This window comes from Neolamprologus multifasciatus, chromosome 1, assembly GCF_963576455.1.
Source record: "Neolamprologus multifasciatus chromosome 1, fNeoMul1.2, whole genome shotgun sequence".
In the NCBI taxonomy this organism is placed as follows: domain Eukaryota; kingdom Metazoa; phylum Chordata; class Actinopteri; order Cichliformes; family Cichlidae; genus Neolamprologus; species Neolamprologus multifasciatus.
Window position 1 is genome coordinate 9,934,393 of NC_140439.1, and position 233,107 is coordinate 10,167,499.

The window sequence follows — 233,107 nt, forward strand, 5'->3', positions numbered from 1 at the left end:
TTTTAAAATGGGAAAATGCAATTTCTTTAATTTCATTGTTTTGTTAAAAAGCGATAAGGAATAATCAGTTGAGATAAAATAATATCTTCAACTGAGTTTTTAAATAAATGTATTTAAAGAGCAGATTCAAGATGAATCACAAAGTGCTTCACATCAAACAACACTAAAACAAAACACGAGACCGGGACTAAAATACCAGGATATCAGAGATTAATAGATAGTGCTGCTTAATTGTGCACATTGCTAGTACTTTTTACCTGAAATGGAGGGTTTTACAGTGCAGTATAAATACTTATAATTATGTAAAGAATCTAAAAATGTCACTGCTCGGCTGGCACGGCTCTTAACGTACAACTTTATAGCCTCTTTATTCAGGCGGAACTGTTTTTATTTAGGTTGCAGAGTTTAGTCTTTTCCCGTTTTTATATGTACAACTATTTAATATTCTTCCAGAAGGTGCCCTCTACGATCTCTGCAGTCAGCCTCGTTCATCAAATTAATACAGCTCCTTGGGTTTTATTTGCAGTTAATGCTGACTCGCTACTGTCAGCGCCACAGCCGTAGTGAACTTGTCGTCCCCCCCCCCCCCAAAAAAAAGAAAGAAAGAAAAATTGGTTTAAAAAGTGTTTCTGGGACAGTAAATCTGTGTACTGAGCACGCAGGGTCTCATCTGTGTTTCTTTATCAGGACTGCTGAAATTCAGAATGCTGCTGTGCATTGTATTCTCAAGCATCTCATTAATTTATGTTGTGTGCACATTCATCTTCAGTAAACAATGTCAGATTGGAATAAAGCAGCGTCTCCTGTTGAAGGTATCAAAGGTCTTACAGATGGAAATACTGCTGGGACAACTGAGCGCACCAGCCTTTTAGAAATGATTCTCTCCACTGAGATTTTGAAGGAAACTGGTCACCAACTGGCAGCGAAAGTCCACTGCCAATTCTCCTGAGCTATTTTTGTCCCACTGTCACCATCCAGAGGCATTTTTGCTCTGCTTCTGCCTCCATCTTCACACCCACTGTACTCTGAGTTCACTGGAGACCTCTGTACATGTCACAAAGAAATCAAATTAGAGTGCAGACATTAAAAATAATACATCAACTCAATATTTGTACCTGTTTTCACTGATGGGGGGATTCAATTTTCTGTGATGGAAACTCATATCACTCTGAGTACTGCTGCTTTTTATTTTGTGTAAATCACACGTAACTTGTGTGTATACACACTACACTGATGCCTTACCAAGGACATACCAGAAAGCAGGACACAGTGACAGCCCCCTATATAACCATGTATATCACAGCATTCATTCTTAATGTTAATGCAAGGTTTATAAAAAAGCACTCCAGGCAACATTGCTGTAAGATATTAAGCTTTAAAATGGTTAATGTGGCTCTTTGACCCAATGTTTTGGGGTGTGTCCATCCTCAACCCGAATGTTAACAAAGCGGTCAGCCCTCACTAAAAGTTTAAAACACACAAATATATTCTGAACTATTATGTCTGCTCTTAAATATTTTAAGCCTTTGCAAACTTGCTTTCACGTGTTATGTTAAAATACATTTATAACATGAAATATTCAGGACTAAAAGAAATAATCAGCCCTGAGGTTCAAGCGAAAAAAACAAAAAAAACATCCCCATGCATTTTTCATTGAAAACTCAGCTAATCCCTTCAGACAACAGGGCAAAAACCCCTGAAACAACCAAGACTCTAACGCTTTAAGGTGGCTGTGTAGAGCCCCGTGGCTCATTGTATTTAGTAACTGTTAATGATTTGTTTATGTCTGATATCTGTCTCACTTCATCTCAGTTTGTATTAAATAATGGAGGCTTTAACCCCCAGCTGTTTCCACAAAGCCTGCATAATTACTTGCTTAAAACACATTTAAGAGTTTTGGAAATCTGTCACCATTAAACCGTAAAACTGAAAGCATGACTACGTACGATGGCTTTGCATGTTTTGACAGAAAGTTCACCCCGTTTCCACAGGAAGAAAGCACACACTCCTCCACTTCTAAGGTTTAATGTATCAGGGCACATTCAAACATAAATTATGTAAAAACAACCTCAGATGAACAACAGCACATGACATACCACACCATGCCATGACTTATTTAACAAAAATTCATCCAAAATTCAGAAGTGCTGTGTGAGAAACCAAGTAAAGGAGGTCAGTAGGAGCCAGGTGCTGCTAATTAAATTTCTCTTATTAACTGATCATCAGCGAATGTGAGCGCCTTTAAGAAAGGAGATGTTTTAGCAGTTTCCTGGATTGGAGTGTTTGGGTGTATCTTAACATAATGTCAAGAAGGAAAGATGGCAGCAGGGATCTTAGAGAAGCATGTGCTGCTTCCCATCAATCTGGGAAGGGTTATGAGGGGGCTTCTTCTAAACAATTTGAAGTCCATCATTCTGCAGTGAGAAAGATTTTATTCACAAGTGGAAACAATTTAAGGCCGCTGCCAGTCTTCCCAGAAGTGCAAATTCACTGCAAGGTCAAACTGTGCAATGTTCAGAGAAACTGAAAAAAAAAAAAAAAACCCTAAGAGCTCTCAGACTCAGACCTCAGTTAGCCTGTTAAATGTTAAAATTCATGAGAATACAATTAGCGAAAGACTGAACAAGTAGCGGCTTTGTAGGGTTGCCAGAACAAAGCCTTTTCTCTGAAAAAAATAATTGCATCTGAACAAACCATAAGACGTTTAGAACAGTGTCCTTTTGGACAAACAAGGCCAAATTGGAGACATTTGACCATGATGGACAGTGGCTAGTGTGGAGAAAACCAAACGCAGCATATCAGCACAAACACTTCATATCAACTGTCAAGCACGGTGATGATTTGGGCTTGTTTGGAGCCACAGGACCTGTCATTGAGCCAGCTATGAACTCAAAGTCCAACCCGATTAAAACACTTTGATGGAACTTTAAGAGAGCTGTGATTAAATGAATTCCTGCAAATCTTAACCAACTGAAGTAGCTTTGTAAAGATAAGAGTGAGCCAAAATTCCCCAACAATGATGCGAAAAACTAAAGGCATAAAGAAAATGATTATGGCTGCTAAAGCTGGATCTAAGTGTTTGTTAAATAATTAATGACATGGTGCAATGTGTCATGTGTTGTTCTTCACCTGGGGTTGTATTTAAATATGATTACAACTTTGTACAGTCAGGATTGACCTGCGCTGCTATCACTCAAACCTCTAGTGGAATTATTTTGTTAAAAAAAGAGATTTTTCTGTCATAAATTTGATTTGCATACATTTTTATGCAAATCTGAGACAGTCCAGCGGAAGCCTTGTGCTGGATTGAGGCTGATATGACCCTAATGCTATTAAGTGGGTCGGTGCTTTTTCTTCTATGGCACGTCTACTGTATCATACGCTGCACAAAAAACTGCTTCCTTTGCCACCCAGCAGCACTGCATCATGGTTAAAGCAGAGGAGAATCAGTAGGCTAACATCACTGTGTTGACCTCAGACTTGTAAATCAAATACATTTGGATTTAGAGATGTCTTCTTAAAACCCAAAGGAAGAAATTTTTATCCTTTCCTAACATGCACGCTAAAATCAGCTCTACAAAAGACAACCTTAAAGCAGCACTGATAAATATGTCAACAGCAGAAAAGATTAGCATACTGGTGTGTAACATAAAAAGAGCTGCTTGTGATGATTAACCCATATGTTTATCATGTTTACCTTAAAGCTCTGAGCAGCTTCTGGCATCTTTCAGCAAATGATTTTAGTTTGAGAACAACAGCACCTGTTTTTCTTTTTCTGAGAAAAGTTCCGCTTCTTCTATTTTGAAGGGTCGTCTATGAACTCTGAACTCAAATTACTATAAATAACACCAAACAATACGCAGCAGAAAAAATAACCAAAAGAAACGTGTATGTGGAGGGACCCATGTGGCTTGTTAGCCATTTCTACCTTCATGTACTCTTTCTAACCCCATGATGGGCTTCAAGCTGCATACAATGCCTCCTGCAAGGCACTGCCCATCACAGATGGGTGATATTCTTTCACGTATCACACTCTCCTTTAAATGGGTGAAGGTCAATCATGTGGAACCACCTCTGGCAACTGTCCATTACATCTGCACTCTCATATCATAAACTTGCAGCTTTGCTGAAGCAGCTGGGAGGCTCAAAGAGATAATTTCATTTCAGATTTTTTGACATGTGGTTATCTGCTGATTCTAAACAGGTGTATTCAGAGAGGAGCCCTGCAGCTCTGTTTCGGAGGGGCTGACTCTTTTCACTGAGAAGTTTTTCGCACCTCCGCTTGGTCTGGCCCCCAGCTACATATGGCCTCTCTTAATCCCACTGAGCCAGAGCTAGAGAGGCCCCCCCCGGCCATTCCCGGTGCCAAAAGTGACAGAGTCTTTGATGTCGGTGCCCCGGGTTTCAAAACATCCCTCCCAGAGAGCTTCAGCAGACTCGTCGAGTGTCAGAGTTTGATTAAATTACTAAAGTACATTTTTAGTTTTAGTTTTTAGTCCTTACTCTTAGGTTACCCTTGCTGGTCTCTGTGGTTGTGAGTCAGGAACACATACTACATTTCTTGGATTAATACACATTTAGTTCATTAGGGAATCTTGAAAGTGTGATATATATGTGATTTTCCCAAACTGTGACTCTGTAGTAAAACAAAACAAAACAAAATCCCATCATCCAGCACCAACAGTGTGGCTTAGTGATCCATTTTTAACGTTTTCTTGTGCAACAATGTTTCCATAAATGAAAAGTTCTATAATTCAACCTCTGAATGATATAAGAACCCTCTCCATGAAAATCCCTCCAGAGTATAGGCAGGAATAAAGCTGGTGAATTTGTTGCACGCAAGTGAAGATTTCTAACTCAGGGTGGGGGGAAAAAAAATAATAGTTGCCACTAATAGCTGGATGGAGAATTATGTCTGGATTGTCTCTTGAAAGAACACGTGAGGTTTCTGTAGAAATGACAGCAAATGTTCTACACAGACGTCCCGGTCAGATACTTCAGACCATTCATAAATCACTTTATGATGCAGCAGTTCAATGATCTACAAAGTTTGGGTTCTCACAAGAGAAAAGATCTTTGAAAAATAGTAAGAAGTGATAATGGAGGTGTCCCTTCTTGTTAGTCAAACTTAAACATGTGAACCTTTTCATTCCCGCTGCCAACACCTCTCCGCCTACACTTTTCCAGCCTCAGGTTGGGAAACTCTGCACTGCACCTGAGTTTGAAACCCAGTTTGAAACCACCAAAACATTTTCATGTGATTTTCCTTTAACAGCTCTGCACGTTTTTGCACCAGCTGCCTTTCATTTTGTGGTTACTCGTGTCTCCAAAAAAAGTCTGATGTCTTTGTCACAGATTCAAGCAAGTGGGACTCACACTGTCCCCAGATAAACGTGTTTCCCCAACTGGACTATTTTATGGACTCTAAACAGCATGGTTAATGCTTTTGACCCTGGCAGGGAGCCCCTACTTTCTGGCACATAATTTATTATTGCCATTCCTGTCCTGCTGCAGCTGAGGGGCTGTCGTGCCCTGTTTGTTGTCTCCTTTCTGCAAGCTTGTGATCAGAGCTGTTTTGTCCTTTCAGCATTTCCATCTTACCTCCCAGTCCAGGCCCAAGGTATCTTGTTTGCCGGACGTGTTCATACGAAATGAATTCCTTCCAGGTGTAATTCTGAGAAATTTCAAATGTCAAAATACTGAAATAATTTCTCATTGTGTTGCTGGGAAGAAGAAAAAAAAAAAGTGCACTAATACTTTTAGATTTTTTACACCCTGCAGAACTGTTGTGGAATTGGATTACTAGAACATTGCAGTGTTGCTTTCCTCTCTTGCCTTTCCAATACCACAATTATCCGTAATTGCGTAGGAAGATGGAGACGTGTGCGAACGCTGACAGGGTGATGTGAAGATTTCAGGCAAATGCACGGAACACATGATAGCCCAACTCAAAAGGAATGATGAGCGCTCCGCTGTGTACTTGTGATAAGAGCAGCCATCTCTTTCTTAAATTAGAGGCAGAAATGAGCACAGCTTACGCCGTGAAATTACACTGAAGATAAAATTTGATGGAAAACTGTTCTTGAGACCACTAATGCACGCCCTGCACAATCATTTCCGCCCGATTGTGTTAATAATGCAGTGCCTCTAATCGCGTTAACTTCAGATGGGACTGGTTTTGATGCTCGGGTGTACTGCATGAAATATTCAAATTGAGGTGCCCTACATTAGGCAGCAAATCTTTTTTTTTTTTCCAGTTTATTTATTTATTTTTAGTTGACTGGAGGCAAGTGTCTGATAACACCGATTTTCTCTGATAACCATGCGGAGATTGTAATCTGGTAGTAGTCGCGCACTCGCTCAACAGCAGGGAGACAAACAAGAATCACACAGCTTCCTGTGGCGTTGGCTTTGTGTTCATGGCTGTGTCCAAATTGTACAACAACAATAAAAAACAGAAAAACTGGCTGAGTTTCCAGCGCTCCACTGATTGACTGACTTTCTGATTTCTGCTTTATTATTCGACCCGAAAAGGACGCGACTGCTCATTCACATTTCAACATTTTTGTCAAGACATGTCAACAAACTAGGGCATTAGGAGAAACGCTGTGGAAGCATCAAAGCTGGCATGACTTCTCCACCGGGAATCTTAAATGTCTGCACACATTTTCATTTTCGTCCATGCACTCATCGAGGTGCTGCAGCCCGGTGGAGACGGACCCTGCCTGCTCTGCAAATAAGACAATTCTATGAATTCATGTCTATGAATTATTTTTTGTGACAAAAGCTGTGACCCCTTCTCACTTAAGGGTATATAAAAGTTTAACATCTGCCTTAAATTGTGCATGTGAGCCTGCTTGCACTCGGCTCAAGGGTCTCCTTAAAGTTTATATCAGATGGAAGGTAGTACTCAAAAACCTGAAGGTGCTCTGCTCATCAGCTAAGTATGCCAGACCTTTATGTAAATGATCTCTGAACCACATCATCTTAATATGTGAACAACAGGAAGTGAAGCTGAGACACATTTTAAGCCACAGAGCGACATGGAGAAAGTTTTAACCGCTTGCAACAGAGGAAAAGTTTGTTTTTGGTTCATCTTATATTGATTCTGTCGTCTGATCTCACTGCAGGATTTCTTTGGTGGGCCACTGGCAGTCTGTGCTGTCTCCAATTTATCTTCTGACACAGGTTAAAAATAAATAACTAAAATAAAGAAGTGCTTCAAAGATGTGTGGTTCTGAAATGGAAATCTCGGCAAATTCTTTAAATTGGAAGCTAAATTATATTTGATCTTTCTGTTCAAAGACAATCATTTAGACATTTCAAGGTCCCTGCTGTCTGTAACATCCACTGTGTTCAAGGAACAAGAGAAAACTAGAAAATCCACTTACGTTAGTCAATCTATGCTCCTGTTACTGTATTTGTCACAAATTCAATTCTGTTCTATTTATATAGCACCAAATCACAACAGCAGTCAAGTCAAGGCACTTTATGTCATAAGATAAAGAGAGAAAAGCCCCAACAGTGGGCTTGCACTTTGCAATAGTAGGAAAGAAAAACTCCCTTTTAAGAGGAAGGACCAGGCTCAGGGTGGGGGATGGGTAAGAGGCAGAACAAAAAACACACTAGGGAAGTGAGCAAACAACTAATGTTTAAGTGCAGAGTGCTGTGTGAGCATATAAGAGTAGTAACAAGAGTAAAGAAGAAACACCCCCAGCAGCCATTGCAGAGTAACTGAGGGATAATTCAGAGTCCAGTCGTAACTATAAGTTTTATCTAAAAGAAATGTTTCAACATTAATCCTAAAAGAGAGGGTGTCTGTCCCCAATCCAAACTGGGAGCTATTTCCAAAGAAGAGGGGCCTGAAAGATGAAGGCTCTGCCTCCCATTTTACTTTGAAACACTCTACCTCTGAGAGTGAAGTGCTCTGTTTGGATAATAAAATACTATGAGGCCATTAAGATATGATAAGGCCTAATTATTCAAGACCTTGTATGTTAAGAGGTTTTTAAATTCAATTTTGGACTTAACAGGGAGCCAAATGAATAGAAATACTGTGCATTTCTTTGTAATCTGATATCATTTACCAAACACAAGTGTCTGCTAATGAAATACGGAAATTATTAAAACTGCTTTTTAAAAAATGACATTTTACAATGCGAGGGAAATATATTCTTCCGTGCAGAAACCCCCCAGCTCTTCATTTCAGCTGTCAAGTCAGTCAAGTCAAGTTTATTTATAAAGCACATTTAAAAACAACCAAGGCTGACCAAAGTGCTGTACAATAAAATACAAATATAAAATACAATAAAACACAAGTACATAAAACACCTCACTGATAAAAACAATAAGTTAAAACAGTAAGTTAAACCTTGCTAAAAGCCAATGAGAAGAGGTGAGTTTTAAGAGCAGTTTTAAAAGTTCCTAGGCTTGTGGAGAATCTGATGTGAGGAGGTAAACTGTTCCACAGTCTGGGTGCAGCCACAGCAAAAGCCCTCTCTCCCCTAGTCTTTAATCTGTACCTGGGAACATCTAAAAGCATCAGGTCTGCTGACCTCAAAGATCTCCTGGGGCGGTAAATGCTAAGAAGCTCTGCCAGGTAAGGAGGTGCAGTACCGTTAAGAGCCTTAAAAACCAGCAGTAAAATTTTAAAATCAATCCTAAAAGCAACTGGGAGCCAGTGGAGAGAGCAGAGGACTGGAGTGATGTGGTCTCTCTTTTTGGAGCCGGTCAGCATGCGAGCAGCAGCGTTCTGCGCCAGTTGGAGGCGATGCAGACAGGAACGATCTAAACCAGCATAAAGGGAGTTACAGTAGTCCAGCCGTGATGTAATAAAAGCATGGACCACCCTCCAGACTTCTGCCGTGTCCTTTTAATGCACCGGGACAGTATTATCAGTGCTGGCATCACAATTCAGCATAAAGAGAGGAAGAGTGGTTCTGGATTGTAAACCGGAGTTTACACAAAGCCCACATTGTGGAAAAGCAATTGGAGCAGTATTAAAATAGTCAGTGCTGTGTGGTTTGTATTTTCTCACGCTCAGCTTGAGAAATGTAAAGAAAAATTTACTGAAGTTATTTTCTGCTGCTTACAAACTGTGTATGTCAGTTGATCAGTGGCAATTTAAAGGACCCCAGCCAGAGTTTGATTGATGACCACATGCAGGGGGGGTTTGCCAGGTCAAACCTTTTACCTCACATGGCTGGTTTAAAGTCTGACCACACAGATTTTGTTCACTGAAGCACAAGATGGGAATAAATACTTGGAATTATTTAGAATTTGAAGCCTTTTTAAAGTCGTCTCAATGAGTCAGAAACCCTGTGTTACACAATAGGATAATGCATACTGTATGATCACAAATCACAATACACAGAGACACTACTACACGTGGAATGATGCAGATGTTAACATGCTCACATAGTCAAGTGTATTCGCTCATCAGCCACTTCATTAGGTACACCTTGCTTATACTAGGTTGATTTTGGCTCATGTTGACATGATAGCATCACTGAGTTGCTGCAGATTTGATCTCTCACCACATCTGAAAAGTGCTCTGTTGGATTGAGATCTGATGAGTGTGGAGCCCATTTACAGGGATACAGGGAACTCACTGCCATGTTCAAGAAACCAGTTTGAGCTTAGTGATAACATCCTGCTGGAATCAGAAGATGGATACACTTTAGTCATGAAGGGTTGGACTTGATGAGCCGTGACACTCAGTTAGGGTGAAATATTTAAACATTTAAGGGGCAATAACTTTGCCAAGAAAATGCCCTCACCATTACATCCCCCACCAGCCTGAACCATTGATACAAGCCAGGATGGATCCACGCTTTTATGATGTTTGCACTGGGTCAACTGACTCTTTTTCCAACCTTCTGTTGCCCAGCTTTGGAGAGCCATAGCAAACTGGAGCATCAGTCACCTGTTCTTCGCTGACTCAGACCAGCCCAAAACCAGCAAACATGCCATGTTCACAGTCTCTTGCTTGATTTGAACATCAGCACATTGGCCATGTCTGCATGGCTAAATGCATTGAGTTGCTGCCATGTAATTGGCTTACTACATATCTGTTTCCCAATGAGCCATGACAGTGAGCCATGATGCACAATATCCAGATACAGTTATGAGCTTTCAGCGGATGCAGTTAAGTTGTTTTTATTAAATATAAGCCATCTCTTTCATGATAAGGGAAAATATCAGATGCACGTAGTAGATTAAATCAGTAATTTTCAATGAAATACTATTATAAGTGCCGTCTTTCCAGAGAATCGGTTAAATTTGTTATATTCGCCTTTTTCTTTTCCGTGACAGCTATTTTCAATTGGGCCAGCTGGGAAAGCACAGGTGAACAAATTTCATTCATGGTGGATCAGTTCCATCGAGTGTCTCAGAGAGCTGTGACACAGAGCCAGCATACACAATACTAAGATGCTGGAACAGGCTCAATGAAATGAAATGCAGTCATTTTTAATATTATCAGTTACACCTGTGCTTTTGCTGTGATGAGATGCTGCTGTGGGGGGAAAAAAAGGTCTAGGCACCCTGGCCAACTGGGACTGCTGTCATAGTGAAGTGGAAATGTCTGGCAGGTATGAGGCTCAAATGTGAGGCAGGCAACATCACAGACAGCGAGAAGCACTTGAAAATGATAACACACACACACACACACACAGATACACTAGACGAGTTAGCATCAATAATAAATGTTAGTAAGCAGTCACTGAATTTCTAGCGAAGATGTGTAAATAAAAATCAGCGATCAGAGAGCAGTATTAACAAATGAGGAGGTTCTGATTTATTCATAAATATCTGTGACTCATCAAACTCACCACTTTCTTCATGAATCACGAACTGGCACAGAAATTATATAATAATGATTTTTTTTTTCCATTAGTCAGTGCCTCAACATCACTTTTGTACCCCAGAGTCAAGTAATACATCACAGTGAGTTGACGCTAAGTGTTACCTAATTACTGCTCGATTATCTTACTATTATCATCCCCTGTAGGAATGTGGATGAACTGGAACATCAGCTGTGAGCCAGCGAGTGAAAGTGGGCCATGATTGGGCCAGAAGTAGCATATCCCCCTGCAGCCAGATTCTAAAATAGAAAAGCAAATGGAGAGCCTCCCAGAGGAGTGGAGGATGATGCAGCAGCAGGTTATTTCTTATGGTTTTGGGGCAAGATCATATGTAGGTGTAATGTTTGGGTGAATGAATGCCGATGTGGGATACAGCGGATCCTAATCAAATCAAGTAATTGTGGAGTTTTGTTTTTTTTTAACACTTTGATGCAACACATTTTAACATCTGGCACGCAGAACATTTAATTCAATTCAGTTTTATTTATATAGCACCAGAGCAGAACAAGAGTCGCCTCAACGTGCATTATATTCTTAAAAACAAACAAACAAACCCTAAAACAAAAAAAAACAAACGCCTGTTTTATTTAATTATTAATTTTTAAAGCTTTAGTTTTTCACTCTGTCAGTTTTCTTTTTCTTTGCAGTTTGAGGATAATGATCATTACCAGGGTTAGAAAACTTTCTAGTTTCTGTATGATTGCAGGTTCTGAGCCATTTTAGGCAAAAACATTCAATAGTACAGAGAAAACACCAACAGTCTTGCACTTGGTCACAGTGGGAAGGAAAAACTCCCTTTTAACAGGAAGAAACCTCCATCTGCAGCCGTCTGCTGCCACCAGTTGGGAGTGAGGTGACAAAAAACACCCTGTGCTGCATCATATTAGTCTGTTTTGGATTTGCATTTTTAAGAATTTACCAGCCTGAAGTTAAACTTTATTTATCTTACTTTGTTCTCTGGTGATATAATATTTTGGATTGTGCCTCCTCTTTTTTGGAGGAAACTTAGATAAAGGTGTCAGAGTCTGGCGGAGGCAGACTGTATGTATTGTGAAGAGTGGACCCAAAATGCAGACCCCAAGGAACAGGGAACAAAACTTGAATGTAAACAAAAAGCGAGCTGTTTAATATGGCTGGTAAAAAGGTACAAACAAAGGGCAAGGCAAACTGAAGTAAAACTAACATTAACCTAAACTGGGAGAACTAAACAAACAACAAGAAAAAGCTAGACATGAAACTTGGAAGCATAGCGTGGACAACAGACGACCTGACAATGACACACTGAAAACAGAGGACTTAAATACACAGGAGGTGATTAGGGGAAGTGGGAACACATGGAGGAACAGCTGACTGACATGAGCCTAATGACAGGACAAGGGAAGTGAAACTACATACAATGAACAAAGAACACACGACTCCTTCAAAATAAAACAGGAAACATGAGACAGACATGATAATACAAACTTGATAACATGTTGCATGAAACACAAAGGGTGAGGGAAACTTAAATACAGGGGAAGAAAACACAAGGAGTCTAATAACCAAATGAACTTCGCTAATCTAATGAACTTAAACATAAACTAAAACTTAAAACGCTGGCTCAACAGACCCAGGAACATGACAAAAGGTAGGTTTCTCTAAGTGTGTGACAAATACAAGGACTTCCTTTCGCTAACCAAATTAGAGACGCAACTCACGCTGGTGAGAGATGGCCTGGATTGTAGTCATTTTCTCCCACTTTGAAAAGGCCATCCATCTATGCTGTTTTATCACCTCAGCGGGGACTCAAGGATTTCGCTCTGGGAGCGAGACAAGAGGATTGAGGGTTGTAGGGAGCAAGCACACAGGTATGTTTTATTGATCAAGCACAAGATGGGAGAAAGTCCACGAACATGAGCGTGAATAATGCATGTGAAGGTTTGGGGAGGGGGGGGGCAGAAGTGCTAAAATACTGAGGGGAATTTGCGAGGAAACAGAGGGACGAGGAAGAGGCATTGGGGTTTGGTGAAGGCTTGCTGTGTTGAAAGCAAACACATTTCTCTGCTAATGGAACTGGCACGTTGCGCCACGCTTGTTTTAGCATTTCTACACACACCTGTGGGCTTTTTGCAGCTGCTGATTTGTCACTTTCTTTGTATCCCGACTATTGAAGTCTGACCGTGGACAGAATGTGACACAATGGGCTTAACAAAAACCCTTGACTCTACTACACAGGTGCAAGAAAGTGAAAGAGACACACACACACACACACACACACTAAAAAAAACAAGTGTTTTCTGTCTTTTTGATCACATGTCCCTCGTCTGATCCTCTGACATGAATTTGTAGCAAGGTTATTATCGTTAACGAAAACTAACGAAATAACGAAAACTAGTAGTGAAAAAACATTTTCGTTAACGGAAATAAAAATAAAAACATGTGTCATACAATAGTCAAGGGTGAAAATGAAGTTTAGTTTCCAGATTTTTTTCTTGCTGTCTAATTATGCCAGCAGGTGGCAAGTACGTTAGTCGAGTCGTCTGTGTTGCTGCTCCGTCCACGCGCAGAATCATGTCAGGAAAAGTCGGGAGCCAGAGTCCAATTTGGGATTACTTTGAATATGACCGTGTTTTGGATAAAGCAAGTGTCTTGTAGTGGAAACAGAGAAATTATGAGGGACATTTCTAAAGGGAAAAAAATCCCACAAACCTTAAAGTGCACTTGAAAAGCTCACACAAGAAGGCTAACCTAGCTTACCTTGAGAAGGTAAGGGAGCACACTCAACCCTCATCCCCAGAAAACAGAAGCTAACCCCAGGCAAGGCAGCGTGATGCATCCCGAGACAACAGGACGGGGATATCTACACAACTGTGTGAGTCAATTACCTTCAAAAAGTTTATCAATTCACTTGACCCAAAATTACCAACACCCGGTGCTGCGAGAGTTAATAGTCTCATTGGGGCCAAGATATACATTTTATAGTTGCCTGGTATCAATGGTTGTTCATCTGCCTTTATTTATTTATTTAAAGAACCCATAGGTGGGAATGTGAGTTGTCTGTCTCTGCATGTTAGCCCTGCGACAGACAGGCGACCTGTGCAGGGTATGGTAGCTGGAATAGCAACATACCCAAGGATAAGCAGAAGAGAATGACTGATATGATGAAACTGGGATTTTGTTACACTTAATTATTGCAAACACAACTAAAACTATAACTGAAACTAATCAAAACTAAACTGAAACTAAGGATTTTCAAAAAAATAAAAACTAAACTAAACTAGCAAACAGTTGGTAAAAACTAATTAAAACTGATATAAAATTGAAAATCTGAAGTCAAAACGAAATAAAAATAAAAACTAATGAAAATTGCAAAACTATTAAAACCCTGATTTGTAGTCATTTTTCATTTATTTTTGTGTGTTTTTTTTTCCAACTGAAACCTGAAAAAGGCTGTCTATCCACTGATTTATTTTGTTTAAAGTTTTAAAGATTTCGTTTTTGGAATTTAAACCTAGCTCTGCATGAACCTTGCTTTTACACTTTACCAACACACTCTGTCTTTTCTTTTTCTTTGCAGTTTGAGGATAATGATCGCCACCAGGGTTAGAATATTTTCTATTTTCTGTATGATTGCAGGTTTTGAGCCATTAGAGGCAGGGAGCAGGAATTTTAATATCTACATTGTTTTTTGAAATAAGGTTTCAGCCGTGGCTGCTTTCTTTCACCAAAGGACCGAGGACTATAATTTTCATGTACTGTTTGCATTTATTGTTGGTCCAATAAAACCTACAAAAACAAGGTAATAAAGGTCCAATGTTTATAACTGACAAAGCTGAAATCAATGTGTAAAAAATCTAGGGATATTTGTTTTGATATTAGTGAGCTGAGGAAATTCCCACACGTCTTACCAATTTAACAACATCTTCGCTCTTGTAAGAGCAAGTCAGGCAAAATGTTAAGGAACGGCTGTGTGCAGACTCCGGAGACAGACGTAAACTCAAAACAGCTTTAATACTGAACTCAAAAAAGGTAACAAAACTGAGACTCCAAAAAACAAACTCAGGCAAACAGACAGAACACACAACATCGTAAATGGTAGATCACGACACAGACAAACTGAAACACAGGGCTTGAATACACAGAGGGAGCAATCAGGGAATGGGCAACAGGAGGGAAACACAGCTGGGGCAAATCAGGCCTAACGAGACAAAGGAAGCACAACCAGACGCATTTACATGAGACAAGGGCTTTCAAAGTAAAACAGGAAACATAACACATACTGAACTTACAGACACAGACTCACAGGCAGGCACTACAACAGAGGGAACAGAGACGTGGGACCAGGGCAGACACAGAGACATAAACCATAAGATAGAACTCTAACAAAGAAACCACAGACTAGAAATGATAAATAATATAATAAACTGTCTGTGAAGGTTCTCAGTCATCCAGGTCATCGTAGTCAAAGGAGCTTGCAAAGAAAAGCGTCTGGACTTCTTTAAGTTACTTGAAGACATTTCACCTCTCATCCGAGAGGCTTCTTCAGTTCTAAGGTCAAATGGTGGAGAGTCCCAGATATAAACCTGGTGGGAGTGTCCCCCACTCCACATGTGTGGAGTGTCCACACATGTAAAGGAAGCACTCAAAACGTGCGGCTATCCTAAATGGGCATTCTTAAAGTCAGCAAAGAGGCACAGAAAAGAAGATCAGACACCAGCGAGGGAGGATAAGAAGGACAGACGCAACAACATTGTCATCCCCTATGTAGCCGGTGTATCAGAGAAACTCAGGAGGGTTTTCTCCAAGCATGACATCCCGGTGTACTTCAGACCCAGCAACACACTCAGACAAAAACTGGTTCACCCGAAAGACAAAACGCCAAAACACAGACTTAACAATGTGGTGTATGCCGTACAGTGCAGCGAGGAATGCCCAGACCTCTACATTGGAGAGACCAAACAGCCACTTCACAAGCGCATGGCACAACACAGAAGAGCCACCTCCACAGGACAAGACTCAGCTGTCCATCTGCATCTTAAGGATAAAGGTCACTCTTTCGAGGATGCCAATGTTCACATTTTGGACAGAGAGGACAGATGGTTTGAAAGAGGAGTGAAAGAAGCCATCTATGTCCACTGTGAGCAACCATCTTTGAACAGAGGCGGTGGTTTACGACACCAACTCTCTGCCATCTATAATCCAGTTTTGAGATCCCTTCCCAGACGCCTTACGCCCACTCACATCCTGGGCCATCTGACCTCAGGAATTCGCATGATAAGGTGGGGCCAGGTTTCACAATGAACTCACCCGAAACTCTGGCTGATTGGGACCCACACCCAGTTCCACACCTTGGCTCAGGCGATTAGAGGATCATCAGGGGGTCCTTTTGTCTCTCTGTGGGGGGATACTCCCACCAGGTTTATATCTGGGACTCTCCACCATTTGACCTTAGAACTGAAGAAGCCTCTCGGATGAGAGGTGAAACGTCTTCAAGTAACTTAAAGAAGTCCAGACGCTTTTCTTTGCAATATAATAAACTCAAAACACTGGGTCAACAACCCAGGCATCCTAATACACAAAAAAAATCCCAACCGCTGTGTGCTGACACCATTCTGAGTCTCCTTGTATTCTCATATGTATTAAATTTTTTATTGAAATGTCACATTTGCGTGCCTTTGACGTCCTATCAGTATTATCGGTGTCCTTGCTGGATGGTTAAGTTCAATTACATCTTCTAGAAAAATGGAAGTGCTTGTTGAAAGTGTGCTTTGTATGAGATTTACTTGAAAATGCTTCAGTTTAACAGGGATATACCACATGAATAATAAATGTGTGAATGTGTGAGTGAAAGCTGCTTCTGTCTCTATGTGGACCATGGGATTGACTTGTGATTGTTCCATCGTGTTTCCTGTCTTTCACACATTGCATGCTGGGATCCAGCACCGCTACTGGAGCGCGTACTTTTGACATAGTTCTCAATCACTATTTATGTGTGAAAAGCAAGCAGCAACCTCCAGGGCTGGAAAAACAAAACCTGCAGTTCCTCTAATGGCCACTTGAGGCGGACTCCAAAAGCAAGTGAGTCAGTCATCCTAGACTTGCATGCTGTTACAGCATGCTACAGAGATAATTTTGGTCTCTGTGGCTAATTTTCTTCTTCATAATGACTAGCAATGGGGATTTTGTTAGAACAGAAAGTCAGGATTATGTCTTAGGGCTCATCTCCCCTAATTAGAGACATTGAACTGAACCTCTAATATGGTGCTTATCACTCTTGCCCAGATATTGGGTCCAAAAGTCAAATGTGGTGATGGCAAAAATGCTAATCTTGAGGCTTCAAAGTGAGGAGGGATCACTCAGTGATATCCTAGCTAATAATGTGTAAAACCCCATCTTTGCTTTCAGAACTGTCTATATGCTTTGTGGCATCTATTCCACAAGATGCCAGAAACAATCCTCACCAGTCTGAAGTGATGTGAGCTTTGTATCATGATACGTTATCTTGCTGGAAGCAGCCACCAGAAGATGGTACACTGTGGTCCTAAAGGTATGGCCATGTGCAGCAATGAGATTTAGTCTTTGGTGTTTAAACACTGCTCAGTTACTAACCTGGGCCCAAAGTGTGCTAAAGGAAATATCCCCACCACCAATACACCAACAGCAGCCTGGATTGTGGATACAAAGCAGCATGTATTCCTGCTTTCATGTTGTTTAGACTAAAATTCATACCAGGCAACATTTTTCTGTCCAACCTCCTATTGTCCAATAGATTGGACAGTTTCCTCAGAGTCCTGTTCTTAGCTGGGAGGAGTGGGACTCGGGGTGGTCCTTTGCTGCTGTAGCCAAGCTGCTTCAATGCTCTGTTTTCTGCATTCAGAGATGCTATTCTCCATACCTTGGTTATAATTTGAGTTAGTTTAGCTTCTTTATGAGCTGGAAGCAGTCTGGCTATTCTCCTCTGACCTCTGACAACAAGGCATTTTTGCCCAGACGACTGCCTTTCTCTGGATATTTTCTCTTTTTCAGACCATCTCTCTAAACTCCAGAATGCTGTGCCGCAGCATCTAGCACCAAGGACCATGTCACGTTCAAAGTCACTTAAATCACCCTTTCCCCATTCTGATGATCACTTTGAATTTCAGCAGGTCACCTTGACCCTGTCTGCATGCTTAAATTTATTGCTGCCATGTGATCGGCCGGTATATATATATATATCAGTAATCAGTGAATATTGCTGTACATTCATATCAATGGGTACTCTTACATTTCCTAATTGGTAAAATAGCAAGAATTGTAGTATTCACATGCCATTTACGTGAACTTGGGGCAAGTAATGCACGCTCAGGTCCTTTACATGGATGCAAATGGAAGAATGAAAAGCGAGCCATGACAGGACACCCAGTTCTGACATGCATTAAAAGGTCCACAATATACATTTTTGTTGCTGTATTACTTAAAGATTTTATTTCTTCTCAGAGCCTTAATGCTATCTTTAAATTCAGCTTCTTCCTCTCTGTAAAATAGTGCCGTTTATGCCTCTCAGGTCCAACCATTATCTGCAACTCTCTGGTGGGAAAGTGGTTTAACACTAAAAGCTGTTTTGAAGATATCTCCAGAATCCTTAAAGGCTCTGTCAGTTTATTGCATTTCCTATTTTCAACATTCCCATAATCCTATGCATATATGGTAAAAGAAACACTTGTGTATGTCTGAAAATGGTCCATTTGGATTCATATGAAAACAGTAATGAGGCCTGTAGCTCTACCTAGCTGCTGACTGTAATTTCTTGGGTTGATTTCAGGAGGGCTATTTCCACATATTTGATAATGTTAGAACTTTTGCCCTTTGAGGTCATGACTTTGTAATTAAAGAAAGTAAAACGAAGCAATGGACCAGAAATCACAATGAAAGCAAAAAAGACTTCCAGCACCTGCAGCACTTTAAATTACAGATGAAAACAAGTCTTAAAGCTTTTTCCCCCCTTTAGGGTTATTTAATCAAAGGTTGTCTCTGGTGTACTCACTCTGTGTATTTCTTGTATTATAGTCGACGGTCCAAGGTGAGGTGAAAAAAGGAACTTAGGGAGTCATAAAAGGGCGAGAGGAGACTTTAAAGATGAGTCTTTGTCATTGGTGTGCTGATTGGCGCTGGAAGGGAAATTGCCCCAGGGCAGTCTCAAGGCTCCTTCTACTGTACTGTTCATTTAAATTCCTCCCTTTATTCCCGTGTCTCATGAAAAAATCCAGCCAATAAAAAATAAAAAAGTCACATGCTTCAGACTTGGTCACATGTTTCATTAAAGTATCTAATTAATGTCTGATTAGTTAGGCGCTACAAAATGTTTTAATGACTGCAGTGTGCCGTGGCAGAGAGGCCAAATTAACAATTTTACGTGGCATTTTTTCCCCTTTTTTCCATCATTGCTCCTGTTTAGTATCCAAGATGCCAGGCAGAAAAAAAGCATGACTACACATTAAACCAGAATGGTGTTTTCTGTTAAGGAACGACAAGATAAGGTTGAGCCAAAACATTTAATACACATCATTGCAGGAGACATGCACTTAAAGCACTTTACACAGTGCACACTGCTCAACTGTAGCTCTCGTTTTGAAAACACATACAAACCATAAAATAATTTAAAACTGAAACACAGATTTAAAAAAGGGGTTACACTGGATTTTGTTTTATTTTCTTTTTTATACATGTTTGTAATACTGTTTCATAAAATGTATCACAGAAATTAGCTTTCGACACAGAGCAAACCATAGGAACTCAGGTATTACACTGACACTGTGCTTGTTGATAGTTAGCAAGAAAACGGACCGGTGACATCCTAGAGCGAATGTCACAGAGAGGACAACCGCTGGAAAGAAGAGGGGGAAGGGGGAGCAGGTGGAGAGGCAGGGAAAGAGGAACGAGGAGAACAGGGTGGGTCTATGTCCGTTCCTCTCCGATGAATAACAATCCAAGTGCGCCAAAGGGTGGAAGGGAAGGGTCGATCGCTAGGCGTAGAAGGTCTCCACTTTCACTGCCTGACAGAACATTGTCATGGAGAAGACCAGACCCAGGATCTGCACAAACACAACAAAAACAGGCCGGCCATTAAAGGGTTCAGAGGTCTGGGAGTGAAATATAAAAGGAACTTTTCATCTCACTTTTTGGATCGCTGTGTACCTGCTCAACCATACATGACAAAAAGATATTCTCTCACTGTTACAGCGAACTCTTAGTGTAGCTAACTTAACTTATTGGACAAAGGATGGTGAAGACAGAGCTGCTAGGGAAGAGAGAACGATCACAGATCACGTACAGGGTTCCTGTGACAGAGAAGGATGCTAGTAATAGACTGAGGAGGCAGATGTGATGATTTGCTGTGGCGAGCAGCTGAAAGAAGAGGAAGTGTATCTCTGATAATGATAAGGAGACAGTCCCAACACTCAAATAAGTGTAAGATATGTTGGCTAAATATTCTGCTTTATCTTTTTTAAGTAAGACAAAAACAGACGTTGAAAGTCAATATCACATATCAGTTATAATATGCTTATTCAGGGACCTTTTCCACTCACTGTGTGCTTTCACACCTCTCTACATTTAATCATTACTTATTATTAATCTCTGGCTCCCTTCCACAGCATGTCTTTTGTCCTGTCTTCCTCCCCTCACCCCAACCGGTCGCGTCCAGTGGCCGCCCCTCCCTGAGCCTGGATCTGCTGGAGGTTTCTTCCTGTTAAAGGCGAGTTTTTCCTTCCCACTGTCGCCAAAGTGCTTGCTCATAGGGGGTCACATGATTGTTGGGGTTTTCTCTGTCATATTATTGTATAAAGTGCCTTGAGGAGACTGTTGTTATGATTTGGTGCTGTATAAATAAAACTGAATTGAATTAAATAAAAAATGATCACTTCTATTCTTCAACACAGTCTGAGCTCTCTTAGTCAAGTTTTGTCATTTCTTTAAGTAGTCTTCAGGATGTTGGTTGACTTTTTGTTCAGTTCTTTTTCAACACAATCCCACACTCCTTCAATAATCTCGAGTGTCGAGCTCTGGGAGGCCAATCCATGACATATAGTGTTCCACTGTGTTTTTCTATCCAGCTATACTTTTACTGTAATGGCAGTGTGTTTGGGATCATTGTCATACTGAAAAATGAAGCTGCTGCCAGATGGTATTGCACAGTGAATGAAAATCTAACAGTACTTATCTGCAATCAGAATTCAGTTTTGAAGAGATCATCAACACTACTGGCTGAAATGCTCCAGAGAGCAGTAGACAGCTTAGTCAAGGTCCAGATGCATGTGTCAGGTTTTTGCTGGATTTTTTCGTATTCGTTTAGGATTAATTATAAAGGACACACTGCATGCCATTCTAAGATATTTCAAGTTTCCAGCTAACAGCTATTTGGGAATCTCATTGTTGGAGTTGAAAATACTATTTCAAGTCTGTAAAACTGTGCTAGCTTTGGTATTTTTCATAGATTCAGCTAAAGAAATGAGAACAGATTATAATTTTTTGTGACCTGCTGCTAGTAAAGTGCCCAAAGACACAATTTAAAATTAATTGTCTGTTATTTGTAGACACAGCACCATCCCCTGAGTTAGATGACTTATTTATTCTTAAATGTTCGTCTAACAAAAAACATTGCCCTGAAAATGGTCAGGTATAAGGACTGGACTCAAAATGAGTACAAAGAATAACTATAATAGAACAATGACTCGAAAGTTTGGCTCCTTGGGGGTAAAATATAAAGTAATAAGAGGTGGCTCAACACGTTTGTACATGATATCTATGATGCAATACATCATACAATATGTATCCATAGAGTCGTTATTTTATACAATACAATCTACAATTATAGTAACACAAATGATACTAATAACAATGAAACATCACAATAATTATGATGCGTTTGATACCAGTAAAAAGTAATGATCAAGTTACAATTCACTGACACTGGTATTATAAAGTGTTATGCAACCTGAGATCACACACATTATCCCACACAGAGTCATTATGATGCATTATAGATATGGCTGAACCTGTGTGGTCCTTTACACAGCGATAAAGCCAGTCAGCGGAAAGTTATTCAGCAAATTTAGGCAGTGCATTTGTTCTCAGCCTTGAAAGAAACTTTGAAAAAAAACTTTCAAGTTAGGTTTGAAAACCTCTGAAGTGATTCATTATTAAAGGACATAGTTCTACTTCTGATGACTTTGTTCTTGTACCACTAAAATCAAACTTGTGCATCTCAATGGTTCTCCACTTTTTTCAAGGTGTAACACATCACTTGGCTGTTAAATAAGTGGCAGTTGTCTTTTATAATGAATTCACTAAGTGTGAATTCACTTTAGAGCGGGGAACTTGTATCTAAAGTAAAATATCAGTAGATTCACTGGGTAAAAAAACCTCACTTTTGAATGAGACTGAGTTGGAAAGACTTGATGATATTCGGGCACTGTTAGCGCTCGGTTATTTGTGCAGGTTTGCACAATTTTTCAAGAGTTGCTAAAGTGACAGTTACCTCATGGGAGTCCATACAGAGCAATATTTCATGCACAACAACATACTTTTCTTCTATTAGAAAAATAAGGAAGTTTTTGAATCATTCACTTGGTAGTTATAGAGCCAGTTACTACTCATCTGCATGCCAATAAAAAAACTAGTTAAAGTAAACAAAGGTGCCTTAATTTAAAGTGTTAACTCGTTATAAGACTAAAATAAATGCTCGTGTTTCTATGTAGGAACACGTCCACATTAAGCAAGGTAAATTGTAAATGTGTCTCTTTCTCTCTGTTTCAGTTCTCCACCCAGACATTCAGACTAAAAGAGCCTTTTTCTCCCCCGAAAACAGACCTTTTACTAAATTGGTCTCTGGAGTGCTTAAAGCTTAAAATGCCAAAGTAGTCGTTTCATTGTGCGCGGGGGACAAACAGAGATGTTGCAAAATGGTGGCATTCAGACATTTCACTGTGGACACAGAAATGACACTGCAATGCTAATGTGCGCGCAAATCACTTTGGCACACACACACAAAAAAACTGCTTTTCAGATTTAAATGGCTCAATGCAGATGCAATCCAAGTGTGCGTTTGCCTGACTGAGAGTGAATTAAATGATGGAGCTCCATTAATATAGTTCGAACTTTTTAGAATAATAAATCAACATTGTTTCATTATATAGAACTGGCCCTTATTGTTTCTGATTTGTGGGAGAGTCATAATTCAGTGAGCTTGCTTAATGGCTGCTGTTACCAGTATCTGTAACCCATTTTAAAACGTTCCTGTAGACCCTGCTGTGTCGCACGCACCGTAGGAAACCCTGATTAAACACTTCTCTTGAGCCTTGACCATAAAACTTCCCTAAAGCTAACTTTTGTGCACAGCCAGGATGGATGAAAATATGGTTTTTACACTCCCTTGATTCAATTTTAGTCAACACGGTGTCTTAAAATATAAGTACCTTTAAAATTTCAGTTGCTTGTGTTTATATGAACTGCTATTATGATAATCCCTCATTTATCCGAACTGTCTAGTCAGTGGTTTGTTTAATTTATGGATATATTTGGGTTTATGTATAAGCAGATTCTTACATGTAGGTTTGAAGTTGCTTTACTGTCACGATTCTTTGTCTCTAATGCTATGAGTAAAAAAACATATCTTCTGGGGTTTATCTAAAACTCATCCACTCCTAAAATGTTTATTCCTAAAGTGCTCCCTAAAACACGCTGCACTTTAAGGGATTTTCAGACATGTCTCTCGAGCTGTGTGCAAGCTGTGTGTTGCTAAATAAAGAGATGTCTGCGAGCCTATGCAAATCTTGCCAAACAGCCACTGATGTGAATAATATCCACTGATGATTAATGAAAAATCTTGTGTAACATAAGCACGCAAGCCTTTTGTTAGATCAAGCAGTAATATCGGTTGTGCTCCATCAGTTCATCTGTTTACTAACATCAGCTATCGTAAATAATTATATGTACCCACAGACTGCAGATAAAAGATGGAGGTCTATAAACATGGAGCCAGTGGAGAACTTCCTTATGTGGCTTTGTGGTTGGTAAGACCATGCAGTGCCTTCGGTTTCTCAAATCAATATGGTAACAGCCAAAATGCTGTAGCAAAGTCCACTGTTTATACTGGACTGAGATCTGGTGAATGTGGATGCCGAGAAACCAGTTTGGAATGATCTGAGCTCTATCCTACTGGGAGGAGCCATCGGAAGATGGGTACGCTGTGGTCATTAAGGAAAATGAGTAATCGTCATTTGGTTCGAAGAGCCCAAAATGTGCTTTCATGATGTTTACACCAAATTCTAACCCTAACAAACTGAACTGTGTTCCAATCCTCTATCCGGTCGTTAAGTCTGACGTCACTAGCCATGTCTGGGCCTAAACTCCGCTGCAGGTTCATATATCAAACGATCACTATGGCATTACTGAGAGCAGTGTTGCCAACTCCTCAGTAAGGAAAATCGCTATTGGCTGTCCTAAAAGTCGCTAGAAGTCGCTAAATGACGTCATCGCCTAATTTGCATAATTGGTCATGCTAATGTAATTGTAATCTATGTTGTTGGAGAGAGAAATAACATCGTGGAAGACACATAAAGTGAGTAAAAAACGTCCTAAATGCATTTAGAATTTATTTAGAACTACAAATTAAATGTATTTTAGCAATTATTGTTTTTTTTTAATGTCACAATTCCAACCCTGCTCCTTTACCCGGGCTTGGACCGGCAAAAGTGACCCGAAATAGGCACTCTGGTGGAGTTATTTTGTGTGTGTGTGTGTTTATAAGTAGTTTTAAACCTTGTGATCCACAAAACAGCATAAGAGTAAAAGAGTAAAAGAAGAACTGACTGCGTTACAACACCCACTGCTTGTTGAGAGTAAAAGCGATTTGCGTTTTCACGTCTTTTTTTAGCGTCTTTTTTAGCTAGGGGGTCTGAAAACTCGCTAAATATAGCGACAAAGTTGCTAAGTTGGCAACACTGACTGAGAGTTGAAAAACTGTCTAAAGTCTTTCATCTTTAATAAAATGATCAGCGTTCTCTACCAGGTGTAACAATTGAGTTTAACATCCAGACATCCATGAAAACGGAAGTTAGCAGGAAGTTAGCTCGCTAGCTTCTATCTAAATACAATATAGCATGTCCTGACTGCGGGGTTTTGGAAACAAATTAAAATGTACAGCTCTGTTATCACTTCCAACATAAATGAAGACAGAAAACTAAACAGCAGTGACGTTTGTAGGGTTACTGAATTTGGGCTAGCTTGTATATAATGATGTGCTACGTGACCGCTAGTGACACAGCTATGTTAGCATAATATAAACAAGCTAACTTTTTTTCCACTCGAAAAAAGTTAACATGAGTGTTCTCAGTGGTCAGGAACAAATGTAATCGCATGGCAGGATGCTGTAAAAGGACCAAACTTCAGCCAGGAGAACAACTGAGATAATCCATCCACAATACGAGGTTAGTCATTCATATACTGCTGCATGGGCTGGGCTGTAGTTACATCCTAAGGTTTTAAAAACTGAGCTTAAATAAATGATTAGCGGTAATAAAAGCCGAGGGAGGTCAACAGTGATCACTGACTGTTTTAGGAGCTTTTTGAGATTAAATAGAAGAAAATACATAACATTAAACATATTAACAACACAAAAGCCATATTAAACGCAGACTACTTTAGGCCCGGAAGTAGGATTCGTCATATCATCACTTAACGACCGGATTGCCCAGTTTTGGTGAGTTTGTTTGTAAACTGCAGCCTGTGGTCTTCTGCTGCTGAAGCTCATCTGCTTCAAGGTTTGATGTGTTGGGCATTCAGCGGTGCCCTTCTGAATGTCTTGGATGTAATAAGTGGTTTTCTGAGCTACTGTTGCTTGCCTTTCAGCTTGAAGCAGTCCGCCCATCCTCCTCTGACCTCAGACGTCAATAAGGCTGTGTGTGAAAATCCCACAGGAATCACTGAAATCACCTTTCTTCCCGATTCAGACGCTCGATTTGAACCTCAGAATAGAGTTTGCTGAGTTGCGGCGATGTGATTGGTTGATTACATATCTGTGTTAACGAGCAGTTGAACAGGCGAGTGTGGAGTCTATAATTACACCACAAGTCTCTGCACGTTCTGTTAGATATTCACTCGGTTTTTCACTTGTAAAATTCTTACTTGCACTTATTTAAACCGTAAATAATTCCTTGTGTTGTACTGTACCACAGATTATTTACGACAAGACCCGAAGCTCTTCCTTCTTCGATCTAGTTTTCATTTTGCTCCGTGTAGGTTTATCACGTAGGATGTTGCATGCAGGGTTTTCAAGGGCACTGAGACTCTAATGGGTGACTAAAAATCAGCCTACAGCCACACAGGAGCCTCGTGTGATCGATGTTCTCAGGCAGAGCATATTTCTCCTCCCAGATTGTGAAACCACATCACGTATCACTTGGCTGGAAAGGAGATAAAAGAATTTTATGGAAAGTCAAACCTCCCTATGTGGTCTTCAGCAGTAACACAAGAGGCTTATATGGGCTCAAGCTGTCCACAAAAAATCCTGCGTTCCTACGCTTAATGCAAAGGAAACGGGCAGTATTAGATTTATTTATCTCAAAGTAGGAGCCTTTTTCTGAAGCAGTGCCATAGATAGCGAGGATGGAGCTAAAGATTCTTGGGGGAAAAAAAATAAAAATCACACAGCTTTCCAGCTGTAATTACCTGAGTAAGTGCTGTGCATAGTGCAAAGATCCAAAGTGCCACCAGGTTCTCATTAAGCCAGTCCTTTACCCGCTCGTAGCATGGCTGCGGAGACACACACAGAAAAAAATATGCACATGATGAGCAAACATTAGCCCCCAAAAGTGAACTCACTATTAAGATGTCTTGTGATAAATACATAGGCGAAGGAACCCTTACAACGACTCTTTTCCTCCTGTATAAAGAAACCATGATAGAAAACACTCCTAAGCTAAAGGATCCCATGTGGCAACATCCTTATCTACTAATCCTTTCTCTCTGACCTAATATTCTTTGGGAAAACTTTTCAAATTCGAAGCCCTGCTGTCTCTGTCTCCCTTCAGCAGTACAAACAGCAGTAATGTGAGTAAAGGAGCAGCACATATGCCGGCTGTATCACTTCAACATGAGAAGGGCCTGAATTTTTCATGTCTGACATTGCTTGAATTTATTCTGAAGGCAAGTTGACAGAAAAAAAGAAGAACCCTCTCTCTACCCTCTCACTGCTTTGCCGTTTTTTGTTTTTGTCTCCAAGACAATTTCAACATCCAGACTAGATTTAAAAATCACTTTTGAATGTACAATCTTTGTGTACCTGAGAGGCAGGAAGAAAAGAAAGTTAATCATTAGTCTTAGTTATCCTGCTGCTCAGAAGTTTAAGCAAGTAAAGAGAAGGAGATGGATTATCAAAAGCAAAGGAAGTGGCTGTCTCTGTGCAGATGAAAGCGGACATCAGAAGTAATGGCAGTGGCATTTGCAATGAAAGCTATGTGACACACGGGCACCACAGACATTTTAAAGCCGGGTGGCGAGCTCTGTGTGTGTCAATATGATAGATACACAGGAGAAAAGCCTGCCTGACACACTGTAGTAAAGGGTAAGTGCTAGCATAACAGGCTACAGTGCTGTTCTAATTTAATTATTCATTTCTGCAGACTTACCTTCCTGATTGTGCTATTTTATAAATGTCCTTACATCAAGGAGCTGAGTTAGAGCAAGAGAAAGCAAACACAATCAACTCTGCATTTCACTGGTATATAAATATATATATATTTTTTCCTTGGTACGCGGCAAAATAGTTCTCGGCTGGATCAATATTGAAAGTCATGCAGTAAGCCAAAATTTCAGACATCTTCGAAGTTATTAATCAAAATGCTGCCCGAGTGTAAACCCCTTGGACCAGAAAGCTGCATCTGAAAATATATAAATTCATATTTTTATTGTCTGACATCCACTGCAGACTCTCATAAAACCTTGGGGGGGGGGGAAACCCCACGTTAGTAAACCTGAACCTGCCATGCCAGACACTAACCCATCAACAACGTTCCAGGGCAAGCTAAAAAAAAAAATGTAAAAGAAACCGCAATCAATGTCTTTGCAACAATTCTTTGGCTGTTGTAGCCATTACTTAGTGGACTACACCACGGATTTCACTTTCCTTGCTCTTAATGTGGGATTTGGCAGCTTTTTGTGGCTGCTTAGTTGGCCAACACAGAGGAGGATTTAGCAGGTAAAGTTATTAGAATAGAAAACTATGACTGCTCAGCTTAAAAAACACGTATATGTCCAAAAACCCTTTATTGCAAATTTAAAGCCCCATTCAACACATTTAAGAAGCTTTCAACTACGTGCAAGCACAAGCACCACACTGTCTTAAGTAACAGCAACAGTTTAGTTTAGAAAAATCCTTACAGTGGCACTGAACTGTAAGGCTGTGACCTGAACAGTCATTGCTACCCATGCTGTAGAGGCAGGCCTGTGATATTGCCTGTGGGGATGGATGAGTGTGCCTGTGAGAGGCTCTAATGAAGAGTCTATGGCTAGTGTGTGTGTGGGCAGTCGTGATACCGAGAGCATTGTGAGTAAAAAGAGCTGGACTGGAAAAGTGATGCGTGTGTGATCACAAGTCATTGCATGCAAGTCCTGCCAAGGTCCACGTCACCTGCATTTTCCACTCATCCTGGTTCATGAATATCATCCATTTCCAGCGAGCGCTGCAGCAGGTTTACATTGATGTTGACAGACAGTCTCTCTTTCACAGCTCTGGCCTTTTCAAGAATTCTGTGGTGTTCAAGTGGTATGTGTTAACTCTGAACTCTGTCTAAAAGTGCAGCGTGTGCCGAATTTGCACTTTCCGTCCTGGTCTCAATGGATTCTCATGAATCTTGTTTTGGACTGTACTTTCCCCTGGACCGCCTCCACCTTCATCTCTGCATCATTTTCCTCACTGTGAAAAGATGCTCTAACGTGTCAGTTAAAAAAGGGCTCAGGTCAAATAAGAACTAGATGATGTACAGCTGGGTTCAGACTTCATCTTCTGTCATAATAAAATCAACAGACTCTAACTGCCTTTCAAAAATTCTTTAACAGGGTAAAAAAAAAAAGAAAGAAGAAATGCACATCTATCTTTTGATTGATTTTTCAGTACATCTCTCAAGAACCCAACATACTCTATAAGTAGTTTTCAATTTCAGTTGATTTTTAGTCAGTAGCAGGATTATTCCTTTGCTTACCAAACACAAATGAACTCACTTGTACACCTCAGAAATGGTTCAATTTACCACATTCTCAAGTCGATCTACAAAAACCAGTATATACACATTATCATGTGCCAGCATGCTACACCTGGCTGAAGTTAATCGAGGCCGGGCTATCGGCACACTGGATGCTTGCATGCGTATCTGAGCTGTAGCTGTAGCCTTGCATGTCGATGAGAGCAGCATGTTTGATCTGATTGTTCTTGGTGGAAATCTTACTGGACCTGGGAACCGAGACGAGGTGCTTCAACCTGACCTTGTGCCACTCTTATGGTTGCACAGCGATGTCACGGTAGCACAGGCCTTTTTGGATTGGGAGTATATCCAGACACTTTCTCTGCCACTATTTAGTCTTCTGTTGATATATATGATATTTTTGTATTTTCAGCATAAAAGTGATAAAAAAAAAGTGATTTTCACAGTAAAAAAAAAATATTTCTACATATTATGACAGTAAAAGTTGAATTTATGTATTTTTGATTGATTTATGGCTATTAAATGTTTCTGCAATGGAGATATACCATTTTGCATTTTATGGTCTAACACCGTTCCCATTGAATTATCACCGTAATTTTTAGAAATACAAACAGAGAAAGTTTGGCAGTTGCACAAACAAGTGGTGAAAAAGTTTGCTTGCTGTAATTTTTCCTTCCCTTTGTACTAGCAAAAGAATATACATATGCATATATGTATATAAATCCATTGCTAGGGTAGAATCATAGATGTGCCAATAACAGGTGTTAGCGGTTACTCAAATATGGCTTCTACCTTCATTTGGTTCCTTTGGCTTTGAACTTAGTTAAAGCCTCTGCTACTTGTTTCCATTCAGTATTTTTATTCCATTTGTGATTTTAGACCTCAGACCATCACATAAAACGTGTTTCCTTTTCTGGGCTTCTACAATGATTGTCTGAAGTTCACAATTTGTTGAAATTGCACTCCGGTGCTGTTGTTTCCATTGCCATGTCTAATAACCTGGTGGTGGTGGTGCAAACAGAACCTGTCTATGCCAGCGATTCATTTACTGGCGACGGCCTCTGGGCTGGCCTCTTGTTGTCCTGTCCTATTTTGCTGTGTCTTTCAATTTCTTACAGGAAATCGGTGGGTGGAGCTGACCTGGTTAGAGATACAGCACACCTAAGCAAGTTGGGCTCAAAAGACTCTAAAGCAAGCTGGTTGACTGACTCACTCAGACTCTGCGCACACACCGATTTGCTGACATTCACACACTACTGTACACATTATTTGTCAGTGCCTCTGTCAGTGCGCCCCAGGGCAGCTGTGGCAACAATGTAGCTTGCCATCACCAGTGTGTGAATGTGTGTGTGAATGGGTGAATGACTGAATGTAGTGTAAAGCGCTTTGGGGTTCTTAGGGACTGAGTAAAGCGCTATACAAATGCAGGCCATTTACCATTTGCCATTATTTACTCTGCATCATTAAAACACTGTGCAGTCTCCTTTATTTGTCACGTAGGTTTGAGTCTAACGGTGACAAATAAAGAATCTCTGAATCCATTCATCCACTGGCTTTGGATCAAGCTTCTGCCTGTGTGGCTGAGCTATCTAAAAGATGACCCTGTGCCTTTGTAATTCTGACAAAAGCAGAGTTTATTCAACTTTTCGCCCTCTCGCATAAACAGTTGCAGCTGTGATGTAGTTGTCTACAAAGTTTTTCATAGATCTTAAAAATTTTCAGGGCTTTTAAAATGGTGACTGTGTCTTTGTGCGTGAATGCTGTCGAGCCTTTGTTTGAACCTGTCATTCCAGCCTCGTTTCTGTTCGCCTGTCAGTGAATGAATAGCGGGATTTTTTTGACATTGTTTGACACCGTGAACACTTAACCATTGACAAGAGCCACAAAAATACAAACCAAGACAAAGCAGCAGACCTTTATTCCTCCAGTATTACATGCATTATTGAAATATTTACTGAACGGTACTATGAGGCATTTATAAAACTTCAATGTGGGAAAAGAAACACTCCCATCTGCTCCGAGACACTTGAGCAACGCAAACCTGCCGGTGGCCTTGAACAGCATCTGATTTCTACTTGTCGCTTGGAAGCTGACAGTAAAATCACTCGAGTATAAAATGTGTGACTTCACATTGGGAAGCTGTTGAAACTGAATTCAGTTGGACAATACTAACACACTGAGGGCAACATCTGAGTACGCGTTCAATTGAAGCGAGGTACGCAACAGATATCCACATTCAGTGCAGAAGTGAATGCAGGTATTATTGGAAGAGAGAGCTGCTGTGCTTCACTGAGAACTACAGGGACAGAATCCTTGATCTGCAGACAAACATGAATCAAAATATAAAACAAGCCACATTAATTTATTGTCAAAATGCCTTTCAAGCCGCAGGCGCTAGTGAAATTCAGAAGGCCAACAAGCTGTCACCTGAAGGGCGTAAATATGCCTTATTTTAAAAAAGCTTTCAGTGGTTTATGCAGAAGCTGATCTCACAAAGAGAAATAGCTTTCAAAGGTTACACGTTTTCATTTTGAAACGCGAAAACCATTGTCGTTTGTCAGCTTGGCCCTTTGTGCATAATGGCACCGAATTCAAATTCTGCAGTTTACGAGAGGAAACCAAGATTTATTGGTGATTGCTGAAGCTCATGTCTTCAGTTCAGTACCTGTCGTCTTCTGTAAGAGTCTTTGTTTCACAGTTCACATTTGACAACTCCATCTGTAAATCCTCTTCCACATCCAATTCAGGGTTGCAAGGGAGGCTGGAGCCCAACCCAGCTGCCATAGGTTACACCCTAGACAGGCTGCCAGTGTGTCACAGGCCTGACAGAGAGACAGACAACCGTTCATACTCATGTTCACACCTATGGGCAATTTGCAATCTGCATGTCTTTGGACTGTAGGAGGAAGCCAGAGAGAACCGACACAGACACAGCGAGAACACACAAACTCCACGGAGAAAGGTCCCAGCAGCAGGTGGTGGAGTCGATCCCAGAACCTTCTTACTGTAAGACTGTCAACATCAATGTAAACCTCCAACATTTGATAAATCATAAACCAATAAATAGAAATGTAATCTTTCTTAATATGATGACCATATTCTGTAGAATGATAACAAAACATTTATCTGACCATTTAGTGGGAAATCAGGAGCATTCTGTGCATTCTGGCTGGCTAATATCCATCAGCACATTCATCTAAAAATTGTGGAAATTTAACATTTTACAGTTTGAAAAAGTTCAGAAAATGCTGGTTTGAAAAGCAATCATTTTGAGGAGCTCTTATAAGTACTTTCAAGGAATAAAAGGTTTAGATCAGAATATCAAAATTATACTCCTGAACTTGTAACACTAGCTTTAGATACAAAATAAAGTCACCTCACAAGCTTTGAAATGTTCAAGGGATTCACAGCACTTGTTCTACAGCGAGAGTGGGTAATTCATTTCCTCAAGGGGCCACATGAGAAACTGGGACTGTTGCAGAGGGTCTCACAAAGAAGCTTAAAGGAGACAAAATTAATACTGAGCAGAACTGAGCTCAGCCCTCCACAATAGTCCCAGTTTCTCGTGTGGCCCCTTGGGAAAATGAATTGCCCACCTCTGATCTCGAACCATACAATCTGTGGCTGTTTCTGCGGGCAGCATCTGGCACCCTTGATATGATTTCTGAAACGGCCCATTTGCTATTTTGTTGCAATAACTTAATAACATCAGACGCCGAACGGAACAGAAATCGTTGCCATTACTGTTCATCGCCTTCGCTCCAAATGATGTCGTATGACTGGCTTAGTGCTGCTGGACTGCAGGAGTCTCGGTGTGTGAGGTGACCGTAACGCTCTCTGTCCTTAATGATGACGACCAACTTCAAATCTTATTTTATCTCCTCCATGATAATGACAATAATCAGATGCTGCAGTTGGCACACCTGTTGTCTGCTGGGAGCTGCGTCTCTCTTTTCTTCTTTTTCATTAAACATAATAGCTTCATTACGCTTAAAGGCTCACATCTTATACAGCCACTGAGACACTTTGCCAGTGCCAATTATTCCATTTATATTATTTGACATTTTCTTCCCATTAAAAGCTACTGAACCCTTTCTTTTGCAAAGAGCGGGTGCAACAATCACATTTGATGGATATTCCAGAGAACATCGTGTCCACCGAGGAACGGTCAGACCAAAGTTAGGTCTGACCGTTCTTAAATTTTCTAAGCATGGAGATGAAACGCAAAGAAAATGGTGGGTAGGAAAAACCTGAAAGCACTAGAAAGCGATGCCTGTTAATGCAGAAGAATTCAGTGGCAGCACCTGCTGTACTAACAGCAGGGAGATTCAAGGCAGCCAGGCTGCAGGAGAGGGGCAGAGATCAGAGATGTTCTACAGAACAGGCACAGCGGTAGGCAGGTGAAGTTAAGTAACTAGCTTTGGGCATGTGTTAAGGCTGGTTTATTTATCACTCACCATCAATAATTAAATGCACAGTTTAGAAAAATTATGCAATCATATAAACCAGTGTGTTTCAAGTGTGGGGTGCTATACAGTGATCAAACATTCAAAGCAATTTAAACCGCTGACAGGCTGATCAACAATGTAATGTTCTGCTTGGGTGGTGGCATGAATGTGGATTTTACTTTGACGTACACCACCTCATAAATATTGCAGACCCCACCATTCAGCAGGCCAGTGCACCCCGGCACACCACAAAAACATCTCGAAGATTGCAATAGAGAAGCCGCTGCACTGATCCTTCCAGTCAAACAAGATCCTCTGGAACACGTCTGATGCACAGAAGTATATGCTGAAAACTGCAGGATCCAGGAGATCTGCTGCTAATGAGCTACATATTACTGGGCAGACGGTTTTAACACTGAGGTCGATGGGCGTACATATATAGAAATTCATGCTGTTTACTAAAGTCTAGCCATGATTGTTTTAATCTGTGCAATCCAAAGATCAATTTGGGTTACCAAAGGTTACTAAAACATTAGAGCATGTGTGAGAGGCTAATAATAAAGGCTAGCTGTAGGGGACAATTTGATGCATCATCCGCCAATAGGAACTCATTAGTCATCAAGATGTAGCCCGCTGAAAGACTACAAATTTGAAAATGGGGTCCTGAATGAGTAACTATGAGTGATTCAATAAAAAAACAGTTTGGAATGAGAGACAATTCTGAAAATGAGTGCGCGGTTGTTCAGGGATGAAATTTCTTTAATATAGGTGCACGACTGTTATGTATGTATGTATGTAAAAGAAAAGAGGCCAGCTGCTCTCGCCAATTCATTAAACCTCCAGATCGATTTAACGATTGAAATGCTGAGACTAACTGCGTTCAAGAACTCTGTTCATGGCAAATCTAACGGAAGAATATCAAGAGAAGAGGCAGCTGCTTCAGTTCAAAATAATTATGTTGCAATGACACTGCAGTAATGTAATAATACTGTAGTAAAACATTCAGTGGAGCACAGTTTTACAGGGTGACGAACAGGCCACAAGTAGGTGGGTTTGAATGAATGTGCTATTAATACCGGCTGTCCCTCCATATTATCACAGCATACTCAATTACCTCTCCAGAAACAACATCCAGTCTTGCTAAATCATGTGAAGCTTTGCAAACTGTCCAGACAATAACACGTGTTCCATTTTTATTCAGACAAACCTGCAAAAATGATGTATACTATATATACTACTACTACTATTTACCACTGCAATCCCACAGCTTGCTCACCTTTCTCACCGGTGCACGGACAAGCATCTGTTAATCGCAGTTCTGGCCTTTTGAACCTTTTTGGCTTTTTTAAAATCCTTTTTGTGTGCGATTTTGCAGCAGCCAAAGTGCAAAATAACACTGACTGATACCAACTTTTGCCACACAATGCAGCTGCGTCCCTGAAAACAGAATTAGGAGAAATCCTCACAGTCACAAGCAAAAAAAGCTGGATCTCTGAAGATGAAAGAAAACCCTGCTTTTGAATGCTTCCAGAGATACATGAATCTACTGAAAATTCCCCTTTGATATCAGGCAAAGACAGCCTTATGAAGCCAGCAGTAAAATACATTGACTCTTCCATTAAACCTTTCTTATCTTTATTACCTGCTTTTGTTCAGGATGCTACCGGCGTGCTTAACAAGCTCAAACAACTGGAAAACACTCACACACATACAGACAATTTCAAAACCATGCACATTAAGTAATTGTACACAATTATAGATCATGTGCAGGGCCCAGCAGCACTCGGCTACTTTTTTGGTGGTCGCCATAATCCCATGACAATTAGGAGTGATGGATGTTCATCCGAGGTAAGCACATTATTTTTCAAAGCAACAATAGACCTAATCTTAAGCTATCTTTAGATAACAGCAAGGAGAGAACACAGCACTTACATCTTACCATCTTTGTACGCATCTGTGTTTAGAGTTTTCATCCAAAGTGGCTGGAGGAAAATGCCTCTTACGTTCAGTTCCATGGAAAATTTGTGCCTAGGACAAGCACTTTGAGACTAAATCTGAGGAAATGGTGTCACTTTTTCAGCAACGTGGGTACAGAAATAACAGAAACTAACCTACAAAGAAATGTTCCCGAACCTACAGAAAGAATGTTAGAAATTGGCACAAAGTGGAAGTATGATTGAGAGAGATGATGTATTGATCCAGATCTTACCTGACCCAACAGTTTTAGCAGGTCTTTGACTCTACAAGATGAACAGCTACACAGCTATCATGATTGGGTCTAACACCTGGGGGGGGTCCTACAAGTGCAATCAATGAAGTCGTTGCACAGATGGAGATCTGTTGTTTTCTCAAAAGGAGTTTACTATTAATCATTTCAGTTACTGCAAAACCTCATCGATCATCTATAGGCTAGAATGTCCCAGCTGCAAAGTTGTTTACACGGGGAAAAAGTGAGACATTTACAGGAGAGCAGAGCACAAACACTCCACATGTACGGGCAATATTAGTTAGCCCATGGCTAGACACTACCTGGACCTCCATATTAGTAACCCATCTATACTGTAGGCCTTTGGAAGTGATTACATCATTCTTTCCATACAAAGATGTGACACATAAAGGAGACTTAACCAAAAGGAAGCTTTCTGATTTTATAAATTACAGGCCTGGGTTAAATGACAACTTAGATTTTACTGTTTTATTCAATCTTATTTGAATCTTATTCAATTTTAAATAGTTAGATTGACTAAGATTCAAGTTACACTCGTGGTATTATAGCAGTATAATACAATTATACTAGTCATTTGCATTCGTATTCTTCTGAGCTTCAACACCTGGCTTAGGTTTTTAAGTTTGCCATTGGTGAAATCCCCCCCAAAAAGGAACTGTTTCCATGAAATCTGTTCCCTGATGAATGTATGCTGAAATGGAGAGGAGCTTTTTCAATCTGAATTAAACATGGCTAAGCCGTGAGAGTAAAAGTACTTTGAATGTTATTTAAAGATGAGAGTACTTTGAGGTGCTTTGATTTTTAAGCTAAATTGCACTGCTGGCTTTAACCTGGCCAGAATGTAAGATCCCGATAAAAGAAATGCATCTGAAATGCAGTTATTCTGTTTCATGCTTCTTTTCTTCTAATGTGCTGAAATCCACAAGGAAAACAAAAACTCTCTGTATGGTCCAGCTGCTAAGAAATAAAAAATATGACACTAATAATACATTAGAAAAACATTAGTAGCACCAGCAGTCAAGTCCTTCTGGAGAGAGGTGATTAATTCAATAACCACTATAATGAATACAAAAATCTCCCAGGCCTCCTGTTTACTTGGTGAGGTGCTGGGCTGCTGAGGTTTAAAGGCTTCTCCTTTTTTAACTGCAAAATGACTGTTGACAATTTGTGAGTCAGACTGTTTTGAAGCAGATGAATTAGATGTTGATTGTGGTCCTGAATTGATTTCAGATTCGAGATAAAGCAAAGAATTGCCCGTAAACATCACAAATTACAATTACTTACCAAGTACTTGGTATGCTTGGATAATCAAGCGTAGGTAAGATTTCTGATTGGATGCAAAAGCAGCTTTATATGGATTGAACTTTTAGACATTTTAGTAAATGTGAGCTCAGAGGCATCATGAAAGAGGCTTATTATGCTTGTCCTTATTTTCTGTCAAATATACTATATATACATACATGGGGATGCTCAGGCTGCTCTACACTCTCGGTTCCAGAAAATTCTGTCTAGTCTTGACTCTGTATGTCGGTGAGCACAGAAGCCTGTTGTTCAAACCTTCTGTTTGGGAGGGGCAGCCAATTAGAAAACAGCCACTTTTAAGGTTGAGTGAGAGAAGCTAAAGTAGTTTGTTTCAGAGAGCAAATGAACCGAGCCTTAGTATAAGGTCATTAATGATTATTTAGAACGATGAATCATGTAAATATAATCTAGTAGAGTCATTTTGTCTCAAATCACCCAAGCCTTCTGCTCGACAATATCCGATTTGGATAACAATTTTACAGCAGAACATTTATGATGGTAGCTGTGAAATTTTAGTTTCAATATTTTCAAGACATATTTGGTTTGAAAAATGTCCGTCGACCCAATTTTTTTTCTCCACACGTTGAAATCTAAGGTAATGTTTGAAAATGAATATATCAAAAACTAGTAGAGACAAAAGCCTGACATTTTCATTGGTCTTTCTTACCATCAAAATGAATCAGAATCTGTAATTTGGGAGAGATGCATTAAAAAAAGGTACTGGCAAGGTAAAATGTGAATAAAAAGGCCTGCACAGTCCTGCAAAGACTCAATGTTGAGCACACACTATAAACCCCCCCCTGCAAATTTGGCATGGTGTATTACAAAATGCTGTAAAATAAAGCATGTAGAATCCTTTTTAATGTGAAATTCACAGTCACATAGATGAAGAAAAAGTCGTTTTCAGTCAGCGTCCATGTTGGATTGAACAAATATGATAAGTTGTGCCACAAAAACAAAAGTATCAGTAGACTGCTCGGTCCAAACAGAGGAAAATACTGGAGGTACTCTTATTATAACTAAGAAAATTACACATTACATATGCTTAATAACGTTTTGATGTTAAGACTATTACCAAAGTAGGATATTGACTAGATATTTACCTGAATCAGAGAACTGTGACACGTAATTGCTCCCCTGAGTTAAGCAAAACCTCTATCATTAATACCATCTCCATCATTATCTAACAGCAGGCTGCAACGCTCTCATGTTTTCCAATTTTCAAGTTTACAACACTACATTTAATTCGTCTTAAATTTTTTAAGTTTTTCTCACGTGCAGTTGTGTTTAGGATTTTGCAGGTGATTAAAATGATACGTGGCTGCCCTGACTCTTTACACACCAAATATGTTTGAGGATGGGTTTAGCAAACTAAATATATCCTCTGCAAAAATAAAATTGCGGAAAAAAACACCACAAAAGAAGGAATATCAGTAGCACAGTTTGAAGTTGTTGTATACTTGGGTTTATATGTCTGAACTCACCGCTGTCCACCATGTTCCCGGGTTGTCCAGGCCACAGTTGTCGCTGTACTCCAGGCAGCAGGAGTCTGGCACGCGGCTGGCATTGTAAACCTCAAACCAGTCTGTGTGGTTGGTCACTCCACAGCAACGAAACTGCGCCGGGAGAAAAACAATGAGCCTTCAGAGTCTGAGCTTTTGTTATCATCACACTGAAATCCTAATTCACGGCAAAAGAAATATACATCCTCCAGTGATGGGCACGAAAGCTGTTTACCTCGCACGAATTAAGATTCCTTGGGTTAAATAACTGATATGTGCTGAGCATATAAAACACCTCATCCTCCTGATATTGAGCTGCAGCCGTCTCAAAGCCTTAAAATAACTTTCTAACTCGCCCCGCTTTTCTTTTAAATAAATATTTCCCCGCTTTGAGATTGGTATAGATTTTTTTTATATAAGGCATCGTGGCTTTCACCACAATTCATTTCATCAGTGTAGTTGAATAGATTAAATGCCTCTGAAAGAGATATTTTTTTTCATCTGGTGGACTTAAATTCCACAGGGGAATAATGCTGTCTGCGTGGGCACAGTTGGGGATTTCGTGTTAATTTAAAACTTACTCACTTCCTTAAACAATGGAAGCACTAACATGAGACAGAATTCAAATCACCACAGAGAGCTGAGAAATAAAGATGTAAACTTCGGTCAGAACACACAGTCAGAATATTCAGATGTTATCACCTTGGAAAGTTAACGACCAAATGTGCGCAGCCAGTACAGATTTATTATACCGAGGATTCATTTAGTGCCTTTTGGAGCTCTTTCCTGCTCCGTCTAAGGTAGATCTGCGTCTACATGCATGCATACATAGCTCCATAGGTGGCCATTAATAATATTCAGGGTGAACTTTGCTCCAGGGACATCTGCTGCATTATCCATTCAGTGAGTCAGCATATATGTAAGAGGCTTGGGAGGGAGTGACAGAATGAGAGCTGCCGTATAATGATCTTCATCTCAGCCAGACTCTGTGGAGACCCATACATACACACAGCGGCATTGATCTGACAAAGGTGTGTGTGTGGGGGGAAATGCACGTTCACGCTCGTGCTCTAGCATTTTCAGGCAGCGGGTTCATTCAGGCAGATTCTTCTTATGGCATGATCCAGCGTGCAGGAAGAAAATCAAATGTGCGCATTTACACCTACACGTATAAACACACCTGGATTTGCATACAGTATTTGCATAGCAATAGATTTCTTTGTCATCGTTTATGTCTTATCAGTCACCATACACACACACATAGACAGGTAAACACGCACTAGACACACGTATACACACCAACACAGAGCAGAGCCAAACAACCAGCATGCACTGCACATTTACTAATGGAACAAAACTGCAAGCCATAACACAGGATCTGTGATGTAAAAAAAAGAAGGTCCAAAGAGCCCCGAAGTCTGCGATCTATCATTTGATGTCTCCCAAACGCATTTTCTAACAGCAGCATCCATCCTCTGCAATCCTTAATTCCAAATCTGTGTTTTTCACATTGTGTTTTCTTTGCAGAGAAATATAGAGGGAAAAAACCATATATATATATATATATATATATATATATATATATATATATATATATATATATATATATATAAATATTGCAACAGGAAAATGCACATCAAAGTGAGAGCTGGAGACAAAGATTACCTCCGAGAGTCTATGATGTTTGCATTAATCTCTCTGAAAACATTTTACCAGAGCATTTAAACCAGGAATGCTTTAAGTGTTTATTACTGTCAGTAGAGTCATTTCAAGACACGTCTTCTGGTGCCATTTCTCAGATTGGTGGTGTTTCTTTTATTAGCCGACTTATAAATGTCCAGATCCTATTAACGGCTAAAAGGATTGCAGTATTTTATTCGTATATTACCCTGAAAGGGGAAATGTAAAACGAAATGGTGTTTCCGCATTTCACTATTCACTTATAATTTATATGATCACAGTGACACAAAACCCCCCAAAACAAATCAAGAAAAAGAAACAGTGAAACTCTTCCAATAGCAAAGATAAGTACTATAACAATGAATAATGCAGTCAAAATGTCACAGATTCAAGCTTCTGTTGTTGCATTTACTATTATCGGCACAGTTATATTATTTCTTTTAAAGCAGTTAAATCTGAAATAGATGCATCCCAAAGCATCGCCTACTCCCTCCGGTGATCTCACAACTTACATCAGTTTGTACTATCATCCAGGCGTTGGTCAAACCCACGTTGCCCTCTGTGCCAAAGAGCTGCAGGCCCTTCTTCAGATCTCTTTGGGCGTAGTGGTCAATCTGAGAACACAGGACAGGAAACGCGGTTATTTAAGGCAGGACAATAGGACAATTTACTTTAACAAAACTACTTTTTGCTACTGTGTGGGTGAGATGTTATAAAGGACATCTTCTCTATACATTTCAGAGCAGCTCGTTTCCATTTTCATCAGCGGAGGACAAATGTGATTTAAACTCAAGTGGCAACAAATAACCACAGACTCTCAGTTCTCATTTGGGAAAAGCACAATCTGTCAGGAGCGAACCAGAACAGAGTGTTTTTGATACCATATATTTTGATTTTGACTTGACGAAAGACAGTACTGAAAGTTTTTTTTATGAATATATATTGTTCTATTGTTTATCGCAGGTTTTCTATAATTAAACATACTTAAAATAGAGAAGAGAAGCTCCGTTCTTTCATCAATGCACGAATGTGTCTTTGTCCCACTTATAAAGGCAACAAGTATGGTAAAATAACACAGCTATAATTAGCAATCCACCTACATACATACATACTGAAAGCTTACAGCACGGAAATACTCAGGGAATTCTCAGCTACTGCGTATGTGAGTGGTGTGGTAAAATTACACATAAGGCGTCCTTTGGTATTGTAAAGTAAAACCCTTAATAAATGGGAAGGATTACTGGTGTGAAGTGATGCATTTTAACCTAAACCGCAATGTTTTTCCAAACCAAACATCAGACCTAAACTTAATCAGCTGATTAAGGCTACTTAGATTTGGGTTTAGATTCTCAAACAAGATAAGAATCATTGTTTTCTAGGTGATAAACCTGCAACGCCTATCCTAACCTAATGTGGACTTTAAAAAGTCTACAAAATGGGGTTATTATCTTATCAACCAATATTTCCATGGTTTTACCTTCTGGCATCAGTGCCAACAAACACCTTGGAGTGAGAAAAAAAAAGGTCATATTTAATAGGATGAAAACTCATTGTCTAAAACTACTGACTGGTACTGACTGGGGGGTTATTGAATGTCAAGAAAAAGCTGTACTGTTTTAAAGAGTTTCATTTGAAGGCAAAAAGAGTGCTGTGCTCACAAGTTAAACTTAAACATCTGCCTACGACGTAGCCTACAAAAGTGGTCAACAGTACGCCGCAGCTTATGAATGACTGACTCTTCACTGATGACCACAGGTTACGTTATGAGCCAAGATGGCTACCATCTGCGAAGGATTCAGTCATATTTTCCTCGTCCCAACCTGCCACACCTGCGTAACTCGTGCCTTTTTCTGTATGACAGTTTGAAGTAGAAAGTAGGAGGTTAATTTGGTTAATTTTCTACATGGATCACCCCTGTTGTATTTTGGTATGCTTGCTTTGTTTCTTTGTTTTTTCATGAGCCCCTAGACTGGCAAAAAAGTTAGATTTAGACACTAAAAAGTACTTGTTTAATTTTAAGAAATCATTGTGATTTAGCTTCAAATTTGTCACAACATTAACTATTCGTGAAAAAAATTGGCACGACAACCATCCATCCGTCATCTTAAACGATGGTGCCAGCAGGCCAAGCAGGGTATTCCAGAAGTCGTCCTCCACAGCAATACTTTCTGAGGCATTCCCAGATGAGGCACATAATCATCAGGCCTGGAGGGAGGCACACCCAAAGGGAGACTCTAGCACTTCACCTGAACTGGCTCCTTTTGACATGGATGAGGAGCACCTCGACTCTGAGGTCTTTCCGGATGTGCTTATCAGCCTATCTCTAAGGCTAAGCCGAGTCACACTAGAGAATAATTTGCTCAAGATTTTTTTTTTGGAGAGCATCAGACCATTGATGACTGATAAATCAAGAACTTTGTCTCTTAGCTTAGCTCCATTTTTAGTCTGCATCAGTCTCTCTGTCCCAACCCAGATGGAGAACTCCACTGTTTTGCAGCAGAGAAAACATTGGAATGCTACTGCAAGTAAGAACCACCAAACTAATGCTGTACCTTCATTATTTTTGATATGAGAGGACAGCTGGTGCACATCTCTGAGACACCAGTGGCTGTAGTTTCTGAGACCGCTAGAATGATCCCACTTGTTTTCTAGTCTTGTTTGTTCACTATATTGATTGGACTGGTTAAAGTGGTTAAACTGCTACATGGTTAAAGGAAAAACATGATAGGAAATAGTTTATGGAAGACCAGTGTTGGTAGTTCCATGCTTTGAAGGAATATCACCACTAAACATCGTTTGGATACATGAACTTTGAGCACTGAGCTGCTGCAGTCAGATCCTCACTCTCAGGCTATATTCCACACTACAAGTCTTTTCACATGATATTAAAAGTGATAAACTGTGGTCAGCAGTGAGAGGACTAGATTGGATTTGGACGGCAGACCACTGAGCCGATGTTCGGTAAACAGGCTCCATGCGAGTTTAGTTTAGAAGGTCTGGCTTAGCAGAGTGAACCTAAACAAACAAGATAAAAACCCTGAACAAAATCAGCTTTTGCAGTGAGCTTTGAATCAAGAGAAAACAAACTGGGGGCGTGAACACAGTCACAGAGGTAAACATGATTAAATACCCTCAAGCCTTTGAAGTTCATAAAATCTAAAGAAAGAAAGAGAGCATGTGTGCTATACACACAACGGGCAAACAAAAACTTCAAAGCCGCTCAACCTTATTTACACATTTAGATGGTGGACCCCATCAAACATCAATCACATCGATCTCCACTGACCTCGCGCTTTCCTACACAGTAGCCTTTTAGCATCTGCTTTGCTCCAGACACATAACCCTTACATCAAGCCTGACTCAAAGCACTCAGATACTTAGTGAACACAACCTTCATTTGACCAAACGACATTTAAATGCTCAATGTGCTTTGCTCCATAGCTCTTCTGGCTTTCTGCGTGTTATTATATCAAATATGAGAATATTTTGCTCTCTCCAGTTTGACATTTCCACGAGAAGAAAGTTATTTTAAATTGATGGCAAAATAGATAAGGGCCATACGTCAGTCTTTTAACGCCGTGCCTTCATACAGCTGCATTTAGTGGCTGTTTTTCTCCTTAAATACTGTCTGAAACTAATCTAATAAAGCTGAATGTCATCATAATCAAATGCAGATCCTATATTCAAGGATTCATTAAAGGTCATTAATGCCTCCTTGGCTGATGACTGTGTGAAGCTGTTTTATCAGACTAGTGGCTGTGGGGGGGAAAATGTGCCACTACCTCCGGAGCAATGAACCATGTGTTTTGCTTATAATCTCGTCATTGTCGTTTACAGTCACGCCTAACATCGACACAGATGCTATTTTCAGAATGTAGTAAAACACAAAGAGGCTAATGTTGTGGCCAAAAAATAAATAAATCAGCTCAAAGTGAAAGGACACTGTGCATAAACAGTAAAACATGGTTAATGCTGACAGCTTAATATAGTCACAGCGAAATTTTGCTCAGTAAATCTGTCACACACAGCTTTGTGTGGGGGTGGTGAGTATATACCAAATCCCCGAGTGCCAACAAGATACTTTACCAAAAATAATTACTTTCTTTTTTTTTTAAAATTAATTAATTTTTTAATATTATTTTCAAGTGAGCGCTGCACTCACATGTAGTCCCAGCTGTTTCTTGGTATGATCTTTTGGACCCCTTAACACATAACCATTATCTGTTACCATGGGGACAACAATGACAATCACAGAAGTGAAGTGCATTTTTGTGGCATCTTCACAAATTAAATGTGGAAAGCAGCCCATGCTTAGTGCGCCTGTCATGCAGTAAACTGCATCTTTTTTTGTTTTTTGGAGTCTGCATTATGTTGTGTGGCAGAACTTAACTGGAAACGTTTGGTTTCACAACATGCATTTTCCATCTGGCCTCTCTCATTCAGCCAGCATTCAATGTGTCCTCATCAGACTAGTGAACTTTACTGCTGACCTCTCATACAAGTGGAAATCCCAGAAAAAGAGAACAGCAAACCAACAGAGAAAAACAGTAAACCTTTACATTTAACATTTTACCCCTGCAGAGCACAATGCTCACACACAGGATGCCCTAGTTCTGAGAAGTAGTAACAGAAGACCTCAAAAAGACACTACCAGAAAGGAACTGCTCCTTCTAACTCAAGAATTGCTCTGAAAGTACAAAAGTATTAAAAGCGAAACAGGGACACTAGGAAGGAGAAAATCTGACAACAATCTGACAAACCTAAAGCCCTGAATTATTGTTGCCTATAATTAATAATTCTGTTTCTAGGCCTCCTGATTTATTCTACTTTATCATTTATTTGGAGAGAACAGAGAAACGCCTGTTTCACATAGTTGAAATGAATCAAATTTCTCCCTTTATTTTTTGCCCTGCTTTGGTTTCCCCCAAACCTCTATGTAACATGAGCATTTTGTTTGTATGCTTGACTTCCTGGTAGCAGATACCACACTGTTCTTTTGGATTTTTGCAGCATTTTTTGAAGACCACAGCTTTCAGTTGATGATAAGAAAATAACAGAATGATTCACACAGCAACAAAAAAGAAAAGTGTAACTTTTGCTCAGTTATAAGCAAAAGAAAAAGACATAAAATAACATTATTTTAAAAAAGGAATAAAAGGCTTATATTTCCCAGGGATAAAGACATAAAGATACACAATGGATATCAGTCGCGCCTTCTTCGAGGTGTAGCGATACAAATATACCAACAAACCAATTATAGCTTCGCTCACCACAGGTGTGCAATAATATTTACATCATATATAAGTACCAACAGTGTTGTCTTCACCTCCTCCAGTTGACGCACAACTTTACACAGCACCACTGCAGACGGCAGACAGTAAAAAACACGTGGATCCATTGCAGAAAAATCTTAAACCTGCATTTTATCTTAAAAAAGCATGGTAGAAACCATTGATGTAGGCTCCTCTCATGTCTTCAAAACTGGGTGATATCACGATAGCAACATCGACCTTTGATACCATCTATGGGTATGTATGATGCAGCTAGGCAGCAAACATTATCAGTCCTGCTAATCTGTAACAGACAGCATTTATTTATCAGGATAACAAAATAATTTGTGTCTAAAAACATCAGGATTCGCTTAAAGTCCCAGTCTGAATCTGAGAAAGGTCTGCCAGCAACTAGGCCTGTCTTACCCGCTCTGTTTGATCAGCAATAAAAATATGAAGCCTATTCACCAGAAGCACAGCACTACCTCTGACAAGCTTACAATATTGTTGTCTATTCTGTTTTTCATTTCGCGTACTCTCTAAGAGAATACATGCCACATATACTGTGTGTATATATACACCTTACAGTATTGTTACTGCATTATAAGATAAAAAATCATCAAAATGACAAAACAGCAACTCTAACTGTACCAAGTTGCTGACAATAAATGCTCTGATAACCAGAAGCGATGAAGTAAGAAAACATTAAGAATGTGAACAAAGGAGTTCAGTGAGATGTGCCACTTAAAATGACTGATTCTCTTATTTCTGATTTATTTTTTTTGAACAGGCAGTTTCCTAATATTGTTCATTTGGGTGTTTCCTTAATAACTGGTGGCATCCTTCTCTGCAAATGACATTGCTCAGTCACAATTAGACGCCGCATTAGGAACCGTAAACACGTAAAAAAAAATAAAAATCGTAATTCGGATGCCTCAAAGATATGAAGATGAAAGAGAATTCTGAATGAAAAGAAAAATGACAACAGATGTAATTTCTTGCAACAATAAAGAAGCGCTGATTTCTAAATAAACTGGTGCCACGAGCTACAACATGACATCACAACAACAATGTCTAAAGTGATGTAAGAATCCAGCGCACGGGGCCTTTATGTCCCCTTTGAGTGGACTGAAGTGAGCTGTGAGTCATCTGAAGAGCTGCAAATTAAAATAAAAAGAGAGGGGAAAGAAAAAGAGAAAACTTTTTATTCAAATTAGCATTTTTTTTATTCTAAGTAGGTCATTAGTAAAGAGGGACTCTGGTTAAAGTTAGTCAAGCAGAGAGTGCACAAGCCACAGCTGCACTTTTAGCTTGGTATTGATGTTGTCCTCGGTACTTGGGTCGCCCTTTGACTACACCAGTCGAGTCAAGGATGGGCCATCAATAATTTATATGGCAGCAATACAAGGAGAGATAAGAGATGTATACTGGGAGGAGAGCAGACACAAGATGAGACAGAAAGATGTGGATTTGAAAAAGAGAAGCGAGATGAAGGCAGGCGAGATAGTGGGTGCAGGAAAAAAGTAAACATGGGAAAAGAGGGAGAGAGAATGAGCCAAAAAGGCACAGCGCAGGTTAGAATGTGTGCAATGCAAATATACTGTGGGGAAGATGAAGTGGTTATATGACTGCTGGACTCTGGATGGCAGGCAATACAGGAAGCAAAGAAAAGAAGCTTTCCATCAGTGACAGCCCAGGAGAAAGAAATACAAGACAGGGATTTCAGAGGAGGGGAAATAATGACAAGAGAAATGCCTCAATTCACTTGCTCCCTCCAAACAGTGGATATCCATTACCTGTGCCATGAGGGGGAAGACAGAGTCAGAATGCAAAAAAAATAAATGATAAAGGCACTAATAAAAAAGGAGGAAAGATCAATGATAAAAGTCCCCAGGGATTTCCTATGGCCACGTTATTTCATTCTAAGATGCCAAACTGCATAAAAAATGCCCTACTTTATCTTCCACAATGACATTACTTATTCTAAAAAAGAGGAATTTCAGCTTCACTGATCAAAGTATAAGCTGTGGACTTGAAATCTGGAAGTCATAGTGACTCTAGTAGCTTCATACCTCAGGACCATCCCAAATGCAGGTGCTATTAGTTATGTTTCAATTGTTTCATATCGGTGTGATTTAGTAACCTGTTGGTCTCTGCATTGTTGGCATGTGCCTAAATGTTCCACAGTATTTCTTCCTTTCTCACCTATCGACTCCCCTTAAACTCACTGGCAAAGGCTTGTTTACTCCAAATACTTCCATTCTATCCCTCTGAAAAGGGAGTCCAAATTACATTCCCAGGACAACCATCAAAAATGAGCCAAAGTCAGGTTTTCCAGGGCATTTCTTTTGACTCCAGAAGAACTTGCTTCCCCTGGAATATGAGCTTAAATCAAAGTGTTACACTGCATTTCAAAAAGGGTTTATAGGGAGATGCTGTCCTTCTGAAGAATCGGCTTACGTTTTGTCTGTGCCTTGGGACAGATTGCTCAATATTTTAGGCAACCTTCTTCTCAAGTGCGAAAGCCAGCAACCAGGACATGCAGGTCTCACATTTAAAGCTGCTGACGGAGTTTTTCTTGTGTCCAGGGAAGCAGTGATGACATATGTTAATTATTAAAGCGAGTGGCAAGCCCCTTTAAGTGACTAATCTCTGTCCTTAGCTGAGGCAAATCAAATACAGCCCCAGCTCTTTTCCATCCACTGCTTCTAATCAGTTCCTGATTAACACTTGGCAAACTTGGCAAATGAGTAGACAATCAATGTCACTCTCAGAAAGCAGCGAAGCAGTGCAATCTAGGCTTTGAAGGATGATACTTTAACAGCTTCAATCATGGCATTAGGAGTTAATACAAGATGCTGCACAATGAAATTCAACTGATATATAGCCATTCCTCTGTTGCCTGGTTTCAGTGTTGATGTTCTAAAAAACCATGTGAAACTATTCTGATGTGCAGCTGAATATATCTCTTAAAGCCTTTTGCCTGTGGCTATTGACAGCAAACAGAAGCATTTTTCTGAAGCTGTCATCCAGTGCCTTCAATCTGTCCTTAACAGTTTTACATCACAGATCTATTCTGATCCTTTTTCCTGAGGTCTTATCACCTTTTAGCTGCTGCATTTCCTTCACTATAGTTCAGAAAGCCTGCTGTGTCTAAACAGAGAGTGCACACAGTGTTCGCGCTGACGTCACGCCTTTGCCAATGTGACTCGTCACAATCAAACAGATAATGATGAAAAAATAATAACTTCTCAGGAGCACTGACTCTGAGCCTCACAGGTGGATACTGGAGTCGAGGCTGGGTTATTGAAATGCTGCATGCACAGCACCAGCAGCATCAACAAGGAAAAGCTTTCAGGTCAGCATTGTGGCAGCAAAAGAGAGCAGCACAAAATGCCTTTTATATGTGCTTCAGTGAGAGGTGCATGTGCAGGCTGACTGCTGCGGCTATTATAGGTTGGTCTTGTTTGCTGAGGCTTTGACTCTTTTGTTTATTTAAAAAAGTCATTAATTATTTAAATGAGAAAAGTTGCAAAAAACACAGCTAATTTAGCCACGTCTGTATAATACTAAACTTTGGCATCCCAGTTACTCTGGTACGTTGGATTGTTTATTCTAAGATTCAGCCGTAGGATAGCTCATTTTATGCGTGTTCCAGACAGAAACAGCCAGTGACAGACTGCAGCAAGAATTTCAAATTTCAAAAAGAAATGCTGAGGCAATGATTGATATAAACCCCTGGTAGAAATTGTGCTGAGAATTTTAAAATCTGAACACACCATCCATCCATCCATCCAATACTTTTTACTTCAAACTGCCTGATATCTGTGATCACACTAATTTAAAAAGGTGCTGGAAATGCATCACAGAGCTGCTGCAGATTCGCTGGCTTCACCTCCATGATACCAACCTGATGCGTCTTGAATTCATCCCATTGAGAACTGGTGACAGTGGAGGCCATCCGAGTACAGTGAACTCATTGTGATGTTCAAGAAACCAGTTTGAGATGATTTGAGCTTTGTGACGTGCTGTGTTATTGTGCTGGAAGCAGCCATCAGAAAATGGGTACCCTGTGGTCAGTAAGGACATGGTACTCAGGTAGGCTGTGGCATTTAAACGATGCTCAGTTGGTACTAAAGTGCTAAAGAAAATATCACCATCACAAACCTAATCCGTTAATACAGAATTTTATGATTTCATGTTGTTTACAACAATTTCTGACCTTACCATTTGAAAGTTACAGCAGAAATCGAGACTCATCCAATTGCCGAATGTTTTTCTAATCTTCTGTTGTCAAGGTTTGTTGAGCCTGTGTGAATGGTGGCCTCAGTTTCCTGTTCTGATCTGACAGGAGTGACCGGGTGGGTGCTGCGGCCCAGCGGATCAGCAGTAAATCAGCAATTTGTGACATATTCACACCAGTCTTTCTAGCACCAACAACCATGCCGCATCCAAAGTCACTTTAATCACATTATACCTCATTCTGATGCTCATGTTGAAATCCAGCAGGCTGTCTTCATCATGTCGACATGATTACCCAAATAAACATTGCTGCTGTCATGTGATTGGCTGAATAGACATTGACATTAACAATCTTTATTCATTAAAAAAGGTGACATCTTTTAGGGAAAGATTCCTCCATACTCTAGGGCAAGGGTTGGCAACCTTTAACACCCAAAAAGCCATTTGGACCCAGTTTCCATGGAAAAGAAAACACTGGGAGCCACACATACTTTTTTTGCATGTAAAATGAAGATAACACTACATATATGTATGTTATCTTACTTTTCTCCATACTTGGCCTACCTGGGGTTGAAAGGTATTTTAAATTATACATTTTTTAATTTCATTGGGTCATTGAATACAACAGTGGATAAAACTGAGTATGGACTCTAAACTGTGAGTCTTCGGAACAAAACTCCTTTAAATCGTGTGCTTTTTATTCCTACTGATGGATTTCCATTTCCATTATAATCATGTCTTGAGTTGTTTAGTGTGACTTTTGGAATTGATTGGGGGAGGTAAGCAGCACAAATTTGCCCAAACTAATTTGCATCTTAAAAATATTTTTAATCTGACAACCAGCCAGATTGGGCAATTTTCATGTTTTTTTAGCACAGCCCAAATGAGTTTTTCTAAACAAGCCTAGTAATGTCACACTTTGTGCCACTGTGATTTTTCCAACAAAAGAAACTCTCACACTATCAGAGCGCGCACCCAGCTCTATATGTTGTCCTAAAGAGCCAGTGAAGCCTTTTGTAATATCACAGATGTTCACCTGAGGCTAACAGTGCTCAGAGGGATTGTAAACCTTTGCAAGAAGCCTTTTTGGATGTTATGATAAAACCCCTCAACTGACACTGTTTCATCAGACACGAGGTGAAATACTCTCTACAGATAAGTAACCCCACTTAGTTTCTATTTTTCAATCCATAACACCAGAACCACTGATGTAGGCATTGCATGTACCTAAGACATTAGGCTAGCTCTTACTGTGCTGCATCTTAAGAAAATAAAAAAATAATCTGAGGCAATAAAAGATACCCAGGAGTCCAACTTCAAGTAGGTTTGAACTTGTTGAATTAACAGGAAGGAAAAATGTAGTTCAACTGAGAGGTGAAACTGAAATTAGAATCCCTCTGACGTGCAGGCATGACTTGAAGCATAAAAATGATGCACCGATAAAGCAGAAAAAAAAACTAGGTTTAAAGACGTAAATACGCAATCAGTCACTTTGACTTTCAGATTCTTTTGCCCTGTCTTTTACCTCAGAGTAGAAACACGCTGTCCCGTTATGTAAACTCTGATGAAACCAGGTTTCTTCAGTGTAAAAAGAATTCTTGAGGAGACGAAGATGTAAGTTGTAGAATAATTTACTGCGTTAACTCGGTACCAAGCAGAACTGGGGCAATCACACGCTTTTCCACCTCATATTCTGAGACTATCCTTCCACTGGGAGCATTTGAACATAGTTCAGACAAATATTCTGTTCATCCTCTCATTCAGATAGGATACTTCCTAATCTTTTTCTTATAGCTCAGCTTTCTGACTTTCATCTGCCTGTAAACACAAGTAAACACACTCTAGGCAGGTGCCAGAGAAAGGGTTCAAGGTCAGCAATACAGACAGGCGCTCTAAAAAGGTATTGCTATAGTGCAGAGCCCCTAGACTTAACCCTAGACCTTTTGTTAAAATCCCCATCCTGCCATACTTTACTTGTGGATGTTGATAATGTTGGTAGTGGTTTATGAATGTAATACATAGAGACCCTATTCACAAATGAAAAAACACTTCATCTTTTTTGCTTGTTTTTAGGAATAAAACTCTTCATTATGTTAATTTTGTCCTTATTAGAATCCTCAATTATAAAGCACCGTGATATAAATGCAACATTCTTCATCATATTGGGTTTCAATTACAAGTTGATGAGATTTAAGTATATTTTTGCCTTTTGCCTGATTGCAATTCAAATTGCCTATAATAACCATGTTTGCGATTCCTCAACATCATCTGCAGTAATCAAACTGCATATTCCCCCGCTGCACTTATTCCTGCACTCCACAAACAAATGTCTTGTCGGTTTGCCGATCATCTCAATTTGTCTCTCATATAAACATCGCCCTGACGTGGGTGTATTTTAGTAACTTGATTAGCCAGGGGTGTTTACTTAATTGCATTACTGCAGTCGGCATGAAATGGAAATTTCTCACGCTTGAAATGTATTCTGACAGCAGTGTGGCATTTTGATATCTTGACAAGCTAAAATGTTTTGATGGCTGACGCCAGAACAGTAATGATGTGGAAAAAGTGAAGCTATCACACTTTAAACAGGGTTTCAGTGGGTTTCATGTACCGTAGATTCCTTCACTGCATGAATGGTTGCTCTTTAGCTGTATATGAAGTAGATTGTTTACAAGCGGATACATTTTCTCTCTCCCTCCCCGTATCAAGTTATTTCCCAATTTTTCACGTTAAGGCGAACAAAACTGGAACATGGCCAAGAAGACGAGACACTGATGTGAGAGCGCCTGACAGCAGAAACAGGTGCTGGATCTCATGAGAAATGATGCGTGTCAGCAGAATTTACCACGATCCATTCTCTTGCTGGAAAAACTAGATATTAATTTCAAACCGAACCAACAAGATGAAAGGTTTTTCACTTCATTGTTCACAGAGGCATGAAAGTTCACTTAGGATTATTTAAGAATGCTTTGCTTTAACCCATCTATTTAGCACATGAATGATTTACAACACAATATATTGCAGCTATGCGTACATAGGAAATGTGTTCAGCAAATTTGTATGGACCATCTGTTCTCTGTAGTCTTTAGAGGCTTGTAAAACAACCCTTAACCGTAAGCCTCCCTCTTAATGACACATTGTGATGCTGATTTGTTCACCTATGCATTCATTCATTAAAAGAAGTATTTTTTAAGTCGCATATTTTATCTGATTTGTTATAAACCTCTCCAATAACATTCGATTAACTTCAGTAAGCACAAAAACACCCCCTCTTTATTTTTTAATAAGAGAAAGGTAGGACTGGGTAGCACTATAATTCCTTTGCTTTGGATATGTATGAATAACATGGCATTGCGACTGTATCTGTATCTGTGCTAACATGAAGCTCAACCCAGCAACCCACTACACTCATGGTGTCACAGCTTTGCATTCTTAACAAAAACCAAAAACAAAGGAATTTCCATGACAAACTCTCTCTGGCACGTACAGTGATAAGAAAAAAACATTTTGTACTTTTAAGTGGAGCCTGACTTGTACCTCGAAAATAGTTCAATCAACTGAAAAAGGCCAAAAGACTAAACCATCCTATGAACTGAAACATAAAAACATAAACCAAAAGTACAACTTACATTTTGAAGCGTAAAAAAAAGCAAACTTAACACATTACAGACTGACAGTAACTACCTATTTAGTCCATCACAGGCATGATATGAAATTAGGGCAGTTGCCAATGTCTACGTTTACTACTTTGCTGGGCTACTGTGACAAACTGCACCCCATTCACACACTGTCAGGGAATTTTTCTGGCAGCTTAATGGTTAATAAATAAATTATTGGTTTCCAGATTTAGTATTTTTTGTATTTTTTGATGTGTGCACTATTCCTCTGCAGGCCTGGTTCCCTAAATTGACACTCGTTCATGAAAGCTTTGAGAATATCTGACTTCCTCTGTCATCTGTTGTCTGATTAACTTCAGGATTTAAGTTTGGCATGACTTCATTTGGTAGTTAGTCCTGGGATCGATGGGAATAACACTGGTTTCTAAGCTATTTGATATATATAGGAAAATTCTACCATCATTACCAAACCAGGGAAAATGTTTAAGACAATCCATCTCATTACTGTTTTTATATGCCAGTTTATTTTACTGTCAAAATAAAATGAAATGTAAGCTAAGTGGTTATGTACATTTATAAATGGAAATATGTACAACGGACATCAAAGTTTGACTGGAAATCAGTCAGTCAAGATCCACTGATTGAATCTATTCCAGTGCTTTTAGTTATATCTCATAGTACCTCATTTTTTTATTAGGTCTGATTGGATCTGTTCATTTGCATAAGGAAAAGGCATGAATAGGTTCTTTATTTATAAAGGATATTTAATATTACATGTTTTGTACATCAAGACTTCTTTTTTTCTACATCAGTGGCTCATGATTTAGCTGCTTGTTTCCAAACCATTAACTAATTGTTTGCACTAATTGTTTGTCTGAGATTAACAGTCTCAAAAACATGTGGCAAGTATTTCATATTAAGCTTTTCGGTGTTACAGTACAACAAGAAACAGGAACACTATTATATTTTAACGTTATATTTTAATGGCCAATACCCTTTTGGTGTAAGCCTGGCCATAGCTCTTTGTGACTTCCTTTTTACGATTGCATTACCTCACCTTGACGGGTCCCAAAGTGCACAAGCGAATATGTAATTACTGCTACCCATGACAGACACCTACTGAGGAAATATCTCATCTTGCTCTTACCTCATAAGTACCAACGTGTAGAGCTGAGGACACAAATGATCCTGACAGGATGAGCTGCACTCTACAATGATGCTCATGTTATGATGAAGCCACAGCAGAACAAAGGCCAAATCGCTTGCTTTTTATGCCGCTTATTGGCTTTTTTGATTTTACAAGAAGGCTGAACAAAACTCCTAAGAAGAGGCTTCATGCAGTCACCAAACATTACAGTAAATGACAATGAATGAAAGCTTTGTGATTCTGACAGCAGATATAAGTTTCTCAAATCCACTGGTGTTGTAGTTTTGTAATCGGGCATAATTACACAAGAACTTTGCTTGAATTCAATTTTTTTTCCCACAGATAACAGAAAAACAACTAAATGGAGAATTATGAATGAGGAAAACAGTTCATATTAATGAAGTCTATAAAAAACAATCTGTTTATACCGCAAACAACTTAAAAAGCACATTTTTAGTAGTGCAACTTTTTCATTGCTGAATTATGCAATCATCTAAATGCAGATCAGATTTGCATCATTTATATTTTTAGTGACAACATAAAGGCTTTAGTTATTAAGTTCAGAGGATTTTAATAGAACATAACTGAATAAACAATAGTAGCACTTGTAGAGCTGTGTATTATATCATATGAGTAGCAGTTCACCAAACTGCCTGTTTATTCCTCACCTTACTGAGAGCTGTGAAGTTTGTTGTTGTCATTGTTGTTTTCTTTTTCTCTGAACTTTCATTGTTAATCCCTCTAAGAGTATGGCTTCACAAGACAAGTTGCCTTTAATGGTCTTAAGAGATATACTCTTGACTTAAAGTTCTCACTATTATGTTAATTTTTCTTTCTCTCAACCCCTCAATTTGAATCTGAACTCCTAATGTCACTATTGTCGCATTTTCTTAGCAGAAAAGCACACCGAGGTGAAATCATTCCAGCTAAAAAGTGAATATGATAAGTGTTCCTAAAAAAAGAACATCACAGGCTGATGACACAGAGCAGTTTAAGAGTATCTGAGAGCAGAGTTCTTCTTTTCATTTTAACTCATATATGTCAAAATGAAACCTTTTTGCTACAGGGCTTTTGTTGCAGACTGTGTTTGAACTCAAAAATCCCAGCAGATGCAGAAGTCTGCTGGGTATCAGTGTTGGTGTCAAGCAGATATTGGATTTGAATCTTAAATCAAAGAGCATTCTTACTTCATAGATATGTCTATTTGATTGATTTCATTTCAGCCGCTCACACAGTAAAGGAGTCTGTGTGTGTCTCAGCACTCACAACCAAATATTGATATCTGGTGGTTTCATTCTGCAGTGGACGGCTGTAAAACCAATACAACTGTACAATCTACTGTGCAGTGTACAGGAAGCTAATGTAATAAGCTTTATAAATCAGTGTACACAAACAGCTTTTTCATTATTGATTGGTTAGGACGAGAGGTCCTATCAATATAGTTGTGCAACAGCTTTATATGGACCCCGGGGGTAACTTATCAAGAACCCGGAGGAGGAACGGCCAATAATTTGAATCACTTGTATTGACCTTTTCAGTGTTACCACTTTCCAGTGGTTGGTTTCCAAGTATTTACTCTATTACTTGCACTTTCGTTGAGACCTTTTAACACCCGTTTCGCATGTCTGGCGATTAAAGTCTACAAACTGTTGCTTACAAACACCTCACATTATTCTCGATGCCTCCAACTTGAAGGTTCTTCCTGATCAGCAGCTTGCAGGTATGGTTTAATTATGTGTGCTGAACTCACCACTGGGATGTATTGGAAATTGTGTTTGATAAGGGCCCCTTGTTTAGTTGATTTTTTGATACTAGGCTTGTGAATGACAAATAAAGAAAGACTGCTTTTGGGGTCTTGAAGCTGCTGCTATAAATGATAAAAGGTTTGAAATGAAATTCTTTCAACTTGCCAAACTGATCCTGGAATTTCCACTTCCCCTTCAGCTCTCCATGCATAAATGTCATTGGTTGAACTGGCTTTCTCCTGATATTTCAGCCACTAATCAGAAGGTCGGTGGTTCGATCCCAGGCTGCCTCCTGGCTGCATGCCAAATATCCTTGGGCAAGATACTAACCTTGTTTGTTTACTGGTGGTGGTCAGAGGGCCCGGTGGCGCCAGTGTCCGGCAGCCTCGCCTCTGTCAGTGCGCCCCAGGGCAGCTGTGGCTACAATGTAGCCTGCCATCGCCAGTGTGTGAATGGGTGAATGACTGAATGTAGTGTAAAGCGCTTTGGGGTCCTTAGGGACTGAGTAAAGCGCTATACAAATGCAGGCCATTTACCATTTACCATTTCCTTCTTTAGGATACTTTGGAGAAACAATACACTGTCCACACACCAGGCGTCATTTAAATATGTGATTTACACTAAGCGCTTATTTTCTTGGCATATTATTGTGCTAACAAGCACTGAATTAACTGACTACACTTAAGAGGTGTGAGAGGCTCATTAGCCTTTACACTTAATTTAATGCAGAGACCTTTGTTGTTATGAGATTAGATTTTCTCTGCGGCTCAACTAATAATACAGCTACTGTGACGTATGATATTATTGGTAGCAGTATGCATCACATTGTACTTCTTATAGTGCTGGCAGTCTCCTGATCCCTAAACAAAATAGTGCAAGCGATCTGCTGTTTCTGTTGCTTTGTTGGTGCTTGTCCGATGGGGTAATTTTCCCGCGAGGTGATAAAAATGCCAAAGAGGACAAGGCAGTAAACCCACATGGAGATAGTATAAAGCACCATACATCAATTTTCAGTACCACCACCCCACCCCGAGTCAGACTAATTTTTATTCCCTTTGACATTCTGAGCCACGCTGGGTCCACTGAAGTTAACCTCACAGGACCTTTTCATCATCCTTAGGAGCCAACAAAGTGAAACAAACGATGACCATTTCAGGTGCATGCAAGATGTGTGGGCTGTTGCAAGTAGCTTGCAGCTACATCACAGAGCTTTTTATCAGTGCTAAAGCAGGTGTAATAAAGCAGACCACTAAGCGTGACCATCCCTGAAGACGGGGATGGAGTTCATCAAAATGCACCTACTGCTGCACTCGGTTTAAGTTATGGTAACTGGAGGGCTTTGCATACGGGAGGAATGACATTGTCTTGTACTCCCAGCAGCTTCCAGGATGTTATTATAGTGATGGAGGAGGTGTTTGTGCGTCTGTACTCAATAACATTTCTGTTTGACATCATAACACAGTAAATTCTCCCCAAATAATAAACAACCCCACAATGTTTCTTTTGGGTGGAAAAAAAATCTACTTTATAACAAGACATTTCAGACTTTTACATACTTTTACACTATGTTCTCCTACAACTAAAAAACCTACTACTTGTTTAGGTACAGCTAACTAAAACGAGTAATCACCCTCTTGCACTGTGACAACGGCTCGGCAGCTCTTAATTGGATAAGTGGATGGATGGATGTCAAATATCTTGAAACTGCTTAAAGCTGTCATGTTCCCTGTGGATTCCCCATCCTTTGTTGTTGTTTCTAATGTTATCTTATTCCCATTTCCTTGCTCGCTTGTCTCTGTCGTCATGATTAATGTTTGTCTTCACATTTCAGTGTCTTCATGTTTCTGTTACTTATTTTTCTTCTGGTCACATCATGTTTTTTTTTTTTGATAAATTTTGGTTTTACTTCCCATTTTTGTTCCTTTCCCTCCACTGTGACTGTGACTTTCATCTGCAGCTGTCTGTAACTCCTTTGCACCTGTACATATCTAATTACCATCTGCTTGTGCTCTGTGTGTTGTCCTTGTACTTTATTTTTTTCCTTTTCTTATTGGACTTTGATTCTTCATTTGATGGCCAATAGCAGCTCATTTTATCAGCTGTGCCTAATCTGGATTCTGTATTTGGTCTTTCTAGACGCAGCACGTAACAGCACGAGTGTTTTTATGATTTAATGTTCAGTCAACAATGAGACTAATGCTTGTTATAAGTAAAAGCAGTTAGCATGCTACCCTGTAGGAAAGTGCATTATGCTATGAGCACCATACATACATCTATCATTTGCTTTATGCAGGGTTTTTATTTACCAACAGCAGCAGTGAAGCAAATTGTGCATTAACTAAGAGGTTTGTTTCCAAGTTAGAAGACATTTTTCAATCTGGAAACTGGAGCTGATCTTCCACCTGGAGCCATTTCAGGTTTGTTTTGACCATCTATGCTCGATTAAGAGTTAAAGTAATGGTTTCTGTTCAAACAGGCCCTTTTATAAAATGTCTAAAAGCTCGATTTTCTAGATTACCACAGAGCTGAGTTCCATCCAGCATTAAAGTGACATCACACGGATGAAAGAATAACTAGATCATAAAAACAGCTTACACAAAAATGACTTATGCGGTCGTTTCCTGGGGGGGTCTTTGTAATATTCAAATTTTTTTGTAATCATTTTTCCATTAGGGTACAGTTTCTACTATATAAAGGTACAATAATACTTTTAAGTGTCCTGCGTCCGGCTGTTTAAAAAGCGAGAGAGTTCACCCTGTTAATGGCCACCCATTCTTTACTGTGAATGATTTCCCACAGTGCCCAAACTCTGCAGAATCCCTAACATTTTTTTAAAACTTTGTTCTGTCGTTAATCGCCTCCTGGGTAGACAAAACTGAATTATTTAGAGGTTGAATAATGGGGTACACTCAACATTAGGGAACACAGATACTAAGGTGAGGCGTGACACAAGACAACATTCATTAAAGGGTAAACAGAGTACCGCTGATTGGATGAAAGCCCAGAGGAACATGCAAGTCCACAAGTATTCAGAGAATTAGAGTACCAGAGACTAACTGTGATGGAAATATGACACATTAAGCAATTTGATGATCGTGCCAGAATTATAGCAGCGAAGAGATAAAAGCCAGAACAAAGTAGACACAGGTCCAAGGTCTACGGCTGGAAACATCATCCGAATAAAAACACGAGGAAATATCAAAGTAGATTGTTGTTTACCAAAATCTACAAAGAAATTACTACCAGGGTTGTCCTTGGCCTAAGTCTTTGGTGGTAGCGGTCTCTGTCCCAGCACATGAATAATGCAATGGAAGCAGTTGTGAAATTTCCAGTAATTAATTACAAGGCTCTACAGTTTGCGTCCACTTCACTTGCCTGTTTCTCTGTTAAATACCTCTTGATGATTAAATGATTTATGATTTCAATCGATGAAATCAAAGGCATGAAAGAAAAATACGAGCATAATTTTCTCATGAAAATGGTCCAACTTCAGCTTGCTTGAGGCTTTTTCTTAATTTTACATTACAATGAAAAAATGCTTTTATTTCTTTTGTTTAGGAACTGCTCATAAGACAAACAGTCTCTGTGGCTTTCAATTATTGCTATGAGTAATGACCAGATAATTTATTGATTAAAAAAAAGCCGAATGAAATCAAGACTTTTATCTCCAGTAATGAAATAAAAATACTTTGTTGCTTGTTACACAAAATATTTAAAGGGGGAACCATTAAATTATACAAAAGCAAATTGTTTTTATTGTTCACTGCAGTTTAATTTGCCCACTTTTTCTTCAATTTTTCTTCAATTTCTAATTGGAATTTTAGTTGTGATGACCAACATAAAAGCGCTATATTTTAAAATATTTATCCATTGATTGCATTGACCCAGACTTACTCTGCAGTGTAATTCGCTGAGTAATCTCACTAATCTCATCAGGTCTGAATAAAACCCACTGTCAACATGACGTCTGTTATTCTCAGTTTGATGGATGTTTGTGGACAGAACGCAGAGAGTGTCGGTGCTTTCATCTGTGTCTTTACCGTTAAACAGGGCATAAATCAAGTTGTTTTACTGATTGTTAAAATTTCATACCTATTTCAAAAGCCAGCCCTCAAGCTCATAATTAAGACTAATATGTGAGGAATTTAACATATCCGTTCAATGCATTAATAAAACCTCAGCTGAAAAAAGGAAGGGATTACAAATTCATATTAGCAGAGGGATGGCTCATCACCTTATTTACTCTTGTCTGACTTGTTTATTTACAACGAAAGTCCTCCAAAATAGATGAGCAGAGATGAAATATGATTTATTAACAAGGAAAGGAAACTGTGACACAGACATCTCTCCAAAGGCGCGTGTGCACCAGCCCGAGTGGCGTTTAAAAACCAACCGAGGCAGATCCATTGAGCCATTGTTTATGCAAAATGTCAGCTGACATACGCAGCAGTGCTTGTATAAACTTCAAAACAACCTTGCTACTGAGCTGCATCATTTTGGACGCCAGCCCCACTTTGAAACGTCGACAATCTCTCTGACATATGAAGGGCATGCAATGTATTGCAGAGTTTCTTCTACAGTCATTTATATCTTGCACAGGTGAGGAAAACCCATAAAATATAACATGATGAGAGTAATAGCGGCAACTTACCTCATCCTGGTAGATGAAGAAAAGCATGATAGACAGAATTTCCAGGAAGAAGATGAGCAGGAGCAGGATAAAGAACTGTGGAGACACAAAGTGGAGAGTGAAGACAAATGAGTCATTGAACTCATCATTTATCAGTACAGTACAGAAGGACAACAAAGGAGGATAATAGGAGTCTTTATGTGGAGACTAAATGAATTGGACAATAAAAAGGAGAGAAAACCAGCGTGTTTGAGAGAAAAGTAAGGAAAGAAAGAAATGAGCAGAGACTGTCAAGGAAAGAAGAGTCAGCCAAATAGGAGCGATTGAAGCCTTTATGTTTCGAACTGACAGGTCAAGAGTACAGAGAGAGGCAGAACAAGAAGGAGATGGGCTATCAGTAGCACAGCTTGGGAGAGATATACAGTTTTCTTCTACTTTTAAATTTGTTAAAGGAGCCCCATTTTATTCCTCACCAGTCCCTGCCATCCTCTCCTCTCTATAGAGGCCAGGCGTAGCTGCTTGATGGGCGATACATCTTCTTCCTGCGGGTCCATTTGAGTGCTTAAAACAGTTACGAGCTCATCCATCACCTACTCTGCTAGGACATGGCTCTGTCTCTCACACATGGGAGTGAGTGTCTCAAACGCAGAGGAGTGAAACATTTTGAGAGACAACTGTACAATGATCCTGAAGGTCATAAAACTATCTCAATGAAACGGCACCGCGATTATCGGCTGATCTCTGGGGACAAATACATGTACACACATCAGCGTTATGCAGCAATTGGAGATTGAGACTGGTCGAGCTATTCTAGCTGGCAGGCTGGCTTAAAGGTTGCAGGCAGTCAGCTTCCCTGCCCACCCTTTTAAAAAGCTGACATACACTATATCGCGAAAAGTATCCACTCACCCACTCAAATCACTGAATTCAGGTGTTGCGATCACAGCTGTGGCCATAGATGTATAAAAATTGAGCACCTAGGCATGCAGACGGCTTCTGCATTCATGAAAGAATGGGTTGCTCTCGGGAGCTCAGTGAATTCTAGCGTGGCACCGTGAGTGATGAATCATGCTGCTCTGTCTGACAATCCGATAGATGAGTCTGGGTTTGGCAGTTGCCAGAAGAACCGTACTTGTCTGAGTGCATCGTGCCAAGTGGAGTTTGGTGGAAGGGGGGATTATGGTGTTGGGCTGTTTTTCAGGAGTTGAGCTCGGCTCCTTAGTTCCAGTGAAAAGAACTCTTAAAGCTTCAGCATATTAAGACATTTTAGACAATTTCATGCTCAAAACTTTGTAGGAACAGTTTTGGGATGGCCTCTGAGAGAGCATCAGTGCACAAAGCAAGGTCTATAAAGACACGGATGAGTGAGTTTGGTGTAGAACAACTTGACTGGCCTGCACAGAGTCCTGACCTCAACCCTTTGGGATGAATTAGAGCAGAGATTGAGCGCCAAGCCTTCTCAGTATCTGACCTAACAAATGCGCATCTGTAAGAAAATTCCCGTAGACTCCTGAACCTCGTGGAAAGCCTTCCCAGACAAGTCTAAGCTATTATAGCTGCAAAGAGTGGGCTGACATCATATTAAACCCTATGGATTGACAATGGGATGCACGTCAAGCTCATATGTGTGCGATGACAGACGAGTTAATACTTTTGGAAATAGTATCACAACCACCTCTAAAGGAACTCGTTTTAAGGAGAGGCTGAGCGTGCGACTGCTGTGGTGACCTGCAACAATTTTAGAGCCTTATTTATGGGACAATTTAATTTTTAATGGATTTTTTTCCCTCATTCTTAAATCAAATTCACATTTTCTTGGAACTTTGTTTACATAAAGTCACTTTCTTGTTACTTTGCACCTGAAATCTAAGCCCCATATTATCTGCGTATATTTGTTGACACCCTTAAACGAGCTGAATGAGCTGTCAGCTTTCGTGTTGGTGATGCTCTCAGATGTGCCGTCAACTATATCTTGTTTTGATATTGAAGAAAGTGTAAAAAGAATTTTCATGCAGGGTTTGGAGTTAAAGAGATTCTTTTATGGATATCTGTTTGCTTTATTTGATTCATGTAAGAGAGCTGACTGAGCCATGAGGGACAGAAACGAGCTTTTAAGTAAATTGTGACAAGCAGCAAGCAGAATTTGTTCTTTTCCTTCTCTTAAATAGGACACTTGAGAGGTTCGGGAAACAAGTTAAGAGCCGGCATTTGGAGTGTTAGCGCTGCTTCGTACCAACACCTAGGTAAGCATTTTAACAATATCATTATGCACTGAACTGAGCATGGGAGCATACTGACCTTAGCATGTAGCTCAAAGCACTGCAGCGCAGCATTACTTTACACTCTTGTCTTGGTTTTTTCAACTCAGACAGAAACACTGAAAGAGCATCACAGAGGGTTAAAACACAGTACAAGTAAAGTTTTCACGGCTCCTGTGTCCTCTGTGTATTCCAGGTGTTTTCTTGACAGTGGATGTGAGTGTTGCTAGTTCACAGGACTGGCATAAAGTGGGCCCCTAAGGTCTTTTGGCAGCACATGCATGAATGAATCACTAAGCGTGGAAGGGATGAAAGTCTCAGTGGCAACCCTGGAAGGTGATAGACCGACTAGGTATCAAACTGATGGCAGCATACAACCCACGGTGCATTTGACTCACTTGTGCTTTTTCAAGAGGCGCTCTCAAATAACCATCTGAAATCAATTTCTATTGTTCTGTCAGCCTTCATTGTCTGAGCGATAATGCCCTGCCTTGTGTGAAATTCCAGTAAACACTAATGTTTTTTAGTAGCTAAAGAAGTAAAATTCTTCGATGTGGATTCAAGAAATTCAATATTTAGGGATAATATGATTTTTTTTCTCTTGTGAACTACAGTTTTGCAATAAAAAATATCAACAGACAGTTTACGTGTATAATTAAGATACACTAATAAATAAGACAAACACACTCCAGCAAAACTACAAAAATAGCAAGGGTCAAGTCTGATTCTCTGCTATTTTGACTTTTGCGATAGTTCTTGGTCTGTTTTGATCCTTGAAGGAAAATATTTTTCCCCTATCGAGCGTTAAGTGAGTAGAGACTGAATAACTGTAGGCTAGAAATTCAAATTTACATTCGGTGCAATGGTCAAACTTTCAGCGCAGACTGATTTTGCCGCAGGAACTCTTCCCACTGTTATAACTGCATTTACCAATTCTTTGCCAGAAGAAGTCAGACGGAGTCCAAATATGAACAGAAAACATTTGTTTATCCCAACAGCAACAGAATTCAGTCATTTTTAGACTTGTACAGAGACACATATACATGCTAACTGGTGTTAAGTAGCATCCATCCATCTTCTTTTGCTTATCCGTGGCCAAGTCGTGGGGGCAACAGCCTAAGCAGAGAAGCCCAGACCTCCCTCTCCCCAGCCACCTCCTCCAGCTTGTCCGGGGGAACACCAAGGCGTTCCCAGGCCAGCTGAGAGATATAATCTCTCCAGCGTGTCCTGGGTCTGCCCTGGTGGAACATGCCTGTAAGGCATCCTCGTAAGGGTAAGTTAAGGTAAGGTTTATTTATTAAGTGCTTTTCGTAGACAGGCAGTCACAAAGCGCTGTACACAAAGGTTAAAATAAAGAAAACATTAAGTAAACATTAAGTCAAGGATGGTTTGGGCATCCTTGTCACATGCCCAAACCTTGACTGGCTCCTTTCAATCTAGAGGAGCAGCAGCAGCTCTAGTCTGAGCCTCTCCCGCATGGCTAAACTTCTCACCCTATCTGTAGGGGAGAGGCCAGCCGCCCTTCGGAGGAAGCTTATTTCTGCCGCATGTACCCGCAATCTCGTTCTTTCGGTCACTACCCACAGCTCGTGACCATAGGTGAGGGTAGGGACGTAGATCGACCGGTAAATTGAGAGCTTCCCTTTTACACTCAGCTCTCTCTTCACTATGATGGACCCGTACAGCGTCCACATCACTGCAGCTGCAGCACCAGTCCGTCTGTCGATCTCCCGCTCCCTTCTCCCATCACTCGTGAACAATAACCCTGAGTTACTTAAAATCCTCCACTTGGGGCAGGAACTCATCCCCTGACCCAGAGTGGGCACTCCACCCTTATCCAGCTGAGGACCATGGCCTCAGATTTGGAGGTGCTGATTCTCATTCCCACCGCTTCACACTCGGCTGCGAACCGTTCCAGTGCAAGCTGGAATGCAAAGTAGCATATGAGGAAAATTCTTCATTGACCAGGTTACTTAGTCTGTAATGTACACACACACAGCAAGGTATCTTATTTGTTAAATAATTGTATTACTGCTCCTAGTGGCAACACCCCCAAATTATAAACCCATAATGCAATTCAATTGAGGGAGTTGTAAAAAATAATTATACCAGTTTTAAACATGTCCATTTCTGCTGTATTACTGAATATTGAACGGAGGGGGTGTAGAAACTGACTTGCCAATCCCAAGGGGGCCACTGGAAGAACTGCAGTTTTCTGCACTTCTGCTCCAGCTTGATTATTTATTCCTGGAGGTCACAACTTGTTTACACCTCCTGCTGCTGCTGCTGGAGCCGCTTTTCAGTTTTTACAAGTCTTTTAACAGTTTTCTATTTATTTTTTGAAAGTCCTGCATCACAACCCTGATTTGGAAACACTGCATGTTTTAGTGAAGAAAAACGCAAAAATGCTATTTATATCCTTTCTTGAGTCTTTCAGTGGCTCTCCGTGTTCTTGGGTGTGTCTCGTAGTCTGTGATTGTTAAGAAGGAGAAACCGGCACTCGCCAGCGCTCGCAAAACAAACAGAGTCATCCCCTGTGGCTCTCTGCATATTTCTCCATCACTCTGCTCTTAATAGGAAGTTTTTAACTCTTCTCTTTTAGACCACAGGCAAAAACCACACTCAGTGGAATCGTTCCACCGCAGAATACTGCTTTCTGCTTTTCTAATATAATACAAGAAAGCTATTAAATAAGCTTGAGGAATTTCAAGCTGCTGCTTTCAGTGGGTTACTATTATCAAAGGGCTGAAGAAATTAACTGTAAGTGATGAAAATCCATTTGTGAACTGCATAGAAATACTAATAATAATAAAAGCAATAACAGCTTGCCAGTTAAGTCGAGTGCAGAAGTATCAAGCAATTGCTATCTTGATGACATACAATTCATTTAATAGGACAGAGGCAACTTCCCAGTACTTAACTTACATAGCAAAATGTCTTTTTCTGTGTAAAAGTGTTGTTTTAATTCAGATGTAAAATAGAAACTTTTTTTTTCCAATTTGCTCTGCAAGGATGTTGCCTAAGAACACTCAAATGTTACATGCAGCAGGCAGTGGAGATACATTTTTACATTTTTATCCTCATGTTTTAATTGTGCCGTAGTAGCTTGAGCTCAGACTTGTAATGATGTATGTGCAAATGACGTGGAAGCAACACATCACCACCAAACCTTAAAACTGAAGTGGGGTTGTTTTGTTCTGTCTGTGCACTCGCAGCCTCGCAGTAATAAATTATTAGAAACAAAGACTTGGATCCCATTACCGAAGCAGACTCAATATGTTTCCCCTGAAATGTCATTATTCAAACTGAAATAGGTTATTCAGTTTACAGCAGTGGCTTCCAGCCACATAAGTACAGAAAAAAAAGATTTATAGAAGATCAAAGTAAAAGAAAGCAAAATGAGGCTTTTATGGAGTGAAAACATTACAGCTTACAAATTTGTCGTCAAACGAGGCTGATTTTTAAACTTACGGATAGTTACTCTGATTCTTTGCTTAAGTAAATGAGTGCATGAGCAGCACTGTAGCCGGTTGAAGAGGATCTACTGTTAACACACACAAAGACGTGAAATCTTGTAAGCAGCCCTGTGCATTCACTGCTTTTGTAAGGGGTCACAAAGTGGGATGTCATATAAAATTTACCCTCAGGAGTTACAGCAATTCCTGCTTAAATGGAGGAGGAGTAAGACATTTATAATCGATAAGCACAAGTACCTCTATAAGCAAGATAAAAGTCAAATGGCTTTATTCCAGTTGTGGCAGGCTGGTGTCTTGCAGGTTTTGCTTCCATTACAGTTTTTCGTTCCATGCGAGCTAATGAGCCACAGCTGGCTTGTAGCTCGCTGATGCCTTCAGGGAGCAGCAAAAAACTGCAGGACACCAACTCTGGATAACAAGAATAGATGTCTTTTTTTTAAGAAAAAAAGTGTTGCATTTAAGTAGAGTATTTCAAAGCACGTGTTGTAATTACTCACTTGAGATCTGGGATTTATTTTTCTCTTCATTTAGGTAAGCTCTATTATAGCTGAAGAACAGTAGCTTTTATTGGTCTATAAAGACTAAAAGTGAATCGAACACATTATGAAAATTTATGTAATGGACTCCAGAGGGTTCCTTGCATATGTGCTCGTGTTATTTACATCATGACTTGTTTGGGCAGCACTGCTGATATGGCTCTGCAGCACTGAGTGGCGCCTTAGGATGAGCTGTTCTCAAAGTCTAGGCATGGCGATCAATGCATGCTGTGATTTCCTTGCAGTATGAAAGCGTCAGTAGCTCTTTGTGTCTTGACAGACCAGCAAGACTGGTGAAGCAGTCACGTCAGCCACACAGTCCATGAGAGCCTCCAAAATCAATATCTGAGCCCTTCAGGCCTTTAGCGTACGTGGAGGGAAGCGTTTGAGGTGATAGCCTTGTTGTTTTCATGCGGTGGGTCTAAAATTTTTACAGTTTCTATCCCTCAGACCCATGTGAGGCTGTTCAGTGCAAACAGCCTGCGACCACTGTCATGCAGTGATCTCACCTTTCTTGATTATCTGTCGGAAGAACCGCCACATTTCTTTAGTGCCCTTTGACTCAAAATATATTGACTTTAGAAACTGACTGGTTTGAAACATGGCTTTAATTACCCATTTCCTTGTTGAAAATGGAAGCGTCCCCAAATGGCTCATATTTTCAAATTAAATGGACAGGGTATTGGATTTGTGTGCAAATCTGTTTTAATGACCAGAGTTCACATGGAACTCCAGCTAAAAACACCTTTCTTATCAATAAGTAGATTTTTCTATCTGTAACATGTTTTTGTGACTTAGACGCAACAATTACACAGAAAAATGAATCATAAATTACTGCTCATCTTAATTCCTGTTTGTGATTGGTGCAAGGAAATGTGATATTCCTATTTCCACAAAAGACATGTTTATTCCTGGTATCACTTATAAAGGTCAGTGTTATAAAACATTTTTTATTTGCTCATAAGATGGAGGGCAATGCTCCATTTTTGCACTATGTCAGTAGAGTCAGAGGAACATGAACAACAATCTGACTTGTAAGTGTTCAAACTTTGTCCAACGCTTCCCTCTGCGTATGCTAAGTACTAATCTTGTACAGCAATCTCACTTGATAAACAAGTTTAATTAGCTTGTTTTGCTATATTACTTAGCAGCTCTTCACCAAATCAAAACAGCTTACAGTAGGGCGAATGGATTGTGTTTACTTCTCTGAAGTATTTTTATTTGATGTAACAGCAAATGGTGGCGCAGACACCATAGACAGTAAGTTAACACAATGGGGGGTCATGCAGGGAGATTTCTTGTTATTTCACAACAACCTCTTGGGCGAAACAATGATGCCAATCCAACAGCTCCATTTTTTGAATGGCCGCTTGTGGCTGGTTCCAATAGTGAATGAAGATGTTTATAGCCTGGTAGAAATAGACTTTAGAGCTACACTGACCGGCCACTTTACTAGTGATACCTTGCTAGTATCCGGTTGGACCTGCTTTGGCTCTCAGAACCTTTTTAATTCTTTGTGACAAATTCAACAAGGTGCTGAAAACCTTTCTCTGAGATAGTGGTCCATATTGAGTTGATAGCATCACACAGTTACTCCAGATGTTTGGGCTGCATGTCCATGATAGAGATCTATTATTCCACCACAACCCAAAGGTGTTCTGCTGGACTGAGAGCTGGTGACTGTGGAGGCCATCTGAGTACAGTGAACTCAGTGACATGTTCAAGAAAACTTTTTGAGATGATTTGAGCTTTGTGACACATTATCCTGCTGGAAGTGGCCATCAGAAGATGGATACACAATGCGCGATTGTTACCAAGGTTCACAAAATGTGCCAAGACAATATCAGTCACACTAGTACACCACCAGCACCAGCCTGAACTGCACCATTCAAATGTTACAGCAGAAATTAAGACTAAACAGACCAGGTGATGTGTTTCCAGTCTTGTACTGTCCAGTTTTGGTGAGTCCATGTGAACTGTACTTTCAGTTTATGTACTTAGCTAACGGGATTGGCACCATCTATTTGAAGGTTCAACATGTTTAGAAGTGCTTTTCTGGGAGTTGTTTTCTAAGTCACTGCTGGCTTTCTATCTGCTGGAAGCAGTGTGGCAGCACCAACTATGCCATGTTCAAAGTCACCTAAATCACATTTTTGCCCCGTTCTTATGCTGAATTTGAACTCCAGCAGATCGTCTTGATCACGACTTACTGCCATGTGATTGGCTTGTGATATATTTGCATTAGCAAGCATTTGCACAGAAGTACTTAACAAAGCGCGGCTCACAAAAACTGTACAGGGATATAATAAATCCACTGCAGACCCAACCATTTGTTCATGCTTTTCAGCATACACTTTCTTTATTCACAGTTGTCGTACTTTACACGGTCTGCAGCTTTTCAGCTCGCAGCCGAACACCAACAACAACAATCAGTCAGGACCCAGCACTGGCTTTAATGCTGGTGCGACGTGATCGCTGATGCCACTCAGGTGTGTCCGCCTCGCTGCAGCCACGCCACAGACCATGCCCCGCCACAAGGAGGTTATTTCCTTAGAGAGTGTGTGCCTGAATTGTACTAAAGCTTGAATTCATGCATTATCTCACAAGTGGCTGCTGACAGTCTCCTAGGCCTCATACTAGCTCATTTCGATCACTGTACCTATTAACCATGTAATTATCTAATACATGTAAATAATGATGAAATGGATCGATATTTACTGTCAGAATACCGATATAGCGGTGGACAGCAAACAGAGTCCACCATCTAGGGAATAAGAACTGATTTTAGACATGAAGCTAAAGTTTTTCTTGACTTGGTGTAGTGACTTTCTGAGGTCTTTCCTGGTTGCTTGGCAACATATCTGTGATGACAGCTCTCCAGTAACCTTTTCTTTGTATTGAGAGGCAACCACTACACTAATCACACTGAAGTGGTGAGTTTAGTCAGAGTTTGCACATCATCTGCATCTAAACTAGGGTTAGATATTTCATCAGCTTACTACCCAAACTTTAAACCTAAGCTTTACCTCACTGCGCAAACCTTGATATTTTACAAGTGTTCAAATTCATTCTAAATCTCAAACAGTAACCTCATGCTTTCTGTGCGGGTAAAAATATTTTTTAACAAAATCGTATTAGTATTAGTTTAAAGCTGAATTAAAAAAAATTTAATTAGGAGCATTGCAGACTGTTTTTTTGAGTTTCCTTAATGAATTTACTCTAGTTAATTGAAGTGACTTTATCCAAAGCATTGTTAAACATGAACACTGGTAAATGGTAAATGGCCTGTATTTGTATAGCACTTTTACTAGTCCCCCCTAGGGACCCCAAAGCGCTTTACACAACCAGTCATCCACCCATTCACACACACATTCACACACAGCTGTAGCCACAGCTGCCCTGGGGCAGGCTGACACTGGAGGGCACATTAGGAAAAAAATGGTTATGTACTAAAAAAAATATCAGGATGTAGTTTTACATTTATATGAAAAACAAAGATATCACTCTTGCCTGAATTAAGGAACAATAAAAGCCTTGTGTTTTTTGGAAATTATAACTGATGTTTGGTGATACAAATTAAAAAATGTTTGCAGAAAGCAGTGATGTTTATTCCAGCACAGAGTGCAAAAGTAATTCCTCAAATATCTCACAGCAACACTGCAGTGCTCTGGGTCTCTCATCAGCGATCAATATGCTAATTAGCTCTAAAATTTGAAGCGAGATGAATCTTTTCTAATCTCCGTGAAGAACGTGCTGTTCTGTCACTCATTGATGAAGGCTTATAGTTTGCCTAGCCTCATTTTATTGACACGGAGCAGGGATCGGTCTGGTCACTGTCGGGAAAATGTCATGGATCACGTTAATGATCGACACTAAGACTCATTCCCGCAGAGCTCATAATTGCTTTCTCCTGCTGGGCAATTTTCCTAATGATTAATTCTATTTTTTACCCACATAGAATTATTCTTCCAGATAATTCTGTGAAATGCCTGATGTGTTTGTCTGTTTTGTTTTTCAATATTTATCAGTCCTTCAAGCATCTGGGTTTTGCACCTTAGTGAGATACCTGTTCACAGAATTGTAGCTCAAGTTAAAGTTTGTTTATATCATAAATGTGGTTGATATTTGATGATTTCATTGGTATGATAGCACATTTTCATGTAGCTCTCTTCTAAAGCAAAATCAGATAAATCAAGTGTCAGAAGCCCCAATTGTAAACTCACACTTGGTTAAAATGCATCATGGCACTCAGCTTTTAAAAGAATTATGTTTTATATCTGTATAAGTGATGGTAGATTATAATATTGATCAGGCTGAAAGTTTGGAGGAAACACTCCTTAATTGTAGTTAATATTTGGACATCTGAAGTGTGCTTTGAAACTGTTGACATAGCCACAGGGAGTTTTTAGTTTTTATCAATTTGAATGCAGGAGAGTGGGCTAATCTGCCATCTAGTACTAATATAATTTTCTAAAATAACTACTACATGAAAAGCCAATTACAGTTTGAAGCACATGAAACCACTGAAGGAATAAAAATCATTTCAACTTCCCGAAAAAAACATTCCACTTTGGATAGTATCCTGTCACTGAAAAAGTGATAAATGATATTGTTTTCTTGTTTTAATATATGATGCGTAACTCTTTCTGCGATTACAACAGTGCCCCAACAATATCCACAGAGCTTGTTTTATTGGGATTAGCAAGGCTACTAAAAGTATTTCTAGGCATTAAACTGAAAAAGGAGCGATAGTAGTAGGATCCCTGACAATAAGTCTAGGCCCCCATATGGCCCATAAGCTAAAGCTGAGGTTTTTCTTTTCCTGCAAGTTCAGGAAAAACCAGGAGCTCCTTATTAACAGTATAAATTTCATTCACGATATTAAATTGTTTATTACTGTTATATTACGTGGTTCTGTTCATTTTTGCTGAGTTTTAAAAAAAACTTTTCTGTATGTAAACTATCAATGTGTCCATAGACAGAACATTCAACCTGCAGCATGTTAGCAATGTCACAGTGACTCCAGTGACCACAGATACTGAATGTTTGCTCCAAGTGTTTCTCGGCCTGGTGGTCAGATCCCCGGCCGCTGAGGCTGTTGGGACATGGGACGTCATCTTTCTGTTGGGGGATGAGCCTAAGTTGGTGTGTGAGGCTGAGAAATATCAACTAAAGATAGTCGGGCTCACCTCAACACACAGCTTGAGCTCTGCAACTAGGGTCCTGGAAATGGGCCAGACTCTGTTCCACTCTGGAGCTGCCCTTAGTGAGAGCCAGCAGACAGGGATGGGTATTCCTTTATTCCCTGTCTTATAACTTGTACGTTAGGGTTTCAAGAGGTGTTTTTTTTTACCTGCCCTTTGGCTCAGGGGGTGGTTCCTGACATTTATCTGCACTTATTTACCAAATAACTGTTCAGAGCACCCAGCCTTCTTGGAGTTGCTGGGTGGGGTGCTGTAGGATGCCCCACCTCATGACTCCATTGTCCTAATGAGATAATTTAATGCTCACATGGGCAATGAAAGTGAAACCTGGAAAGGCGTGACAGGGAGGAGCAGCCTGCCTGATCTGAAACCGAGTGCTGTTCTGGTATTGGACTTGTGTGCTAATCACAGCTTGTCCATAACAAATACTATGTTTAAGTATAAGGGTGTTCATAAGTGCACGTTACACCAGGACAACCTCGGTCACAGGTCAATGACTGATTTTGTGATTGTATCCTGAAGTCTTTGGCCATATGTCCCGGACACTTGGATGAGGAGACGAGCTGAGCTGTCAACTCATCACTACTTGGATGTGAGTTGAATCAGTTGGCAAGAGCGGATGTTGGGAATGTTGGACAGATCGAATAGTCAAATGTATATTTAGGGTGCACAGAGCTGTGGCTGCAAGTAGGTGCCTGTCATGTTGCGCTATCAGTAAGTAGAGTGGTGGCCCCATGATCGGAAGGTCGGGGGTTCGATTCCCCTGAACAGCTACCCTGAGGTACCCCTGAGCAAGGTACCGTCCCTACACACTGCTCCCCGGGCGCCCAATGGCTGCCCACTGCTTCACTGAGTGAATGGGTTAAATGCAGAGAGGAATTTCCCCACGGGGATCAATAAAGTACACTTTCTTTCTTTCTTTCTAATCCCCGAACCAATGGTGAAGCCATAAAGCTGAAGAAGCAGACTTATCAGTGTAGGCTAACTTGTGGGACAGATACTGCCAGACCAAGTGCAATGTGACTCAGGCGGTAGCTGAAGCAAAAACACAGGTCTGGAGGACTTCAATGAGGCAATGAAACAAAGTGATTTTGGTAAATATTCACCTGATTCTGGAGTGGAAAGCTATACTATACTCACACAGTGTACAGCAAAAGTAGAAGGATTGTCACTGACTTCAACTGAGGATATAGCTGAGCAGTGGAAAGAATACTCTAAGGATCTCCTCAGTCCTGCTGACACACCTTCTGTAGAGAAGGCAGAGTCAGAGGCAAGAGGATGACTGGCCCCTCACTAGTTGTTACTGATGTAGTTACGTTTGACTTGAGGGCCATCAGAGGCCAGGAGAGAGAAGAGAAAGCTAGCACGGCCAGTGATGAGACAGAGGCTAACTATTATAGCTGTACAGTAACATGACTGGGTACTGGATTGACTTTGCTAGCAGCGAGAACTTGCAGACAACAGGAGTGATTGTAGAGCTGGTGCGATGCAGCTCCTGCTCCTGTGATTAGACAGTAATCAGGACACAACTAAGAACAAACAAAATGACAAAGACACAACTGCATGAAGTCAGAGTCTGAAATGCAGAAAAACGGAAGAGATTTGAGATTTAAAGCACATGTAACAGAAGCTGTTTAGCTTGCAGAAGGCAGGCAAGAAAATGATTGGGCTAGAGCGATGACGAATATATTAAGTTTGACAGGCTGGAAAAACGGAAGTGAAGTAAAGAATACACTAACAGCCTGGACAGGAATTCAGGCAGAGGAGTGAATGCAGATCTTCTTTATTGAACTTCATAAGCTTTATTTTGTGGTCTACAGACCCAGAAAAACCCTTTATTGTGTAAATCAGTCTATTGTAGCTATGAAGCCTTCCCATCTGTCAAGCTAACGTTAGCATTAAAACAGCATCACTGTCATCACTATTGTTAACAGTTGTTGTTAGATATTTGCAGAGATATTCCCCTTAAAAACAAGACTTTAAACTCCAAAGCATACTCTGATTGTTGTGCTCCAAGTGCTCTTTGCCTACCTCAGATATAAAATGAACGTGCACAATATAGTTTGCTCACCAAAGCAAAACTAGGCAACAGTGGTGCACAGCACTAAAAGCATTTTTATGAAATGGTTACCTGTCAAATAACCACAACATCATATCAAAGTGTCCCAAAACTGAAAATCATGCTGTCTAAAAATGCAGCATGATTTTTTAGACCTGGTGCTTTATGAAAACGTCCTTATTATAGTTGTCATGACAATAATAACCCTAAAGGCCCTCTTGCAATCGGATCAAACAGAAGCACATAAAACTGTACTTATGTTATGCACGGGCGCACACACACACACACTAGACAGTTCAAAACAACGTGAGCTATGCTGCTCTGTAAAAACTGTAATCTGAAAATATGACATCATCACAACTTTGTGTTTAAAGTCAGCGGGTGAATCCAAAACCATTCTGCTTACTGTCAGCAGCAGAGGACGGCTCTCCTTGACAGCTCCCACACAGCCGAGGCAGCCAATCACCATGATGATCGTACCCACTGCGATGAGCAGGTTGGCTGCAGACAGGGAGGGAAGGGATGATGACAGGGTGGCGAAGTTCCCTTGGGTCACTGAGAGCCAGACCCCGACGCCCAGGATGCCACATCCTCCCAACTGCAGTGGAAACACAAATAGATGTAAAGCTATCAGTGTGCTGGCAGTACAGGCAAACATGATAAAGTCTAAAGTATTTACAGATATGTTGTTATTTTCCACTTAGCATTTTTTTCTCAAAAGAATAAATTAAAAACTGGTTGGAGCGTGCAGATTAACGAGGGAAAACCAGATAGCGAGGAGCTGAACAAGTCTGAGGAATGTCTGACAAAATCACCACATACAAGTTAAAGGCTGTGCTGTGATTTCAGCTATGCTCAAATGTAAAATGATTACTCACAGAGAAAATTAGGAGTGACAATACACCTTTTTCATTTTTTTTCCTCACACAGTGCATAGCCTCTGCAAGGGAAAAGCCCACAAACACACAGCACGTCTACATCCAGCTCATCCACAGATGCTTCTCACTGAGCAGGGAAGACAGAGAGAGAGAGACACCTGCAGGGTGACAGCAAGTCCTCACACCAAAGGGGCAGTGCTGGCAGCCATTTAACCAAAAAGTAACTAGATTTGATCTTATGCATTCCTTTTTAGTAATTTAAGGGATATAAAAGTTGTTCCTAAAAAACTGGCAAAAGGGAACTTAAGTGTGATGAGGACTTCCTCTGAGTGAGAGACTGAGATCATTTATATTCCCATGGTGAAAAGTTAATTCACGAATGGTCACATTTAGGCACAAATTTATGTTCAACAGGGTATAATTATACATACAACACAATAGTGTCTATACTAGTTGATAAAAGAGTAGTTCACCATCGTGCGATGGATATTTGTGGCTAGACAGTGGTGTTCTGACTTAAACCTTTGGGGCAGAAAATACATCCCCTCCTAGTAATGTGTCCAAAGTAAACATACAAGGAGACTCTCTGTTCCTGGGTTTTTTTCCCGTTGTTGTTGTTTTCTCTGTGGGAGAGAAATGTCAGAGAACTTCTGTTAGCAGAGATATGATGAAATGCACCCAGGTGTACGTGGCGTGGTCAATATTAGAGCGAGACACACTGTGATTGCAACATGTTCTGTTAATCTTTGATATATTTATTGAAAACCATTTTGATTTGGAAGACATCTGGGCCTCAAAGTCTCCTAGCAAAAGTGAACCTGCAGCTCACTGCCGATTTCCATCACATGACCGACTGCAGTCAGTTGGGACGAGCGTTTGAAGAATTCAGTTGCTCTGCTGCAAAATCTTCACTATTTTCAGTCCAAAGCCAACTTGGCTCCTTTGAATTTTTGTCCTTAAGACCCAGAGCATGTTTGCTTCAAAGACACAGAGTGATACTGGGTAAAGAAAGGTTTTTAGATGTGTTTTAAAAATTGGGGAAAGGGAAATAATATACACTCTCTACGGCCTCATGACAGAACTCCCAAAGGCGATAAGACTCACATGGCTAAATACACGATTATTGTTTCTCCCCCCTCCTTTTTTTTTTTTCTATTTCTAGCTATAGCACAAGATCTTATTTAATGAGCTCTTCAGCCAGAAGTAGGGCAAAGTTAAAATTAAAAAAACAGTCAAGTGGAGCTCCAATCACTGAAAGCAGCTTTCTCTTCAACTATCTACCAAGGCTGGGAGGTTTGAGCAGCTCGCAGATGAAGGGCCGTTGGGTCACTATTGCTTGCAACAGACCTTTATTACACCCCAGAGTTTGTTCTCTAATCATGATTGGCTGTACAGAGAAGGGCAAAGGAAGAAAAGGGAAAGCTGATAATAGATGGTGGTGGTGAACATTTTAAGGGCAGATACAAAACCCTGCTAGAGGATGTGAATGCACTTTATTTCAGTTCAGAAAAAAAAGAATACTTTGCCAAATTACTGCTATCTTTTGCGTAAGTGTACTCAAACATGAAAGAACAGGGATAGAAAGAATCTCATGTTTGACAAATGTGCAAATACACTGTGTTGGCACTACAGATGGCAGTTGTTATAGATATGCTGGGTGGTGCTTTCACTTGGTGTAGGCCCTCGCTGCTGTTTTGTATCACTTACTGTTCTTCTTAAAACACACAGTGTTGTAGCTTTTTAATTCTTGTTCTGTGCTTTGTAAATTTTATGTGTGTGAAAAGCACTACATTAATAAATTGTACTTACTTATTTAATTACCTGGTTACAATGGGGTGAATATGCTTGTTGAATTAATCAAGTCATACTAATTGTAAGAATCCTTGAACCACATGCCAAAGAGAAGAAGTGGCAGCAATTTTTCACTCCAGTATATTTATTAACCAGAGAAGTGGACATTTTTTTTTATTGAATCAGAAGCTTAACTCTTAGCCTTGTACACTGTAATTGAAAAACTCAAAAAATATTATTTTTGTTATCATCCAGCCGGCCTTTACTCAAAAGTTCTATTTAATTTCTCAGATTTTTTATACTGATTTAGTGCTCAGTTCAGATAAAATAATTATTGTAGGTGATTAATGTAGATGTTGTAAATAACAGCCTCAACACATCATTTAATTTTGTATTAGACTCAGCTTGGCTCAACTTGGCTTCTCTCAAAATGTAAATAAGCCTGTCAACTCTTTAATCACACTTTGAATCTTGCCCTGAACTGTGGCATAGAACTTTATTCACCAGTAATTCCTGAAAAACCCTCTTTTGTCTGATCATTTCTTAAAAACAATAACATTACAATAATGGATTACACTGCAATGAAGAATACATTTCATTACAGAAAATATCTTTCTGAAAGTGCTAGAACTAAGGTTAACGAAGTGATTCCTCCATTGTTATTTTCTTCAGTGCTGTGTGCCAACACAATGCAGAACAGCTACCAAAACTTTACTCCTACAGAACCTGATTATTTTGATAATAGTGTAACATCCTACGAGAAATCACAGATTCATGACTCCCTGGTATAACTGTCAAATGTGGACCTTAAAGCAGACAACACGTAAATTAGAGAGGAAAGGCCATTGCACTTACTGTGTGTACAAGATAGGTCCTCTATAAAGGATTGATCAAGGAAAACATGAACAGCCCCAGGTTTCATCACAGATAAAATTTTAACACTGTTAACACTAAAAATACTGTTAATAATGAAGGACTTCGATGCACAAATTGGAGTCTGAAAGATAGCAATTTGTGCATATAAATGGGGAGTCTTCCTCATATACAATTACACAGAGTTCCATGTTGGGACCAATCATTTTTTACATTACACATGTTTCCTTAGACAACGTTAACAGAAAACACCGCAAACATTTTTTCCTATGTAGATGACGCCCAGCTTTTTTAAATCCATGAAGCCAGATGATACGAATCAGCTAGTTAAACTATGGGCATGTCCTTAAGAAAAAAATGCCTGGATAATCTTTAATCTTTCCTATTTCTAAATCAGCTCCTATTTTGGATTCGAGAGACAGACACTCTTTAATTTTAAGATTAGAATCAAAACTTTACATTTTGATAAAGCTTATAGCTAGGGCTGGATCAGATCACCCAGAATCCCCCCTTAGTTATGCAGCATTAGGATCAGGCTGTTGAGGTTTCCCATGATATACTGCTTCTTCTTCACTCATATCTTTTCATTCTCTGTTTTCATAACCCACTGCTGTATCTATTCATTGGCAATTACTAAACTCTGACTCTCTCCCCTATAGAGTACCTTTTTCTGTCTTTCTCTTACGGCAGAGCAATTTGTTGAGCGTGGCTGGAAGTTTCTTCCTGTTGCAGGGAGTTTTTCCTTCCCATTGTCGCCAAGTGCTTATAGGGTGTCGAGTGATTGCTGGTCTGTCTTTCTAATATTTTAAGATCTTCACCTTACAACATAAGTGCCTTCAGGTGACTGTTGTTTGACACTAAACAAATAAATTTGAATTAAATTTATTTAAATGAAGATGAAAAAGGTTTTCTGGTCTTTCACATGCTTTGTACTTTGAGTATACCAAAGGACATTTTCTATTCATATCTCTTGTGCATATTTGACCTTGTGCTGCTATCTATACATTTATATGTATATAAATATATATATGATAAATTTATAAGATTCAGACTTGCATCTTGCTTTAACTTGTGCAGAAATGTGAAGAGCTCTAAACCACAACATTTCCATTTAAATGAGACCTTTTAACTAATTCAGGGACTTGGATATGAGATTGATGGGTAAAACTAACCTTGAACTGTCACAACAAGGTGAATGACACTCATTAAATGGCTACAGTTATAGAATACAGAATAGTTTTAGAAAAACTGATAATCAAACCACCATCATTTATGAGAAGCAAAGGTCACATCTTACATACAGTCTAAAATTAGATATTCCATTTAGAGTTAGCTAATAGAGAGAAAGACCAGAAAAGCATTTTCACTTGATTAGCAATGTTATTTACCTGTCAGTTCAACCTAATAATAATAGCATATATAGCTGAATACTGAGTAAAATATTTAGTATAGTCTTTAATTAATTTGTGCAGCAACTTCGACAAAATTTCCCTCCATCTAGCAGCGTTTACAGGCAGGTTTGCGTATGCTGTGATCAGAAGTCATCTTGATTAGCACCCATCCCCCAAAACAGCAGCTTAAATCTTTACAGTCACACCGATTTGCAATGTTGGAATTGATGCAGCCATCTGGACTGCCTCCCTCCCTAGCAGCTACTCTCTGTATTTGTAGCAGAGCCTATGAATCTGGCAGCTGAACCAGGTCCATGGCTGTGAATGATCTGAATGTGAGAACATACAGTTTTCTTCAATAAACACCTATTAATTAAACGCCCCTGATGAGATCTGAAACATGAAAAACAACCTGTGTACAGTGGAACAGATGTATCCACACTGATCCACAATGACTGTTTGAGCTCACGATGAAAGAGTGTCTGAAAATTTCTTCTAATTAAATATACATGTGCTGTGGATGTACTTGACTCCTGAGTTTTGAATTCAAAATACAAGTGCATGTTATAATGATTTTTCTCACATATGAATATCCAATCTCTCTGCACTTCTGAGCGCTCTATCCACAGAATAGATCACAAGTTCATATACTTTAAATTAAGTATATCACTTTGATTTAAGCCATTATCTAAATTCTCTTACATATATGAATAACATGTAAAGTCTCAAGAGCAAGGATTAGCCAGGAGAGAGATTTCACGGCCAATGTGCCAAAGGATGTCAGTTTGAATTCACATGCTTCATGTATTATTTCTTCTGAGACACTTTGATGTGTGAATCATTTATGCGGTTTGACCGAGAATCCTTCTTGCTAAATCTGCTCTCATAGCCAAAAAGCCTAGTGGTGAGCTTTAAAGGTTGCCTGTTCAAAATGTGTCTTACACTGTTGGTCTGTGTCACTTTATCACATTATTTGATTTATAAAAGTGGGAGTGGAAAACCTGGAGTTAGGACTGATCTCTGCACTACACTTTCTCGATTTACCAAAAGAAATGGCCACTGTTTGAGGTAACAATACTCATTATTGGAAAAACATTAGAAAAAGCCTCAGAGTCAAATCCTAGATAATTCTGATGACGCATATTCTTGCTTGTGGAAAAATTAGATAATCTCAGTAACATTGTTGCAATTGTGTTTTAGAGGATTGCGGTGTGACTGTGCAACCCAGGATGAGGGAGTTTTTGCAAAAGCAAACCAAAGTAACACAGATACTGGATATTGACTTTGGACTCTAAGTGTTTAGTCAATGTTTCCTAAATTAGATGCATGGCACTGGAAACTTTGTTGTAAAGAAGTTATATTTTTCATGTGTGCATTGGTGCAGTATTTGTGTTAGACCCATGATTTCTTTTCAAATGCAAAATTCAAAAGTGATCAAGCTGTTGACCCAAAATCCCCCATAAATGTTCAGTTGGCTTGAGATAGTAGGTGACAGTGAAGGTGACAGTATATGACTCAAAAGTGCATTCTGATCATCCGATAACGTTTTCAGTGAGAGAAATGTTTTGTCATTCACCCAAAAGACTTCTTCAGTCTCAGATGACTGCAGGTTTCCCCCAATCTTATAAACAGTACATTTGCACAATGACTGAACCTAGCACCACTGAAGGAACAAATCTTGTGTATACATATAAGACAAATTTGAATCTTGTAATCATGTCCTTTAATAACAAATACTAAAATGTATGGCAGTTTGTACTAAAACCACATTGGTTTTCTGAGTGTGCATTGATTTCTCGTTTACTCTAACACAGCTTGCATGCAACCACATGCAGTGATTTATTGGTATATCAAAGCAGTGAACATGACTGCATGTTGATTGTCTAATTGCACCACGCACTGCACTTGTGTAAATCAGGTGTATTTGGTGTATTTGCAACAACATTGTTCCAGCATTCATTTGTTCCTGTTTTTTCCTGGACTTTAGACAGCTGTAGATGAATTAGCTAAAACAAAGCTACAGTACACTAAATAAAAAAACATCCCAGTTTCTTACCAGTTGCTTACAAATTGCCATTGTACTTTTCTCCAGTGATATACCACTGCTTTTTATCTATCAAAGACAGATAAAAAGTATTATCAAAAAAGTGGCACTAAACAAAGGAATAAATAAAAAAGAAAGTAAAAAGAAAGTGAAAAATACCATAATGCTTCACCTAGTCATAATTGTAAAATACCCCTGTCATGCAGGTTTAAAGAAATCAATAGCCATTATCAGCTGCCAATGAATAATTAAACTGGATGTCATCGTGTTTTAGGGCAAAGATGAGGCACACTTTGGTGTCAAACTATGCAGCAAGAGCAGCACATCAGTAACCACAAATTACTAAGGCCATTCAGTAGTTGGATGACATCAACTTTAAAGTTTTCATATTTTGGACCCTTTGGTGTCACATTTAAAGCAGCAGTGTCCTTTGTCAGTCTGTAGCATTAATGCTGTGAAGAGGCAAATCTTAATTAAAACCATTTTTTCTAGTCATTTTAAATCTGACCAAATAATTTTCAATAAAATCAACAGAGTAAGTAAAATTAAAAAGTAAAAAATAAGTGAAAGAAAAGCACCAAACTCCAAAATAGGATACAAACATTTTGAGGCTTATTCCATCACCACACCCACCATCCAACATGCAGACTTTATGATTTTCACAAATGAACAAGTTTTAGTATTGATGTGTTTCGGAAAAATGCTGTTACTCTACAAAATATAGTTCTTCAATAACAATTTTAATTAAAAAAATCTAAATAGTATCCGGGTCAAAATGACCAGGCTCCAAATATCATTGTGCCCTAATTGACCAGATTAGGTTGTTCTTTCCAAACAATATAACCAGTGTTTAACTCAGACGTGTATAAGTCTGTAAAATATCAACATAACGTGCCTTAGTAAGGTCTCAGTACACTAATAGAGGGATGAAATACCATTCTTCCATTTCATCATTTGTGTATTGCTGATGATCATGGTTCTAATGTCAATACAAGAGCCTATTTACATGATCAAAGGACTAGTGTTCTGGTGATAGTCAAGGATATAGTATATGATTCACATTGTTGTCAGGTTTATGGAAGACGCGCCTGGCCGATCATGGTTTGAGACTCAACATCAAGAAGACCGAGTACATGGAAGCTGGCCCCCAAACTGATGGCCCCATTAACATTGACGGGGAAGACCTGAAGAAGGCCGATCAATTCAAGTACTTGGGACTGATGATCAGTGGCGACGGGGATATCCATGCGGCATTGACCCGTGCGAGCAAGGGTCAATGCAACATGGATGAAGTGGCACCATCTCGCCAGACCATCTCAAGGCGAAGATTTACAAGACTGTAGTCCGCCCAGTTGCCCTGTATGGATCGGAGTGTTAGCCAGCCACCGCCAAGCATGAACAGGCCCTGCACACGATGGAAATGCGAATGCTCAGGTGGTGTCTAGGCCTCACGCGTTGGGACCAAGTCATGAATGAAGACGTCAGAAAGCGGCTCGGCATCGCACCAAACACGGAGAAAATGCGCGAGGCATGGCTACGGTGGTACGGACACGTATTACGCTCAGAGGACAGCTCAGTGGCGAAAACGGCAATGAGGCTTGAGCCCGGTGGCCAGCGACCCCGTGGCAGTCCGAAGAAACGGTGGATGGATAGAATAAAGGAAGACACGAAGATCGTCAATGCCACCCCAGAAGACGCCTTTGATCGTGCCAAATGGAGACAGATTTGCCGCAAAGCGGACCCTGCCATGCGGGATAAACAATAGAAAGAAGACTTGTTGTCAGGCTTATTGATCCTCAAGCCCTGTTGTTGTTCTGATCACCTTGCCCCAAAATATTGATTAGCATTCCTAAAACTGAAAAACACAAGTCTTTATTATTGCTGTGGAAGAAATGCAGAAAACTTGATGTGATGTGACAGACTATTGTATTTATTTATTGCATATTTAGAGTATATTGTAATTTCATTCAAGGCTCGGAATAGCCTTACCTTACTGTTGGTAGCGTTATGAAGAAACTCATAAACTCAAGTACGACAAATACCCACTCAGAGTTTGTCAGTTCAGTCTGTATTTGTAGGGGGAAGACTAAGGTTAGGGCCTTATATTTGTCCTCTCACTTTAGGTGTGTGTGTGTTTTCTCTGAGTGATGTGCCACTCAGGCTCTTCTCAACTTTGCTTTTGTTTGCCATAGCAGCTCAAATACACACACACACACACACACACACACACACACACACACACACACACACACACACACACACACACACACACACACCCCTATAAGCTGCAGTGAACTCATTTGAAACAGGCAACAGAAAATACACTGATGAAAACATAAAGACCATATGTGGCCAACACGAAATGTAAGTGTCAGAACTGAACAGAATGTTGGACTCTTCTTTGTGACTGAATACAACCACACATCTTCCTCCTTCACTCCTGGAGAATAAGGGTCACATTTGCTATGAGTGATAGAGGTAGAAACCTCCCATTTTTCTCAGGGGAACCACAATCTCTTGGTTCTGAGGATAGTAGCTTGCTGACTGACTTTCTCCACAAACTACAAATTTGCTTTGACCCTCTATCTGTTGGGTTGTGCAGGTGGTGTACATTTAGGCTTTGTTGCGTAAAACACCTGCACATGTGGTGGCTTTTTAAAAAATGTTTTAATGCAAGCCAGGGAGAACCAACCACATCATTTATGTACAAAATCAACACAAAAATGAAAATGTGTTCATTTTTGTGTCTGTATAGAGCTGGGTTGGGTGGTGCTTTTTCAAAGCATTCTGCACCATAGCAGTAGCTATTTTACTTAACACAGAGCGAGTTGTTATGTAACTTAATGGAACTTTGAACTGATTAGCCCAGAGAGAAAAAAAATTAAACTTTAATATTTTAGACTTTAAAGCCATATGACCTACTTGCAAGATTAATTGGAATAAAATCTTGGCTAGTTAATCACGCCATCTGAACTGGCCAAAAGCATTTTTGCATCATTTTTAGGGTCAACACGTTTCATTTGGTTCGTATTTACATGTGACATTTTTATCTACACCCAGCCCACACACTTCTCTGGTGTCAGTATTGAACAACTTTTGTGAACAAGACACGAATGCCAGCATAAAACTTGCTGCCATGTGGCTCCAGATTGTGGAAACTGCTTGATAATATTTTGTCGTACAAGAAAAAATAAAAACCATTGGGGCATCAAAGTGTGAAAACAAAGTCTTGTGCAATCTGTGCTAAAAACAAGTTTCCATGCGCACTTAAAAAGAAATCAGCTTGCAAAGCACGAAAAATGATCAAAGTTCAATTAATTCATGGTAACATATTCGTGATGTGCAACCCTTACTGAGGTCACATTAAGGTTAAAAAGATTGGAAATCACTGCAGAGTGTAACAAAGTTTAAGGTAATGTGTGTTCCTCTTCATTCTAGAATTACATTATGTAATAAAAATAATTAATAAATAAACATCCCCCTGACATTGTGTTGGCTGATTCCGCTGTTAGCCTTTTCCTGCTTTAATTCAACTAAATAAATAAAGCATCATTTTTTTTCCAGCAGACTAATATTCCTATTATTAAGCCTGTGCTTTTGAAAGCATCACAGAAGAACTAAATATTTTTCTGTCACTAAATTAGCGATTTTTTTTTTCAATTATTCATTGAGGGTATTTGGACCGTCCTGGATCAGCAACAAATTCTAGTCTCTAAGCACAAATCCAACCTTATAGAATCTGACATTGCAGTTAACATTGTGTTAGAGTCACCTGTGCCAAATCACAAAAAACACCTGTTAATGGTGTCTGTGTATCTTCTCAGTCATCCAGGTCATGGTAGTTCAGCTTTTGTCTGAGGTTGTTGCTAAGTCTGAGATGCACCGGGATGTTATGCCTGGAGAAAATTCTTCGACGTTTCTCTGGCACATCTCTGGTTGGTGTCTGACACTCTTTCCTTTGCATTTGATGATTTAATGAAGGTCCAGTTAGAATAAACATGTATTGTATGAGCTTTCTTTATGTGTGTGCTCCTTTTCTTTCCCTTCTGCCTCAGAGGGAACGCTCTCTGCCCGGTGTTGCAGCGTCCTGATCACCCTCAGACAAAACCAGGTTCATCCCAAGGACAAAACACCCAGACACAAGCTGAACAGTATGCTGTGCAGTGAGGAGTGCTCTGACCCCTACATGCAAGAAAACCCACTCCACAAACTCATGGCACAGCATAAGACAGTCACCTCAACGGGACAAGAATCAGCTGTAAACCTGCACCTAAAAGACAAAGGTCACTCTTTCAAGTATTCCAGTTTGGACCAAGAAGACAGATGGTTTGAAAGAGGAATAAAGGAGGTTAACTGTGTACCGGGATCAACCATCATTGAACAGACGTGGTGACTTACAGTGTGACACCAGCTTAAAGCCACCTTCAATGCAGTCCTGAGATCTCTTCGCAGACAGCTCCCACTCACAGCTTGCCTCGGGTGACCTTAAAAGTTTACATGATCGTAAGGTGAGCCGATGTCTCGCGGAGGTTTCACCAGTGACAGGAATGACCCACACGTTTGTTCACATGATTAATAATGACCATCAGAACCACCCCCAAAGGGGACAGCATCCATTAGAGGTTTATTACGTGAGACTCACATCCAGCTTTTCAAGTACTGAAGTGGCCTCTTGAACGAGCAGTGAAACGTCTTCAGAAACCCAATGAAGCCCAATTGCTTTCTTTTCAAGCTCTCAAGACCTGTTACTGGTCTGCAGTCACGCAGCTTTCAGTTGTTCATTTCTGAGTTTTTGATATAAACAGTTGTTGCCAGATTGCCAGTGAACTTTTTTTTACTTCCACTATATCCTTTAAGAATAAAATATCTCAGCAGAAAACTCTGTAGTAAGAGCAGAGGATCACTGTGAATGACCTGGATGCCACTCAGTCTGCAGCCAAATACCAAAGAGTATCTTTCCTTTTCACATATTTGGCCATGAAGTCACTGGAAAAAAACATGTATATAGAAATGTGTCCAAGACAACACCAAGTGAGGGTGATGAATCTATTACGGTCTACTGTATAATAGCTGGGTTACATTAAATTTACATCAGCACTGTGGATAATCTAAAGACTCGTGCTCAGATTCCTTCATCAGCCTTTGACATCACTTATCCATCTGTGATAGTTGATAGCATTTAACTCATCTCAACTGAAACGTGAAGCCCACTGGCTGGATAGAGCATTTTCTGACTAACCGCATCCTTAGTTACTGATTTCATCCACTGGTTCACCTGAGGGCCGTGCGGTCTCCTTTCATGTTTTCATACAAACAACAGTACCAGTCAGCAGGAAAACAGTTCTATCAGCTCTATTTTAGTTTGTTACAGCAGCTTTTAACTCTTTGTAAACTTCTGTGGGTGCAGAAGGTGGACTGTCCCAGTTCAGGTCTATTGGTGGCCTAGCACTACATCCAGTAGACTCATTCTTTCGTGAATTTCTGAATGACGAAGCATCCTGGTTACCGTGGTTAGCCGCGACTGCACATCTTACTACGTCAGCCATTGTGAAAGTGATATTTATGTATCACTTTAATCATGGAGTAAATCTAAATTGTGTGTGAGTCGCAACAAACCCGTTTCTAATTTGCAGTGATGTTAAGACATTTGTTTATTTGGCTGTGCAGCACACACAAACACAGATCGTGATCTTAGTGATAAAGATGGCAAGAGGTGAAATTTATTGTTTGTTTGTTTTTTTGGTTTTGCATTCAGACAAATCTGAATTAAGCTGGAAGGAACATTAACATAAAAATGACCTTTGAATGACAATTTAAAAGACTGTTGAAACCAGCGTGAATGACCAAACGGGATTTTTGAAAGCACTCGGTAATTATGGGAAAAATGCAAAAAGACTTTTTTAGTCTTGGTGGTAAAATGCAGCAACAGGCAGAAGAGATTTATCAAGGCTCTTAGTCTCAGCGTTTTGCCCAGCAAGGGAAATGTCAGCGCTGACTGTTGTTGTCTGCCCCATGTAGAGAAGTTTTGAGGAGCTCAAAGTGTTGCTTTGTGAGAGATTCTTCAGAAATGCAACAACAAATAGGAAGAAAAAGTACTGTATTGTAATATACATAAAAATAATATATCATATATATATCAATCTTTAGCACTTGACATATAATAATTATCATCTTTCAGATTAGCTTTGTTATTAAATTACTTTCAAATCATCAACATTTTTGCTAAAAGTGTTTTGTTTTTCATAGCCAGTCATTGTGTAAACAGGAAACCGTGCCTCTCCTTAGGCTGTTTGCTGCCTTCAAACTGGGAATTTGAAGATGCTGAACATCCTTGCTGCTCAGGAGAGCACTAACATCAAGCTCCCCTCCAGCAACGCCTTCTCTGGTTCTCTCAGAGCTCCGCTGCAAAGAGACGCTTCAACACACTTGAACCCATGAAGCTAGCAACTCATTAGATTGCTGCCACTGGTGGAATATACTGCTAATTAGCTCAGCTAATTAAATTATGACATACTATCGTCTTTAAACCAATGCGGTTGAACGTATGTTGCCCAAATAAAACTGGTAATTGAAAACTGCACATTTCTTTGCTTCCTCCTTAAATTAATTGGAGCTCATTGGCACCACTCACGTCCTTTTTTTCTTTTTACAAGCAGCCCATCGGACAAATTAATTCATCAGAGCAAAACTACCCCCATGTCAGTTTTTCATTTGAAATGATTCAAGCATGCGCCCCCCCTCCTCCACCCACTTTTTTTCATTTTGCCAAACACATCTTTTACAGGCAGTTTCCTGCAAGAATGCAAATTGCATGTTGTTCATGACTCACAGGAGCATGGTCCTACATTATTGTTCCACATATCAAAGAGGCAATAATAATGTGCTGAAATTCATTCAAGTCACATTGATCTGGATTTCAGCAGAAGGCAGCCTTTTATGACTACTATCATATGGTGTGGACTGCATAAGAGGCCGTCATGACCTCACTGAATCCTGATAAAGATAATGGACGACCTGCTTTGTAAACTTCAGACACCAAGGACACTTCAAATTAAACTCTCCAGTTTAGAAACTGTGCACTCCACTCTGCAGTTCATCCATACGCTTGTGGCCATGTAAACACTCATCCTGAATGCTTGCTTTAACAAGAGGGGACAAAGTATATTTTTCCTGCTGTGGATCATTCATTGTGAATATCTATGGCAGTTATGTCACATGTGGTATGAAAAACTTACCAAATCCTTAAAATAGGGACTGAATGTGTTTGCGTTGCCAGATTTCTGCAGCTTGTTTCAGCAAATAGCAGAGATTAGAGCCCACGGAAAATCTTGCATCTCTCGTAGGTGGTTTGTATGTCGTTGTGACACATAAACCACCCACTTTCAGAAAAAGATTTCCTCACCTGTACTATGCCTCCACCTTTATGTGTCCTCTAATAGCAGTTTAATTATTATACTCCAAAGGGTAAAGATATACTCACAGATCCCACAATTATTATTTTGTTAATGTAAGTGATTTCTATTATTGGGCTGTGGGACGCGCTCCAAAGGTTTGTCCTCTGCTTGTTTGTCCTCTATTAAACCTAGATTCCAGTTTGCAGCTGAGCTTTTATGTGGAGGAGTTTGCTGGCAGGTCACAAAGGTACTACAGATTTCACAGATTACTTGTTTTTAAGGGTGGTGGTTAAGGGTGGCGCGAGCTTTTGTGTGCTTTACAGAAGAACCTGCCAATGTGACAGTGCCACACAACGACTGTGGGTTTATTCTGAATATTCCTCAGATGGTGTGCAAGTTTAGCTAATCTATTTCCACCCCTGACGGAGTTGTGGAGATAAAATATAATAAAAGCCAAGAGGATATAGTGTTATACAATCAAATACAGTAGTCCCTACTGTCTATAATACTGATACAATAAACTTCCTGTGAAGCTGAAGAGCAACATAATATGATAAAGAAAAATCACTAAAGTCACTATAGATCTTTGAATGACACGTCATAAATTACAAGCCTGTAGACAAAAAAAAGTGTGATTCAGTATCCAAGCAGGAGAGAAGATCAGTTTGATCCTCATTTCTTTTTCAGAGGGACTCTGGGTAATATTGCCTTCAAACCCCTGCTGCATTTACGATGTGACATTAAAAATAGTAGTTCCCCATTGTGTGTGAAATGGAATTTCAGTGATATAGCAGACTTTATAGATACGATGAGGACAAAAGGCCACATCTACAAAGTAGAGCACAAAAACAGAAACCTTGCCCATTTTCTACTAATAGGCATTTAGTAATTCTGTTTTTTTTCTGTGCTTCTGTAATTGATTAAAAACAGTATTGAAGTCCAGCTGACAAAACTGTCAGCTAACTTTGCAATCTTTAGTTTTCGTTTGAAAGTTTGATCTTTCAAAAAGTAAACAGTCCTCAGTACCTCACATCACAGATCTTCTTCGCTATTTTTTTCCCTTTATTTTCATCTGATTACATTCTTGATGTTTGTGCAGTTCAATCAATGTTGTCGTTTTTTTCATGGATATTTGACTTTGTAGGTAATTTCTGTTCGACGCCAAGCAGCATCAATGTGTTTCAAGTCCTAAAAGCTGGCATCAATATTTGGTCAGTCCTTGCTTACCTTATGCTTGACTTTTCCTTATTCAGACAGAGTGTTTGTTTATTCCTTATAGAAAAATGTAATCACTTTACTAAGATGATGTTTCTCCCTAATGTGAGTTCTTTAAGAGGCGAAAACAGCGTTTTAGAATAATCCTGTTGATTGGACTCTTTTTCATTTAAAAAAATAACTTTTATGCTGCCTGTTTTCTTGACACATTTCACCCTGAAGTGCTGATATTTTGCATCACGACTGTCAGAGACGGCTAGTTATAAATGTAACAAGGCTATAGTCTGACAAGCACCACTTTAACTGCCACCTGAACAATAAACCACTCTTAACAAAAGCTGCCTGATCTGCTTCACACAAAGCAGAAGGCACGAAATCGAACTCAAGTTCGCCTTACCGTGAGGCCTCAAGGTTAACCACGAACAACCGTAACAACCTACCATTATGGAGCGTATCAGTCATTTTGTAATGGCATTCCTTCTCATATAGTCAATAGAAACTCATTAGTCTCAGACATTTGGGACTGAAAGGGGACTTCCTGCATCTGTTGCAGCCTCATTAACCTGTTTCTAACGAGTAGCAGAGTGAGTGATTGTGAGTCAGTTGTGTCTTCCCATTAACCGTGGAGACATATGCAAGCTTGTACACAGCATATGCATCAGTACATGATTGGCCAATACGTCTCCTGTTTCAGCTGCTGATTGGCTCTTTGAGGGCAGGAGCAAGACAACTGCCATCATTACCTTCTCAACAGTGCCCTATTGAGTTCAGTCTATCAATCCCAATAATTCAATGTCAGTACTTGAAAAATCTAATTAAAATATAAGTTGTAGTTATGGCAGGTACTTAGGAAATTCGTGCAAGTAAATGTACGTGTTTTCTGAATAATTTAAAATGTTGGTTGGAATCGATGAGACAATACGATTTTCTATATTACTGTTTCTATTCACTGAAATATTATGCAGTGGGAGAAATAATTATTTGATGTCCTACAGAATTTGTAAGTTTTCTCACTTAAAAAGAAATAAGCAATCTCTAATTTTTAATGGTAGTTTTCATTTTAATGGACAGAATGAGACAAAATATCTGAGAGTTGCAGACAATCAACAGCCTTACCTCTCTGTGCTCATGTTAGCCACTCCATACCTGGAGAAAAAGGGCACACTTGGCACTCTCATGCTGACCTACTTTCCACCATAAAGGTCTGACAGCCTCTTCTCAGACTGGAAATCAGTTGTTCTCCTCTTAAAGGAGGAATGAGTTTTATAAGTTGTGCGGTCTAGTCTGGTCAGCAGAACAAGGGAGTTAAAGAATGTTGGAAAAACAGCAGGAAGTGCCCGTGAGAAGAGTTTTGTAGTGAGCAATCTTGTGATCTCGATTCAATGCAATCAGATCTAAAGTCACTCTAATCCTTTAGGTTTCCTTCCCAGCACCCTTTCTCTTTCCATTTAGCACATTTCCCACTCCAAACACTTAGATGACAGCCCCCTCTAAATTTAGAAATGGTAAAAAAAAAAAAAAAGTTAAAAAAATAAAATAAAATAATAATAAAAATGAAATAAATCTAAATTTAATTACATCAGAATTCACAAACAGTCTGTTTTTTTTTTAATTTAAAACAACAACAACAAGAAAACAAACAAAAAAAAAAACCCAACAGGTCCACTTTAGTGTCTAGCTATAAATCACAAAAGGCATTTAACCTGGCAGGTCAAACTGTGCTGCTGGCAGTTTATTTCTACGATGCTGCACGTGTATTAGAGCATCACATTCTGTTTATCATCGAAATGAAATCTCAGCTCTTCAGCTACATCCAAATATCCATTACTGAATGCATGCAGAGGGGAAGCTCTGTAAGTAAGAAGCCTGTGTATGTTTCTCATCCAAAAAAAATCCATACTAACGCATTTGTTATGGGTAGAGGGCATATATCGGTATATCTCTTTTATTTAATGAAGCACATAGATATTTAACCCTGCTCTACTTGAGCCTAAAGCATCTTCACAAAATCATCTATCTGTCATCTATTCTGAATTACAGAAAGACATCTGTCCTCAGATACTTAATATCTTCCAATCTATTATGAGGGTGTAGTGGGATAAAAGAAATAGACACTCCCTCGGGGGTTTGATGTTCTGTGATAAAATCATATCGCAGCAGCTCTCACACAGTCAAAGATGTGAAATACTGCCATGTAGCCTCCACTGTGCTGTATAGCCTCTTCCTATCATCTTCCCACCCCCACTCTGCAAGTCTGCGACACGTTAAAATACTCATTTGGGCTAGGGATATTGTCTATCTCTGGCACTGGTTGCCAAGATGTAGAATAGGCAATCTCTAAACCTGCAGGGTGTTTGGTCGGCTTGCCATTTCTCTTGACAGGTACAAAGCTCGACAAGCTCCATTCAGTGCAATGGATCAGATGTTCTTTCTTCTTTGTGCGTTATTTTCTTTGCTCTGTGGTAAGTAGCACATAATAGCCAAAGAAGTATTTGAGCATCCTGCTCATATATTGGTTATCCTCTCTTAGTTTTATCAAAGTTCACTATGTATGAGTATAAGTTATAGAGTATAAGTTATAGACTGTAACAGGACACAGAAGTCTATTTATATTTAACACCACTAAAGACAGGACAAAATTATTTTCTCATGCTTTATAAAGCAGCAACTAAATAGCTGAAAAATAAATAAGTTTTACACGTTACAGTGCTATCAAGCTGAGGGACCATCAGATGGTTTTTAGCAAGTAGGAGGACATAGTGTCAGCGCTAACTGCAATGCTAGCAGCGGCCCCTTTTCATCAAGGCAACGTTAGCGTCAATCAAAGTTTACCTCCCTTATTTCTGTTATGTGCATAATTCACTATGTTTAACTTGAGATAACACTGCAGTCACTGCATGTACAGTACACAGTGCATAACATTATACATTTTACTCCACTGAAGTGTAAATGGCAGGAAATGGAAGTCAGTCAGATTACACCTCCAGAATAGTTGGAGGAGGTGGACGGGGAGAGGGAGGTCTGAGGGTCTCTGTTTATACAGATGCCCCAGTGACCCAGACCCTGATAAACAGCGAAAATGGCAGAAATTTTTGCTCCCATAGGAGAAAGCAATATTCAGAGGCTTGCAGGCTTTGAATTTGACCATATGCCACTTTGGAGAATTTGCTGAAACAACTTATACTGTTATTTTTCATCAGAGGCAAATCTCATATTTTTAGCTCATATTGGTTTGGAGCATGAGATTCAAGAGCCCGAGTCCATGTTATGCTGTAGGTCTGCATTTATGGCAGACCTCCAGAGCTGATGCATCCTGGTGTAAGAAGCCTGCAGCAAATCTCTATATAAACTGCCAAGTCTAAACCAATCCCTGCCCCCCCACCCACCCACCCACCCACACACACACACACACACACACACACACACACACACACACACACACACACACACACACACACACACCCTGCATTCCTATTCATTTATATTCCAAACGACGTCAATATAACTAGCACGAGCGGAAGTGCAGCGCAATCATCTGCATGTCTAGAGTTTGCTGTTTTTCATGCACATCACAGCTACTAGCAAAGTGTAACACAGTAAAGCTGCATTTAATGTTACTGCTGTTTTAAAAGAACATCATGTTCATGCTCAATGGGAGACTAAACTTTGATATCATATATGCACCTTTTGCTATTTCAAGCCAAATTTCCTAAGGCTTTAAGAGAAAAGCAGTCACGAGAAGTCTATAACACACTGCAGAGCCAAAAACAAAACACTCTCCCACCCTCTATAAATATACTGGAAGAGAATGGAAGACTCGAGGAAGATGGAGAGAGGAAGAGGAAGGGAGTTAGGGGAAGAGAAAGGGGTAATCGATAAATCTCTAATCTCTAGCGTATCCTCTCCACCTACCTCCTCCCCTTACCATAGTGAAACAAGAAGTGCACAGACATACCCACCTCAAGCCGCCTGCAGGTCTGGCCTCATTATATTGACTGCGATTGGGAGGAGACTGATTTGTTGCAGCAGCTCCCCAGTTTCTCAGAATGGTGACAGCAGTCATCAAGTCCCAGGGCAAAGTCAGAGTGGCAGGACTGGCTCGCACACAACTAATATGCTCCAGCTTATTTCCCTAATGCCAGGTGCTAAAACTGCCCATAAATCATGAATATGTGGACACTGTAAAAGTAAATCCAGATGGCAGCTTCCAGAAAAGCCAAGCAGCCTCATAGAAACATTGCTTTTGCCGTTGCCTTTTTTTCTTTGTTTGTTTATTTAATGAAATACATGCTTTTTGAGTAAATTGGTGTAAATTTTCTGAACATGGTAGAGAAGTTGTTTCGTTTGACCCGCAGAGATTGCTTTTTCATGCCCTCAAATTGATGACTCAGTATCAAAGCCTTAGAACTCATCAAGGCCCTCATTTTTGAAATTTTCTCTATTTCTGAACAGTCATTTTAGAATTCATTATGGAGGAACCATAGTGAAGTGAATTACCATCAGTCCCCAGCCCCCTCAAGTGTTGTTTGATCTTAATGTGGCCTCATTTGAGACCAGGTTCTTTGTACTCAGGTCACATTGGCATATATACGCACGAGTACTTAAAACTCCCAGAGGACAGTGAGGCATCAGATAATGGCAATAACAAAGGTAAGAGCCACACAAACACTCAAGAAGGGAACCGTATAGACTATAGTGGCTGACTAATAAAACAGCAAATATGCTTTCTGCCTTTAGGAGCACTTTAACTCTTAGGTTGCAGTTAGCACCAACACTCCACTTTTTGTATGTTTTATCACTTCCATTACTATAGTTATCATTTGCAAGACACACGTGGGTGCAATAAAATGCCAACCCGCCTTTATTCTTAGAAATGGCATTTATATGCAGCAGAACATTTTGAAGGCAAAAAATGACTATTATGTGACAAAATTAAAAAATACCAGTGGCCACCAGTGCTGCCCCACAGCGTTATCACATCCACAAGACTTTTGGAAAACTTGACCTCGCACCTTGTTCGAGGTTACTCAGATTTGAAGTCATCCAGTATTTTTAGTAGATGCGCCTGTGGTATCAATTTCAAAATCCTACATCTCCTTATTCTTGAGTTTGATCAACTTGGGTGTCCACGCCAATAGCCCATGGGCCTATTACAGCTGTGGGTAAAAACTATGTGTAGACAATAAAAGCATCAATAAAACTGCAAATGTTGTTTTCCACACAGATTGGAGTACTACTACTCACTCCTAAGTTATTTTCTTAATATTCTTAAATGTTTTTATATCACATGCTGCATAAATGGCAGCCATTGCTCAAGGTTGAGAAAAGACTGCTTCTGTGGGTTGACCCAAATCTCTATTATTAAAAACTCTATTATTATGGTCATTGTCATTATTATTATATGCATATAAGGTGTAAACATAAATCAACAGAGAAACACTCAGGCAACTTAGGCAAATATGAAGGAATAAGAAAAAACAATACAACTTTGAGCCATAAAGTGTTGACAACGACCAAAACAGTTCATTTAAGTGATTATAGACTAAAGAGGCTGTTAGTGGCAATAGAGAAAAAATACAGGAAGGAAGGAAAAATCCTCAAAAACATCACAGTGATTGGAGTGCAAGGGCCAATGTGGAGATAATAACTGTTAAAACAAAGCTAAAAACAAGCAAAAAAAACCCACAGCAAAAAGAAAAATGTGAGTGTGGAAGACACAGTTTACATGTTGAAGTTGCCCGAGGCACTGTGTGTACAACAAACTTGTGAGAGATTAACCCTTTAAGACCTACCATAGAACCAAGCCCGCCAGAGCTTATATTATATTTTTACATGCCATGGAGCCATTTTTGGGAGCATTTCAAGTTGCTATACATCAACACAACTGTTATAGCCCATATTTTAAGAATATGTATGCATTAAGTCCATAGTAACTACATTAATTGCAAAAAAAATGCAATAAACTACAAAAAAATTTAAAATCGTTTTTGTTTTGTTTTTTTACATATATTTCTACTTAGAGAAATTTAAGAGGCTTGTCCCTCAAAACTTTAAATACAAAAAAGTTGCAAAAATAGTTCACAACAACAGGAAATTTATTTTGAGTGTCTTCATAGTTTTATTTTTGAGATACAGCAATTTTTATATACTGCAGGAAAAACGAAAAACAATCCTATGATGCAAATTTGCAAAGAAAACAGCATGTGCATCAAAATAAACTATTTCCAGCAGTGCAATTTGATTCCTAAGCATCCCAGAAACTATTCAGAAAAGCATAAAGTCAAACATGACTTATAAAAACACCAGTATAGGCTTTTAAGGAACTACAAGTAAAAAAACTACATTTCCCGCGAACATGACGTCACTTCCGGTTTCGGGCAGAAAATGGCAGACATGCGATCGTTCGCGCTGACTTCTGTTTCAATGTGGGAAGTGTTACGAACAGTTGATCGGATCGGCAAAGCGTGTTTCTGGAATATTATGTTTTTGTTCCTGCAAATGCTTTTTATGCAATTTTTGCAAAGCTATATGTGGAAGGAAACCGTGACCTAGCACAAGCTGATGGCATAAGATGTAAGTACAACTCCTCCGGTTTCATATGCAAAAAAAAATATTGCCCTAGCTTACGGGGTTCCGGTTCTACAGGGATTTAAAAAATAGTTACGCGAAAAGGAGCGTGCCCGCTCTGACCGGCTTTAAAGGGTTAAACAATAACTAATGTAATCCAAGACAAAAATAGCTAAGGCTGTGTTTGTTGCTTTAAGCTGTTTGGAGGAGTCTTTCCTTTTGAGTTTAATAAAGTTCTCTAGCCTCACAGGGTTCATTAAATATGCTAGATCCATTTGTGGCATCAGAATTTTGCCCTAAAATAAATGCTGCTGGAAATTTACTCCACAGAAGAAAAAAAAAACTTAATTAAACAGAAGCAAAAAACAGCCATTATGGAAACATACATATCCTTCACATTCTTTCATATTTGATTTGTCACTACTGCAACAAAATAAGCATTCATTGGTGTTTAGACTTTAAGAAGCAATCCTTGAAAGGCACGGCGTATCCATTAAGCCTCACATTAATTTAATTGTTTAAAAATTAAATTGGTGGGAGTTGATGTCCGTAGAATCCAAGAACATCAGTAGGGAGTTTTATTTGCACTTTAAGGTGCACCTGATGCTATAAAATGTCCTTTATATGGGCTTGCAGAACAATCATTGCAGCTAATGACTCCCACGAGATGGGCACTGAGATGTGCAATGATCCACAACCACGTTTAAGGCAGGTAGGATTAACAAAGTTTTCTGCAAACGTAAACCCAACCCAGCTGATTCTTGCAAATTAATTGAGGATAGGCTCCATCCGCACCATCATCCTATTTTGTTAAACAGTTAAGAAAATGGATGCAACTACAGGAAAAATCCATCTATACTCACTATTTTTATACTGCAGTGTTCAGGCTTTGTCTATTAGCTTGGACAGATTCATTAAGTCTGAGTGGCAGTCCAGTCATACATCAGTCCACACACTTTAACAGTAGGAGGGTAAAGCTATGTGTATTAATACCGAAATGTTCAGCAACGTTCACCACATTTGGTTTGATGTGACATTTCTATGGTTACCAACTGTAACAGAGCCTTAAAAGCATTAGTCAAACATGTACAATATAATGCATTACCTAATAGTTTAGGTAATGTATTATATCTTATTGAGTTTGAGTTTTAATTATAATTCCTATGAGGCCGAGATCTGTGACCGCTCTGGTCTAAACTGTATAGTTCTGTCCCTCTACACCCATGAACAGCTCACAGAATAAAATGGCATAAAAAAGCCTCTGGTTATTACTGTACTACTGTATTATAATAAAGTTTTGTTTTGTTTAAACAAAACTGCTGAGTCCTCAGTGTTGGCAAAAAGAGAGAGAACAGCAGTTACTCTGTGCCATTTCTAATGCTAAAATTGCAACTACAAAACCTCCAGGTCTGAAAACTGGGGCCAGCGTTCAAGTGCTTTGCAATGGTTTTCAATTGCTAGCTGGGGCAACTGTTTGGGTTGCAAAAAGGCATTTGCCTGTCTGCACTGAAACCTATGAGTATGACTCTAATTCTCACTTGAATTATTACTATTTTTGCAGGAAAGATTTGTTTGTTAAGCTACTTAACACTGACCTTGTAATCATTCAAGCACAAAAAAGTCAGCTATTTTAAGGGATGAACCAGTGATCTATCTATACATAACAGACAATTAACAGAAATAAAACCAGGAATTTTTAAGTAATTTGTTACTAGCAGCCTGTTGCAAAAACACCATAATTTGTTCCAATTTCTTTTTGCTGAATCTGTGAAAATGCCAAAGATAACAGTTTAATAGGCATAAAACAGTATGTTTGCACCAGCAAAGTGATTCTCAAAGTGCTGTTGGCTGAAAACTTGGCGTATCTCGTCATAGTGTGCAGTATGTCAGTATTTGAGGAAACTGGACAAGGGGAGGACAAAAGATTATATGAAAGAACAGTATATGAAAGTTAGCTTCTTAGGAAATAGGAAAGAAATGGGGCAAAGACCTGACACAGGACCTGAGAGATACGTCTGGTCCTTTGGTTGATCCATTTACTTTTCAAAACTCCTTAGAAATGGTCTCAATCAAAGGATAGCTGTCAAAGGCTATTCTCAAGTAAGGGAAACAGAGACAAAAGGCCAAATTACACAAGAACTAAACTGAAAATCAGAGACAACAGGTCTTATTGAGGGATGAAATTTGAAATGTTTGATTTGAACTGTCATCAGTATGTACAGAGGAGGTCAAGAAAGAGGTCCAATAGCAAGAATCTGCCACTATCTGCAAAAAACATCTGACTGTCTGGGACTGCGTTTCAGTCAGTGGGGAGCTTGTCAAAATTCAGATATTTATACACCATGCAGTACCACCAGGAAAGCTCGTGGAAATGGTTTGTATTTTCATGTATTTTTGAACATGTTTCAATAAACCACTGCATCCATTTTCACCGCAAAACATAAAGAAATGAGGGCTAGCTCAAAGCTTTTGAACCGTACTGTATGTACAAGTATAATCTCTTGTTCTTGATGGGATGCATCCACTTGTCACTTTCAGTTTATCTGCAGTCTGCGGTTAGTAGACAGTACCTGTGGTTAAACAGTACATTTATCTGGTGTGACTGCATTTGATGTAACTATCTCATCCTGTTAGCCCGTGTTTTCCCATTCTGCTGATACTGCGTGAATACAGTATCGCGCCACCTAAAGTAGTTTCCCAATGAGCTCTTCACTCTTAGTACCAACAGCTTCGCAAGCACACACAAATCAATGTTGCTGTCACTTTTTTTTGTGCCCACACTAAAAAGTCTTTGCGAACAATACAACAACCTCATGCTAATTCTGGCTTTGTTACTGGAGACAGTCACTACTTTCACAAGATTAGTCATTAAAGCGCAAACACAACTCATTGTGTTTGATCAAATAACTGGTGCTGTCATGTAGCGCCCTTCAGAGAAACCAGTGTCATTCCCTTCATGCAGAGGTTACCTGTTCTCTTAAATATCTTCTAGGAGATTAAAATATGAAGTGATTTTACAGTTTCTGAAAAACTAATTAGTCTCTTTAGAACTCTTTGAAAACTCGCATACTAAAGAGAAAATCGTTCCACTTCTTGTAAGGACATCGCCTGTTAATTAACATGGAACTGATTTGCTTGAGTAGCTGTGTGTGAGTTACTGTGATTTACAGACATCAGAGTAAGAATTCCTTTGTTATTCTGTCGTATTTTCATGAACTGGCCTCTCACAAATACACACAAACGGGCTATGCAATAACGGGAAACAGGAGTGCAGTATTTCACAAAGTGTATGCCTTCTCTGTTTTCCAATAATGGGCCCATATTCCCCTTCAGTCTTCTGAATGCCTTCTGGTGCATTCAGCTGTTACTAATGACAGACTGAAAAGGCAATACCTTCAGTGTGTGTGCAACACTGGCTAAATAATTCTCCCTGAACCAAACTATGGACCGACTCAAAGCTGTTGGCCTCACGTGCAGCAATCCAATGCTGCTCACCATTTGTGTGCTCAGCTGATAAAGGCTTTCCAGATAAAAAAAATAAAACACCTTAGCAGCACGCTGCAGGGAGAAACAAATCTCTAACAGCGAAAGTATGAGATCAAACAACATAGGGAAGGAGTAAAGAGTGAGAGAGGGTAATAGAAAGCTCAGACAGTGACCAATGAGACGTGTACGAAGGAATGGCAGTGGCATAACAAATCAGAAGTGAAGGAGAGAGAACTGGAGACCAATGAGAACAAGCCTACAGACCAGGAGAGGCATATCAAATTATTAATGGAAAGCAAGCGGCGGGGAGGAGAGAGAGCACCGAGGGAGTTAAAGGGGCAACGGGTAGAAAGACTAACAAAGATTGTCCTGTGAGAACCGCATGACAAAATGCAGTGGCAGGCAGCATTACGACAAACAAGGAGACAGGAGATATAACACGGAGAGGCACAGGGAGGAGGAAGGGCAGGCAGCAAGATGGAAATAATAAGAGTCTGTCAACAAAGAAAGGAGAGGGAAGGAGAGGTGACAAATAAACCGGCTAGCTGGATCAATCAGAACATTGTTAAGCAGCGGGCCGCTCTCATGAGGCTGCATTTCCACACATTTACAGTAACGGATGCCCCACATACCACAATCCCCCAAAACAAATCTACTCCGACGTGTGTTAAAAATCACTGCCAGCATAGCTGCGATCATATCAAATAATTCCACGGCTTCTTTCCGCAGCGTGTCTTTTCTGTTGTCTCCCTCCCCTCACCCCCCAACCACTCATGCCAGAGGGCTGCCCCTCCCTGAGCACGTTTCTATCAGAGGTTTCTTCCAGTTGAAAGGGAGTTTTTCCTTCCCACTGTCACCAAGGGCTTAGTCATAAGGTTTTGTCTGTATTATTGTAGGGCCTTTACAATAATAAAGCACCTTGAGGTGACTATTGTTGAGATTTGGGACTATATCAATAAAGCTGAATTGAATTGATCCGCTAATTAGTTTCATGAATGCTTGTTTCCTGGTAAAGAGTAGTAGTAGAAGGCTATAAAGGGGGGCCAAGGTTAAGGGAACACAGGGAATTCTGTCGTTTTCTCCCTTCTGTGATTTAGCGATGACAATAAAAATAGATGCAGCTATCAGCAGCAGCTTGCATTTCCTGACCTGTTGGACTTTCTGTTAGTGCTCTCTCATATTTCTGAAACAACCTTGTTGAGTACAATATTGTCTTGGCTGATATGAATAATGTATGAGCCTTTAAATTAAGAGTCTTGAAGGCAGGGCTATTAGAAACAGAATCTGCCCACAAAAAGATCTTACTTTGTAAAGTTGCCAAATAAAAGTCACGGTTATTACTGTGAATTACTCTATAAGCGTACAGCGGCACCATATGGCAATTCAGAAAATATATAAAATGTTAAATACTACTGTTGTTCAGTTCCAGAATACTAACAATGTGAATGCTTTGCACCTTTAAACAGCCACTGGTATCTGCAAAGCCTAACGTACATGTAGTGAGACAGATTTTTGAAACTGCTTTTATTTTCCTAATGACATCATCCATTTGAAAACAGATGGTTCAGTTAACATGAGTATTTCCAGTGCACTTACATTCCTTTGCCATGAAAGAAAAGTTTTAGGTCTTATATAAGTTTTTATACAAGGATTTTATTCAGCTGAGCCACTTGAGATCAAACTGGGTTGTATGCAACTGACAAATGAACTAAATGAGCACCCCTGACTTAAGGCCTTTATAACCACGGTCACATCAGAAAGGAATGTTTTTGCTTGTTCCAGTTTTTCAAATGTCAAGTTTTGTTTAATGCTTGAGCACTGGGAAACAGTTTTGGGTGCAATATTAATTATTTCTTGCCACTTTTTAAATGAAAACACGCAGTTCTCTCAGTCATGTATGTGCTCACATTGTTGTCTCAGCCTCCGAGCTCGAGTCTTTGCAGCTGTTCGTGTTAACGAGTGTTCACACTCCAGCTGCATCGACACACACCGAGGTCACCCATAAACCACTTTGCACTCCTTCAATCTGTCTTGCTGTCTCACTCTTTCTCCCAGACGAATTCACTGACATTTTGATTCCTTGTTTCTTAATTGTGCTGCTCTTTCCCGTCTTTCACACATTTACCTCTCGTCTCCTCCTCACCCACTCCGATCATTAACACCTCATTCCCTTATGCCTCCCCCCAGCTCTGTTACACCTCAGCATCCCCCTCCCACCTCCCTCTTCCTCTCTTTCGATCATTAGCTGTCTCTTTTCCCCACACGCATCTATCATTTTTTCATCGCCCTCCTGTCTATCCAATTTTCTTTGCTTCCCTTGCTATCACTACTATCTCACCCTTTGCCCCATTAGCCCTCCCTTTTACATCAACCTCCTCCTTCTAGCTCATCCTCTTCTACCACCTCTGATCCCACATCTTCCCGTTACAGTCCCGTGTTTGAATCACTGCCATGTTCACCTGCCTCTTCAATATGGCAAATGTAACTTGTGTGAAACGGGCTTAGACTTAGAGAAGGATCAACCGGCGCAATGCTGCCCAGATGAGCGTAAACAGAAGACTGCGTTATGAAAAAGATTAATCACATAAAAGGAGGGTTTTCAGTTTTCTCATCTCACATACATACTCCCACTGCAGCTGCATAGCAGGGAGCCCCTTGGCACTGTATATCTCATTGGATACGCAGGTAATAAGACGGAATGGTTAGCAGTGAATACTTCAGAAGGCCTGTGCATCAAGTAGAGCAGGGCGGGCCAAAAAATGGGGGGGGGGGGGCTTGCGGAAGTTAAACCAGTGCACAGGAAGAAAAAGGAGGGCTCAAACGCAGCCCTGTTCCTAATAAGGAAAGAGAGAGAAGAGTGCAGCTTTAATAGTGTTGTATTATGGCTCCAATCAGTCCCGGTGATCGAGCAGCAGCTAGCCGTTTCAATTAAAGGTCGGTGCATTAAAACTAAAACCGGCTTTAGAGATATTAGATTTGGTTTAATAGCTTCTTTACTGAAAGGTCCAGCACAGCGATCAGGAGCAGACTCAGGTTTTCCTTAAAAAAATCCCCTGTGATGAATTATGAGCTGCTCACAGCTCGTGGAGCTAAAGTGAAATCATTTGATAAAATAACTGATGATAACAGACATCCCACCAGAGAAAAAGGAAAGCTGTGACCAATTAAAAATCCAGACTTAAAGACATCTTTAGCTGAACTGTCCTCAGTGTCATCAGTGCAGCTCTATGAATGTCAAGGGGCCAATCAGCTAATTGAAGAGGCTCCGCCTGACTGCCCAATTATTCCGTCTACTTCTGTAATTATTCAGATTAGGAAACCGCTTCAGTCTCAAGTGAGCTTAACAGGTGCAAATAAACCCCTTAAGTCTCTACATGTTGCCGTGTTGATGTTTCAGCCTATTTCATTTTTCACTGCTGTTATTCTGTGCACAAAAGTTAGGTTTTCGCCCTTTTATAAACACTCCGTTGGGGTTTTGCGGAGTCACTGATCAATACTCAGAAATTACTTCTTCTTGCTTCCAACACGTCAATTTGCAAACCCCCCACATTTTCACTTTGTAAAAAGGAAAAAGAAGAGAGAGGTATTACAGCTGGATAAAACCTCAGTGACAATAGCGGAATCAGAGAAGAAAAGCAGAGCAGAGCAATCTAGGGGGAAAAATACAGGATTTAAAGATTGTAGACAACAGTGATTTCAATAAGAAATATGTTGCTGATCTGCTGCTCACACTTTGCTAACAGCTGCCATATATCAAACATCTTCTGCTTTATTTTTTTGTTATTCTGTGTGTATTCTTCTTGTAAGCAAACTCTCTCTCTCTCGTATTTACGTTTTCTGCTCCCTTTTTTAAGCATCAATTCCTTAAAATGAAATATTCATGTTTATAAATGCCCCATCAGGACAATACATGCTGCACACTTCCGATCTGAGGCCCCTTCCAGCAGGATGACATTATGTGTACGTGTCCGATCATGAATCTTATGTCTGATCTGTCACCAGAGTGGCTACAGGAAGGTGCTGACTTATTTGCTATGACTGAAATTGCAATCCACACAACTCATCTTTGAAAGCTACACAAGCAGCCAGTTAGGTTAGCCTAGCATAAAAGCTGAAAACAAACAGCAGAAAGAAAACTAAATCTGCCTACCAGCAAAAACGGCTCTAAAGCTCCGTGATTAACATGTTACATCATGTTTGCTTAATCTGCTTAAAAACCAAAGTGTCGGAAGAACAATTTATTTTAACTGCAGGGTTGTGTGCCACACTTTTTCTTGGCTTTGCGCACTTACTTCCTGGAGACTCCAGGAAACATTACAGCATCCTTAAAAAACAACAAATTTTTGACATATATATTTGGCTTGAAAGGAGAAGAAAAGCATGAGAACCTACACAGACACATGGTAATGAATGAGCTTGAAACATCTGCCTGTTTCCAGCTCTGGATTTACCATTGAGATAGGAGAGCGGTATCAATCTCGTTGATAAAAATGCAAAAAAAAAAAAAAAAAGTGTTTCTCAAGAAGTATTTCTATATATTTGGTAATTAAAGAAGACAGAAAATTAGAAACTAAAGAATTATGTATTTCTATATAAGCTGTAGGACATGTGAATACAAACATACAGTCCACTTTTGACCTTCATCCATTGATCGCATTCAGTTTGAACTAAAACAGTGGATACTACATTAAAGTGCCATAGTGTCACAGGGAAAAAAGCCATCTGAGTTATACAGTTTTTCAAAATACACAGTGACTAAACTGGCTAAGTTTCAAAAGTAACAGGAAAGTTGTCAGCAAAATTTTCCTGCATTAGTTTTTTTCACGCACACAAGTTTGAATGTGAGTCTCGTCAAGGAGCAGAGAAGTGTTTGTGTGCTAAAGAAAAAGCCCTTTGTGAGTGCTCAGCAAGTCAGGGATGCTCTCCAGAATGCAGGGGAACACGCTGCTTTGTCAACAACCAACAGAATAGTTCATGAGCAGAAGCTCTGAGGATGCAACACAAGATGAAAACCTCTGGTAAGCCTCAGAAAATGAAAGGCCAGGTTACAGTACACATAAACATACCCTCCCCCCCTCCCCCCCGAAAAAAAGAAGAAAGAGCTGGATAGAGTTCAGGAGTGAAGCTCTGTGGGATGATAAACTACAATTCGACCTGAAAGTGAAGGAGAGAGGAAAGTAAAAGGAAGCAAATCAACAGCTAATGACCCGAAACATCACCTCCGATTGACTTGACTAGTCAAGTTGATCACTTGATCTCAGTCCAGCCGAGATTCAGCCCACAAACTTCCAGAGAGGAGAAAGACCCCACGACAAGAAGGAGCTACAGTGAATGTCTGACTGAGAGGGCATCAAAACCTTCAGGCAGTCATTATCGCCAGCTGGGTTTTCATAAATGTTTAAATAAATAATTGTTTTCATGTGAATCTCTCTAATTACTTTGACCTCTACAATCTAAGGAAACGATATTAGAACATCTGCACTTCTGTTGCATGCTGTAGTATTCAAATTAAGTCTGTGACTTTTGTGGTGCTTGTTACTTTATTTTAAGTTATTGAGATCCTAAAGAAGAAATGTATATTCACATAATTTCTGCCTGGGCTGTGATTGGGTGCGCTGAATGATTTGTTCCTTTGTACTGTAAGTTATGGAATTTAAAAGCAAATTAAAAACAATCTCTTATTAAACTTTGGCAAAGACAGTCTGAGCAGACATTAGCTTCACAGAGAATCCTGACAGGGGCCGATAACTCATAACATCAGTTAATGGTGTCTCCAATTAGAAATCTTGTCATGAGGACATCTTCCTGATAAACACTGGTCAGTGCAAGATTGCTGAGAAACGGCATGCACCGGCATGTATCAAAGCCTCAGTGTGGCGGGTGTGCACCACATGCCTTAATTGGTTTCCCGGGCACGGAAAAAAACAGATCTATAATTAAAACCGGTGATCTCCAGCTGCTGCTTTGTCAGTTAGCCAAATGGGAGTCTAAGCAACGTGACAGATGGTATACTAGTGCAATGATGTTGCTTTTTATTCTTAAAAAAAGTTAATGTACTTGTATGTTTCATTTAGAATTACAGAAACTGGATTAATAACAAATCAAAATGAGAATTTCCTGCTGGACTGTTTCATATCACATGTGACGTCTGCTGAAAGAGTGTCCTGCTTCGTTTTGTTTTTTGAGGGGTGGGCTAAAGGATATATACTTGGGGAGCCATTCTATATGTCACAAACTAGACAGAATACAGATATAATATCCTGTCAGAAACATATGACATGTCTGATCTGAACATGTGTTGCATGTTTCGTTTTGTTCTTCATGGTTCACGATTCGCGAGCTGCTTTCACGTGTGTGTTTTTGCCTGTGTGTAATTGTAGTGGGTGGACCGGGTGTGAGCTCTGCAATTTTCCACCAGGACAGTTTTGGCACATATCTCAGTTCAGCCCTGCAGTGAAAAGTTGAATATTTGTTGAATAACAAACAACGTTAAGAAATACCCTGATAGACTCTAGCTTGTTTTATAAGTATCGGTCAGTCACTGCTAATCAAATACACTTGATTAATTGATTATCAGAAAGTGTGAACAGCTGTATAAAAGCCGTAGTTCTAGCAGTTTGTTGGTGTCTATCATTCAGCTTGGGTTTGCAAATTTGCATCTAAACCGCAAGACTTCTGGAATAAGTCTGGCTATAGTTCACAGAACCACATTTGGAGAAACCCAAACACAACGTATGACCAAACACATATGAGCAAACACAGAAGCACGGTGGTGGAATTATGATGATTTGAGCTTGTTTTGCTGCCTTCAACTCATTGACTCGACCATGAAATTTTCCGTATAGGAAAGTATTCCAAAGTCAAACGTGAGGCTGTCTGACAGCTAAAGTTTGGCTAAAACAAGGTTATGTGACAGGAAAAGCTTCTACTTCTTCTTCTTCTTCTCCTCTCAGCTGCATCCTTTACAGTTGCCACAGCAGCCTCCATCATACCCTATCCCGTTGTCACATGAACCTTCTTCATGTTCTTCTTCGTCACTACATCCATGGACCTCCTGCCTGGTAGCTCCATAATCAACATCCCAGTGTATCCACTATCCCTCCTCTGCACGTGTCCATATCTCAGCCTTGCCTCACTTATTTTCTCACCAATATAAAATCTGGAAAAGAAAAGAACCATTGCTGCAATGAGAAAGTGGAGACGTCAGCACGACTGAAAAGCTATAGCAGAACCTGAAACGAATGCAAGGAAACCTCAAAGAAGTGAAGCAACATTTTAAGGAAGAGTCGGTCAAATTCCACCACATAACTGTGCAAGACTGATGAAGTCATACAGAATAAAAATTAATTCAAGTCACTGAGAAAAAACTATTCTTGCTGCACTACACCAGGTGGAATAGGCATGTGAAAATAAATTATATTCAAGCACATTATATAAAAGTAATTACTCGTTCACTGTAGCCCTCACTCCCTTTATAACAGCTTCTCCTAAAATTGATCAAAAAGTCAACCAGCAAGCTTTCAAATTAATGTTTGTGTGCTGTTACAGGTGAGTTCAGTTTTAGACAATAGGAAGAACAAAACAAGCAATTAATGGATGTCACTGGCTGTAATGTAATTTTGTAATGTTCTTCCATTTCAGAGTTTAGAAATTCATTCAAAAAGTCGTTTTAAAATTTCATCTTCTATTAACTAATGCAAAAATTAATGAATAAATAAATAAAAGATGTAGGGTTGTAGTGCTGACTGCAGTTTTTTTTTTCCTTAAGCGGGAGCAGAGCTGTATCAGATGAAACATTTTGTGAAGAACATTTATATTCATATTATAAAAATGGAGAAAATAAGCCCACTGGTGGATTCTCATGTTCTGGCACTTGCTACACGGATCATGTTTTTATAGACATGCCCCGTATCCCTGTGGAAAGATGCATATTTCATAAGGGTTTGGACTCCATGTTTATCTTGCCACTATTTAACAAAACTGCCTTAAAGGCTGTGGTATCACTTCATATCCTATTGTGTGACCACAAGATGTTTGCTTCAAAGAGTCAGACAGAGCATGTAGTGAGAATGGATTTACTTTATTCTTATTTAAAAAATAAAAAAAACAGAGGGACCGGCCTTTGATCAGTATAAGACGCTGGGGATTTACGCTACAAAAAAGACTGGACAGAGGCGCCTCTTGAAAATACTCAGATGAACCTTCCTTTGTGAGACTGACTGGACGTCGTCTCCTTAGAGAGGCAATTTCTCTGTCTGACCAGAGCATATTATTGTGTCTTTTCTCTTTTCACCACGACAGACTAGAGCGTGGTGAAGGTAACGATAAGCCAAATACTCCGGCAAGACACTTGAATACTAAGGCATCAGTATGTGTCAGGTGCTGAAACGCCTGGCTGAACTCGTTGGCGTGTTCCCATCATGGCGCGAAGAGACAGATGGCACAAACCTGATAAATGTGTCAACAATATTAAGCAGTATTTAATGTGATCAAACTTATTCCAGACCGTGCAAAAATTATGGGGAAAAGAGGAGGTCAGAAAAGGGCTACGTATTCTCTTTTTCCATTTGGCGCCTTGTGTTTTATTACTGCAAGAGGAAAACAAACACATCACCATGTGAGAGGTGATTTTTACAATCAAGCAGCTAAGGCTTTGGGAGAAAAAATAATAAGATGAAAAAAAATAATGCTGGAAAAAGTGTAATACAGACTGTTGCCAAATTTCTGTTATTATACTTGAGCTTGCATCATTACACAGTTGTGCAGCGGTTAGCATTGTTGCCTCACAGCATGAAGTCCCATTGGGGCCTTTCAGTGTGAAGTTTGTATGTTCACCTCGTCTGTGCGGCTTCTCTCTGAGTACTCTCGCTTGCTTCCTAGTCCAAAGATAAGCATTAAGTTATATTAACTGGTGATTCTGAATAGGTCACAGGCGTGAAGAACAGGTGTACCCTGCCTCTCGCTTAGTGACAGCTGGGAATGTCTAACCATACATATGTTCTTTGTCTCTTGATTAATTTACTATTGTTCAACAGAGTGTTTAAATATTACATTTAATCAAACAACAGTAAGTCTAGAAGGATTATGCTTGGCTGTACCAGGGGTGGAAACAAAGGGTGGCCACAGGTGCCCACAACACCACTACATGCTAAACACGTTGATTAGGGGACTACGAACGCAAGAACAGAAACAAACTCAGATCCAATAACCAGGTGACAACAGGGTGTTCCAGTGGTTAGTACTGTTGCTTCACACTAAGAAGGTCCTGGGTTCCACAGGCCTCTTATGTGGAGTTGGCAGGTTCTCCCCATGTCTATGTAGGTTCTGCCACGGTGAGTGGGATGAGCCATGTGAGGGATTAAATGAGGATCCAAGTGCAGGCACTCGCTGAGATGCAAAGGTGGTTTATTGTAGAACAGAGCACAAGGTGGAAAAGGCAAAACGGAACAAAACGAATCTATACTGAGAAACTAAACTACTGAACAGCAAACATGAACATGAAGGAGGATGAATGGAGGCATAGGAAGGTAGACGGCAGGGTAAACACACAGTAGATTCACAGTTGATACACGGGAGGTTAACATACGGACCAGCGACTAGTACATGAGAATACACACTGAAGAACACAGGAAGATTACACACAGGTGGGGAACACAGCTGGAAGTAATTGACGAGACAAGGGAGGCAAAACTGAATACACTCACATGAGACACGGACCTTCACAATAAAACAGGAAACAAGAAATAACTACACAAAGACAGACTAGACGCAGAACTAAACCTACACTAAACATGAGAACACTAAGAACTAATCCCTTAACAAGAATAAACAGAAACAACAGAATTCTAATAATGATCAGCAAAGCACAAGAATCAGAATACAATCCAAAATTAAACCAAAACATAAGAACTAAAAATGCTGGATCATAATGACCCAGAACCGTGACAGGTTCTCTCCAGGTACTCCGACTTCATCTGGTAGTTCAAAGACACACGTTGAGTGAGGTTAGATTAACTGGTGATTCTAAATTGGCCCTAGGTGTGAATGGTTGTCTGTTAGCACAGCAGCACATTGCCCTATTATAATGGATAGGCTCCGACCCTGCACTGGATAAGCAGATAAAAATGAATGGTTAACTGCTATTACTAGCAGAGCAATTTTGGAGAACCTGTTCTCTATGGCTGCTGTATTGTTTTCACGTGCCCACATGCATTTTAACCACCCAACTGCCTATTAAAATTAAACTTATCTTACAGTAATCTTACAGCATTAGCCTGTGACAAGTTCAGTCTTTTGGAAGGGGCTTGGCATAGATCCACTACTCCTCCACATCAAAAGGTGCCAGTCAACTTGGTTTGGGCATCTGACCAGGATTCCTCCTATACACCTCCTAGGTGAGGTGTTCCAGGCATATCCCATGAGGAGAGTCCCCTGGGAGGAGATTACATCTCTCAGCCAGTTTGGGAAAACCTTGTAGTCCCACTAGAACGGCTGGAGGTGGTCTCTGGGGAGAGGAAGTTCTGGGAATCTCTGCTTAATTTGCTAAACTATTAGCAAACAATAATTATAGACAAAATCACAGATTCTTATTTAGTTAGTTGAGTGGTGCCTTAAAAAACAAAGCCTAATGGATGCTTGTCCTCCCAGTGTACTTCCACATGGCAGTCCCATGTACTAGAGTGAGTGATGAAAAAAAAACACTATTTCCTCTAGAGATACGTGACAAATAAAAAATACACAACTTCAGGCTCTGTGCCAGTAAGTAGTGGTCTTAGTCTAGCCACCCTAATAAAAATATGCCTGGCTCCACAACTGAGCACATAGGTCTGATCAACATACATCTTTCTGCCTCCACAGCCTGAGATTGTTGGCTTCACTTCCACCTGACACTGACACAAGCCACATTTATCAGACTCAAATATTCAGCCCACCTTTGAGCAAGTAAACAGAATTTCATGTGTAAAATTAGCTAAGTTCCCCTTTAGGTTTACCAGTTTTTCCAGCAGTCAACAGTGCATTATGTTCTGGGAAGAGAGCACACTTTTTAATAAATCTGGGAGGTATGGTCTTTTATGTTCATCTAAAGAAGAAAAAAAACGTGTCCAGTCCCTCATCATCACACTACCAAGGCAAGATAGATATAAATTTTGCGCTCACCAGGGGAATCAACTGCAATATTATGCTCTGTAAATTATCAAGGTTTTTAATTTCATGTATTTTTAGTTAATTTTCCACATTCGGGTCATTAAAGCATCATCAAGGTGCTTTATGAAGCAGCCCTGTCTGGGCTCTTACCACGACGATTTTTTTTTCTTATCCCCTCACCACCTGCTGTTTTACCACCTGTTCCTGCAACCTCCACGTCTCCCCTGCTACCTCCCTCATCCTTCACATATCCCCAATCAAAACTGGCCCCACCCCCATCCTCTTTTACCCTCCTCCTCCTCCCCCACCAGCTCGTCTGGCTCTGCACCACTCCACCTGCATTCAGCACAGGTCCCAAGGTGTACTTGCATCTTCCAGTGTTTCTTTCCTTCTTTATTTATTTTTATCTTCCATACTGCTACTGCAGAACCTCGCTTACACGTACAAGGGCAGTAAAGACAAACCCTCACCCCCATTTTCTCCATCTGTCTTTCCCTAGATTTCTAACTCTCTGTGGCAGTTAGCTTTCTTTCCCTTTCTCTCCTTTCCCCCACAACTCCACAAGTACCATCTGGTCCCCTTATTGTCCATACCCATTTTACTTCTGTTTGGCTTTAATACCGATGCTCACGCCCATTCCTCCCCCCTCCCTATAACCAAAACATCACCTTTTCACTCTCTCTGTGTCCCTTGCATTCCCTCTGCCCAACGGCATCCTTATGCAGCACTGCAGCAAAACTCTCCCACCCATCTCTATTTCTGATGCCGATAAAAAGATGGAATATTTTTCAAAAGGCTCTGCTTCTATAGCCACATGAATGAGCAAGAGTTCATCTTCACATTCTCTCACTGCTGTTAATGGGTCCGACCGAAAAAAACCAAACAAAAAAAACATTTGAGTGTAGTATTACACAGTGTTTGTATGTGAAAGGAGTTCTCAGAGGGCAAGACAAGGAGAGCAGCTGTGGACAGAGTCACTGGAGTTGCTTTTTTACGAGATGTATCTAACAATATGTGGCTAACAAGTGATTTCTGTTTGAGCTCGATGATAAACGGCTTGCTGAAACATGTAAAGACTGAGCAAAGGTTGAGCGCCGAGTGAATATTCAGTGCACTGCTATTGAAGAATAAACAATAGAAGCAGTATGTCGCTGAAATACTGGAAAACTACTTGACTGCAAAAAAAGAAAAATCCTAAGTTAAGGCACTGTAACAAGCTATTTTTTAAGTCCCTCAAGAGCTCATTTGAACTAGTTTTATTTTGAAAGGGCATGATTATTTCACTATAATGAACTGCGACAAATTTAAAAAAGGCTACTCATTGACATGTGGCCATGTCAAGTGAATGCAAATGGAAACGTCTCACCTTTTCTCTGCATTCTGACTGTGGTTTCGAAAGAGCACGCCAGCTCTTAAGCCGGCGCTGAAAGCAATAACAACCTTAACCTCGTCAGCTTAATCTAATTAAACTTATTCACACTTTTGACGTTGGTAAAACTTACATCATAAGCTCTCCTGACACGAAAAACGTACGTGTGTGACTACCCATGGCATGACAAATTGCTGTGCCATGCACTCCCTTCAAAAGGTGATTGTAAGGTTGCAAGTGTGAGAGTGTGCTTAGGAGAAAAAGCACGTTTTTGATTTGATAGGGATTTTCACTGGTGGTGGTGAAGTTGATGTGGGTGTGTATGTTGTACTGCTGCCAAACTTACGAGGAAGGAGTTGGTTTGCCGACTTTACACTGACTCATTCCTCACACCGCCTCTTTGTGCCTAGGACACTATGTCTTATGCTATTTTCTACTGTGAAGGTGATTTCTTTGGTCTCTGTAAGTGGATTCAGAGGTTTGTGTAGGACTCTTCCTCTACGGGCACTTCAAATTTAAACTTTCACACCATCCCCCTGCAGTCTGTGGTTTGGTGTAAGAAACAAAGGCACGGATGTTTTTGCACAGACCAGTGCAGTACTCGCCAGCAGGCAAACAATAGCATCCTGAAAAATAAGGTCAACGTGGTCAGGCTGAAAGTTAGGGGCGCGGCTGCTTTGACTGACAGTGTCGATACAGGCGTCTGTAACCCACGGCTATCTTTGAGGCCTGAACTCTGCTAATTCAATGAAATGGACTCCTTGACTGTGTGGACTGTGATTAACAGACAGGTCAAGATTAACCATCTGTACTCACAGAGAGCAGTGCACTGTCAAAGTGATAAGGACGCCTTCACTGTGCTTTACTTTCCCTGTCTTAAACTTACTGTGCTCAGTAAATTTACTAGACCACCTGTCATTAAAAAAAGCACAAATATTTTAGAAATCTGTCTAAAAGTCTTTAAAAAAACTACAGAATTCACTTTTTCATTTCTAAATGTGAGGCGGTACATTGGCTGTCTCAGAGAAGTTGTAAATTAATCAAGTGTAACATCCAAGCACGCTGAAACCGATTTTTCTGTTTGGCGGAGCAAGTAAATAACTGTAATTTGGCTTCTTAATAAAAAATAATAATGTGTCTTAATATTTTTTTCTCGATCTTTATAAAACAGTAAGTTAGAAAATTCATGGATAACAACAACAATTATATTTTAGCACTCTAGGTTTTAGAAAAAATATATTTTTTTTGCTTTCACAGAGGGTGCACAGAAGGGTTTGCTGTCAGGGAATTGTGGGATAAGGAGCCAAATGAAGACTCGGGAGGGAGGAAGAGTAAACAAAACTGCACCTTTACTGGTGGAAAGCCCATAACAAAGCCACAGTTAAAATCCGAAAGGAACAACAAACAGAATCCAGGCAGAACTCTCATACAATGGTAGCAGTATGACAAAGCGAAGACAGCGCTCTTTATGCACACATGACACGCCAATCAGGGGACTGAGGCACGGATGGGAGGAAACCAGACACAGGCGTACACAAAACACCCAATCATAGGGGAGGAGCTAAAACTGAACACAACATGCAAAAGACAACTAAGCAGCAAAGTAAAACAGGAAGTAAGTAACAATAACTAAACCAGGACCAGAGATGGGCAGTAACGCGTTACTGCCCATCCGTTACTGTACTGTACTGTTACTGTAATCCGATTACCTTTTTCAAGTAATGAGTAAAGTAAGGGATTACTCTTGCAAAAACGGTAATTAGATTACCGTTACTTTCCCGTAGGAACGCTGCGTTACTGCGTTACTAAAACTGTGATTTTTTTGCGGGAATGTCTCATGACAGTGACGTAAGCAAGTTCGACGTTCGTGACAACAGCTGTGTGCAGATCAACAATGGATCATATATCGAGTACGGGAGAGAGTATGGGCATGCAGCGTTTAAAGCGTGGAAGTACTGACCTTACTTTAAGTTTGATTCCATAAAAAGTGACAAAAACATTAGCGTCTGTTGTGCATGGGAAGAAAACTTCTTTTTACAGCGAAAAAAAACCCCTAAACTTCCAAGCAAGCACCGAGTAGCTACGACGTAATGTGAAATTCACAGAAAAACTCGCGGATTCTTCAACTGACCGCTGCGGCACACCTGCACCAGGGTAAACCTTCGCCTGCCGGACTCCTGCTTTACTGGTGAAAATAGAGCAAAAGGACCGCTAGTCTTTGACTTTATTTATTTTCTGCTGTGTTTTACTTGCATCTATTTGAAAGACTGAGTGTAAACACACACACAAAAAAAAATATGTGCTGGAATGTGCAGAAAATAGGTTTAAATATTAAACAAATTTCTTCCAGTCAGTGAATGTTGCATATAATTAAATTTTTGCTTGATGCATAAAGTTAAAAGATTAAAACTAATAAAACAAGTTTTTAAAAGAGACTTTTCCATTTGATTACATTTTGTATGATGGATTATGCAGAAAAAGTAGAATTGGGCTGAAAGATCTATCACTTTATCACCTATTCAGGTTGTAAATCGTGTTTTTAAAAAGTAACTAAGTAACTAAGTAGCTAAGTAATTAATTACTTTTGAAAACAAGTAATCAGTAAAGTAACGGGATAACTTTTTTGGGGAAGTAATCAGTAATTAGTTACTGATTACTTTTTTCAAGTAACTTGACCAACACTGACCAGGACACACAAAGACTTCAACGCCGACAGGAAAACAGTGAGGGAACAGACACAAGCAGTGCTAAAATATGAGCAAACTGAAAGACTCTTCCCAATAATATCAATAACCCAAACTCACACAGCATGACATTTTCAACCTAAGCAAATGTACTTGTGCGTGCTCCTTCAAAAACCCGCATCGTACGACGTGAGCGTCACGCTGTGATGTATGTTGAGTGGTTGAGAAGTGGACAATAACAGGAAGCGAGTGATACAAGACTTCACCAGAAATGGAAGAAACACAAATAATAATAACAGCATGAGACACTAGGGTTTCACTTTCACATCTTTCACACGATATGATTTTGGTCTTATCAATGGCCGCCAACAACCAACAACAGCACAAGAAAGAGTCGCCCTCAGACTGGTTGTTTGTCACACTACCACCTTGTGGATGAAAACAGATGACAGTAACAACATATACAAAGCTATGCATGTGTACGACCGCCACAGAACCATGTTTTCCCCTTTCGAGGCGTCACTTTGAAAGTTTTGGGGATATTTTTTTTTACAAACCAAACAATCAATGTTTCAAGAATCGCCAAATCAGTTTTAAAAAAAATCATAAAAATAAGGATGACATATAACCACAAAAGCTGTTGTTTAATTCTACACGTGTGTGACTAAAATTAATACAACAGACAAAATATTCATAAGCAGACAATACTTACCTTTATACCTGCAACTCTTGACTTTGGTTATTATACAAGAACATTTTTGATTGATTAACACGATATTAAATCTTGGATTTAAAAAAAATCTTTTAACAAAAAGAATAAATAACAAAAATAAAGTTGTATTTTTGTGTACTAGGATGCCCCTGGTTACACAGTAACCCGAGAGTCTAAGTAAGGCCTGAGTCCCTGTCCACACCACCACAAACCTTTAAAAGATGTTTTGTTGGATACTTCTCTGATCTTTAAAAAGCAAATCAGCAGAGTTTTGAAGGGCAGCTTTTATCATCACCATAGCCAAACGCCATAGCAATTTCCTAGGAATAGGTTTTTCAATTCAGCCGTTCCTAGAACTATTTCAAAATGTAGCTGCTGGACTCAGTGAAATGCAGAATTGATTTCAAAATCTGTCTTTCTGTAATCTGTCTCAAAGTCACCCGAGTCATCCTCTGAGCAGCTCCTGTCAGTCCCCCATTCTCTTCTTAAAACCAAAGGCAAACAAGCTGCAGACCCACATATTCTACTGTCTCCTGTCTGAAGTGACCCACGGTTTGTTTTCTTCCTGCAACTTTTATCCATTATATTCGTTTTAGACATTCACGTTTTTATTTTACCCCTTTTCAAATAACAATTTGTATTAATTACATGTATTTCTGGACCGCCTACTTGGGTTTTTTATCTGCTACAACCGGGAAGCACTTTGGGTCTACTTCAGTTGCTTTTAAATGTGCTATACAAACAGATGTGACTTTAGATATTGGATGTGGGCTGATCATAAAAAAAGTTATCTGGTTTCAAATGAAACTCTCCAAGACTCCGCTCCTTTGGTTGAGCCATCACAGTGATGTTAACTGTGTAATTTCATTAAAATCATATCATACTGACACATTTGGAACAGCAACTTTTATTGCATAATTAATCCTGTGCAAATTATAATTATACACTTGAGAGCTCGAAACAAAACTGTCCATATTTCCACACTAACAACAACGCACAGCCACAACGCAGTGCACTTCCTTTCTGTTTAGTCAGGGAGGCAGATGTGTAGAGAAGTATAATTGATTTGTTTATTTGATTTTTTAATTATGCACAATGATTCTAATGATTAATAATGGTTTTAATTTAGAGCATTCTGTTATCCCAGACGCAGTTTCCCCTATAAGACGAAAGATAAGCTGTTAGAGAGGAAGGAGGTAAACGGGGGTGAGAGGGCTGATGAGAGGTGAGGATGAAAGAGATGACTGAAGCGCGGTGGGAGGATGGGGACAGGCGGCATTACAGGTGGGATTGTGAGCGATAGAGGAATGACAGAAAGGTAATTCTTATCCATCAGTTCTTTCTTCCCTCTTCCTTTTTTTTCCCCAGCAGATTTTTTTCCCAAACCCACTTCTCCTTCTCCACTTTCTCTCTCTCTTTGCCACCTCCTTTCTGCAGCTGTCCTCCACAGCTCTGTATTTTGGGGTCCAGGCCTCGTCTTTCTAAAGTTATTTTTTGTGAACTTTGCAGAGAAACTCTTCGTCCCTTGCTGCGTTCAAGGACTTCACTGTCCCTCTGGCTCAGCTCCTTCTTTAGGTCTTTAACCGCCTGCTGATGGTCGCTGGACTTCTCGGTTGCTAAACAGCGGTATGCCCAGCGTTATGCATTCCTGCTGGTACAATACTGCCAACGAGGCTGGCAGCGGCCTGTCTCGACAACAATACAGGCACCGAGTTTAAAGCAGAGCAGGTCAAATATTGTGCTACTTCTGAAGCTGGAACTACACAAAGACAAACAGATTCCTTGCTTTGTTAGGAGACGTCTCTATTCAAGTCTATTAAAAGTTGTGCCAGCGCCTCGAACTCTCGAGAATAACATAGTTAATCAATCACCGAATAAAGAAGTCAGTTAATTTCAAGCAGCAAAGCTTTGGGCTGACTCAGACAAGATAATCTCCTAATACACCAAACACTAGTTTTATTTGTTGGAAAAGTGCATAAAGAATAATTACATTTGTTACATTTAATGGACTGGCAGAGCCTCACAGGACTCACTCGTACAACTTCAACAAAGTACAGGATCAGCCGGATGTCGTATGTAAATGTGGCACCAGCAAATTGAATTTCTGGATTTTTGAAGCAACTTTCTGGGAAACTGAAAGAAAAGAAAATCATTTTCTTCTTTTATTCTCTTAAGCCTGTCTCTGTCAATTCTAATGAAGTTTTTTCCATGTGAAGCCCATTGTGTTTTCCTCATGCGTGAAATGTGGTATATAAAGGTTTGACTTGGCTCGCCCTATCTTACGCATACAAAGCCTCACAACCAGAAATATTTCCTGACAGTATGGCGAGCACAGCTTGGCTTCTCCTCAGAGGTAATAGAGACCATGGAGAATATCACAAGAAAGGCACTTTTGCACAGGGAGAGAGTACAACTACCAAGTGCGTGGGAATATCACAGCCACATATCAGATAGAAAATCTGCTTCTATTCAAATTGACATTACTTATCCACCATTGCTTGTTCTTTGGCATAAATGACTTGTAACTGTAGATTTGTACCCACCCCTTCCATCCCCTCCTGATCTCTTTCGATTTTTTGCATGAAAGTGTCTCACTGCGACTACAGCACATCCTTAGAAATAATCGGAGGGGGAAAAACAGCAAAAGGAACGTGTTAGTATTGTTCTTCAAGCACGAAAGGATCCCCAGGTGTTGCGGGACACCCCGAGAGCTATCGATAATTAACGCCGTCTTTTGTTTTCTTTTTTTGCGTCACGTATCAAGAAGTTTTGCTCCTGCTCGACACCTTTTAGCATCTCCTTAGCAGAAAGATCCGCTCAGCTCTGATTAGTGTCACCTGGCTGTTTATGCATTCCACTTGGGACTCTGCTGCACCTTAAACTAAAGCTCCTTCATGACACCGCGCTGTCAATTAGGTGTATCGAGCTGCCTCTTTTCTTTTTTTTTCCTCCCTACGTCAGCAGAGTCGGTGGGGTGTTAGAGCTCACTGCCTCCATCTGGTCTCCATCTGTAATGAGACAGACCAACGGGGATCTCTCGCTCATGCGAAGGTTAACAGCCCGCTGCTGTATACTAACACACAAAATCTCTCCATATGTGCAGTCCTAGATACAGTACATCCTTGTTTTACATGACGGAGTCTCCATCTCCCCGCCTGCTTTGCAGCGGAACTTCTCCACCTTTCACTTGTGCCTCGTGCAACTACACACAGGCGAGTAAAACAAACCAGGAATCAGTGGGATTATACTGATGGACAAGCACTTGATTCTGGGTAAATCTAATTTAAACGGATGATTATTCAAATCAGTGTATTCTCCAACTTCCCAGTGGGCTTAAATTCCAAGTCCACCATTTGACATCTTAATCCTTTAATGCTGACCTAAAAAAAAAAAAAAAAAAGATATATATAGAGAGGGAAATGACCCACCTTTAACAGTGTAAGGCTAACCTTTCACAGCTCTGCAGATACATGCTGTTTTCACCCTGTGCTGCACATCGCTTTGACACATCCCAACTTCAAGTGTCCTTTATGAATATTTTAAAATTTCATGACTCAGATCTGTCAGCTGTAATTGCTCAGTGTCTATTAATTTTGACACAGTTGCAGCAACCGCTGGGATTACAAGACGCACACATTTTCGAACCTGCTGGCTAGTGCATGGGCTGTTTCGTTTATAAACGGAGTATTAGATCATTATTATTGTCATTGCATTAAATTTTTCAAATATGTCCACCCAACTGTTTGAAGAGATGTTCTTTATTGACATCAGAAGGTCATCGGTGTGATGAGCAGCTTCACTGCAGTCATGCCAGACTGATGCAGTGGATGAAATATTCACTGTCAGAAAACTGAGCACATCCCACTGTAAGTACTTCCACTCAGTTTCAGGGCTAATCTGGAGATGTGCTGGAGGGAAAGGAGAGCTCTTCTTCATGAATTAAGTGCCACTGATACTGAATTCCGATTTAAATGGATCACTCAGTAAAAACATATTCATAGGAAGTGACCATAAAGGGTGGAGTACTAAGTGATTATCTAATGGCAGGAAGCTTATTTAGCAAGGTGCGTTCAGCGACTGCATGGCTACATCGCACAAACACTTGCTAATCACTCCGAAGCAATAAATAAAACCTTAATATTTCACCACAGATGAGCTGTACAGTTAACCACACAACAAGCCGTATTAGATGTTCGATATTTGCTTTAAATCATTTCAAAAAGCTCCAACACCGCAAACACAGTCAAATGGTCAATTCACTGACTCAAAATACCAGAGGTGACAGTCTAGCAGACAGCTAGGAGCCTGGTTGGAAATCATTTCCCACTCAGCTGCGTCATAAAACAAAACATTCCGCCTGTAAAGTTGTTAACAAAGCTGAAATTGCCTTCCGAGACCAAACAAAAAAGGAAAACTGTGCATTTCAGCACAAATATGGAGAAAAATTTATGGAGAAAGCCTCGAGTGGCCACTGAGGAACTGCACTTTTTGGCCCTTCTCTTCTGGCTTTGTTTTTCACCCTCAGGGGTTCCTGCTTAGTGGAAACAGCTAGCCTGAAGCTGAATCCATATTTCTGCTTTTGTGTCAGTTTGCGTAGGTATTCGGCTATGCAGAGTGAATGATTTTGTGTATACAACCTACACAAACGTGCTTGAGCTCAGGGGTGATGCTATGTGTAGACTCAATGCCGCAAAGTTGAAATGTGAGCTTGAATGGGGAAAAGGAGCAACAGTGGCGTTCACCACGAAGAATGAGAAACCTGAAAAAGAAATAATCAAAGATCAACAAAGCAACAGCAAAAGTACAGGCAGTTTTTCTGTTTTTTTTATTTTTAACACTCGGTTTTGCCTTCAAACCTGAACTGGATAAGCCCCCAAAAAAGGATGGAATCACTTCACTACAGAGAAACTCTTTGTTTTGCTATGACTTTGGGTTTCTCTGCAGCAGGTGCTAAAGGGCTAAAGGACCAACAACAACACAAGCAAGAGCAGCCCACAGACTGCCTGTTCCAGATATTTTCATCACTGCCCTCTGCCCCCCTATTGACAGCACAGAGCTCCAACATGTAGACCACGACCTGCAAAGATCTGTGTAGGCTCAAAACAGGATCAGTGCACAGCCATGCCGGACCTTGAAACTGACTAGAAGTACTTTTACCTTTCAGTGATTAACATGCCCAATAGTTAATTTATTGAGGAAGAGATTTATTTGTTTACCTTGGGCCAAGCCAAGTTCATTGCTTATCTCTGCTGCAAACCAAGTTTTCCATTTGGAAGCTGCCATAGATCTTGTCAGAACCAGTTTTGCACTGATGAAAGATGTGGGAGTTCTCCTTTCATATAAACTCAGAACAACTTGCACACTCACATCTTTCTTATTCACAGTTGTTGCCATTTTTCTGTCATTCTTAATTCTACTTACTAACTCTGATTGGTAGAGTCGTTCTCTAACTACCAGAAACAACCTGCAAAAAGACGTGCATGTGAGGTCTGAAAGCATGCTGACCATGATACTAAATGTGACCTAACACACAAACTGTTGCTGTGTATTTTTATGTTTACATGTCTCTGAAGAACACAGAACTATAAATTTGTGTTTCAATAAAGAGGAATGATCACAGAGACAAAGTGTGTGTGTTTTAGTGCATTTCTATAACCGCAGGAAGTGGCCATGTATTTTGGTAAGAACAGTAAGTATGGATTATGATTTGTGCAAAGTTGGCAGCCTACAAAGGGCACAATTCATGTTTTCTATCAATACATTTTTCAACTTTGTTCAGCCACTGAAAAGCATCTGCAAAACGATAATGCATTGTTTGAGTGTGCAGGGAAGCAGGCAGGAGAAACTCACCTTCATGAAGACAGAGTTTAGCTTTTAGTCAGGTTCATTAACTGAACTGAATGCAGGTTACTCTTTGGTTTGGATTTTTTATTTTGTTTACTCTGCGCTTCCCTCGATGCCTTGACAGTTTTTAAACAACTTTAAACATTACAGATTGAAAAACCATAAAGCCTAGTATAGCCCTGCTCAATCACAAGAGACAGAGAGAAGCAACATCGTCTAGAATTTCATTCACTGATTTCATTTTTTATTTGCTTTTTGCACATAAGGATGTGGAGGAAAGGCTTTGCACATTAAAGTAATGCAAACGAATATTTTTTTTTATGCCACTATTACAACTTAAAGAGGTGGAAGGATAAACGTGCCTGATTTATCACAGCTTTTAATCTAGAATCCCATCATCCTTAATCATTGCAAATTGTGCCATTCCTTTCATTACATAAGAAAATGAAACTATGCATAAATATCGCTGCTATGAATGAAGTCATGACTTCAAACTGAAAAATTCATGTGACGGTTGCTTTTTATAACCATGGAGACATGAAGAAAATTGGATTTTAAAAAGCTAAAGAATGCCTCAAGTAGGTCAGTGTTATGGCAATGCCAAAATCTAGTGTCTAAAAAAGCTGAAAACTGGAATCAAAGAGGTTTGAGTATTAAACTGGCAGCGGTGATAAAGCCGGAGCAGCCGTGCAGAGGCACCACCTAAGCCTCTTTCTGAGTCAATAAAAACCCCGGAGGGCTTTCATTAAAGGGTATCTTTGAAGGAAAATCTGTCACAACATAAATTTACTGTAGTCAGGTTATATTTGACTGAGACTGTGCAACACTAACTACGCACCACAATGCTACCTACACTACTAAAAAGAAAGATGTGTCAGACGTGATAAAACTTTATTTTGGGTAAACACTGAACTGGCACAGGCAGGACTTTTACTTTCCATAAAGAACAACTCCTCATACTTTCCCACAGTGTCACACCTTATTTTCCAGCTCTCGTTGATTGACAGATGCTCGCTGCTCAAACTCTTTTATGCCTACTGCCTTAAAAACTACAGTGTGATTTCAGGGCTTAAAACTTGAGCTTATATAAAATAATCTCCAAAAGTCTTGAACTAACGCTCATTCTTTGCTTTGTCACTCATTTTGAGCCCTTGTACTTGACCATTTTCAGAGAAATATTCTTTGTTAAACCACTTAACACTGACCTATGAATCATTCAAGCAGAGAAAAGTCAACTAACTCAAGGGATGACTCAGTGTTGTGTCTACACATAACAGACAATTTAGCAGGGAACGCATAAATTGTATCTTCATGTCATGTGGAAGGTTTTGGGGTCTTTTTTTGTGTCTTTGTATTATAGTTGTGTTCTCCTGTTCGATAGGTTTTATGGTTCATTCTAGGTTATGATGAGTTTTGGGTTGCAGCTGGATACTCTTCTGTTTGTTCTTTTCTCCTAGTGCCTCTGAGTTTCATTATCTCTATTTCTGGTTCACAGTTTCTTGTTTATATAGTTCCCCATTGTTTCCAGACTGTGTTCCTTATTAGGTTAGGCCAGTGGTTCCCAAACTTTTTTTGCTAGGCCCCCCTTTGTTTTACAAGAAAAATGTTCACACCTCAAACATTTAGTAAACTATTAAGCAAATACAAGTAATCTGCAATAAATTACAGGTAGTAATAAAAAACACTACTAACTCTTTTACGCTACGTCCACACCTACATGGGTATTTTTGAAAACGCAGCTTTTTATGTGCGTTTTGGGCCTTTTCGTCCACACGCGTTTTGAATCACCTAAAACCGAGATTTTTTAAAACTCCTTTTTTGCGTTTATGCGTGGACGAGGAAAACAGAGTTAGTCACGCAACGTCAAAGGTCTGTGCCTTTTTTCACGTCACGGTGTGCGCACGTTTTTGTTTACGTGAGATGAATATGCAGAATGGCAGATAGAGACAAAATACTGTTAATCTGACTATCTGCAGGTTTTACACGCTTACATACACACGCACTTACTGTCCCTCCATAGTAGAAAGGCAGAGGCGTCACGGTGTGATTATTTTACGTGTAGTTGTTTTTTTCCTGTGTAATAATATTCAACATTGCTATCAATACATTTTTCAAAAAATGCCTCTCTGTGCAAAATGGGTTCAAAAACATAAACAGCTGTGGGATACTGTTAGTCCGTGATTTAGACAGGGGGAACAAATCGTGGCAGGATCAGCCTGATATTATTTGTATCCCACTGTAACTTTACTGTATAAAGAGCTAACACCTCAAAAATGTCAGGAGTAGTTAGTCATTACAACAAGTGTTTGTGAACTAAAAATCAAGAATGTGGGTGGGCCCCACACTTTGGGAAGCTCTGGGTTAGGCAATGTTTAGTTATCATCTTGAGTGTTCTCTTTCTCCCCCCCCCCCCCCCCCCCCCCCCCCCCAGGTCAGTCATGCCTTTGTGTTTTTATCCTCCCGTTGCTCTGTCAAGTTCACGTCACAGTCTCAGTGTTTGTACTTCCTGTTTTATTTTGTTAGTCTTCCGTCTCGTGTGTATGATGCTCAGTTTGCTTCCCCTGCCTTGTCAGTAGATTAGTGTCAGCTGTGTTCCCACCTGTGGTCTGTCCCCTCATTATCCTGTGTGTATATATTGCCTGATTCTCCCTCTGTTCTTTGTTGCATCATCTCTGTTACTGTGTGTCCTGTTTGTTCAGCGCCTTCATAGTGTATCCATGAGTAGCTGCCAGTTAAGTTCCTTGTATTTAGTTATTTGTGTTTTTCAGCAATAAAGCTGTTTTTAAGTTCAGTCCAGCCTGAGAGTCCTGCATTTGGGTCCTTACCTGCCTGCGTTTTATAACACCTCAGGCATGTTGTTACACATTTAGAAAACACACACTTCGTTCCTATTTCCTTAGAAGAATCTATGGAAATACCAAGCAGGCATAAAACTATGTTTTCGCATCAGCAAGATGATTCCAAAAGAGCTATTAGCTAGAAGAAAATTGGCATATTTCAGGTGAGCAATGTTTTCTTAAAAACATGATGAAACTGGAAAAGAAGAGGAAAGCACGTGGCAGGGTTGTATTGTTTTTTTTAACAAACTACCTATAATCAGATGACAGTATTTTAAAGGCATGTCCTTAAATAATAAGAAAGTTACAGAAAAGTCAAATTATTCAAGAATGCAACTGAAAATCAGTTTTAATTGTTATTTGTATTGTTTTATGTGTCTTGTTTTGTGTATTTAAATTCCTTGCACAGTAATCAGGTGGAGCACCCACAATTTCGTTCTACTTGTACATTGACAATAAAGGGCTTGTCTGTTCTACTTCAGCCAGTAGTTTTGAGGATCTTATCAAAACTGGTGTAATAGTAGAAAAGTGCCACAAGATTTTTATCAACCATGAAATGCCAGCTAGAAAGCACTTAATTGGCAATGGGTTGATTTTTTCAGTATGACAGCGATTCCAAACACACAGTGGAACACTATCAGTCATGGATTGGCCTCCCCAGAGCCCAGATATCAACATTATTGAAGCGGTGTGGGACAGAGAACAGGAAAAAAAGGCAGCCAACACCCAAAGAACCAACACCTTTGAATGTCCTTCAAGAAGCCTGGAGAACTTTTCCTGAAGACTTAAAGAAATGACAAGAAAGCTTTGCTCAGAGAGCTCAGACTGAAGAATAAAGATTAAACCAATTATTGACATTCACATTGCTAAAACTGTACAATCTCTGTTGTTGCTTTAAATACTATATTTCTGTGTATGTTTGCACGTTTCAATAAATCACTGCATCTATTTCCCATTTTTCTCACAAAATCTAAAGAAACGAGGGGTGACTCAAGACCTTTGCACAGTACTGTAGGACTTCATCTTTGAACACAATGACGTATAGAAAAGGAAAGAATGGAGAGATTCCCTACTTTTCTCCCTATTTCAAAAAGTTTCCACACAATTAAATGACTTTTCTGCCTGTGAGCTGTGTGCACAAACATGCCATACTCAGCAAATGCAAACTGCAGGCCTATTATCTGAACTGCTCATGCTGCGCACGTCCCCTCCGGTCCAGCTGCAAATCGATGGACTGTGTGGCAGCAGAGCCTGGGCGGGGCGGGGCGGACAGATCTCAAATCAGTAGAAGGGCCATTTCTATTGATCCGGCTAAATCATTGGAGACAGATGCAACCCATTCAGAACTCTGGCAATCTATGGATCCTCCATTGGGCTCTGACCTACATTACGATGACAAGTAAACACAACTTCAGAGGACACATCTTCCGTCTCTTCCTTCTGCCTCTTCTCTTCCTATCCCTCCTCTGTCCCAGGCTCACCCGCTACTGCTGCTGCTGCTGCTGAGGATTCCCCCCCACCACTCCCTCCCACCCCTGCAGCATGGAAAAGACACGTTTGTGCTAACAAGATTAATTAAAAAATGGCTGTAAATGAGTCTTATTTTGGTATTTTGCAGCTGTGGGATATATTTTTTCCCCCTAGCTCTGTGGTGGTTTCCGCTCAAGACGATTAGCTGTTGTGAATTGTTGCATATTTTTCCGAGATGCCCATTTTTGCATTTTTATGGTGGAGTCATTGCTCCTACATTTAGGGGATAATCAGCATTTGTCCTGGAGCACAGAAATCTGCTTCTCTCTTTTTGTATAGATTTGTTTGACATTTTGTCTGCGAAGAAGAGATACCCAGGCTGCTCCCCACCCACACAGACGTTAACGTACGAGGTCAGAGCGCCGAGCTCGTTTTCACACACTTACAGTAATGGGAATTAAAACAAGAGTAACTGACTGTAGCCCTGAGTAAGTGAAGAGTCACTGGATTCCAATTTCAAATGGGATGTGGTAGCCACTGTTGGCTTGATTTGCACCAAAGTATGTGACATATACTAGGTAAGCACACATACACACACACAAATCTTGTGTTTCCTTTTTATGCAGCGCTTAGAAAAAGACTTGTTTCCATGACAATCTGGAAGCTGATGCACCTTTTAATGGCATGAAAGCATGTAATGAGAATTCATCCTAATGGCTTTGTTACACATTTCTGCTCTGTGAGAAAGAACTAAGAGACTAAAAGATAAAAAGTTGTAATAATACATAGTAATAACAGTTATAACATTACAGGCTAAATTACTCATATCTCTGTATAGCGCAATTGTATTGTACATGTGGAATGAAGAGCATAATTAGGACCTAATTTGTGTTTTTCACCCTCATTTTCTATTCTCTTCCTATTACCAGAGCAACGTCTGAACTGACAGATCTGCAAGAGGATGCTGTCTCATGTAAACAGAGGTGATAAAACTCTCAAATGCAGACTCTAAGTCAGTTGCTTGGGGAAATAAAATCCGAGAGAAACTAAGAAAAAACAAAAACAGGAGACTTTTGAGTTCAAATAAAACAGAACAAACTGAGAAATCGGGGAAACTTACCTTCAAAGATCAGTAAGTTACAAAAAAAGCATGAATAAAAATTTGGCCTGAGAGTGACACATGAGCTACGATAGTGCAGTTTGATGTATGTGCCCCGCTGTCCTCCTGTTTCAAAGCTCTACCAGCCTACTGAGCGGGATGCCACTTATGTCCCACCAATAGTTACTGTTATCATCTGTACCTCTTACCACCATGCTCACCTCCTTCATCTGTGACAGACCAGCAGGTCTGGCCTCTATCATCACAGCTATTCTCACAAACCTATTTCAGATTTGTCTTCTTGACCTCTTCCAATTCCCTTTTGTAACAATTTGGTTTTTGATACCAACATAAGCACAGAATCCTGACGGCTCTGCTTGTTCTGCCATGACTCTATTGTCTGAGCGTAAGCATAGCCACGGTCACTTAAAAACGTGTGTGTGTGTGTCCCACTTCAGTGCAGACCAAAGAAAAAACAGGAAAGAATAGCATGTCTCAGCAACAGAAAAAGATGTTATCTGCAACTGAGCATGAATGCCCGCTGATCGACACCATCATCAAACAGACACAAAATCTTTTACATGTTTGAGCAGCCACATCGGAGGAAGTTTTCATTTCACGTCTCTCTCTCTCACCCATTTTAACAGGCACAGTAACAAAAAGCACCCTGGCCTCTTCCAGCACAGTTTGGTTCTCCTCCACTTCCTGCTGCTCTCGGACCTGCACAGATGATTGTCAGTTTCTGCCCACCACAAGGGAGCCGTGTGATAACAAGCTGAGAGTACAACAGAGCAAAGAGGTCTGCCTTCAATCTTTGGCAGTGTCGTATTCATTTGACCTGAAAATATTCCTCTGAGAAACTGTGCTGGGTTACACACCACAAGGCCTGGTCTTCAGCTTTTTTTAACAATCCTGATTTCAGTAAGCAAGGCTAGACACCAGCAGAGGCGGTCTGACAATATTTTGTCATATTTTGGGACAAAAAAAAATGTTTTCAGTACCAAAAAAAACCCAACAGTCAAGACGTCCAGTCTGCAGGAAAGGTTTGAAAAGTTTCTCCTGATTTTTTTTTTTTTTTTGTATTTGGAAACACAGAGAACTGTCACTAGAGTCATCTGTAAGTGTTTTGAATCTTAAATGTCTACAGTCGCTGCTCTTTAAGGACACAACTAACATCCAGAGAAACATTTTCACCTTGCAATTCACTCAGATCACTTTAATACAACACAAAATCACCTTGGAAAAGGTGATTTTTCTCAAGGAAGCTACTTTCCTTCCTAATTAAAATCAAATATGTTGCAACAAGGCGTCACCACTTCTTTGACTGGGTAGATTTCTATGCCAGATGCCTCTCCTGACACAACCAGGACGGGATTTGTGTCTGTGCCTTTGTATCTTTCGCTGGCGAGATGAATGTGTAAACCACTAAACTATGGAAACACTGGAGAAGGAAAAATGCCAACTGAGAGCACTTCTTTTCTCAAAATAACCCTTCTTAGCTTGTAACCTCCCTGAAGGTCATCACAAACACATTCCAAGATAATTTAAATAGAGTTTATAAAAAGAAACACTGTACTCTCACACAAGACAGTGTGACTTCTCACAGTATGCATGCTGTGGGTTTTTTTATTCTTCTCCACCTGTTTAAATTTAACTCTCGTTGTGTTAATTAATGTTAAAACTTTTTCTGTTTATATGAATCAAAAAGGATATCATCACATGAAACTTTTTGTTTAGCCTCTTTCCCAGTCATCAGTGAGTCATCTGTCTCTGCAACATGACAGACAACTACTTATCTTTGCAGACAGTCTTATTATATGCTAAGACATTATATTTTAATTATTTAACTTCACTAACATGCTCATCAGTAATGCTCCAGTACCACGTTAAACAGTCGTGGGCACAGTGGTGTATGTCCGTAGGTAAGGAAGAAACTGATTGGTGCTGTGCTGAATTGTTAGATGAATGAACAGAAATGAACCCCTAACATTATATAAGGTATTGTGAGCTGTTACAGATGATATGTTTTGTCATAGTTCTCATCTTTCATTAGTGTGTTTTCCTCACTCTATATTCTCATTTTACCTTTGACGCACTGTAATTTACCGTTTCGCTCTAACCTCGTTTCAAGGAAAGTGGGGTAATTAAATGGAAACTTTATCGCCCGACACCTTTTATGGAGAATTATAAAAATGTATTTTAAAATGAGAGAAGTGCTCTTCACAAGGTTCCTGTCGTTCTCTGTAATACTTTAATTGTTTTTAAATGGAAGACTATTATTTTCATACCTGAGTAGCTCGATGTAGAAGTATATTAGTGGTGCATTGAGATGCAATGTAGAAAACTTGTTATTGTTGACAGCAAACAGCTTAATATGCTTCAAAGTTGCATTTTATTATGAAAAAACCCTCTGATGCCCACATTAGGAACAAGTGCCAGTTTAGTAAGAAACGACGTATTTTGTAAGGAAGGATATCGAGGTGGATGGACGGGTTGACAAAACCTTTGACTTTAACACATTTTACTGAAAAAAAAACCTTTAAAACTCAAATTTTAACTTCACTGGAGAACTTTTGTTCTTAAATCTAATCAAGCTGTTTATACCTAATTCGAAATGGTAAATGGACTGGCACCTATGTAGTGTATTTTTACTACAAGGCTCATTCACCCACTGACACACAGAACCCTTTACTATACCTAAGCTCACTCACATAGATGCATCAGAGGGTTCGGTATCTTGGAGCCAGCGATTTAACCACCAACCTTTGGTTTAGTCAACAACCCTCTCTGCCTCCTGACTTAAGTCTAACCAAACCTTTAACATCATTTAGGGACAAATAACCTATTTCATTATTTCCTTGGAGGAAAACACTTTAATTATGGAATAAGAAAAAAATGTTAAAGTATGCTTCTTTCTTTTTTTCTTTTTTTTTTTGCAGATAGGGTTCAAAACAATAACAAAAGCTGTAGTTTGTTGATGTTGTGAAGTACCACAGCGTAAGGTCATGGAAGATGTTTTCACCTGATTGTGAGTTAAAAATGTATCTAATGTGACTCTGGCAAATCACGTACACTGACACATTGACAAGGTTTAATTCAAAAAGCTCAAACGTTTCCAAAGAAACAGCAGAAAGTAGTGTTGGCAAATTCAATATTAGTTGCTAGGATGAGATCAGTCAACTGGCACTGGCTGGCATTATTTGCCATTCACTGGCAAATAAAAATGACTGTTAATAACCCCCAAAAAACCCAGATTTGATATTTCTTCAAAACATTTTGGATAATAAAATTACTAAATTTAATATGATTCAAAACACCAGTCTGTTCTATTACGCCTTTAACAACATGAAATAACTTTGTCAATGGAAACATCAATGCCAACCGTTGTCAGACTGTGGCAAATAAGCAATAATGCCACCTTAAGAGATGATTTCCTCAGTGGATCAGTTTGTCAAGCACTGTGCAGAAGCCTCAAGTCTTGGTGCATTAAAAACGGTGGGTAGCATATTAACACCGCTATATTAACACGGTGGGTAGCATATAAATATATTAACACCACTCAGTGAAATACGACCACACCTTTCTTCTCACTGCACAGAGCTGCTATTTATGTCACTCTATTTGCACACATTACTCTCATATATTTAAGTTTGTTTCTACACCTGAAGAAACCTATGCACCTATAGGTTAACCTGTAGCACTTATTTATAGAACTGTTAATGCCATGAAACTTTGAGACAAATAATTTCCCACCTCCAGTTCACCTGGTAATCTTACAAATATAAATAGTCTACTGTAAGAGAGGGAAAGAGCTATTGAGAGCTTTGTTTTCAGGCAGGATGTAAACGGTCACATTCTGTTTCCTTCTGAGAGTTAAAGTAAAGGGCAAATATATTTTCATCAGGACACTGTTCATACAATCTATGCAAGAGGTGTCAAACATAAGGCCCTGGGGCCAGAATCATCCCGGCAACAACTTCAATTTTGCCCACCGGAGGGCTTTGGAAAAAGCATGAATATTAACAGTAATTTCCTACATTTTACAGCTTTTTCAACTGGTAAAGACCTCCCCCAAGGCCATTCATGCTACAGCAAAGTGATTAAGTAATGAATAAACAACTGAATGAGAGAAAAATTATTGTTTGTTTTGTTTTTGTTTTTTTCACTATCGATGAAAATACAGCCACTGTGTAAAAATAGAGCACTTTCTGTGAACTAACAAAAGCTGTGAGCAATGAGCTAACAGAGCTTGTGCCATGATTTTACACATTCAATTATTACAATTTAAGCCCAAAGACTTGTGCTGCCACATTAATTTACTGCAGCAGCATTTCTTTGACATATCAAAAAACTGAGACATATCATTGAAATTGCATATTTATGAATAAATATATAGTAAAAGTTCTTTACACCAACCGAAAGAGCCAGTTTCACTTCACTTAAGATTAAAGTGGACTGTATGTGGCCCACATTGTAAAATACGTTTGACATCCCTAATCTATGCTGACTGTAAGTAAAAACCATCCCATTCACATTACAATGTATAAAATATTCAGTATCCCCTTAAAATTTAAAAATCATCTGCAAAAAGTTTGGGACAAAACAGTCAAAATGTACCATCCTTAGTTTTAAAGTGGCAGAGCTCTTCTGTTCTTACCTAATACAACTGGCGTATCAGAAACAGGTTATAGCTACCCTTGGTCAAGTGGTCATTATTTATCCCCAGTGGCAACACACACAGAGTCACACATGCACACCGAGTGCTAATAACAAATACCGCGACCCTTCTCTGACAGCCGTTTATAGCTGACTGAAGATGTAGAGGTGAAAAGGTCACTCATTCCTTAAGGGAGATTGCATCTTGGCAGCTAGATTGCATTTCGGTGCCCAAGGCCTCATCTCATTCTGTTACCAATAAGAGCAGACATATGACAAATCAAAGTAATCCCAGAAAGGTAACCACAGAGGCCAAAAACCCCATAAAGCTCTCCAAGAAGTTGCAAGTGAGTGCACAACAGGAGTCTGCGAGGGGAAAAAAAACAACGCAAGCTTGAAATCTTTACAGCTGGGGAACATGACAGACTTCACAATGAAAATGCAAGTGATCGGTAACGAGGGCTATCAGAGATGGATCGAGACAGGCAGACACAGCGGAGCTCAACCCTCAACCCACAGCAAAAAGATACGATCAACTGGACTGAGCAGACTGACAGCAGATGCCTTGGTGAACTAAGAAGTGCTGCTGTATGGGGAGGAGGGCGAGGCAGAGGTGGGTGAAGAATTACAACACAATGGTAACACAGTGATTAACTAGTGTACACATAATGCAAGCTCCAAATGTGGCACAGCTTAACACGGCAAACAATGCAGTGCACACCCACACTCAACGAACTGTATAGGGAGCAGAAAAGGCTCCACTCACCCACACAGTGGGCTTTGTACACATGATCTAAATGCATGATCTGTCTCTTTCTCAACTCTGCCCCCTCCTCACTCTTCTAACATCACTGTGGTTACAAAGACACGCATAAGAGAGCTCCTTTGGGAAAAAAAAAAAAAAAAAAACGGGGTAAGAAAAATCTGAGGCGAGGAAGCAAAGTATCACTTTCAGCAAAACAAACACTCCCCCCTCTTCAAAAGTCATGCAGAAGACTACATATATTTATATAAAAAGATTTTTTTTTTTAAAAAAAAAGACAGAACTCACCCAGAAGAGGAGATTGAAGAAGACCATTCCATATCGCAGGGCCATCATGCAACCCTCAGCCATCCTGCAGCGCCGCAGTTCTAGGAGGAATATGAAGGAGAGGTCCAGGTAAAACACCACATACTTCTTGCCCTGGGCATAGCGTCCCTTGGACGTTTGCGGCCCCTTTGTCGTGTGAAAGCCGAATGCAAACGGTGGCCGCTTATACTCGAACTCTCCGCTAAAGCGGTGAAACCCAGAAGTGAACGGCGGCGTGTCGGGTTTGCTGTCCAGAGATGGACTGCGCCGATATGGAGTCTCGTCTGTGCTCGAGCGTCTCATAATGGAAGCTGAATGAGCCTTTAGGAGTCTTTAATAGTCACTCTGTGCACTTCAGGTCTGAACAAAGTCCACAGCGAGGGACAAAGAGGTATTCCACTGAGGGGGGGCTGCGAGATGGATTTCAGTAGTATTTCTAACCCAGCCTCAAAATAATTAAACTCCTGAACTACTGATTTAATTATACCCAGAGTGGGATCACACGTGATCTGATGTAATCTGAGAGAAAACAATATGCTGCCATTCACTTCAACTGACTTGCTATTTTTGAATCTTAGATATTATATATTCTGCAGGACAGTTTGCATAATCCTGCCACAACATCTGTGTAAATCTGAACATTTAGGACATAATCCCAACATACACGTACACATCCCTATCTCTTTAATCCCTCGCACACAGGTGTGATGCTCCCAGATAAGCTGATCTGCAGTTTCATCTCATAAAGGTTCAATCAGGTAAATGCTTGGAGAGCTTGACCTCTCTAGCGCCTTGGGCTTGCCAAAATTATCCAGAAATGGTCCTACCTGGTCTCATGAGAAATTCCTGAGCAGGTGCTTCCTGGCTGGTAAATAACAGCACCCCTGCTTTGGTTAATCAACTTCTTTTACTCAGAGACAGAGCGCACGTCCGCTGAGAATGAAACACTACTCTCTGGTCTTAGTTGCGTCTGAGTGTTCGGCATGTGACTGGCGATGTGCTTTTGCTGACATGCACGGAGCAAAAAAAAAAAAGAACTAAGATAGAAAAGGAGGCGAGCAGGAAGAATGGTGTTATGGATGTGAGAGGAAGAATGGAAGAAGGCATGAAAGGATGAATGACGCTGATGAGCAGACCATTCTTTGGCTTCTTCAATTTGTATCCCTGTGGAATTCCTGCCTTGCCCAATTTCCTCCTTGCTTCTTTAGTTCCTGCCCTAACTTGAACCTTTTGTCTCTGAAAAGTGTCTAGGGGTTGTTCTGCGTCTCTCCACTCTCATCTAACAAATCACTCTCTTCAACTCCCTCTTATTCTATTCCTGAGCCCCTCTCTGCTCTCCCCCCCTGTGCTGATGGTGGTTAATTAATTTCCAGACTCTCATCAGAGAAGCAAAGTGTGCGGTTGTCCCCTCCTCTCGTCTCCCTCCTCCGCTACAGCGTTTTCTCTCCTCTTCTCTAGGTGGGCAAGGAGATCAAGGTGTCCACCAGGGTCATGGCCAAGCAGCGAAAGTAGAAGCAGCAAGAAGGAGAGACAGGCAGCGAGAAGAGAAAGACAGCTTCCTCAGAGAAGCAAAAGAAAGACTGCAGTGTTTGAGCGGTAGTCCAGCCTCGCTGCCTGAAGCTCCCTCCCTCCCTCTCTTCACAAGCTCCTGTTCTCTTTCTCTCTCTCTGTCCTCCTGCCCCCCCTTTCCCTTTTTCTTTCCTGCCTTCTCTCACAGGCTCCAATGCTCTCTCCTCCACACACACACAGTCTCACACACCCCATCCCTCCTCAGAAACTGTCCCCAAAAACCTGGCAGCGCGAAAGGCAGGAGCAGTCATTCACATTCTGGCCACACCCTATGAGAGTGCACAACCAATCAGTGCCTCCCAGCTCCATCCTCCCTCGTGCACACGGCAATCATACCCTACCATCTACTAGATAACTCTCTCTCTCTCACACGCACACACACATACGCACACATGATGTACGTGCACACAGAGGCGCACACAAAACCTGGCGTGTTGTTAACATACCAGTGCTGAGAAGCTTGCTGCACTTGCGCTAGTGCTTCCTCCTCCTCTCCTCTCTGCCTCCCGCCTGGAACTCATTCCACATGCAGAGGTTGTTCTTGCTCACAAACCCAGGCTGCTCTCTGCACGCTTCACTTCAGTCATGTTCCTCTCTCCCTCTGTCTCTCTCTGGACCTGAACTTGGGTCATACAATATCTGTGTGCGTAGCCTCGCACTGCACGGATTTTCACACAACAAACAACTCACCTAAAGTGTGTCTCTGTGTGTGCGAAGGCGCACACGGCCGCTGACATTCACACAAAATAGCATAACTGCATGCTCCCCACAACCTGGGAGCCATCTGGGTCACTGGTTTTATGAGTCCACAGAGACATTTCAAAGCTTCAGAGGTACTGACTTTATTCAAGGCTGCATCAACTATTTAATGGATTTTTGTTTTGTCTCCTGTGTGTATTTTGGTCAGAGCGCAGCGGCAGCCTATGCTAGGAGAATGAATTTGGCTTACTGAATGACTGACGTTGTTGAAAAGATTTTTGGGCTACTAGTGTTTTCATTAAAATTATGTCAGGCGTGAAAGAGTCGGAAAAAAAATACCCTTTATCCATGAAAAGAAAAACAAGGGCAGACCTTATTAAGCAACATGAAGTAAAGCCAAAGTGCAAATATCATATCTGAGTTGGCCGCTGTTGTAAAAAAAATACAACAGCACTTTTAAGCACTTCATCTTCACATCGGAACGTTGCAATATTAATAACCAGTGCAGCATAAGGAATGACGTTCCAGTCAGTGAAGCTTTAATTACTTGCAGCTGTTGATGTCACAGCAACGTGTGCCCTCTATCTATACATGCTATCACATGACTGTCACGTGATATTTTACGTTTCCCCTTCCATCTGCTTTCAGCAGGGGTGGCAGGCTCACAATAGTGGTCACATGCTTTCTTTGTTTGGTTTTCATCTTCACCAACAAGATCTACACAAGCACTTCTGCTGCAACTCTGATGCTCCAACTGCATTTGCATTGCTGTGGAGTTATTCATCATCTAACAGAAGATTTCCTGGATTTGTGAGCAATAGCATTTGCTAAAGCAACAGACTATTCCAAATGCATTAAAATTCACTGAATATATTATATATAGTAGTCACATGAAGTCGAAAATCAGAACAGGGAAACTGAAAACTAGGAAACCAAGAGCAGGGAGACACAATCATGAGGGAGTACACGAGAAAGAACAAAGGGACACTCGGACAACATATACTTACAAGATATTGAGGCGAGAGAGAACAGGTGAGAACATAGCCGAGGGTTACTAACATGAAGACTCAAGAGGGACTTAAACTGAACAACACTTAGCAAAATAAAACAGGAAGAGTACAACACAACTGATTGAAGAGACGATTATTTGACACAACAAAAAGACAAAAAGACAAACACAGAGAAAAGACTGCAGAGGAACAGAATGGGTAAACAAAGGGGGATTAACAGAATTAACCTAAGGATCTACAAAACAGAAGCTCCGAACTGAAAGGATGAAATAACAACACTATGAAGAACTTGTATCAGGCATAAGAAAATAAACAAGAAATAACAGAAAGATAAATTGCGGCAGAATACAGAGCCCTACTCCAAAGATAGACAAAAACACAAAGCTAGAAAGAACCTGGACAATAAAACTAAAAAACATCACAGTGACAGATGGACATTTATGTGTCGTGCTAATGTTGTAACACGCGATCCAGTAAAATATCTGTAGATGAGGTTTTACGGGTTCAACAAGAAACGTATAAATTCATTTCTTTTTTTTCCTCCAAATATAAACTACCACATCTCTCTCTCTCTCTCTCTCTCTCTCTCTCTTTGAGCATATTTATACCATTTATTATATATTTATCAATCACAGCATGTAAGGGGAAAACATATTTACACAGGATGTGGTTCATCTTACTTTTACTTCAGTTATCCCGCTAATTGGCGCAATCTGCTGTCACTTCCATTAAATATACAGAGTGAAATGAATCATGCAGCAGGAAACTTCAGCAAGTGCAGCAGTAAAGTGGATTCCACTTCAGGTCTATATTTCCACTTACAAACAGCTTCATCCCAGACTCATTGGGTGCATTGGCACTACGGGGCTCACGGTGACTTTGAACTCCTCACCATGTACGAATGCATGGGGAAACAGAAACATGGCAAGCAGCATGATGTAATTTATCTTTATTCAGACTGAAGGTTTGTAGATGGGCCCACATTAAAACGCTTTATGGATTGTTGTAATGTGAAAGCATAATATGAACGGACAGCCATGCTCAGTCGGATGCACAAAGTGCGCTGCGCTGCACTCCGGTCTCCGTGCAGCCATAAAGGGGTAGGAGTCTGGCTTGCTTTCCCTTGTTTAAAGCTGGAATATGAGTCTCCTATGAATATCTCCACTAAATGACAAAACAGTCTACAAGGATGACTGCAGTGTGCACAGTGCAGTAATATGAGCATATGAAATGAGAATGGCCTTTCCACAAGCCTGGCAAATTATTTAGAGCTGTTTGCCTGGTAGAATTTAAGCTTATGCAATCACAAAAAACATTTCACTTCACACTTTTAAGATAATGCAGTTTTTGGACAGTCAAACTTTCACACTTTTTATTCCTACTTTAAAGCAGCCCGTTTATTTTCTTTAGAAATCATTGAGAATTTACAAAACAGGGCTCAAGTAAATGTGTGCATGAGATGCAAAAATCATAATGTACTTAAAAAAACATCAGTAAGGCTAAAATCAAACTGGACACAAAAATTGTCATTATTAAACAAAAAGCAACCGCTGGGGTTAAAAAGTAGATCATTGATGTGCCAAAAACTGTTGTTCCTTGAATGGGTACTTGAAGTTGAGTCCCTATAGGCACCCTATGTTTACAGCCTGGTCTCTTCCTCTAATTTTCCTGCTCATGAGGCTGTGATTATTCTTAATAACCTACCCACCTCTCATTTAAATCAGGGAATGAGTGAGATGTGGGTGCCAACTAGGCTGCTTGCTGTCTGCTAGGATTTACCTGAACTAATTCAACAGTGTTTGTAGCTTTGGTGCCTTTTCTGCCAAAGCACATGCAAAATGGTCTTGTGTGTGGTATAGGTCATCTAAGAAGCCCATGGTCCAGTTTTGGTGAGTTAATTTTTATTTACCCGTAATTGACAGGATTTCTGGTATCTGGATTCAACTCCCGGACCTTCTTGCACCACTGTTCCACCCTGGGCCCTGGGAGAGCGTGCAAAGTCATCCCAAAAAGGCCCTAAATAGCCTGGGCATGGATGTATTCTAAACACGTGCTCGCTGGGTTATCTGGAGATTCTAAATTGGCCATAGATGTGAAAGTTAGCATTAATCCTTTGACTGGTGATCTGATGAATGGATGGATGGATAACATATCCAAGTAATGCACTCATGCAGTATAGATGCATCTTACAACCAGATCTTGTGAGTGTTTTGATAATGTAGCACCTCTTCCAAATTAGGGGTGGGGGAAAAAATCGATACTGTGTAGTATCGTAATATTTTGTTTGCTAATAATGTATCGATACAGGGACAGCAGAAATCGATATTTTGTTACAAAAAAAGTTTTTGTGGACTGGAAGATGCTCTGACTTCAGAGCATGTTGATCCTTTTTCTGCAAGAATCCTGACATTCCTTCACTGTCCAAATGTGTTTAACTTCTTTTTTGGCAGCAATAAACATGACAGTTTACCTATTTTAATTTAAGACATGTTTTATTTTAATTCAGTTTAAAACTTTTTTATTTAATGTAAAATTATATTTTGTTTTAATTTACTTTCAAATTCTTCAGTTGCTGAAGGGGCTGCATAGTTTTCATAAATTGCATAGTTCAGAATAGCTATAATTGTACCAGATGGCTGCATTCAGTTAAGTTGGACCAGACTGTAATACAAACCGTTCAGTTTGTCAACAATAAAACTGACTGAAATGAGAGAAAGACTGAGTGTGAGACTTTGATATTAGATAAAATGAATATTGATAAAGTTTACCTTTATGTACAGAATCTGAATATCGCAAAATATTTTTAAAAATTGCAATAATATCGTATCGTGCGTTAAGTATTGTGATAATATCGTATCGTGGGATGTATGGTGATTCCCACCTCTATTCCAAATGTAGCCACTTCAGATGATGCCAAGCAATCATGCTAACATGTAAAACGCCTGAACAGGGCTTCACAAACTACAGATAAGCGCTCAGTGGCTATTTCCATCGTTTATATCCTATTGATGTAGTTTGACTGCTGTAGCTGAAATATAGCTTAAATAACTGAAAACATGTTTTTTAGGTTAAGTCCTGATAAAAAAATTTTTTTTAAAAAAGTAGCTTTGCTGTATGTCTGCACCACAGATCAGATTTCTGTTCATGGGTAATGTGCAGGTCTAAAAATAACACTATTATTAGTGTTTAATTATCACATATTGAGGATATGCATGGCTCAGGTGCTGTCAGGACATCACTGTCCAAAAACACAGCTGTGAGTGTGAGGCTGACTGAAAGCACATTTTCACAACATCATGACACCATGACACCATTGAAGACTCGGGGAAATGAAGATTAATAAGAGCCGCTCCTGTGAGAAATAGCCATGTTTTTACCGAATCAGCTGACTAAGAGGGATTTAAAATTTGCTTTGCTGACGAATAATTACAGACAGTAAGACAAAATATATGCATCAAGATACATGACTGAAGGGTTTAGTAAAAGCTGAAACCAGCATCGCAGAAGAAAAAAAGCAAATCACAGAACAAATAGAAAATAAATTATTTAGGAGCCTTGGTAATCGAACATAATAAGAGATACTATTTAAATCAGAATTATTATATGTGCTTTTGGTCTTCAGATTTCTTCCAAACACACTGGGGTCTTTTTTGTTTGTTACTTAGAGTTTAAATAATAAATAACACATAAATATGTAGACGTAATCTGAAGCACAGCAACAACAGCACACAAAACGACTTTCTCTGGATTCAGGGCTGAATCTACAACCTTGAGTGTGTCTAAAATCACCTGAAGGAAAGAACAGCTTGAAATTTCTTCTTTCACAGTCAGAAATCTAAATCGGCTGGTTCGTGTTTTGACAAAAAGATAATGCTGAATTCTCTTATCAGTAGAAAGTTTGCATAACCGCTTGAGGAACATACTAATCGATCCAGCCTTGCCTGCAGTCTCACTGAGATCAAGATATCCTATTCAAATAGGCATAGACAGATAAATAGAATAGAAAAAAAAACATTTAAAAACAATTTGAAAAACTACAATTTTACAAGTACAATGAAAAACACCCCAAAGAAATACAAGCTATGCAAAATACATACAAATAAAATAAAAAGAATCTGAGCTTCAAAAGGCTATGTACACATTTTCACAATTTACAATTTAGAATACTCGTTATCTGTTAAATCCAGAATCAAATCTAAAATCCTTCTCATCACATACAAGGTCTTGAATAATCAGGCCTCATCTTATCTTAAAGACATCATAGTATCACATCAGACTAATAGAGCACTTCGCTCTCAGACGTCTGGTTTACTTGTGGTACCTGGGATATTTAAAAGCTTTCAGGCCCCTCTTCTGTAGAACCTGCTCCCAGCTCGGATTCAGGAGATAGACAAGGTCTCTACTTTTAAAATTAGACTTAAGACTTTCCTTTTTGACACAACTTCCTAATCCTAAAAATCCTAGGCTGCAATAGATGTAGGCTGTTGGGGGCTTCCCATGATGCTGAATGTTTCGCCTTCTCTAAACCCTTTTTACTCACCATGTGTTTATAAACCACTTTGCATTTAATTATAAGTCATTATAAATCTTTGGCTCTATTCCAAAGCATGGCTTTAGTCCTGTCTTCCTCCTCTAACCACCAGCCAATCTCAGCAACTTCCTGTTAAAAAGGAGTTTTTCCCTCCCACTGTTGCCAAAGTGCTTGCTCATAGGGGGTCCTCTAGTTGTTAGGATTTCTCTCTATTATTGTAGGGTCTTTATCCTACAATATAAAGTGCCTTGAGATGACTTTTGTTGTGATTTGGCACTATATATTTAAACTGAATTGAATTAAATGTGGAGTACGCAAGGGGTTTTAACTGTATAAGTAATTTAGTCTACTTCCCCTATTCATTCTCTTATTGCAAGGCTCTGAAAGCTGAAACTGAGACTGAACTTCACAAAGCCAAAATCAAATATGTATTTAGAAGCAATCTAACCAAAGCTTATTAGCAATTTTGAGACAGGAATAATTTTAATGTCTATATAACTTTATCTCTCACATTAAAAGAAGCGCAAATAATTTGAACTTTAAAATACTGCTGAAATTTTGGTGATATATTTATATGTAGTCATAAAATATACACTTAGTATATATATATATATATATATATATATATATATATATATATATATATACACATTTATAAAGTAGTGTAAAAGTTATTAATAGGTCCATCCTAAATATTGAGTCCAAGTCTGTTTTAAATGTGCAGATCAGCACATCTAATTTTCACTTGGCACTGAAGAACTTGGTTAAATTGAGGTTAAAAAAAATGATGATGGTTTGAGTTAGAATTAGACCCTTTATTTTAAGGGATGCAGGGTGCCAAATTCTGCCCTTGTAAAGGTGATGACACTGCGCACATTTTACATACATTTAGTCATATAGTTGCATAAAAGGCCTATATGGTAGTCTTTGGAGGAAAGAGTGTCAGTAGCTGACAAGACTCTTTGTTTTTATCAATAAGCAGACAGACAGAGTCTGCTTATCTGATTCTGTTTAGGTGAGACTGTGCTGGCATACAGTACAAGGCAGAGTTGATGCATCCTGCATGGCTAATAGTAAAAATTAAGCACAAATCTAAAAATATAATAATAATAATTTTGACATTCAACTACCATGAATTCATAATATCACTCCACAAAGCTGAGAGGAAAATGATTCATACCTTGTCCCACTATTAGTTCAGTGTGGCGACTTAATACCTTTGTACTTTCTGATTTAACAGCATGCGTTATGCCGTTAACTAAAAGGTTTAATTAATATAATGCCAGAGAGAGTGGGTTACATGAGAGGACACAAAACAATTAAGTAACCATGAAAAGCATGTGAGCCAGCCTATTGTTAATCAGGCGTGTGTCTGTGGATGAGCCCACTGAAGTCTGCAGTTGTGAGACCTGACACGGCAAAATGCAATTATGCAGTGTGCCACGCTCAGAGCCAAAACACAAATACTGTCTATGCAAAGACCTGAACAGTGGGCAGAAGAATGGAATGGCTCTGCGCCTACTTACACTGAAGAAAACAGAAAACAGATGACTGTTCTGTATTCTGTGCAACAAGGCAAAGGGCTGAAGCTTAAAGCTGGTCAGTTTTGTAGCGTAAAATAAAAAAAACGAGTCTCTGTGGACCTGCCCTTCAACACCCAAAGCACACCACTGAGCGGTAAAGGCCATGCACTACTGAAAAGAAAGGGCTGATGTTCTAATATTTTCTTAAATGTAACGGTTAGTCGCTCAGTCTGAAAGTGCCACAGTAGCATATGTAAACCCTGACGCATCTCTTGAGCTGTTAAAGAGATTTCAGGCATTTAAGGCAGCCTATTCAGTAAATGAAGTTTGGTCGGTTGTCATGGAGATGAAACTGAATGTGAGGCGTACACTCACCAGGTGGCCAGAAACACTAAAAATTATTTAAAAAGGGATGCTGAGGGAGCAGACATGTTTCTTTGCACCATTGAGCGCCGCTATTGTTCACAAACAATCAAAAACTCATCATCATGCCAGTGCACTAGATAGCATGCGTTCTCCCAGTTCTCTCAGTTTACTGATTGCCTTCTCTTTCTTTTTTTCTTTTGAATGGTTGCCATAAAAGATCCTCTTCCTCCGTCTCACCCTATCCTCTCCTGTCACATCAACCCTCGGCATCTCCTCCTATGATATAGTGAAGGGGGACTCCTCTCCAACTCCTGCCTGGCAGCTCCATCTTCAACAGCAGCTATCCCTGTGATATAGCTGCCCCTCTGGTATACTCAGTTCTAATCCTGTCCCTCCTGGTCACTTCCCCAAAAAAATCCTAACATCTTACCTCTGCCACCTTCAGCTCCACCTCCTGTGTTTTTGTCAGTGCCACCATTTCCTAACCCAACAGATAAATGTAATAATAAAAGCATTTTTGGTAGGAAAAAAGAGAGAGAGAAAGGGAGAGCATATGAGTTGTAACCACTTAGTGTCAGATTTATTTATTTGAACTTCACTTTAAAATTCAACTCTATAACAGGTTAGTGGGGAAGAGGTGCTGCTCATTTTGAATACACAGAAATACTTTACAATAATGTAATTACACTTTAATTACATGCTATTTTAACATATCTTATTTGAAATTACAATGTAATTATATTTACCTAAAAAAAGGTAAATTAAAGGTAAACAGACTGGATCAGGCTCTAATATCATGCTTTCATAATCTGTTTAAGCACTTAAAGCACTTTATACCACATTCCTCATTCACCTACGGACATGTTTTTCAATGCCTAATGCTTCTGTATTTAGAAGAAAAGAAAAATTATTGTGTTGTAAGTAAAAAATAATGCCTAAATTCTGGGTATTATACAGGAAAGGAAACATAAATTATATGTTCCAGTTCAAATACCGTAGAAACAGCTTTAAACATCTTACATTATAAGATGATCTTTTAAGTTCAGGGAAACAGTCTGTACAGTGGTCCCGAAACATCGACGAAACATTTTGCACCATCAAAGGCACCTGTGGGAGCACCCAAAAGGCAGAGGAAGATGCTACCATTGCACAAGAAGTTGGACTTCTGGACATGCTAAAGGAAGGTGGAATTTACCGTATTTTTTGGATTATGAGGCGCATTAAGCGAAACAAAACAGTCAGATGAGACAAAGTTTACTAAACTAATTCCTCTTGCTTCCTCTACTTCTGTACCATTGATTCATTAATGTTGAATTCTCTCGCAGCTGCTCTATTCCCATGTTCTGGACCTGAAAACCTGAAAACAGGGTTTGATCTTTGGTTTCATTCTATAATACTGGACTTATTTTCTACAAAGGTTTGAACTTTGAGAGAGTTTAAACAAGAGAGAAAAGTGTGAAAATGTTCCTGCCCGTCTGAGAAAAGTAGATAAAGTGTGTAGTGAGGGGTTTTACAGCCTTAAAACATCTATAATAATTGCAAAAAATAAAGTTGGCTACTTCGCGGCTCTCACCTACTGCGGGTTATTTTTCAAACGTAACTCCCGCAAAAAACAAGGGCCCACTGTATTGCATTTAGATTGATAAAACAAAAGATCAATTAAATAACAGAACATCCATCATGCACGTCAACATAATGATTCTTAAATAAAGATGTAAAAAAATAAAAATAAAGATGTAAAAAGCCCAGAGTAATCCACCCCACAATGCAGCCTGTGCCTGAAAAGTACAGTGAATTTACAGCAAATTGAAAATCCATTTAATTGCAGGGGAATTACACCCTTTACATAGCACAAAGTGTTACCGAGTACACTTTCAGACCTTTGGGCAGCAGGTTAGAAGCCCATTTGTTGTACAGTTGCTAATCAGTTTTTCCTGTCACTCTCTCTGACCTTCCATCTGTTTGTCCACTGCAGCTGTCACACGTACAAGGAGTGAGTGTCAAAGGCAATTGCTTTAAAAGACGTAGCCCACTTGCTTAGGTCTGGTAATGGCATTGTATGACCTTGAATTTAATTGATTCTCTTACGCATGCATGCTGTTACACTTGCCTGCTGACACATGAAAAAGGCCTCTCACTAAACTGCTGTTTGCAGTCACGTCTGCGGCTGCTTTACTGGCCGAACAGCTCACAGCATGATGCTGCTGTTGGTTAATAAATTTACTGACCCCATGTAATTCCCATCTTAGCTCAACCCAGGCTTAATACTCAGCCACAGCTGAAAAGAAGATTTTAAATGCGAGTTTGCAGTACATAAAAAAAACAGAAAGAAGAAGAAGAAATGTATTTGTGATCACTTTAAAGATTTATGCCTTCAGTAGGATTTTGCCTGGAGGGTGATTGTCACGGATGAAAAAGGGATGTTGGAAGGCACAGAGCGGCAGCTAAAGCTTTATCACTTTGGCTTTTTTCACAGGGTTTTATAGACAATGAGGGGAAAAAAGAGACTTTTTGCTTCCAAACTTTTGGCTCTGTTGTGCCACTGTTGGTCAGTAGAAGGTGAAAAAAAAGGCGATAGAGCATTTGTAAGCATTTGTTTTGGTGCTTTTTCAGACAGCTTAAGGATAAATTACCTATCATCAGTAAAGGTGAACTCAGGAAATTGAACTTAAATTATTAATGTAGTTTTTATAGCACAGGCTCCCCTTCTCCAAAGCCTCCACGGCAAAAACAAAAAAAACAAAAAGAAAACTAATTAGGTTTTAAGCTGTTTTCAGCTTGTGTCTCCTCGTGTTCTCAAATGAGACAACACCAGTAGCAATGCTTAGTCTAGCCTGAACTGAGTATCTAATAAGATTCAAGAGCGCAATTCCCATGTATTTTTAAAGGATGCTTGTAATTATGCTACAATCACTGACTCCAACACTGTCTGTGGTGAAATGCTGGAGACAAAAAGCATCTTAAAATATTCATATATTTTAGCTGCAAGACATAGCTGTCCTTTGCTCTACTGGGGCCAAGCACCACTGACAGACACAGGCTACAGGAGGCAAATTTCACTTTATTTTCAAAATGTCCTAATTGCAACTAAAATTTGTGCAAAACAGGTAAGAGATTAGTGCTAATTAGCAACACGTTCAATCCGTAAGAGAGGTCATTTACAAATGAGTTCCAAAGAGGCCAAATCACTTGGGACCAAACTGAAAGGGCTTCGACCAAAATAAACTGAAAGACTGTAAAATGCCAGGGGGGAGAAGACTGGAAAATCTGCATCAGCAAAGAGAAAAAAGTGCCAGCTAAATAAAAGAGGCAAAAAAAACCTCTGATCGACATAATATAGCATTATTTTGAATTTTTACAATATACATATTACTGTTACAATCTAAAAACTCTTGTCTACACATTGTGCTCTCCCAACTATGGACACAGATCCTATTTTGTCTTTCTTTTATTTTCCAATCTGCTATTTTGCTTCTTTGGCACAATTAACTCTGAATGACATGATTGATACAACTGCATGTGATAAACGTATGCTTTCAATCACAGACTAGCTTAGCCGAGCATATCGAATGGAAATGGGGAGAAAAAAATCACGAATTTCTCAAAATTAAAAAAACAAATGCTGGCACCTGTGATTTAAGTATAACGGAACACAAGTTGAATCTCAGATAAAAGAAGATGAAAAAAAGCCAGCAACCAGGAACTGCTAATTATATGTACTCAATTAAAAGATCATCAGAAAGTGTGAGCACCTCTATAAATACTGAAATTCTGGCAGTTTGCTGGTGTGACATGTTTATGTGTGTCAACACAATGTTGCAATCTTCCCAGGAGTGGACATCCCAGATAATCCACCATGCAGTGCTTTGAGAAACTGCAAAAAGCCAGGAGTTACATCTCAGACTCCACAGGCCTCAGTTAACATGGTAAAGGTTATATTTCATGACTTGCCACTTAGAAAAAGAGTGAACAAGTATGGTTTGTTTGGGAGTGTTGCCAGGAGAAAGCCTCTTCGCTATAAAAAGAACAGGACAGTTCGTCATGAACTCCTCTGTATATCAAAGTATTCTGAATTCAAATTTGAGGTCATCCACCCAACAGCTAAAGCTTGGCCCAAACCGTATTATGTAACAGGACAAAGATCCCAAGCTCAGCAGCAAATCTACCTCAGACTTGTTTTTCACAGAGCTGTGAAAGCTTTTTTTCACATCTGTAAAAGATGGATTATCTTTTTTTTTGCTTAGCGGCCTGTGTGTCCCTCCATGGATATGCCTCCCCACACCATCACTGACCCACCACCAACCAGTCATGGTAAATAATGTTCACAACCACAGCTTCTCCAAACCTTGTCACATCTGTCACATCTGTTCAGGCTGAACCTGCTCTGTGGTGGTGAACCTGCCAATTCTGTTCAACGATGCCGGGAACTGAGCACAGGGTTTAGTCAGAGACGTTCACACCAGTGGAGGTCATTTTGAAGGGTTCTAGCCAAAATTCCTCCACAACAATGTGAGCAACGGATAAAGTCATACAGAGAACAATTATATTTTTTTATTTACGATTTTGCTGCCAAAGATGGTTCTACAATCATGGGATGTATTCAGTTTCTCACAGTCTCGTGAAACAATTTTTTCCCCACATCTGTTAAAAGATGGACTAAAAGGTCTAAAAAGGAAAGCCGCTGTGAAAATGCCTTAAACCAGCATTAGCAACTTTCCTGGCTCTATGATCTCAGTCTATAAGTTTTTCATCTTAATTGCTATTTTCATTGTTCATTTGTTACTCAGTGTCCCTCAGTATCACAATCAGATGTGCCCCCCGCTTGTGACATCAGCTCGTGACATCTAAAGTCCATGACGGTCACAGCAAAAACACTCAGCTTCTTGCATCATAGCGGGATTTTAATAACTGATGGGTTTTGTCAGGGTGACTACATCCATCTTTTATATAAAGACAATGGTGTCAGTGGTTCCAATAATTATTCTACACTAAACTGACTGGCTGTAGCAAATTCATCACTGAGACGTGAGAAGGGCATCAATCCTCCTCTCTAATGCCAGAAAAGGAAGTGAATAAGACTATTGCAGATTCTGCCAATAGTGTGTTTAATGCATCCTTTCCAACTTAAAAGGGTAAATCTTGGAATTTACCATCAAAATGTTGCACTTAAACTGCCACAAAAGTGGTAATCTGCATCTGTGGGCTGGAGTAAATGGAGATGTGACACATCTCTTCAATACATCATGCTTAAAATATTCGTTCTGTTTGTCACTTTGTGTGTAAATAATGGTACAAAGGTGGTGATTAACATATCCAAGCTGGTGAATGACAAAACTGGATGACTGCTTAATTATTTACACCGTGTAGCTCTTTCCCTATTCCAGTGCGTATGATATAATTACCCACGGACGATGATCACGCAAACGCGAACTACTGGCATCTCTGTCTTAATCATTTCATTTTTTTTTTACACTTGACAAACTGACAAGGATAACCAGATGCAGCAATCAGCCTGTGACAACTGCAAACATTTTCAAGCCGCGCACAATAGTAACTTACAGCTGTGATTGCCTCCATCTATTCATCAATATCTCCATCGATTCATCAGCTATTTCTCCCATATGGGTTGCCAGCAGTTTCATGACACATGCTGTCCTCTCCTCCTTGCCTCTAAACAGCCCACATAGAAAACCTCTCTACCTGCAAACAAGATGTATGCACACATGTCACATCTGCCATTTGCATTCTGCAGCTAATCCCTCCTAGCGTGAAGGTTATTACCCGGCTTGCCAGTCAAACGCCGCGGAAAAGCAGGAAAATACGGTATCTGCACGGACATGTATTTATGGACAAGAAGGAAAGAATAATCACCCCTGGAGGAGGGGGTGAGAGGCAGTGGGGGGTTTCTTTAAAATTATCACACCATTCTGCAAACAAGCATCTGACACATGTAATAACTCACTGAAGCACGCATGCAGCAACCACCCCCACTGCCTTAACGTGCAGCCAGGACGCTGCCAGTTCCATACAGTACATGACACCCACTCCCAGATTATGACCGTCTATTGACATGCGACGGCTTTTTAACAATATACTCCTTTACTCAAAATATCCTCCTATTCTTCATTTTTAAAGTAAAATTGAGTGAGCTGTGGTCCTCTAAGTGTTTTAAAGTATTTACTTAAAAGCGCGTATCCAATGAAGCTGAATGAAAAGGAAATTAGATTGCCCACATGCCCACATGCAGGGTAGTCTGAAATGTGATTTGTGCAGTCAGGCTGCAACAGACTTCTTGAGTTGAATATCAAATCAGTGGTTTAAATCTGATTTAGGAAAACCTATTTCCAAGTGTTGTTTTGCTTTTTCTGCTTGCAAAGCATGAAATGTCTAAAATGTTACTTGGGCTGCCAATTAAGCCTTTCACTGTCCCATTGGCACTGATCATTATACAGAATATTTGCAGCAAGTAAATTCATTCCCACTGCCAATGTAGTCGGCTCTTAATGGACTCTGCGCTTAAAGCCACAATGCATCTCTGAGGACAAATTGATATGCTCTCAGCTTTTTATGTCTAAAAAATATCCTCGGAGTGTTTAACAGATCGTATTAACATGTAACCAAATACAGACAGTGTCTTTGTGTTGAGAAGAAATACTTATATATCAATGTGGGCTAATGTAATGATGCAAATCATTTATACCAATCATATTTTGCAGAACTGATAATACACTGTTCAAAAACACTTTGATTTCATATCAGACCTCAATGGGGAAAAAATCATGCTGGGTCTCTACAATGATATGGACTGGGTGATGTGTTAGGAATGAAAGGATGCCACATGGTTTGATGGAAATGAAAATTATCAACCTACTGAGGGGTGAATTCAAAGACACCCTGAAAATCAAAGTGAAAAAAATGATTCAGCAGGCTAGTCTATTTTGTTGAAATTTCTTTGCAGCATCAGTAGTTTGTTTGGCCCCCACGTGCTTGTATGCTTGCCTGTCAGCGTTGGGGCTCCTAATAAGATGATGGATGGTGTCCCTGGGGATCTCCAACCAGATCTGGACCTGGGCATCACTGAGTTCCTGAACAGTCTGAGGTGCGGCCTGGACTGAAACATAATGTCCCAGAGGTATTTTATTGGATTTGGGTGAAACGAGAGTGGGGGTCAGGCATTATCATGCACCAGGAGAAACCCAGGACCCACTGCACCAGCGTAGGGTCTGACAGTGGGTCCAAAAATTTCATCCCAATACCTAATAGCAGGCAGGTTGACACTGTCTGGCCTGTAGAAGTCTGTGTGTCTTTCCATGGATATGCCTCCCCAGACCATTACTAATAAGACACAGTCACAGACCAGTCAGACCAAACAATGTTAGAGGAAGCATAACATTCTCCACGGCTTCTCCAGACCCTTCCACGTCTGTCACGTGTGTTCAGGGTGTTCAGCTCTGTCAGTTCTGGTATTCTATGGCAAATTATAATCAGGCTCCACGGTGCTGGGCAGTGAGCACATGGCCCACTAGAGCAGCGGTCCCCAACCCCCGGGCCTCGGACCGGTACCAGTCCGTGAGTCGTTTGGTTCCGGGCTGCGAGAGTTGAGGCTCAGGTGTGAAATGTGTGGTTTTATCGGTTTTCAGCCTTATTTTGTTATCGTTTTTATCCTTAACTCGGTTTTCCTGGGTCTTTTCACGTGTGTTATGAATAAATCTTCTTTTTTTTTCGGTACCGGTACTAGTTTTATTTTGTTGTATTTATCCGTGACACCTTAAAGGCCGGTCCGTGAAAATATTGTCGGGCATAAACCGGTCCGTGGCGCAAAATAGGTTGGGGACCGCTGCACTAGAGGATGTCAGGTCCTCACACCACCCTCATGAAGTCAGTTTCTGAATGTTTGGTCAGAGACATCTACATCAGTGACCTGCTGGAGGTTCTTTAGTAGCTTTGGCAGTGCTCAGATTGTTCCTCCTTCCAGAAAGGAGCAGATATCAGTCCAGCTGATGGATTAAGGACCTTCAATAGCTGTCCAGCTCTCCCACAGTAACTGACTGCCGTTGAAATCTCCTCCATGCATTTAAGACTGTGCTGGGAGACACAGCAAACCTACTGGCAATGGCACATTTTGATGTGTCATCCTTGAGGAGTTGGACTACCTGTGCAACCTCTCTAGGGTTCAAGTATCACCTCATGCTAACAGCAGTGACACTTACTCTAGAGAAATGCAAAACTAGTGAAAAGAAACAGTCAGAAAAGTTGAGGAGAAAAATGTGAGTGGCCTCTACCTGCAAGATCATTCCTGTTTTGGTTGTCTCGTTGTTGCCCCTCTAGTGCACCTGTTGTGAATTTTCATTAACAGGAAAACAACTGAAACTGATGAACAACCCCCTCTGCTACTTGACTGACCATATCAACAGTCTTGATGCTACACAATGACTAAAAAGTGCTCTATAAATCTATTAAGTTTATACACATATGAAAACATTATATTTCAAACAAATCCACAGTGTCACCTTTGTTTTTTATCCAAACCTGCATTCAGATAGAGATATCTGTCCTCTCTCAGTATTATGAGTATCACATCAAAACACATGCACACACAAAAAGTGCTTGGTTGAAATCCCAATGTGAGTAATCTCATCAGGAGAGTGTTCAGACAGGTGGCTGTGTGTAGGCAGATCGGCTTGATCCAGGAGACAGTGAGCACCAGAGAGATAAACAGTGATAAAGTCCCCGGAGCAGACATGAAACAACTTGGATCAAGCCACATCTTTGTGCAGGTGTGTATTTGCATTGCCGTGTGTGTTAGTTAGCTTCGCATATTCTGAAAGACCTTAATCTGCTTTGCTAGTGTTTCAACTAGACACCATCATATGTGATACATGATGTGAATAGAGATACTTTACATGGGTAATTAGAAATTAAAAAGAAAAGTGCGGCAGGGGTATATAGCAGGAGAACCAATGACTTCCATACTTCCAATGACTTTTATTCTATACTCAAGAGTCGCTTAACACCCGTTACCTAACTCGACCTTCATTTTGATGTGAACTGTACAGACACCATGCTACTGCATGGAGACACACGAACAAATGCCAAAATAAAACTTCCTGCTGCAACAGAAAGCACCATATTTTGCCACAATTACACACACGCAGGCTCACAATGTGAAACAATACCAGCCACACTGTCACAGCTGGTAAATAGAGTACAATAAAACTTGCTGCAGTCCTGAGGGCACCCAGACATGGACTTATCTAACCTGACAGGCTGTGAGGAGCTGAGCTGGTAGTGTCCAGAAATGTTAAAATCATGTATCTTTGTGCATTTTTTTGTTTGAAAGTACTACACTATGTTCCAAATGACATTTGAGCGACTCGTTTACCCTTGTCTGTTATGCAAGGTGCTGCTACCTTTTGCAAGTTTTAGTTATAAAAGACAAGGCTGAAGTGCATGTACTACCACCAGGAGAGCCGCAATTCAATAACTACAAAATGATGACAAAGGTTTTTTTAATCCTTTTAGCTGCAGTGTTTTGTAGGGCTGCTGGAATAATGGTCCAAAACTGTAGACCTGAAAAGTTCACAGTAAAAGTATCATAGGGAGTTTTCATGCTGCCAAAGTAGTAATTGCTTATCTTTTTGTTGTTGCTGTTTTTGTATTTTGCTTTTAGACAATGAACCTCTTAATCACCAAAGTGGGGTGAAGAGAACTAGAAAAGACATAAGTAGTCGAGTATTTGCAGCTGACCATAAGCTTACAGCTACCACATACCTGTTTGACATATGTCGAACCTTTAAAATTTGTTTCAGAGTCATGGGTATTAAAAAATGTCATATAACATGTGACAACAGGTGAGATCGCTTGGCCAAAGTGGCGGAAGAAGGGTAGTAGAGAGATGCTGTCGAGTGTAGCAGGTGATTTATTTACAAACATTGTGACCAAAAATGATTTACAAAAATCTATTTTAAAATGTCAACTTGGTGCAAATAACCATAACTGAACATAAACCAACCAAAATTAATGTCAAGTGCACTCAGCTACACTACCTGGCCCTCACTTCCTGAACAACTGAGTTCTTCTGTTTAAATACTCTCAAGCTATCCAAACAAAATCATCTCCAATGGAATAAGTAAGACTAAATATTACAATCACCCACCGATTGATCCTGCTTTATACCAGCAACAAAAACAAACTAGAGCAGACAAAACCCTACATTTGACTTTTATAAAATACAACAGTTTTCTTCCCCCTCTTCACCAGGTCCCTTCCTGTGACATCAACAAACAGGGTGTTATAAATACAGGAAGTGAGGCAGCGCTTCCTCCTTTTGCTCTTGGAACAGACACGGTGAAATGCACAAATTAACATTTCTAAACAATAAATAAAATGTCGACTTAACACAACTTGTCAGAGTTGATTTAAACCAAGATGTTATATTGAGTAATGTGTAAGAGTCTGTTTTTAATTAGAGAAATTAGAACTGATGAAAATTCACCTGTTGGATTTTGGCTGAGGACCCCTCTGTAGGCCCACAACTGTTTTATAATGAGCTGGGAAAAAATTGATACACTCCTTAGAGCATTGTTTCCCATACACTGATATATTTGTGCCAGTAAGCCTTAATATCTGCACTGACAGCCACATATTGATTTTCTATTTTTGCTTTCACTATTGAAAATGAGTAAAATCTTATTTCACTGCAGGGTTGCGCATTCACTCTCACGCACGCACACACCCAAACAAATTGGAAACAAACCCAGCTGTGAATAGCTCCTCCTCCCTGTGAACACTGTATAAATCAAAATATGAATGTGAGATGGAGGAAGGGTTGTTGTTGGCATTTCCCTGCAGAGAAGACAGCCGCCTGAATTTCTGAAGAGTATCAATCCAAAGTTCACACATTTTTACACCTCTACACCAGTTTTTCGAGAATCACTGCACTCCAGTTTAACTGTGATTTTACATCAGCACTGTGAAACTCAGACTCAATTCTTTAAATAACTTATTAGCAAACAGGGTAGCAAGTGGTGTACTGGCATGGGGAATTGTTCCCATATGTTTCCTGAAGACCTGAAAATCAAAAATCCGCAAAGGTTTTGGTTCTTTCCTCTATGGATGTTTTTTGGAACTAGAGGTGACTAGCAAGACATTTAAAAAAAACATATTGAAATCCTTTTAGTTATTGGGAACATAATTTGTAAAATTAGCAAGATGATGAGCTGCTGAGAACAAAAGTGTTTACTAAAGTCATAGATAAAGGGTGTATCATCTTTTTACACACACACACACATGCACAAAGTAAACTGTAACCCCCAAGGAGACAGTGGAAAGGAAAAACTCCCTTTTAACAGGAAGAAACCTCTAGCAGACTCAGGGGTAGCCATTTGCCATGACTGGTTGGGACTGAAGAGAGGAAGATGGGACAAAAAACATACTGTGGAAGAGAGTCAGAGATAAATAATAACTACTTATTAAATGCAGAGTGGTGTATAAACACATAATGAGTGAAAAATCATGATGTTAATCGAGAGCCAGTTCTTGGTCTACTTGCCTATTGATTCCATTTATAGGTTACACTTACACTTGTGCTACAAGCGCTTCAGCTGATTTCCCTTCATGTGTCAGAGGAGGAAAACAGCGGTGCAGACTACAGCATGGATATCGACATTACTTATATTCTTTATGGACACAAGGATGAGAGTGCGATGGTAAAGTGCAAACTGCATCCAGGACAGAATCAGCTGCATAATGCTGCTAATGCAATCTCTGCTCTTCGCAAACTTTTGCGAAGAGCACCGGTCCCCAACCCCCGGGCCTCGGACCGGTACCGGTCCGTGAGTCGTTTGGTACCGGGCCGCGAGAGTTGAGGTTCAGGTGTGAAATGTATAGTTTTCAGGGTTTTTATCGGTTTGGAGCGTTATTTTGTTATCGTTTTTATCGTTAACTCGGTTTTCCTGGGTCTTTTCACGTGTGTTATGAATAAATCTTCTTTTTTTCGGTACCGGTACTAGTTTTATTTTGTTGTATTTATCCGCGATACCTTAAAGGCCGGTCCATGAAAATATTGTCGGGCATAAACCGGTCCGTGGCGCAAAAAAGGTTGGGGACCGCTGTGCTAACGGTAAGCTAGCCAACAACCCAAAGTAATGTTAAAGCGGCGTGAATGCTGACCGCAGTCCTGCAGGTAGACCCTGAGTTTTAACAGGTAACAAACTGATGAGGAGTCAGCCTGGAGCCTCTGTTTCTACCTGTTCATCTTCTAAAGTATAATCACCACGGCGATCACTTTGAAGTCTCCTTGTGCATGTTTTTTTCTCTGCTTTGTGCTTTTGGCGTTTGTGTTAATACCTAAACACTAAGAGAAAGATCATATTCATCTACTCATTCGGACAGGGATTTGTGTTGGTGTGTGACTGCAGCCTTAGGTTTACATTGTTAAACTGCAATTATTACAGTTTGTTTCAAGTCATTTTATGGAGAAATACAAAAGTATTGTAACAAGTAGTATAATGAATTACTTTCTCCTGGGAGTAATCAAGTACCGTACTGCATTACTTTTAAGAAAAGTGTTCTGTTTAACACATTACATTTTTCAGTATGAACCCCGACACTGATCACAACAAAGAGAGAAAATACCTCCAAGATGCACAAAACTTTGACCACACAGCATACAATTAATTTGGCCAAAGGTAATCTCTTTGATATGCTGCTTACTGGTGGTGGTCTCTGTCCAAGCGGAGAACATGAGAGCCCAACGAGAATCAATGAAAGAATCAATAAGGAATCAAACTGATAAGTGAATGGATAATGGAATTGCAAAATTCTTATCAATTTTCATTCCTAGTGAAGAGGAAACGCTCATCATCATGGGAAGCCTAGCGTAACTAAGGGAGGATTCAGGGTCAATTGATCCAGCCCTAACGATATGCTTTGTAAAGAAAAGAAAAAAAGACAATTTTAAGCCTAATTTTAAAAGTAGAGATTGTTAATTGTTTATAATTAACCCTCACCAACCTGATCTCTGACCACCCTGACAGCTTCAACCAGTGCAAGTGACAAAGCAGCAAGGGAAGACCAGTGAAACTGTATGTGTGGCTAATCAAGAGAGAGATGTAGAGGGGTAAAGTGAAATAGTGGATCTGCATATATTGCTGGAGGCCTAAGCATTCCCTCTTGTCCCTCCTTGTTTGCTGAATGCAAATTAGCATCTTCCCATCCTTGTCAAGCATTGCTGCTTCTTGTCTGCTGCCTTTTTTCCCCTGACCTCTTGTCTGCTACATTACCTGACTGTGCCAGCGTCCAAGCCCCTTCCTTACTCAGCCTGCACCTGCAATCAAACACCTGCTTTAACAGCTAAGCTGTTTATCAGAGAGGTGTGAGTTCATGTGAGCAGCTTGCCAATGTGTCCTTTTTTTTTCTGTGATCATTTGTCTGTGCTCATTTGTTTGTTCTGATTTAAAGGTGTTGCAGAGGTACCCTGACTCTGGGTGAACTCTTAACTAATTAGCCAACTAGCCACTCGTAACCACGTGTACATTTTGTATAGTAGTTTCTGTGTCTTCACTGAGCCTGTAGACTGTCCTGGGGATTACATTACATCTTCCACACACACACTTAGAGAATCCGTTTGGTAAACAAGAGCAGGTTCCTTGTTGACTATCTCCCTCTGATAGAGTAGGCAGGAGGCCTCAAATAACTGTTAAGTTAGGTGTTGGTTGTATTTATTCTGTTCTTATAGTCAGTGAGTGCTACTCATTCTTTACTATTGCTTGTAAAGACAACAAAATCTGCACCACGCCAACTTTGCAGACCCTTGCACACTTACTAATGCATGAAGCGCAAGACCATATGCGTCCAAGAACCCAGGACTCGGGGGGATGCAGAGCCCTTATGGTACAAAACCTGATTTTAAATTGCCTGTGTGGTGCCACACCAGTTTACACTTTACAAGAAAGGCCCGCAGAAGGCAAAATTGAGCAAAGGTTGAATTCCCCGGAATGACAGAAAACATTTTTCTTTGTAGTGAGACCTTTGCCTGGTTTTCACTGTACAGGGGAGACGTGTTTTAGAGTCATGTAGCTTGTTCTAAGTAGCAGATATTTGTGAGCAACACGGCACATATCTTGTGTCTTAAAACCGTACAAAAAAGACTGATCCTTTACTTTTCTAGCTACCTCCTATCCACAAAGGTTGAGTTGCTTTAATAACAACTTATCAGAAGCTCGTGGTTTCTGGAACACCTTAAAAACTGGGTATTCTGAAGTGTTCCATCAAGGGTGCAGGAGTCCTCTGAAACCAATCGAGTCATTAACTGAGCATTTGTTATGTGTTAGGCTGAAGTGGTTTATTGTGAATTCAAGCTACAGAGAGGTGGGCATCTTGCTTTAATTAAAGGAAGAAAGAAAAGATCCATCTTACAGATTGTTTGTACTACATTTCTTATTTTATGTCAATAAGTCCTTCAACAGACAGTGCAAAGAGAAAATTGCAGAGCAAAGTTTTGAAAACCACACACTTTTTACATAAAATGTCTTCTAAACAAGCAAAAAATTGATTTTCTTTTCAAACACTGATTAACAGAGACCAAATTTGTGAGAGCTTTGTTACAGGAGATTAGCAGTAAGGCCTTGTTGTGTATTAAGAGCAATCTTCAGCAAAATCTAAAATCCTTTTTCCCAGTTGCTCAGTTTGATGTACCTTGACAAATGTAATGTGTAAGATTTGCTGTGTGTTGTATCCAGTATAGCACACTGTAGCTAGTTTATATAAATGTATTGTTATTTTATATTGTTGTCTGTATTATTTACAAATCCAATGAAAAGACCAAAACCAACCAGTATCATTCCATCTCTCAGCAATTTACAACACTAACCCGATTGTGGTCTTTTTTGTGACTACTAAAACATGTATATTATATAAAGCTGGTCTTAAAAACAACCGGTTTAAGTGATATTTTAGAGCAGCTTTTTTTTTTTTAGAAAATGCAGCTAAAACACTAGTATATCAGTTCAGCAGAGTTTAGTGTATGCTGTAGTGCTGGTGCTGGATGTGAGACAGACAGTTACTTAAACCTGCTAAATGTATGATCATTAAGGTGCATGTCAAGCAGCGCAAAAATGGGGCAGTTCTGACATTAGTGGAGGTCTATGGGTCACACACACACACACACACATACATATACATATAAATATATATATATACACATATATACATATATATATACATATATATATATTTAAATATATATATATATACACACACACACACATATATATATATATGTGTGTGTGTGTGTGTGTGTGTGGAAAATGGCCAAATCTTTGCATAACTGGCTTTTTTTTGCCTTCTTTTCCCTTCTGTTAATCATATGATGAGTCATCCTGATCCATGCAGTGACTGACTGCTTGTTGGGAGCACTTGGACAGTTCCTGTTGGCCTGAGGGCTGTTTTGGCCATATCATAGGAAGCAGCAAAAAGATGACGGAGCTCAAGTCCAAGTCCACCCATCAGGTGCAGCTCTGTCACCCCTATAAATTGCCTGCTCTTGTCACACTGAACCTGCACTCTCACTCACAAGGCAGGAAATGTCTGCCTGCTTCTGTACACGTAACGATAGACGAGTGTCTTAATGGATAGTTAAAGGAAAGGTGGAGGGGAGGGAGAGAGATGCAGACACAAACACACAGCTGCCTTACAGCTACTAGTATTAAACTGTTTACCTGTTCCTTTTGTATATCACACCTTTTGTAGTATACAAAAAGTTTGTTGTTGTTTTCATTTCTCTACTTGATACCCAATAATGACTTTAATTTTATTTATTTATGCCATGATAATAATGACGAAATGACGAGAGCCCTTATACATACATTTTGGCTATACAACCTGCTGTCTGTCGGTGTGCTTACAGTCAAAATCATAGCCTGAAATATTGTTTCAGTTCTGGATTCATCTATTTTCTTAACCGCTTAGGTCGCCAGAGGGCTGGAGCCTATCCCAGCTGTCACGGGACAACAGTTATTTTGTGACTCCTTGCAGATGCCCAAACCTGCAGGTGAGAAAACACTGGTGAGAAATAAGCTGGTACATGTCAGTCTTAGGCTACAGAGGGAACAATTTTATTTGGATAAAATATTTTGTTGCGTTCTTTTCTCAGCTTTTGTTGCAAAGAAGTGTGCTTTAAAGGTTGTTTTCAGGCTCTGTGTTTGGCTCTTGATGAACCACAGCAATTTGCGTGTAAAAAGTAAAATCTCCAAAATAAAAATCAACCCTGAACCTGCCCCGTAGCGCACGAGCTGGATGGACAGGAAGAGGAGAAATATTCTGAAGCTTTCCTGTCAGAAAGCAGTGCTTCCCTGAGAGTTACTGAGACACTGTCAACACAACTCTTCTAACTTCTCTGTAAAGTATCCTCCACCAGAGGAAGCAAACATAAGGTAACGTATTCCTCCTGACTTCCTACAGCTTTGTTTCCATGGTAACTAATCCGCAGGCTGTGGCAGTAAAGGAGTACCTTGTGAACTTCTCAATGAGAACAAGTCACTGTGGACTGAGGAGCGTTAGACTGTGAATGTTAATTATATTACAGACCCAGATAGGAACACAACAAATAAGAGCAAACTGAGGCCTTTTGTCCGTTGTCGCTTTTTGTTGTGTGCGTGCGTCTTCCTCTGCTCTAAAGTTTGTTTGTTTTTTTAAGGAAACATTTGAGGTCCTTTTGTCTCACGAAAGCAACAAAAACAATAGCATTCTTGCATCCCCATGGAAATATTACTGAACAGTGTTCGCTCTGCTCACACACATGACAAGAGACATTGCTTTGTAGTCATTTTGTGTCCTTTTGTGGTCATTTTAAATGCCTTATGGTTGTTGGCATTGTTTACTAGACAAATCTAAGTGTTGTTTGGCCGTTGAGTTTGTTTTGCACTTCTATGTAGACATTTTGCATGTCCTTGTAGTTGTTTCTTCATCTTTTTATAGCCACTCTGTGTCTTTTCTTGGTCATCTTTTCATCTTTCATGATGTTATTTTGCATGTGTTTGTAATATTTTTATTGATAACCTACATAAAGAGATGCAAACAAATGCTCTTGGCAGGAGGCCCTAAGTGTACGCATAGTCCCTGCGCCCAGCAGGATAGCTCAGTAACCTATTTATGTCTGTAAGATGATAAACAAAGCATTGATATGTGTGAGCTGTGTGTGGGCGGGCTTGACCAGGATGCAGCGGCGTTTACAAAGAACGCCATAATCAAGACAACAAAGGTCCCTACATGGGGGTTAATTACAGTGCAGGGAAAATTATTGCTGAATGAGGCTAATGGTGTCTGACATTAGCCACTGTGAGCTGATTGGGGATATAATTACGCAAATCATCCAAAAACAGCATGAAAACAAGATATTCAGTTAGTCAGCATTCTCAATATGACACTTCTTTTAAAAAAAAGACACAAGCGACATCCAAGAATTAGAACTATTCAGGAGAAAAAAAGATACCGTAGTTACAGCAGTTATGCTAAATGCCTGACTATTACCCCAGGTTTAGTCGGGCATTTAGGTTTGTCTATGGAGTTGTCTTTTATATCCAATCATGCAGAATTGGTTTCTACACTAAACAGAAGAGCCAAACTATTCACACTGCACTCAAAACACATTTTATTGCGAGTATAAGTTTGTGATTCAAATGCAATAAGTGACATTTGAAGATCAAAAAGAGAAAATTATGTCTTAACTGAATCTACGTTTTTGTTCATGCAAATATATTTTTAATATCTGCATTTTGGTCAGAATGTATTCTTTAATATTTTGATCAGTTTAAAAAAGAAAGCCAAACACTGACAAAACAATAAGAATTGATATGAACACTAGTTCCTGCATTATGTTCTTGCTGTTACTATGATAGATGTGAAACATACCTGCCTATTGATTTACTGTCTTCTCCACAGTCCACCTCCTTCATTAAGTAACTGCGGATGTTGCCCAGCTGTCATTCTGATCAACACTGTCCAATAAAGACTCTTTCAGTGGAAGTTGTGCCTAGGAGATTCATCTCAACAATGAGCGAAACCTTTGAATTCACATTTTAATCATAAATTTAGATTACATGCAGTGACATATTGTTTGAGTGCAGTCCAAAGTCTCGCTCTCCGTTCCACATTGATTGCAAGTTCTGTCTGGTTATGAAATGATACACTAACTGCACACAATCTGGACTTTCTTACTAACGAGGGCAGTGTAAAGCAGCTCCAGAGAGTTTTCTTCCCCGAAAAACACATAACCCATAATTAATGTCAGAGAATCGTTTCTTCTTAGAGTTGTTTATAGTTAAAACTTAAAAATCTGGGTACATCCATCCACGTTCTCTTAAATGTCTTTTCTGGGACTTCAATTAACTTGTCGACTTGCGTGCATTACAAATGACTGGACAGCATACTGTACATGGTGTCAGAGACGATAGTAAAACTGAACATTAAAAGCTAAAGTTTGAAAGTGCACAGTAGGCGGGTTCATTAGGACATAGATAACTAGAACTACGCAGTTTCTTCTCAGTGTTGACCATCAAAACAAACTGAGAAACCAAGAAAAATGGAGCAGGGGACAGATCAGGAACACAAACAGAAGCACAGAGTTGCTTTGATGAGAAAATCTTCAGAAATGGACAGCAAACTGTTTATTTCACATATTTCACAGAAAAAAAGAAGCATATCATGGTAGTGTGGACACTGTGAAACATAACAGGCAGAAGTATTAAAAAATAACATGAATTTAAAGTGTATTAACCCAATAATCAAGGTAAACTTTATAAAATAAATGTAACATCATCCCTGTGTGCATGTAATCATTTCCACAACATAAATCAAAGCTTAAAAGAATGTGCAAATAACTCACATATATCCATGTCCTTCATAAGGGCCTCCAAAAGACCTAAAAGCACCTCAAATTTCATTAAAGATAAAAGACTGTCAATAATTTACTGAATTATACTTGCATGAGGGCAGCGCTGTGATTAGCACTGTTGCATCATAGTGCACCACAGCAAGACCTGAGTTCGACTCCATGATCTAAGTTTGCATGTCCTCCACGTGTTTGTCTGAGTTTCTTCCAGGTATTCCGAATCAGGGGTCGCAAAATCGCTAGCCCGACGTCCCGGAGCTAGCGATATCTCCGGTCCATCGGGTTATCATATAGCCCGACTTCCTCCCAGAGTCCAAAAATATACAGTTAGTGGTGTTCGGTTGATTGTGGATTCTAAATTGCCCATAGACAGTGATGTGAGGTTTGAGTGTGAATGATTGCCTGTCTCTCTTTGTTAAACCTGTATGAGGCCGGCGCCTGTCCAGGGCTTTCCCACCTGTTCCCCTAAGTGGAAGTGGATGCATGGATGAGAAACATGAGCATAACACTGATGGGAAAGCTACATTGTAGCCTCAGCCACCCTATATATATATATATATATATATATATATATATATATATATATATATATATATATATATATATATATATATATATATATATATATATATGAGACAGACAATATATATATATATATATATATATATACAAATATATATATATATATATATATAGGGTGGCTGAGGCTACAATGTAGCTTTCCCATCACCAGTGTGTGAATGTGTGTGTGAATGGGTGGATGACTGGATGTGTAAAGCGCTTTGGGATCCTTAGGGTCTAGTAAAGCGCTATACAAATACAGGCCATTTACCATTTACCATATATTGCCTTGTATGATAGTTGTTTTCAGTGGATATAGTATATAATGCAACAAATGCTTTGATTTAGGAAACTCTAGTTAAACAATGCCATTTTTGTGATTATTTTGTTGATCTGCCTTATTTGAAACCAAAACACAGCACATCAGCACAAACGCCTCATACCAGCTTTGAAGCACGGTAGGGGAGGGGTGATGATTTAGGCTCGTTTTGCCATCACAGGCCCGTTCACTTTTCAGTCATTGAGTCTAACATTAAGTCCTCCTCATACTGGAGCTGAAGGTGGTTGTACATTTGGCTTGAATACTTCTTTTGTTATATTTATCATTTTTCAGTCAACTGTTCTACTTTTTATACATCTTATTGTATATATTTTTAACATTGTGTACATACAATATATCTGTAATTTAAAAACTGACTTTTTTATTATTAATGCCTACTCAATTTCATTTCTCCTTGTTTCATTTTTTTTATTGTCAAGAACCATCATCTAATACTGCACTATTAAAAAACAATACAAATTTAAATTTTGATTCATTTGCAAAATTAAATACCTACTATACTTAATCTCTGTTGAAAAAACTTTACCTTCTAATACAATGCTGCACTATAATTACTTCCCTAACTATGCCTGCCTGCCATTTGTGCCATAAAGGCTCCCAGTCACTACTCTGATTGAAAATGGTGTTGCCAGAGCAAGATATAATCCACATTTTCCGACATGTTTCTCTATTTACAAGCTATTCATTTGAGAGCAACTGGAAAACAGTTACCTGGAAAGAAAGCCAATGAGAGAGAAGAGAGTGAACCAAAAATTGGACATTTGGGTGCTGGACAATAATAGCAAAAATGCTCTAAAGAGGTGAGGGAACATGCAGAATTTAATGATTATTCTTTGTAGACTTTGTATTATTATATTGCACATAGTCACAGTTATGAAAAAGGCCCCATATGGCTATATGACTGCTGCAACCCTAACTTGGATAAGTGTTTGGAAAAACTCATTCAAACTCATCTGAAGTTTTTACTAGATACTCCTATGGTACCAGTTTGAAACCCCTACATCACCTCTTCACAAAGTTGGGTGTCCACATCTGCTCGGCTGGGTTATGACAACACCCAGTTTGTCATTTTTGTTGTCAGCAAAATTAGCAGCAAAAAGAATAAAACAATCTCTCAAATTCCAAGAAAATTGGGTTATTAGTTATCACGGTTAGTTATTGCTAAGACAGCATCAGACAAAGCCTGAAATGTGGTCAAAAACCTCCCCTTTCTGTTCCTGAGTTGTGGGATAAAATAACCTCCAGAAGAGGGTTTTAGGCGGAAATTACTACATCACCATGATGTCCGACCCTTTGCCTATAAAATGTCATTATTTCATAATTTTATTCTGTTGGACAAGTCTGTGAAATTTTGTCGTATGAATTCTTGAATTATGCCCAAAAACTCATTTTTGAGAGGTCACAGTGTCTCTAAGTAGACAAGCATGCCAGATGTAATGAAATTCCCTTCAGGCATCCAAAACCATGGCAAGTACAAGAATGAGACAGTCTGCTGGACGGACAGAAAATCAAACGACATAATACCTCTAATGGTTATCACCACTGCAGAGTAATCAAATGTAATGAAGCTGCTTTAAAGGTAAAATGGTATTTTTTGCTTATGTACAGTGCCTGTACACAAAACAATATTTAATCACCAAGCACCTGATTACTTCGCCAATCATAAGACCAAATCAAAGTGAGTGGTTAATAATTTGTCGGACCAATCATAAAGCTTTTTTAACATTTCACATTAGCAGCTTCTTTATTTTTCATATACCTTCATCAGATCAAGACATAGTGTGTTTGACAACAGCAAACTTTTATGCTGGTAACTGATAAAACTGTAATAGGCTACAGCTCTGCTCTTGAAAAGTGCATGGGAACCAGTCGTAAAGCCAAGTAGAGAAGCTTCAGCATGAGAACGTCTAAGTGCTTGAGTGGCTGACAAAAAACGCAGACACACACACACTTGAATGAATCCCTATCAAAGTCTGTAGTGCCTTGAAGATAGCTGTTCACACAGGCTCCCTATTGAGCTTTAAAGAAACGTTGCATTTTGAACTGGTAAAAAGAAAAAAAACCCAGATGTGACAAGTAAACAAGGGCATCTAAGAAGAGTTGATGCTATAATTTATAAACCACAATGTGTGTTAAATGTTTAAAAAAAACTAGGGGAGGCACAAAATTAAAGCTGTGTTCAGTTTTTCATTATAACCTCCTCTGTGTCGACTGTCAACAACAAATTCCACTTCCTTTGTATTCAGTCTGGCACGCTGCAGGATGTCATGGGGTTTGAAAACTTTCTGAAGGCATTTTAGTTCTACTTTTAGAAGACAGATAATCTCTATTTTAAAGTCATGAAAATTGATTTTCACTCTGAAGCTATAGAATGATCCACGTCTGGGGAGCCAACTTCAACAAAGTTAGACTAAACGTATTAAGATCAGCAACCACGAGTGGCTGCCAGAAATTAATGTAAATGAGAGGCATGCTCTTACCGAGACCTTTGCTCAATTCATATTAGGAAGCAGAGCTGGTGGAGAGAAAGCTTTGCGAGAATCTCTGAATAAGGACATAGGAGCATGAGGGACGTCTACATGTTGAAGAATTGAAAATTACACCCTATGTAAAGATTAGTCTACAGTTGCACCACCAAGAATGCTAAAAAGATTCAGCTATAAACAGAGTGTAAATTCTTGCTGCTATTTCTATCCTGTAAAAGGAAAGGCAAGCCATTTAAACAGAAAAATAGAATGTATGGCTGGGCATGTCGGGGTAAATGGAGTAAATTACGGTGGACAGAGGGAGATGAAGGGTGTGAGGAAAGGAGATAACATCAAGAAAAGCAGCGTGGGGGAAAGAAAACAGCCTTGTATTTTTTCTGTGTTAAACTGGGCGTGAGACTGGGAGTTAGCAGCACTGAAAAAGTGCGTTATGGTTTGTGGTTTTCACTCAGCGCTAACATCTCAGTAGAGCTCTCAATAAGGAGGAACAGACAAAATAGACCCTTCAGAATGTAAGAGGCCATGCTGGTGCCTCACAGCCGGAGAGGACAGGCAGGGAAAAAAGAAAACAACTACCAAGTGGGGCGTCGAGTGCGAGCTGTTAACTGAAAATTGTCATTGTGACAATGGCTGTCAAACACACTCTGCCTCAATTTCCTTTTCTTATTGTTGACAGCAAACTTAAACAAATTCAATCCATCCAGCAGCACTCCCACCACTTGTAATACTTCTGTTGTTGTACAGATAATGTAAATGAAAGTGCCGGTGATGCTGGTGGACATTGTTTCCTATGAGAACTGCCTAAGTCTGCCTTATGTTCCCTGTTTTCATGCTAATCTGACCTATAGCTGCGTATTAGTTTTTTAGTTAGCATATAGATAACTTCTCTTGCAAAACATGAGCTGCTGCATTAAGATAAGTTTATATACTGTGTGATGTGGACCTTTTACACAATTCTCTTATATTTAACATTCAGTTAAAGTAAAAAATAAATAAATAAATAAATAAGAGCCTACTGGTTTATTGATGACATCCATTTTTCACTTATAAATCCAGACTCATGGCTCAGTATCTATTACAGAGGAGATTTTCAATCATCTCTGAGACATACAGTCCTCCATCCAACAACTCCATATCACAATATCAATAACACAAAAAATAAAAGCACAGAGGAAGGACAAAAGTAGCAGAAGTAGCTTCTGCTTGACTTACTTAACTCTTGACTTACTGCCTTACCTCTAGGCTTACTGCTGGTTTGTATAGCTATATTATGACTTTTGTCTTCTCCACAGAAAGTAACAAAGTTAAAGAACCAACAACACAACAAACATGAACAAGAGTGGCACATATTGGCTGCTGTTCGACACACTTTTAACAAATGACACAAGGAGTAATACCGATAGGCTACAAATTCAGCACCATGCCAGGACTGTAAGCATTAGGTACAATAGGTGCTGTTTTTTATCTTGCAATAATATAAATGTAACATAAGTCAGAGCAAAGCCTGTGAGCTAAAGTGCTGCACATCACGTGGCTCACTCGCCTCACATCATATAGGAAGGCACACCCTCCCCATTTCAGGATCTGCTTAACCCTCTCAAGCTCAAATTAAACTTTTTGTTGCTAATGCACAACCAAGTCCTGCAGTGGTACTTCTGAGTAAAAAATATATATATATATGTATGTGGGGTAATCAGGTTGTTAGTTTTTAACTGTTGCAAATCGGCAACGCCTGCCTTGAGAGGGTTAAACATTTTAAAACACACAGCTACAAAGTGCTTCAAAGTTTGGATAAAGCCACATTTTAAAGACGAGAAGCACTCAGAGAGCGCAGCCCGCTGCCAGGGCAGCTCACTCTCTGGGACTTATTTACTTTTAAGGGACATTACTGTATTTTCCATATATTTATTTTGGGTTTTTTTTTACTTTAAAAAGTTTGTGGTGCAGTAAAAGTTAACGCATTTAGGGTCAACTTCAAAGAAAGGCAGATGTGAAATGCAAACATGAGATCGGAGGTCAAATGTACTTTAACCTCCTAAGACCCAAACTCTTCCACGGCATGCATTTTTAATTTCTCTTTGATATTTGGGCATATTGGGGCCCAAGGAATGTAAAAACAAAGAATTACCAGATTTGTTTTTTTACTTTATTTTTGTTTTTATGAAAAATCAGAGCCACATACGAGGATATTCGTTTAAAATTTTGATAGAACCGTAGCAGTATAATGTCCTCATAAGTGGATATCAGGCCCTTGTAGAGCAAAATTGAGTATTTTGGTCTAAATAACCCAAAATGTGATGTCCACATATGTGAACGCCAGGTCCTAGGAGGTTAATGTACTTTATGCCATACTTTTAATATGTTGAAAATAAACACCAGACTTGACCCCAATCTACACCTCTACAGAGTTTTATCAAAATTCAATAAAAACCTTTTAAGCTATCGTGGTTACAGACAGATTGATTCTACCAAAAACATTGTCTGTTTGGTTCCAACATACAGACACACAGTCAAGCATACGGCCTCACCTTCATTCCTACATACTCACATCAACACAGATTAGAAACCACTGATTCAGGCGTCCTGGCTTAGGAAGGCTGTTCGCAAGTTTAAAAGCTGCAACCTCGTGGCTTCCTCTGGATTTACAATAAAGAGCGTGGAACAGTTAAAAGACCCTGATCAGATGATCCGAGAGGCCAACTGCTGGTTTGAGGTCTCAGCATGTTGGCCTTTATATTTTATTAATAACACTTTAAAATCAATTCTGAATTTCACTAGAAACCAGTGAAGGTAACCAAGAATGAAAGCACCGGCTAGGTTTTGTGATAATGTTACTTTTAGGTTTAATATTTAAGTGCAAATGACTTTAGTTGTCAATGTGTCATTAATATGTAAGGAAAGAATTTGACTATTTCTTCCACCATCACCTTTACACTTGCTGTCTTTGCATGGATTTTTTAAATATGTACAATAAAATCATTTTAAAGAGCCACTTCATACAGTTGTGATTATCAGTATTTCACTGAAATGCATTTTGAGTGGCCAGAATACATCATGGAAACATACATGGTTTATATACTTTTTAAAAAGGTAAAGAATTTGTGTATTTACCACAACCAAAAAGGTCAAATGTAAAAGTATTTTTAAATACTCTCTGCTGCCTTTACTTAGTTACACCCATCAGGGCCATTAAAGTTTAATGTCTCTGTATCTTATCTAGTAGTGTGCCTGTTTGGCCCAATAATGAGTTTATACTGGCCTTATCATTTATAATTTGCTCTGATATAATTCAATAGTCTGCAGTGTTGCTTACTATTAGTGTTCATTATTCTGAATAATAACCTTTTCCCTTTTTTTTTGAAACATGGTTTTGCTATGCTTCACCTTGATTTACCCAAGACGTCCGATTTTTTCTTCTGATATCAAGCAACATCTTGTTTCCTTGCAGTAGAAAGATTATAATCAGACACTCAAGAAACACCTTGCACGTTACCTATATTCAGCATAATACTAAGTATTTAGGGCTTTGCTTCTTGGCTCTTTTTTCTTTTTGCGGGGCTGGAGAAAAGTGTGTTATAAGAACACAGAGCTGAAAACTGCAGGAATAAAATATACTAGGGGAACAAAGCTAGAGAGCACCAGCTGAAATTTGGGGGAAAAGAAAAGAAAAGCTGTAGTGAAGGAACATAAAACTGAGGGAAAATTGGTCGAGGGAATTTAAAACAGAGCAGCACACACATGCACACACACAGAGAGCTGCAGGCGGCAGTACAATGCAGCCTTGTTACATACACCTTCAGTACAGCCAGTGTTCAGGGCAATTATCCAGGGAGCAGCCACACCTAAACCCACAAGTCGATCACAGAGCTAGAGTTGGGCAAACATCACCAACAGTGACTATTAAAGAAAGTGCTCAGCACCTCCTCTCCCAAACACATTTTCACAGCTCCAGTCGGAGCTAGGTGCCATGTGTGCCGTAAAGCAGTGAGGGAAATGCAGACAGAGAGAAATGTCAGATTGAAAATTCTAAATGGAGAGAGCAGCTTTGGTCTTGGACACTTTTTGCAGACTAAACGTAAACAGTGGGGTGGCAGCTGCCAACTGTCCAGCGCCATCAGTTCATCAGTTTAGCCATGCTGGGGCTGATGGAATGTGTGAGGACACACTGGGGAAAGGAAGCTGCTTCCTTCGTTTAACTGTGTGCACATCCTGGAATATGTTATGGTAGTGTGACTGACTGTCACTGTGAGATGGGTAAAAGCAGGAGATTCTATGAGCAGCAGTCATTAGGCTGCATAAAGAATGTAAGCATAACTTTTTTTTTTGTTACCACATTTACAAACTTGAATTATGCATTTCGGCAATCAGCCTGATGTGATTCATATTATACTCATTATTTTCATTAACACTGAAAAAAGACGCACCCTCGCTGGCCACTTTGTTACGTACTCCAGTTCAACTGCTCATTGAAGCAAACACCTAATCAGCCAATCACATGGCAGCAACTCAGTCATTTAGGTATGTTGACATGGTCAAGATGACCTATGAACGTCTAAATCAAGCGTCAGAATGAGGAAGAAAGGTGGTGAAAAGGTGGCACGATTGTTGATGCCAGGTGGGCTCATCTGATTGTTTCATAAACTGCTTACCTTCTTAGATTTTCTCACACAATCTCTGTAGAGTGAATGATCGGAAAAAGAGAAAATATCCAGTGAGCTGCGACAGAAGCTACAATTCAAACAAGCTCACAGAAGTCGGACGATAGAAGATTGGTAAAACATTTGCTGGTCTGATGCATCTCAACATCTACAGCATGGATCTATCCTGCTTTGTATCAACTGTTTAGGCTGGTGGTCGTGTAATGATGTGGGGAACATTGTATTGGCACACTTTAAGTCGCGTAGTACCAACTGAGCATCGTTTAAACACCACAGCTTATCTAAGCACTATTGCTGACCATCTCCATCCTTTTTTGACCACAGTGTACCATCTTCTGATAGCTGCTTCCAGCAGAATATGTCAAAGCTCAAATCATCTCAAACTGGTTTCATGAACATGAAAATGAATTCACTGTAGTCAAATGGCCTCCACAGTCACCAGATTTCAGTCCAATAGGCCTTTGAGATTTATACAGGAGAGTGTCAACCTGGTACTGGAAACAAGTATCTAATTAAGTGGGTAGTGAGTGCGGTGTTTGCATTTTGGATTTAGGTTAGGTGCTGGAATGATTATCAGAAGAGGACAGGACAAAAGCATCACATTAGCTTCTTCACAATATTGTCAGGGACGGCTATGTGGCAGCAGAGTACGACCAAAATGCAGGACTCGAAAATGAAGCTGTTGAACAAGGCTTCGTGTGATCTGTGTTTTGGCAAAGGAATTGGCTGGAAAGATTCAGCACATTCACGGGGCTGCATCACACCATCGCTAGTGCTAAACTTACACATAATACGAAAATAACTCAGGTGAGGAAAAACCAGGAACTAGACTATAAGAAGGAAACTGAACACAACAAACAACAGAGGGAGATTCAGACAATATGACACACCAAGTAATTAAGGGGGTGGGAAACACCATGGAGCACAGCTGAACAGAATCTGACTGACAAAACAAGGAGAAGCCAAACAGAACATAGTGTGCATGGAAAAAGATACTATTGAGACAGAGGTAGCACAAAAAATGAAAACTAAATATCACATACCCTAATGTTTCCACAGACTGGAAAAAAAAGGGAAACTCGGTCATGGGGAAATAATATTCTACTGAAAGGACTAGATATAGAGCTAGAACATAAATCCTATCTCTAAACCCAAAGGAATAAATCATGAGCTCACAGAAAGCTTGACCATGGCAGATATAGCCATGCTTTAGGTCAGTTTGTGCTGCTTTTGAACAGCATTATGTTGCATTTTGAGTTTCTAATATTCCATCCTTGGCATTTATATCAGTTTGGAGAAATAACTGAAAAGCCAGTCAATGTCAACAAACTGCAGCCTCCGAGCGAGCGCACAGTATGCATGAACACTTTGGTCAATTCATTTTGAATATGATAGCCTTTGTGAAGGTAACATTGCTGTTTACAGAGGTGTACCTACTGGAATAACTGGCAGCTGCATGGGTGCATATTACAGTGTTTAATCTGTTTTAAAAAAAAAAAAAAAGATGTGGGCAGTAGTTTAAAGGTGCATAACACTAACTAGCAACTCCAAAAGGAAGAAAATGAGCTTCAGATCCATGTTTGTTTAGCACAGCAGCTCTATAAAGAGTGGGAGTTTTTTCTAGCACAGATTTTTTCCTATTTAAAAGTCTTATAGCTGCATTGGATTGTGGTCACAACAACAGTGTGGCATCTGTTTGTGCGCATACAACTGCTTTTCTCGCGCTATAATAATGTTTATTTACATGTGTGACTTTTTGGCACAAAATGTATATGGTTTTTTTCCAACAGTAAGAATAACACAAGATGGGCCCAGAGGTACAATATTATCTCCTGTTTTAGACTAGATTTCCAGAAGCAATTTAACTCAATCTCAGTTGAGATTAATGTTTAATGTGCCACATGAATACTGGGGCAGCTTCATATGGGAGGATTTAAGACCTCTGCTAACCTAACATAAGGGTTGTATTGTATGGCAGAGAATTCCTCTGCACTTTGCCAGACCAGCCACAAATTTGAGAAGTTAGCAAGGCCTTAAGTTCCTGTAACCCCACACGGAGAAAAAAAGAAAAACTAATGGGAGGGGATAGCTTCAGGAATGGTTGGTATTTCGAAATGTTGTTCTTCTCCACAAGTTTATTTTTGTCTCTTTCATCGAGACCCAGGAAACCCTTTCTCTGCCAATCAGAGAGCTCCATCCCCAAACATCCCCAGATTTCCACAGTCACAACATACAGGAGAGCTAGTATGGACAGTGGCTCACAAGTATTAAAAACAGACAGGCCAGTGTTAGAAAGAGGGCTTTTTTTCCTTAATGGTGATGAGTGAGCTCAAGTATGATTAATCTAATCCCACCTTTAAGTAAACGGAGTGCAACGTTCATTAAACAATTCACACAAGATAAACGGCACCGGGATACGGTTATCACCTCTAATTAGACAACCTCAGCCCATGAAAGCTTCATATTTATCAACGTTAAATCTCTGTAACAAGGTCACTGACATCTCTGTTGGAGCTAGAAAATCGACGGAACATAGAAAGTAGCAGAGAAGAGGAGAAGTTAGAAGTAAGAGCCTAATAGTTATGACAAGAAAAGTGACTTACCGCTCACTTCTCTCACGGCTGTCTCTCTTCTTTACTCAGTCTATGACAAAACTTCTCAAGTCGGTCCCTTAACCGCACTCGGTCTCGCCCTCTCTCCCTCTCCCTCTTTACATGGACGTACATGTGACAGCCGCCGAACAGCCGAACAGCGAAATGGCGACATCTAGTGTTCACTAGCGCTACAGCACTGAAAATCAATAATCCTCTTTTGTGGAGCGGAGCGCCCCCTGACAATTTCCACAGGTAATTTATGGGCTAATTTGGTCTGACACGGTGGGTGATTTCAAAGAAGCATCCGATGAATACAAATAACTACATAAAGTAAAGACATTTTTTTGTCCACGCACAAACATATTGATGGTTTCCAAGCTAATACTTGGTTTTAAAAAAACCAACAACAACTAACACTGATATTTCCATCACATACCTGCAAAACACTGATTTTCAGAGCTCACAGTGTTTCTCAAGCTTGGCAGTAATTTCCCATTAAAATTCATCCATACTGAAATGAAAATGTCAGATGTCACATTTCAAAACATCTAGCAGTTATGCTGACATTTCACTAGTGACGCCAGTAATAAGGACACAGAAGGGAGGTTTTTGGCTCAACATCACTGACTTCCAAGGTGGAGAAGAGCTGGGGTGTAAAGAGGCCGAAGCTCTGGTAAAATAAAGAACAGTAAGTAATGAAGCTGTTTTTACACTACAAGTGTCCCTGATGCTAGAAGAGAGGTCATAAGGACACATCACCAGGAAACCTTGAATCAATTTTGCTTGATTCCCATGTGAACTTTGACCTCCTAATGGCAAAAGTCAGAAGATCTCCAACATCAGTAGGAGTCAACCTGTACAGACCATCTGCACCACAGGCTCCAAGTGCTCAGCACTATCAGCAGACCGAAGGCTACTCCACCTGTGGGGTTCAAATATTTGATGTACTTTTTCTTTTCTAAAGTGCTGACAAATTGAATGATGGAAGCACAAGCTGAATGACATGGTTGAGAGATTGTGATTAAGTGTGCTGATAGCTTAAAAAATGCTCAAACAAAACTAGCAAACATGCTGTCTGTCTGCTCTTGTGGGAAAAGTCTTGTATATTTCAAAGTCAAGTATGTAAGATGCCCTCAAATACTGATGGGATCCATTTTTGATGAGTATCACGAGTAGATTTTGCTACACTTTAAGAAATTGGACACGTGTTCTCAGTAGATCTCACACACAGTGTAGATGAAAAATTTGCATGCAAGCTCTATAAAGATTGATCCTTTATTCCTTCAGCCCTGCAGTCATTGGAAAAAGAAAGCTTTCACAGAACTCTATGCAGCCTTATAAAACTAAGTACACACCATGATTCAGTAGCTTGCAAAACCACCTTTAGTGGCAATAGCTTGAAGTAACCATTTTTTCTATGACTTCATCAGTCTCTCTCATTGCTGTGAAGAAAATTTGGCCCACTCTTCTTTGCAGTGTAGGGAGTTCTAGACGTTGACTGGGCCATTGCAAATTTTTTTCTTTTTTAGACATTCTGCTATACTTTGGTAAACAGATAAATTCAGGGTTGACTCAATAATTGCAAAGTGTTCATATCCTCTAAGAAGCCCAAACCATCACCCCTCCACCGTTGTGCTATTTTGTGCTATTTTGTGTTTTTGCTGACATGCTGTGTTTGTATTGCTCCAGATGTGCCACTGTGCATTATGGCCAAACATCTCCACTTTCATCTCGTCTGTCCAAAGCACATTTTTCCAGAAGAGTTGGGGTTTGGCTCAGATGCATCTTTGCAAACAGAAGGTGTGCTGCCATGTTCTTCTTAGAGAGAATCAGCTTTGTCCTGGTAGCCTTTCCAAACAAACCATACATGTTTGGCTTTCCTCCAATCATATTGTCATGAAAGTTAATGTTTAACATGCTAACTGAGGCCTTTAAAATTCTATATAAAGTCCAGTGAATACATTTTTTCTTTTTTCTTTTCAGCATGAATGTATGTCCAGCAAGGACTTTACCAGAGGTAAAACACAAAAGTTGCATCCTAAATGCAAAAATGTCAACTTTATTTGCCCTTGGGGTAGCCATTGTTCAATAAATATGCTCAATGTATTTTATTTGTGGTTTGTGGTTTGATATCACAACCACAAATATGATATGTCAACTGTGAGGTACCCCAGAATATAAATCTTCCAGTCAAGCAGCCCTACAGGCTATTAAATATAAGCGACAATATTATAGTGCTGCTAGAACCTGGGGATTGACGTGCTACTTTTGAATACAGATAGATTTGCTGAAAGGCAGGAAGGGTAATCACACCAAATGTAATGCTTTCTAAAATGAAATTGTTCCCATATTACTGCAAATCAGACTGAGATACAGGTGGCTGTTACTGGAGGGCTCAAAGATTTGTCAGCAACAGGTGGCCCAGCGGAGTTACAGAAGTAATCAAGCAATCCAAATCACATAAGGCCATGGCATATTGTTAAAGTGCAGAGCAGACTCTCTTCCCATAGTGTAATTAAATATTCAGAAGGTTAGACTTTTCATCTAATATTCCATAATTCACACAGTAGTTTAAATGTTACTCCACAGTGGGTAAAAAGTTCAAGTCTGTAAGTGAATTTTTTCAATACGCTTTATTGCACCAAAGTACTATACAGCTGCAAATAAATGAATAACGATTTAGAATATGGGAACCCGTAGAAACAGTTATGCTAGCTATTTATAAGTCCCCCATAACTGTGCATCATCTTATATGCTCCTTATAATGCAAAATAGAGAGGATTAATATAAAGTGTTGTCCTAAAGAAACTATCTGGATGGACAGATGGATGCATCCAGATACAAAGTGAATAGCAAGTCTCAACAATACTTCCACCAGTCATTTGACAGGTATGAATCTGTAGACATACGTACGCGGAATGAAACTTAAAGCAACCGTTTTTATTGCTGGGAAGATTTTTCATAAGAAACAAAGTTGATAAAATAAAAAAAAACCCTCAAAAATGAAAACTAGAAGCTAACAACTAAGAAACACAAGGAAAACAAACCAGAACAGGAACTTTGAACTAGAATTATGCCAGGAACACGAAGGGAGAAAACACAGCACGGAGAGAAACAACTAACAGAGAGAAACACAGGGTTTAAATACACAAGCAGTACAACGAGAGGATGGGGAACAGGCGGTAACACAGCTGGGACAAATCAGACCTAAAGAGACAAGGGGAAGCACAACCAGACACACTGCATACAGGACAGGGCCTATCAAAATAAAACAGGAAACACACGACAGGCGCTGACGAGACACTGAACAGAGGGAACATGGAGCACAGGGACAGGAGTAACAAACTACGACATGAGACACGACTGACTGGTGCAGCAAGAAAATAAACATGAAGACAGAACTAAACCTATACTAACTAAACCCACATGAGGGGCAAAGGAACAAAACCCAAGAACTAAAAATCACAAAGCAAAGAAGAACTAGAGAAATACAGAACTATAAACCAAAAGACTAGTAATGATAAACCATGATGAACTCAAATATTAATAATAACACAGAACACAATACACTGGGTCACCGACCCAGGACCGTGACAATATTCTTTTAATCATTGGTATGGGAGCAAAAACACCAAAAAGAAATACAACACAAGGGATAGAATTTCTTCAACAATGATGGAGTAGGTAGTCATAGATTTTAAATAAACAAAAGTACTGATATTGCTACACAAAAATACAACATCACAAGATGTTGAGCATTAAAGTGTAATTAAGTAAGTTTAAGGAGATTAAATAAATGGTTATCAAAAGTACACACTGGTCTGAAAACAGGCTCCTATATTTGGGAGGTTGGTTGTTTTTTTTTTCTTTACCACAGGTCGAGCCAGTGCAACAGATTGCGAAAGATATAAGAAGTATCTGAGCTCCCCACCACTGAATGAGAAGTATTTTTTATATTTGGTGTTGTTGTTCAGCACTTTGGTCAGCCTTGTTGTTTTTAAAAGTACTTTATAAATAAAGCACTGGTATAGTATAGTAAATTAGGAATAATGTAATGAATTGCCCGACTGGTTTCCATTTTTAAAATAAACTGTAGACAGACGTTATAAGTGAACTTTTTTTCTGCGCACTTCCTCTAACAGGTCTCTGCGCGCCCCGGATGACGCCTTCCTCTTTTACGCCGCGCGCTCCCGTCCTCTTACGCTGGGCGCTGTGACATTCCTCCCGGTCTCACGTGTTTTGTGTGTATAAAAGGGTCCCAGTCTCGCCTCATTATGTCTAGCGGGTCACCAGACAAACGGCGAAAGATGGAGTCAGCGCTGAACCAGCTGAAGAAGCACACTGTGGTGGTGGCAGACACGGGAGACTTCAACGGTAAAACCCGTTTTATCCCATGCTAACGTTAGCTGGTTAGCATGCTAACTTAGTGACAAGGAAGGATCCAGCGTTGACGTGAATGACCGCGGTGGTGACGATGTCATGAAGTGGGTGTGAGCATCGAAGTAACTGTGTTTAGTTAGCCAGCTAACGTTAGCTATATAACTGTTTCATGTCAGTTGGAAATTAGTTTTCCGGTTAACTACTGAAGTAGATGATCCTATTACTGGCTATTAACGTTACTTAACAGTATCTACGTACTATTAGCTGCACTAGCAAACAATGCAAACTGAATAATAACACACCTCTCTTTTATTCTAATAAAAATGCTGTTATCTTTATATAATAGAATATGTGTGCGGTGTGAACGCAAAATTGATTAGGCAAACCAAAGTTGCAGACTACTGTGTGCACACTGCCTGTGTAAGTGGTTGTAAAATCAGATTATCCTTCCTCGTTTGTCCAGTTCTTGTAACAGAGGTAAAGCTCCTGTTTCTCAATAGGTCAGAATGAGGAACAGGGCTGGGAAAAATATTAGATTTACACTCTGATGCAAAACCAGATGGTTCGTCGTGCGCAGCCTGCACAGTCAGGATGACACGACAGAACTGGACTCATGTTGCCAGGCATGACTCTGGAAAGCTGATACTCCCAGATCCGTATACTTTTTATTTCTTTAGCCTTTTGCTGAACTATAAACTTAGTTTATTGCCTGTAATTTAAACAAATATGTTTTTGAATGCCTCCATAATAAGAATGGGCATAACAAAAATGCTGTGCAATACAGTCCAGTCCATTTATGTTAAAATTAGAGTTTTACCAAGAATTGGTCTGTGGAGAGAACAGTAAGAAGGCTTTGGCTTTAAGTATATATTAATCTGATAATCACCAGTTATTCATAGTTGTCTGTACTTTTAGATTTAATTGTACTTTGAGAAGTATGTATTTTTCCTAGTACAATTTGCAGATGATTTACAGCAAGAGTGTCACGTTTCACTGGTCTGTTGAGGCGACAGTTGTGATTTGATGCTATATAAGTGAAATTGAATCGAAATGGTCTGACCCACTTTAAGATCAAAGTGGGCTGTATGTGGCCCATGCTATGAAATGGGTTTGACATCCCTGCTTTACAGGAAGAATAATGTAACCCAGCAGTTTGTTGAAGAGCAAGAAAGAAGCAGATACTTTTTGTGATCAGCTGTCTCTGTCACACAATGCTGATATACACATGCTAATCTTGACTGCTATGAATACTTCTGTCACTACCACCATCAATAAAAAACAAAGATGTTTTGCAGAGGGTTGCGATAAGAGAAGTGGTCAGTCGAGATTTGCCCAACACCTCATCTGTCTTTTTATGAAATGCATTTCTCGTCTTTCACCTGTTGCAAGTTTAGACATGCGTGTTGCAAGACCAGGTCAAGCAGAAACATGTTTGTTTTCACATGAAGACATGGTGAAACGCAGTTAACCAACACAGTTTTGCTTAATTTAATGAAGTGAGGGGATAAAGTTCTCAGCAGTGGACTAAAAGTTAGTGGAGGTTGCTCTTATGAAATTTGGCTACTTGTTAACTAATTAGCCGGCATGAATATTGACGTTTTAAAGGAAAACGTGCATTTTGTTAGGGGTTCTTATTGAACAAAGACTCAAAAGTTTACATAAGAAATATGTGATTTGTCTACCAGGGTCAATACAGACTTTGAGTTGACATTGTGATCAAGGCAGTAATGTTTATGTATTTGCAGGTAGGTTATGGATATATGTTTAGTGTACAAACTTGTCTTTATGCACACAACATTTTAACTTACCAGTCAAATTAAACGCATTCACTGATTTAAAACAATGTTTTTATTTTCTTATGCTGTGGGTAATTAGATGTGATCTCATGTACTTTTAAATGTCCCTCACCTACCAAGTCATGCAAGTGCCATCATCAATTTATTTGGTGGAACTCTGAAGTATAGTGTGTGTGAATGTAATTACACTGGCATATATATACACAGTCTTGTTTATGATCAAATTTATGTCAAAACTTGAAACTTCACTGTATTTTACCTTTGGCAGTGGAGGTTTTTTGGATTCCTTTTTTTTAATGTCAAACCTTAAGTATTGGGTATGTTGTCATAATCAGCAGTACTTGAGCAGTTGATGACGAGTGTCCAGTTCAGACCTGCTGACCTGTAGAAGGAGGGGGTTGAGAGATAACGTGCAACAGGACAGACACAGCCTTTGTTCTGTGGATGAAGAGTTGGCAGCTCTGACTGAACCATGCTGCTACTATTCAGTGCTGACATAAAACCCCTGTAGTGTGTGAAAAGGCCCCACCACTCATGCATTTCAAATAAAATTTCTGTCCTGTGAACTGCAACAGGTTGTTTTCTTTAAGGCCTGTAGACTATTATATATTATTATTATATACCTTGTGACTTATTGTTATGCATCAAAGACATTAGGTTCTTTTAATTTATTGTAACGTTTTTGGAATTGTAGTTATTTGATGTTTTGCCACTAAAGATTTCATTAGTTGAATATTAATTATTAGATTAGGTTTGCACAACAGCCCTGCAGTATATTGGCAACCTGTCCAGGGTGTACTCTGCCCTACGCTTGGCCTGGTACAATTAAGTAAAGTCTTATTCAATGTAGAATATAAAAATAACAAAAATCAGTTTTCTCTTCTTTTTCTTTTTGGAGACTGTACATATTTGCACAGTAGATGGCACCATTTTCTACCTGTAGGTAGCAGTATGTTGATTCAGCATGAATGAGTTATTTTCTTGTTCTGTCAGTTCTTTTAGTCCTCTTTAACACTGATATGAATTTTAGTTGGAAAAAAAAGGAAGATCTAAACTATAGTTGTTTAGTGGGATAACCAGTCTTAACTGTGCTATTCACACACACACACACAAATACACGTGTCCTTGTTGCAATACACTGTGTCTTTGTTGGCAGGTCCTAGCTGTTACTCCTGATGGCCTAGCTTGGGAGTTGAAATATAAATTTGTATGGCAACAGAAAACTATTGTTTTTAATATAGATCTGATGTGTGGAAAGGCTGGTGTTTATATAAGGTAATAAATTAATTAATTATTAAGCACAGCAGCCAAGAGTTTCTTGTCGTTCTGTTTTGCCCCATATGATCCTGAGAACATTTCCAGGTAAAATGTGTCCATAGGCCTTTAGTTTTAATTATATGTTGTAAGCTAAGGTGGTGGAATATTTAAAATAATGTTTTTTGCTTCATGTAGTATTTAGCAAACTTTATTACCATTAGATATGTAATCCATGTATGGGCCATCAGTGGTACAGTTTGCAGGTAAGTTGGTGGGTACTTTCAGTTGCATCATTATTTCCCTAGGGGTCGCCACAGATGGATCCACATGTTGATTTCGAACAGATTTAAACAAACAAACACAAAATTAAAACACCACATGCTCTTCCTGACACAACTTTGATTTTTCGAGGTTCGGGACCAACACCAGTACAGTAGGTTGTGCCCTCCATCCTCAGGCTGTATTTTTGGGTGTCCTTCTGACTTCAAACCAGGGCTCTTTCATGTGTTAGATGAATGTGTTAACCACTGTACCACAAAGGCATTGCTTTTAGTCACTTAGCAGCAGTCTTTAAAGGGCTACCAATTAGCATAGCATGTTTCAGAGGGGGCTGTGTTTGAAACACCATCCCCCCCTGTGGTTAATGCTGTGTTTGTTTTGTTATGTTTCATCTGTAATTTCATTGGCAGCCATTGACGAATACAAGCCTCAAGATGCAACCACCAACCCATCTCTTATCCTGGCTGCTGCTAAGATGCCAGCCTACCAGCAGCTGGTGGATCAGGCCATCAAGTATGGCATGGCCAAGGGCGGGTAAGTACAGTGCACAAATGGGTCAAACACACTGTGGCTAAACTGTCCTTTAGTTAAATAGATGTTGGACTACACTGGGGGATATTTTGTGCCTCTTAGATGTCTGCACATTACACAGCTCGTCTGTGGAAGCTCTCGGGACATTCCTTAATTTACAGCAGTGAATCTAATAAAATGTGCATCTTTTCTGCTTAAACCTGATATCTGATGGATTTTTTTTTTTCTTTCATATGTTGTCGATTCATGTGGCATGGAGTTTAATTAGACATTACACACTAAATTAATCAGATTTTGTGAGGCTCAGTTGTTTAATTTCCTGTGGACTAAAAAACAACATGTCATTGTTCTCATGCCAATGAGGTTTTAGTATTTAAAAACACCTTTCGTGCCTCTTGGAAAATATGATGGGTGATAGGAAACACGTTTGTCTTGATTTCCCAAAGCTACATGGTAAACTGAAACACTGTGTGGACAGAACATGTTAAAAACATAGTAAACACCTAGACCAGTAGTCTATAATTTTACTAATGTGGACTTCTCAGCCGTTGTGTAATGTGTTCTAAAATTAAACATTTTGAAGAAATGCTGATTGGTTTTCTGACTTGTTGTCATTGTAACTGAAACGTGGAGATGGTCAGCCTTTTTGTCTCTGCCTCCATTAAGAACCGAAGAGGAGCAGGTAGCAAACACCATGGACAAGCTGTTTGTGAGTTTTGGGCTTGAGATCCTCAAGAAGGTCCCAGGCAGAGTCTCAACTGAAGTGGATGCCAGGTATATGCAAACCTATAACAAAGTGCTATTAATGACACAAGATGTGAAATGTTTACTGGCTTGAGCTTTTCAAATCTACACAGTAGACAAAGAAACTTTAAGCAATAAGGCAAATTTCAGAGGAGTTTCAGATAAGATGCCATTCTTGCACAAAAAACCTTTTATTAGAGGGCAGCACATAAGTGTTTCCTAATATATTAGTGTCATTCAGAGCATTGGGGAATATTTAAGAGCCTGAAATTGGAGATTTTAACCACTTTCTTGTTGTTGTTTTTTAACCAGCAGCTAAGTTGTGTTATTGATAATAAACAACTGGTAGAAGCTAATTAACTTTCTCTGAGAAATACAAATTGATTTAGCAAACTCTTATCATTTATGTGTTCTCTGTAAAACCAATGGGGGGGGGGAGTACCTGAATAGTGAACTGATTGAGCTACAGAGTATGGCATTTATAGCAATCTCTTAAAAGCTGTTTACCATTTAACTTGTCACAGGAAACACAGATGCAAAACAAATAAAGCAAAGAATGCTTGCGCTTAGATTTTAAAATGCCAAACAGCTGTGTTGGTTCTCATTTATGTCACAGGTTGTCTTTTGACAAACATGAAATGGTTGCAAAAGCCCTGAAGCTCATTGCACTTTATGAAGAGGCAGGCATTAGCAAGGAACGCGTACTCATCAAGCTGTCATCAACATGGGAAGGAATCCAAGCTGGAAAGTGAGTATGAAGTGTGCTATACTCTCGGATGCTGCACTTGCGTATGTGTGAGTGTATTTCATTTTGAAAGCATAAAGTCTTCTAGAGAAGGAGCAGCTTTCTTTTTCAGTCCTGTTACTGATAAAGAGACCCCAACATATATGAGCCCTTTAACTGACCTCAGATTAAGCACTGCTTTCCAATATTTGTTAAATGAATTATAGCAAACATGTAATGGAACATCAAAACACGTTTGCATAAAATCACAGCTGGTGTATTTCACTGGTCAGTCACGTCTGTGTTTACTTCTCCCCACAAACAGGAGCACATGCAGCATGAGTGCGACAACAGCTACTCAGCAAGTGTGAAACCCAGCAAACAACCACTATTTTCTGTTAAATCAGCACATTTTGTTGTAAACAAGAACATGATGTAGCTTTTACTGTGGCAAAATGGCTGCTCATATCTGGTGCGACAGTACCCACAGGCTAGAAAACAAAGTGAAAGAAAGAAACCCCTCAGAAGTCAGTGGGCTAAAGAACAACTTGTTAGTGTTTTCATGATGATCTTGAGCTTGGCCCTTTGAGAAGATGTTTGAAATGGGAGCTGGTATAACATTGTGTAACTTATTTCTGTTGTGTTCTAAATAAATTTTTTTGTTTGTTTTGCTTGTTTGTTCAGGGAGCTTGAGGAGAAGCATGGTGTTCACTGCAACATGACGCTGCTGTTCTCTTTCGCTCAGGCTGTAGCCTGTGCCGAAGCAAAGGTAACACTTATATCACCCTTCGTTGGACGCATCCTTGACTGGTATAAGGAGAATACAGATCGCAAAAGCTACGAGCCACATGAAGATCCAGGTAAAAACACTGCAGTTATGAGACGATATTGTCAGTCACCAGTTTATTCGATACACATGGCTAAAACGGACTTGCAGTAAATCTTGTGTTTTACTTTATCCATTGACTGTATCATTCTGTGGTTGCTTGTGTTAGAACCACAACAGCATCACGAAGCTATTCAGTGAAAAGAAATGTTTAATCACAACTCTGCTCGTCAGATGAGCTGAGAACGGTTTGCTTTGTGGGTGGGTGTGCATCATATCCCTTTTTTCTGTATAATTGTTTTCTCACAGTTTAAAAACAGTGCTAATAGAGATAATGTGTTTTAAAAAGAGGTGTAATTAAAATAAATGAAACTTCATTGAAGCTTCTGCAAGTGGATTACAAATTACTGAAGAAAATGGTCAGAGACACAGCAGCTCACTTATAATGCATGTGCTCAGTGTTGCTTTAGCTTTGTGGCAGTGCCAGATGATATGCAGTTAGGGAAAAGCATGTATACAAGCTTTAGTAAGTGGATGAAACATCGATTAAATTATAACTTCTACAGTGACACTGTGTGACAGCTTACCTGTCTGAGGTAAAGAATGTGATTTGATGTTTGGATCGATCACCTCTGCTCTGGGATAATTAATTAATGTAATTACAGTTTCTGATGTTGCAGGTGTATTGTGTAATATAATAATGAGTCAGCCATGTAACTGAAAACTGGATTGATTGACACCATTACCTTAAAAATCAAACTGCTACAACAGTTGTATCTTGATCAATTGGTGACCTCTTCTTCTTTGGTTGTGTATTTCTTCTTCTCAGGTGTGGTGAGTGTGACCAAGATTTACAACTACTACAAGAAGTTTGGCTATAGCACTGTTGTGATGGGGGCCTCCTTTAGAAACACAGGGGAAGTGAAAGCCCTCGCAGGCTGTGACCTGCTCACAATCTCCCCCGGTCTGCTGGCAGAGCTCAGCCAGGATCACAGTGCTGTCACGGAGATGCTCAGTGTGGAGAAAGGTACTGCTCTCTGACTGAAAAGATGCAGAATATTGCTCTCTGAAGTAATTTTGCCAGTTGTGTGTTAATTATGTTAGGGTGGATTAAAATCTGTCTAGACTACATTCTGTGCTACTGATGAGAACAATATGGTTCTCACACCCATTTAATTTGCATGCACACATGTTTTTGTTATTACAAGACATTTGCTTGTCAACAGAAAGGGCGTTTGCTCTGTGAACCACACTCATTCCACTAAACTCTAGTCACCTTATCTAAGAACTAAACAGACCTAAAAATGCACTTTGGGGTTTTTTTGGACCAGTCACAAGTCTGTCAACACATGCCATCTTTTCTGGAGAGTTTCACCTAACCATTTAAAACAGATTAAAAGGTCAGAAGCACAAGCTTTGTGTTAAAAATATTTTCTATTGCTCTGTACAAGTAGGACTTGTTTAATTATTTTCTGGTTTATGTTTCCCCAAAACCTAGGGACACTTTCCTAATGCAGAGAAGAGTATTCTAGATGCATCAGGACAGCTTTTGATTGAAATCTGTAAGCAGCCTTTCTCTGCTGCCACATTGAATCTGATGTTTTTGATTTTTGCAGCCAAGGCCTGTGATCTGGAGAAGGTCCACCTGGATGAGAAGACTTTCCGCTGGGAGCACAACGAGGACCGCATGGGTGTGGAGAAACTGTCTGACGGCATCCGCAAGTTTGCTGCTGACGCCGTGAAGCTGGAGACCATGATCAAAGTAAGATTGTTTGATTAAACAAATAAATATTACACATGCATTATGCTGTCTGCCTAAGCTATCTCCAAGTTATCCTTTTTCTTGATACTATTTTATTTTGTTTTTTTTCCTCTCTGAAGGAGAAAATTCTGAGTGTGAAGAACGGGCAGTAATTGAAACACATGTGGTGTCTCTTGCCCTGTGACAAGAGGTATGAGGAATTGGGGACCAAGGCAGTTAAGAAGGTTAACTCCTTCTTAAAAGATCCAAAGCAACGGTGGGCCTTCCCCTCCTCATCTGATCAAACTCCAGGGATCCTTCTCCCAAATTAAAACCTTTCCTCTCGTGGGCTGGTACTGACCAACAAGGTTGTTTATAAAATTGTCTGATTATTAACAGAAATTTTTACCTGAAAGGAAAAAATAAACAGCTTCATTGAAAAGATGTTATGAGGCTTAACCAAGTCTCTGTGATTGATGTCATGTGACTACTAGAAGGGAACATGGATGCTTTTTTTGTTTGTTTTTTTTTTTGGCAAGACAGGACCACAATTTTTGTACCAATTTTATTTTATTTTTTTGCCCATGACCATGTAACAATTACATTTCTACCAATCATTCCTCCTAATGTTTGATCTTTCAATAAAAAAGCATCTCAGTCTTCAGAGTTGTGTTATTTTGTGTGTTTGTGTTGTTTTTTTTTTTTTCTTTTCGGTTTTTCTCTTGCTGTCTTTAATATAAAAGACTGCAGCAGGTGTCATATATACGGGGAAGGCGTACCTCATGCAGTGCACAATAATCAGAGCTTAGTCACTTCAGTTACGCTTCTCTTGGCATGCAGTAATTTTCATGTTCTTTAGAAGTTCTGGATGAACCAGTTCAACTTCATTCTTTCGTCGCTCAAATTTAGTTTGCTTACATCTCAGCGCGCAAGACTGTATAGAAAGAGAGTGGAGGCTGTAAGCTCCTAAGTTGGACTTTGGAAAATGAAGAACTGACGACTGATTACGGTAAAAATATATCTGTTCCTTGTCTGACATTTTTATTTCAGAGTGTGTGCGTTTTCTATATCTGGCTTTTATTCTGTGGAGGTTTCAGGGCAGAGCTGCCTGAGTAATTCTGGCCTGTGACTGGAGTTTCATTTGTTATTCACCAACATTTAGAAACCTGATACTTTTTAACAGCATACAGTTCAGAAGTTTACCTACATTCAGCATGGGCATGAATGTCATGGTTATTTGGGCTTTTAGTTAAGTTTTTGTCTCCCAGGATTGTACAGGTTACATTTTTAATCACTTTAAAAAACAATAATTGGATGTAAAAGTTTTAATTGATTTTGGATTTTCTGTAATCAACACTGTGAAGAGCATATATATAAGCTCAGATAGATACACTCAAATCTTTTAAAGGTTCTCCAGTGTCTTTTGACTTGGCTAGCCCAAGAACTTTGGCTTCTCATTGTGTAAACTTTATGTAGAGGTGCTCAGAGAAATGTATATTTAGCTGGTGTTGCACATTATAGTCTGCTACCATGTCTCAAAGCATTTGCATAGTGCAGTTCACTACCTGGACAAGTTTGTGACTGGAAAAGACCTCAATATTTTCCACGGGACACAAGATTTAAGTTGATTGTAATTTCTTATGTTTTCATTACATACACCTGTCAATATAAAAAATCAGTTCTTTTTTTTTCCAAGTCAGTTTGCCTCACGATATCTTTGACAAACATGGATCCAGCTCACTGGATATATGTGGACTAAAAAGAAGAGCATACATTTTTGTACTTTTGTGTGTTTTCTCATTAGTTTCGCCTTCTTACTGACAAATAACCCTCTCAATCACCAAAGTATGAAAATATTAGTGTATGCACAAGGAGCTCTACTGATGGCTTTCTTTGTAGTCAGCAGCATTTCTTCACATATTGGAAAAAACTGAGATGCATCTTTAAAAAAGATTTTCTGAAGATACCTCGGGGTTTAAATGTGTAGCTTAATCTTTATCCTGGAAATAAAAGAAACTTTAAAAACAAGAAAACTGTTTATTGATAGGCAATAGCTTTACTGGTCGGGCCCACTTTGAATGAAACTGGGCTCTATGTGGTCCATGATGTAAGATGAGTTGACATCTCTGATTTAGATTCTAAAACTAGAAAATCTGTCACAGAGCCTTTTAAAAGAATGGAAATAAAGATATACACCATAATATGTTGAACTATTTCTCCAGAACAGATTTTTATCACACCATGGACTTTTAAGTACAAAAGCAATGTCCCACTTTGCACACAGACATCACAAACAAATAAAAATTAAAAAAAAAACTGTCATTAGAACATTAGTGAAGCTCAGGAAAAAAGCTAAATAACGCAAGTCACTACCAGCCACTTTCCCCTCCGTGGCCACTGCCTGCAGGTATTGCTGCTTAAGATGCTTAAGATGCTTAAGATGACGCCGCTGCCTTTGAGCCTCCAGCTTTAGGTTCTTATTAACAATTCATGTATTAAAAACACAGCCAAACCATGCTGCTTCCACCAACCATGTTTCATGTCAGGAAAGAGTTTTTGTTGTGAATCTGTAGTACTGTTTTACATCCAGACATCGTGTTTTGCATTTTTGTATCGATACAAGTCATTTTTTATTACTTAATTCTTTCATTTTGTCCCACCATTCTTATTTAGGGTTTTGCACATGGTGGGCATATGTTTGCTGGCTGTTTTATACTGTTGCCACACTTTTCAGTGTTAAGAAGATTTATTCTGCTATGATGGGTGGAACCTAAGAATTTGAAATTTGTTCCTTTTTTCCATTGTATTTATTTATTTGATTGATTGATTGATTGATTGATTGATTGATTGATTGATTGATTGATTGATTGATTGATTGATTGATTGATTGATTGATTGATTGATTGATTGATTGATTGATTGATTGATTGATTGATTGATTGATCGATCGATCGATCGGGTTGTCATTTATGATTTCCAGAGGTTGTTTGCTGTTGTCCTCAGGTTCTTGTGCCCCTCTCTGAGGATTACTTATTGTGATTGGTGGGGGATTCCCAAGTGCAGAAACAGCAGGTATGTCACGGTCTTTTCATTTTGATGGCACTTAAGATCATAATTATTCCACAAAAACTGCAGGTGTTTTCTAATTTGTGACTGACAAAATGGTTTCTATTCAAGTGAGTTTTGATACGAGGTTGATGTTTCACTCTTCAACCTGTCAAACTTTTATAATGTGGTATTACACACCTTGAATTGCAGAGCCGCCAGTTACAATATCATTATTAAATCATAAATAATATAGTGAGAGATTCCGTAGTATCATCTCTCACTATCCTGTCAGATATATAACGACAGCCTTGTTTCAGAAAGACAATGCGGGATCAGTGTTGGATTGACTTTAAAAGTCAAATTTACTTGACGTGTAGTGTAGATAAAACAGGATTCAGGGCGGGGGGGGGGGGGGGGGGTTGCAGCTAATGAAAAGTGAGTTAGTGCTCTGACTCTTGACTACTTCATCTTCCTGTCTTTGTATTTTCCAAAGGTTCAGACTCGCTCCTTGCCTGAGAAGCTGAGATGCTGGACAGATTCAGGATGCATATCTTATTGCTGGGCCTGGCTCTGTTGATGCTGGGCTTGGCCTCTGACGCCTCTTCTCTTGGCCTGACTGTGCATGTTGTGCCCCTGGACAGTGATGGAGGAAAAACAGTGAGCACCGTTTTCCCTCTTTAATTTTTTTTTCAGAGTCCTAAAAACCAAGATCTCCCCACTCTCAGCTGTTCCTAATTATACATTTTTACTATCACATTTTAGTCGTGTGTTGAGATTTTCATAAACTCTAAATTATAGCAGGAAACTAATAAAAGACATTTTCCATGATTCATAAACCATATTATTTTATGCCTCAGCATTATTATTTATTAGAATTATTTATCAAAACTGTGCTTCTATAATTTTACTTTACTAAAATTATACTTTCCTTGAAATATCCTAATAAACGTGTTTACCACTCAATTAGTTAAAACGTTTCAGGATTCACTGCAAGAACAAAAAAACATTAAAATTGACATGCTTCAACGTAAACCCTTCCCCTTCTTTCTTTATTTTAGTTGCTACTTACTTATGTGTGCAAATAATTGATTCTTTTAATTCTACAAAACAAATTCAGTGTCAGTCATTGTGTAGTGTGTTAGGTCTGTTGTAATCTAGTTGGGCATTCTTCCATGCAGTCCTGTCAGCTGTGTACGTCTTAATTACTCATGGCTCCATCTATCCTCAAAAATGAACCCTTACTTTCATATAGATTTAACAGCTGAACTAAGGATAATGTTGATATTGTTGTTTTTTTCATAGTTATTGTCTCCCATTGTTAAAAGTAACAAATACTTTATTTATCCCAAAAGGTAGGAAATTACGCTTACTAATAGTTGTCAATTAATATACACATACTAGTTGTGTGGGTCTCAGATTGATATTTGGTGCCTGATGAACTACATGCAAATGTTTGTAATGTTTGTTTAGTGCAGACATGAGGAAGTTTGTCTCTTTACTTCTTGCAGGTGCGGGCTCATTTCACTGTCATTGCTCCTAGTCCTTGCCCATCTTTGTCTGGACTCTGTGCTCCAGGAGAGGACTGTCTAGTCCACACCACCCCGTTACCTTTCACTGGGACCAAACCCTCTGACTGGTGTGTCCGCCAGTGGCAGAAAACTGTCCCCAGTGACTACAGAGCTACCATCAGTTTAGGGTATGAGACCTACAATGCGAATACCCTTGACCTCAGACATGCTAAATTTTGTATATTAATTTTTACATTTTAAGTGTCAGCTCCATTTTTCATCTTTTTAAAAGAACTTTGCGCAGTCTATTTGGAAAAAACTGAGATTATTCCAAGTGACATTGTTTTGTTTCTTAGACAACTATGGAGGACTTTTATTTGTATTTATTTTTTTGTTCTACTAGATCAGCTTTGCATAATTCAGAGTTTTTTCTGATTTGTTGCCCCTCGCAACAAAGAATGGGTGAAGCTGGGGCTTCTATGGTCCCAGCGAGAGGTTTGTGCTTGAAATAACCACATTAGTGATATCCCACAATATCTGAAATCATAAAGAGCTAAGAGTACACAAAAGCATTTAAAATTGACTATTTCAAGCAGTCTGGAGCCCAAACAAACTGACTTATGATTGTTCAGTCGTGTGCGAATAAAACCATTTGCTATGGAGCATTGTGTTTACTATCTGTGACAAGATCAATGATGTTATTTGTTAAATTAAAGGAAGAAGCCATTAATACAGGGTTTGTTTTTTTTACTGTTTTAGGTCCAGAACAGAATTTTTTGTGTCTATAAATGCAGGACCAGTGATCCGGGCAAACAGCGGGAGACTCAACCACCCTGCTTTTGTGGCTCTCCCTCCTCCACTAAGGTAGTGTAAACAACTACTCTCTGCTCTCCTTCCTCCCGACTCCTGTATTCAGACATGAGCTGAATTTGTGTTAATTAAATTAAGGACATTTAAGCTGTCATAAAGAGATATAAGCTACATATATCTGAACAAAGATCCATATAAGATTTTACATGAAATAGATTTTTAAAATTTCACTTGGTTATTCGGATGATTTAAATCTGAGTGTAATCTTTTTTTTGTTGTTAAAAAGTCCATGTGAAATCAGAGTGAAGCCTGAGTCTGCAGGTTTATGCGATCAGTTTCCGCTGATTTGTCTATCTGTTACTCATGCTCACCACTCGCAGTGGCTTTTTCAGCTCCAAAAGCCAGCTGTTGCTGGAGGCCAAGTTTAAGATCACTGCCCAAACAGGCGTCACCAAAGAGGCAACACTTTGAGAGCTTATTGACGTCAGCCAAAGTCTTTGCTTCTCAAAGACTTCTTCAGAGTGATGCCTTGCCCTTCAGCTGTACAGACTGCACCAAATCCACATTCATTTTTGTTTTCTCTCTTGTTGTGATTTATGATTCAAGAAGCTGATTATCTCTTTGTCTGCATGCCACCAATATTTCTTGTTCTGTGAGAACAGGGCCCGTGTGAACTGTCCTCATGACATCCATCTGTCAGTGAAAGACTTGGATGGGGACAAGGTTCAATGTCGATTTGCCAGTTCTGACAAGGGAGAGTGTGTCAGCTGCACCCAGCACTCTTTCATAGAGCTGGATGGGGTGAGTTGTATTTCACGAGTTCGAGGCTTTATTATTGTAGGCCCTAAAATCTATTTTATTCTTAATTAAAAACATATTTTACTATTTTAAAGATGATTGCAATTAAACATAAGTGCGGATTAGACTAACATAAATATTTAAATATGTTCAGCACCAACCAACACCCAACCCACTCCATCTTTGGGGTTTCATCAGGACAGAAATCTGGCGTAAAACTCTGCCAAATCAAACATGTGGAAATAGCTGCTGTGGTGAATGGTGTGTCTTAAATTTGTGAAGAAAACCCCCCAAAAAACCAGGGGAAAAAGGCAAATCTCAGCTATGGTGAAAAAGAAAGGCTAGACAAAGAGGTTGCAGGTGAGCTGGGAGGAGCTGTAGGTCACATACTGGCAAGGGGAAAGTAAACAGCAGGAAGTGTAAGACTGAAATGACAAAAGCACAGTGTACACAGTGAAAGAACAAAACATGTAACTATGACAGTGACGTAGAGCATAAAAGTATAAAGTAGCTTAAAATTTAAACACAGTAATAAAATATTTTACATCCTTGCTCTTTAACAGAATTTTATCTATCGCTTCCTTTACCCAAAGTAATCTACCTCCTCCCACCAATGAGAATCTGGAATTCTCATTGCCCATAATGTCAAAGCTATTCTACGGCTGAAGCGTGTTGAAGACATCAGCTCACTCTGTACTAGCAGAAGTCAGCCTTTCCAGTAATCACATTCCAGTTAATTTTGGAAATGCAACTGAATTCTCTTTGGTCTTTGATCAGTGAAATAGTTTCCAAAGTAAATTATACTTAATTATAATTATACTTAATTATACAATGGTGCTTAAAAGCACCATTTTATAATATCATTTGCATACAGTCTGGAAACAAGTTTAACCACTCAGTTTTTTTTGTTGTTTGTTTGTTTTGCCTTGTGTTGATGTCATTTACAGTCAAACATTGCCCACACATACCATTGTGGAACTTGTTCATCTCTGTTGTTGACATTGTTTCATTCTTTTACCAGGAGAAATGCATTTTGTCCTTCACTGGACAGGCACCTGCAGGACAGTATTTTATTTACCTGATGGTGGAGGACCTGATTCCTTCGCCCAGAGTAAACCATGCCACAGATCTGCCCCTCAGCTCTGTCCCTGTCCATCTCTCTCTAACTGGTGAGGCTGACAATCGCTTAGATGACATTTTGGTTCAAGTATAGAGAATAATAATTGCGCTTTCTCTCATCATCTGACAAAATGAAAATAATAATTTTACCAGATTAATAATAACTTATAGCATAATGTAATAAATAGTTTCATTTTGTCTTTCCAGTGGAAGAGTCCTATTTTAGGTGCTCTGATGAACCAGTGGCCATAGACAGGACCCCAAAAGATGACTCTGTACTGTTTGTTCTGCCGTACCAGGAGGAGAAAATCAACACTGACTATAGGTCGGAGGAGGAGAGGTGAGTCCTGGTGGCTCTTCCTTTGCCATCCCTCCCACTGCTTTTTAAACATCCCAACATGGTTTATTCTTTTATTTTCTGTTGCTGTTGCTGCATTTTTGCTGCATATGCATGTATAGGTATGTGCATATGTACATGTACAAATATACTTGTATAGAAAAGTTATATAAGAGTCTGCTTGTGTGTGCATATATATGGATGTCTGTGAAGGTTCTCAGTCATCCAGGTCATCGTAGTCAAAGGAGCTTGCAAAGAAAAGCGTCTGGACTTCTTTAAGTTGCTTGAAGACGTTTCACCTCTCATCCGAGAAGCTTCTTCAGTTCTTCAGGCGGAGAGTCCCAGATTAAATCTGAGGAAGCTTCTCAGATGAGAGGTGAAACGTCTTCAAGCAACTTAAAGAAGTCCAGACGCTTTTCTTTGCAAGCTCCTTTGACCATATATATGGATACTTTGTAATCTTTTTTACCTCATTTATTTGAATTTTTTCTTTTATTTGATTAAATTACCCCTCTGTTCAGCACTTTGGCCAGCACTTGATGTCTTTTAAACATGCTATACAAATAAAGCTGACTTGTTGAGCAAAGAAAAAACCCAGTCTGCATATTGAAAAACAGACCTCTGTTTTAAAGAATTACAACAGGGGACTGAAAACAGTAGCGTGTGTGTGTGTCAAGTAAGCACATTTTATATAGTACATGTAAAACCAAAGTGCTTTAGACTAAAATAAAATAAAATGATTTCATTTAAACTCATTTGATTTCATTTAGATTTTCCATGTAATTTTATCACATAAGTACAATGTAAAATGTTAATATAATGGTTTGGCCAAATGAAATTCATTCAGTTGGTATATATTCTATTTATACCAAGTGGATTTTCTTACATTTAATTTTATATATTTCCGTTGCATTTTACTAAAAAAAAATATTCCTTCCTGTTTATTGAGGGTTGCGAGGGTGAAGAATTATTTTTTGAGTGTGCCTGTGTGGCTTTGCAAGAAGTGTGAGAGGTGTGAAGTATTTTTAGGTGAATCAAACATTATTAAAGGTTTCTCTCAATATTTACAGTGTTTTAGAGTTTGCCGTGGTTGGGCCCCCTGACCTCTACAGGACTGGCTTCACATCAGTCGGCCCCCTGGCCACTATGGCCATGGCCTGGATCCGCTCTGAAAACAACCTGACTCATCTGTTGCCCATCTGCTTTGCTGCAAATACCAAGAAGTCAGCTGATGCTTTATTAAACCTGTATTTATACATTTGCATATATGTGCTTCAGATGAACCTGTCTGATCTGAATGTTTTATCCTGTCAGTTTACAGTCGGAGCCAAGATGTGTGTGGCTATACCAAAGTAAGAGCTTGCTTAGAAATATCTGGCAAAACAACTTCTTTCTTTACAGCAGGGTTTTATCTGAAAATACTCACTGCTTACATGTTCCTTCTCAAACTTTTTCAGGGGAAACCAGAACATTACCTGCTGGAACAGGTAGAAATTCAGGTCTTGTGTGTGAGATTCAGGTGATTTTGAGTGTGATAAGTGTGGTTGCGTGAGTTATTATCAATAATTAACCTTCTGCTCCTGGTCAGAACTGAAGTGTGAGAAGACAGAGATGACTCTGGTGCTCCCCATCACCTCGCTCACAAACATCAACCTTGCCGAACTCCAGCTCAACAGCCCCACCTGCCCCGTCAACTACAATAACACACATGTGACTGCAACCATCTCCTTGGACGGCTGTGGCACAAAGACTGTGGTAAAATACTACGCAATTATGTCTTCCTTTACTTTTTTGGTAGCTGTGGCTTTCTTCCTTTATTTTAACATGAAAGGCTTTTATTCAAGAAAGGAATCACAGCAGTATTTAAAGAGCAGCTTAACGTAAACTGAAACTCTTGTCTTTGCTGACACCATGTGGTTTCCTTTCTCCTTGTATATATGTGTTCCAGGAGTCTTTAGAAAGCAGTTTTAACTAAGTAACAAATCAATAACTATGAATTATGAGTTGATGAATATCAAAATGGTGAAATAAAGCTTAGCTGAATTAGCTTAGTCAGCTCTGAGAATGTTCACTCTGGGTTAAGCTTGTAAGAAGAGTTCAGAGATTTAGGCTCAAACAGGCTGTAGCCTTGTGATTGTACCTCCGTGTGGACTGAATCAAATGTAAGACATTAAACAGTCATATCATTCAGTAACAATTCCAGCGTAATGTAGCTTTAACCCCCAGCAGATTGCTCTTTCAGCACACATAAATGTCCTCTAGCCTAATATATATTGCCTACTGGACTTGACCTCTGTTCAGCTAAAAGAAAAAGAATTTGCCTCCAGCTATCAAGACACATCCATGCTGTGTAATATTAGTGCTGTAAGGCTGGATAATGCTGTTCAGTGAAATTATAGTGGGATAAAAAAGAAGGCTGTAAAGTTTAATTAAGTAGTCGTCAGAGAATAAGAGAAATCCTTCTCATGTTTGCTTCAGGCTATAAAGGAGGGAGACGATATGTAAAAACTGAGGTGTTAAAATAATGTTAAAAACTTTCCAGCGAGCAGTGTCACAGAGTCACCTGCAGTAGACCAAGAGTTTAACTTATCTGTCTTTTCTTAAAAAAAAAGAATTTCCCTTATCTGAAGCTCTGTCATCTGGTTACACAGAAGATGAAACTTATTGTAAACTTTTTATTCAAAATAGATTTTCTGGCCTTATATTAAAAATTATTTCTCAAACAATGAGATATTTTGCAGTGATAGATTATTTGTTTGGATTTTTTCATTTTCTCTTTTCTCATTCTCAATTTTTCCCAGCACTCGGGCCCAGAGCTGGTTTACACCAACACCTTGAAAACCGTGCGTCCCTACTCTATGATTAGCCGCCAGCCCTTACTTATCCTGCCTTTGGCCTGCCGCATCCCAGGAGTCCAGGTCAAGGGCCCAAACGCTTTAATTGAGTTGCCCACAGAGAGAGAGATCTTTGGTGAGTTTCGTGTTTGGATTGAATTTTACCTCCCAGGAACAGGGCCCCTGGCACAATTCACCAGAAATCCCACGTTTCGCTCTAACTTCAACTCACCACAAAGAGTGCGTAGAGCTGTTGACTCGGAAACAGGAAGTGAAGAAAGTGGATCCAGGATCAAACAACTGGACCTCTATGTCAGGTCCAATGTCAGTGTGGTTCGAGCCGAGATGATAGTAAACGAATGCATCGAGTCTGAGACTGAGGACTTTGCAATAAGCCGTCCTATTCTAAAACAAGGGTCAGTAATATTCAGCTTGTGTCCTGTCATTTTTTCAAAGTTACCACTTTGGAGAGGACAGATGCTCTTAGAAAATCTTCTCAAAGAAATGTTGTTTTCAGTACATGAAGCATATCATACAAACTGAAATAGCAGTCGCATTTCTCTTTTTCAGGTGCTTGACATCCAGCAACACCTTAGAGATTATTACTACCCAAAATAATTCCAGGGTTTACCGCCTTGATTTGAGTACAATACAGACCAATGGAACAACTGTAAGTGATGTCATATAACACACACATAAGCACAAGTGTCACTTTGCTGTACTCTTTCTGTGTACCAAAGGCTTGTTTCAAATAAAAGTTGAAACTGAGAAAGAAATCATTTTGACCAGCAAAATACAATACAAGTTTACAGGGTCATTCAATGTCAATTCATCAAATCAATGTTAAAGATACGTTTCTTAAAAGGCATTATGCAAAATTTCAGCATTACTGTGGCTGTAGGACGGGCTGTTTTAGACAATTTTCTAAAAACTACTTGAGTTAGCTTTTTTCACAATTTCTGTCTCTAAGAATACTTAGGAGCGCAGCTCAAGTTAGGAGAGCATGAAGGATGCTCGAAGTCCCTTAAATATTCGGATGTCTGATCTCCGACAGCTGATTTGTATTCCAGCAGAAACCACCGTTTTGTACGCAGGGGGTGATATTTTGTTTACAACTAGTCAGATACAAGGAGGATGATATTATTTAATGCAGTTCAAGTCAGGTGAAAGGATCTAGCTCAAGTAGTTTTCTAGATAATTGAATTTTAAAAAGGGGCCTTCACAAAAACGGTGCTAGAAAAACGTTTTTTTTTTGGTTTTTTTGTTTTTTTTTTTGTTTTTTTTCCTGTCCCATTTGGTTCTTTAGCCGTCAGAATTGTTGTCTGAAGACCAACAAGGATACCCAATGGATTTATTTTGCCAAATGGATCATCAAAAAAACAAAACAATGCAACATACTATACACAACACCATCGCATTAATCTAGCTAAGTGTAAACAGCAGTAAATACTAAATATTGAATGTTGTTGTGCAGCACGCAGGACAGACAGCGCACAATGTGCTTTGAAGTAGCAGCCAAGAAAGGTGTGATTTAAGTCTACGAACAGTGAACACCCATGTGCACATCTGTGTGGATCGGCGCGCTTGTATTCAAATGGTTTCCCCATGTAATGGTCTGCTAGAGGATGTAGAGAGCCATAGCCCTGTCCCCCAGGGCATGAAGCAGGCATGGAGGAGATCCAGGCCCCAGACATCCAGAGGCCCCAGAGTGCAAGAGCCCAAGGAGGACCACCGGAGGGGCATCCGTGCCACCTTCATGGGAAGGGCTGAGGATCCCCAGATGAGGGGTCACCCAGTAGCCACCGGGCAGAAGCTAGAGGGGGCTGCACTGGCGTGCCCGCCGGCTCCGCCGGCAGCCAGCTGTGCCAGAGTGAACCGAGCCGCAGGCACAGAGGCCGGAGGCCCGAGGGACCCCCGCGCCCCGGAAGAGGCCTGACCGAGCAGCAGGCGCCAGGCCCCGCCAAGTAGCCACCGGGAGTGAGCTGGCACATGACCTGAGCGCCCAGCCCTGGACACCAAGAACCAACAATGCACCGACCCCTGAGGGCATCAGTCACCGGCAGGGAGTGTGGTGAGGGGAGATAGGCCTCCACACTTTGGAGGGCCTGGGAGTTCCCAGAGAGGTGGAGTCTAAGACCCGACCTGACATATAGACACAGACAAACAGGCACACACAGACACAGACATGCATTCCCACCCTCATGCACACATATACAAACACTCAGCACTCACCCAACGTAGGAATAAACGTAAATGGACATGTACACACAATCACACTCCCCAAACATACTCTATACCCCGGGTCCAGGTATCCTCACCCCCAGAGATGGAAACGGCACCCAGACCCAAGAGATGTTACCCTTCCCTCCGGGGTGGAGGCAAGCAGACCGCCCCAGGCTCCGCAGCAGCAGGGAGGCCAATCGGACAGCCAGCATCTCTTCCCAGCCCCCCCGCCCCGATGGCTAGCAGAGAACGGGGGTGTGTTAAGACCCCATACCTCATAACAGAAAAACGTTTAAAACAGCCCTGGTGTTTTCCCTTCAAATACTTATCTGAGAGCAATAGTGGCATGATGTTTTTCATGATTCCTATTAAGAGTGTATTTTTGCCCTCAGTTTTGTTTTCAAACAAATTTGTGATGGTCGAGTGGGAAGTTGACAAATGAGGTACTACTTAAAAGTGATGCAAGCCCCTGTGAGTTTTTTTCAAACATGTTGTAGCCACGGGAGTCACTTATAATAACTGTTTACTTAATTAACAGTTCTAACATTTGAAAAGTGAATTTTACAAGCTTTCCAAAAAACATTGTGTTTAAATGAAAATTACGATTTATTTTTATGTATGTTTTATCTTATTTATGTTTTAAAATAAAGTTGATATTTTTAGTTTGGAAGCCAGTTTTAGGGAAATCCCTACAATTTTTCTCCTGTTCAGTTGCACATCTGCTGTTTTCCGCTTTTTTAAATTTATTACATTCTCAGATGCAAAAATAAACAAATAAATAAATAGAAATTAAATGGTGGTGTAGCTGGTTCTATCCCACTGTGCCAAACAGAAACATTTAAACTGATTTCCATGAGACTTTGTTTCATGTAGCTAGCACCATCATCTGCTCAATGCTTGAAAAATATGTTGATTAGTTACCAAATACCTCTAAAGCAAATTGCAGATTTTAAATTAATTTTACTAATCAGTAAGTGCTATCATGCTAGCATGCTATGGAAAGGTACTGACCACTGCACACATCATGTGTGGTGGCTGACTTGTTCTGAGCATTTGTCTTGATTGTGCTTTAGAATTGTTCCAGTATTAATGCTTCGTAAACAGCTGTAGTGCTCTATGTGGCGATAGTGTGAAATACTTTAATCTGAACGCTGCTGAGTGTAGCTTTTTGTGTTTACAGCTGTATGTCCAGTGCACAGTCAATCTGTGCATTTCCACCATGCCCTCTCTGTCGTGCCCAAATCTATGTACCAGCTCCAGGAGTCAGAGCACCCTGGTTGGCAGTGTGTTCACCAGCAGCTACACAGTCAAATCAGGACCTGTGAGCCTTGTGGTCACCACTCCTGCTCTAACCACAACAGCCGTGGCAAACACAACAACCGCAGCAAATACAACAAGTACTAATGTAACAACCGCTACTACAGCCACAGCTGCAACTACTCGTACAGCCAATACTGCAAGTACATCAGCAACTCCAGCTGTTACAGCTGCAACTACTGCAACCAGTATCACAACCAATACTGCAAGTACATCAGCAACTCCAGCTGTTACAGCTGCAACTACTGCAACCAGTATCACAACCAATACTGCAAGTACATCAGCAACTCCAGCTGTTACAGCTGCAACTACTACCGCAGGAAGTGGTAAGACAATTTATTTTAAACAAGACTTAACCTCTCCTCTGTTTTTAAACATTAATTCACTAAAATGTAAAAGACAATATTAATGACAATAAAAGTCAGTTTTAACCTTTTAGGTTTCCTGCAACAGTGGTTTTGATTTTCAGGAAAGTAATGAGCAGTGGCTTATTTCAGGGCCACTGGCTTATTCATTCCTGGCCAGGTGCCTAAATATAAGCAAATGAAAACATGTAGGTCACACTCAAGTCAAAGATGACAAAAGTGCTTTACAGGCTATGCAAATTATACATTTAATTAAGCGTTGGTCAACTTTTAACATTTCCATCGTTTTTAATAAATTTAATTAAGAAAATGTAAATGTTCCTGTGTCTGAAGTACTTTGGGTCAACTTCTGTTGTTTAAATGTGCTACAGGCTCTAAATAAAAAAAAGTGTGAGAGTCAACATAAAAAGATTTTAAAGTTTTTCATAGTGCATGTTTGATGTACATTTTTTCATTTCCATAAAACAGTTCAGTGGGCTGCATACTGAACTTGAAGGATAGAAACAAAGTATCGATCCTATCACACTAGTGTCAACCTTACACCGATACAAGTGTTGGAATCGATACTATCAATATTTTTGATTGATCCGCCCCTCTCTACCTTCTTAAAGGAGTCCCAAAGAGATTTGTATCCCTTCCCGGTGTCAAACTGGTGATCTTTCACTTGTTAGGCAAATGTGTAAAATATTACCATATTCAATTATATAATCTTGCTTTTAATGTTTAAATGTTAATAAGTGACAAGTGTTAACTGTAAACTTAACTCACTGACCTCATCTCTCTTCCACTGCAGCTCCATATCAGGCCTCATCTCTGGCAACAGGAGTGATTTTGACAACTTTCAGCATATTTCTTCAGAAAATGCTCCTTTGCTGATCCTGCATCTGGAGTTATCTGTCACCTTAGGGAGCACCTCATTCGTTTCCTTTGGACATTTAGAGATAGAATCACACAAATTATTCCAGTGTGTATTTTGAGCTGTTTCAGATTCCCACATTAAAGTAAGATCACACATAATACTGTCAAAGGGAAAATAAATAGAATTGCATAGAATTTTCTTAATTCCTCTATCCCTTTCATAGTTATAAGATGGTAAGAAATGCTTAGGATGCAATATTAAAAATGTTAAACTGCTGTATTACACTTTACTAGTAAAATGGTGGATTTATATGACCTTCATCGACACAGCAATTTGTTTGTTTTACAAACCAGGACCATTGTGGATAAAATGTCTTCTTCACCATGAGTAAAACTTTTAAAATTTTGGTTAACTGGCACTTTAAGATCTACTTTATGTATTTTTTTTCATAGTCCAACAAAAACCTGTTTAAGAAAAAGAACTTGAGCTTATCATTATCTAAAGTGTATCCATCTTTACTTCAGATATAAAAATTAAAATTGTATGTGTATTGTTTTTAGAATAACATAAATATGTTGCTAAGTAGTTATTATTATTAACCGCTTTGATCTGTTTCTAATAAGTTTTCCTTTTTACAGTTCTATTTTATTAATCTCTTATAAGGTTGGGTGTTTGTTTGCAAAGGCCAATATGAATAAAGCATGAATTATTATTTGATGAAAGTTGTACTGGTATTGGATCGATTTCCTAGCTGTTGTAGGAGATTTTGTGAAAAGAAGCCACTTTTTTCCCCCTTAATCAATCTCTACTGATGCCAAAGAAAAATTGAAAAATATTTTTTTCTAGGAGCACTAATCAAAGTCCTAGGTCTAATAATAAGATCAGTGGTATTAGAAAAATCTCCAGGGTGGTTTTAACAATGAGGCAGAGAACAGCAAGTAGGAGGGTTATACAGGTATTTTAATTGTGAGTATGTAAATATGTCCTCAGCCTTGGAGATCAGTGTGTGCAATTAAATTATTTAGCTCTAAGGTACACTTACTAGCCACATCTTATTTTATCAACACATTTGTGGTGTCGTCATATCAGAATCAGTTGTAGAATAATACATAGACAAGCCTAAATATCAGTGCAAATAAATACTTATTAAATGCACTAACTGTGTACGTTAGTCATTGTAACTGACAAGAAAGTTACTGAGTTTATCTGTTGAATTCAGTATATTGTGCCGTACACGTAATGCTGATGACCCTGCACTTGGCATGACCATAGACGCCTTTAACCAAAGGTATGGTACAGGCCTGGCCCACAGCCTTAACTGTATTTGTTTTCATTCTGTAGTGCTGACCAATCCCGGTTCAAACTGGGAGGAGACCAGCCCGCCCTTCCCAATAGACACACCTCTATGTTCAAGGAACACCGCTTCACACACACACTGTTGTTAGCGACGTAGCCACTACGGCCAGTTTGATTTTCCACATTTCCAATTACGGCTACTTCTTAAAACTTCGCTTTTTTTCACCGTCGGGTGAATGCACGAGTAGCGGCGTGTTGGTCGAGATCCCTTCCACTGGTGGGTCAAGTTGTTGCTGGTGGCGGTTCCCCGAGGTAAGTTAAAGTGGTGTTAGCTGGCTAGCCGGAGAGTCTGTAGTGATGAGGGGGGTTGGTTGTTGTGCTAACATAGCAATCAGTTAGCTACTAAATAACCTTGTCTAGTCTCCAAATAGTGAGCCAACGCGGATTACGTTCTGTTGCTGGTGTAGTTTAGTGTTATAGCAGAATAGTGTGGGAGTTTATTTGCGGTTGCGTTGACTTGCAGTGTCGACAAGTCAGTGGAACCAAGTCGCTGGTTAGGTTAGCAATCTAAGAGCGACGACCATGAACTAGCTTACAGGCTAACCTGACAACATGTATTTTTGATCACAGTTTGTTCTTGCCACAACTGATTTTTATTGCTGGATCGGGGTTGATGTCAAAGTAACGTAACTGACAGATAAGTAGTTTTGGCTGGGAGGAAAAAAAATCATTTTTGCAACTTCTAGCTTAACTTGCCGTTTATGCGACATTTGCATTAGCTGTGCGAAGTGTTAGCTTGTTGGCTAGCTGGTGTTCTTCTTGAGCTAACCACCTAGCATAGCCAAATTAATTACTGACCATAAAACTTAATTCAACTGCCCCAATTGTACCGGTACCCCGTACGCTACAAACTAAGCCACCGACTGTGTTGCCGCGTTATCTGATGCGATTAGGCATGGCTGTTTTCTTTTCGACGTCTTCTACCCAACGGCAAGGGTAACGTCAGGTAGCCAGTATGTTTTGCTCGTCTAATGTTTTACTTAGACTCCAGTTTACTGAGGGCTGTTAACGAAGACCCGGCTGTGACAAACTGATATGTTCCGGTTTTTTCTCTAACATTTAACTGTCAGTCTGCACGAAGCAGAGGGCAACTTGCTTTCCACATAACTTTGAAGCTAGAACTGAAGTCAACGTCAGCCATCTGACTAGCGAAAGCGGTCAGCTCACCGAAAACCGATAGCCTTACAAGCTCGGTGTTTGGGAGAGAGGGGGAGGGGATACGGCAGGGCTACAGCCAGCGAGAGAGACAGCGCCTACATGCCTGCAAGACGTTGACTGTCGGCGAAATTTCAAGTTTCTTTTAGTCCTACTTAATCAGTTTCGACACAATTTACTATCTGCCGTATTTGCGTAGCGCTTCGGCATAGAAATTCTGAAGCTGGATACGCTACAGACACGATCTCGGCGAATGAAGACCGTACGCTCAGTCACCGTGTTTTCCGAAATTGGTTGTGCGCGGCAGTGAGGCACAATGTCTCCTCTCCTCTTAGCAAATGCGGTGACGTTTGCTTAGGAACCGTCGATAAATTTCTTTACTGTACACTCATGGTGGGCGCTGTGCTTGCAGCTACAAGTTTAACTTGTTACGTTTTCTCAAATGTGTATATTTCCACACCCCCGTGTATTTTTTAAGTTGTAAAATATACAAATAAAACGTAAAAATATTAACTTAAAGTCTAGTCATCGGCGGTGTTCGCATATGCTTAAAGTCTTACATGCGACGAATGCTTACAGGAGAATGAATGGCATAACCAATAGGCTTGTACTTGTGTTATAAAAAATTATTACAGGAGAAAAAAAAATGCACATAATACATGTGCACTGAACGTTATCATTATCATTTGTCTCACTGAGTCGACTCAATGACAGCTCTGGCAGCGTCACTCTGTCTTAATGTCTTTTGAAAGACGGTCCCTAGCCAGCCGCCACAGTCAGTCTGCTGAACATGATGGCATGTCTATTTACGGACAACCTTAAATAATCACTTTTGCTCATAGCTTTGTTTTTTTTTTTCTGCTACTACTTTTATGGTGGAGTGCGTTGGTATCTGCATTTGTTTTTATTATAATAACTCAGTAATAAATAAATACAGAATTATTTAAGTTAATTAAAATATGTCACTGTAATGGTTGATGAATTAATCTGTCTATCAGTTAAATCAGGACTATTCAGACAAAAAATGTACACATACTATATCTGTCAAAGAAGGTGTGTTTTCACACCACTGTTAGTTCTCTCAGAAGACCACCAAATATCATTGGTTTTAACCTCTCTAGCTTAAGTCCTGTAAAGCCTCTGTGTACACTGAGGAAGCACAATGAAGCAAAGCAGATTGGTGTCACATTCTGAGCTTAGTTATGCCAAAGGAGTGTTGTTTGGAAGCCACTGCTTAAAGCCCAGCTTTTAAGCCACTTTGCAACAATTGTCCTAATATTTGTTGCCGTTACCTATCTGTGTGACGCTTGTGAGTAAAGTTTTGCTTGAGTTGTTTATAGTGAAACTCAAATTTAATTTGATCACTGTGAATGAATGAGTACTTACTGTTGTTGTCACTGTTAAAACAATGCAGGCCAGTTTATTATCTATTTGATCACATGCAGTGGTATGTTAGACAGCTTTGGAGAGCACTGTCTAAATGAATCAGCTAGCCAGAAAGAAAAATGCTAATCAGCATGTTGCAGTTTCCACTTGTAAGTTGCATGTTAAAGGTGAGAGGTTGACCAGCCCTTGACCAGCCCTATATATATATACATACATACATACATAAAATGTGGGTGTGTTTAAAAAAAATGGCAAATGTTAACAGCCTGTAAATTGTCCATCGTTATTTACCCCCCCCCCCCCCCCCCCCCTCTAGTCCTTTTGACTATGTGTATATAATGAAGAGGCGTGTGGAGGACCAGGAACCAATACTTGCGCCTCAGCAGCAGCTATTACGCCGACCTCAAATACAAGGAATTACAGAAAACTTCCAGCACCGGGCCCTTGCCCCGGCCCCTACTGTAATAGAGGCACCTGCAGACAAGATGCAGCCATCGACCAGCATCCAGTACTCTCTTCCCCAGGGCTACCAGGTATGATAAATCTGCACAGATACCTGAAGAAGTGTTTATATTATATATATTATATTATTTAACAATATGTTTAAGAAGTAGGTGTCATTTTGATTTGATTTTCTTTTCCTTTATTTTGCAACAATGTAATCTGTAATATTTACAATACTGCTAGTGACATGGTTAATCTTGTCTAAATGTCTATATTATATAAAATATCTATTTCTTCCTCAAAGGTTTCTGCAATGCCTCAGAGCACAAGTGGACATGGGCATGGACACAACAGTACAGCACCACACGTTGGTCCTCACTCACACGCTCTAGCAGTGCCGTCACAGGGCCCTGCAGTGGTCCAAGGTCATGTTCATCCACCTGCACCCATGCCTTCAGCCACAGGACAGCAGCAGTTTCAGCGGCTGAAGGTATCTGTACATCACCACATATATGAAAACATGAGGACCAGAATGAACCAAAACAGCTGTTCATCCCGAGTGCACAAAGGCAAAAAGCGAATGCCTTTAAAATTACATTGTGTCTGCATGCTGAAAGGATAGAGTGAGGAGTATGTTTTGTAGAGCAGCAACAAGTTTCATCTTTCTACACAGGAGGCATTCAGATACATATACATTGTTCACCCTTCGTTAGAGGTGAACAAAGTCCAATAGACAACGGCAAAAAAGGGAAATAGTCTTGAAGCTGGCGTGCTTGTTATATATGGCTTTTCATCAACATCCTAAACCTTTTCTACTTATCAACTTATAGGGTTGGACGATTAGTTGGATTTTAATGCCAAATTAATTACCGCTGTGGCTTCCAGCAGTTTAAAAGAAATCAGATGAAACAATTACTTTTTAACATTCATTTTTGCCACATGGACATCTTTTCTCTCTCTCCCTCTCCCTTATAATCAAGTGCACCACTTCCCTTTTCACCAGTGAGCATTTTTTTCCCCCCTCTCTAAAAGCTCAAAGTCCCTGGTTAATACAGCAAGATGAGAGATTATAGACATAGAGCTAAAAATTCACAATATTTTTGAAGGTGAAGCTGTTAAAGGATTATTAAAAATTGCCTGCAGCGACCTTTGTCTCTACACCTTTGAAGTCATATACCTAGACCACATTGGGCCATGCACAGCAGGTAACAAATCTGCACAGTTGAGTCAATCTTGAGTCTGTTCGGGTCTTCTGGGACACATAAGTCTGCTGCCACCTTGTTATCATATATCCCAGTGTATATTTCGGTCCAGTGAAAATCAGCTGTTGCAGAAAACACAGCCTAGTCAGGGCACTTCTTTTCAATTGATTTTTGTTTTCAATATTTAAAGTTAATGTTTAGTTAAAGGGACTACATAAAGTATTATTTGTCAATCATTACGTTTTTGGTATAGTTGAGCAGCTTTATATGATCTTGCTATTTGGTGGTTTGCCATTTTAGAATAGAGTATCCCTTATATTTTCATTGTACCTGTACAATAGGGCTGCCACAAACGATTATTTTGATAGTCGACTAGTCACCGATTATTGTTGCAATTAGTCGACTAATCAGATCATGCATCCATTGGACGTAAAAAGTACAGCTTATTGCACCAGCATGCATGTGCTCTTATATAACTATCATTAGCTTACAGCTTTAAGTGTGTAAGGTATGTGCTAACTAAAAATAAAGACAAGATGATATTTTATTAAATTTTAATGAAATCTGCTGATTGTTTAGGTAAAGTTTAATAAACTCAGCTGTCTGCTCCTTGCTATCTAAAATATAACAGGACACCGGAGTATATTCTTGAGCATCTCACACTTCTGATAATCAGTTGTCTGCTTGACGTTTATTCAGCTGTGTAAAAACTATAACTTTAATCTCAGCCAAACCGATTTACTCAGGAACAAATAAAATACAAAAAAAAAAAAAGCCAAACAATAACATTTTTAAGTTATCTAAGTGACTTATATATCATGTTTAACCTGAGTAGCAAAAGACCACGGTTTGAACGATTTGCCGGGAGTCCGGTGTTCTCACGGGTTCTAGTGAGCCTTGAACCCCAGTTAGCTATCGAGCTAGTGGGTAACAGATGTCTCCGAAAACGTCGGAGTGCTTTTGAAAATATGTGGTGTCTTGATAAACCGAGCAGATATTTGAGGTTTACACAGCTACATCCTCGCCTGAAAATATGTTAAACGTTTATTTTGTGACCCAGAAAGAATAATAAGAGTAATATTAAAACTAACTAGCTGCTGCCATTGTTGGAAACTGAGCAGGGCTGCACTATGAATTCTGGGACACAGCTCCTTCTTCTTCGGGGTTTAACAGCAGCTGGCATCCTTGTACATGCAGTGCTGCCATCTTCTGTTTAAATCCGTTATTACACTCTTAAATCCTACTACTTATTCCTGCGTCTTTTGGGATCTTACAAAGCTTCAGACGCGTCAACTATTAAATCAGTCGTCGACGATTTTGATAGTCGACGTAATCGTGACTAGTCGACTAATCATGGCAGCCCTACTGTACAATAAATAATGGGTGCTCCAATGCCACCTGTGCAGAATAAAAAAAAATATACATAGCAAAGATATCAGGAATGAATAGCAAACAGAAGAGTCAAACTAGAGGAATATGTACAAAACAATAGAAGGGCACACAATGGAGAGCACGCTCTCCACTGAGGAGCGCTAGAAGGCCAGCAGCCGTTTCTGGTCCAGATTATTCATCCTCAGGACAGCCGCTGTTGGGCCTTCTTTACCCAGGCGTTGGTGTTGTGGGTCCTGATGAGATCATTGGAGATGTGGGTGCCCAGAAACCTGAAGGTGGAGACAGATTCCACCCATTTTCCATTTATAATAACAGAGGAGTGGGCCTGTCCGTGCCTCCTGAAGTCCATTATGAGCTCTTTTGTTTTAAAGATGTTCAGCTTCAGGTTGTTTTCTGAGCACCAGCGGGACAAGTTCTCTGCCTTTGCCCTGTCTTGCCATTTTGGTGGTGATCATCTTACAATCTTCTCCATTCTCGTTTTGTAGGTTGAAGATGCCTTGTCTTATTTGGATCAAGTAAAACTGCAGTTTGGGAATCAACCTCAAGTTTATAATGACTTCCTTGATATCATGAAAGAGTTCAAGTCGCAGAGGTGAGTTTTTGTTTTATTGCCAGTTTTTCTTATCAGATGTTAAGAAAAACTGGCAATAAAACAAAATTTATTTTACCATGACACCTAAGTGATCTCTATGAATCCAAATAACAGTGTTTCAGAAACTAAAGTACCAAAACTTGTTCTGTTACTACAGCATAGACACTCCTGGAGTCATCAACCGTGTGTCTCAGCTTTTCAAGGGCCACCCAGACCTCATCATGGGTTTCAATACTTTCTTGCCACCTGGATACAAGATTGAAGTTCAAACCAACGATCTAGTCAATGTGACCACGCCAAATCAGATCCACTACATCACACCACACGGTGTTTCTGTTCAGAACATCCCTGCAAGTGGAGCACCCAGCCAGCCTGCCCCCAGCCACCACCAGCACCAGAGTCTGCCACAGGCTGGCTCACTCACTACCACCACCCAACCACTTATCCCTGCCCAGCCTGCTCCAAATAAAACCAGCAAGGTAGATAACAATGTTCTTTATTTGTTTACATCTAGTATGACAGATGCATTAAATGACTTTTTTCACTTGTTGTTCTTCTAAACAGCCAATTCAGTCTCCAGCCCATACACCCACCAGCCAACCCAATCCATCTATCCCATCTTACGCCTCGCCCCGCTCTCCTTCAGTTCAGTCCCACACTCCTGTCAGCAGCACACCATCCAGTGGGCCACCTATCCAAAACAACCAACCTGTGGAGTTCAACCATGCTATAAATTATGTCAACAAGATCAAAAACCGCTTCCAAGGTCAGCCAGACATCTACAAAGCTTTCCTGGAAATCCTGCACACATACCAGGCAAGGAAATATACACAGCATTAAACTGTTATTAAGATATTATAAGATATAACATTTCAAATAGTTTTACATGCAACTGCAAAAATAAACGTGAAAGTAAATTTGAATTATATCATACCTTGTATATTTATAAAAATATATATTTTTAGAAGGAACAGCGAAATGCTAAAGAAGCTGGAGGAAACTACACCCCAGCACTGACTGAGCAGGAGGTTTACACTCAAGTTGCAAGACTTTTCAAGAACCAAGAGGACCTGCTCTCAGAGTTCGGGCAGTTCCTGCCTGATGCCAACAGCTCAGCGGTTAGTCTCCAGACATCACGGTCAATTCTTTAGTTAAACATCCCTGCAAATACACGTGGTATGACTAGGAGTTACTGCATCCTTGTAACTGTCTGTCTTTTGCACTTTTCCTTAAAACCACTTGTTTGCATTGGATATGAAATTGATTTACAGATGGGTGCCAAGTTAAAAGAGAAACCAGCATAAAGTATTGTAGTATTGTGTTGGGCCACCATGTGTTGGCAGATCAGCTTTGGTGCACCTTGGTGTGGATTCTCCAGGTCTTTAAAGATCTGGACGGTGCATCCGTGCTTCCAAAGATAGTCCCGAATACTGTTTCGAGCGTAGGGAATACACTAAGCTCAGGTCTGGGTTGTTGCAAGGTTTTGTTCTGTCCTTCATAAGATTTCTTACAGTGCAGATAGTGTTTTATTCTGAAAATCATTAGCTGTTATATGCTATTGTTGCGTTTGGCTTCCTGCTTTCAGGAGGCACATTTCTGACAGAAAGCTGCTAAGGGACTTATGAGCTCTTAGTAACTACAATCAGCTTCAACTCCACAGAACTGCTTTTTAGTATGTTTACAGTTTTGTTTTGTTTTTTACAGTGTTTGTGCAAAACAAGCAGAAGAGAGTTGGTTTGAGGAGCTGGTGCTAAAGGGTCACACAATAGGTGCACAGAGGCCCAGTGTATGATGCATTATTTTTAGCTCAGAATCACACATCACTACTCCGGTAGAACCGAAGCATAAAAATAGAGCTTGGAAGGAAAAGCACTGGTTCACTTAATCGAATCAATGGTATTTACACAGGGCTCGCAAAATCGCTAGCCCGACGTCCCGGAGCTAGCGATATCTCCGGTTGGGCGACCAAAATCTATCTCAGCCCCGCCCGTCGGGCTATATGATAACCCAACGGGCGGGGCTACATAATTCTCTTTGCATACTGTTAATTTTGTTGTCTTGCTTTTTTTGAGATCATGTGTATTGCCTTTTTTTTTAGCTACTGAGCAAAACAGCACCAGACAGGGCCGAGTCGGTCCGTAATGATCATGGTGGCACAGTAAAGAGACACTTCCTGAACAACAAACAGAGACTGAGCCAGAACGGCCTTCCAATCAGGAGACCCTCAGGCGTGGGTACCATACCACCTGTCAAGGTATGTAACCATCTACTCTCTGACTCTGCATATATTCAGCTGTTTGTACTTTAAACCAGAAAGGTAATATTTCATATATTTTGTATGCATTACATGTAGGGTGAAACAGGCCTTTTTTGTTTCAATCAGTGAAAGCCTACAATTAAGAAGTATGGACAATACATTGATTCCGGATATCAGCCCCCAGACAGTTTTGACAAAAGCAAAACATCTGTAGTTTCATAAAAAGAGGATTTACTACAGAACATGTTTATTAGATTGTGTTAGTAGTACAACAGTCAACATCTCTTTACACCATTGCAGAAGAAACCTAAAATAACAGGGAAGGACCATGGCATGAGTGACGTGAGCAAACACAGCACCAGCACTGAAACGATGTTCTTCGAGAAGGTCAGTATTGTCACTTTGAGTGTTGGTATAAAGACTTGCACTGATCTGTGATGAAAATAAATCTCAATTTGCTTTATTTGTCATGGCTGCAAAAACTTTAACAGGTAAAGAAGGCTCTTCGAAGCTCTGAGGCATATGACAACTTCCTACGCTGCTTGCACATCTTCAACCAGGAAGTCATTTCACGCACTGAGCTGGTCCAGTTAGTTATCCCATTTCTTGGGTGAGTTTAAACATACAGTTTTTAGGTACCGAATGGGGAATACCTGTGGTCCAGTTTTTTAACTGACTGGTTCAGTACGTAATTCTTGAGTCTTCGTCGTCGTCTTCTTCTTCTTCTTCTTCTTCTTCCTTCAGATTTGACTTGAAATCAAACACTGTTTTGATACATAACATTACATAATGAAACTTTAATCACCCACATGTAAACCAGTAAACCACATGCATTTGTTTGAAATATGTTGCTAACATTTAAACCCTAACCGCACCAATAACTCTGTATTTCACATATGTTGTGGCATGACTGACAGAAAATTCCCCGAGCTTTTTACATGGTTTAAAAACTTCTTGGGCTACCGAGAGTCCAGTCACGGAGAGTCGAGCCATGCAGAGAGTTTACCCAAGGAGCGTGCCACAGAGGGTATCGCCATGGAAATCGACTACTCTTCCTGCAAGAAGCTGGGGTCCAGCTATAGAGCGCTGCCAAAGAGCTTCCAGCAGCCCAAATGCACAGGAAGAACACCGCTGTGCAGAGAGGTGAGTCATTAAAGGAAGTCGGTTTAATAAAGGTATTTTTCTTACAGTGTACATTTTATCCTTTGTCCTCGGGCCACCGGGTACAACAACGAATGTATTTGGCCCACACAGCGTCCTCTGGAGCAGAAACTGATGTAAAGTTCAGATGGTACCTGTAGTTAAATATGGATTGAGCAGACAGCAGATGCCAGCAAAGTTGTTCTTAGTCGATCAGTGGGTTGGTGGAAGTGTTAGCGATCATTGAACTGTTTGGCTACATTTAATGTTACCTTATTATGTTTAAGTGTCTAGATAATAAGTTAGGATATTATCTGCTTACTGAAAAACATATTTTTAATTTTATAAACTACATGAACTGTTTTTGGCTGTAACTAGCCATTTAAATTTAGATAATGAGTGACTTCTTTGATCAACTGATGTTATTGAACCCAGTGTTTCACCACAAAATCAAGACATTTTTAACTAGATTAAGTTTCATGCATTTTTATTTTACTGCTACATAAATATGAAACGCATCTCATATTTAGAGTAACAATAATGTGTTTTCACTGCATGGTGTAACATCCTGTTGCAGGTTTTGAATGACACATGGGTGTCATTTCCTTCATGGTCTGAGGACTCCACATTTGTGAGCTCCAAGAAGACACAATATGAGGAACACATTTACAGATGTGAAGATGAGCGCTTTGAGGTAAGAGATACTCAGTCCACCCACGCTCCAAATGAAAATAAGACCCTTGGATGTAGAAGAGGTTAAGAAGATGGAATAATGGAGGTTCTTTTACATAATATGTATCTTTTACATAAATGTCTGTGTGATGCGATTTGCTCAGGAGTCAAAAAATCACAGGAAAAGATCTCACACCACATGAACTTTCCAGGTGGCCATTTCAAAATCTGGTTCTGTTGAAATTATTAATTTGAATGTGATTGTTCCTTTTGTAGCTGGATATTGTGTTGGAGACCAACCTTGCCACAATCCGAGCCCTCGAGACAGTGCAGCGACGGCTCTCTCGTATGTCAGCGGAAGAGCAGCTACGCTTCAAGCTGGACAACACAATGGGTGGCTCCTCAGAGGTCATTCACCGCAAAGCCATCCAGCGGATATATGGGGACAAAGCTCAAGACATCATTGAAGGACTCAAGAAGAACCCTGCTGTGTCCGTCCCCATAGTTCTAAAAAGGTAACAGTTAGATTTTAGTGTGTCCTCCTCAGCTCACACCTTTACAGTTTTATAACATCTGTTTCTTCTGTTTTCAGATTAAAAATAAAGGATGAGGAGTGGAGAGAAGCCCAAAGGGGCTTCAACAAAATCTGGCGGGAGCAGAATGAAAAGTATTACCTGAAGTCACTTGACCATCAAGGCATTAACTTCAAGCAGAATGACACCAAAGTATTACGCTCAAAGACCTTGCTCAATGAAATTGAGATGTTATATGATGAAGTAAGTAAATTGTTTTTAAACAATATTATTTATTTGTTATTTGATATTTATAAATGCAGAATAAATCTAGACTGATTCTAAATTTATTGCCGCAGTTATCCTTGAATCAAACAATAATGCTCCACTTCGTTATATATTATGATTCTCTAATTGTAAATAAAAATCAACAGGTAAATGGTTTTAATGTATTTTGCTAAACTGTAAATTTCGTTAAACACTACAGTCTAAAATGCTCCTGTATTTGTCCTGTAGCGCCAGGAGCGGGCATCAGAGGAATCTGCTACACCGCCACCGAATGGCCCACACATGACTCTGACCTACGACGACAGCCAGATCCTCGAGGATGCTGCTTCCCTCATCATTCACCACGTCAAAAGGCAGGTCGGCATCCAGAAAGAAGACAAGTGCAAGATCAAACAGATAGTCCACCACTTCATCCCCGACCTGCTGTTTGCACAGCGAGGTGAGCTCTCTGATGTGGAGGAGGAGGAGGAAGAAGAGGACGAAGACACGGAGATGGATCAAGATGACAGCAAGAAACACAATGGCCTGCCAGGCAGAAGCCCAACCAAGTCCAAGCTCCTGTTCAGCAACACGGCAGCTCAGAAGCTCCGGGGAACTGACGATGCCTACAACTTGTTCTACGTGAACAACTACTGGTATGTCTTCCTTCGTCTTCACTACATCCTCTGTTCTCGTTTGCTACGAATTTACGGGCAAGCTGAGAAGCAGATCGAAGAGGATGCTCGTGAACGAGAGTGGGAAAGAGAAGTGTTGGGGTTCAAAAGGGAGAAAAACGAAAATCCAGCCATCCAGCTGAAGATGAAGGAGCCAAGTAAGTGAGAAACTGGCTTTTTAACTGTTACGCTTTGCTATGAACCCTCTCAGTCATGGTGCGTCATACTCAATTCCTCCATGTATTACTCACTGTGTGTGTGTTTTCTGTCTGCAGTGGATGTTGATGTGGAGGACTACTACTCAGTATTTTTGGAAATGGTTCGCAATCTTCTGGATGGAAACATGGAGCCGGCTCAGTATGAGGACTCCCTGAGGGAGATGTTTACTGTCCATGCCTACGTTGCCTTCACCATGGATAAACTCATCCAAAGCATTGTCCGGCAGGTCAGTACAGATTTTCTCATTTTATTTTATCTATTTGTTTACCAATTTGTTTATTTGCTCGTCTTTAAGGTACAAAGTCTTAAGAAAAAATACATCTTTAACCTTAGAGCGGCATCGCGAGCTGTAGGCTCATTCTTAAATTTGGAGACGAAAAAGGGGGAAAATAAAATAGACATGCTCCTCACGTCAAAACTCAGTAATGCCTCTAGTCGATGACCAAACGTACGCATCTATAGTCACTGAAGGTGCTGCTGTTTTGATTCTACATGCTGATGTGGACACACCCGTTGCATACTAACCTACTCTTACAGCTCCAGCACCTTGTCACTGATGATGTGTCTGTGCGTGTGACGGACCTGTATCTGAGCGAGAGTTCCAATAAAGCCACGGGGGGCACACTGCCCACACAGGCATCGAGGGCCACCGCAGAGGGGGGATACCAGCGCAAAGCAGAACAGCTTATGCCGGATGAGAACTGCTTCAAGGTACAAAACAGCACGGAAATGAATAATTATATTTTAAAACAGTCTGACTTTATTTTGTTTTTCTCCCTCAATAAGTATTTTTTTCTAATTCTGTGTGCGTTGTCTCATTTTTTCCAGATGATGTTTGTGAAGAACCAAGCCTCTGTCAGTCTGGCAGTAGAGCTCCTGGATACAGAAGAGGAAAACTCTGATGAGCCTGCAGAGGCAGAAGTAAGACTCACAAAATGCAATTCATGCACACAGCGGTTTATTAAGTAGACATGTAGTATATGTGATGCTGGGGTGGCATTGCTTCGTGTATCTCTTAATATGTTTTGCCCTTCAAGAATTTTTAGTATAGCACTATCAGGTAATAGTTTGATATTACGATTTAATAAATTGTCAAGCACTAGTCATCTCAGTTTTAAACTTTTTAATCATATTCCTGTATTATAAATTCCTTGTACTTGGTGGTTTACATACACATGTACCTCTACAAACTAGTGTTGGCTATTAATTTGTGCACCTGTGATTTTAAACCCTCCTACACTCTGAGGAGTGTCCCATGGTCCAGAATGAAAGGCTATAACCTCCAACCTGCTTTCATACAGAACCTAAATGTATGTCTTTGTTATTTACATGGTTGGTTGCTGTTCTGCTCTATCCTCCACAGAAGTGGTCAGACTACGTAGGCAGGTACCTGAACTCAGATTCCTCATCCCCAGAGCTGCGTGAGCATCTGGCCCAAAAGCCCGTGTTCCTCCCCAGGTGAGGCTCCAGCCATGTCTCCCTCTTGTCTGCACACTTTAAGCTTCTGTCCCGAGGCGAGGCTCTAGTCAGCTGAGCAGCCACTCAACTGTTTGCCGAGCCAAACCAGCTGCCAAACACAAGTCATTTTTGTCAAGATAGAAACAGAGGCACCTCAGCACAAGCCTGACTTTGAAAGCTAATTGAGAAAAAACAAAAAGAGGAAACTGTGTGGATGTGAGCGTGCTGCCTGTTTTTTGTAAGAGGAAATTTGAGGAGTTATTAGTTGTGCTTGCGGTGCCTGAATGTCCGCCTGCTAAGAATCTCACTGGCCGTAAATTTAACTTCTTCAGTTTGTTTTGTGACCTCTGCCTCACACGGAAGCACTTTACACGATCATCTTTTTTCTTTTTCTTTTTTTTAAAGTGAATTTATTTATTTATTGATTCCTTTTAATGGGAATTTTATTTATAGTAAGTAAAGTTTTTATAGATGTTTTTTGGCTTGATTGTGGGTTTTGAACTTTTTTCCCCTTAGAGTGCTAAAAGAAGAAGAATCATTAGTTCAATTATTCACATTGTATTGAACTGAAGTGATGAATGATTATGTGACGCACGAATAGAAGTCGATAAATGCAAAAGCTTAAGGGAAAACAAGGATTTGTTCCCTTTTTATTTTCCTACGATGTTTTGACAAAAACAGATTGAGAGAAACTTTTGTTAAAAGAAGAGAAGGGACGTCATGGTTTCCTTATCATGCCCTTTGTGATTGTATTCAGATCAAAGGTCCTGTATGTGACTTAATCACTGTTTGAAACTGTAAATGTTTAAATGTTCACTTGTTCACAACTGTTATACCCAGTGTTATGTTTGTAACAATTTTCAGGGGAAGCAGTGCACTCACGTTACAACTTTTTGTTGTCGGTGAGATTTTTTTTTTTTTTTCCTGGTTTGAAAGAGATTAGTGATCTTAGGTTTTCTGTTTGGGTTTTTGTTTGTTTTTTAACTCTGGTTAAGCACATTATCTGCAGCACTTGTACAGAGGAGTAGGGTTTGTAAATAAAATGATTGTCTAAATTGTATGCTCATATGTTGGTGTATTTCTTTCCTGACACCTCAGAGCTGTGCATGAAGGCGTGACGGCTGAGTGTTGCACATGAACATCTTTTAAAGCATCTTTTTTTGGTGTTTTTTTTGTGTTTTTGGTTTTGTTTTCTTCTCGTTACTTTGAGATGGCTGTCCATTACCATATACGTATCAAACAACTTCTTAAAAAGGCAAAAAAAAAAAAAAAAAAAAAAAGCTCTTGAGTTTTCCCTTTTTTAACCCATTGCATAAATCTGACTATGATTTCCTCAGTGGGCTCACCCACATCATGTCTTCTTTTTTCTTTCATCAAATCTATGAGAGATCAGCAGCACAAGAGATTTAAAAAATAATAATAGTAATAATTGGCCTTTCCTCACTCAAAAAAGAAAAAAATCAATTTTCACTTCTGTTGGGTCTTCATCTCATTTTCATGACACTCTAGTCAAAGACATTGAAATACCCTCTGCTCATATTTTTTGGATTTGGTATCTGGTCAGGCAGCAGTTTCCTTTTTTAGTGTTTGTGATGTGACCGTTTTTACTTGAAATTGGCCTCACTGTCATGTCTTTTAAGTGGAGCCCTGAATGCAAAAAATGCTTCATGGTTTCAGTCTTCGCTCACCTTTACCCTCTGTGGTAAGTACACATTTAAACCTTTCATTCAGGTGGGGTGAATAATTGCATTTTTTTTTTAAAAAAAGAAAGAAAAGAAAAGAAAATTGCCTGCACAAAATCGGGATGAATCCAATTGTTTGCCAAGCATAATAAGATTTGGAAAAATGTGGCTGTGCAATGGAAGTGCACTGTACAGAGAAATGACCGCTGCCTCTGCTGCTCTTATAGATCCACATTTCCCACGAATGATTTGACTCCCTAACTAATTATCGCTGGTTCTTGGTGAGTTGGATTGCATGGGTTTAAAAAAAACTACAATTCTTTTAAAGGGACAGTCCTCTCAAATTTGGAAATACTGTTCTTAAATTTGTGTACGTGTATCGTCTCTGACCTTACATCTTAGGCTTTAAAATTGATCAGTAAGTACTGTCAAGCACAAAATCGTACCATAAAACTTTCTCAAGTGAAATTGGATATTTCCTTGTGTTTTTTAAAAAAAAAAAAAAGTGACGTATTCTTCTGATGTGTGGTGTAATCAAGAGATTTTCTGTAGCGTCGGTCAGTATTATTCATGGCTCTCGATCTTTTTTGGCCTTTAGGAATTTGAGACGGATAAGGAAGTGCCAGAGAGGTTGGGAGCAGCTGCAACAGGAGAGAATGACCAAAGGCTCCTCGAACAAGTCGCAGGACGGCAGCAGCGAGCTGAAGATGGAGTGCATGTTCAAGCTGAACTCCTATAAGATGGTTTATGTCTGCAAGTCAGAAGATTATATGTACAGGCACACAGCGCTCACACGGGCTCATCAGGTAAGGACGAAAATTAAGAGGCATGTGTTTGCCATGTTGTTGTAGTCTTGTCCAATAAGCTTCAGTGTTAGAATTGTATGGTAAGTAATCATAAAACAACCATGCAGCAGTTTTTTGTGATGGCTAGAAGTACAAAGATATTTTTCATTTATTTTATTTGTTTTCATTTAGATCAGTCTTATAAAAACGTATGTGTCATACTATGATGTACTCCACATTTTTCTCATACAGGATAATGTTCACTTGATTCGTATCCAATTCTCGATGGATGAGAATAATATGAAAATAATAATTTTTATAGTCTTTTGAGACAATAGCTGTTTCTCCCAGACTTTACTTGGGCAAGACGCCCAAGTACATTTGGCAACTTTAGCATTTCTCTTTTTTTTTGTCTTTCTTGTTTTTTTTTCTTTCCCCCCTATATCGCTGACAGAACATCCGCAATCGGTTTTGGCTGTAGGACAGCCCTTGCGTTTCATGTACACACAGTTTGTGACGTTCCTTTGTGCCGTGTTCCTGTTATCTCTTTCAGTCCCACCAGCTTGTGAACACACGCCTGCACAGACGCTTTCACGCCTGGGTGGATACTTGGGCCAAGGAGCACGTGACCAGTGACATGGCTGCTGAAAGCCGCAAGTGGTTCATGGGAGATGGACAAGAAGGCCTGTTGGCCTGCACCACGACTTGCAGCCCTGAGGTGCTCCATTATCTCAACATTAACAAGTACCGGGTGAAGTACAAAACACCGTAATACTTGTGTCTCAGCAAACTGGCTGTTAACGTGTCCACACAACAAGCTGCCAAGGATGAATTCTCAGAGCTGCCGTTACTGGATTCAGTTGCCAAAATCTTTGTGAGGGTTTTTCAATCCATGATCCAAACGGGATCTAAGTTTTCCTTTTTTCTTTTTTTCTTTTTCTTTTGCACCTGTTGCAGGAATTTGTCTGTAAAGCGTATGCTGCAAACTCTGCAGCAGATGTAATATGGAACTTTTTTTTTTTCCAAAATTTGCTGTCAGTATATTTGAGTGGGTGGCAGCAATTTATAATGTTAAAGGCAAATTTTTACATGAAATGACTATACAGAGGAAAAACACTCAGAGCATCTGTTTCCATGGTGCAATTCAGTGTAAAGGTTTTCCTAACTAAAACTCAGCAGCTTAACAGTGAAAAGTGTTTGATAAGGAGCAACTTATCATTTTACAGAAGATAAAAACAAAACGACCTCAGCTTCTGTGTTTAGGTAGCAAAAACAAGTTCAAGTTACCTCTGTTAAAGTGTGTGGACTTGGAACTTAATATGGGTTCCTGCTGTAAACTTGTATAGCCTGTGAATGTTCTCCCTTTTGGTGGTAAAGGTGCAATGGTGCACTCTATATATTAAAAAGAAATCATCTATAGTGATTGCTGGGTAGATGCTCGGCATTAGTTCCAGCATTGTGTATCGAGTAGAATAACTTATGACTGCCCAAACACTTTGTGTAAATATGTTTATAAAAGTAGTTTTTTGTTTGTTTTTTTTAAACAGATGTCACTGAGGTGTAGCGTACATCAGAGCGCACAGTAATCAGTCTTTAGCTGGAAATTGAAGATTTTTTTTTTATTAAGAAATAGAAAATTTTACCTACCCAAATGCTCATGTTCTGCTGAACATGTGATCCCTGAAGTCTTTGTTTCTACATGATTGGATCAGTTCTGTGTATTTCTACCTTTTAGTCTTCAGACATCACTCGTGGTTTTAAGATGATTGAATGTAGCTGAGCAACAATTTGTCCTTTTTTTATATAATTTTTTTTTAAGTTCAGTATACTGTATGTATATAGTACTGAAGTCTCATCAGTACTGTCTGCTTTTTGTGTATTTAAGCAAAATGGTTAGAATCTGTAAGACAGGTTCAGTGATGTTTTGCCACCTATGAAGACTATATCATAAGTGCTAATGACAAACACTGACTGATGTATAGTATGAGACTGTCAGCTGTGTGAATTGTGTACAGATTAAGGAGCAAGGAAAAAGCAATAATTCCTTCAGTCACAGTTTGTCTGTTTGTATTTGTGGCTGAAGTACAAATGTGAATGTTGTATGCCCTTAAAAGAGGGATGTAAACTACGCATTTTGCCTTTTCCTCTCAGCAGTTTAATAAAATTGGAATTGGCCCTGTAGATAATGTAGGTGAGGTTAGATGAAAGATGGATATCTATCACATTAAATGCTGGAAAGCATGTTTCACATTAGAAATATACATATTCTTAATATAAACTTCAACACATTCAGTTCTTCATTGTTAATACTTTTCACGTGGATCATTACATAAGCAGGATGGAGGTCCAGAGAAGAAGCTGCCTGGCAACATGACACCCTTTGACACTTTCCTCAGCTCCATTAAAAGCAGTGGTCAGTAACCTAACCACCTGCAGACAATCTTGGAACAGTTTATATATTACTGTGTTTAATATAGAATACCACAGGAAGCCCCGGGGAGCTGATTGTACATTAAGACATTGTTTGTACTGCGTTTAATATGTCTCTTCTCTTTTATGATGTTGTACATGATTGTTAGTATGGTGTTTTGGCATTAAACTATCCCTTTGAGTAGACAGAAGTTCAGTTCATGGTGTCCTTTTTCATTTCTGGCATTGTCACTTGTGTTTAATCTTATGTCCCAAGCCCCAATCCTATCCTTCATTCTGGGTTCAGTTTTGCCATAAAAGCCTGTTAGTTACTTTTAGATAGTAGATTTACCATCACTGGGTTATTAGGCGCACATAATGAGCTATTTATTAATTTAAGTATGACATGACAGCATCTCAGTGTGTTTAGGAATGTGGACACTAGGGGTGGGGGAAAAAATCGATACTGTGTAGTATCGTAATATTTTGTTTGCTAATAATGTATCGATACAGGGACAGCAGAAATCGATATTTTGTTACAAAAAAAGTTTTTGTGGACTGGAACATGCTCTGACTTCAGAGCATGTTGATCCTTTTTCTGAGCAAGAATCCTGACATTCCTTCACTGTCCAAATGTGTTTAACTTTTTTTTGGCAGCAATAAACATGACAGTTTACCTATTTTAATTTAAGACATGTTTTATTTTATTTTAACCTAATTTAAATAAGTTTAAAACTTTTTTATTTAAATATAAAATTATATTTTGTTTTAATTTACTTTCAAATTCTTCAGTTGCTGAATGGGCTGCATAGTTTTCATAAATTGCATAGTTCAGAATAGCTATAATTGTACCAGATGGTTGCATTCAGTTAAGTTGGACTAGACTGTAATGCAAACCGTTCAGTATATAAAACTGACTGAAATGAGAGAAAGACTGAGTGTGAGACTTTGATATTAGATAAAATGAATATTGATAAAGTTTACCTTTATGTACAGAATTTGAATATTGCAAAATATTTTTAAAAATTGCAATAATATCGTATCGTGCGTTAAGTATTGTGATAATATCGTATCGTGGGATGTATGGTGATTCCCACTTCTAGTGGACACGGGCAAATTGAGTATCTTTGGGCTGATCCGTTTCTGAAACTGACCTACTGGGAAGCATCTGAGCTTTTTAGAGAATGGTCTGATAAAAAATCTCCAGTGAGCGGCTGCTACAAGCTGATGGGGGTGATGCCCAGTGTGGTCTTCTGCTGCTGTAGCCCATCTGCTTCAAGGCTGAATGTGTTGTGCATTCAGAGATGCTGTTCTGCATACCTTTGCTGTAACAAGTGGTTAGTTACTGCTGCCTTCCAGAAGAGGAACTAAGGCAAAAATTTGCATGAGCTTGTCAAAACTAGACAATAAAAGAGAAAAACGTCGCCTGGTCGGATGAGTCGCAATGGCTGGGTTGGAATCCATTGTAAATAACGTGAAAGCATGGCTCCATTCTGCCTCCTATCAACAATTCAGGCTGTTGCTGGTGGTGTGATGGGAGTATTTTATTGTATTTTTTTTTTTTTGAGCACACTAGCAAGGTTTACCTAATGAAGTGGTCGTGAGTGTATATTCTCTGTCTAAAGCGACTCTCATCCACAGAACCCGAGGGTGTTCATGCTGACCTCGCTTTTAAAGCAATTACTGACTAAATTATGCCCCCCAAGAATTCAGTGTGCTCCTTGAATATTGTTTTTAAAAATTTATTGAGGAAAGTTTTGACACTAGCAAGTTCTTCATTACGTTTTCCCTGTAGTATTTACCGTGTGGCCTACTGCTGCTGCTCTTTTTTGTATAAAAGAAATCATACTGAACGTTCACTTCGCTAAAAACAAAAAATATATACAAAAAATGGCGGTAGAACTAACGTCTAATATCCTGCTAAGATAGAGACTTGCACAAAAACGTAAGATGCTATTGAAAACAGATTACTGGCAATTTCTCACACTGACAGACTATTTGCTGAGCGAACTTTGAATTTGGACAATCGTGGTCCTCTGCTATGCGCGTACGTAGATCCGTGTGCAGATCACATCATCGGCTCCAAAGATCTGAAACAAGATTTAAAAAGCAAAATTAGAATTTTTTTTTTTTATTAGTTTCTAAATTTGAGGACACATCAAAATAAAATCAGCTCTTCTTTAATACACGTTGCTTTTTACAGCCCACTTATCATCTAAAAAAACGGCAAATAAAGCCCTTCTTCAGAACTGTATCTGAATGAAAGTGCAGTGTAATATGACAGGACCTTCAGCTTTCTCTATCAGTGTGGCTCATTACTGGAAAGAAAACCCTGTCTTCTAATCAATGTACTCTAATGTCAGGCAGGTGTAAGTCACTTCGGTGAAGTGTTGTTTGATTATTATTTTTCTCTTTTACTCTTAGCCGCGTATTGTGTAGTAACTATATTTCATCGTCAAAGTGCTCATCCTCTGCCACACATCCATGGCATCATTTTTATTTAGCACGGTGGTTAGCACTGTTGCCGCACAGCAAGAAGGTCCTGAGTTCAATTCCAACATCAGGCCGGGGTCTTTCTGTGTGGAGTTTGCATGTTCTCCCCGTGTTTGCGTGGGTTCCCTCCGGGTACTCCGGCTTCCTCCTACCGTCCAAAGACATGCAGCTTGTGGGGATAGGTAATTGGATAATCCAAATTGTCACTAGGTGTGAATGTGCGAATGAATGTGAGTGCGAATGGTTGTCTGTTGGCCCTGCGACAGACTGGCGACCTGTCCAGGGTGTACCCCGCCTCTCGCCCTATGACAGCTGGGATAGTCTCCAGCGCCCCCCGCGACCCTGAAAAAGGATAAGCGGAAGCGAATGGATGGATGGATGGATTTTGCTAAAAGAGACAGATGCACAAACACTGATATCAGAATAGAGGGTGGGTGTTGGGGCGGTTGATATTGGCTGTAGGGGCGTGTGCCTGTGCGTGACAAAGCCCAGTGATTTATGGGAGTCCCTGGGGCATAGCATTATGGCCAACTGCAGCGCTACACATCATCAATATCCCAGGCAAAGCTGTGTGGCAGGACGGCGAAGAAGCAGAGTTGTGAAAAATGAAGCCGAGGCGACTCCATCTGGCGCGTGGCGTGATGCCGAGGGAGACATTAATGGAGGTAACACCGGGGTTCATTGGCACAAATCCACAGCGTGATCAATGAGACCAATTAACCCACACGAGGACACATACAGATCCGGAACCCCCCACCAGACAGCCTTGCAGTTTCTCCCAGCTCCTAAACCATCACAAATGAGTCGATGCAAGACTCTATTCATCTTTCCTAATCAATATTTATTGGCTTTGAAGTGAAATAAGAGGACATACGTGAGGTTCCTCACACTAGTAAAAGACCTTTTCCATTTTTGAGCATTTTTCCCCATCTGCATTTTGCACTAGACTGCCCTGATTATAGTCCACTCATATTAGATGACAGTAAACGCAATGAGCCACCACATGGAGTCTTCATTAAGCTCCACTTTCATCCATCTCTCGCCTAGAGCCTCATTTCCTCATCTGCTGCACGGTGCTTTAAGTCAGCCTCATGTGTATGTTGTTGGGGTATTTTGTGTGTTTACACTAAAAGGATCAATCCTCTGTGAAGTACAAGATGGGATGTGGTTGCTTTTAGTTGTCCACAAAATGAGCTTCGTGTTTACTGATGGGCAGCAGAGGAGGGTTTTGACCTTTTCCCTTATTTGGAAAAAAGAAATTTTAAAAAAAGGCTCAAGTGTTAATTTAATGAATTCAATGAGTTAAGAGGAAAATAAATGGACGTGAAGGATTAAAAGCATGAAATATTTACGATGTCTGATTGATTTGCTTCTTATTGATGTGACGTCTTCAAATCTCTTTCCGTCTGGCAAATACTCCAAAAGTCAAAGAGAATCATTGCTGACACAAAAGTAAATATTCACATTAAGGAAGCTGGAGCCACCAGATGTAAGGACGATTTGTCTGACAGAAATGACAGCCTCATGGGGCAAAGCCAAAATGCAATGTTATTGCTTCAAACTCATTGATTTCTTGACTAAACAGTCCTCTGCAGCTGTACCCCAGACCGTTGGCCCTTGAGGAAATTACGTGAGTGTGCAAAGCAGGAGCTGGATTGTTTGATAATTATTTAACTATAGACTCTAAAGGCTGCTTTGAAGCAGCTACACTGAATTTAGCGCCATTTGTTCAATATTTGTCTTTATCGTTCCCTTTAAAGCGCCCAGAAATATACACACCTTTAAATGGGATCGACTTCTGTTCTGTCCATGTGTGTACAAGTAATCCCTGTTTCCAAAGCTGTAGCTGTAGGCAGAACAAATGTGCATTCACAATATACTGACACTCAGTATAATTGAGAGAGCATACCTTATATGGACAATTCTGCCTGTATCAAGGTTATTATCGTTAACGAAAACTAACGAAATAACGAAAACTAGAAGTGAAAAAACATTTTCGTTAACGGAAATAAAAATAAAAACAAAAAAAGGAAAACTAACTAAAACTGAAATGAGTGTTCACAAAACTAACTAAAATTAACTGAATTTATAGCAAAAATATGTTTCGTTTTCATTGTTGTGTGCGTGTCATACAATAGTCAAGGGTGAAAATGAAGTTTAGTTTCCAGATTTTTTTCTTGCTGTGTCTAATTATGCCAGCAGGTGGCAAGTACGTTAGTCGAGTCGTCTGTGTTGCTGCTCCGTCCACGCGCAGAATCATGTCAGGAAAAGTCGGGAGCCAGAGTCCAATTTAGGATTACTTTGAATATGACTGTGTTTTGGATAAAGCAAGTGTCTTGTAGTGGAAACAGAGAAATTATGAGGGACATTTCTAAAGGGAAAAAAATCCCACAAACCTTAAAGTGCACTTGAAAAGCTCACACAAGAAGGCTAACCTAGCTTACCTTGAGAAGGTAAGGGAGCACACTCAACCCTCATCCCCAGAAAACAGAAGCTAACCCCAGGCAAGGCAGCGTGATGCATCCCGAGACAACGGGACGGGGATATCTACACAACTCTGTAAGTCAACTGCCTTCAAAAAGTTTATCAATTCACTTGAACCAAAATTACCAACACCCGGTGCTGCGAGAGTTAATAGTCTCATTGGGGCCAAGATATACATTCTATAGTTGCCTGGTATCAATGGTTGTTCATCTGCCTTTATTTATTTATTTAAAGAACCCATAGGTGGGAATGTGAGTTGTCTGTCTCTGCATGTTAGCCCTGCGACAGACAGGCGACCTGTGCAGGGTATGGTAGCTGGAATAGCAACATACCCAAGGATAAGCAGAAGAGAATGACTGATATGATGAAACTGGGATTTTGTTACACTTAATTATTGCAAACACAACTAAAACTATAACTGAAACTAATCAAAACTAAACTGAAACTAAGGATTTTCAAAAAAAAAAAAAAAACTAAACTAGCAAACAGTTGGTAAAAACTAATTAAAACTGATATAAAATTGAAAATCTGAAGTCAAAACGAAATAAAAATAAAAACTAATGAAAATTGCAGAACTATTAAAACCCTGGCCTGTATTCATATTGTAGATTTATCTATAATGTTTCTCAGGGTAGGGCTGCCACAAACGATTATTTTGATAGTCGACTACTCATCGATTATTTTTGCGATTAGTCGACTAATCAGATCGTGCATCCATTGGACATAAAGCATACAGCTTATTGCACCAGCAGCATCTGCTCTTATATAACTATCATTAGCTTACAGCTTTAAGTGTTTAAGGTATGTGCTAACTAAAAATAAAAACAAGATGATAGTTTTTTAAATTTTAATGAAATTTGCAGATTGTTTTGGTGAAGTTTAATAAACTCCTTGCTATCTAAAATATAACAGGACACCGGAGTATATTCTCGAGCATCTCACACTTCTGATAATCAGTTGCCTGCTTGACGTTTATTCAGCTGTGTAAAAACTCTTAACTTTAATCTCAGCCAAACCGATTTACTCAGAAACAAGTAAAATACTAAAAAAAAAAAGCCAAACAATAACATTTTTAAGTTATCTAAGTGACTTATATATATTTAACCTGAGTAGCGAAAGACGGTGGTGGGTTTGAAAACGATTTGCCAGGAGTCCGGTGTTCTCACGGGCTCTAGTGAGCCTTGCCCCCGGCTAGCTATCGAGCTAGTGGGTAAAAGACGTCTCCGAAAACGTCGGAGCGCTTTTGAAAATATGTGGTGTCTTGATAAACTGAGCAGATATTTGAGGTTTATACAGTTACATTCTCGCGTGAAAATATGTTAAACGTTTATTTTGTGACCCAGAAAGAATAATAAGAGTAATATTAAAACTAACTAGCTGCGGCCATTGTTGGAAACTGAGCAGGGCTACGCTATGAATTCTGGGACACAGCTACTTCTTCGGGGTTTAACGGCAGCTGGCGTCCTTGTACATGCAGTGCTGCCATCTTCTGTTTCAGTCCGTTATTACACTCTTAAATCCTACTACTTATTCCTGCGTCTTTTGTGATCTTACAAAGCTTCAAACGACGCATCGACTATTAAATCAGTCGTCGACGATTTTGATAGTCGATGTAATTGTGACTAGTCGACTAATCGTGGCAGCCCTATCTCAGGGTAATGACTGTGTGGTTACAGCCACTGAGCTCATAGCCCAATTCATATTGTAGGTTTTATTTTACATTCTGTTTTATCTCTCATTATTATCTGCTCTAAACAATCCATTAGCTGAGATGAAATATGTAGGCGTTTTGCTTAAGTTACTGACAGCAGGGAATCTGTCTGATCTCCCCCCCTTCCCACCGGTATTACACATAAAGTTATGATCTTTTCTTTGAAAAATCACATTTTTCTCCAGTGATTCATTCCCACATGCCTATTAGGTTACAGTCCATCAATCCAACGTGGACAGACATACACGCCCTCATCTTGAATAAAAACAGACTTGGCCCGTTCAAAGCTTTTTGTTACGCCTTAGAAAACCTGCATTCAATCCAAATAGCAGGCCATCTCAAAGGTTTTCATGATTGCCTCTCTGCAGAGTCACAGCCAGTAAAGAGGAGCTCTCCATCAAAGCCAAACTGGACACAGCTTTGTTGTCCATCTGGCCAATAAACCCCAGGACCAGATGTTTACAGGAAAACTGCTTTGTGTTAGTGATTTCAGATTGCCAGGGACGGGAGGGAGAAGTGTTTCTGATAGAATGCAACAGCGAACGTATGGCAGTGAAATCTTAATTTAAGTTTTCCTGCAGGTTGTCCAAATCGCTGTTGCTTCAGAATCTAACAAATGATTATTTGTATCTATCTGAAAGGAAGAAGAAAAGAACAGTTTTGGTTTTAGGTAAACCGTTCTGGGTGGCTTTTGTTTTGTCCTTGATGCACATACATCATTAGTCATGCATCATTATAATGGGATGTCTTAAAGACACACCCTTCTAAAGGGAAAATGAGGAGTGGATGGTTTTTCCAACTAACCATGGGAGCTTAACCTCTTAAGCCCCAAGCCTACCTGATCTCCTGCCTTTTGCCCCCGTATCAGGGGCGTTGGGGCTTAAGAGGTTAAAGACATTTCCCATGAACTACACAGTATTTTAGAAAACTGGTAAAAAATTGCACATCTGGTGTCACCACCCATTTCTGAACTCCCTTGACCATCTGCCCGGTTTGGGCTTCTGCTCTGTTTTTCTGTGGAAAATGACTACTTTCTGAGAGCTGAATAAAAAGATTGATACTATTGTTAACTGTATATAATCGGAAGGTTGCCGGTTCGAGCCCCGGCTTGGACAGTCTCAGTCGTTGTGTCCTTGGGACACTTCACCCGTTGCCTACTGGTGGTGGTCAGAGGGCCCGGTGGCGCCAGTGTCCGGCAGCCTCGCCTCTGTCAGTGCGCCCCAGGGTGGCTGTGGCTACAATATAGCTTGTCATCACCAGTGTGTGAATGTGTGTGTGAATGGGTGGATGACTGGTTGTGTAAAGCGCTTTGGGGTCCTTAGGGACTAGCAAAGCGCTATACAAATACAGGAAGAAGATATACTGATTTTCATAATAGATTGAGCTACTAATTGTTTTTACTATTAACAGATTGATCTGTTGGACTTTTTGGTAGTCCCCAAAGTCAGAGCTAACAGCTTTGGATGATTTGTTTACTCTAATCAATGCAAAAGCCAATTATATACAGCATGGTATCAAAAAGGACCAAAGGTAAAGTCTGGCCACCTCATATCCTCTTTGACTCTAGAATACTTTGGTACAGAGAGGAGTTCATGGTCCACTCTGGGACTATAAGGTGCCCAGATCATCACCCCTCCACCACTGTGCTTGTCAGTTAAGTGTGTTTACGAGTTTTTGAGGGTTTGAGTTTTACCAAATGTGGCGCTGTGGATCATGGCCAAACAACTCCACTTTTTTTATTTGTCCAATGGACATTGTTCCAGAAGAGAGAAGAGGCTTTCATCTGGCAACCCTTTCATGCAAAAGCAATACAAAAACCATAATGCCAAATTTCTGCTTTCATAGAAGTGCTCACACACACTTAATATTTAGCCAATCATGCTCATTTGATTAGTAGAATCTGACTGCTACTTTCCCTCCGAAATCCTATGGAAGCAGCAAGAGTGTACTTAGTTTTTACAACTGCATTTTCATATACAGTCTGTGATAGAGGTAAATATTAACCTTCTAAATCTCTCAAAATGGTAAACTATTCCTTTAAGAAAATGCTTTGCTGAACTATTTGAACTGTGGTTTTGATTTTTAAAGCACCCATGTGAATAAAGACCTCCAAATCTGACACCCCGTCCCACTTTGCAATACATCCAGACATCTGTTCATTAATCTGCTGAGGGATTTCAGCCTCCGATGTTGATAATCCTTCTTGAGGGTGAAAGTTTGGGAGCCACAATTTCACAGAAATTTAATTTTCTTCTACAATGAAAAACAAATGTGATCATCTCAAAAAAGACAAATGCCCATAGTATAACGCATTCCCTATACTCTACAGCTGCACACACTGTCGCCACATTTCTAGTTAGAGTATAAACTTAAAAATTGCTCACCAATATCAGTTCATCCCCTTTGAGTTCTCGGCTCCAGAAGGTCTTTGGGCCGTTCCCGCTCAGAAGAGTCTGTTTGCTGTAAATCTTGTTTTCTGTTTCCCAAGTGGCCAAACTCTGTCAAAAAGCATCATTTTAATGAGTTTTCCTGTATTTCATCACTTTGGCTTCACCTGGCTGTTAGCACAGATGTGAGGGTTGTTTATCTCTGTCTGTTTTTTACTACTTCCTGCCACTTTTAAGGCTTTGCAGTTTGTTTGTTTCCCCCCAGCATCCATAGCTTCAGCATAGGTAGATTTCAGAGTTCAAATTTTGACAGGTCAATTCACTCACCTTACACTTTCTGCCATCCACTGTCTCCTCATTAAACTCCTCGCCAATACAGAAGTTGATCTCCGTGGTGCGCACTGTGGTTGAAGTCTTGATGTAGAAGTGCTCTCCGTTCTGTCTTATCTCCACATGGGGCTTGGATGCAGCTGCCACGGCTACCTTCCTCAGCATGGCATTTACACCTGAAAGCATGCACCAATTTCCCAATGAGGCACTTTGTGGCTCACCTATCTCCACAGCCAGTCATACAAGTCCTCCAAGGAAGTCCTCCTCTGCCTGCTCCACTCTGTGTGTAGGGGGAGGGGCACACACAGGCTTTTTGGTTGGCTATCTTTGTGATGACCTTCACTGAAATCAGTGTCAGTGAAGAAACTGCCAATCAGTGCCATGGTCTTTGTATAATTCATGGTTCTGTTATTTATTCGTTTGTGTTTTTGAATGTTTCTTCTTTAATTATTTTTTTTAATTTTAATCTTTAGTTGTAATTCTCAATTGTTTATTTTTTAAGTACCTTCTGTGCTGCCTTTTGCCTGGTTATCATTGCCTGTGTGAGTTTGGTCCAAATCTTTTCTTTCTTTTTGTTTTGTAGTTTAGATCCTCCTGTGGTTTTCTGTGTTTCTTATTTTCCTCCTTTGCTCTTTTCCCACCATTGTTCGTGTCTAAGTTCACCATCTCTTATTACTTTTCCCTCATTTTGTGTGTTTACTTTAGTGTGTTTTTGCTGTAGCCTCTGTCAGGTTTTCGTTGCGTGCTCTATGTTTTCTCTCTGTGTTTGAGATTCATCTTATTTGTCAATTTGTTTGTTTTTTTATGCTTTTGTTGTCCAGTAATTTGTAAAACCTGGTTTTCAATATAACTTTTTCAGGTCTTCTATCCTCTACATTTAACTATTAAATCTAAATGCCACACCCCTACATAGTTCTAACCTAGTGTTCTTTTTAACCTGAAAAACTAGGTTTTAACTCTAAAACAGGCCTTAAGAAAGAGAACCAGGCAGAAAGGTCCATCTTTGACAGAATCCCTCATGACACTGACGGTCTAAAACTCTATTTGGTACCAAGTGGTTTTATTTTTTTGTTTTGTTTTGTTCGCAGCTGTCCTCTTTTCAAAAAAGAAAACATAACTGTAGTATGATTGTACCTATAAAAACATGGTTACACTCTCTGCACAACTGCAGCACATAACAGTGGTGTTCCATAAGGAGAGCATCTATTAAAGCAAAGTGAAAGTGACCTCTGTCCTTGCATATCTGCTTTATTGTCCCTGCTTGCCTTTGTTTAGAAGTCACCACATGCCACTGATATATACATACATTAAAGTGTGTTAATGAGCCTGTAGAGGACTAAATGAATACATTTCAGATATCTACTTCTTGCTGCTTTCTCTATATTCTATTGTCTGGTGTTGACTTGTCACCTTACATTTTTCTGCTCCCCTCTAGGGCCAAAAAGATGGTAAGAAAAATATCTGAGCTCATGTTTCAAAGTAAAGGTAGAAGATGCCTGTCCCATCTATCTCAGTCAAACGAAAAGTCATCACCTGTTAGCTGTCGGGAGAAGATGTTAGAGTCTAAACTTGATGGTTTAATTATTTAACAATTGGAGCGTTCAGCGTGTACAACAGAGATTTTTATCACCAGATGTTGTCAATTTTGAGAGTGCAGTGCCAATGTGATGACACGGAGGAATGCTCATTTGATTTGTTTAGCTGTCCTGCAATACGTGATAGATTCTGTCTTTCAAATTAGTGGAAAAACCATTAACCAGATCTGTTGAAGTGCAAACAGTCAGATGACAGAATACTTCAGTCTGTTTCCACTCAAGTGCACCACTAGAGTTTAAGTGCGGTGTTTGTTCCAGTGTTAAATTTGTCTCCTGTCACTATATTTTCCTATTAAAAAAATAAACAGCAAAGTACCAGACTAAAATTAGGCATATGTGGATTAGCAAATGACTTATATTTTTATCAATTTAAACAGCCTTTTGTTGTAGCTTTTTGTTTTTTTTACATTTATAAACCACAATTTCACTGAACTTGCCTTTATTTCAAAGTAATGCATTTCAATTTAATTGGGGTAATAAAAGATAATAACCCACTAACTAGAATACTGCATTCATTTTCAGTTATGTTTGAAAAAAAAACAACCTTTGAATAAACTAACACCTTAATGTAAGAAAGAGTCATTTGTCCTCACCCAAAGCTTTGAGAAGCTCGTCGAAGTTCTCGCTGCTTTTCATTTTCCAGGTGCCTGTGAAATTCTGCATTTTGTGCGGTTTTGATTGTGTGTCAGCCGAACGCCTCCTTTCTTCTGTCTCCTCTGCTGCCTTTCTTCAGGCTTTCTCTCTCCGCTTCTCTCCGTCTGTCCCTGTGCTCCCTCCCTTTCTCCTCCCTATGTGTAATGATCCCTCATGGCAGACCAAACCCCCTCGACCTCTGCCTCCTCTCCCCCTCAACAGACACATTTATACACACACACACACACACACACACACACATATCTCTGATGGTTTGTTCTGATTAGAGAATTATTTTCATGACCTCGAACTGCTGTTTAGTTTCAAGGTTTTCAGGTCTCATCTCATCTGCAGTGGAAATAAATTCTAATCTTTTTCGCTAAATTTCTCAGAGCTGATTAAACAAAGAGCGCTATCATGTACTGAATAGCAAATCCACTTTTAAAGGATGTGTTTGAAGTAGCAGAAATCATGTTTTTGGTTAGTTTTTGAGTAGTTGGAGGGGTTTCCACCTCTACGGAGGTGAACATGGTGCGTTATAAGTTGTTTTCTGGATTTGTTACAAGACAATAAAAGCTGTCCATATGAAGACACTGTTTCCCAAAATTTAACACCTATGTGGAGTTCCCTTGCAGAAGCAGTGTGTCACAATCTGTTGCATGACCTTTATTTTTGGTTGAAATGAGGACTGATTGAATTAGGACCCCAATCTCATGTCTCCCTTTTGTTTTGTTAGGCTGCAAAGGAATCACTTTGCAGTATAAGGTGGAGAGGAGAAAAAATTACAGCAGTCTTCTAAAGATGAAATTTCCATCCAGACACACAATGAACACATCATCATCTCATCAGTTTCGCTGAAGATGACACATAGACTTATGTAATAAAACTCCTTTGTGGTCACTATTTGCCCTCTTTTCACATATCAAACAACTTTCTTGTGTAATCGTCTTTTCGATACCACGCTCATGTGGATGCTTTCAGTGCACCACACACCCTCACACAGCTACCACCAATACATCCCATGAGAATGAGGGGCCCTCCCTTTAACCCTGGCCAAGTCAGATTTGTTCTCCGTCTGACGGCCCCTCATCAATCTTTTTGACAAAAATGCCTCCCAGACATGGCTTGATAATTAATGTATAGCTCAGAACAGGGAGCACTCTGTCATGCCACCAGGAAGTGTCAGCTCAAAGGAGGCCTCTGCCGTCTTCACTCGGCCTCCTTGTTTGTTTCATTCATCAGTAGATTTGTCCGTTGGTCTCTGGGTGGCTTTATTTTCAAAAGGGAAAGTGAACGTTTTGTTTGGCATAGAGAGACAGTTGGAGGATGTGTGACAGGCTCAGAGGGAAGAGTGTACGCTGTAAGAGCATTGCCTTTTGCCATCTGTTGTCCAGCTCATGCCAATTTAGCATTTTAACGTTTGTGTCAGTTGCGTTGGTGCTGCAAACTGTTTAATCTGATTTTAAAGAGTCAGGGTTTTTCACTCGTGTAGGTCTCCAGTGACCTTTCTGAAGAACTGAAAATGTGTGACTGTACACTAACACTTTTATTATTATGATAACAAGGATTCCACTCTTCACACTAAAATATTTGCAAAGCTATTCTATTGGGAATAACACCATTTAAACCCAGTGGACTTTGCAAAGTAGATCCTTTCATCTCATTATCTAACTAACATAATGAGATATGACCTTTGGTGCCAGAGCGTCACCTTGGATAAGATCTATGGATGCCCTACGGTTAGGTGAACATCAAGGAAACACATTGTCCCATCAGACCCTCTTATCTGCACGTTGAACTCCCCGAGGACCGTACACAGGAATGCACAATATTGACATACTTTTGACATGCACCCTCAATACAATAATAATTAGAAAGATTTTAATCTCAGTGAGATTATTTCCTTGAATAACTAAGACAAAAAACAATAACAACACTAAAGCCAACACTGAAACTAATCAAAAATGAAACTGGAAATAAATAAAAATTGAACGGAAACAAGAAAACCTAATATGGAAACTACTGGGTTAAAAGCAAAGTCAAAGATTCAAGTAGAAACAACCCCCCCAACTATAATAACTGACAAGACTCCTTTTTATAGTTTTTATAGCTCTTATGTTTTATTGAACAAATACCTGAAGACACACTGACACATGATATGAACCCAGGTGTATTCTGCGTGACATAATCAGTTTTAGTTCAT

General features: G+C 39.7%; 5 protein-coding genes and 2 long non-coding RNA genes across 12 annotated transcripts; 4 read left to right on the plus strand and 3 right to left on the minus strand.

Moving 5' to 3' along the window:
• Nucleotides 1-19,361: 19,361 nt before the first annotated feature.
• On the minus strand, nucleotides 19,362-172,303 carry tspan4a (tetraspanin 4a). Of its 4 annotated transcripts, none has more exons than XM_085154411.1 (8): nucleotides 172,183-172,303; nucleotides 132,930-133,009; nucleotides 74,830-75,021; nucleotides 60,912-60,986; nucleotides 40,752-40,853; nucleotides 38,542-38,673; nucleotides 26,550-26,633; nucleotides 19,362-19,915 (listed from the first exon to the last, which is right to left on the minus strand). In XM_085154411.1, the coding sequence occupies exons 2-8, from the start codon at nucleotides 132,990-132,992 to the stop codon at nucleotides 19,847-19,849; spliced, it is 717 nt and encodes a 238-aa protein (XP_085010537.1). In that variant the 5' UTR covers nucleotides 132,993-133,009; nucleotides 172,183-172,303; the 3' UTR covers nucleotides 19,362-19,846. The 4 variants fall into 4 exon arrangements, with proteins under 4 accessions (XP_085010537.1, XP_085010542.1, XP_085010532.1 ...); XM_085154416.1 differs by lacking the exon at nucleotides 172,183-172,303 and adding an exon at nucleotides 134,963-135,952; XM_085154406.1 differs by lacking the exon at nucleotides 172,183-172,303 and adding an exon at nucleotides 133,775-134,885.
• Nucleotides 76,087-124,245, minus strand: LOC146525316 (uncharacterized). The gene is made up of 2 exons (XR_014873147.1): nucleotides 96,370-124,245; nucleotides 76,087-96,332 (listed from the first exon to the last, which is right to left on the minus strand). It is a non-coding gene; the product is annotated as an uncharacterized LOC146525316 (long non-coding RNA).
• Nucleotides 124,711-125,333, plus strand: LOC146525317 (uncharacterized). Its single transcript, XR_014873158.1, has 2 exons — nucleotides 124,711-124,817; nucleotides 125,225-125,333. It is a non-coding gene; the product is annotated as an uncharacterized LOC146525317 (long non-coding RNA).
• Nucleotides 172,304-176,349: 4,046 nt separating the features above from the next.
• Nucleotides 176,350-185,115, plus strand: taldo1 (transaldolase 1). Its single transcript, XM_085154376.1, has 8 exons — nucleotides 176,350-176,547; nucleotides 180,296-180,419; nucleotides 181,083-181,190; nucleotides 181,777-181,908; nucleotides 182,569-182,744; nucleotides 183,540-183,737; nucleotides 184,327-184,472; nucleotides 184,592-185,115. The coding sequence occupies exons 1-8, from the start codon at nucleotides 176,448-176,450 to the stop codon at nucleotides 184,622-184,624; spliced, it is 1,017 nt and encodes a 338-aa protein (XP_085010502.1). The 5' UTR covers nucleotides 176,350-176,447; the 3' UTR covers nucleotides 184,625-185,115.
• A 129-nt stretch (nucleotides 185,116-185,244) lies between these two features.
• On the plus strand, nucleotides 185,245-201,874 carry LOC146525319 (uncharacterized). 2 transcript variants are annotated; one of them, XM_085154207.1, is made up of 16 exons: nucleotides 185,245-185,460; nucleotides 187,432-187,523; nucleotides 187,993-188,156; nucleotides 189,008-189,195; nucleotides 189,767-189,871; nucleotides 190,480-190,618; nucleotides 191,637-191,784; nucleotides 191,942-192,074; nucleotides 193,142-193,294; nucleotides 193,386-193,423; nucleotides 193,529-193,558; nucleotides 193,660-193,826; nucleotides 194,873-195,321; nucleotides 195,476-195,575; nucleotides 198,309-198,771; nucleotides 199,604-201,874. In XM_085154207.1, exons 3-16 carry the CDS (start codon nucleotides 188,025-188,027, stop codon nucleotides 199,684-199,686), a joined length of 2,328 nt encoding a protein of 775 aa, XP_085010333.1. In that variant the 5' UTR covers nucleotides 185,245-185,460; nucleotides 187,432-187,523; nucleotides 187,993-188,024; the 3' UTR covers nucleotides 199,687-201,874. The 2 variants fall into 2 exon arrangements, with proteins under 2 accessions (XP_085010333.1, XP_085010339.1); XM_085154213.1 differs by having other exon boundaries at nucleotides 187,455-187,523.
• LOC146525320 (paired amphipathic helix protein Sin3a-like) lies at nucleotides 201,098-219,483 on the plus strand. Of its 2 annotated transcripts, none has more exons than XM_085154161.1 (21): nucleotides 201,098-201,277; nucleotides 203,883-204,099; nucleotides 204,315-204,500; nucleotides 207,090-207,196; nucleotides 207,354-207,675; nucleotides 207,761-208,012; nucleotides 208,162-208,314; nucleotides 209,295-209,450; nucleotides 209,754-209,840; nucleotides 209,945-210,063; nucleotides 210,371-210,596; nucleotides 211,171-211,287; nucleotides 211,542-211,780; nucleotides 211,858-212,041; nucleotides 212,294-212,876; nucleotides 212,994-213,163; nucleotides 213,475-213,648; nucleotides 213,766-213,858; nucleotides 214,301-214,395; nucleotides 216,676-216,883; nucleotides 217,416-219,483. In XM_085154161.1, exons 2-21 carry the CDS (start codon nucleotides 203,905-203,907, stop codon nucleotides 217,632-217,634), a joined length of 3,885 nt encoding a protein of 1,294 aa, XP_085010287.1. In that variant the 5' UTR covers nucleotides 201,098-201,277; nucleotides 203,883-203,904; the 3' UTR covers nucleotides 217,635-219,483. The 2 variants fall into 2 exon arrangements, with proteins under 2 accessions (XP_085010287.1, XP_085010291.1); XM_085154165.1 differs by having other exon boundaries at nucleotides 214,304-214,395.
• Nucleotides 219,484-220,813: 1,330 nt separating this feature from the next.
• Nucleotides 220,814-231,118, minus strand: LOC146525321 (cellular retinoic acid-binding protein 1). Its single transcript, XM_085164920.1, has 4 exons — nucleotides 230,865-231,118; nucleotides 228,674-228,852; nucleotides 228,344-228,457; nucleotides 220,814-221,361 (listed from the first exon to the last, which is right to left on the minus strand). The coding sequence occupies exons 1-4, from the start codon at nucleotides 230,932-230,934 to the stop codon at nucleotides 221,311-221,313; spliced, it is 414 nt and encodes a 137-aa protein (XP_085021046.1). The 5' UTR covers nucleotides 230,935-231,118; the 3' UTR covers nucleotides 220,814-221,310.
• Between the last annotated feature and the right edge of the window lie 1,989 nt (nucleotides 231,119-233,107).

What these genes read in the sequence shown, in the direction of transcription:
- tspan4a (XM_085154401.1), bottom strand. Translation starts at nt 133,250, where the DNA reads ATGAGACGCTCGAGCACAGACGAGACTCCATATCGGCGCAGTCCATCT. An exon ending in TCTTCATCTACCAGGATGAG is followed by an intron (nt 40,854 to 60,911) that starts GTAAGTTGCCGC and finishes CTGTGTTCTCAG; the next exon opens with ATTGACCACTACGCCCAAAG. An exon ending in CGGGAACATGGTGGACAGCG is followed by an intron (nt 26,634 to 38,541) that starts GTGAGTTCAGAC and finishes GTGTCTCCGCAG; the next exon opens with CCATGCTACGAGCGGGTAAA.
- LOC146525319 (XM_085154207.1), top strand. Translation starts at nt 188,025, where the DNA reads ATGCTGGACAGATTCAGGATGCATATCTTATTGCTGGGCCTGGCTCTG. An exon ending in TTTGCTGCAAATACCAAGAA is followed by an intron (nt 193,295 to 193,385) that starts GTCAGCTGATGC and finishes TTATCCTGTCAG; the next exon opens with TTTACAGTCGGAGCCAAGAT. An exon ending in ATGTGTGTGGCTATACCAAA is followed by an intron (nt 193,424 to 193,528) that starts GTAAGAGCTTGC and finishes AAACTTTTTCAG; the next exon opens with GGGAAACCAGAACATTACCT.
- taldo1 (XM_085154376.1), top strand. Translation starts at nt 176,448, where the DNA reads ATGTCTAGCGGGTCACCAGACAAACGGCGAAAGATGGAGTCAGCGCTG. An exon ending in AGACACGGGAGACTTCAACG is followed by an intron (nt 176,548 to 180,295) that starts GTAAAACCCGTT and finishes TTTCATTGGCAG; the next exon opens with CCATTGACGAATACAAGCCT. An exon ending in AGCTGGAGACCATGATCAAA is followed by an intron (nt 184,473 to 184,591) that starts GTAAGATTGTTT and finishes TCCTCTCTGAAG; the next exon opens with GAGAAAATTCTGAGTGTGAA.
- LOC146525321 (XM_085164920.1), bottom strand. Translation starts at nt 230,934, where the DNA reads ATGCAGAATTTCACAGGCACCTGGAAAATGAAAAGCAGCGAGAACTTC. An exon ending in CGAGCTTCTCAAAGCTTTGG is followed by an intron (nt 228,853 to 230,864) that starts GTGAGGACAAAT and finishes GCATGCTTTCAG; the next exon opens with GTGTAAATGCCATGCTGAGG. An exon ending in TGGATGGCAGAAAGTGTAAG is followed by an intron (nt 228,458 to 228,673) that starts GTGAGTGAATTG and finishes GCTTTTTGACAG; the next exon opens with AGTTTGGCCACTTGGGAAAC.
- LOC146525320 (XM_085154161.1), top strand. Translation starts at nt 203,905, where the DNA reads ATGAAGAGGCGTGTGGAGGACCAGGAACCAATACTTGCGCCTCAGCAG. An exon ending in CTGATGCCAACAGCTCAGCG is followed by an intron (nt 208,315 to 209,294) that starts GTTAGTCTCCAG and finishes CTTTTTTTTTAG; the next exon opens with CTACTGAGCAAAACAGCACC. An exon ending in GTCCCCATAGTTCTAAAAAG is followed by an intron (nt 211,781 to 211,857) that starts GTAACAGTTAGA and finishes TTCTGTTTTCAG; the next exon opens with ATTAAAAATAAAGGATGAGG.